A 279,056-nucleotide genomic window follows, 5' to 3' on the forward strand; every position below is an offset into this window, starting at 1 on the left:
GTCACAAGCAGAATGAACTTTCCGCTTTCCGATGTCACGATTCTTTTAGAGGAACCTGCTATCCCAGTTAGTCTCACAGGTTTGTCCAACATTTACTAGGTCACTGTGACATGTAAACAACCCACTCCAAACTTGTATTTCTGTTTTATGTTGCCGTATAAACGGTCATGTGGTTTGGTGTTGAACGGCAGCAGGTCTAACCTGTAAAGTTTTATTTCGAGCTACTTGACAAGGAGAGGAGAGCAAACCTTATTTTTAGCTTTTTGACACATCACTGCTGGTTACTATCTGACAAACATAACAGTATGAATGGAATTGAGATAGTATAACAAGTTAATCACTGGCCACTATGATAAACAGTCATAAAGCTGAATGTTACTTATAAACAGCATCACTTTAGTGAGACTTTAACCAGAGTGTGGCGTGTTGTTGGAGCCGCGTTCAGGTCTACTTACTTTCAAACGCAACTTAATTAAAAAAAGTGACTATCTAACTCTGATTGCAAAGAAAGTGAATCCACCGATACTCTAGGGAGCAAAGAATCAGCAGTGTATAGAATAAGGTTGAAATAAGGTTTCCTCTGTAGACAATTCTGTAAATGTAATATTCTAATCTAATTTTAAATGTAATTTTACATGTACAGAAATCAGAACATTTTGTCTCAACGGTGCAGGTTGAAGATGAGCTGTAACTTGATTTTTACTACGATCATATGATAGTTTAGATTTATAGTTCTGACCTAATTATTTCAGACACCACATCCACTGTGATGCTACCACACTATCGGCGCAAATGCACTCGTCATTATAAAGAAAGTTTGGCCCAGAAATAAAAAGCATGCTTGTATTTGTACCTACTGGTCGACATTAGAACAATAAACTATAGAGAAGCATTGTGTCCAGTTAATCACATCTGCGTTTGTACAGATACCACCAGACGTGAGCAAGATTTCTCCAGCCGCTGGAAACTCACATGCCTTCCACATTTAAAAATCTGCTCATTAAATAAAATAACTTGTTCTCTTTTGTCTCATCCCTCTATAAGTCTGTATTCAATCCATGTCGTCATCCAGCGCTCTAAAAGTAAGTAATCACCTTTCTAAAAATGGACTGGATAGCAGCTTCTCAGACATCCAGCCTGATATCTTGGCTCCACACAAATAATGTCTGCGCAAAACACGGAGCCATTGTTCGGCTGCTTTAGGTCGAACAATAAGTGTGAACATTTTGAAGATGGCCTTCTTGTGGTGTTCGGCTGAATGTTCAAAGAAATGCCAATCGCTGCTTCATTCAGCAGCAGTGAATGACGATGGGACAAAACAATGAGGAAGATTACAAAATCTGAATTTGGTTTTTTTTTCACATCATCACCACAAAGAAGCCTGTGTTACTAATCACAATCAGAAACCTCCATATAAACTTGAGAGTTTAAAGTATGCATAATAATGTATAGTCTTTTTTAGAAATGCTTGTGCCTCATGTAACCAAACAACAAATGACATGAATTTCATGCGGACATGCAATAGTGGTGTGTTTAAATGACGTTGAATTCGCTGTTTAAGTTATTTCTACACTCAAAACCCATAAAAATGAAAAAGCATGAAAATCGAGAAATCACATAAAAACGATAAATGGATAAATTACATTCTGAGGAAAAGGAACTTTTCCATTTAGTTGACATTTTTAGATTACATTTGACACATGAAACATGAATTCAGAAGTATTTCTTTATCCGTACACACAAACAAGCACAGTGAATTCAGAGCAGGCTTTATAAGATACTTACTCCCATTCCCTGCGGGTGGACGGACAGGAACCACCGAAATCAGAAAGGTTGTCCATGTTTACACCCTCTCCCCACCAGGCCCTTTCTGAAGTCTTTTAAGTCCCATCCGTGCTGAGCTCGACTGAAGGCTCTTTTAAAAATAAAAAACTACCACAAACTGGTTTCCCTCCACACCACCGAAGTTGTGCCAAATCCTGGAGGAAAAATAAAAAGAGAGAATACTGATTAAGGCACCCTGAAAATAAACAGTTTTTTAAAGAGAAAACTCATGTTAAAGGAGAAAAATCCAGGTTTTCTACTTGAAAACTTTAGAAAGATCCTCTATTTATCTGTGACAAACATTTTTTTTTTACTATGTGTTGCTGCAGAAGCATTAATAATGCAATGGCAAGTGAATAAGCCATCTTCACCTGGGTGAAGTACTTCATCACTAAAGAAGTGTTTTTGCACAGGAGGAGCTCCCCTGACCTAGAAAAATGTCTGAAGCTGACACCTCCTTTGATAACCCAGCATATAAAAAGAAGAGTGCTGAACAGCCACCTTCTGCACATCCTTTGTGTATGAGAAGCTTAAACAACATAGAGCAGGCACCTCTATTATAAACCAAACTAAGAACTCACAGAGAGAAGCCTTAAACAACCACAAACACACAACACAAGCCCTGTATTCACTCCCAAACATTAAAAGCACAACTGAATATGTTCCACACGTCCATGCATACACTTTATTCCTCCATGTGAGGAACAGAATGTACGATACATCTTCTTGGGCAACCAGTTTCAACCATCTGATGTAAAGACAGTGACAAAAAGGAACAACCATATTTTTCCTTAATTTAAATAGCTTAATTACATTTAATGACTTTTTTTTTTTTTTTTTTTTTTTAATTTTGCCTGCATCATCCTGCCATTAAATAATTATGACAAGGCCTTTTATTATAGGAATTTATTATGCTGATGCGCCAAACTATATGACGAAGAAATGCATCCATAATGATTACATAAATACTTTATTTACAGGGAAGTAATATGGCAGGAACTTCCTCCTCACAGTTTGAGTTTGCATGTTTTGCCTGTGTTTGTGTGTCGTCTTTACTCCAGCTTCCCCCCACAGCCCCAATTACGTGCTTGTTAGGTTTAACTGGTGGCTCGAAATTGATCGTGTGTGTGTGTGTGTGTGTGTGTGTGTGTGTGTGTGTGTGTGTTTGAGAGAGAGAGAGAGAGAGCGAGTGTCCTTTTGTAAACTGGATCAAGAGTGGACCCTGCTTTTTACTCAGTCAGCTGTGATCAGATCCAGCGATGGTACTGTACAAGCTTTTGGCCTGAAAATATGTCGTTTTCAGTCGGGAGACAAATGTATTAACAGATTCTAAAAGAGTGCACCATCTTCAGTAAGACTCATTTATGAAATTCAAGCTTTCAAATCGGCTAATATAATCAAAAACCAAAGTAACCACTGTTCGGAGAAAAAGCGTTTTCCCTGCCATCTCTACCTTTTATGAAACGTAAAGCTCTAAAGAAAAATCAATCAATTCAAATTAGTCGCAGCTCTTTAACGCATTGTTGTGCTCGTGTTGTACTCTTCTCGAACGGCACTTATTCGCCAGCAAAATCTTTGCCGATTACTCTGCAAAGAGTTTATTCTACTGTATTATTTGCAAAAAACAATGACCACTAACAAATTATGTGGGCTTAAAAAAACGGTAATACACATTCCTAGCGTTATGTGCCGACTTTAAGCGTGTTTTTTCCTGCATCAGTCAGGTGCAATGACTTGGAAGAAGACGTGTGAAGCCAACCAGAACACAATGGTATTCCTGTTATTATGAGAACGGTATAGCAGAGGTGTGGTACATAATGTACGTTTACAAATTCCAGGAACTCAATCAGCACCAGTCAAGGTTTAGCAGAACTGTTTAGTCACACATTATCTGATTGTAATCAACTTCTCAGTAGTTTAAGCATGCGAAAACATGGGTGTTGCCAATTAGGTCTTCTCCCTGTTAAAGGTTTAATTTTAGTGGGATGCGAAGTTGCCAGTTCAGCAAACAGAAGTTGTTGGTTTTTCTGATATCGTTCAACATGAATCCGTCAGATCCCAACACTGGGTTTACGCAATCCAGGTCTTCTATAACCTCACACCCCCTCAGTGACGCATACACTCGCACCCCTCCTTCGGTTTAGTCAGCTCAAGGTGGGTTGGAATAACCAGGATATTTAATGCAGACAGAAATTTCCATTTAGGTCTTAATTCATGTAAATAAAGCAGCTCCTCCTCCCTCCCACCCCTTACTCAAACACAAGAGGAAAGGAGTAGCGAAAAAAAAAGAAAAAGCGTGGAGTCATGTGAATGTTTAACAATGCAAGATTGAACATCTAAACTCTATGAGAAAATTCAATTTTTGGGGGGCTGGGCAATTACCATTTTAATGTTTCCCAAATTGATGGTAAATGGTCAGAAAGAAAAACGATTGCTACTGCTGAGGGAAACACTCAGGCTTAATCAGAAACATGAATTCTGCATTTGCTGTAGCTCCGTCCGAGCACATACTGCCAACCTGCCGCTTAGATCATTGACGTGTTTACAGTGAGAGACTGAAACCATAAAATATGTACTTTCATGCTGCTACAGTGAGAAAGTGTCAAATGTTTGTCTACCATGCTGGAAGTGAAATAGAAAAAGACAAATGTTCCCAAAAGAATCTGATTCTAAGCCATAATTGTTGAAATCTAACTTTGAATAGGGTAGGAAACTGCTGTTTGCTGCATCAACTTGCATATCTTGCTTCTGCAAAGCCATGTAAAATAAAACCTCATTCTTCAGATGTATTGAGGTTAAACCACACCTTGCAAGGTTAACAGCTAAAATACATCAGCCTCTGGTTACACTCGTGCCTTCAGGTATTTAAAGCCTTTAAGAAGAAACTTGAACTCTTGACATAAGGCAGTACGCACAACTTGAACTTCATCGGCAACGCAATAAGTAAACAGGCTGTAATGGGGAATGACCATGAAGATTAATTACTTCATGATTGCATGACCAACTTATTATATTGCAAAGTTCTTTGAAAGGCTGTACGCATTTCCGAGAGGTAATTAGAGGCAATAAAAAGCCTAAATGTTTTGAGAAAGCAACATGTGCGCCGTCTGCACTTTTACCTTCAAGCTAAAAGTAATATCTTGAGTAATTCGTATACATTACCCGTATTCTAATACATAAATCAGTGTTGTCAGCCAAAACCGATAACAGTGTTAATTAGAAATAAATGGCTGTAGTCACGCAGCTCGTCTGTCATTGGAGATACACAATAATCCTCCATAGCGTTGAAATACATTTGAAAGGCCCTTGTTTCCTCTTCAACTGTGTATTGGTGTTACTATCTCAAAAAGGCACGTGACCTCTGTCTCACCATCCTTCTGTTGTGAAGCTGTTATTTTGTAAAAATAAAAAAGAAAGTTCAAAAAATATACCAGACGCTACAAGCGTGTTCTGTTATCCTTGATTTGAAGTTCACAATGGAGGAAATCTACATAAAAATACATCTTTGATAGCATGCGCAACTTTATTAATTGCTTGTGTGCATCAAGCAAAATAAAAACACTCGAGGCTTTTATCAGTTTCCCTTCATATTTAGTAAATATGGAATTAAACCTTTTCCATATGCCCATATGTACATACTATTTATTTGCATTTTATTTTCATGTAAATAATCAATATCAACCACTCCCTATTCAGACATTATAATTCATTATCATCAATTGAGATAAAAACTTGTTATGCCTGTAAGTTCATTCATTCGTTACATCTTCAGTCAGGAAAACCAAAGATCAGAAATCTTGTGTCATTAAATTGTGTCAAAATTGATCAAATGTTAAAGTTAAAAGTATAACCTTAATCCTAACTAGAATATTAAAGAGTTACTTTGGGATTTGTTGGACTGGCACTGAAAGCATGAATAATCAACAGTTTCAGATATTTTCCTAATATCTATACCCAGAGGCTGTGAGATCAGACTTTTAAATATTGGAAATTGAAGATCGATACTTAAAAGAAGTGCTTTGACTTATCTGTTTGATTTAATGTTAATTTTCCTAAATAAGCTTAAGGCCTTCCATTTCCTTTCTTAATAAAAGACTTACAGCTGAAACAGTATGTAATACTCACTCAAATCAATGATATTGTATAATTCAAATAACAAATAAGTGTCATATATATTTCAAATACCAGTCGTTCCTCATCCTGAAATAATACTGTTTCAGATGCATTGCGTCTGTTTAAAGAATCTGTTGTGCATTAACACAATATCCTGTTAAGAGGTAGAGGTGATGATTTATTTGAGAAGGCTATACTCCAACTGCTATTGAGCAATAAAACCAAAATAATGATAATGCAATTAAATCTGCAACGAATTTCAGTTAACAAACAATTAAAGATCAAGCAAACAACAACGATTTGTAAACACTATAATCAACATTTGTAAATGTTGTATATGTCACAAAAGACCAAATACCCTAAGTCTTCTGAGAGAGAACATCCTTCGTTAAAAGCACTGTGGTATTTAAAGCCCGAGCCAGAACGTACTGTTTCTGCTGCTCTTGTGGTGAAAGACGAGTTCAAGATAACTGCTAATCCAACTGGGAGGCATGTCACACTGAGGCTCATCTACAAGTTTACACTGTCTGACTACCTCTACCTGCAGCTGTTTCTGAGCCGAAGGCTCAAGCTGTCAGGTAAACACTGGCCGCGGCCTGGACAGGCTTAGTTTCTGTCAATCTGGGAACATTTGTTTCAGCGTGCCTGATTGTATAAGCTTAGAATGAATTTAAATGAAAAATATAACTATTTGCATGAATATTTTAGTATTTCTTTTTGTTTTAAAACCACCTTGCAAATATATCTCGAACATATACAAGATCAGACATGAATTGACTAGTTTATTGGCTATGTCACTGGAATAAATCACAAATGCAGTATTATGAATATGCAAACAGAATTCCATAATGAAAGTACAATCAGGCCAACTTTATTGCTGACAAGATGTTTCCCCAGGTGTAGGGGGGGGGGGGACTCTGTTTACTGTTGCTATTCCTGGTGAACATAGAGCACACTCTAAGTGATAAGGAAACAGGAAACACTTTTATGGGTTACACACCTACAAATAAAAAAACTGTGGGAAGGCCAATGAGTGCACCCAGTGACCCTTCAACTTCCCAGTATGTACAGGGTAAATACTAAGTACCCATGCCATCGTTTTTCCCAGAAGTCCCATAGAAGCCCCCCAAAGGCCTTGTGAACAAGAAAACTGGGGGAGTTAGTGAGAGAAATATGAACTCCTGCAGCCTTAAAGCTGCCAGGTTAGGTAACATCAGACTGACCTAAGCTCACTGAGAAATTATTTAAGCTTTTTTTTTCTTTCTTTTTGCCTGTGACATTTAACATCTTAAAGGGAACCAATGAAGAAATTCCTCTTTATTAATTTGATTCTATTTCCAGGGATGTCATCAAGAATGGCAAAAATTGGGGGGGAGAAAATAGATGATTTCAACCTTGTAACCAGGGCACTTGATGACTCTGAGCTGAAAACAAGTAAGCGGCGTTCAAGAGCGCTTGGGAACAAATAACACTGTCTAATATCGACTCCGGAATAAATCCTTTAACCCACACAGTGTGTTATCGCGGAACACGATTGACTCTGTGTGGTCACGTCGGTCCCATCTTTACTATCATTTGAGGAAAAAGAGGCCACCGGTGAACTTTGACGGTATAAACAGGAGGCGCACGGTATTAACGTGACAGCATTTCTCTCTCTCTCTTTTTTTTGTTGCGCTCATCTGCGAGCTTAAGTTAAATCTCACCTACCTGGAAGACGGCCTGCCAGCAGAAATATAGATCCACTCTCAACTTTGACCGATCCGTGCATTTCCATTGGAAAACTACGGCATAATAAATCCATTTAAAAAAACAAAAAACCGGTGAGCGCAACTAACGCGGCGTGTGACGGAGCGACTTGAATTGCATAACAACGCCTTAAGTTAACAACGTTATTAATCGCCGCGTCGACACTCCTAGTTTTTTCTTTAATTTTTATTTCTAAAAGGGAAGAAGACCTCTTTCTCCCTCTTTCGGGCCGGGGTGTATTTCCAGTTGCGGGGTCGTGTCCGTGTATTTTCCAGGCACTGCGCTCCACATCCTCCGCTGGCAGCGGCTTGTAAACAGGACCGAGCGGCGGAGAGAAAGTAGGTCAGCTGGTAGCTCAATACTCGGCGAACGACGGCAGCGAGCAGGAGCAGGCGAAAGAAACCTGCGGTGACCGGGGAGGAGGGAGTAAGAGAGGGGAGGTGGGGTACATTTGTAATCTTCAACACGTGCTAAAATGCATAATAACCCCCCCCCCCCACACACACACACACACACACACACACACACACATGAAATGTCATCATCATGTATTTTTACAGGTGTGATGTTTGCGTGGAAATGTGTGAATGGCAGTGAAGCAGCAGGTAGAGGAGCTTCTTTAATTCTAAAACGAACTGGGCAAATACAGAAAAGTCCAGAGGGGAAACGTCAGGCTGGAGCTGACAGGGTTGGAAAATGACTCTTTCCAGGTACTGCTGGTGCAGTAAGGCGAAACGCACATGCAGGAGGTAAGGGTGCCTCCTCCTCCCTGCCAACAGGACGGAGCAGATTAGCCAGTCTGACCCTGTTTGTAAACCATTCATTTAAATTTGACAGTGAAGCACCCCCCCCTCCCCCCCCAATAAGTTAAACAACACCCCCCCCCCCCTCCCCTCACTTCCCCATGCACTTCCCATGGTTTGTCTCCCTCTTTCTCTTTTTTTTTTTTTCAACTTCCTGGTAGCTCTCTTTCTCAGATGAAGTCCCAAATGTGGGTCAGCAGTCTGCATGACTAATTTCAAGAGCTTCATAATGGACAGGCTCCAAATATTTCTGCTGCTGTCAGATCGTAACACAAATGGCCACAGATGCAGGCGTGAAGCCACAAGCTGAGACTTTCCAAACCCACTGAAAAGAGAGCGCCGAAGACAATCTGTTTACTTTCCGATAAGAACAACGAGAAAACTTTAGACTCTGCTAACATTCCTATCACTTTATGATTGTCATAATTATCAGTACATTAGTTGGGCCAATGCAGAGTTAATCTAAACTGTGCAGTCTCCACCGAGTGTACTGGTTGTTTCGAGCAGCCACTGCTACTGATTTTATACTTCATTGAGCTGACATGTTAGGTGGTGAACCTTACTGCTACAAACCTGATCAATCTAAATAACACAACAAGAAAATGTTGATTGCGGCTGTATTCATGAGGTCAATTATATGATCAAAACTGCCCCATAAGAGGGTCCAGTCTGGCTCAAATATTATGCGCATAAATGAAAATAGCATCGCTCCTGTTTCTAATTTATTCAGTTATTCACAGTAGCAGACATAACAACACTGATACCTGAGCCTTTAGCGTCAAATATATACTCTATGAGGGTGAACCTCTGAACACATGCATGCTGATATGCAATAATGTAAAATGATGTTGATTTCTTTGTGCTTTGGGGACACATACTTCCAAGTAACGGTGCCCTGTCTCTTCTTGAACCCAATCAACCAGAATCAACTGCACCGTATTATTCATTTATTCATTAATTTATTTATGTTGATCACATATGCGTCCGCAGTTCCCACCAGCAGCAGCATATCAGAAGCATTCAGTTATTTATCCTTGATCCCTTTTGCCTCTGACTTCTGGCCTGATGCCACCAGGTCATGTTAAAATAAGGGAATCAATATGTTGATGTAATGTTCACTGAATGAATGAATGTTGACATAGCATACACGCTTATTGCAAGCAGTTCAGTCCATCTATTGCAATATGTATATTGTGAATGCTGAATAAATTTGTGATATATTGTGCTGCTCTACTGTACGCTGCAAAAAAAAAAAATATGGCGCCTTGAGAAGTTTGCCAACCTTCCTGTTGCTGGAATTGTTGTTATTGACATTTTACTGTGCTACAATTTGAAAGATAAGGCCCACTCAAGATCAAAATGGTCAGTATATACTGCCTCTGAATGAAAATGAGTTTGGCATTCCTGATGTAGAGTTTATTGCTAAATATGTGGCCTATAATTTTATTCATGATTACATTTTTCTATATAAAAGTGTCTAGAAATGATTGTTATATTTGGTGAAATAGAAATGAAATTGAGTTGAATAAAGGATTTAAGGTTTGCTATGCAAAACAAACAAAAAAAAATCACAGTTTCTTCAATAAAGACTATTTTAAATGGTAATGTATGCTTATTGGTCATTAATTATTATACAATAGTAAACCGAAGGTCAAATGTAATAAAGTGTACCTACTTTATAAAGTTTTGCTTTTAGTTATTTCTAAATAAATATCTTATAATGTCATGAATAGAAGAGTCTAACATGCTATTCCATTAAAGCATCTTTCACCGTGTACTACTCACTTTAAAAAATAAATAAATAAAGCTTGGGTATTGATGTTTAATAAGTGTATACTGTCATATACTGTTTTAAAATTTTGTTGCCTCTTTGTTGTAATGTTGAATATCCTGAGACGGCTTTTAGTCTCTGACAGTCAGATAAAACCTTAACACTGTGTATTATAAGACAGTTTTCAAGATAAGACTTTGATGCTTTCCCATCTTTCCACCTCACATCATTTCTTTTTAATTGAATGGCGCAGATGCATTACCCTGATGGAAAGACATCTTGTGATGAATGCCAGTTGTCATGTGTGCAGCATACGGAGCACATGAGAATCAACTGCTTTGACAGGTTCATCTAAGACATCAGAGAGCCTTAAGTGCATGTTCTCAACTCGACGAATGAAGCTCCTCATACTGGAGAGTGCGAGTGTTGGCAGTGTTCACTCACTGCGAGCACTACCAGCGACGACTGAATTATTCCATGTCCGCGTCAAGCTCGTGTAAAAATAAGTCAGGGTAACCACTTTTAAGATGTTTTATAACAAAATAATACCTTAGTCTAAATCTTTTATCATGTGACCGGAATTTGTAAATCCCTGTCAATGTGTTTTGCGGTTTTCTGAACAAAACACACAATTTTTTATCACTTACTAACAAAACAAGACTTGATTCAACGTGGACTAAAATTTTCTGAGGCACATGATTTAAAAAAAAAAAAAAAAAAGTAATTAAAGAGCTGCATCTGGCACTTTCTCATTTCTCTATGTTATGATGGAAATTTCTCCCCGGATGTGCATGAACATCAGGCACAGCGTTGAGTCCATGCTTTATGTGCACACCACTCGTCTCGAAGACCATCTTAATATAATGAGTCACATTTTCCCCACGGCCAATTCAGACTGCAGCTGTTGTAGTGGTGCTGATTTTCACGACTAATCTGGCTCAGGAGGAGGCCTCGAAAGTGCAAGGATTTCACTGGCATGTGTCCCTGAAAACAGATATGTGCGAACAAGAATAATAATTTATGAGCACAGTGCATCAGTTAAGATTAGCACTTTTTGTTACAAATGTCATGTACAAAATACAAAACAGATTGAATCAATAAACATGTGCTGAGTGTGAAATGGTCTCAAACCACCAGTCCACGAACAGACTTGACCGAAACAGCCGGTTGTTTGAAACCTTAAAATCCTATTTTTTAACTATGATATTTAGGATCTCTTAATAATAGTGTAATTATAATCAGTGACACAGTTTCAGAAATTATATTTAATAAGACTAAGACTAAGACTAAGAATAGGAAGCATTTACCTTTTCAGTTTCCCTGAACATCACTGTTTAGTGCTGTATTTTTTAATCAAAGCAGTGTCACTGTAATCCAGGTTGCAATACTTACTTGAACGACATGATGGAACATCCCTGTTTAGTTTTTCCTTGTGACAACTTCAGTTATTGATAAACAACTGAAGTAAAGTCACATTGCAAGCTTCTGCAAATGTATTGCTGAGATTAGTTATACATGTATAATTTATTGTGAGATTGCAGTTTTTAGCACCGACCACCTACAGAGCACACTCATAGAAGCTTTTTTATATTAAACAATGAATATCAGCAATCTTTCAAAATAGTTGTATAGTATAGTATAGTATAGTATAGTATAGTATAGAATAGTACAGTAACTGCTCAAATTACACTACCAGTGTAATGTGACTTTCTTGACCTGTTTTATATCAAGAGCCTTCATTTCATTTTCAAAGCTTTCCATGTTCTGTATGTTATCCAGTTATTATTTTTTACCTACCTTTCATGCTTCCCAGAAAAAACAATATTGTACTTTTGACACAATTTTTACTGAGGTGTTCATGTTGTACTTGTGAAAACAATGGTTCAATTCTCACTTGAAGTAAAAATTCTGTGTATTCCTGAATGTAGCCATTTAGGAGTCTGTAAACTACCTAACTGTATCGGGTGCTATCAGTATAATACCTAGTTTAACTGAGAAAGGGAGACAAAGAAACCCTGCCAGCCTCTGATGTTTTCCACTGGCTTATACCAGCCTCACCAGCTACATTTCTGGCTCCAACCGCTCAATCAGCACTTGAATTTTTTGTAATGACAGGATATGTGTTTGTGTTATGGTGCAGCCATTATAAGATAACTGGAGGACTGAGAGTGTGTATTCACAAAGTTACAAATATCTTTTGTACACAATGAGTCCTTCATTTTTGCATATGTGAAAGTGATGGCTGAGCAGTTATAGTGTCTGCTGAACGTCCAACCAAACGATTAAAATCAAGCAATTAAATGACAAATAACTCAGAACCGAATGAAGGAAAATGTTCCATGGCCTGTTTAAGTTGAAAATGCCTCGCTTGTTTCAGTTCAGCCAGACCAGACGGAGTGAGGCCACGAGGCACCGCAGAGGTCCCCCACTGCACCGCACAGCTTTCAATTCACATTCATTCAGCGTGGGCCCTTTCTGTGAGCAGCTCTCACCGTGTGATCACACTTCTTGTTCTGTTTTTCTCTCTCCTATAAAATATTTACCAGTCAAGAAAAACACAGGCAATGAGGTGGAAGGTAAGGTTGGACAAAGCCGGACTCTAGTTGTTGTCTGATCAGGACACAGGTAATCACGCTGCTTTCACTTTGCAATCCAGCATCAGAGCGGAGTGACCACTAAAACCAAGACAATGAACGACAGAAATGAAACAGTGAAACTACCTGGAGAAGCTATTTGCCCCCAGAAGGTTGTGGTGTTTCAACTCAAACAATGAAACTATTCAAATTCTAATATTATCTCTTTTACAAAGTCAGACATACAGAACCACACTAAACTAAACTAAACTAAAACCACAGAGGAATTCAGACAATCAGATCCAACACAAGCTGACAAATACATGCTTAAATGAACAGCACTTAGAAACATACATTAAAAACTACACGCTTGATAGGATGGACAGGACATTTGAAAAATGACCTTCAGCACCCAGATATCATGCAACATGAAGTCAATAAAGCAAGAACAGTCATATTTGCCAGTCTGTCTAGTCTGAGTTTGACACTGAAGAAAAATACAGATGAGAGGGGCAAAGGTCTAAAGTTTATATCTGAACAGGCAACTCCATTTAGAGATTTTCTACCCTGCAAAGTAACAACATTTATTTCTTTCATGAAGATTTTCTTTTGGTCGAGCAATACATTTTTTTACCAAACCCACGTAGTCCATTGAATTCTTTTTTCTTCTTCTTCTAATTTTTATGCTGCAGTGGTTGTAGAGGTCAGCACTCTTGCCTTGTATAGCTGGAATGGTTGGACCGGGGGTCCTCTCTGCGAGGTGTTTGCATCTTCTGCGTGTGCATGAGTTTTCTCTGTGTATTCTGGTTTCCTCCCATAATAACAGTTCTAAAGTTTAAAGTGTTTTTTTGTGTGAAGCGTGTGTGTGTGTGTGGACTGGCAATGGACTGAAGACCTTGCCTCAGCATAATATTCAGCCCCCGGTCGGTACCCTAAGTTGGATAAACAGGTAAAGAAGATAGATGGATGGATAGTATATTGAAATTCAGCTGGCCCTTTTATGTGATTTAAAAAGTCTAATACAGTGTTCTAGAGAAAATCCATAAATCATTATTTAACAAACGCAGACACTCTGGCTCTGCCACTGCCTTCTGTATGTACCTGCAGGCTCAGACACTGTGTATTTTTCCAACCGGTCTGGCAAAAAAGTAAATGAGTGTTCGCTAATCAGAAGCAGTCAGGTCCAGAGTTACGGTGAGGCAAGCAGTTTTCACACTTGTACTGTGGCACAATAGTCTGATCCCAAAAGATTCAGAATAAAACAACGGCAGTCTGGTTTGTCATGCACTCACACTGGTATGCTGCCATGACGCAAACAAGTTTAACAACTGATGTGATGTATAGTGTATCACATAACTTTCATATCCTCTTTAAGAGTGCTGTCTGTTGAGTTACAAACAATGCAAGCCTAATGTGGTGTTATTTTTACCAATGGAGCACACATCAGGAGGTGAAGAAATGTATCAAGCTGTCAAAACAACAGCAGGAATTTCTCTACTGTGTCGACCAACAACAAAAAAACTGCTGCAAAGAGAGAGAGAGCGAGAGAGATTCTGACGAAGTTCACATCCTGTGTGTGGTCTGTTAACACGATTTTGGCCAGAAGTTAACACCAGAGTTCATATGGAGGCAGATCCGTGGTTCCAACTCCTGTTTGGTGAGCAGCAGGATTTAGATTCATGCCTTCGCCAAAAGGCTGCAGTAGTCGCAGTCGCACCAGGGTTCGTTTTAAGGGGACAAAACCTGACAAGCATGAGCAGCACACCCATAGTGTGTTTTGTGTAAGTAGGGCTGGACACACTGTGCAGTCATGCCAGAAATATCTACACTTCACTGATACTTTTAATGAGATCATCGCGCAGAATCAACCTGCTCCATAGTGACGAGCTCATGAGTCAACTGGTGACAGCTCAAAGAAATGAGGACTTTTACAAATCTTTAAAATCAAGTCACTCCACATATAAATGTATACACTCAGTATAGCACCATAAAAATAATAATAGTGATGATATTATTCCTTAGTTAATTGTTGCTTTGCCAGCAACCAACAAGTGTGAGACATCTAAGATTCATAAAGATCTCCCACATTTTACTGCATTATTCACCATCCGCCTACATAGAGATTAGTTCCGCTCTTTTATGTAGGTCATGCGATTGGATAATGAGTTGACATTTAGTGCTCATAATCAGGCGTCACTACATAATAAATGCCCATTGTTGTCTTCCTTGCGTCTTGCATCCACGTCCAGACTATTACCACTTACATCAGTGAAAGAATTGTATTATTTTTATAATCACTCAGACATTAAGCCGTATTGCCTTGAGCTACATCTGTGGTGCTGGTATTGATGATGTCACCGTGGCCCTCTGCTGAAGCACTGACTGTCATTAATTAGACTGTGGCACTGCTGTTCATTCTGTGTTCCCATGGTAACTGCGTGTGGTGTCTACTTTCCCCCAACCAAGGCAGCTATGTCCATCAAGCTGCTGGTTTCCTTTTTCTTCAGGTCTGGGAGATTTTTTTCATACACAGCTCAGAAATCCATTTGTCCGGCTACTGAATATTAATGAAGTGGCAGGCGACCTTTCTGGAGATACACTTCCTGCTTTTAACTCGGTGCCAGCTGAGATGCCTGATTCAACTTCATTCTCCACGACTAACAATACTTAGCCAAGTGCTTATCTTTGGCATCAACATTTTTACCCAGTGACATTACACATAAAGGAAAAAAGGTAAATAATTCTCCACAGACGTGTGATCATACCAACAAATCACATTTTAGATAGTAAGGGGCTCCGGTCTCACTTGTAATGATCTTTTCTGGTAATAAACAAGCAAGAACTTTAAAGACAAGAGCATTACTTCAAAATCAGACACTCATCCTCCGAGAACTAAAGAGTATAGCCTTTTAAACGTAATGGTTCGTCATTCACACATAACCATTCTTCAGTCTAAGGCTCAGGTCAAGGACATTTTGCACCATGTGATTTAGCAGCGATCGAGCACCATTGGCTGAAGCTCCAGACCTCAATCAGCAGCAGAGCAAGAAAAAAAAAAACTATTTGCTGGATGTTTTTAATAATGGTACCATAAACCACATTTTCTTACAATGCAAAATGCCCTGCTAACTAAAGAAACAAGTCATTAAAGCCCTTCCAGTGTTTTCCCACCAGCACTGTCTGTCTGAAACAAACAGCAGCTTCCCACTAATCCTCCCCTGGGCAACAGCTGAACCCTTCCACTCTGAGCTCTCCACATAGATAGGACAATCGTGTCACAGTGCAGTTTACGTCCTCACCTGCTGTGTGCAAGAAAAAAGAAGACGCACACACATATATGAAGACACTTACCCACCCACCCGCACACAAAACACAAACACCCCTTTATGACTAAGTACTGAGTCATTTCCATTTTACTTTCATAAAGTGGACGCTTCTATTTTGGTAGAATCCCTGGTTTAATGGATAAAGACGACATTGTCTATGCTAGTTTCATTTATAACTATAACTGAGTGATTAGCAACAATTTCAGTATAAAGTGAGATCAGTCTTACTGAAGAGGGTATATTTTAAGTATTTTTCTTCCACTTATTCAATGTTTACGTTGTGACGATGCCATGCCCAAAGATGCCCTGTAATTACACTTTCACCACACAGCACAAACTCACCGTGGGTGGTCGCATCCCTTCAGAGACAAAGCCGACCTATAAAGCAAACATCCTTTTGCCAGGTAGATCTACTCTGAAATTTCTTCATAATTATGTTTTTCCAACAATTCCAAATGAATCACCAAATTATTTCAGGCCTGTTATTGTCTGCTGCTGCTCAGAAAACGATGCAATTACCTAAGGCAGTGTGTGAGCAAATATGTGGGTCACAATTCTAGGGCATGGGTGGAAAGGGCAATACGGCTCTTTCTTTTCACCACTGTCTCAAGCTTAGATCGCAGGTTACATCTTTCATCAAATCCAGGATTGTAAAGTTGCCCTGAGTCTTTTCGCGTGGCTCCAAATTAAGACATTTCACGCTGATAACCATAACAATTAGACCGTTAGAAATTCAACAGTGCACATTCTGTAAAACCACGACCAGACTCTTGATTATGAACCGTCAGTGAAGTGAACTCAAATAGCCTTTCACAAGCAGTCCATGGAAAAAATGACCCTATGTCTCCATTCCTATCTATTGCTGTTTAATTTTCCCTGTTATGAAACACCGTCTTCCCTGTTTCCAAAGCTTTCCTTTGAAAGCACACATCTCTCGTGTTAGACTTAAGTTAGGTTCACCTTAAGAGAAGAAATCAGCATTGAAAGAAAGAAAAGAAAGACAAACATCAGTTCTGATTGTTAATCTATTAGAAATAAATCTAATTGAAATAAATTACAGTGAATTTTACAGTTACAGCTGTCTTAAAGCACTTTTACTTGAGCAGTGCCATTCACCCACTTCAACACGCAATCATTCACACTAAAAATTGCTGTGCTTGAACACGATTACAAGCAACTTGGAGTTCAGTGTCCTGCACGAGGACACTTTGACATGTGGACAGGACGAGATGGGGGATAGAGCTCTGGTTTAAAAGATGACCCATTCTAACAACATAACCACCCAAATTGAGTTGAGATGGACAGACGGACCCTGAGTTTGGCATCACTGACAAATCACCAGAATAGAAATTTACTGAGTCTGTGTTCTGCTGCTGCACTGAAGTGGGAAAGCAATACTTCTCTGAGGCGTGACTTATGTGGTGTAAAGGAATGTTTGTTAGATACCGTATTTGCAACAGGATGCTCTTATCACCAGATGCACCCTCTTGCCCACAGGTGTCGCAGAGGTCGGGGGGGTTAGTGGAACTGAGCACGACGCACACTCACCCTGTATATTACAGTGCTCCCTCGCCTTTCAAGCACTTGTTAGTAACTCTGTGAAGAACTGTACAGAATACAAAGCACAGTAACAAATTTATTTCTCATCTCCCACCTATCAAACAGAAGAATCTCTACCACACCAGCCACTGATATTGACACTTATTTGAAGGTAATTAACATTCAAGTTGATCTATACCACATAAAGTCACCAGTGGAACACATGTTTTATCCATCTGAGGACCCGTTCCCTGACTTCTGACGGAGAAAGCGAGTTAATAGCGTCTACATTTTTAATGTTAACTGGCTGAATCCTTAATGCGATGAAAAAAAATAGTCACAGCGACCACTTTCCTCAATTTTATATTTCGCACCATTCATGTGATCGTAACCACCTGATTCATGCTTAAAGAGGATAACACATCTGAGTGGAAATGTGTGCACAGGCGTTCAGGCATCCAATGGCATGCATTAACACAGAGGCACTTTGGTCGAGTTGGAGCAGAAATCCCGTTATAGGGTCATGATTCAGCTGAAGTGTCCTTGAGCAAAAGCCATAATCATTATCAGCTCCCTGATATAAAAAAGAAAATGGTCCTTTGAACTTTTTTATAAATAATGGAACAAGATTACCCGACAGATTTATAAACATGATCAACAAGTGATTCTTTAGAATCAATACAACTATTCAATACACTGCAGTGCATGTTGAATGAGTCACATAAATAGTTAGGCACTTGAAAAATCTATACATAGCAAAGCATTCATGCCATACCTTAAGTAGGTCTAAACTACATGAAGTATTTCAGGTTATAGAAAATTGTTTTATAGAAAAGAATAACTTAGAAAAAATGGGAGACAACATTAAGTATATTTACTTGTACGCCTACTGTAGTTATGAACAATCCGGAGGTACATTTATTAACTGTTTTCTTACCCAACCACTGCACCACAAAAACAACATTACGAGGATAGACTGATATATTGGGAGGGCACATGAACCAAACTAGTAAATAAAGCAATTCATGCTACCACAACTCAACTGCTTACTTCATGTGATATCATGTTTAATACAGCAGTACTTTAACATCTTCCTTATACTATATTTCAGTACCTCAAGAATGCATTTTACGCAATACTTTCACATTCAATATTTTTCACAACGCAGCCTGGATGCAAAACTTTCAGCACCACATTCGTCTAATTCGACGACCAAGTTTTACTTTTTGAGATTACAGGGCGCATATGACCTGCTGAGAAACAGCAAAACCCACCTGGGAGTGCCGGTTTTAGGTCTGCTGTAGACCCGGCACAGTCTATTTGAGTATTTGACTCAACAAAAACAAAATCGTGATACACATAAAGCCAACACCCAGAAACAAAGAGCTGAATCACATCTAGGTCAAACACATGGGCTGGGCCCACACATGTTGTGAAGCTATTTTTTTTTTTCTGAAATGCAAAATGTAGCCACACCCAATAATTCAAAGTAACCTCTGTTGTCACAGAAAGATAAAAAGCTGTACCTTGTGTCCCGTGAATCAGATACATTCAACAGGCAGCTTTTCATTCACAGATAAAGAGAAGAAAAATCAGTGTATGCAGGCTGAACGATTGTGGTTGAGCTAGTTTTACCTGCTTTATGTGGATTAGATATGTACTATGCTGAATAATGAGCCACTCATCAAACAAATCTAAGATTAGCAGAGTTAATTATGCCTGACGGAAAACCTTATACATTACTGCCATGTCGTTTACAACGCCTCATGCACTCTTCAGATGTTTATCTCCATTGATGATACTCATTTCATGCCACAAATGAAAATATATGAATCAAATTCTCACACTGAGACAGGTCCTACAACTAGAACAAGGCAGCCTTTTCATGAAAATAAATAAATAACTGCTTTTGGAATCACAAAATGTCTTAATCAAGCCCCAGTGGATCTGAAGCCCGAAGCTACCGAGGACAATCACTCTGTGCTTTGGAGCAAAAGATCATCGACAGAAGCAAGGGTGATGACGTCTGTGCAGGCAGTTATATAACTGGAGCTGAACATTTTGTTTGTCATAGTTACAAGGTTAAAGAGGGTGACATGAATACCAGTCATACTCTCAAGAGTCATGTGCAACATAGTTCCATTGACCGAAAGAAGCAGCAGCGTTGGCTGAGGAAAGCAATGGTATAGTACTATATGGAATGGAGAAAAAAAAAGTATTTGTTTGGTATTAAGAAGAAGTGTGTCCGGCTTTTACTCTCCTCATGGCTTAGAATGGTCTGACAAAGATGCATTATCTTTTTAGTAGTTGCTCACAATTGAACAGATGCATAAAAGGAAAGTCATACTGTAGCAAAGATGACACTGATAGATTATAGAGTGAAAGGTTACTTGCTTTGTCAAAAGCACATGACTTACCAAGCTAATAAAGCCTTGGTTATGAATGTAAAGCAGAGCACGATGAACACAAACTGAAAGTTAAACATGAAACACAGAAATACATGTCATGTGGCATCGGAGAGATGTAAATCCTATGTAATCTTTAGAGTCAGTCCTACATGAAATAATAATGTACAGCATTGAGCGCTTTCGGTAAAATAAAAACAAACCAAAAAAACTTAAAAGAATAAGCATCATAAAATTGAAGAAAATCTGAGAAACAGTGACTCACTACTGCCACCAAGTGACCAACAGTGGTATCCCTCGAGTATTACGTACTGTGCCTTTAAAATAGGAGAAATAGTCTATATCATAGGCAACCAAATACCAATTAAGTGGATTCTCAATGCAAACAATACACAGGCACGTACACAAGCAATAACAAAGCAGAACAATAAAGACGATAAACCAACATTTATCACTGCTATTAAAGATGATCGTGATCGTGATCGGTTCTCGTGTCATTCATTCAAGCAGCTTTTTTACTTTCTGGTTCAAATTGTTCAATTCTTCGTCATAATCTCATGATGAAGGAGACTTCTGGTTCGAGCGGAGGATAGTAAACCTTGTAGCAATAAACGAGGTGGCCTGCACGCTCACCCTGGAGTTTGGACCTTAATCCAAATATAGCACGCAAAGGACAGGGAGAGATTGTTCTTGGAAATATCTTTGTGTGAGAATCAAAATCCCTGGACTACAGTGTGAGAAATCTAAGGCAATACAATTGTGTCCATGTGAATATCTTGTGAAGATTATATTCCATTTTTACTCCTCTTGTGATACTGTATCAGATTCTGATGATGAAATGATCATTATCACTAGTTATTTAAAATAATAGTTTAATAGCAAATCGACACGTGAATCAGTCCTGTTTCTACTTTATCACTCTTAAAACAGTATTTTGGTATTACTGTTTATACACATTGAAGTGAAGTCTCACAGAGAACATGCTATTGTAATGCTAGAAGAGAATTTAACACCGGTCTTGATAATCACATCTGGATGGTTCTTTTTTAGTTGTCATGTTTTTCATGTTGAATTACAACTCCAAACTTTTAGAGTGCAACTTCCAGATTAAAAAAATGTTCAACAGCTTTTAAGGTTTTTTTTTATTTTATATTTTTATATAGTGTAAAAAGCCAGAAAATTAACTGGAATTGTTTAAAAGCAATAGCATACTCAAAGATGTTTCATTTGCCACTGTTTGTCTTGATGTCGGTTTTGCACACAACTAAATATACTATAATGCTTCTGAGTGGTTTTCATTCAGGCACATTCAGAACTGGAACTACAGAACATCCTAATGAAGAAACATGAATAGTAGTTTTTTTCATATACAGTTAAAGTATCCTTCACATAGTGCAATAACACAGCCGGCTCCCCCGAGGACACAAATGAGGGGGGGAAAAAACCCCACCAAGAACTGTTTTTGCTGTTAAAGTCTCAGAAATAACCTGCATTACTGTTTCCGAGAGTTCCAGTACCAGACGCATACCAGCATGTACTTTTCAGAGAAGACTTAAGGACTCAATTAAACCTTCGTGGTTGAATTACTGCACTGAAACAAAGATTGAAGAAAACAATGTGTGAACATTAGACTTTTGGTCACAGCTGCAATGTTTACGTGGGATTCTGATGAACGGATGAGCGTTTCGTATAAACACACATGGAGGAGGAGGAGGAGGAGGAGGAGGAGGAGGAGGAGGAGGAGGAGGAATATGAGGGTGCGATGTTGTGGGGAAATGTTTTGTTTTTTTAACTGGACAATGAGCCAGAACACATATCCTGGTCCTCTTCCTACTGAAAGTCAAACATCTGGCAAGTTATATTTGTGTAAAATACAGAATATAGTATTTGATACAATATGGGGTTATCATTTTGGTGTGTTTGATTGACTTTAAAAGGTCATTGAGAAGTGTTAAGACACATCCATGATCATTTTGTACTTTTGAAAAACACGTTTTCTGGTAAACGTTTCATGATGGGAATAAACTTTACACAAAACGATCCACAGACAGCTGAGTCCATTATTAAAAGGTTAGTGACTCCAGTTGAACTACATTATTAACAGGGTTTTTCCATCAATGTTACAAGAGACAGTTAAATCTATGGTCATAAATAGTGCTTTCTATAGAAAAATGTGAGAGACATAAAATAAGTGCATGATGAAATATTATTTTTGCCATAATTGGCCGGTGTTTTCTCTAACATGCCTCACCAAATAAAGACTTGACTCTGAACTCATTGCCTCTCTGCTCACAAGTGCCTGAAAGAGGTTTTTTTCTTTGCTGAAGCCATAATATTCATCTTACTTACCTCAACAGCTGCAGTACGTTAGTGTTTATTGTCAATTTTTCAAAGAGGAAAAAAGTCACTAAAAAAATCGTATCTTCTCTTACAGAATGTAAGTATCTTTCCTTGAGTGCAGCCTTGTCCTGCTGAGACAGCCAGGGTTTAAAAAAGAAAAGAGCACGGAAAGTCTCATTTCCTTTTGTAATTCCTAGAAAAATGAAATACTTATTCAACATATTCAGGTGGCCTATTTTCTATTCGTGTCAGCTTTTTCTGTTTTGGTAACTACTGCTTACCTATTAAAATACTTTCAATTGTCTTTGTCTCAGTAATTACTTTATGCCTCTTTTGACTTGGTTCCGGTCTTTCTTGTATATTTGGATGATTAATGGGACACCACCTCTGCAATGAAAAAAACTCCCGTATTGTCTTTCCCAGAGGCAGCTCTCTGTGAATTGTGGCCTTGGATTTTTACAAATCAATATCAAGTTATGGTTCATGACACAAGGTCCAGTTTTGTGATGCCCATGGGGAAACTATTGTTGCCGTCAACAATCACAGTGGCCATAGTTATTGGGAAATGAGCACACGGGTATTTGTGTACAGGTAACATGAGACGTTCAGTGCAGTGCGTGAAAACTCCTCCTGACACGAATGTGTTGCTTTTAAAGTTTTACATATAGACAAAATTCAACTTCCCACACAGACTGCGCAGCACATGGCAACAAAACACTGTTTATCTGGTCGGCCAGTAAAATGGCTGTTGAATTAAACACCGAAGACGCATGATGTTTAATGAAAGTGGGGCTGAGTAAATTGCAACCTGTGAGGTTGGTCAACCTGTTGTCAGATTTCACTCCATTTCATGTGTGCTTGAGATGTATCAACATGGGTTGAACATTCAACATTCATTCTATGTGGAGCTCCCCTCTGCTTTCTTAAAGAGACAGAAGGTAGAACTGATCCCTTCTGCTGCTGTGCAGGCCTCCACCATTTATGCATGCCCAGTCACACTAAGCAGCTCGAGCAATATTCAGACTAGTGTTCAGTTTAAGCTTGCAGGACATGGCCCAGTAACCTACTTTCCCCACAACATGCTCGGTAACATCAGAGACGAGGCTGTGTGTCATCAGTTAACTAACCTTCACCGCAGCATAGTTTTAGCAAAGAGATGCAAAAATCCAGACGCAGCACTGCTGAAGCAAAGAAAAAGGGGGAATAGCAATAATCACAGCTGTGTGTGAGAAAAAAAAATACATCTGTATGGGGCCATTTAGCTCAGTGTGCTCTTAAAGGTGAAATGTGACACTGTGAAATGATATTCTTTACATTTCAGTGAAGACAGCTATAAATAGAGACATGAAGAGAGTGAATATCAAGAAATGGTTGTGACATATTTAAAGGAACAAACAGCCATACTAGTGGGAAAATACTACATTTGTGGCAGATTGTTTTAAGATTATGTCAGACCTCTAAATCTACACTGAGTTCTACAGAAAAACTGGGTTTTCCGTCTGTCTGCGCGGATCCCACAACAATGCAGTCAACGTATCAAGCAAACAACACTGGAAACGGTTAACCTGATACCCTTTACACTATGCTTCTGAGTTTTCTAGGTTAACACACAATGTCAAAGACATTACAGACAATACAGAGGCTATAATTTCATATAGATGGTCCAGCACAGCCACAGTTGTTTCAAGCTTACTCCTAAACTGTTTGTTTCCAGCTCTGATTCATATCCGTTATGCATGAGGAACTGTGGCATTGGGAATGGCCTTCCTCACTGTCGCTGTCAGTTGTCGGCAACCGCAGTACAGAAAAGGATCATGAATGACCCTTAACCTTTGCTTCCATAGGGGTAGATCTTATATCAAAGTGGAATATTCCATTTGATCTGCTCCACAGTGTAAATATGATTCATCCCATGTAGTGGCACGACTGAAAATTAAGCAAAGGGGTGAATGCAGCCTGAGTCATGAGGCTGGCCCAAATGTTTTAGCAGCATGACGTAAAAAAAGGGAACATATGGCGCAGCAAACACCCCAGTTCAGTCAGTCGTGGAACAGCCCATCCTTTCCCACTCAGCTGTCAGCACACATCCTCATCACTATTCATGTCGACTGGGCCAACCTCAGCACTGATGCAGCAAGCAAGTGATATAGCTCATGCCTCTACATGAGAATACGGAGATAAAGACCCAAAAACATAAAATAATTTCAATATCGGAAATAGTGCAATTACCAAAATCCTTGATTAATAAACTAAAAAATGTTGTTGTTGTATCAGGTCTCTTATTCAAATAAAATGAGATAGAATAAAACATGTATAGACATGGACTATATCAGCTCTGTGTCACTATTGCCTAACAAACTGTGACCTACTAAGCTGATCTCTATGACAGTCACAGCAATTATTGCCACAAGATGGCTATTTATCTATACAGTGTTCCTCTCTATAATTAACTAGCTTTGGATTTAATACATAGTAATGACAAGCTTCAATAAAATATCACCCAGGTATTAAAAAATCAGCCTATTTGACTGGATGCAACGACATAGATAAAAGAAAACAGGAATCATTAAACTTTTGAATTAAACTAGAAGTGAATGTCAATCATTCATACAAGGTTTTGAATTTCAGAAGAAAAAACAAAAGAGTCACCATAAAAACTCACCTGAATTTAGTAAGGCTGTCAGCGTGTGAGAGAGATTTGACAGAGGAAACCCACAGGTGCTCTACATTCCCAAAGGAAAAGAAAAAAAGAAAAAAAAGTTTTCTGGAGACAAAACCGCACGACCCAATAACGCAAAACGATTACTCCTGGTGTTGTTATATCACAGCGGGCAGATCTGGGTCCGGTCCACGGGCTGTAACGCGGCAGTTTGACGAGCCGGAGAGCGCAGATTGAGACGCAGTCGGTCCACAGAAGGATGAAGGTTGAGTGAGTGTCTGCAGTCGGAGCGCGTCCACGCGCACAGTCCCGCCCACTGCACTACATACTGAAAGTTAGGAGTGTGTGTGTGTGTGTGTGTGTGTGTGTGTGTGTGTGTGTGTGTGTGTGTGTGTGTGTGTGTGTAGGGGAAAGACCATCCTGGATAAATCATAATGGAAAAAACTGCATCTTGATAGAGAAATGAGCAGATTGTTTTATTTCACTAAAGTTATGATTTTCTCTCGCTGCTATTCTTTATGTGATTTGTGTGACTTTCGCTCTCTGAGGGAGGCTTTCAAATGTCACTACATAGTTTACAGCTCATTTTCAGAATACGGTGCGAGACCGGCGAGATCGGACCTTTGGGGGACTTAAAAACTCATCCTGATTTACTGTGATATATTCAAACGGCTCAAAGGACACTGTAGCGCCACCCTTAGGTTGATCCGCGCATTACAACGGTATAGGAGCGTGCACGTCAAGAGGGGGGCAATGGGTGCATAGTGTATTTTGAGTAACACAGGTATGCTTTCCTCACTTTTATGGGGCCAAATTGTGAGTCTCCACTTCTACTACAAGCATATTTCGATGATATGCCTGCTATATTCATGTATTATAATTATTATGGATATCTGAGAACATGTTCAAATGGTTACATTGACTTTTGTTTTTAACCTGGAACTAATAATGTATTAAATGGGTAATTAGAATCAAATCGAATCGAATCGAATCGATTACTGGTGCTGTTTCATTTGTGCACCAATATAAAGCATGCAATAATTGCATCATGTCACTGTCAAAAAAATTCACAAAGATCAGATTAAATCAGTCAAATTACAGAATTATCAAAATGGGGATACAATACTTTCGCTTACTAAAGAGTACAAGTGGATTTAGTTTGTGTAGTTAGTTGTCTTTACAAGTAATGAGCTCATTGCATATGCTTTAAAGAAGCTGTGAGAAGAACAAGAGCCACCCCCCCCCCCCCCCCGTCCCCCCCACCGCAAAAAAAACAACCAAACAAACAATTTGAATAAACTGTTTTCACTTGGCTCTTTCTGAAAGAGTAATGTCTCATTTTGTTTCTTTGATTCTTCCACTGCAAAACCACATCTTGCCAGTTCATGGTGGAGATGTGAGCATATAATGGATGATTGTTGGCGTGCCACACATATCTAATGAAAGGTAAAATATACAAACTAACCAGCAACCCTCATGCTGTAATTATATAAAGAGGCTGTAATTCTGAATGTAAACTGCTGGCGCTTTGGGGCTTCTCATTTTGAGTCAGGACTTTCAAATAGGGTGGTTGTTCTTAAAAGATGAGTGCTTGTCTAGTATGCTCACACAGTGCAGTCCAGAAGACTGGGGCCGCACCAAAAAAAAATCTTTTGGGCACATTTGAAAAGACAAAGCCACATGTTTTGTAGTCCTGCTTCTACATCTCCAGAGAAATATACATATAATGCATAATATAATAATAGTAATATACAATATATATGACATGCTTCATAAGCATTTGTGAATGAACACTAAGGCACTTCTAATCTGTTGACAGTCACTCAGTCAGCTCCTCAAGTAAATCAACTGGCAGCTTTTGACAAAAAAAAAAAAATACAAAAACTGCTGTTTTCAGCAGAGCGACACCTAGCAAGCTGCTCCGTGACATTGTTAAACCGGGGCTAACTGAGGGTCAAAGGTCAGCTTGTTATTTTGAGCCAAAAAGGACTCTGTCAGCATCAACTCATGGTGAAACGAAGGGACCAGTGGATGAGACTCTGATGCACTTCAACGCAGAGCACAATCAGGCTGACCAAAGGTGAGAGCAACATCCAAAGATCAATACATCAAGAGTTACTCACTGAACAAAGGGGAACTCTGCTTCATCAAAGATGTAACACTGGATGAATAGAGACAAAATACTGAGAGTAGACGGACACATTCCAGCATTTCACAGTGGAAATTTACTAGGGAATCTAAGCCTGAGAGCTGAGGCAGTAACACACGGGCGTTTATAAGAAGACGAACAGAAAAGAGAGTAATTCTTCAGCATATCGGATTATGATTTTAAATCAAATTGCTTTCAGGCCCTCACGTGTCGAATTTGAAGTTTCATTCCAAAGAATGTCAAAAGACTTTGTAAAAATGTTTCCCTCAAAATGTGCAAGAAGACTATTAGCCAGCTGTTGCACATGATTTTCCTTTACAAAAGAAAAAAAACACTTTCCTCCTTTTCCGAGCTAAGCAAGTTAAAAAAAAAAAAAAAAAAGAAGTGCCATGTGAGGAGAAATTAGTGCGCTCCATGCTGTGGGCTGCTTTATAATATTCAGACACTTCCATGTAGAGATTAACAATGAACCTAAACACACTCAGATGGACTAATTTTTCAAAAAAAATTTTTTTTGAAGGATATACATACATGCCTTAATAATTGCAGATTATAAATATAGGCTACAGCATATATGAGCCACATGCGGTCCTTTAGATTATTGGTTCCTGTGGTCATTTTATTCAGATTTGAACCAGATATTAATTGTAATGTAAGACCACACATACCCAGCCTTTCCATACATTTACTGCCTGATCTCTCAAACACAAACGGTGAGCACACCAGAGTGCACACTAGCCCGGAGAATTTCCTTTTTATGTGCATTGAAGAGAGAGAATGGACCTCACTATGAGAGTGTGACTGTGTGCAGCCTTGACTCACAAAACCAACGACAATCAATCTGCTTCCCGGGCCATGATGGATGTTATGACTGTGCGATAACCCCCTTTGTTGATCAACGGGAAAAGGTTTGAAAAGTTGATTATATGGCTTTTTTTTTTTTATGTCAGTGACAGATAGGTTTAAAAATAAAAAAAAAAGAAGAGTCAAAGAGGATTTATTTTCAGTTTTCCAAATGACTACTGACATCACCATAGCCGACACTCAGACGTGTTCTCAAGCTTTCCACTTCTCTTTCTATTTCAGAACATGAATGTGGCTCATTCATTTCACTTTCCTTTAAATGTGCAATTTTGAGTAAGTTGGGGACTATTATTATGAAGAATGGGATATTCAAATAAATGAGTATAACACATCTCTGTACACAAAACTGTTTATACACATAGAGTTTGTGTATTGTGAGCATGCAGAAATAACATGACAGTGCACCAAGTCTTAACAAAACGAAAACTGAAGAAATACAAACGAGTCCAGACTGTACTGCAGACATTTTTTTTTTATTGGATTCACATGTTAAAGATCCAGTTAATATAAAAGATAGAAACCCTGTTACAGCTCCCATTTTGGCACAATCAGAAATCCTTGTGAATTATTGCTAGGGTGGTTACGGTCCCTCTTCTTAGCATCAAAATGATTTTTTTTTTTTTTTACCATTGTAGAATATAACCAGCACCTTTTCTTTGTTACCATTAAGGACAAGGAGGCCTCTCCCAAAATTAAATCCAGATGTTATCCCCTGAGTGACGGCCTCTGAACACTGCCCTCTAATCAAACAGGAATGTACGTCTTGTAGCCTACAAGAATGACTTTTTGTGCAAAATAGCTTTTTTTTCTGACTTTTTATAATGTTCACAGTGTAGAATATTAATATTGTGAACAAGTTGTAAAACATCAAAGATATTTCATGTACAGTATATGGCCATTTATTTTCATCTATCCATTCATCTTAGATACGTATTTAATCAATGTGTCCGGGTGTCTGCAGCCCAACCCAGCTGACAATGTGTGAAGCAGAATACAGAATTTATATTTTCTTGTAATATTGATTTTTAATATATTTCCCACATTTATGTCTGAAATTGTTCCTTTTTTCACATCTTAACATGCTGAACAGTTGTTTAGTGGTTAGCACTGTTGCCTCACAGTGACAATACCTCCGGTTTGAGTCCAGGCAGGAGTTGGATGGGCTTTTCTGTGTTAAAAAATTTGTGTTTTTGGGGTAAATTTGGAGCTGAAATCTTTGGTTCATCACACAGGACCTTTGCCCGTTGTCGAGTAAGAGAAAGGATGTTTCTACGGTGCGTGACATAAACTATCAAACATGGGGGAAGCAGTGTGATGGTCTGGAGGTACTTTACTGGATCTAGGGTTGGTGACTTGTAGAGAGTGAGAGGTACTCTGAACCACATCGTCCACCACCGCATTCCGTAGCGCCATGCAACATACCCTATGAGTCGAGTTGGTCAGGGGTTCATCCTGACCCAACACGGGAGCCCAATTCAAATGACCAGCACAGTCTCAAGACTCAAACCCCATCATGCTGGTTTGGGATGAACTAGACATGAGAATGAAAACAAGTGAACCTATAAGTGCCACACATTCATGAGAATTTCTGCAACAGAGTTCGGAGGAACTTTCGGAAAAATATTTGATTTCCATTGAAGAGAGAATGCTATGACTATGTTCAGCTGTTATATCTGTCAAAGGTGGATAATAATGATGAATTATACATTTAGAATGCATTTTGGTTTATAAATTGATTCCAGGATATCTTTTTTAACTGAAATAGTGCTTTCGTTCTATGAGACATTAAATTGAATATCTGTAAATTTAAAAAAAAAAAGAAAAATCGGAGTTATAGTTACAGAATGGACTTGGATTTACTTTGCTCTGATGCTTAATATCACATCCTTAGATATATTTAAATGCTCTTTAAACACTGTTTTTGGTTCTATTCCCTATAGTTATAATCTTTTCTATTTCACTCGTGTAAATTGTCACACATGTGATCATGAAATTAAACTTATATACATCGAAATCCAGTGTGAAATCTTTAAACTTGTAGGTTTGAATATGTAAATATCGTGTCTGTTGTAGTTCCGCGTTGTTTCGCTGGAGGGCGCTGATAGCGAGCACCAGGTGGTCTGAGAACAACTCCACGGAGGAGGAGGAGGCCATTCACCACTAGCCTGTGTTAGCTTCACACACTTAGCTACTGTTAGCCAGCCGGCGGCTAATGAGCGAGCTAAGACATCAGCTTCTCCTAAATGTCGCCCGTCCCACCATATGATGGCGAGAGAAACGTGTTCAGAAACCGAAGCCGGTGAGTTCGGAGGCTCCCCCCCCCGCGACCAAACATTTAATACATTTGCAGGGATTTCCAGTCTTGCTGCTAACGTTAGCATCGGTGAGCGCCGTGCTAACTCTCTTGTTTTGTGTCCTCTCAGAGCTGTATTACCTCATCGCCAGATTTCTGCAGTCTGGACCGTGTAAAAAAGCAGCACAGGTAACAAAAAAAAATAAAAAAATCATAAACTTGTCGCAAATCGCCCGATTGAATAGCCGTGCTATAGCATGCGATGCTAACTGAGCCTCTGTTGTTAGATTCTGGTGGAGGAGCTGGAGGAGTATGAGGTACGTTCAGCCCGACCTTTCTGTTTTTATTCTCATGTGTGGTTTCCGTTACTGCCGCCTGTCTGCCCCGTTCCGAGGGAAACTTCTCACTATTTACATCTGGCGGATGGAAATAGGAGCGCGTTTCTCCCGTCGAGTCCAGACTAGCAGGTCTGCGCTCGGTCTCCTAACAGCTTGTTCTTTTATAACTTTAGTTGGTCCCGCAGCGATGGAGCTGGGACGGAGAGAAATACAAACGGACCTTCCAAGACTGGGTGAGTGTGAACTGCCATTATTAAGTTTTTTTTAATGACATAAGTCGTGTTTGTTTGTTTTTTTTCCGCCGATAAGTGAGTTTTTGCGTGGAGCTGTGTTTTAAATGCCGTTGCCCATTCATGACAAGCGCGGTGGAAATGTGTCGAAATTTAATTTAATATAGTTTAAATTGCAATATTAGTGCAGGCCTGTTGATAAATAAGGATATCCAGGCTTGGCTATTGTGTGGGCTAGTGGGCGGAGCGTGCGTACGAGCGGAGCGAACGATAAGGCCTGAGAGCTGTCCTTCATCTTTCGAAGCCAATAAGGTCACAGTATGGTTCCCTACTGAGGCGGAAGAAAGATAATCTCTTTCACTGATTGGCTGTTGGGCTTTTTGACCCGCCTCCTCTTGTGGTTTTTGTTTTTTTCAACTATCTGCATGACAAAACGACATTTCAGGTGGTTATTAGCTGCAGTTAAGTCTGAGACCAAACTAAAGCTGGCTTTTCCTTTATTCTATAGTTAATTCCCTGTTTGACGCCCAGTTTATGTCTTCAATCACACCATATCACAAATGTACTGTTTTATGGTGATTGGAAGAAATTTAGCTTGATGAAATGACCTTTTTTCTGTATCAAAGTTTTGCAGGGAGTCTGATGTATTTCAAATAGCTTGTTTTGTCAACAGAGTGTATGAGTATTTTGTTTTGAGAGTACTTGTTCAATGATGTTGGGGGCTGTGGTGCTAGAGGCCTGGGATTGGGAGTTGCCACCGAACAGGTCAACACTGTGGGTCCCTGAGCAAGATCCTTGACCTCCATCAGCTCCCCAGAGCACCCCAATGTAATAATAAAGAATGATTACTTTAGTTTGGTTTAAACTACTATTATTGCACATCTGAGGTAGGGGTTGTCTCTAATAGTAGTGGGACTTATTTTCTTAGGTCAGCTCATCTCAGTTACATTGCATTATTGTCACAGCCACTGAACGCCTGATCAAATCACTACGTAATGTGTATAGACCAATATTGAGCGGCTCCTTAGCACCGCTATGAATAGCATTTGGTTAACTCCTAATTCATTTTCTTCAAAGTCTGTTGAACATAATTGAAGATGGTTGTGAATACATTATAAATGTTAGAAAATATAATGTGAAAAAGACTGTAACCTGGTTCACATGAAGATAAGAACACTCAATTCCAACCACTGGTACTAAGTGGTGGAATTGAGTGTTCTTATCTTAGTCAAACAGTCATAGCTTAAATTTTTGGGCGTGTCTTGCACCACAGGGGTACAATGTACAGTGTATGGTCTAACGACAAATAAACAATGTCCCTAAATGTCACTTTCTATATCGTCACTACACCTAAAAGTTTGCAGATTAGCAGCCTGTCTTCCATTTACAGATGCTCTGTAGATGCTCGGATATTCAGAACAACTCGTTCTAAATTGAGTTGGTTAAAGTTTTGGAAAAACGGCATTAATAGAAATTTGAGGACGTTTTCAAACTACCTTGCCTCCACAGTGATCGCTTTATACTGCATAGTTTAACAATCAGAGAGGACAGATATTGGTGGGTAGTCCGCTGAATATTATTGAACCAACAATCAGTTGCCGTCTGCGACATCTGGCACTATTTTTGCCCACTAATTGAAACTGTTTACATATAGTTGGTTACTCAGGTCAATAGTCAAGCCAGTAACTACTTTTCCTTTCGGTTTCAACACCTTTAGTGGCAATTTTATTGCTATCATGACTCTGCATGAATATTTGTAATATGTATGTAAAACTGTCATAAAATGGAGAAATAAGGCTTTGCACTCATGTCTTAGCCGTTAAACTCGCCTTCGGGACTACTGCTGTTTGACCATCATGACAGACAAGAATCGTCACCTTTTTTAATATTCATTGTCAGATAGTGAAAATGTAAGTTATCTTGGGAACAGTGACAAAAGCACCCTCTTATGTTCAGTTCAGCAATCTAGTTTGATGTCGGTCGCTTTTAATCACAGTGGAAATGCAAAACTCTGAAATCAAAAAGTTTATGTTTTGTTTGCGCTATCCACTGACTTCTTGTCCATATAATGTTTATATAGAAATTTTGATTAAATTTAATCTGTCACTTGTGCAGGTGCGTCTGAACCAGCACATTCCTGCAGACTACCTGCTCCGTGTTTGTCAACGGATCGGCCCCCTTATCGAGAAGGAGATCCCACCTAGTGTTCCTGGAGTACAAACACTGTTGGGACTTGGGAGGCAGTCCTTGCTTCGCACTACCAGAAGTTAGTTTCTTCCTTCTTCCCACTATTGTTATTTTCTTTTTCTTTTTCTTTTTTGTTGGCATCAATTCGAATAGACTTTGCTTCTAGATCAATGCCACCGTTTTGTTGTTGTTTTAACAAAATGTCTGTTTAACTCAGGTTGTGGCCACAAAGTGTGTCGTGGCTCTGCTGTCATTGCACTCCATCGAGGACGGCCACCAGAACCTCCAGCCAACAATGGACATCCTCCCAATGTTGGTAAGTGAAACAATATTAGTAGTAGTTTAAGTGTATTTTTATACCTCGTATTGTGTCAAAGCGCCTCGACTCATCATTCTTGGTTTGTTTTCATATCAAGTCTCCATCATGGGGGGTCGCCAAGCCACAGGTACGGCTCGTTTTGGCCAGGCCCTGCCGTCTTCCTCGTACCAACACATGAAGATACACAAACGTATCCTCGGCCACCTGTCTTCAGTCTACTGTGTAGCCTTTGACCGCACCGGCCGTCGAATATTTACGGTCAGTGATCAATTCAAAGCCTGGTGATTGTGTGTGCTATGTTGAGAGATATAGTAAATATAGTTCAGCTGAGAGGTGGGCATCTATTTTTAAACCGTAAAGGCGGATATAGCGCCTGCAACAAAGCTGCCTGTTAAGTCCCTGCTTATCGTAACCATTTCTGTCTCCTTCCAGCTGAAAGAAAAAACCATTTAGAAGCACTTTTTTCTAATATATATAGATTTAGAAGTCCTTGTTTATTATAACATACTTCTTAGATCAAAAACAAGACTTTTCATTTTAAGCGCTACCAAACCAAATCACGAGTAAATGTCAAACATCCGAGGCAGTTTTCATGTAATGGACTCATGTCAATCAAACCTTTTAGTGAAACTTATACCTGATAAGGAAACTACTTTATGCCCAAAGTGTCTTCTGAGATGTTGAGTTATATTTTTCTGTGAACTATATTTTATTTAGTTTGTCACAAAAAACAAATATGGTGCAGCTTTTTACCTGTTCATCCTGAACTCGCACACTGGTTTTCAGTTTATTTGTGAGAGTTGGAATTTGCCGGTGTTTACCCTCAGACAGTTCCCAGTTCAACTTTTTTTGCGATTGTCTGATGGTTTTCAGGGTTCTGATGACTGCCTGGTGAAAATCTGGGCCACAGATGATGGCCGGCTCCTGGCAACACTTCGTGGCCACTCAGCAGAGATCTGTGACATGGCCGTCAACCATGAGAATACTCTCATCGCCTCGGCCAGCTGTGACAAAGTCATCAGAGTGTGGTGCCTGCGCACCTGTGCGCCCATCATTGTTCTGCAGGCTCATGCTGCCTCCATCACATCCATACAGGTGATTTTACTGACTTCAAAAACAACAAGCGACCTCTGTTTGTGAGGCGTTTCTCCATTTGGGTTTCCAATTGAAACGCTCGGCCCATTCTAAATGTTTGCTGCAGTCATGTTGTTTTAAATTGTGGCCAGTTTGTTCTCATGACTAACCAGCTCCGACCCTCCCCTCTTAGTTTTGTCCTGCAGTCAAAGGGACCACGCGATACCTGGCCTCGACAGGCGCAGACGGCATGGTGTGTTTCTGGAAGTGGAACTCGCGTAGCATGAAATTTAAGTAAGTTTCAGACGTACCCAGGTGTGTTTTCTTAATATGCAGTTTTCTTTTTCAGTACAAATAAACTCAGTTGTTTTATTGTTGTTTTTTTTGTCCTCCTTCTCAGCGATCAGCCAGTTAAGTTTGTTGAGCGGTCAAGGCCAGGGGTGCAAGTCTCCACCTCGTCCTTCAGTAGTGGTGAGTCTGCTTCCCATGTCCTGCAGTGTGAACTCAGATTTTGAATTTGTTTTATTTCTGTGCTTCTCGTGTTGCCAAAGAGAAAATACATTGTGTCCTCCGTTTCATTCCGTTTGCTTTCAATAGGTGGTATGTTCATGGCTACTGGTGGCACAGATCACATGATCAGGGTTTACTACCTCGGTGCTGAAACTCCCATGAAGGTCTCTGAGATGGCCGCTCACACGGTAAGACACAAGATTCTGTAGCTACGTACATTTTTCATCCTGCCCTTTTTAGTGTTTTATCTTGATTCGAATGAGTCCTCTGCATCTCGTCTTCTTTGCTGCTTGTATTTTCAGGATAAAGTCGTTGTCGTCCAGTTCAGCAATAACAGCGACAGGTGAGTGTGTTTGCCGACATTGTGCAGACTCCAAAACAGTTTTTCTGTGGGTTGAAGCCTCTTGACAGTTGAATGTGTGTTTGTATTCAGCCTGAGGTTTGTCAGTGGCAGTCGAGACGGCACAGCCAGGATCTGGCATTACCAGCAACAAGAGTGGAAGAGCATCACGTTGGACATGGCTGCAAGGTTGCCTGGGTAAGAGGCAGGACTGTTTCACAACACATTGTGTTAAAGTTCCTGTCTTTTAAGTGCTTCATATATGATGGGGTATTTTTTATTTATTTTTTTTTTAGAAGTACTGTTGTCACTGGGGATGATAAAACCAAGCTGGTGGTGACCATGGTAGCCTGGGATCGCGTCGACACCACCGTCATCACAGCTGTGTCCAACTACCTGCTCAAAGTGTGGAGTACGTCTGGACAGCTCCTGCATGTTTTGTCTGTGAGTGACTGACACTTTTCTACTTTTAACACGTTCAGACTGAAACTACAACTGACCATCCTGACTGTCGGCACGCTTTCTATTTCAGGGTCACGACGATGAGGTGTTTGTGTTGGAGGCTCACCCGTTTGACTCGCGCATTATGTTATCTGCTGGTCACGATGGCAACATTTACATCTGGGACCTGAGTAGAGGCGCCAAAATCCGCAATTTCTTCAACATGGTAATTTATTCAGCAATGAGTACCACCCATCTGTACTGACCCCCCCCACCCATTGGGTTTATATTTAAATATTTGTTTCCAGATTGAGGGCCAAGGCCATGGTGCTATTTTTGACTGCAAGTTCTCTGCTGATGGGCAACACTTCGCCTGCACTGACTCACACGGACATTTGCTCATTTTTGGCTTTGGCTGCAGCAGACCGTATGAGAAGGTAACTGCATATCCATTTTTCTTGAAATGTGTTTGTCAGTAATAATCCCTTCACCTCTGTTTTTCAGAAGGACTTTAAGAGTCAATGCATTAGGATATTGTAAGGGAATTGTGATTCTGTAGCATTCTTTTTTACTTTATTTGGTTGGTGTGTGTCAGAAAAAAACTGTCATTTTTTAATCAATAAAAATTAACTTTTTCTGCCACTATATTCAACACCTGCAATCTTATTGCATTTCAGATTCCTGACCAGATGTTCTTCCACACGGACTACCGCCCTCTTATTCGGGACTCCAATAACTACGTCCTGGATGAGCAGACACAGCAGGCCCCACATCTCATGCCCCCGCCCTTCTTGGTGGACGTCGACGGGAACCCTCATCCTTCTCACTACCAGCGCCTGGTGCCTGGAAGAGAGAACTGCAAAGACGAGCAGCTCGTACCTCAGCTGGGATACATGGCTAATAGTAAAGTGGTTTCTCAGTCCTCATACAGTTTATTAAGGCTTCTGGTTTAATCATATGGCATGTGACAGGTGGCGTTTAACACATTATCTGCCTTTTTGCTGGGTAGGTGATGGAGAGTTGGTCGAGCAAGTGCTTGGCCAGCAGACCGCAGAAAATGGAGAGAGCCTACTGGACAATCTCATCAGACAACTGCAGAACGAGCAGGATGAGCAGCAAATTGAGCAACAGCCAGCTGAAGGCGATATAGGTACGAGATACTACGAAAATAGTTTTACAAAGAAGTATTTGCATACTTTTCATACTCTTTCTTTCTTCTACCCTTTACAACCAAACCACTTTGTTACATTTAGCTGACGATGGAGTAGAGATGGTCGATTCCTCCTCTGCCCCTGGCTCTCGCCGAGGCAGGCAGGTGGACGGGGTCTGGCAGATGCAGCATAATTCCCTTCGTAGTCAAGTGGCGACAGAGAGAGACCTGCTGGCGTGGAGCCGCAGAGTGGTGGTTAATGAAGTACCGCACGGGACTTTCAGGTGAGGTGGACAGCAGGAATTGTCTCCATTTCCAGGATATCGAGCGGTTTCAATTTTCAAACAATATATACATGTAACTATTTGTTTGTGCGTTTGTATTTTAATTGCGCAGTTACTGGAACAGTTGCAGCCACAATTCAAACCTGCTGTACATACACTATTGTGCACGGGACAAATTAAGCTCTTTATTGGTAAATTTTTGATGCTTCAGCGATATTTCATCATGTTTTTATAGGGTTTTCGAGGAATACAGACAAGCCAAAGGTGACATGGAGTGTTCTTTATACAACGCAGAGCGGAGGAAGAAACCAGCAGCCTGCACGCCCAAGGTACGCCACCTTCCACGTCTCGGTTGTTTTCACACTTCAGGCATGTTATGTATGCTAATAAGTGCCTTTTCTACGTTTTTAGAGCGATCCAATGGCTTCACGTCTGCGCTCCTTGCGACCCACCAAGAAAAAGCAGCAGCGCCACGCCTATCAGACCCGCTCGGCTCAAGTCCGCCCTCGAGGAAGCAGGAGTCGGAATAGAAGCAACCGGCGTAACTCGGGCAGCCATGCTGACTCGGACAGTGATGGAAATGTATGTCTCAACTTTCTGCTTGAAAGCCAAAGATCATCAGCACAATCCTTTCAACATAAGTAGTCATATCAACTATGCATTCATTAAAAAAAAACGGCAAACTGTACGACCATTTTGGACTCCATGGTTCATTCTTTCTCTGTGTTAATAGGCACGGGAGCAGGCGGCGCAATCTGAAGCCTCTTCTGATGGTGAAACCCAGTGGCAGAGTGAAAGCAGCTCCAGGTAAATGTCTTTGACTGAGCCGTGTTTTTAAAGCGTCGCTATTATAACCCACCTAACAGCATCGCTCTTTTACTCCCAGTGACTCTTCCAGTGAGTATTCTGATTGGACAGCTGATGCAGGAATAAACCTCCAGCCACCGAAGCGATCAACCAGACGACCAGTGCAGCCTTCTGGTTACAGCAGTTCTGAGGAGGAGGAGGAGGAGGAGGAGGAAGAAGAAGGTGGTGAAGAGGCCAAGGAGGCAAAGAAGAAGGAAAATGAGAAGAAAAAGAAGAAGCCCAAGGAGACCAAACAGGTGAGTTAGAATGTCCTGCAACTTCAGCAGTCACAATAGAAGCATAACCTTTTTATTTTTAGACCTTAATATCTTAACAAATTCTATGCAGAAACCCACGTCCTCTCTGGCTGGACTTGATGCAGAGGAATGGGTGCCCCCATCATGGATAGTGGAGACCATCCCTCGCCGTTCTCCTTTTGTCCCACAAATGGGAGATGAAGTACGCACTGCTATTAAAAGAATTTAATGAGAAACGTATTGCATTATACACATTTTAATCCTGACTTTCCTGTCCTCGCCCAGCTCATCTACTTCAAACAGGGCCACCAGGCGTACATCCGGGCTGTTCGCAGGGCCAAAGCGTATAGCGTCAACCCTCAGAAACAGCCTTGGAACAGACTCAACCTCAGGGTGAGGCCCAGGAGTTGCATAGGGTTGCACATGCTCAAATATGCTTCCTTTACACATGTACATTTATTTGTGAATTTCAAACATGTATCACTGCCTTCATAGTCCCTTATGTGGTTGTTACCAATACATCCAGCAGAGGGCAGTGCACGGTGCTGGTTTCGTGCGGGACATTTTTATGCTTGTATCTATGTACAGTTTTATTTTTCCTCGAAGGGATTGTTATTTCTGTTGTCTTCCAATATTTTATTTGTTCCTTTGGCTGGTTGCACTTGTGCTATACCGCACAATAATGCCCCCACAGGTCATCAGTGGTATTACTGTTTGCTACACATCCGTAAGATCTCTGGAAACAAACCAAATTATGCACATAATGAACACAGACGACGGCCAGAAGGCTCCATCTGTGTATTTAGCATTGACCATTATTTGAGCCTTCAGAGCATGACCAGTCGACAGCAACCAGTTTCTGCAGCTGTAGCGAAAGTAAAATTCGATCTACAATATTGGTATTTTCCTGATAAAACAAATGAACTGGATGTTTTTCGAATCAACCATAGTTTCTGGTGATTTCTCATCTATTTTCTGGCTTATCTTGTTCTCTTCTCTCCTCACAGGACCAGGAATCGGTGAAAGTGGTTGGAATGAAGTATGAAGTGGGTCCTCCAACTCTTTGCTGCCTCAAACTGGCTTTCTTGGACCCAGTCTCAGGGAAGATGACCAACGAGTCTTTCTCTTTAAAGTGAGCCTTCATATTCAGTTAATGCAATTTACTAAGTGACTGTACTCTTCTGTAAATGTCATCACTCTTTTCATTCCCATCCCTAAGGTATCACGACATGCCAGATGTCATAGATTTTTTGGTACTGCAGCAGTTTTACAACGAGGCTAAAGAGCACAACTGGCAGCCAGGTAGGTTGGTTCACAGCAGTTTTTTTTTCTTCTTAGCTCTTAACCACATTAATATGGGCTGTACTTCCCTCTCGCTTGATCTTGTCTTCAGGCTTGAGGTTCCGCAGCATCATTGATGACGCCTGGTGGTTTGGGTCTGTGGAGGATCAGGAGCCTCTGCAGCTGGAGTATCCAGACAGCCTGTTTCAGTGCTATGCCGTAAAGTAAGACATATCTCTGTACTCCACTAAATGTCAGATTCTTTTCTTTTTTTTTTACCTCCAAAGTCGCATTTCATTCAACTTAAATCATTGTTGTTTCAGGTGGGATAATGGTGAGCGGGAGAAAATGAGCCCATGGGACATGGAGCCCATTCCAGAAGAAGGTCAGTGGTTTCAACATGACGATTTCACCTCATATTTATATTATCTATAATAAATAGTCAGAAATGGCTTTGTGTGAAAGAAATAAAGGTCTGGCCCATAATTCTCAGATATAGCAAGGTTTAATCAGAGAATAACTCAAATCAAAATCTGGGTTGTTTAAATAGAAATGTACTCTGTTCGTTGAGATTGGACATCATGCCCATCATGATTGTTATTTTGGATAACATTTCACCTTTCCACAATTTCATTAAATCTGTTTTAAATAAGAACTTAGCTATTTCTAAAAGCTTCAGGCATCTTAAAGGATGCTTTGCATAATCTGACTTTTTTTACGGCAATGAAATCAATCAGATGCACTGTCACTAAGATTTATTATATATTCTCAGGATCATAAAACATGGGGAAGAAGCATTTTGTCTTCTGAATGGGAACATATCAGTGTCTTTATTGCTATTTAAAGCTTCAGAGAGACATTTGGGAGACGTATCACCTCCATCTACCTAGGAAACAAATTTATAGCCCACATTTCTTTTTCATCTTTTGTTGTGAATAGTTGAACAACTTGTATTAATATTCTGACATTCTATGACTCTTTCAGCGGCATTGCCCGAGCAGGTTGGTGATGGCGTGGAGGTGGCAGAAGAGGAGCTGAAGGCTCTGCTCTACAAACCTCAGGAAGGAGAATGGGGGGCTCACACGAGAGATGAAGACTGTGAGAGAGTCATACATGGCATTGATCAACTTCTTACGTTGGGTAGGTCACTAACATGGTGATGATGTGTTGTCACAGGAATCGTTTTCATCCTTAACACATCTGATTCTCCTCGTGTTTGCCCACAGATGTAGCTAAGGCATTTGCCTTACCAGTCAACTTGCAGGACTACCCTCTGTACTGCACCGTGGTGGCTTATCCCACAGATCTCCACACCATTCGCAAACGGCTTGAGAATCGCTTCTACAGGTAATGAAGCGTACATAGCCTCACAGAGAGTCACATTTTACAGTTTTCTTTGATTTGAATTCAAAGTCCCGATGTACTCTCAATGTTCTCCCTCTCCTTCTCCAGGCGGATCTCGGCTTTAATGTGGGAGGTGCGTTACATCGAACATAATGCCCGCACTTTCAATGAACCCCAAAGCCCCATTGTAGCATCTGCCAAGGTGGTTACTGATGTTCTCCTGCACTATATTGGGTAAGACTCCATTGACTTCATGATTATTGCCGCCTCATTGAATGCCGAAGTAGCAATGATGGTTTACTTTCTCTGTCAGGGATCAGAGCTGCGCAGACATCTTGGATCTGTATCACAAACAGAAAAATGTTGTCAGCAGTGGAGAAGAAGTTGAAGTAAGTTTTTTTTTGTTTTGTTTTATTTCCATGGCAGCTTATTTTCACTTTCATCCATTTTTAAAATTGATGTGTTGTTTTGCAGGTTGACTTGGATGTGGACTCCGACACCCCGGGGACTTCTACAGGACATCGTGTAAGACGAGCTAAATCCACAGTAGTCATTTAAATTGTTTTAGGACCTTTTTAAAAACGCCAACAGAAGTTACCTTCTCACTGAATGATAATTTTTTTTCTCCCTACCAGGGAAGCAACTCGAATGCTAAGAAGCGCGGTGTGGTTTTAGATCCAAAAGCGTGGCGGAGTCAATGTCGAGAGCTGCTGCGCCGCATGAGGGCTTCCCCGGACTCAGAACCATTCAGACAGCCTGTGGATCGCTTCGAGTATCCGGTAAAAACCAACACTTTTGAATCATAGGGCCACTGTCACCAGAATATCTTCACTGGATTAGAAATGCATATGACAAATGTAGGAGTGAAGAAAGACACGGAGATGTTTGCATCTCAAACACTGAATTCCTCATTAAATGTTTCTTTTCTTTTTTCTTTTTTTTTTTGTGGGCTCAGGACTATCGAGACATCATCGACACGCCCATGGATCTGACCACCGTGTCCGAGACGCTGCTCGCAGGAAACTACGGGAATCCGGTGGAGTTTGCCAAGGACGTCCGCCTCATTTTCAGCAACTCCAAAGCATACACGCCTAACAAGAAGTCGCAGGTAAACAAAGAAAGGAAACAATCTCGTGAACACTGCCAAGGAAAGACCGCCATGGCTGCGGTGCATTTTCATTGTGATTTTTCTCACATGTCCAGATCTATACCATGACGCTCAGCTTGTCAGCCTACTTTGAAAAACGCATCATCTCCATCATCTCAGACTACAAGTCTGCCATTCAGAATGAAAAGCGAACTCGTCAGAGACTCAGTTACAGGAGGAGATTGCACAACGGAGGAAGCTCCCCCCCTAACAGTCGGTCTCCCAGGTACTGAGGCTTGTTTGTCTTGTTTGTCATTTTAACGTGACCTCAAGTCTTTAACACATGGTCAATAACTACTGAGCTGTCTTTGTTCTGAAGTTTTTTCATTTTTTCTTTTCTTTTCTTTTTTTTTTTGGTGCAGTCCTAAAGGGAAGCACAAGTCGGGGAAGGTGTCAAAACCAAGAAAATCCCAGATCTCAACTCAGACTCGCTCTCACAGATCATATCAAGGTACGACTGTTCAGCCAAAAAGTATTGGAAGTTTTCTCATATATATATATATATATATATATATATATATATATATATATATATACATATATTAACTATTCAGTTGGATCTCATAAAAATATATTAGTCGTTATTAGTTGAAATATAGTTGTTTAATTGGAATTGGAATTTTGCCCAAAATGCATAATGGAAACATTTTCATTTCTGAACATGTTGCTGTAATCGGTAGTTTCTTACATACACACATGATTTTTACTTTTTCACATAAAATCTTATTGAAATTGTTTTGGGGTGTTTTGTGGGTTGTTGTTTTTTAAATGCGATTTAAGTTCTAATTCGTCATCCTACTTTTTGTTTTTAGCTCAGCAAAGCAACAGTGTAGCAGATGAAGAGGAGTCCCAGCCTTCTTCCCCGTCGTCTTCAGGGAGATGTACGGAGAGCAGACAGCAGGCGCCTCACCGGGCGACCGGCAGCCGAGCAACTCCTGTCAAGAAGTCGGGTATGCCCGAATGTACCACAGGAGCTGGAGTTGAGTCAGTGTTTTTCTCTCTTCGGGATATTTAAAGATGAACTTTTGTTTCCTTGTGTTGCTTCAGGGCGCCAGCAAAACTTCCATCCAAGCAACGGCTCAAGGCAAGAAGCACAGCAGTCCGACGACGACAACGACGAGGAGGCAAGCAGGTCCAACAGCTCCTCGTCTGACTCGTCCTCCACTTCTTCCTCCTCCTCGAGTTCCTCGTCGTCTTCGTCGTCGTCCGACAGCGACAACAGCTCTGATTCAGAAGTGGAGAAGTATGTAGAAGGAGGGGATCACGACTACAGCAAAGCCCCCTGCCTGTCAGTGCGTCTCTCAGCTAAGGGTAAAGCGACGGCCTCAGGGAAAAGGAAACATAAAGAAGATGATGATGATGATGATGATGAAGAAGAGGAAGAAGCAGCAGCAGCACAGAGACCTAAAAAAGCAAGAGTGCAGCTGCCAGTAAAACCAGAGGATGATGACGAGGAGGAGGAGGAGGAGGAGGAGGAGGAAGAAGAAGTAGAAGAGGAGGAGGAGGAGGAGGAGGAAGAAGAAGAAGAAGAAGAGGAGCAGCAGCAGCAGCAACAGGTGAATGTAAGACAAGAAGAGGGAGAAGATGAGGAAGAGCCCGAGGAAGAGGAGGAGCCTGAGGAAGAAGAAGAAGAGGAGGAGGAGGAGGATGACGATGGCGATGGCTCTGGGGTGCATAAAGCCGCTGCGGCGCCTGCAGCAGCAGTGAACAGCACCAGAGGCTTCAAATCTCGCAGGGTCAACACACGGAACCAGGGCCGCAGGACAGTCCTGTACGGGGACGATTCGGAGGATGATGGCCATGGGTCAAAGGACGACCCCCTCAACCTGGGCATGTCCCGCTCAGGACGGGTACGCCGCATGACCGAGAAGGCTCGTGTCAGCCACCTCATGGGCTGGAGTCACTGACACATCGCCCCCTTCAGACCTCATTTAAAAAAATACAAACTGTTAAACACAAATGATACTTCAGGGATTTTTTTTTTTTGTAAACGTGTATATATAATATATATAGAGAGAGATTTTCTTTTTATCTGAGACTGCTTATGACTCTCGAACTGATAACTGGTGCTCCCCCCAAAAAAAAAAAAAAAAAAAAAAAAAATCATTGCCAGGGTTTTTCTTCCCTGGGTGACAGAGCTACTGTTCAACACAGACCACTGGACTAACTCACCTCGGCCTTACTGCTCGCTGGAAGAGCCTTTACGACGCGGCGCATCTCGTCTCCCCTTTTCACGTCCCGTACTAAAACACTATGTTTACTCATCTTCGTCCCTCCAACGACTTAACTCGCTCCTGGTCACCAAAGAAGGATGTGGACATGCCAAAAAAAAATAAAAAAATGGTGCTTATTTTTCTCTCGTCTAACCAATGAATAATTTATAATAATAAAAAAGGACTGTTGCTCAGTGGTTATGACCACTGGGAAACAAGCGCAGTCTCTCATAACATATCTGATGTCAACTCTGTCGGTACTCGCTCTTTTCTCAGGTTGCGAGCCTTAGCTTTTCTGGGTTTATGTCGTCCTTATTCAGTTCTGTGTCGCCCGTAGACGAGCCACACTGAAGGAAAAGCAAATAGAAACCCAGTACCACACTCATTTTCATCAAGACCCCCTTGGCTTGATGTTTTGTATTCTATCTTTATTTTCCTTATTTTGGTAATGACTTTTTTTTTTTGTGTGTGTGTGTGGGGGGTGCTTCTGTATAATTGGTGCCTTTTTGTTGCTTTGAAGAGTAAAAGTTCACTTTTTCGTCTCTTGGTAGAAGAAGCCACTTCATCCGTCACGTCGTCCTATGTTTGTTCTCAGACCTGCAGCCATGAATTGCAGCAGCCCCCCCCCCCCCCCACACACACACACACACACCTTCCGCCACTACACTCTTCCCAACAGGCATGTGCAAAGTCAAAATGGTCCCTGGCCAACTCTCCTCTCACAGAAGTATTTATTTTTCCATTGTATTATACTTGGGTTTACTTTATCTATTTCGTACATTTATTGTGACGAGGAAAATATTTGCACATTTTTCGACTCTTATGTGGCAGCTGACTAATAAAGAAAGAGAAATGAGATTAAACCTCATATTTTTTTTGTAAAGTTGCATGGACTGTGCCAGCACACTCAACTCAATCTTTTTTTTCTTTTTTTTTTTTATGTTTGAAGAGTTCAGGCAGACATAAGTTGAAATCTCTTTCAAGGTGTGTTTGACTAAAGTGAAGGTTTCATTTCAGTTCTAATCTGAATCAATGGCAGCAACCAGAAATGATCCTTTGTGACTGTTGTGCCATGTATTTCTCCCTCTTCCCCATCATGCTTCTGATTTGGGGTAGAAGAGCTGCTCTATACAATCACTGTGTTGATTTATTTCATACTAATCTGTGGTATCTGAGTGACCCGGTAGTCAAACACAAGGTGTCTCTTGCTCTTTTTATCTTTCTTTTTTTTTTTTTTTTTCTTTGTTTTGCACTGGTGACGGCAAGATTTTCTTTAAATCCTGTGCAATCACACAAAATCGTTTTGAGGCAACGTCCCGTCAGTAGATGGTGTGTGTGTGGTGGTGGGGTGGGGTGGTGGTGGGGTGGGGTGGGTGGGGGGTGACTCACATTCTGGTTTCAGCCCCGTGGTGCTCTAATCCAAACACACGTCCTCGTCCTCCTGGGTGTGGTGGTCACTGACGTGAGGAAACGGGCCTCGGAGGAGATTTTCACTTTTTTTGCTCTGTGTTCTCAGCGATATAAACACAAATCGGGTACGCCGAGCGGCAGCATTAACTGGTGTCTTGAAATAATGGTGTGAGATGACTGGATTCTGGAATTTTATTTTCATACAGTAGACGAGGGTTTAGTCGTGGGAAAAGCATCAGAATAGTTGACAAATACATTAGCATTCTACTGTAGGTGGAAAAACGTAACTGTCTTTTATACGCGATGTTTTGATTGTACGTGGTTTCTTTTTTATAATAAAACAAATGATTTGTCTGATTGGTGCATGATGTTTAATTTTTTTTATTTATTTATTTTTTTGCAGCATTTTCTAAGTCGTACTGTGATATTTATATGAAACCTCCAAAAGTCTCCTCACCGTCACTTGGAGGCGAGTCATCTATTGTCTTTGATAAGACGCATTAAACATCAACATGCGAAGAAATTCAGGAGTTACAGAACCCAGGGACGGTCTTCCTGACACTTGATCGGTGGCCGTAAACCTGTGCGACTGGCGACAACCTAACTGCATTAATGCAACTGAAAGCTCTGGTGAGTCAGACGAGGGAGAAACGAGGTTGAGCTGTGACGCACTGAGCTCTGCCACACCTCGAAACTGCAGAGATGCTGGAACATCATAGGGATTTAAATGGCCGGAGTGAAAGGAGGTAATGTGCTCGTTTAGGTTCATGTGCCGTGTACATGATGAAGTCATCAAGAATAAGAGGTGACAGCTTTTTCATGCAGCAGTACTGTTCATATGAATGTGACTTTTTTTTTTTTTTTTTTTTTTTTTTTTTAGCATTCACATGAATAAGAGGCCGTTTACATAACTTTGACGCTGATGAGACGGCAGATGCTCAGTTTTTTGGGGGGCGAGTGCAAAAAGTGTGATCAGGGAAAAAAAACTGTTTGCCAAATAGGCTTTTTTCAGGATTAAAACTGGATTCAGGATTGGGATTACTTGTTGACGTCCCGCTGTTGGGTTTCACCAGTGAAATTTACCAAAACTTATAAACCATATGAAGACTAAAGCTATTGTAAGCACTGACAGATGGATTAAATCAGTTCAATCTGACTTAGAAGACAATGCAGACGGGAAAATGTGGGGATCAGGAGGTTGCCTTTTCTCCAGCAAGATAATTAGGGTCCAATTATTATTCCAGATATGATTATTATCATTAATATTATTATTAAGCCGTCTATCTTTAATCAGTATCGGAGCTATAGCAACTTATTCAATATGGCATACAGTGAGCTGACCAACCATGTGAATTTTAAAAAGGCTGTTCAAGTGCTAAACTGTGATTATATGAACAATAGACTTGTAATGTGCTTGGCATGCTGGTGATAACGCAGTAGTATCAAGACAGAAACAACAAAGTTCAAACCACAAAGAAAGGACTCTCGACAAACGGTGGCTGTGTTATATTTATTATCACAATAACACAACAATCTCACCAACAAGCTATAACAGGAGTATTTGGAGTTTCTCTACAGGCATAACAGTTCTTTAACAATACACGACAAACCCAGAGTCTAAAGACAGATATGACCACTTTTAAGCTACATGGGCCACTACTGCACACAATATGTTTGATGTTGTCGATATTTATTCGGAGAATCACAAGCATTTAAAACACCTTCATCACTCAATGACGTCTAAGTGCATTTACATTGTGCTTCAGTCTCAGACCTCAAATGAACAGGCCACAAACTCCAATCTGTACTTAAACTGGCTCTTTAAAAAAAAAAAAAAAAGGCTCTATACCTGTATTATGCATCCATAAACACACTGAGACGTAATGCAATAAATCCTGGCTGCGTTCTCGTCACTTTAAATTGTTTCAATGAGCAGGTTACGTTCTGCACACGATGGCAGGCACACCCCGACAACACATACATTCACTTTGCACACGACAACAAACGCCAATGTCACCATGTGTAACGCGGAAGGTCTGATCAGCCTGTGGACAACGGAAGAGAGGCTGTGGTTCCAGCTGTTCTTTCCAGCCGTTCTCTCCAGGTAAATTCAGAACAAGACAGCCGAGGCTTCATTCATGATTTCTTGGTGGGGCGCTGCTCCTCTGAGAAGTAACACTAATAACTCATTTACATGTATACATAAGTTTGATTCTCTCCGCTCAAACAGTGTTAGACGTTCGATGGGATTTCTTTCTTGTAGCTGTTTTTCAATTTGTTGTGAGGTGGGTTTTTTCTACGTTGATGGACTAATTATTTCAATTTAATTTAGAAATATTTTGTGAGTTGTTGGGTTGTTCATTGATATTGAAGATCTTCTGGTAAAAACACAATGAAACAGGTGAAACGAGTTATAAAAATTAAACTTCACAATATTTAGCTTGATGGTAATGATGATATCATACAGCTATCATCAAAAAGTCCAGAAGACAATTTTAAGTGTTACTCATCAATCTTTAGTGTAGATCACTTTTCAAATACTCATATATATATATAATTTATTTTTTTTCTTCTGATTTTTATTGGTTTTGTGGGAATAATGCCTTGAGAAATGTTCAGATAAACTTTCACTGGCCGCATGTGGGAGATTTTCTTGTTACGCCAGCTCAAAACTATACTAAAGACACTTAACCGAGCCTTTCACACTCACGAATAAAGAACTTACAATATCATATCAATACTACAAGAGGTTTCCTCTCTCATGAATTCTTTCAGTAAATGATGTCCTAGTTTTGTACACCGAATACACAGGTATAGTCACACTTTACTCTAAAGACACTGATGATTCACAAAAACATCTATATTGAGTTTGTAACCCCTCAGAAATCATAAGGACTTATGTTAAATCAGACTCTACTCAGACTTACATATTTATTTTTCATAGGATGTTTAATATGTGAGAAAGGCTTATTGTCAAGCCATGAAGAATGATCACATTACGACACTCTCCTCAACAGGGTGACCAGTGCAGAGCCCGGCCAAACTGAGCTGAAGCAGCCTCATGAACAAAGTCCCTCAGCTTCCAGAGAATCCGCTTCACAAGTTCTCTGAAAGGTGGTCCTCCCCAAATCCGTTCCAAACAGGAAAACGTGTTTTGCCTACACGCTCCTTTTGGTTCTGACCTTTCGGTATCTCTCACGTGATAAGCAGGAGGGGATTCAAAACATTAAACAACGTTGCGCCCGTAGTTGCCTGTTGTTGCTAAAACTTCCATGTGTGCCTCCGCTGGGGCACCACGCTTAAATCAGCTCGCATGCCTCTCTGTGGGCACGTCACTGTGGCTACACCAGCCCAGTCTGCATGTGGACATGTATGGGGTAAGGGTGATAGACCAGTGGAGGCTGGGCCTGGGTGATGAAGTAGCTGTTGTAGATGGGCTCCGTCATGTACGGAGCCGGCTGATAGAAGCAGGTGACGTTGGCTGTATTGGGGATGGCGTTCTGCTCACCAAGCACCCTAAGAGCCAGGACCGTGATCATATTGAGCGTCTGTCTCCTCTCATGCCCCATCAAACAAACGGTACTCTCATCTATGACGCGCCGCAGGGTCATCAGATAGTCGTACTTGCTCGTCTCCTCGCTGCCGATGAAATGGCACTGCAAGTAGGCCTCGATCTTCCGCTGCTGCTCGCTTACGTCAGGAAAGTCAATGAAGAAGCGGGAGCACATGTATCGCTCCAAGGACTTGATCTCCGTTTCGCTGGCCGGCCTGAAGTTCCTCACCAGCAGGTCGCTGTATTTGAGCAGGCCTCCGCCTCTGATCTCCTCGGGGTTGTGTGTGGCGATCAGTCGATGGCGTAGATGGTCGATGGCCTGCTCAAAATCCCCGTACATGCACTCGGCTTCAACGACGATGGCGGCTTCCCCTGTGGCCCCAGACCATGAGTTCGCCCTGTTGCCGTGTTGAAGGCTGTCCGCCAACTTAGGTTGTTGCTCATCTGCCGGAGGCTGTGGGGTGACATTCACTCTGCGTGTGTGGGTTTGAGTGTCTGAATCAGGAGGCTTTTTGGATTGTTTTGGTTTCACAGTTTGTTCAACAGTTTCGCTGGAGCCAGCTCTCCCTTGAAGTGCACTGGCTGCACTGATTGTGGGAACCACCAGGGTGTCTCCACCCTCGGTGTTCTCTGACACGGACAATGGTACATTTGAGCCATGAACTGAAGCAGCATCCTGCAAAGAAGGTTTCGGCTGAAGGGGTTTGGGTATTTCTATGGGTGGAAACAGCTGTGTTGTGAGGTCTGACAAATCAGTCAGTAGAGACCATTTTTCAGGTTTAGTAATCAGTTTTCGAGACATTTTCCTTTGTAATTTTGGCGACGGGCAATAATCCGGCACAATATCCTGTGAGGTGCTGCAAGTTTTTTTAGCTGGAGGAGGAAAAGAGCATTCAAGATGGGAATCCTGGAGGCTTTGGGTGTTTTCAGTCCTGCAGATCATTGAGTCTATTTTGAATTGAGGAATATCATCACGGTGAGATTTGTCCTGTGGAACTGTTTTCTCACTATGCACTGTGGATGCAGGTTTGGGCGCTTGTAACTCGCATTGTTCTTCATCAGCCTGTAGCTTTAAACATCCTTGTGTCATGGGAGAATCCGTCACATCTGTGAATGAAGCTTTAGTCGAGGTGACTAACTGATAATCACTTTGTCTCTGTCCTTTGTCCTCTACACTTTCTTTGCATAGCTCAAACACAATGTCCTCTTCTGAATGAGCATCCTCAATGTGATCCGATCGCTCTTCCTCCTGCTGTAACTGAACTTGCTCAGGCTCCTCCGGCAGCGGTGCTTCCAGCTCTCCGTCGACATGCTCAGCCTTTTCTTTCTCAAGAGCGGGTATGGCCGCATCTTGACATGGGCTATCTGTACTGGTGACCATTGTTAGTTCTTTTTCAGCATCCTCTTCACCGTCTTGACGAGGAATGGACTGTTCTTGCTCTTTTTTATTCTCGTTGTCTCTTTGAGACAAATTCCCCATATTCAGACCCATTTGCCCTCCTTGTTTCCTTTCGGTCTCCCAGTAGGACTCCAGCATGCGATCTAATATAATCTGAAAGGAGTCCACGCTGAACTCAAACTGCCTCCGGAGGGAACTGACAAATCTGAGTCCCACGGTTTTCGCCCTGTTGTTTGAAAGCGAGATGAGGCTCCATCTGTCATGCTCATTAAAAACTTTCACCATCTTTTGCACGTAAGCCTCCTTCATGGTCAGGCAGGTGATCTTGCGCCTGTTAACTCCACATGGCAGAAGGTCTCGGAGACTGCCCAGCACCACCTCCTTGATCACCTGGAAGTCCTCCTGCCTCGGCAGCTCCACTCCGAAAATGATGTCCAAGTCTCTATAACCGAGGTCGTTATCTCTCACCAGGACATGGCTGGCAGTCGCTCCGTTAAGACGTATATCTTTCACTTGGATTTCCCTTTCAACCAGTCGATCCTTCACCACGCGAATGATGTCTTTTGCTCGCACCTGCAGCGTTGGAAAATTTCCCCTTCCGTGAATGGGGATTACTTCTGTCAAGACTTTGTCGAGAGCCTGGACTTGCTCAAGGGTCAAGTTGTGGAACCTCTTCTCTGTCTGAAGCTCCATCGTCCTTCCCTGTCAAATAAAGACCTGACATTTGCATCATATTATGGAGGATAATGCGTGAAGCAATGAAGCCTATCTGTAAAGCTGAAACTATACCTGCACATCATAAATGGTATTAAACACTGATACTGCTTCCATGTAGGCATCATGAGGATGTAGAACCTGATCTATATTCTCACCATTGAGAATATATTTTTACAAAGTCTAGGCCTTTGAAGATTTGACGTTTGCTCTTTTATTTTCCCTCTCCTACCAGGATATCCGTAATACATAAATGCATTCAAACAAATGTGAAGCAAATGAGTTAAAGGTTCCTGTCAGAGATGTTTTACGTGTCATTCATCTTTGATTGAAGCGTGAGGTAACTGGTTATTAGAGTAATTCAAAATTCCGGAATTTACCATTTAGGAATAATAGAAGACCCTGAAAACTAGAATGGCTCGCTAATTATTTTGTCTCGTAACCTGCCACTAGATGGCAACAGAATTATAGTACTGTATCAGTAAATGGCACAATTAAAGCTTGAACTAGAACAATTAAAGCAGTTTACTTAGAAATACAAGCAGCCTGCTTGCACATGTATTCCTTTCCGATTGCCAGTATACGACACTTATCATCATAACATCTATGACAGTGGACCTGTAAAATAAGATGAACGTGCCCACATACAACCTCTCATATGAAAAAATGAACGGGTTCTGACGTACATTTTTCTGGCAGTAAAAATATATATTCTAAAAGTGTTATAAACATCACCAGCGGTCTCTGACCTCAATTTTGCACTCGATATACGATCAACTACTGCCAAGTTACATTTCTTCCACAATGGTGCGTCCATCTGCTGGTTACAGGTGACTCACCTGTCTGTTATCCATTATACTTTACATCTAGAGAGGAACACCTGATTTGGAGATCTTTGAAAGACAGGCTGGACTTGTTTGCCTTTTTGTGTGTGTGACTCTGAATAGATCTTATTTGCCTCTGCCTCTGAGGAGGGAGTGCTGAACTGAGGCTTGCCACGTCAAACCATGCATACAATGCTGTTGTTGCCAGTGGGCAGAATAATGTTGGATTAATACACGTGTTTTTGAGTGTTTGTTATTTTCACAAAAATGCATTTGTAGATTCTTTTGAGGGATATTATATTACAAATGAGAATGAAAGATGAAAATAAGCTAAAGAATAAGGTTGCGTCATCATTATTTTGCTGTGACTCATTCAGCTCAAAAGCAAATGCCACATTTTATAACCAAAACATGACAATGGAGCACTATTGTAAGTATATAGGAATATATTCTCACAGTATAAATAGAGGGATGTTGCTCTTTTCCTGCTGTATCACCATACATTTATTTATCTGAATCAGAATCTTGTCACTCAAACTCAGGTCAGATCTTGAAATATATTGGCATGCAAAGGATGCAACAATATTCACTCATCAAACCTAATATGCCTTGAAAGGTGAAAGTAAAATCTCAATCACATACATTATCAGAACGTTTCTTGAATGAATTTTACACTGTAACCTTGAAGGTGACAGTAAATGTGTAGCATTCAAATAAATATAGTGAACTATAGCCATAGTGACTAAAACTGAATAGAAATACTTTCACATTTCATGTTTAAGTTTTATTTGTGTTGTTTCCACCCTGGCCTGGTCGTGTGATGCACTGTAAACAACACTTCTTCATCTGTTGAGTGCACAGAATGAGTGCAGCTTATTGCATCAGCGGTCTGTGTGAGCATTTGGCGGTCATCGGTGGGAAAAAAAGAAAAAAAGAAAAAAAAAAGAAAGAAATGCAGTCACGGTGGCAGAAACTCGGGGAGACACATGGCAGCATGGCCCACAGCAGCCTCTAGTGAATCTGCGGGGTTACATCAGCTCGGTCCTGCAGCAGAACTGCTCCTCTGCCACTTGGCTTCTTTAGAGATAAGACTATATGAGTCATACAGCCACTGAACGAGGCATCACACGTTGGCTCTCCTATATTTTCTCACTGTGCGCTAAAAAAATTAAAAATAAATAAATAAATAGACGAAATATGTCACTTGAGGTGGCATTAGGGCCGTGAAACTCAAAATATTCAATTAGGAAGCCTCCTGAGTGGAATGTGGCATTTTTACAGGCAATATCATTGAGCATACAGATGGTCGTGATCTGGGGACATGCATGCTGGTGGACATTTTTAAGCATTCCTTCGATCCACAACATTTTGCAGAGGCCACTGTGTTTTTAATGTCTCACTGCAGCTGTTTCTAAACTCTAAATGAGGCCATTATATCTTGTTTGAAATGTGAGTAGCACGTTTGTTTGTTTGTTCGTTAATGCACTAATTGCAGCATGCAGCTCACAAGTTGATTTGCTAAGATTTTTTTATTTTATTTAAATTGATGCTGAAGGAGGGAAAAAAAACGACAGGTGACTGCAGTTTTGCCAGCATGACATATAATATTTAAAAACTCACCTGGTGAAATTGCAGTGGAAAGTAAAGCCAGTGGAGAGACAAGAGGGGAAAGAAAAGCACAGAGGTATCCAACAGGTTTATCAGACCTTGTGGAAAAAGGTGGATGCTGAAGTTAAGACGGACAGTTTCCTCTCAGCGCAGGAGCACTGTTTCCATGGCAATCAGGCGTCACGAAATTTTTACGGTAAATCACGACGCTCGGTCTCTGTCCAAAACCAGCGAGTGACAGCCGCTCAAGTTTCAAACAAAGTCCGCAAAACCAGCCGCCTCTTAATAGTTTGGTGAAACTTTGGCTGCAATCGGCGGAGCGCACCGACGTGTCGGGCTGAAGTACCGGCGTGCCACCGCACTGGCGAGCTGTTGCGGGGTGAAACATCACATCAGACGGAGTGAGTCATCCTCTCTCCCCGCCGCGATCCACACCGTAAATCTAATCATCAATCAGCCCCGATCACCGCCCACTGCTCCCCGCGGCCACTTTTACCCGCTTCTTCCCACTAATGGACAGAGCTCGTGCAGTCTGCCGTGTCTTACACGTCAAAAGTGGCTGTGTTTGTTTATTGTTATTTTATTTATTTATTTATTTTCCTCTTTTCATTCATATTGCACAAGATGGGGGCGTGGCTGCTCCGCCGTGACGTGTGAATGGGACGCCGTCGTCGGCACGTGACGCTGACGTCACTCATATTTTGGTCGGACACCAGGAAGTGCGGAAGAAGGCGAAGACCGAAACCCGGAGGGCTGAAGTTTTTCTGGCTGGTTTTGGCTCGTTTAACTGCTCGTTTTTGAAGACCGTTATTAGATATTTGATCGTGTGGCTGTTGACTCCCAGGGGAACGACGCCAAGATGCCGGCCATGGACAGTATCCTTTTTAAACGGCGGGGAGGAAAAGGCGATAACGTCATGCCAGGCTAACGGAGCAACAACACGGTACTTTACGACGATACTGCTGAGATTTATCTGACGAGCGTCTGGAATCCTACCGGATAGCTCAAGTACCGGGCAACGGTGCATATTGCTGCCGACTGAGTGAGCTGAAACGTTCCTGGTGACTTCTGGCGTCGTGAAGCGCGACAGAGTTGAGCTGAAGGCCTCGGGAAGCTATGGGCTGTAAATACACCGGAGTCTGTAACACCCGGTAGTTTATTACTGACATCAACCCTCAGCCTGACTTTGTCGATCAGGTTTAAAGTATAGAACTTATCTGATCGTCTTAATTAGGCCTCAACATTCATACTTTCATGTAACACAGTGCTATGGGAACTTGTCAGGAGCCTTACAAATACAGGGAAATTCCCCAAATACCTGTTATATAACACGTGTCTGTTCAGCGAAGCTTAAGTAAAGATCTTTCTGAGTGGTGGTAGATCCTCTAGTTTTAAATTGAACAACCAATGCCAGCCAAACATCTGGCTCAAAACTACAACTTTTTGATGGGAGCTTTGAAAGAACCGAGCTGAAAGTTTTTTTTATTTTTCTACAAGTAGAATGGAGACACTAATAATGAAAATACTATAAATAGGTATAACAAAAATGGCAAATTCACACAGATTCCTTCGACCTGACTGTAAGGATTGTGTGCAGTCTATAAGGTAAACAAAGTACTTTATTTCTGGATTGCCAACTGATGACTGCTCCCTGGTGGACAAACAATGTCACTGTAGTTTGTTCTTTTAATTCTTTGATCACAGGGTTACATATTTATTTCTGCTGTCACTTACAGCTTTATATGAACTGGCTTTAATTTCAGCTTCTCTTGGTAAAATACTTTATTCCTTTTATATCAAATTTAACTGCGTTTGATCAACTTTTCATGAAGTAACAACTAAATGCTACAGTTTACAGAACATATCGAATAAGTTGTATTATAGGTGTTGTTAGTTATATAGTTTTCTTTTCAACACTTATCACAAGATATAAAAGTTGCAGCAACTATTAACATATCCAATATGAATCCAGACTATGTTTTCTTGCTCTACTGTGCTCACACCATTTTCAAAGTCCACAATGCTATTAAAAATGGTCATATTCCATTTTTGTTTTGGGCTTTAACTTCACATCCCAGAACATCTGTTCAATCTAAAGTTTGCAGCCAAAGATCTGCAAAGAAATGCCAAGAAATGTGAAAAAGAAGAAAAACTCGAGAAGTCTAAAGTCAAGAAGGTAAGCGTCTCCAATGAAGCTGGCCATCAGGCCCTCACTCTCAGGAAGCCTGTGAACTCCTGGCGGCCTTAAACAACCGTCTCCTTGCTTTCTGTCGTCGCTAGGCCATCCAGAAGGGCAATATGGAGGTGGCGAGGATTCACGCAGAGAACGCCATCAGACAGAAGAATCAGTCTGTGAACTTCCTGAGGATGAGCGCACGGGTGGACGCGGTGGCAGCAAGAGTCCAGACGGCGGTCACAATGAACCAGGTGAACAAAACTAGGTGACGGGGCGTTTCAGAAATGCGTCAGTTTTTCTTTAAATCCTTTTAACTATCCAATGTATTTCTTTCTCAGGTCACAAAATCTATGGCTGGAGTGGTGAAAGGAATGGATGCCACCCTGAAGACCATGAACTTGGAAAAGGTATTGTACCTTGATGTCTTTTATTTTATTTTTCAAAGACATTATGCTAAAATAGTTGTATTTCCTTTCAGATCTCATCTCTCATGGACAAGTTTGAGCACCAGTTTGAAACTCTGGATGTGCAGACAGCACAGATGGAGGACACCATGAGCAGCACGACAACGCTCACAACGCCACAGGTAGCATCACGCATACTATCATTGTCCTCTTGTTGCGAAACACTTTTTATGTAGAGCCCCTGTGTGAACATGATGCATGATGTCTGTTTCAGAATCAAGTGGAGTCACTGATGCACGAAATGGCTGATGAAGCAGGGTAACTGATTCTTTTTAAAGCACATTAAATCAAATAGGTTTCCCTTCCAACTGTGTTAACACGGTTCTGCTGATTTGTACATCATAACTCTTCTTTTTTTTGTTTCCACTCAGCTTGGACCTGAACATGGAGCTCCCACAGGGACAGACGGGGTCGGTGGGAACCAGCGTGGCCTCTGCAGAACAGGTACTCATGCTTTGATGACACATTGAGGCTAAAGCTTTTAAGTATGTTCACTGTTTCTCACGTAAATGCGGTAAAAAAAGACAAGCCAGCCAGATGTACCCACTTTGGCATTAACAAAAGAGACATTGTTTCCTTCACTATTCATTAAAGCATGTGACAGAATCCTATGAAATCACAAACTGCACCAGATCAGGAGGTGATATTTTGATACGTTTTATTAAGAAGTGACACGCTTTTATAAAGTACTTTAATAGTTTGTCAGTGATCACACCTGAGGAAAAACTTGCACATCAGCTATATGCAGTTGTTATTACACTTAAAGGGATTTTTCAGGTATTTATTTTCATAAGGACTTGTTACTTTTACTCGTGACATTTGACCCACGCCGTTTAAAGTGAAAGCAATAACACAAATTCCAATTTTAACAACTTAAAGTGAACAATAGTGCATGATAAGATGCTAAAAGACCAAAGCAATATGATTGCCTGCGGTGCTCTCCTCATGTTCATCTTGTCTTTCTCACCTGGAGGATGAGCTGTCTCAGAGGCTCGCCAAACTCCGAGATCAAGTGGAGTGACTGCAGTGGACTGATGTTGGACCGCAGAGCTCTGAAGTCGACCGGACACTACCTGGATATTACTTCCAAACACCTTCCATTCGCATCTTTTCCTCAATTTACATCTCATGTGTCTCTGTCGTGGAGCTACTGTTTCATTCTTTATCCCAACAAATAAAAGGCCCTTTTTCAGTTCTGTGCACTATTAACGTCACAGCGATGACACACTTTCCTGGGACGCCTTTATCTTAACCCATTCTGGATGTTTTGACATTTCTTGATTTTATTTTTCTCCCAAAAAGATTTGATTGAACATTATTGGTAAATGTGTATACTTAAGAAAATCCACAAACTAAAACAGAGCGTGACAAATATGATTATTATACATAACGTCTTCATATTCATAATCTGTTCTATCATCCAGGTTAATGTGTATTTCATCTTCTTGTGATGGAAAAGCTGAAGGTTTAGGATGGTTTTAGTTTCTCCTCTCATATCTGTTGTCCTGCAGACAACATGTATGCCTTTTTCTCTTCACGGGTATCAGAGTGTGAAAGACTTCCCGCTTTATCGGTGAATTGACAGCTTTCTTTGTTTTAATATATTTTATTTGGATCACTATTTTGAGAAGATCCTGGACTTGTGAGTTTGAGATCCTCTCGAGCATGGTTTGCTGATCATTTGGGAACGGGGTTACAGTTTGGAGATTCAACAGCAAGTAAAGAATAAAGTTTTATAATACTTGTATCTCTTTTCCTTTCTGATTAAAGTTATTCACTCATTTACAAATTACTATAAATGTCCTATTTACTCTGATATTACCTTTTCAAAGTGTATTTTGTCAGACTGCAAGCTATCATCTAATATTAGACAACTCTGATGTTGCTGTGTATTTTAATGTAAGGACCATTTACACATATTAGAAGCATTCAAGTGTCTTAGTTTATCCTCATTATGAAGTCAATATAACATCTGTTATTGAGCTGACTCAGAAAAACAACTAAGAATTACACACAATGCTCTGTTTGGGAGTAACTGGGAAATAGGAAAGGTCCCACTGGGAAAGTTTGAGAGTTCCCAGAAGCTAATACAATTATTTTTTATTAATTTATGCATCTACATGAAAAATACTCAGTCCTAATGAAATACTCTCTAATAAACAAACCTTTTTTGTTTAACTAGCAGCTAGAGTATTTTCATTCAAGTAGATGAAACATTTTTTGATCGCACTCACACTTTTTTTTTACACAGGTGAAGACATTATGGCTAATTTTTGGGCAGATTTTCTAATGGTGAACTTGGTAGTTGTTTTTTGTTGTCAGGTGAATGCTCCCAAATGGGGAATTAGACTTTTCACTTCAGGTCAAATAAAAGGACACATAAATACTGTATGTTACTTCAGTGCCTGTATGAAAAACTGTTATCTGTTTTAAAGGCAGTTGAAATTCTCAGTGTAATATTTTCATTTCCATCACAATAATAAAGGTTTAGAGACCAGGTATATAAAACATATGACCAGTGGGCCAAAACCAGGCAACCACACATTGTACACTGTAAAGATTAAAAAGACATAACAGTGAAATAAAGTTCTAAAAAGTATTGTATTAAAAATAATACATTTCGAAGATTATGTGTCTTATTTACGATTCTGCTTATTGCATTAACTCACAGTGACCGCTAGAGGGCTCTAAATGATATTGCGCTGACATGATAAAGCACTTTTCGTCAAGACTTCATTAATGCAACTCTGCAAACAGTTTTCATAAAGTAGAGAAACTACTCCACACTAATAACTTTCAGTCGCCCTTTAATTTCATAAAGTGAGCTGGCCCTTCACCTTTCCTCTTTAGGGTCAAAGTGAGTAAATTACATTTAGCAAGCTTCCCAGATTGTACTTTACAATAACACAATAAAATCATTCGCCTGTCAGGCATCCATCAGCTCTTTTTTCTTATTATTGTATTAGTTGGCCTCGAGCCGATAACCCCGCCTCCGCGTGCCTGTCAGAATAAACTGCGTGCGCGTGAGCTGCGGGGCTCATCATGTGACATCAGGCGTAAAAACAGGAAGCAGCTGATCCTCCTGACTTCGCTGCCTGCTCCTGCCAAGTAACGTATACACGGTTTCATCCGACATAAAGACAATCTCCAGTGTAGCCCCTATAGCCGCTCGACCCTCTCGGGGTGAGTAGGAGCCGCGCTGCGGGGTTTTAACGGAGCTACGAGGCCGTTTTATCTGCGCGTGACTGCGCTGCTCGCCGCGCTAACGAAATTAGCATTAGCTCGAGTGTTTACGCGGAATAGAGAAATGACTTTAAATCCGTTTAGTGGCCACTCTGTCTATCTTGTGTGTGAAAATGTTAACATTGACTCGATGTGGCGCTGTTTGGGTGTTTACACGGTGTGTTTCGGTGCCCAGTTAGCAGCGAGCTGAGGTGACCTGTGTTCTGTTCGGTCCGCAGCTGAAGGAGAGGAAGAGGAGGGCTGCTGCTGCTTCATCACACACTCTCTCAAGTCATCTGACCTGCAGCTCTACATCGCGTTTGCTGAGGGGGGGATGTCAAGCACAGCCATGAAGAAAAAGGTATGGCACATTGCTGAACACCAGCGTTCTAATCTCCACGTTGGAGGTTGTCGCTTCAGTTCTCTCCCTCCTGCTGCTTTCAGGTGCTACTGATGGGAAAAAGTGGGTCTGGGAAGACCAGTATGAGGTCAATCATCTTTGCCAATTACATCGCTCGGGACACACGTCGCCTTGGAGCTACAAGTGAGATTTGTTTGGAGAGATTGATCTATTTCTGTGTATGATGTGCGTCTGTTCTGATTTGTGCTAACCTCTCTCCTGTGGACGCAGTTGACGTGGAGCACTCCCATGTACGCTTTCTTGGCAATCTGGTTCTTAATTTGTGGGACTGCGGAGGGTAAGTTGATCTAGATTTCTGGGCCACCTTTCACATTTTGAAACCGTCTGCTAAAGTGAGTGCTCTGTGAATTTTTTTTTTCAACCGTCACCAGACAGGACACGTTCATGGAGAACTACTTCACCAGCCAGAGGGACAACATTTTCAGAAACGTAGAGGTTCTTATTTATGTGTTTGATGTTGAGAGCCGAGAGTTGGAGAAAGACATGCACTACTACCAGTCGTGTCTGGAAGCCATCCTGCAGAACTCCCCCGATGCCAAAGTGTTCTGCCTCGTGCACAAAATGGACCTGGTGCAGGAGGACCAGAGAGATTTGGTGAGTTTTAACACAGTTGGTGCTGGCGTTCTGCTTCCAGCGACACATTTTTGTTTTGATTTAGCAGCACGGACATTCAGTGGTTCTTTAGAAGTGGAGCTTAATGCGTTGCATTTCCACTTACCTCTGGAGTTTTATGGTGTTCTATGCTCGTCAAATAGAGGGCGAGAGCAGCAATATTCAGTTAGTTAGAATATATTGCACTATTTTGAGATGTTGGTAATGTCTAATGAGTGGCTTTAATGAAAACCTTTTATAACAAAGCAGAACTGTCACCTGCTTTATAAAAAAAACAACCAACAAAAACCACAAACTGATGGTACAACATGATTCACAGATACAAAAACTAGTAGCACATTAACATTGTGGTTTTATATTTAGTCTAATTTTACTGGCTTTCAAGGCTGCAAGTTGTAAACAAACCAAATGATTGTTGTCATTTGGTGGCACCATTAACTCCTGTGACGCTACAGTAGTTTCTGATGAATTTATTTAAATCAGTATTAAATGATAAAGGTTTAAGTTAACTTGAAAAAGTAAAATCAATGCATTTGCCACTGAAAACATAAACTCAATAATTAGAAACAAGTGAAACCTACTTAAACATCCATTCAATACCAGGTGTGTGCGGCATATCACATTCAGTGTAAAGCAAAATATCTCTGGGACAAACTTTTGGACTCCATGTGAACTGTTTTTAGTTACGATTCTAGTCTGTGTGTAAGAACATGAGTAGACGAAGGCTGACGCCTGATGGCGTTCCCACCCTGAGAAGATTAATCCTGGTTTAAGGGACAGCCAGGTCTCTTTTGCAAAGTTGGCTGCAATAAGTTGTCCCACTCTCCCCCCACTCTAGAAGTGTTTTTCAAAATGCTGTTAAAAATTATTTAAAAACACAGTAATAAATTGCTGATACTGACAACTCCGATTGCCTACACTGTATAAAGTTTTGAGGCTCTGCATCACCCGGCAGCCTGTTGAGGCTCTGCACAGCCTCTCTTTTACTCTCTTTCATGAGTCGGCTCATCGCCAAGTATTTCTGCTCACTCATGCTGGGAGGTTTCTGGAGTGACCTACTGGACCCAGTACCTGCTCAGGTGTCCACCTCTTAAATATCCAATGACAACTCGACATTGAGCTTTAAATGTCAGTACACTTCAGTAAAGTCGATTAGTTGACTGTTGGAATGTGTCATGGCAGGTTGCAGACTGTGTGAATTTCACCCTGTGGTCTCTCTGTGTAGATCTTTAAGGAGCGGGAAGAAGATCTGAAGAGACTGTCCAGGCCTTTGGCCTGCACTTGCTTTCGGACATCAATCTGGGATGAGACCCTGTATAAGGTTGTTGATTTGACTGGCTGCATGTTTGAGTGAAGACCAACAAAACTGTTGCTTTAAGAAGCATTTGAAAATGTCTTCACAGGCCTGGTCCAGCATTGTGTATCAGCTCATCCCGAACGTCCAGCAGCTGGAGACAAACCTGAGGAATTTTGCACAGATCATAGAGGCCGATGAAGTGCTTCTGTTTGAGAGAGCCACCTTTCTGGTAAGAGATTCCTCAGTGAAAACCGTGTCAGAATATCGAGATCAGTCATTCCAAGTCCGTATTTCGGTGTGTTTTCGTGATTGCAGGTGATCTCCCACTATCAGTGCAAAGAGCAGCGTGACGCCCACAGGTTTGAAAAGATCAGTAACATCATCAAACAGTTCAAGCTCAGCTGTAGGTAAGTTCACTCTTGAGAAAGGGAACCTTTGTTTCACAGGTCATTAAGGGAACCTATAAATTTTGTTATTCATTTTTTTATCGCAGTAAACTGGCAGCCTCTTTCCAGAGCATGGAAGTGAGGAATTCAAACTTTGCAGCCTTCATTGACGTCTTCACCTCCAACACGTATGTCATGGTCATCATGTCGGACCCCTCCATCCGTAAGTCGTACAGATTATGACTTGCTGTTTGCAGTCGATGCACAAATCGGGATGGTACCATTTAATAATCCATATCTTTTATTTTCCCAGCATCTGCAGCCACTCTCATCAATATCCGCAATGCTAGGAAACACTTTGAGAAGTTGGAGCGGGTGGATGGACCCAAGCACAGCCTGCACATGCGGATGCGCTAGCGCCTGCGTTCGCCATGAGGATCCTCTCAGCCAATCAGTCCACAGACTGCACACAGCATGTTGCAGTATCCCAGCTCTAATATACATGAGCGGCCCCGCACAGTCTCCTCTGTATCTTCACATCAATCACATGTATTAGGGAAGAAATCCTATTTTGTTCCGGTCTGATTTCTACAGTGATTTAGAAGCACCATAAAATGTTGGAAGATTTGTCCAAACCTGACATCGAGGAATACTAAACAGTGGCGTTTACTACGGGGAGGGGCTGCATTTTGCTGTCACACTTTGTCATACACGGATTCATTTACTCCTTGTAGTGAAACTGGCTCATCTGGGAATGTCGTCTCTATATGATGAGCAGAAGATACCGTTTGATTTTTAACTGCAGTTTGTAAGCTGTTTCAAACAATATAGTTATATTCAGAAATAAAAATGGTGTGATTTTTATTTATTTATTTATTTTTGCTGGTAATGAAGTCTTGTAGTCGGTGCGGCGTTCATCCACAAGAAGCCTGTTTGACACATTTCAGCAGTTGTCCCGGTGCAGCTGTCCAACAAGCCGACTGCTGCGCTCGACCAGACGGAGCAGCACGTTGCAGGCGCAGCAGCCGGCTCGTTCCTGTCGGTGTAACGTGACAGCTGCAGGTATCGTCAAGTCAAAATTATTCTATTATTAGACGGAATCGTGGAAGTGTGTGCATCACAATCTTTTTTTTTTTTTTTTTTAGAATGGAACCAAAAGTAATGCGTCTTGATCAGATTAAATGGGTACAAACCAAACAACCCATCTATAGTTGCTCTACTCATCCAAATGTTGCTCAACAGTGCCCTTTTGAGTTCTTATTTCCCTATTTTGAAAATGAGATTAAAATTGCATTTTAACTGGAAGAAATGTAAGTTTTTTTTAATACGGAACCTGACAACCTATCTGTTAAGGGTCTTTTAAATTGCAGGTTTTCAGTTCAATGTGCACTAAGCGCTGTTCACTCAGCCCTTCTCTATCCATTAATTCTCTACCTCGCTTTGCTCAACACAAACTCGGGGCCAGACCCAGCCAACGTTTGTCAACAACCAACATGGAGGGGTCAGCAGTCCACCGCAGTGCAAATATGGAGAGACAAACGCTCCCAAGCTTGGAAACACTGACTTCAGAGCTCCACTGTGCTGCTTAGCTCATTTTATTATAAAACTGCTAAATATATTTACATTTTTGTTTAAAAAAAAATAATAATTTTTTAAATACTTAAGTCCTGATTCTGAACTTGTCCTGTAGCATTTCCAATGTGCTGTTTAAAAAAAAACCAAAAAAAAAATGTAAACTGGATTATTGCTGTTGAATCTAGACAGTGGATTGTCATCTGGTTTAAAACAAAATGTTTGTTGCAATGACTTGTGATGGCACACACTGTGAACGGGAGCATTTGAAAAGACCCACACTTATTTTTAATATAAAATAGGGCATCTTTTATTTTAAGACAGAGTCTTCTGGTCACATTTGGTCCGCGTAACCAACTCGATCTACAAACAACCAAAGACCCTGGAAAAATTAATTACTGTGATTTTTGCCAGTTTATCTTTAAAACAGTGTGAAGTTCTATATGAACCCATTTCAGAGGGTATTCTAGAGATATGTTTCAGTAGTAAAGATATGACTCATGAACACTCAATCTGAAAACCTAATGCCTTCTGTAATCTAGTCATTGACGGACGGAGGCATCCGTTTAGTGCTCACGTCAGCCACCAATATAAAATTGATTGTGTCAGATATCCCTTGCTTTCTCGATTTAAACAGATTTGGCTGTTAAGTAAAGTCTAGATTGCAGAATATTACAGTCTCAGATAATGAAATGGACCTCTAATATTGAGTTGCAGGATAATATCGAGTAGGTTTCTCCTCCACTGACCGTAGTTGGTAATCAGAAATCTGTTCGTGCCACCTGATGCCACCCACTTCTTAAGGGCCTGCAGGGGATATGTGGGCATTACCTCCTGCTTCTTTATTATCGGCGGCTCTGCTGCAGACTCATTGTTCCAGCTGCGCTTATCAACACTGCTCATGTGGTTGAGTTGTATCCTGGAATGCAAAAGCTGAATAACTGGAAAATCCCCGGTCCCTTACCTCGGAGAGCGAGCTTGCAGAAAAAACAAATAAATGGGAGCACCTCAGGAAGGACTGAGGAAGCTTGATCTAACTTCAGTCTGCAAGTAAAAAGGCAGAAAACTATAACAAATCCGAATAAATGAAGAGTTCAAGTGACTCCTCTTGTGAGAAAATAGACTTTGAGGCACTCTTATTTTTGTTCCAGTTTCTTTGGAAAAAATAGCAGGGGGAAATGCAGAAAAGATGTTTCGATCATCTTTATGAGTCAGATTCAGATCCAATTGAACAAACTGCTCTGGAAAATAAGCGTGTTTGTCGATGTGAAGCTCGCAAATCACCTACTGGCATCTCCCCTCAGACCGTTCTCCCCTCTGGAGGAGCAGCAAGAGACGAGGCGTATAGCGCCAGAACATAAACTATAACGTGTCAGGAGAGCAGAATCCCTCTGCTGATGCAAGCAAACACAAAGTGTTTACAGGTGACCCAGAACTGTGACGTCCATCAGCTTTCAGCGAGTTTCAGCCTCATCATTGAGGCACAAACACTGGTTCAACTGGTCTCTTTATAGTTTGCCACTTAGCCACACATCCCACTCACCGGTTTGTGCATTGACTCATCGGAATTAATGCTCATGGCATTGTTGTCCCCTTTTGTTTCTTTTTTATTTACATGCAGTCATTTATTTTTACAAACAATGATGGAGATTTAAGAGAGTGTCATTGGTGTTTTTTAACAGCTCTAACCAGACAAAGTCTTTCTTTTTTTTCTTTGTAGATTTAGTCTTTTAATATCAGACTCTTTTCATCCTGTATATGCACATTATTTTCATGCGGTGACCCTTTTGTATTGGCCACAGGCCCAGACTCACTAGCATTGGCCACCTCAGCTCCTGCGTCATTGTCGTCGCTTGCTTCGGCGCCGCAGTCCGTTCGGTTGAGCTGGCGCTCCAGCAAAGTGATGCGCTGCTTCAGCCGCTGCTGAGTGTGCGTGTACTCGTTGAGCAGGCGAGAGAAACGAGTCTGAAGGGTGTCCAGAGAGGACTCCAGCCTCTCCACCTTCTCGTCCGTGTCCTCTTTCTGCAAAACGCAGCTCTCCGCGGTCTCGTCCAGAAGACCCTCCTTCATCAGGATCTCCCGGCCCCTCTCCTCCAGCACAGTCTTGGCATCGGGATACTCGGCCACTGCCTCCATCAAGTCGTCCTTGGAGAGGCAGAAGAGGTCAGAGTAACCCAAGCTGCGGATATTTGCTGTCCGACGATTCCCCATTTTACTACCTTTTATATTCAAAATGCTGATTTCCCCAAAACAGCTGCCAGCAGTGAGGAGAGCATACTGTGTGACCCCATCATCAGCCACGACTGCCAGTTTCCCCTCTTTGATGATGTACATCTCCTTGCCAATATCCCCTTTTCTACAGATGTAGTCTCCCGGACTGAAGACCTGTGGCCGCAGTTTGAGCACAAGCTCTATCAGCAGTCCCGCCTCACAGTCTTGAAAGATGCGGACTTTCTTCAAGGTCTCCAGGTGTACATTGATAGCAATCTCAGCCCGGAGTTTGTTCGGCAAGTTCTTCAGAACCTCCTGCTCATCGATCGCCTTCTTGTTGGTCCAGAGGTAGTCGAACCACTTGATGACGCGGGTCTCTAATCCCTTGCTGACTTTGCGAAAGTGCATGTAGTGTTTGATGGCGTCGATTCGAGCTTGAAACTCGGCACGGGTGGCGTTCATGTTGGCGATCATGGAGCCGACATTTCCCACGATCGTCGCAAAAATCAGCACCCCAACAAGAAAGTCAAAGACGACAAAGAGATACTCTTCATCCCTCACTGGGGCGGGCATCTCTCCGATGGTGGTGAGGGTGAGGGTTGACCAGTAAAGACAGTAAACGTAACTCCGCGTCAACGAGGCAAACTCAGGCTTGGAGGTGTTCGGGAACACCCAGGTGTCCGAGCCAAATCCCAAAGACTTGGATATAGCGTAGTAGATGCAGGCATTCCAGTGGATGATGACCAGGATGTAAAGCACCAGGTTGCAGATACGGAAGATGTTGGGATAGTTGGTGCGCGTCTCTGTGCGGTCAAAAAACTCAAACATGCGCGGGAAGCGCAGCAGGCGGTTAAACCGGAGTTGAGGTGTGTGGATGCCGGTGGAAATGTACGCCAGGTCAGTGGGCAGGATGGACAACACGTCCAGCTTGAACTGCAGCGTCCGGATGTAGCTGTCTCTCAGCTTGGTGTGGTCCTTCACCAGCAAACCCTGTTCCAGGAATCCTACGAAGATACAAACAGCCGTTCACAAACTCTACTTCTCTACCTTAAGATTGAATGGACACAAAGTATTTTCTCCTCTGGAACAAAATATGATCACTTTCTAATCAAAGACAGAAATTCCAATTGGGTCACTCAGCATACTTCATCAAGAAAAAAAACTTCAAAATATGTGCATTAAAAAATCCTAGAAATATTGATTCATCTGTATATAAAATCAAACTGAAGTCTCTTTTCAAGTCTTACTCGAGACATACAAAAATAAAACATTACGGTCGGTAAATGAGGGTTTTGTTTTTTTGTTGTTGTTTTTTTCTTCAGTTCCTCTGAAAAGCAGTAATTTGGTATTTCGTGGGCTGGTTTGCAGCCGTGTTGCCAGGACTGAGAGACAAAACCAGACATGGCTGTGCTCTGCAAACTACCAGTTAATTTAAATACATGCCTGAGAACCAATGAAAACAAGACGTTTTCATGGATTTATGAAACACCCCCAGAGAGGATGTGAAAAGTGGACATCTCCCGGGGCCAAACAGGTCCTTTGGTCACCCTGGTGTCACCTCAATGGGATGGCCTAAGTTTATCGAGACGAGGCCGAACTGTGAATTCAACACATTTTACATGACTCCTGTCCACGTTTTTATGAATACACATTTTGTGAAATGTATCTTATGTATAAGGAGGATCTTCTGATTCTGATTCTGTAGCTCCTTCAACAGTTATTAAGTGTTTATGTGTCTTTCAGCTTGTGTCATTTGTTTTATTCAACTTTATTGATTGATTGGTTAACTTTGATGACAGCATGATGGTGTCAAGACAATCTTTGATTAATATATTATTTGCTTAGTTCACAGCACCAAACAACAATCGAAACCTTTAAATCACTTGTCAGAATAGGAAAAGGATTAGCTGCAACAGAAATGTGTTTCCCTCAAGAGTTGATGGACTACATAAAATAATAAGCTTTTATCTATAACTTTTATTGCCAAATAGCGACAGCGCAATGGAAATTCATCCGCTGGTTTTCATCAGACCAACAAGTACAATATTGTTGGCTCAGTATGTTATTTTCAATCACATACAGCAAATTTGAAGAGAAATGTTGATTGTAATAGGAGACAATAACGTGGTAATAACAGCCAGTGATACGCACCCAGTTTGCATTTAAGAGTTGTCACCCTGTTTCTGTTTGATTAAGATTGATAAAAACATGACACTTCAGCCTCAATCAGGACGCCATAGCAACTGTCTAAATAACCTTCAACCTCAATTTACCTGCGTCTATTCCCGGCTCCCACCATAACTGCAGTACTGATGTTTCCTGCGACTTTATCGTCAGACTTCATCAGTCTTAGGGAGGCATGGCAGAATTATCCAATACCTTATTCGATTATTTGAGGGATTTGCTGCTTTTAAAGTAGGTTACCTGTGCGAAGTCGGACACAAGTATCCATGATGTACACAGTGTCGGAGATGTAGTCCAACACCAGCCAGCAGATGTAATTGCCCACTTGCAACTTGTCAAAGCACGCTCTGTGAATACAGAAAGAGAAATGATATATTGCTCCCAGAGAGGACCGCACTCCTCTTCACAACATCAATCATCCTCCCTGGAGGTCACAGGGCAGCAGCAGATTTACTGACAGACTGTTGGTGTTATTACCTGGCGACCACGAGGAACCAGTTGTAGAGCACCGCTATGGCGATGACAAATAACCAGCGGTAGTATGCATCATCAGATGGGGACACCACAAACAAATTCCACTTTTTCCTGAAAGAACGAGAGGATTGCAAATATCAAGTCAAGAGACAAGATACTAAACATTATGGCTCAAGTAGGACAAAAAAAAAAAAAATAAATCAGAAAAGCTGCAAAAGTAGTTTACTTCAAAACATCTCATGTTTACGTATATTGTTTAAGAAAAAGCAGAGTTTTAATCTTCGTTTTCTTACATTATAAAGCAAAATAGACAGGCTGCTTCTTTCAGCCACATATAGAAAATATAATCAGTTTCAGCCTGGAAAGTATCAAAGAGTTCACAGATAATGATTTCTGCTCTGAAGCTCATGTCTTCCTGATGTGTTGATGATGTGAGATGTTAACCCTCTCAAATTCACACACATTTAACCAATTATAGATCAAAAATATCTCTGAACGGACTTAAGCCTGTCTTAAACATTGTCTCCAACGTGTTATTCATAGAAAAGTACATCGAAAATAACTTAAATAACTTATTTTCTTGTATAATTAAAAATGGATACCATCTCTTGCTGTAGTTTCATGTAGTGCAGATGTTCAAACACAGTTTTTTTTTGCAATTTTGCATATTTTCTGGAATATATGCATCAAAACAAAATGGGAAAAAAAATATAGTTTTTATGCTTTTTTAAGTAATACAACAAAAAATAATCAGCGCAGCTACTTTTTCCAGTGTTTTTTCAATTTTCTTTTATTAGTTTTAAAAAACAAAAACAAAGAGATGCACAAAAAGGTAACTTAGTTAACATGGTGCTCACTCTTTCAAACCTTAAAGGTTCATTTGTTTATTTAAAAGGTGTCTGTAATTCATTGAAAAATATCAGTGCGGCACTGGTAATGATCATTCTATGGTTGTATTCTTACTGAATTTTTCTATTTATTTATTTTTGCAGCGGTATACAACAAAGTGCATGGCAATGTACGAGGCTGGCAGCCGGCATACCTGAAGACCCCTTTGGCATTGTTGCCGTTGGCGTCTGGTTGCGTGTTGCTGATGCGGCTGGGGGCCGTCCTCAGCTCGGGGCCACGAAAGCGCTCCAGGAAGGAGTCTGGCCGATCCTCCTCCTCCAACAGACTCCTGTGTGCCCATTCCCTCAGTCGCACCACCAGACTCACCAGCCTGACACACCGCAGGACCACAATCACACTTTCCTCAATCACAGATGTGACTTTAGTCTGTATGATGACACGTAATCATCTTTTCAACGGTCTGTATGACCCTATGAACTGATGATGTACGTGGAATCATGAGATAACAACAGTTTGTTTATTATTGTGTCGCCCCTGTATTTACACTGAATCCTATTTTTGATTGATAGTAATCTAATATCCGAAAAGAGACAATAACATTTCCCTAATGTTTGATTAAAATGGGTTTCGTTCCTATGGATGTAATGGCTCCTACTTTGCTCCAACCAGTGACCCTAAACAGATTTAACTCTCACTCAAATAAGTGTAAACTAAACATTATAACTCTGAAGTGTTGTTTAGGATATTTCTATGTTTAAGACTTCACACTTAGTGTAATGATACACCAAGAAAAGGTTCTCTAAATATGGTTAATATACTATATAATGTAATTACTATCAATCAAGCACACTGAGTGGGAATAGGGAATGTTAAAGGGGAAATAGAAGAAATACTACAAAAAACAGTCCCTTTTCATTTATTTGCACATTTTCTTCAGTTTCTCATTACAAGTGTAGAAGTAAACAAATTAAAGTATTAAAGTGGAGTCAGAAACCTCCAAAACTGAATTTAATGAGTTTTTAATTTAGTATTAGAGGAGCTCTTTACATTATTTCTGCATCAGTTTGAGGCCATACAAATTCTCTTTAAAATCTAGATTAATAAAAAAAAAAAAAAAGTTCTATTTTGTACTATTTTATACTGATGAGCCCGCAAAAGTGGATTTGAATAGTGAGAATTTAATTAGGTTTAAGTCTATACTCGACCTTCAAAAGTGCAAAGTAACATCCTGTACTTTTTAAAAATATGATTTTCAAACAATTTTTTAATTTTATTTTTTTAATCACACGGCTGGATCCTCCATGCTCCATTAAAGAAACTCTGAGCTATTTGAGTTTGAAAGGAGCTACATGATAATGTTTCAGCTTCTCCAGCCTGTGATTGTGAGGAAAGCTCTGTGAGACAGCGGCTTTGTTGCGGTTTTACCTTGAGATGGCTCCGTTCCTGTGAAAAGAATTTCTTGAATTGCCTCCGTGAGGGTCAAGAGCTGCGACTCTTTGGAGCTCTGAGGATGTGTCATCGCAGATAGACGGCACCCTGCGTGGAAAAAAAAATCCAAGACGTACACGTGAGTTGCCTTTGCCGCAGAAAACGCCTCACTCGGACACACGACGATGCTGCGATTACCTGCTGAGAATACTCTCCGCTCTCTCGATCTCTTCGTTCAAGGTGGTCTTCACGGACAGGTTGTGGGGTGAGCGGTCTCTCTCCGCCACCTGACCCGTCATCTTCAGGTCTGACACGGTAGGCAGACAACTCAAGTAAAACACGATGCTTGGAGCCCTTTAACCCATTTTGTGCGTGAGTTTTCCTGCTCTTTTCTCTCAGCGACTGTCTGACAGGAGAGGAAACTGTTTATGGTGCGTAAGGCAGATTATAGTCCGGGGACCAGAGGAGGGGGCCCACTGGGATCCCTCGCCTGGCCCTCAGTCCCTCACCTGGCCCATCACCCAGCAGGAGGTTGCTGTGGAGACTGAAGCGGCGACATGAGACAGACTCCAGTGCACGGTAACTCATAGCAGGTTGTAAATTATAACTGTGAATATATTGAAACACCGAATCCAACCAGAAGGAGTAGCGGGGGGAGGGGAGGGGGGGGGGGGGGGGGGGGGGATACACCTCCATCCAGGACAGGTGACAAGGTATTTAGAGGACTGTTTCCACTGTGTGACTAATTGATGGATCATTAACACACACACACACACACACACACACACACACACACACACACACACACACACACACACACACACACACGGGCAGGTGCTCGCTGAGCCAATCAGCCGGCCTCCCCCGAGAGCTGCATCACTTAGGAAACTGGTGTGGTGAGAGTGAAGTGTGATGGAGCAACCAGACAGTTCTTTTGCATTAAAAAAAGTGATTTGAATTGAACTGCATACCCATATTACTTCAGCATGAATGTAATTGTCGAATGTCTATCATTTTATAATATTATGCAACGCCACAAACACAAAACCGTTATTCATTATGAAAAGAAGATTCAAGTGTTCATGACGAGAATTATAATAAACTCTGTGTCACTAAAAGACAAGAAAAATAATGAACAAATAGAACAGCTTATACTCATCTTCAATCTTACCTTAGTTTGACTTAGTCATTCCAGTAAAAACCTCGAGGCGTCTTGACAATGGCGCACCTGGAGCAGGTTCATCCTCAGCACCTGCAGTGGACGGTATGACGGAGAAAAATAATCCTGAAGCAGCCGTTAAAGACGGTCACTATAACCTCGTCCTTTCAGCCTTTTCCATTAGTCTCCTATTGAAGTGTGTGAGATGCGTGAACACATGGTCCTCCTCCTCCTCCTCCTCCTCCTCCTCCTCTGATAGAGTGTACTGTAGGTACAATGGGAGACTTGAGGGCAGGAAGATCTTTAATGCTTCGGAGCCCGGTTGTCAGCTTCCGCAGGGAATTCTTCTGAGCAAACCCTCGGTTGACTCTTTTCCTTGGCGCAGACCAGAGGACATTGAGTACAAAAAGGAGGCAGAGGGTCTACGGGTTGTTTTTATTTTGTGTGTTTTAAGTGAATGTTCTTCTCACACATCTTGATTTTGTTTCACATATTCTTTGATGGTGACTTGACTTCTCAAGGTTGAGCATCACAGTAGATAAAAAATGACTGACTATGAATTTTCATTGTCTTCACATAAATCATAATTGTTTTGATTTGGATAGAATAGAATAGAAACAAGCACAAACAAATAAAATGCTGCACTAGCAGTACTAGTAGTAAAATAATTTTATTAAAAAGCCCAGGTGGTATTTTTCTCCCTCTTCTCTTTTTTTGTGATTTTTAAGCAAAAGGTAAAATAAAATAATGAAAAAAAAAGTTTTTATTTTGCCTTGAGAAAGCTATTTTTTTATTTTTTTTTTATCAAATTGAAGGAGATGTAAAGTTTTTTATCTATTATTATTTTTAAGGAAATTTTCATATGAAGAAAAGTAAATGGCGTAAAAAAAAAAGTGGGACGTATTTTGCTCCTTTCTGTTCACTTTAAGCTCTGTCTCTGCTCTGTCTCTGCTCTGTTTCTGCTCTGTCTCCACTCTGTCTCTGCTCTGTCTCTGCTCTGTTCCCGCGCTGTCTCTGCTCTGTCTCTGCTCTGTCTCTGCTCCGTTTCTGCTCTCTTGGACTTGTGGTCACAGATGTTTACATTTCAAACGGCCTTTGATTGCTGTGTTTCAGGTGAAATCACAGTCTACAAATAAAAATGAGGTCATGTCGAAGGTTCGGATGATTTTACTTCAGAAGTATGACTCCACTGTGGCTTATCATTACACTCTATATTCATTATCACTCACTAACAATATATAGATTTTTTAATTTTTTAATTTTGATGATATATCCTCGCCTCTAAAGTCATTGAGACGGATTAGAATTTGCACTTAAAATGTGGATTGGCTATTGTTGTTAAACGTGTCTTATTAATGAAAACGAGGAGGCCATTTGTACAAATCCAGACTCTCTGATGCAAATGGAGCTTGAAACCTCAGATGATAAGGCCACAGGAGACATCCTGCTCAGCGTCCGGCTCACTGTCACAGCCAGACACACTCCGCTGTATTCATGCTCCCAAAAAACTCCTTGAGGAGAATCCCACAAGACTTTTTGTCTACCTGAGATTCAGGCCAGTGAACAGTAAAAACAAAAAAACAAGCTGTCGCTTCTTTTTCCCCTGTTGTAACACTATCGTTGATGGAGTGCGGAGAAAACCCTGCCGGTTAACAAGAGACTGGTGACACTGTGAAAGGATTAAACATGTTGACAGAGATCGGTTTTAATTAAAGAAACCCAGATTCTCACCAGTATCTCACTCTGTTTACAGTTCTTGTTTTTTTTTCATAGTTTCAACAGCATTTTGTCATTAAAATCCACTTTAAAGTCCATTTAAGAGCAGCTATCCAAACCATTCATCAAAATGAAGTGAAGAAAAACCCAGGAAGCAATAACTGTTGGCTTTATTACAGCCTGGAGGGAGTTTTATGATGAAGAAAAGGGAAGAACATAAATGCACCAGGGTAGTCAACCGTAAATGAGATAAGAGGAAAGAGAAGTAGGAAAAAATCCGAGACAAAACTCTTTTGAGCCTAAAAGTGATCGTACAGAAGATTTTATTTCTTCATCTACACATAATGAAAAAACTCTCATGGCATGATTGATAATTGAAAAAAATAACAAAAAACACTTTAATTCAATACAGACGACTTTTCTAATATAGGACATTTTAAATTACACTGTCTACATTTGAAGGTGCGCCTCAAAGCGATTATACTCAAAAGATTCAACTGAAAATGAATGCTCATTTCTTAAATTGTTCCTGATTACAAGTAAGTATAGTTGTTCAGTAAAATGACATACTTGGAAAAGTGCCAAAAATAGCATGCAGTTACATTAAAGTATTCGTATTTCATTGTTTTCCCTTCTGATGAAGAGTGGATGAGACCTCAACACCTAAATCCTGTTTATTTTGATCTAACTGCATGCATCGCTATTGCTCACTTCATACTGTAAGTTAAGTCCTCATACCACCTGGACTCCAAAAGCTGCCCGAAAAAGACCAAAATACCACCTTTAATTCATTGATAGAGAACATTTTTACATTATTTAAAACGACTGAGGCGAAAGAAGTATTTTTTTAATAAACTTATCTGGAGTAATTTTGTGTATTAGTAAGTTGAATCTTTGATGTAAACCATTTAACTTTTCCTTAAGGAACATGCATTTGTGGGAAGAGCAGCAGAGTTGAGTATTATGTATCTATAAACGCCCTCACTTTATCTGTGTTATTTATCTTAAGACTCTTTTAGTTCTGCTCATGAGTTTTGTGAATTAAAACTATATCTAAAAATATTCTGTTTTATGAGACATTTTTTTTCTGTATTTTACATTTTAACTGAAGCCAATAAGATTGACCAAAATGGAAAAAAAAACATCAAAACATTTTAGTCGGTTATGATTCTAGAAATAACTGACAGCGACGCGCTTATTTTTAGCTGCACCTGTAGATAAAGTGAAATGATCTAAACGCTATTTTTGTCTAGTATTTTAATCACTCATTATTGGTATATAACTGGTCAGTTTTACTCTTAGATATGAAAGTAATTTTGCATTGATTAAGTTCAAGTGCATGTTTTTCGACAGTGGGAGAAAACCCCAGGTTATGTGGACATAACGTCAGTGATATCATCAAAACCAAACATATCTACAGAAATTACACACTATACTACAAAAATGAAACATATGAGCCGTTTACAAACTTATATTTATTGTTACATGTAAAGCAGACATAAACATGAGACCAAATACAATTTGGCCATTGTCATAGAATATCATGAGGCTGGAATTATGTTTTGTTTAGATTATTTGGTACTGTTGGATACAAAAGAAAAACAGCTAAACCTTGAAGTACTCTCAGAGACAGGAAGGCACAGCACAAGCCAGGAGAGTCGAGTCAGCCAGCTCCTCATCCAAAGTAATAGACAAAAAAAAACCCAAAACAAACTAAACAGACATCCACTACAACAAAGACGAGACACCCTCCAAAACAGCATTTAAGTAGCATAATAATCCCAAGAAAAAAAAATAAAAAATGAGGACAGATCGCACATCAGGCTGGTCATTCTTATATTCTGACCTTATGGCTCCTGTATAAAGATATGTCAGCATTTATTGTGGCAGTTATTAAGGCATGCTGTAACTTCATGAAGTGAGAGGAATTGTTTGGGTGTTTTTTTTTTTTTTTTTTTTCAAATGTGCGGCTCCACCGAAACATTGCCGTCTCACTTTCTTCCTCCTTCTCGGACCCTTCAAGCGTTTCTTCATGAGCATGGTATTCGGGAATGTGTGTTGCTTATTCAAGGCTATAATTTACTTTATCAGTTTGAGTAAAAATATGTAAACAACCTTGCTGCTGGAAATACGCATATTTCTTAAAAAAAACAAAACAAAACAAAAAAAACAGCATTCTTATACATTAAGACGTCCGCATACGTTAAGTGACAACCAAACAAATTTTACAACTGTACCCTTATTTGAAGCAAGAGGACAGCACATTATCCTTCAGATTGTTAATCACAAGAAACAGGGAGACATGCAAATGTATGATTTTGAGTCGTTACCAAAAAAAACCCTTCATGTCTTTAACTGTGGGGGAATGTTTCAAATTGCTAATTGCTTCCGGGTAATGTAAGTTTAAAAATGATCGGTGCCGGACGCTTAGCATCGATTCATCCCTCGACCCATCAAGCAGGCGAAGACCGTCATCACCATTTTGGGCTTGACCTCCACCAGGTCCTCCGGCAGAGCGTAGACACGAGCCCCAATCTTTCTCGCCATCGAGATGGCGTATCTAGACACAACAGAGATTGTTTTAATTTGATTTATTTATTTTTTTTACAGTTTTCATGAGTGTCCACAGAATATATAAGAAAATGGTTGCTGTGATTTGTCTTTTTGCAAAAAGAGATTCTTACTGGGCGTTTTCAAGCTTCTCGTCTTCAGACAGGCTGCCTGTTTTTATCAGGTCGTAGTTGATGCTGCCGGGCTGGATGGCGTCGATCAGTTCCAGCACTGCGAGACTGCTGCTGATCTCTTTGTCCTGTTGTCCACAGAGCACACAGGTAACACACACACACACACACACACACACACACAGGTAACACACACCTCACAGAAGCAGCAACAGCTTCAGGGGAAACTCAAAAGGCCAGGTCTGAACTTCCTCTTATGGTCTGGTTTACAAACGGGGAAATCTCGATGAGATGTGCGGCCACAGCCCACATAAGACTGTATTTTTCTCAAATCAGGTTAAAAAGTTCAATTCTGTTGATAGTTAAGCTTTTATGTTTTCGTACTCATTTTAGCCTTCTGAGAGCTTCCAAAGGAAAATCCCTAATGTGACCCCCGACCTCCTCATCATGTCGAACGCTGCAGATTGAAGGAAATCTTTGAAAAGCTGATGTCGGTTCATGCAAACCTGGTCTAAGGTGAGAATTTGCATCTAACTAAAGCCTGAGCTCTCGTCACTCAACTGGGTCATGTGAGTCAACGCTGGCATGCGGATATTTTCACACTTGCAAGGAAAAACAATAAACAAATATAAAGCCTGCTTTACCTTAAAACTCGAAATCTTGGATGATTTTCCAGCATCTGCCAATGATTTGTTTACCCAGTTCACAATGACGGGGTCATTCACTTTTGTCCCATCACCCAAATCCTCCAGTACATTCAATGTGTATCTGAAAAAGCGCAACACAGAGAACACATTTAATAAACTGAAAACCCCCACATCACACATTTCTTTTCCGTTTTACTTGCACATTGTTTGCTACTCCAAAAGAGCACAAACCAGACAATACAGGCACATACTCTGAACCTCACAAAGCAAAGCTAACATAGGACATTCACATTTGTCTGTTATGAAAATACTTTAGTTGTATTTTTTTTTCTCTGATTGAAAGAGAAGGCAGAATTTATATTTTGCTTTAGCTTCATCCTCTCGGGCGATGTCTCACCTCCTCATCAGCTGCCACACCAGCGCCAGGGTCAGGGTGGGGTTGCCATCGTTCAGGTCCTGCCCGCCGATGCCAACAAGGGAGAACTTGGTGTCTTTTCCGAGGTCCACTGCGTAGTTACAGTTCTCCAGCTGGGTGGACAATACGACACAGTGGGTGTAGTGCAAAACATTTACTTGGCCAACAACAAAAAAAACTTTCATCAACCTTCTTCATGTGGGCCCCCAGCTTCGGGTAGGGGGGCTTGTTGACCTTGCATTTCCAGTCAACAGGCACTTTTATCTTTTCATAGAGTTGAAGGATGACCAAGGCATCTTGCATGTCTCTAGAAGAACAAAAAGGACAGAAATTAAAAAAAAAAAAAAAAAAAGGGGGACATGTGATGCAATATATAAAAGCAAAAAGCAAGAGCCTACCAGCTACAAATACTTCTCAACAGTACACAAGGATGTTAGAGATACACACCCGTAGAGATGATTCACGTGTGGGTTCACTCCAAGGGAGTTCATCCAGTTTCGGAACGTCCTCTCTTCTCTCGTCTCCCCTAGATAGCAAAGGATCGTGGGATTCAGCGGTCTTATCGAGAAATGCACATAGAACTGTACGACATGATGATAAAAAAAACCAACTCATTTATATCAGCCTGCAGGAGAGTCGGCCAAATGGTCATTTATATTTAAGTGAAAAGCTCTTTTAACACATTTGGCTTTTAAAATACTCACCTTCCAGGAGTCCCCAGTCAATGTCCTCGTTCTCGGGCTTGGTCAGCGCTGGGTATTTGTTGAACAGATTGGCAACAAATGCAAGGTTGAGTTTGGGGTTTCCGCTGACGACGTCGGCCGGGGTGACAAACTGCCGACAGCCGAGCCTGTCGGCCTGCTGCAGCATGGCCTCGGCCCTCTTCATGTCGTCTCTCTCCTGAGCACAAGACACAGATCACACACATGCTGGGGCGAAAGGCTCCGTGCAGCAGCTGTTCCCGTGTGGTGAAGATGCTCAGCTGTGAGCGCTGCCTGTCAAAGTGCTTACATTGATGCCCGCCATGTTGATGTCTATGCACGGCTCGTCCTCTTCTTTGCCTTTCGGTGCAATCTGATTCAGGAGGTGGAAATACGCCTTCGAGTCCTGGAAAATGAATCAAAAATCAATAAGAGATCCACTTTAGGATAATTAGGACAGCTCTACTCTGGGTGATAGGGACACACACAACACGTTATTCTGCTTTTTATTTACATTGCATGGCCTTCCAATGATTTCCTGCAAACTTACTCTAAACCTGGCCATAACTACAACTTGCAACTGATCTAACCTTCATTATTTCAGCTAAAAACACAAGATTACTCCTATAAATTAAATGTTTGACACACAAAATAACACACTATGGAGCAAAAACATGTTGTAATAAGCATAGTTAAGGTTAAAAATAAATTTAAAGAAAAACACCGGCAGACATTTAATTTCTATAATTGTATAAAAGCTGTCTGGTCAGTATGAAGTGGGTCAAGCAATATAATTAAGGATGAAATACTGTATCATACTTCTGGAAGTGATAACATTAATCTGAACTTCTCTCGTTGAAAAAAGAAAATGGATGTCCCCTTAAATTTTTGAAGATTAATTCATCTGCTTTGCTGAGAAATACCAAACTGTCAGATAACAACTACACATCGAGTAATTGAAATTCATGTAAGTACTTTGATGTCACTGCTGAAGTTGCTGATCTTCGGTTGGCCGGCATTTTCTAGGTGAAAGTTCGCCCAGCGTAACAGAAGCTCTTCTGGGGAGAGCTTCATCAGGTCCTCCAGAGTTTCCCCGTCCCTCAGCAGTGCCGCCAGCGCTGTCGAGGTAATTATCATCAGTCAAACTGTTTGAACACAGACCGGTTGAACTATAGCGACGGGAGTCAAATACACCCGGTACCTTCATTTCTGCTGAGCTCGATGTCGGCAAACAGGCCGATCTTGATGATTTGCCACAGCAGGCCCAGAACCAGGTGGGGCTTTCCGTCTCTCAGGTCCGATGCACCGATGTTAACCACATGGCAACCGATGGCAGAGGCAGAGTTCAGGGCCAGGTTCAGGTTTTCCTGTTGCGTACAAATCAAGGGATGAAACTAGTGCAGAAAACCTTGTAATGACACAAACGCACAACATATCATTGAAAAGAAGTTCCGAAAATACTCAAATAGTTTTGACTGACCTGTTTTGTAAATGGTGTCAGTTTTTTCTTATTTATGGTCCTTTCGTCGATGGTGTCTGGTACCGACAGGTTGATCATTTTGCTTTGCAAACAGAGAACACTCTGATTAGATCACAAAATGATAGAGCGAGACACGGAAACTCAACATGCTGATGGTTTCCATTGATCAGTTTCAAAACCACATTAGGTATTTCTTCACATTCTGAATAACTTTATTCAACTTTTCTAAGTTCTTCTCTGAATATATATATATATATATATATATAATATATCAATGGAATAACTAATTGGATGACTCCATCTCTTTTTATAAGTTTGTGGTAAAAATATGAATTTATTCACTGCCAATTAGCAATTGAAGACTTAGTGATGACTATGTAATACATTTTATCACATCACGGAACGGAATTACCAAATATCAGCTCTTACGACGAGTGCTGCCGTTTAAATAACTTTGTGTAGGTAGTTGTTCAATGTTAACTATATCAATCTGTAAAATCATGCCATGCTTGTGTTTGAAGTGCAGCAGGGAAACAACCAGAAGGAGCAACTCACCAGAGTACAATACCATCAGCAACCGATTTGAAGAGGCAGTCTGTGTTGGGATCCATAGGCAGGACATGTTGACAGTCGGGGTCTTTTTCCAGAGCCTTGTTGATCCAGTTCACGAAGGCAAATCGTTCCTCCTCTGTAAAGGTCGACATACACAGTTTAATAGGACAGCATCACCGAGCGCACAGCGGCTTCCTCCGCTGGTGAGGGAAGCATTTGGAAATAAACTGCGAGAGCCGCAAACAGCTCATCAACTTCATAGTCACAATAAAAAATGAGCAGCAGCTGGAAAGACAAAGTAAACAACATCCATGACGTACCAGAGAACGAGTGCTGCGTGCCTTCACTCGACTGCTCCGACATCCCCCCAACAGCTCGGATTCCGTCCTTTTTGTTGATGGCCTTGCGGAAAGTCTTCGCTATTGCCTTCCCCTTTAGGTCCTGGACAATCTAGGATAATATTAAATGTTGGAGGTTAGAGATGCAACGTTGAAGCGTTTAGCTTCGCACTTTACGAGTCGATCTTAAACTCAAAATATCACAGCAGGTTAAAAAAAAGAAAAAAGAAAAAAGAAAAAGCTAGCTGGAGTTCAATCAATGAAGTGTCGAGACTCTTGAGCTTTAAAGCCCTTTAAACCTTTTGACTGTGCTATTCACAAGAAGCTTGTGCTGATGTGAACCATGCCTTGCCAAAACAAGATCCCCGAATGGGGCAAATTGCACCCTGATGGAAGAATTTAACAAGAAAAACGGCCTCAATCTACACTCATTTATCAGATTATCTGGTGCCAGCAGCCCAAGGACATAATGAGAGGTACCTGCATGGTTTACTGACATTCAAAATGGGTCAACTACGAGGCCACAGTGAAATTCGACTTCAGCCACTGAAATGGAACGAGTACCTGGGTGTGCCTGTAAATTTATTTTGGTCATATTCACAATAATCAAAAGAGGCAAATAGAGCATTGCTGTGGTCAACCATTTACTTTTAAAGCATGCTTGAAGTGGTAGTCACCTCTGTGAGTGACTGTGAGTCAGCTCAAGGGAAGGCAAGTTTGATGACGCAGCATAGCACACACACACACACACACACACACACACACACACACACACACACACACACACACACACACACACACACACACACACACACACACACACACACACACACACACACACACACACACACACACACACACACACACACACACACACACACACACACACACACACACACACACACACACACACACACACGTGTTTGTAGAAGCCTTTGCGTGGTGTGTGCAGCTGCTGAAGGCGGCTATGCATAAGGGGTCTCAGTAAGAAAGGCAGAGTTGCTTTTTGCGACACAAAGACCCGATTCATCGAAAGAAAAGCTCCGAACAGAAAGTGAAAAACTGATGAAACCTGAGACTACGAGCTCAGGTTAACCTACCCCCAAAAACTCGTTAAAGCAGATCTTATTGTCGTTGTTGAGATCGAGTGTCTCGATAATCTCTCGAATCTTGTATCCCGGTACGTGGTGGCCACAGTCATTAAGGAGCTTCTGGAGTTCAAAATGACAGATATGGCCGTCGCCATCCAGGTCTGCAAAACCACAGAAAGAATAACCAGAGACACCATGGATTCAGTACTTTAAATCATCAACTCAAAATGAACACGGTATAATAAGGTAGATTTTACTCACCAATCTTCTCAAACATCTCCGTTAACTCATCGTGCTCTTCCTTTGATATTTTCCCAGACATTTTCCTGTGAGTGACCTGAGGTGGTCAGTCAGAGAAACGTGCGACTGCAGAGAGAGAGAAGAAAAAGATTTAAAATAACATCTCCATCGGCATCTTAAAAACCTCTAAAACCTTCCATCTCATCTGGAAAGACTCGGCACACAGGCTTTCTGAAACTTTGCAAACAGAGAAGAGTATTTTCCCCTCTAAATAAATCAAATGTACCCCAATCCTCTTAAAACAGCCCCTCGTGCAACCGTTACCTCTCAGATCCCCACTCAAAGACTCACTTCCACTCCTCTCTTCAGCTCTTTTCCTTCTCGAGCACATTTCTCTCCCCTAATCAAAGTCATTTCCTGTTATTTCCATTGTACGGTAACAAGGCCACACTGTAACAAACCCGCCAGAGATGTTCAAACTTCACCCTTGTTTTTTAAGGATTCTTCACAATTTAATTTACGACACTGCAGTAATTCTACAACAAACATTTAAATCTTCCTCAGGCTTTTTAACCCTTTACAGAGCAGTCAATTAGGTACATGGACATGTCTGCATTAGGGCTTTTCCAGAAGCCCATATTCCAGAAGTTGTACCCGACCAACACCTATCCCATTGTTTAGCGCAATTATTCAAGCATCCAGTTTGTCAACAGTTTTCCCATATTAATAAGCAACGAACAGGAAGGAATGGGGAAATGACCATATATGGATACAGTGTTAATTGTCTTTATATATTTGTATTTTTTTATTAGCACAAAAAAAGAGATAGAGAGAGTGAGATTTACTTGAAGGTTCAAATGCCCCAGTCATGAAATACGGCATCAAGCAGCCAGTTAGGAAATATTTTTGCTTGACAAAAAACCCACTGTGTTCCCAATCTCTGTGGAGGCAAAAAGCAACCCTCCGAAAAAAAGAGGAATTTCCCCCAGTTCCTCCTCCGGGGTGTGCAGTGGCAGAGGAATGCATGAGGCCTGAGCAGATCGGGCTTCACTTGCCGGGAGGTGAGCGGAGTGGGCTGCCTCGCTTGCTGAGGCGAAACCAGTAATATGACATTCCTCTTAAACACAAGTGTTCAAAAAAAAAAAACAACGGAGGTTTTTCACAGTGGCCAAGTAAGAATCATCGATTTTTCCAGACAGAAAATTGTTCCCTTCTCCTGACTTGGTGTTGATTTTTACAGAATACGAGTGAGAAGTGATGGACATGGTTTCCACAATGAAACAGTCTATATTTGGATTTATCAGTAATAGAGTGTCTGAGTGTTCATGTGGACCTGCTAAAATGAACCCGAAGAGGAAAGAAATGAAGTGGTACTTGACCTGAAGCATTAACTTCCTATTATTAAAAGGTGACCTTGTTCAGTATCCTTGTAAACACTGACTCTGCTCGGCTGGCTGTCCTGCAGACGTTGTGGCTGGATATTAATCACCGGCGAAAAAGGAGCTCATCCAGCTCTGGTACTTCAAGTATTACCTCCACATTGGGGGACTTCATGAATACAGTATCTTAACTACAAACTCTCCCACTCGCACAGCCACCACTACAGCAGTTGGCTTATCTTAAAATAAATGTCTGCAAGCCAGGACTGTACCAAAGGCTCCATCGCCCAACACAATGCCAACTGTGTTTTTCCAAAGCAGCAGTCTCAGCCCGGGCTGCAGTCTGACTCTGCAGTTGTCGGTGAAAAGCCGGTGAACCAGCTCCTCCAGTTTTCTCTGCGACTGCGGCGATAAAAGAGACTTGTGGTTGAGCGAGCAGAGCTGACGGTGCACTGACTCTCACCGAAGTCTCTCGACTTCACTGTAATCTGTCACCTCAGCCTTTCTCTGTAGGTCGGAGGAGATTCAAATGTTATTGTTGAGAAGATTTAAAAAAAAAAAAAAAAAAAAAAGTCTCCGAAAAAAAGTTTGTACTATGAAGTTATTCATTAATCTAAAGACAACTCCCATTAGACAAAAGGCAGGGAAACACCCTGGAAAGGCCAGCAGTCCAGCAAAGGGTGAATACACATATGAATTTTGATTTATATACAAGCAAACCTTTGAACTGTGAGACGACGGCAAAGTACAAACAAAGACACGTGTAGAACATGTAAACTCTACACAAAAATCAGTTGGTGCCATTTTCCTAGTGTCATCTTTAATGTTCAGACATCGTATAAAAAATAAAAATAGGTGGAGAGCAGATATTAATTTAAATGAAATGGACATCAAAGGGTTTAATTTATTTTTAAGTGTAATAGACAAATTAAACTGATGAAATAAACTTGAGAGCAAAGATGCAGACTTCATATAAAAACCTAACAGATATTTCAAATAAATCCAACTACCACGCAAAGAGTTCTGCATTTTGTCTCTAATGTTTCCGAACAGCTGTTAAAAATATATTAAAGAAATTTTATGTACCATTTTCATTAAATTAAAGTTTTATGCATTTAGGCTAAAAACATGTTTATTACAAAATCAAATACTGAAAATATATTTTCAGGCGACACTAGTAATTGATTTTTGAAGTTAATAATAAGGCCACTTTTATGAATTGTCTGTAATAACAGTGTTTACTAAAAATGAGCTGTGGCTCAGTTCCCATTAAGCTATTCTTACAACGGTGAGGGATTTGTCACTTCAAACAGTCAGAGTATACATTGGGATTGTTTTAAATACCTCGCCATGTATCAGAGAGCACAAAATGTTTGCCTTCAGCAAAGTACCGCCAAATCGGGGCAAGCCCCAAGCCCCTGACTAAACGATTAGGAAAATGACGATGCCACTGGGGCTATATTTAACTTTTCTCCCGAAAGGATGTGAAAATGTGGCTGCTGAAGTTGGCCCCGCCACAATAATGGCCCGACAAACATTACCTCATTTGCCAGCGCTTGTCACACCCTCGACAGAGGCAAGAGTGGAAATAGGAGAGGGGTTAAGTACATGGAGCGAGGGCACAGATGGCAGCGGACAAATGCGAGACGTATCAGCGGTGGTTCAGGAGAATGGAGGGTTTGTATTCAACGCCGCAAAGCATGGCAATAAATCCTGTTGTGTTGCTCCAGGAAAATGACTTCGGAGTGTCAGGCTCCAAAGACAGTTGCTCTCTTTGACAGCTGGACGCGTGTGTGTGTGTGTGTGTGTGTGTGTGTGTGTGTGTGTGTGTGTGTGCAGAGAGGAGAAAAATCCTGCACTCTCAAAACAAATCCTGTAGCAGCTTCTGAGATGGAAATTTGACTAAAAGTATTTCGATACCTCTGAAAAGTTCATCCATCAATACTGAGCTGCGGACATCCAGCTCATTTAGAGTGACAACTAAATACGTCAGGAAAACAATAAAATAAGTAAATAATTAAATAAATACAATTGATGAATGACAAACATTTGCAATTTTTTTGGGGGTGGGGGGTGGGGGGGGTGGGGTGGGGGGGTTAATCCCAGTTCTCCAGTAGGCAACAGTAAAAGTGAAGAAGCTCTCAGTTCTCCCCGTTTATTTTAAACCATGACGTTTCTCACACAAATATTTGTTTCTCTCCCAATTTTAATTGTCGAGCCAAAAACATCCGTCCATTTAAAGTGGAGGGCTGCATCCAGATGGCGGAGTTAAACGGCAGAGCTCGCACACCCGGCCCCGCCCCGCCAATGCCTCATCCACGGCTACATGGGAAATGTGAGGCACACAAATAGCCTGGGCACCCTTCCCAAGTGTGGTCAAGTTCATGTGCACACACCCAACACGCTGTGCAGGAACACGGACATTTTCAGTCCCGAAGCGCCTGCAGTGGTGAAGCCAACTGAGTCACAAAACAGCAAACAGTCTGCAGCTCCAGCCCTTCACTTCCTCTTCAGACTGTGTGGGTGAGATAAGCACCTCAGTCGTGACAGGTAAGTGGGACGTGGCGACAGCAAATGTCATGCAAGTGGCATTTACACATCTGTGACGTCAAAACACCCCGGGCTGCTTTTTAGTGGTCTTATAAAGCTTACGGGGCGAAGGCGGGTTGTAAATCATCAAGGAAATGTTTAAGTGAAAGTCCTTGGGCGAGCTTATCTTTAAAGAAAACTGTTCTCCACGGTTATCACCAAAAGAAGGTGTGGAGCCGTTTTAAATGACAGACCAGGTGAAAACGCCTGACGCAGAAATCTACACAAGAGCGACACCAAAGAATGTGATTGGACAGGGTACAGATGTGCTGTTGAATCAGCTGGGCTGTAGCTCTCCCGGTAAGCAACCGTAAATACACAACACTGAACAAAGACACTGCAAACCACTCAACTTATATGACACATAATTAAACATGACATGGTAGAGTAATTGTGAAACACCACACCTACTCCCATGCGAGCACTCACCTGGGGAACTTTAAGAGCCAAAAAAAACAAAAAACCCAAACAAACCCCAAAACAGATGATGACCAATTAGTTTTGCTGTGTCGATCCAATAAAATCTCATTTGTTAATCTTATTAATTGTTCGTAGCTTCACAGGAAAAAAAAAAAAAAAAAATCAACTATGAAGAAAACAGTCAGCGAGAGACAGCTGAAATATTCAGCACATAAAAGCAGCAACCCGGTCACTTTCCCTACCGTGTGGAACGAGTGAAGGCAGCAGTTTAAAATCCTGAAAGTTTATAAAGTAGGGCAACCTGTTCATTCACGCAGGTGTGAGCCAAGGTGGAAATAAAACCGAACTCCACACCACCGTTCTTCCTGACTGTCTGGTTTGTCTTCAGAGATAACACGGTGCACCTGATGTCTGCATTTCAAACACCCACGGGAGGTTTTCATACATTTCCCACAGCGTGGAAAAGAAGGACTTTGCTTTCACTCCAGCTACTGCAACACATACCACTCAACTACCTTTTTGTTTTTATGGGCAATAACCCCACACTAGGTCCCATTATTGACAGGCACTTTAAAGATGACATACAGTGTCTTTTCTTCCCTCACACAGAAATGTAAATGCCTCTTTCGTCCACCCAAACACTGCCATACAAGCAAAACCAGATTGTGAATCATCACTGCTCAACAACTGTATTCACAACACTCTACGTGTTCCCAGTCTCAATATTTATGGATTTTTGAACATGTGGGTATTCCAGTTATCACCAGAGAGACAGTTTCTCTTTTAACAGACATCCACGATTGGGATCCCAGATGTGGATTCAGTGCGACCCCAGATGTTCTCCTGGAAAAAAACAAAAAACCTGCTCGATCACTCAGTGCAGTAAACAAGTTTACACAGAACACAGTTCAAACTGCTGGAGCATTCACTGCATAGCAAAACCAAACCAAAAACAAACAACAACAACAAAAAAAGCAGCCTGGCTTTTGGTGTTAAATAATCTGTAGACTCAACCAGCCTACTTAAAGAAAGACTTCAAAAGAAACGTGACACAGTGAGGGAGTGGCACATCAAATAAATAGAAAGTAACACATTTACCAGCATCGTATAGCATGTCAACAAGAATAAACACACGTTGTCACCAGAACAGCAAACACTGGGATCACGCGCACGGACTTTTTTTAATCACCCCTGTGCGCCAGCTCGTGCGTGAAGTGTGAAGTGAGTCTTTTCATCCGCCCTTTCAGTGGATGATTTTATAAAACAGTCCAGGTGCACCAACACGCTTTCAGCAGGTCAGCAGAGGTGGAGCGGGAGTCTGTCTGACGGACACTGAATAACCTTAAAAAGCACTCGTAAAAGTTAATTCAGCTCAAGTTACATATCTATGAGTGGGTACTGGTTCTCAAAGTTTAAAGCGAGGTGGAGTCCTCTCTCTTGAGTACTTCAGGACTCATCCGGAGCTGGATGCTTTGGCTCCAGTAAAGATGTGGCTAAAGCTAACAGGCTAGCGGCAGACAGGCAAGTTTTAAAGCAGGAAATTCTCCCTGTTTCACTGCTGCGAGCGGAGGATAACGGTCAGCACGGAGAGGAACGACCAACATAAAGGGAATTCTCTTTTTTTTTTTGTCTTTATAAACAAAAACTCCAGCTGTAAGTACATGTTGGTGTAAATAAGTTGCCAGGAAATTGGTACTCACTGTCGGTGCGCCTGAAATTCCAGACAGTGTGTCCAGTCTGGAGTCCTGCTTTCTCCACGTAGAGACAAAAGTAGTCCGAAGCAGGAATGTTAGCCCCGCCCTGCCGCTGACGTCACGGCGGGCGGTGACGGTGTGGTGGATGAAACACGCCAAAATTCAACTCACGATTTAAAAACAGGAATTTGGAACATAAATTAAAAGAATATATATATATGCGTGTGTTCTTTGATATGTGTGGAAGAAATTCAAAGATCTATGAGTGTGAGGTGTTGATGGGAAAATTATGTTTGGAGAAATTTAAAAAACACACTATTCATTGCACATTTTTACTTCGAATACTCTGTTTAAATCAACAGTTCATTTCTGTTATTAGACAGTTATTAGAGCTTTTTCCTGGTTTCTATAAATAAACTGGATTTAGCTGTTTTTTTTTTTTTTTTTTTACTTATTCTGTTAAATGACTTGGGTTTCTATATGGTTATCAATATATTGTTAAATATATCCCCAAAAGTAATAAGTTAGAAGGTTGCCACTTGAGACCGTCTTTAATGCTTACAGCACGAAGTGACCTCAACTTTTACCGTTTGGTTCGTGTATTTATATTCTCATCTTTCCTTAGATAAGGTATACATTTCACTTTGTGAAGAGGGTGAAACTTTTTTTTATTTATTTTGAACGGTCAACATTAATTTTCTGTGAAGAGTTTGCATGTTCTCCCCATGTATGTGTTTTTCCTCTGGTTACTCCAGAGTGTGCTTTATCCCATCCAACTATGAGAGAGGGCAGGATACAACCTGGACAGGCCAACAGTCAATCACAGGACAAACACAGAGGGACAAGTAACCACACACTCACGTTCACACCAAGGGGGAATTTAGGGTCACATGTTTTTGGACTGTGGGAGGAAACACCCAGCGAAAACCTACACGCACACGGAAAGAACATGCAAACTCCATGCAGAAAGGCCTGGCTGGCATTTGAACCCAAATCTTCTTGTTGTGAGGTGACTGCACCAGCAACTTCCCCACCATGCGGCCCTATAAATGCACTTCTTAAATGGTTCAGTTTTCCGAAATTTATTTTACAATTACTATTACATCATTACTATAATGATTAGATTTTTGTTTCTACAATGAGCCATTAGGCATTTTCCCAATCATCATTCTTTCACTGATCATTAAAACACAAAAAGAAAAACTTACAATTTTCATGAAATTAACTCTGAAATGATGATCTTAATGAATCGGAGAAAAACATCTATTTTGATATTAAAAAAGTATGCAAGCTTTCGTTACTCCTAAACCAAATGTATTTTGCGTGGCATCAGACGGAATAAATGTTATTTCTAAATAGTTGTAAAGAAATAGAAAAACCGTGAGTTTGTTTGCGCGTGCGTGTTTGTGTGTGTGCGCGCGCGTGCGCGTGTGTGTGTGTGTGTCCTCCGGGGGAGCAGGGGGCGCTACAGCACCAGGGCTCGTCTCTGTACCAAGCGCGTTGTGTTTTTGACTTTAGCATCTGTAGCATTTGAGCGCCATTTTTCCCGTCGTTTTTACGAAATTTGTGCTAAGATGAGACCGTAGGAAGCAAAAACGACCTCAGTTATTTGGACCTCGCGTATTTCGCGATATGTCTGCAGCGACGTTGAGGTAAAGTCTGCTCGTCTAAACGTTTTCTTTTTTTTTAACAGTTACAAACAAACTAGCCTAGCAGCTATTAAGCTGTATCAGCTAACAGCTAAGCTAACCTGAGAGACACAAAGGTGGCGCTTAAAGCTGGTATTTAAGTTCACTCACGTCATCAGGCAATGACTATATTGTATTTACACAAAGCTATGAGGCGAATAATGCTAAATTGGGTTGATGACGTTGCTGGTGTACATTAGCCAAAGTAGTAGCGTACGTTACTCGTTACATAACTTAATAGTAACTTGTTTTTCCCCCTATAACGTCTTTCATTACACTGCCAGTTACATTGTATTTGTGTTACTTTCTGTTGTGCCACTTCAATTGTCTACTTATAAAAAAATGCTTGCACTATATTTACATATATAATTATTATCATAAAATAACGAATTACTTTGCCATTAACAGTTGTTTTTGTGCGCAACATTTCCTGGAATACAATCTGATACGAGGCATTATATCGTCTACATATAACCTCCAATCCCTGTACTGTAATGTAGTCAGTCTAGTCTCGCTTGGTACCATTTACTATTTCCTGAGACCATCTATCTTTACTAACTCAATTCTGCTTACATCTTGTGTGTTGTTGTTTTTTTCACATGCAGCCCGGCTCCTAGCAAGTTAAATGTTCTCGTCAACAAGCTTTACGAGTACTTGGCTCAATCCGGTGTTGAAGAAAGCAATGGCGCTACAACCTCTGAGGATAATGATGGTAAAGTGGTTGATTAATCATGAATCAATGGAATTTTATTCCCCCAAATCCTAACAAATGTTTCTATGTAAATTTCCATTCACAGGTCTGCCAAACACGAGCTGTTCTCTGGGTAACGTGATGGATCACGCTGCGGCAGAGGTATCTGAACATATGTAAACATATCTGTATTTCAGAGGGATGATCCATCTAAGTGGTACTTACATGTCCTGCTATCACCACAGGCCAAAGCTCAAAACCTGGTCTAGTTTCAGACATTTACACCAGATATGCTATTATTATTGAAGACAAACAAGTTGAAATTAAGAGCTTATCATGCAGTTACAAGTAAGTGGATACGTTTTATGGAGCAATATTAAGCACAATGATAGTGGATGGTACATAATAAACACATTTTCAAACAAATGAGTCAAGAACAGACTTTATGAGCCTGGAATGCTGATGAAAGTATTCAACATTGGTTTTTCAAATGTAAAAACACTGCAATCTTTTTGGTGCTTTTCTTTTCCATCTACAATAATTTAACAACGCTCAGCTCTTCTCCATTCCCATTCATTTTGCTCCCTCGTCCTCTGTCATATATGGATATGAATAATCAACATGAGTATCTGCTTTTAAGCAGTTTGTGAAACAGTCTGAGCCCAAATCAAACAGTGTTTACCACCAGTACAATTGTATAAAGACAACACTTTCTTGTTTTTCAGGGAGGTTTGGGCCCCAGATTTTCAAGAAGGTAAATTCTCATTTTTTTTTCCCAATATTGAGTCAGAATGGTGCAACATTTAGAAAGCATGAAATAGTACAAGTTTGACATCCAAGAAGTTGAAAATTGCTGAACTATGATGCCTGCAGTGTATTTGAAATATAATGCAAAACTTTTGAATATTTGTTGCTCTGTTTTCACTGTCCCAATAGCCTGTTAAAAATGTAGCTAATCACTCACTTATGTCACAGAAAACCATCAGTTGTCATAAAGCACTCTGGACTGGATGAATCTGGTGACTCAAATGCAAGCGAGGACGTGGATTTGCCAATCACTACAAATGGGAATGTTGTAAGACTGCCTAAAGGTAGGCCTGAAATTTCTGCACTGATACTTTGATACAAATGCAATTGTTTGTTGAGCCTGTTGTAAGCCTTTCTGCCACATGGCTCATTATTGAGCTGTTTAAGAATACAAACTGTAGCTGCTGAAAGTTTGTGGTGGTATCACAGGCAAAGTGTCCTTTCTACAATGTCTATAATGGTTTGTCCCCAGCATTTCTTTTAACGTGATGCTGTCTTTAACACAGGTACTGTGCTGGTAAGGCCTGAGCCAGTTGACAATGGAAGAGACGATTTCAGAGGTCCAGAATTTCGAAGTCGGAAATCAAACTCACTGCGGAATGAGTTGTCAAGGAGACGTAGAGGTGAGTTTCTGTATCATTCACACAATGATCCAAAATCACCTACTTCTTCTTCTTTTGGGTTTAGTGGCAGTTTGCATCCATAAAGTTGCGTTGATCTCGGCATCTCCATGGCAACAGACGTTGATCTCCTGTGATCTGATTTGATCTCAGTACCGGAGACGCCATGGAGACGCTGCGATCAACGGAGATCAGCTTTATTCAGCCTTCACCGGTCACACTTGCATTTTCTTCTGGAAATTCAAACCCTAGTTGATTTCAATTTTATAATTTTCGGAGTTACCAAACAACCAATTAAACATTTGCCTCTGTTTCGATCCATTGATTGCTTGACTGAAAAACCACTCTAGTGATCAAAACAAGCCGAAAAGTCACTGTGTTCCATGACTCGATGTTGTATCTAACTGCACCTTGCTGATAGTTTTGTCAGAGCTTGTTGGTACTCAAACTTTAAGTTCCTGTCTTCAGTTTTGCATAGCATACATCAAGCGTTTGTATTTTGAAGTTACTGTACCAGAATCCACGTGGGAATAATGAAATATTTAGGAGCCAGTTTTAGTTGTTGATGTACATTCTCTAATACATGGTCAATACCTTTCTGAAGGAAATTCGTCATTACAATCATACAAACATGTATTTCCAGTATTTAAATTTTGCATAACCTCCCCGGGTTTGTTGACATCTTGCGATCACCGAAACTCCCGAAGATTCCAGAGGCATTGTGTCACAAATCAATTTGTACACTCGATCTTGCTGAGATCTCGATTCGCACTGGAAAAACGATTAACGATCAGTTTCACAACATTTAAATATTATCTGGTGTCTTGAACACTCTTTCTTAGAGAAAGTCTGGCTTTTTTTCGGGCTGAATCGGGCAAATGTGATTTGTTTATTTATTTATTTATTTTTACAAATTTATTTCCTCTCGCATGAAACCATGCGGCAGGTTTCCGAAGATGGTACCAGGTAGCGAAACATAAACACAGTTTGATGGTTACAAATTCCAGTTTGCTTGTAACCATATCGACTTTGTTGTGGTTGATTTAGGCAACTGCGGTTTGGTAAACTTGTGGAAATGAGTGTTAATGGTCTTGTTTTGCTGTATCCGTTTATTCTCTGTGCAGAAGTGATACCTTTTATGGGAAGTATGTTGTAAAGATTTTTTTTCTGGTAGAGTAACTTTAACAAGTGGCTTAGTGAGGCGAGCAATCTATCAAACAATGGCTTCGATAAATGTGTTGCTCATAATGAAGCTGTTGTTTTCCAGGAGTTGAACATGTGGGAATTGTGAGTTGCACTGCTTGTGGTCGACAAGTCAACCACTTCCAAAGAGATTCAATCCATCGACATCCAGTTCTGAAAGTCCTCATTTGCAAGGTGAGTCTACCTATTGATATGTGATCTATGGCATCACATTTAGTATTCAACCATTTTAGCTTTTAAGGAGCTTTATTACGTTGTGGGAAGGAGCTCATTTGTTGACAAGCTAAAGGTTGCTTAGTGTTTTGAGTTGGTGTTTTCCTTCATTTTTAAATCTTAATATGAACTCAAAGGTATAATGCAAATTACTTTACTACTATATAACACTACTATAATAAAAATACTGTGATGTGAGATGTATGAATGCGATCTTTTTCATTTGTGTTTATTCCTCACATTGCCCGTGTGCTGTTTAAGCTGATCATTTTTTTTCTATCCTCTATAAACTCAAGAAATTCTAATAATTTGCAGAGGAATACTACTGCAAATTGGAATTAGTATGTACTTAAGTTACTTTTCAATTATAATACCATATACATGTGAATATGCTTAAAACGTACACTGTATTTGAAAAATGTCAGACAAACAAAACATTTAGAATATTATAAAGATATTACGATTCAAATGTGTTTCTGATGGAGTGTGTACTGTGTACAGCTTTGTTCTGTTAATAAAATATGTCTCAAGTACTTAATTTAATGGGTTTTTTTTTCAGTCTTGCTACAAGTATTACCTCAGTGATGACATCAGTAAGGATTCTGATGGCATGGATGAGCAGTGCAGGTGAGAGTTATTACATTTCACATTGCCGCTCAAACCTGAGTATTGTTTTCGGTCTTTAATAAGATGGTCTCATTTATTTATTTTTTCCCATGCAGGTGGTGTGCTGAAGGAGGCAACTTAATCTGTTGTGACTACTGTAGTAATGCTTTCTGCAAAAAGTGTATTCTAAGAAACTTGGGAAGAAAGGAGCTTTCTGGCATTTTGGAGAGCAAGTGGTACTGCTATGTGTGCAGTCCAGAACCTCTCTGCGACTTGGTGGTGGCCTGCGACAATGTCCTCGAGAACATTGAGCGTCTGTTGCATCATCACCGCAGGAGGAATCGAGTAGATCAAGGAAAATCGGAACTTTACCACATGTTGCCTCACTCCCCACACAACATTTGCTTGGACAAATGGGATCACACTGGCATGGATGGCAATGTGGTGTTCAACTACAATACATTGCAGGTTTCCAAGGACATTACCAAAAAGGCCAAACATCTAGTGGACTCGATGAACGCCTTAAACCAAGAATTTGTAAATTTCGTTCACACTGTGACCACAAAAAAGCAAACACCAGGTGTTCGTAAACTGTATCTGACCTCATTTTTGGGGGTATTTAAAGGCTTGCGGAAATCTATTTCCGCACTCGAGGACAGCCTTAAGGAAGAATTCAATGACTTGGACGCTCTGAGCAATTGGGAGAAGTTGCTTAGTGATGATTGTGTTCTGCTGGAAACAGAAGCTGACATGGAGCTGGATGTGTCGGATGAGAGATGCCTGAGTCACTTGCAGAAATTGGCAGCTGAACATTTAGAAGATAATGATTCTGACTCCAAGGGCTTTATTGCTGGAAGAAGTTCACATAACTGCCCTGGTAAAGCCACGGATTCAGATTTGCATGAAGGCAGTAAGACAGCAAGCAAGATTGACCTGAAGCCTCCTGAAGGTGGCGTTGACATGACAAAAACACTAGTAGTACAGCTTACACCGGTAGCCATGGAGCAGGGGCCATGCTCATTTTCCTCAAAGGCAGAGAATGACAGTCTCAAGAAAGATAAGTTAAAGGAAGAACCTGTATCACAAGATGAAGTAACGGAGGATCTCTGCACTCCAGTTGATGACCAAATGAGTAACGACAACCCAACTATGTCACTTTATCCAGAGGAGGAGCAAGGCAATCGACGATCTCCCCGTGTGAAGACGACTCCTTTGCGTCGGCCAAGTGATGTTAAGACCAAAACATCTCTTTCAGCAGGAGAGAGTGACAGTGACTCGGATCCTGAGGAGAACCCAAACACAGTGGCGCCCCAAACCAGTGAAGAACAAAGTCCAAGCAGGCCGAGGGATGACTCGGACTCTGATGAAGTGCCTGTTGCTCTGCTTGAGCGAGCTGCTATGGCACAAAGCTCAGATGAAGCTCAGAGTGATGATGACGACGACGATGATGATGACGACGACGACGATGATGATGACGATGACGATGATGGTGGCGGCGGCAAAGCATCCACAACTAAGGTGGCCAAGAAATGTCTTTTTTGGCTCACTAAGAACAGCCCACTCTCCCCGGAGAAGATGCTTAGGAAACGAAAGATGTTGGACCATGGGTCAGATTCATCGAGTGACAATCAGCACTCGGAGAAGAAAAGAAAACACTTGAATACACTGAGATCGGCAGGGAAGCCACACCTTGTCCAAGCCGAGGAGAAAGATGGCGTCAGAAGGCAGACAAGGATGCAGGCTGGAAAATCTAAGGCTAAATCGTGTCCCGAAGTTATTCAGTCATCATCTTCGTCAAGTGAAGATGAGCATGATGGTGATGATTCTGGGAGTAATGCAAGTGATCAGAAGATGAAGCCAATTACAGATTTGTCCTTACTCGGAGGAGCAGCATTCCACCAATCGTCCGGTGAGTTTTATATTTATCATCACAAAATTACCTCATTGAGTTCTCTAGTGAATTGTTATTCTTTACTTTGTCCAAGAATCCTCCTCAGCCTAAGTATGAAAACTAAGAACTGTGTTTTTCCATCAACTAAACTATTAAGTACTGTATTAGTTCGAATATAAGACAAGGTTTTTTCTGGGAAATAGTTGTGGAAAAAATGAGGTCATCTTATATTTGGGGTCCAAGGAGAAAGAGCTATCTGCTCTTCTTCGTCCTGTTTTTATAATGTCAATGAACATTATCTTATAGAGTTTGCATCCCACAAACAAGTAAACATGCAATGTGAATCAGTCATCTTGTTCTAAAAAAAAAGATTTTTCCAAAACAATATTTGGTCTGCAAACATTTTTTTTTCCAAATTTGAGCCTTGTAAAAACAAAAAGGGGGGGGTCTTGTAATCGGACCAATACGAAACTGTGAATAAATTTGTGTGTGTTAGATTATTTCTATGTTGTGAAATTCCTTCTTTGCAATAAATGTTATACCCTTAGAAAGTCTGATAATTTCCTAATTAACTTGTGCCACATTTGTAGAAAACATGCAATTTTGCACCCTTGAAGAGTTCGTCGAAACTTTGCTTTGATGTTGACCCTTGTTTAACGAGATTGAATGATTGAAGTCTGAAGAAATGAGACCTATTAGAAACTCAACAAGTTATTCATGTGTCAGACTGAGGCCTCGGTAGTGTATGGAAGAACCACACGCAGCCACAACAGCCTGGCAGGTTCTCATGGCGGTCCTCAGCCTGCTCACACACTGCTGTAGGATGGCACTGCTTTCTTCCACCATCGTTCATTGCAAGTCAGACAATGTGGTTGTGTTGATCTCACTGGCACGGACAATGTGCCCAAGCTGATTCCACAAGCTTTTAACAGGGATGGGTTCAGGATTGCTGGCTGGTTATTTCATTACTCTGTGTGGGCAGCCGTCTTCATGGAGGTTAGAGTTTGCTTCCCAGCTGTAATGTTTGCAATGTCCTGACTGATGTTTGCATTGAGATTCCCTCCAATAATTAGTTTTTTATTATTTTTTTTTTAACAGTGATGGATATGCTGTCAAATTACTCTGTATAATTACGTGTTTCTTATAAATGTGGCACAATTTAAATGATAAAAATGAAGACTTTCAAGTATTAGTAATAGATCTAAGCATATCCTGGAACTATTCATTGGCACCCATGGTACATTTGAATGAAATGACACATGTTGTCCTTGACTATTTTTCATGTGATCTGAATTAACCACAGCTGATTGGTTTCACTATCTACTTTAATCTCAAAAGGTAAAAGAGCTTTTTGAACAGAAATGTTATGATCAGTAAAACATGATACTTCCAAAAGTTACTGTGCAGTCACAGCGTTGAAGTTCTTGTTTTAAAAGGTCTTAAGTGTCACAGTTAGAAAACTGTTGAGATCCTTTCAGGACTTGAAGATCAGAAGAAACTCAAAGGGAAATATCTGCGTTTGTTGGTGGACATTGTGGAAAAGGCACCGAACCAGACATCTAAAGAGATTCAGACTGCGCTGAAGAAATGTGGAGTGGTGACATCAGCCCGCACCATACGCCGCAGACTAAACGAAGTAGGGTTCTTTCAGCGAAAGGGAAGGACGGCAGCACTGCAAGAAAAATGTCCCAAAAGGCAAGATTAACACAACAAATACTTTCTAACATAAGTGTTTGTAATGCTTGGTGCTGAGATGAAACCAGGGTAAAACTCTAATGGAATCCAGTGCACGTTTGTTCATAGATCAACAATTGAAGCCCATGAAGACAAAGCCATCCTGTTGATTTGGGGCCAACGGGCATCTTGTAGCCCACAGAGATTTTTGGAATATGTGTAGGATGCATTTGAAAAAAACAAGTACCAAAGCGGTGAAATTTGTAAGAAATAACCCTTTGTGATGCTCTGTCCCTCGATGTAGCCTCTCTTTGAAAAGCATGGTTGCCAAATATTATTGAAGGGTGCCAATGAATGTGTCCAGGATATATCATATGCTTGTGTTTTTCCTTTTCCTCCCATTTCTATTTTGTCGATGCAGTATGCTGATGAGTATTATAGCTTATTTTAGATGGTAATTGTTTTCAGTTTACTCATCATGCATTCAGTGATATTAATGTGTATTTTTCTATTAAAACATTTTTTATTGTGCGTGCGTGCGTGCGTGTGTGTGTGCAGGAGAGGAAGAGCAAACTGGGCCCTCCTGGGCAGCAGAAGATGATGATGATCCAGAAAATAGGTATGGTTCCAAAAGCCTGGGTGTACAATTTGTGAAACACCCTCAGTGTGGACGAAAGTCTGCAAACACAAATCCTGACCACAGACACACTCGGCCGCGGTTCATTCAGACGAGACCTAAACGCAACTGCAGTCAAGCCACCGCTATTAAGTATAATTTGTAGGGGTTCGCTCTCAGAATCGAGAATGCTGAGGCAAGCTTTATGTATGATGACAAACAAGCTCGGCTTGCCTGTTTTATTCAGAGCACTGGTTTATATGTAAAGATGACTTTTGATAGACTATTATATTTACAACTCATGTTCTATTTGTTGTGTAGAAAATGGAAAACACTGCAGTGCACTCACTGCAACCATAAAGACATGCCAGTACAGTGTCAATTAATATGGACAATGTGTGCCACATACTTTGCCTTAAGAGTCGACCTGTCCTTACAGTACAGGTTTGCTTTCAGTGATAGAAGCATATATACAAAATGTTTTTACTGAATGCACAACCATATGTGGTTCAACACTGAGCAGGACCAACAGAGTGTTATATACAGTTAAAGTGAAAAGCTTGAAACCTGCCAGGTGGATTTATGCACACATTTGCTTATCAAGGGATAAGTAAGAATTTGTACACAATTATTTAAAATGATAATTTATTGCTAAGCTATACTCGCGTGCTTGCAAATTTGTAAGCATGCACATACATTTATGCTTCAGATTATTTGATTTTCTGCTCTTTTGTTATATCAGTTGTGTTGTTACAACTTCCTCCTGATCTATAAAGAAGTCGCAGAAAAATTGGATTCGGACTGAAATATCCGTTATGATAAACACTGCTCTAGAGAGGAACTTTACACTTGGTTTTTTTCTTCTGCTTAAGATGCTTTTCTTTAGCAGGACCCCTCAAGTTCATGTCACAAAATACATTTGATAACTAGTCAGGTGTAGTAAACATGATTTAGATGAAACGTTAGGCTGACAAACAGGCTCATGTGGTGTTGTAAAAATTCAAGACCTGGAACTTTCACAAGGTAAACCTTTAAAAATGCTGAGGCTGAAATTCTGCAAATCGGCAACTGAGTATCAATGTTTAGATCACCAAGGACCTCCAGTATCGAGACTTTATTATAACATAATGCTCATTTAGCCTGATATGTCCTCTTGTTTTATTCATTCAAATCTAGTTCACTTGAAAGCCTCGTGTGGAATAAAGTCTGCAAGCGAACATCATGCATCTCACATATTGACCTCACTAATGGCAAGAGCCGAAGGTAGACATTTCAAATGTGGACCCAGATAGTGTTTGCCAAATATATTATTGCCAAGACTACCATTGCAGATAAATTTATATTTTTCTATAATCTACACTACCAGTCAAAAGTCTGTCTCATTCTGTTTTTTCTTTATTTTCATGACTATTTACATCGTAGATTCTTACTGAAGGCAGCAAAACTACGAATGAACACATGGAATTAAGTAGTAAACAAAAAAAAGAGTTAACAGCAGTGAGAGAGTGCAAAGCAATAAAGTGAAGGCTGGCTATTTAAAAGAATCTAAACTATAAAGCATGTTTTGAGTTATTATAAACTTTTTGTTGACTACATAATTCCATATGTGTTCATTCATAGTTTTGCTGCGTTCGGTGTGAATCTACATTGTAAACACAGATCAAGAAGGTGTGTCAAAACATTTGACTGGTAGTGTATATCAACATAAATCTATTTTGATTTTACTTTTCTTTTTGCTCCCATGCTGCAACAGAACTAGTTTAATGTTTTTTGTGTATTTTAATCTATTTTATTTGTGGTACAACTGCATCATGCATACATATTATATTTCACCAGGCTGATTTTTGTTGTTTTGTGATAACTTTTAGAGTCCATCACATCACTCAAATATATTTACTGTGCTGTATAAAGTATAGCAGCTGCTATGATAACTCTGGTGGATAGTAGACCAGTGGTTCCAGATGCACTCTGGGGTCACCAGTAACGTGGGGTGGATCCTCGCTCTGCCTCCTCTGAGGATGTGAAAAGTACATTTTCACGTCTCTTAAATCCAGTGATGGCCTCGTAGTTTGTGTTGATGAGTTTGCAGCTTGAGTCACGCTGCTGACAAGTTACCACTATAGATCCCAAAGCAGAGCCTAGAAGCCCTCCAACAGTTTCCCGAACGTTTGGTTGAGAATTAACCGTGAATGTTAGGTGAATGCACAAAAATAATTTCTCCGCAGGCATCGTATTAGATATCTGGAATCCAAAGTTGTTCAGTTTTCATGGCAAACCTTTGACATGGGAGGCTCCTGCTTTTGTGCGTTGGTGAGTGGGTGTGTCCCGTCCACCAGCATTTGGATTTACTCTAATGGGCGAATTGGAAATCGAGGAGTGCGACTGCAGCTTTTTCAGTGGCAATTTGGAGATGGGCAGTGGGAGCCACTGCACGAGCTTTGAGTTTTTCTGTCAGTACAAATTGATCAAACACCTTGATACAACAATAAGCAGCAAAAAATCAAACATTTTATACTTTTATGCCTGTTTTAGACATATGATTACACTATAGCTATTATTAAGTCCTTACATTAGCTTTTTTGCAGTTATAGAACAAAGTTATGAAACTGCATTTAGTTGCATTTAATTAATGGACTTTCTAAAACATCTCTGACTATTCTAAGTGTTTCCCCCAGGGATTAATAAGGTCATTCAGATTCTGAATTCACAATGGCTGTCAAAGAGCAACAAATCCTCTCCCATGACCATTTATTGATAACGTTTCAAATGACATTACAATGATGTGATTAATGAAGACGTTGAGAGCTCACTATTATATTGGTGTTTCATTAAAGTAGTATTACTGATCTCACCAGGATGGGGGTCTGATTGATGGTAACAGAAGTCAAGAAAGTCAAACGGGTTTTCTTACCTGGTTGTAAACGGTGAACAACAGAGAAACGACTCTGATTGTTGTACTCACTTAATCAAAGCTCAGAACTTTCCGCGTCCTGATTGGATCAAAGGATTCACAGCTTTTTGACTTAAATGATTTTTACTATCTTCTGTTAAATACAGACATTACAAATTACACATATACATTACTGCTGACCATTATAACTAATAATTTTCTTTTTATATCATACTTAACCTTGCAGACACTTGAACCCATCTAATAGCAAACTGAGCTGCAGCTTATTCTGAAGCCATGCGGACACAGTTCGTCTGGGTCAGTGCTTCCAGATTTTTTTGGGGGGGTCAGGGGGACATTGTGCGATTGAGAATTGAGAGTGGGTTGTGAGACAACTGTTTAAATGCAAAGAAAGGGACCAAATTCACTTTACGGCTTTGATGACATCCATGTTTGTTTCTCGTGTTTCTTTTCAGGTTGGATTTTCTGACAGTACAGCAGTGAATGCAGAGCTGTTAGGCAACAGTCACTTAAATCTGGGATTTTGTAGCCTTCCATGTGCATCAACTCACTTTTTTCTCCCTTTAGCTGTAAAGAAATGGTCAGCAGAAATGTAACACTTACTCTTTAGAGAGTCGGCTGAAATTCAGAACGGACTGTTAAAGATTCTTTGAATTCATGCTGCATGTGGGGACCAGCAAAACAATGTGACAATATCTTCAGTGTTACTGTGTTTTTCTGTTTCATCTTTTTGTCCAAGTTGAAACATATCAAGTCAGATTGAAGCTTCTGCTGCTATAGACTGCCAATTCCATACTGTAATATATATTTTTTATTGAAGAAGTCTCAGTAGACATCAGATTTCATGTTGGTGGAACCACTTCAGGAGAGCTGTGGATAAAGAAAGGCAAATGTGGGGTGTAGTAGACTAAATAAAGTCTGACCCATTTTAAATGTCGATTGTAAGCTCTTGGATATCTTGACTTGTTACAGTGTTGCATGGGTAGATGTAGGCAGGGTTTATCTAACTGTACATATCGATTGCTCAGAACCCAAAATGTTAAAATCATTTTCGAACAAAGGACTGCTTTTATGTTCAATGCCTGCTCTGACGTAGTTTGAGGGAGCAAAACATTTGAGGCAACATTTATTTCCGAGTGAAAATGTACCGTTTTCATGAGTAATTTGCTGCTTTTGTGTCCCATTTGTTTTTTGTTGCCTTTTCAAGACAAAACGTTTAAGGCTTGTTAATCAAGCCGTCACAGTTCAAGGAGAGGAGTTTTTCAGAAGTGTAGTTGGTAAAAACAGATGACGTATGGCTCAAGCAACACAAGAGTCATTGCAGGAGAAACAACAAAAAAAAAAAAAAAAAAAAGAAAGTCGCTCCCTGTTTCCCAAAGGAAAGCTCCCCCAGAGGAGAAAATGTCTTTCTGATTTTTCTGTGAAGAATTGTTTCTTGTAATAAATACTGACTCTTTAAAAGGCCTCTGTCTCATTTTTATCTTTTCTTCTGTTGTAATGTTTTAAATATATGGTGTCCACTTTATTTCAGTGGTTTGAGTCGAACCATTTTAAATCAGTTCAACAATTGCTCGCCCCCAAAAAAACACTTATTAAAGCTTTGCAGTCAGTTTAACGACCACACGAAGTACTGGCACCTTAGCTTTACTTCAGGAACGTGTTGTGTTATTTTCACCTTAAAGCGTAACAATATCGAAGTGAAGATGATGTTACTGATCATTAAATGATCTTCAGGTGCCTTTTCCTTTTTTTCTACTTTTGAAAGAATCGCTAAGAAAATACTGTTGGCCCAAATTAAAGCCAACTCCTCCTCGGATGACGAACTCTCTTCGGACGATGAAACGCAGGACCCTGAAACTGAGTCGGAGGACGCCACAGAGGTGAATCAAGAGAAAGATCATGAAGGTGACAATGGTAAGACAGTTTTTTTTGTTGTTTCTTTTAATTGCTCAGCTTTGAGAACATTGAATAATGAGGGTGACGTGACAAAGCTTTGCTGGCGGGGGGAGCCGTGTTTACCCTCCATATAAAAGGAGCAGAACGATACTAGATGTCTGTGCTCCAGACAACGACCTTGCTTCGTCGTCATCGGACGTCGCTCCCGATGATGCCAGCACCAGGCCTGCCAGGCATCCTCTCCTCAGTCTTAAACTCACCTTGGATGAGGAAGCCTCAAGCGACAAGTCTGTACCAGAGAACGAAGTGGGAAAGCTGAAGAGGAAAAGAAGAGCCAGTGAAGAACAGCTGAGCTGTATGTGCTTCCACAGAATTAAATGTATCTGTTGGAATGGGTAAGATCTACCTCTAATCGCTGATTCTGATTTCTGTGAAGCTGATGGCGAGCTTGGTGAAAAATGTGCTGAGTCGGAGGAAGATTGGATGGAGGAGGAACTGAGCCATTCGGAGGAGGAGGAGGCCGGTGAAGAGGGAGCAGAAAGGTACTGCTGCCATTGCTTATCTAGATTTACTAATGGATTTCATGAAATCTTTGTCGGAACAAATAATGTTTAATTGCTTCAATTCAAAATACTGCTTGCAAATGTTATTCTTAGTATCTGGTGTGCCCAATAATTGCCAGATAAATACTATCTGAAAATATCTCTTCCAACTTTTGACATTTTCTGCTGATATCGATTCAAGAATTGCACATTTACCTTTGAAACAAAAAGTATTCTCTGTAGGTATGGCTTATGTGGACTTGACTTCTTTTAACAGGCTCAAATCAACCTCGAGGAAGAAAAATGCCTCCTCCAGTCAGGAGTCGAAGAAACAAGTGCCCTGCATTTGGTTGTCAGACTCCAGTGAGAAGGTACATCTGTTTATCTGACTTGGACTTTTATTCATTACTTGATGTGTGGAAAGTCGAGACAGCTTTGGCGTTTTTGTCATTCTTAACATTGGATCGTTTTGTGTCTGATCAGAGTGATGATGAAGAATTGAAGGAGAGTTTCAGTGACAATAAAGGCACCCCTAAAGGACGCAAGAAGATTCGTAAAATCATCGACGATGTAAACCTTCGTGCAGAAACCCAGGAAGCCCTGCGAGAGGAGGAGGAGAGACGCAAACGCTTGGCAGATAGGGAACAGCAGATGGAGGACAGGAGACAGGTACTGGAATAAATACACTTTAATGTGGTGAATAGAATGAATATTACCTGGAGTGCAACATGTAGATTCCTGTCGAGGACTGACTCCTGGTTCGTTCTCCAGGTCAGTGTCGAGGCCGATGAGCTGTCCCAAGTGGTTTGTCCCATCACAGTTAAGTTGGTGCTGGATCAAGACGAGGCGACCAAGGCCCCCCTTGTTCAAGTGCATGCGGACCTGGTGAAGAGACTGAAGCCACACCAGGTGGACGGTGGGTTGGTCTTGTTTTTTTATGTGTACCAGTGTAAAGATACATTTTAAGCCTCCAATTGTTTGAATGCATAAATCTGTAAAAGATCTGCAAGAAATGCCTGTGAAAACACATTCTTGACTTTGTTATTCTTCAACAGACGTGTAATTTTATTTATAATGTCCATCTTATTTTTAACCAGGAGTCCAGTTTATCTGGGACAGCTGTTGTGAGTCTGTAAAGAAGGCCAACTCTTCCCCTGGATCAGGCTGTATCGTAGCACACTGCATGGGCCTCGGAAAGACACTGCAGGTAGACATAAACACGTATCCACATGATCCTTAATCGCAACAAATCATCATTTTTCTCTCGTAACTTTGGGAATACGCTGCAGTATACTTAGTGAGCTGTACTTTTTGGCACGCATGCGATGTGTCTTCCTATTTAAAGCTGTCCTGTTTTATAGGTGGTGGCGTTTCTCCACACGGTGCTGCGGTCAACAAACCTCCGTTTCAGAACCGCCCTGGTTGTTTGTCCGCTCAATACTATCCTCAACTGGATCACTGAGTTTGAGAAATGGCAAGGCAACATGGGAGAAGAAAAAGTTCTGGTGTGTATATAACTGAAAATGGGGACACTGTGGAATGGATTTGGTGTTTTATGTAAGTATAGCCACATCACCCAAAATGTGTTCCAGGTTACTGAACTGGCTACAAAGAAGACTCTCCCAAATCGCCTCAGAGCTCTGCAGAGCTGGCAAAGAGCCGGAGGAGTCATGATCATGGGTTACGAGATGTACCGCACCCTGTCACTGGCCAACAATATCAATGGTGATGAGTGGAAGAAAGAAATGAAGAGATTGCTGGTGGACCCAGGTATATGGATGAAACATTGGGAAGTGAAGTTTCATGTGTCGTTCTCTCGCTCTTTCAAACAACTGCCTTTGTGCTTTCAGGTCCAGACCTTGTGGTTTGTGATGAAGGACACATTCTGCGCAATGAAGCGTCCAATATCTCCAAAGCCATGAATGCCATCAAGACCCAAAGGAGAGTGGTGCTGACTGGCACGCCGCTGCAAAATAACCTGGTTGAATGTAAGTTTTCATCAAATACAGCAGTGGAATCAAAGTGTACTTGAAGCGTTGTGTCACATAATCCATGAGCAAAACTGTAAGAGATGCAGTTCTGAACTTTTCACCAGAAATGTTACACCTTTCTTCCCACAGACCACTGCATGGTGAACTTCATCAAGAGGAATCTTCTGGGCTCACTCAAAGAATTCAGGAACCGTTTCATTAACCCGATGCAGAACGGCCAGTGTGCCGACTCCACTCTGAAGGACGTTCGAGTCATGAAGAAGCGAGCGCATGTCCTTCATGCAATGCTGGCCGGATGTGTGCAGGTAAAGAAATACTGCTGGTTGCATGGGATCTGGACTGTAACTATATAACATATAATACTTTTTTTTTTTTCTTCCTCCTTAGAGAAGAGATTATGCAGAGTTGACCCAGTTTCTTCCTCCCAAATACGAATACGTGCTGGCAGTGAGGGTGACAACACTTCAGTTTAAGTTGTACCGCTACTACTTAGACCACATTTCTGGTAAGAATCTGTCTGTTGTACGATGTAGAGATACAAGAATGGATCGTACACAAGCCCAAACTTACAATATGTCCAAAGACGCTTTATTGTTTCATGAAAAACAGCAGCTCGTTTTGAATTTGATGTTGGGGCGTCTCTTCTTTTCCAGGGTTAAACTCTGCAGTCGCAACAAAGATGAGAGCTGGAGCAAACCTGTTCAAAGACTTTCAGGTCCTCAGCCGAGTGTGGACTCATCCGTGGTGCGTCCACCTGAGCCACATCAACAGAGAAAACAAGGTAAAAACCCCAAAGGTGCAAAATGCGTGTTGATTTCTTGATTATCTGGCATAAAATATGTATTAATAGGCATGTTTTTCTGTCTTTGCCACCGTTGAAAAATAAGAAACAAGGTAAAGCAGGAGTTCACTTGAGAAATGTGGACACCACGTTGGCGAAAAGGTAAGTTGTACCACCATTCTGCTCTTCTCACTCTTTATTTGTACTTATAATCGTCTTCCTGTACTTCTATTGGTTCCACATTATACCATAACTTTGTAGAGCAGTTCTTTAGCCAAGGATAAATATGAGCACACACAGTACAAAGCAAAGGCTTTAAGCTCGAGTGACGGAATAATGCACAGTAAGAACACAGCATTAAAACTTCCCTGTAAACCTGAAGACATGTTTTAAAGTATCTCGACTGAGAGATCATCGAAAACATTTTCCAGAACTAGCTCAGAGCTTTAATACTGGTTTGAAAATGATTGTACTGCAGAGTACATCTGGAACCAATCGGATGTTTTCTTGTGAATATTTAATGACGTAAGCATTTTCTCGCAAACCATTTAAACCATTTTACAATACAGGACATGTAATATCACACTCCTGGGAGTTTTATTAATGAGATGAAGTGAGTGGAGTTTCAATACTTTATTTAAACGGTTTGGTTCATAACTTTGGATGTGTACAATTTCTTCTCATCAACTACATTTTTCTTTTGTTTTTCTTTTTAGTGCACTGAAGGAGAATGAAAGCAAAGAAGCCTCGTCAGCCGAAGGTATTGACAGCCACTAACTCTGCAGCCTGCAGCACGACCATGTGCAACTACAGTTTATTCTGTCTTGTGATTCCGTTCAGGTGGGAGAGCAACCACCAGCACGACTCCCAATGAGGAATGGCACAAGAGTTTCCTGTCTGAAAGCGACGGGAAGGTCTTGGAGCACTCGGGGAAGATGGTGCTTCTGTTTGAGATCCTCAGAATGGCCAAAGACGTTGGGGATAAAGTGTATGTTTCTTTTCTGTGTCGCACGCTTTACCAGACAAACTGATGGCGTTTGAGATTGACGTGGAATCCAATGTGTTTTCTCACCGTCAGACTCGTCTTCAGTCAGTCTCTGATCTCACTGAACCTCATCGAAAACTTCCTTGGAGATTTTAACCGAGCCAGTGACCCGTCGCTATTCAACGGTATTGTTCTGTTAACGGGATCCATTCAGTCTTTTGTTTTTTTAATGGTACTTGATATTCATATATTTTTGTGCTCTTCTGTTTGGAACAGCGGGCAGCTGGATAAGGAATATGGATTACTACCGTCTTGACGGTTCCACCAGCGCCGTGTTCAGGAAGAAGTGGACAGAGGAGTTCAATAATGCCACCAATACTCGGTCTGTGAACGTTTGACGATCACCTCTGACTGTCGTCCCGCATCTCTTCTAACAATATTCAAACTGTCTTCACTGCAGCGGCCGATTGTTCCTCATCTCAACGAGAGCGGGCTCGCTCGGTATCAACCTGGTGGCGGCCAACAGAGTCGTCATCTTCGATGCCTCGTGGAATCCCTCGTACGACATACAGAGCATTTACCGGGTGTACCGCTTCGGCCAGCTGAAACATGTGTATGTGTACCGCTTCCTGGCGCAGGTAATCTCAGCGGGCTTCAGTCACCTGGTGTTTCTTGACGATACTGGACGTCACCTGAAATTTGCCAGAGTTCCTCTTCCAGATGAAAATACATGAAAAACTCATTCTTATCTCCAGGGCACCATGGAGGAGAAGATCTATGATCGCCAGGTCACCAAGCAGTCTCTGTCCTCCAGGGTGGTTGATCAGCAGCAGATCGAGAGACACTTCACTCTTTCCGAACTGACCGAACTTTATCGATTCGAGCCAGACCTGCTCGACAACCCGAGCTTCAGCCGAAGCAGAAGGCCCACTTCGGTTTTGCCAAAGGTGGTGTTTCTGCTCCGTTGCCAGGATTCCCTTTCAATGTGTCAAGGATGAATATGAAAAAGGTTAAAGGTCGTAGTGAATACCATTTTGTGTCTGCTTCTTAGGATTTCCTCCTGAGGGATCTCTTACAAACCTGTAAAGACCAGATAGTGTCCTACCACGAGCACGAGTCTTTGCTGGACCACAAACAAGAGGAAGAACTCACCGAGGCAGAACGCAAAGCAGCGTGGGCCGAGTATGAAGCCGAGGTAAAAAAAACTACTTAATTACTTTGTTATATTTTAGCTACGTAAAACTTCAGGCTCTCTGCTTTGTTTTCCGAGTGTACTCTATGTGACTGCCGTGTGTTTCTTTAAAGTCAAACACGCCCAGCGTTCCGAGCGGCTCTGGCAACACCCTGCAAATGAAGACCAACGAAGAGCTTCTGGTATGAATCAGGATGGGAACTGCAAAACCTTTTTATAGACCTGCAGGGGTTCAGGTTCGGGTTTAAAAACATTATATGTGAATGTCTTTGTAGGACATGCTACACAAAACCAGACAGTATGTGTCAGCGACCTTCACAGAACTGCAGAATATCAAGTCTCACACCATACAGGACTACGTGGTGCATGCGGTGAGTGACCTTGAGCTCTCGGGTTTTAAAGAAAGACATTAAAAATACATTTAAGTTCAACCAAAGTGTCACCTGGAGGTCATCTAAGGCTAAAAACAAACTACTATGAAACCGAGATGAGATGTTTACTCTATTTCTGCGACAGCGGCAGCAGTATCCTCACTTATCTGAGGCCGAGGTCAGCACCAGAGCTGTGACCTGGAAGCATTTCGACGAGAAGCGGCTGAAGCATCTCCAGGGCATTTACCGGGACGCTCTCACACAGCAACAAACTGTAAGTCGTTCTCACGTGTCGGCGTGCGTTCGCTGTATCTGCAGGTTTGCCTGAACGGCATCGTCACTTGTTCCATCCTCTCCCTCCGTAGCTCACGCTCAGCATCCAGGCCATCCTGAACAGTCGCAGGCAGGAAGTGATGCAGACGACCACGAGCACTGTGACTCAGCCCGGGCAGCTCTGAGCAAAGTTGTGCTCTTCATCACATTATCGGGGCCTTAGCTCATCGCCACATCGCCAGTGAAGTGAATGTACTTTTTTTTTTTTTTTTTACATTAATGTATAATCAGCTGTTCAAATACACTTTGTCTTTACAAGTTCCAAAATGTTGTTTACAAGTTCTTTGTTTTTAATTTTAGACTTGTGTGATGTAAGAATGTTTTCTAATCCATTTTTTAAATTCTTCACTTTGTGCTATAAGAATAAAATATTCTAACATCTTCTTAACCCTTTGTCCACCTTTGTACAAAGCAGAAACAACACAAGGTTTATATTTTACTTCTCCCGTGAATCCCACAGAACTCTGCAGCTGTTCACATACGGAGTGTTTTTTTCCCAGGAGGAAGGCTCTGTGCCCACAAGTTGAATTATTGAAACCAAGCCAGCCGCAATGCTTGAACATCCTCCGCCGTTCCCTGGGGCTCCACATCAGCTCACAATAGGAAAGCACACGACTCAAAACAAAAAATAAATAGTCTGCACGCGTTACATTTCTTATCAAATATTTTTAAGAGGTAATAAAAGGCATTGCATAGGAAAAGGGAACAGAAACAGAAGATTTGGCAGTTATCACAGAAAGTTCTCGTACACTTGCTCAGTGAGTTCAGTGTGGCTGTAATGTACAGATATCCAAAGTCAAACCATGTTTATTTGTGTTCAGTATCAAAAGGGACCTATTCTCATCATCATCCTCATTTTCATGTGCAGCTTTGCATGATTTACAGTTAAGGCAAATCCTTATTCCTCTGGTATCGAGCAGCTTTGTGGTTCATCCCGTCCGGAGTCGAGCCGTTTTAGCTTCTGTCCTTTAAGCCGATCCTGAATCAGCACGCGGAGACAAGAGTGATAGGATGTCGGCTCCTGCAACCCGGACCCACTGGAGACGTAGTTATTGTTGATGTGTGGGAACAGCACCAAACACTCGCAGAACACGTGTCCCTGTTAACACTTCACATGGAGTTGGGAAGTGTCGGTGCACGATGTGGATCAAGTCGAGGAAAGGAGCTTAAGGAAAAGGTTGAACTCCCGATTTATGGTGACATGTAAACTATAACCGTCTGTCTTTTCATGAATGGGAGCTGGAAAGAGGTGTCGGCATGCGGTGGACAGAAGAAGCAACCGTCTATCACAGAATTCTGTTTTCTTATCAGGCAGTTTTGTAAGATGCCATCGCAGCTTCTAGGGACATTTAGGTGATTTTGATTTTATTACCTATTTAATCTCACATGAATTTACAAATTAATTTGATGCACATTTAATGTCAGACATGAAATAAAATTCTCGGAATTGTGAAAATCTAAAATCAAAAGCCACGGTGTCTGTAAAAAACATCTTTAAAAGTGAAAGTAAAAACAGGATCAAAACAAAAAAGCCTGAAAGTTGAGCTACTTTCAGATTAGATTTAAATGAATGCACGTGTAAAAAAAAAAAAAAAAAAAAGACAGTCACATCTTAAGTTAACAAAAACTTTGAATATTAAAAATAATATTCATTTTAGTCCACAAAAGGTAGTCCCATGACCTTCACAGTGATGGCTGTAGTTTCCTGAAGTCGTTTCCCCAGAGTTAGAGAAAAGATTGAGCTCTGTGGTGATGAGGCTGGAGCACCAGGTCAGTGTCCCGTATCCAAGTCTCTCATGTACTCCTGGAGGGCCTGCAGCCTCGCGTCGATCTCCGACAGCTCCGCTCCTCTTTCTATAGAGCTCTCTGGGGCGGATGATGGGGGAAAAAAATATATTAAAAAAAATCATGATTACCGTAATTTCCAGACCATAAGTCAATACTTTTTTCACACACTGAACGGCGAATCTATAGATTTTTTGGGGATAACGGGCTTCATGCCACCAGATTCTACTTCCGCAAGCTGTTGTGAGCTCCTCTGCTTCTCAAAAAGTGATATTTCTGCTCTTCGTGACCTCGTCTTGTGCTGCTTGATTCTGTGGCTGAGAAATCTTCCTCCTCAGAATCACAATCAGCAAATAACTGATAAAATACTTTATCAACAGAGATAATCAATCAATCTCTGTCTCTCATATTCAGGTGCATTCAATACTCCGGACGATACCATAGATATCTTTATAATGCACCCGTAATTATCTGTGATAATAGTAATAAATAAAAAAATTTAAAAGTCACCTTTGCCTTTAATCCTTTGTGTTGGAGTGCTGCATAAGGGCTTCCTGCTCAAAAGCCCTCCTCGAGACTGAAGACAGACAAATAGAAAATATAATATTAATAATATAATATTTAATAATATATATATTTATTTTTATCTTCCAAAAGTCAACAAATGAGTGAAATCTAAGATTCCTACTATATTATAAGCACAGCCGTCACAGTTTAACTTTAACATGTACTCCTTTCCACGGGTGAAACATGTCCAGTGTGAGTCTGGTTTATACTGTCTTGCTGCTTGAAATACTCTTGTATTTATGTAAAAACTGAGACGCGAATGCTCAGCTGCATACTTTCAGAACTAGAAAAATATATGATATCTAGAAAATACAAACAGAAAGCAGAGAAATGGAGCTTTGTGTCCATATCATTACAGTGATTCCCAGGAGTTCGGCTTAATAAAAACCTATCAAATATTTCAGTTTTCTTTGGGAAAAAAAGAAAAAGAGAAAAGGTACAAACATTTTTTGGGGGGGCAATTTTACAACCACAGTTGTCCTCGTAATAAGGTTCATAAAATTTGACATCATTGTGATTTTCTTTACATCTTCACCAGGAATCAGTGGACTGATGGCTTCACGCACACACACACACACACACACACACACACACACACACACACACACACACACACACACACACACACACACACACACACACACACACACACACACACACACTAATTACTCACCACACTGGGTCCGTTATAAACCTGTTTTCTCCCTCTGTGAATGCAGGAAAAATAGATTTAAAAAAAAAATAAGCTGTCAAACATTTGCTGCTACTTCTTCTAGGTAATCCAATCACCTGGTCAGAGTTTTGGCCATTTCATCCATGTCGACTAAAGAGCTTTCAGAGGAGTTCCTGCTCCCTCGCCGCTCGATAGACAAGCTCCTGCCTCTGCTGCCGGAGCGAACCATCTGAGGATAAGCCTCTCTGGAGCGCGAGCGGCCTCTCTCCGGGAGGATGGGTGACGTCAGCAGGTCCCTCCGCACCTTCCTCTGTCTGACGCAAAGGTACAGGGAGGAGGGGGGATGTTGGTCTGATTACACCGCTTATATCTGCACTGTAGCGAGCAAAAGAAAAATGTGGAACCAACTTCTTCAGTTCAGCTTCTTTCAGTCTGCGCTGCCGGTCCTGGATATACGCAGTTGGGTCAAAGCGTGGCCCCCGGGACCCTGGAAGACAGGATGAACCAACGCTGAAATATCACGGCACACCTGAGACTGATGGGCGACAGACGATGTGAGGCCAAGGGCAGTACCCGTGGGAGAAGGTGACGGCCTGGGGATGCGAGCTCGTGGTCCCGAGTCTGCTCTTCTTCCTCTTTCCATTGACCTTTGCCCTCCATCCTCGGTCCGGTCTCTCGACCCCGAACGAGCTCTGACCATCCCGTATCCAGACCGTCTCTCGCGTGAGAGAGAGCGAAAGATTTCGCCGTCGACTCGCGAGCCGATGCGGCCAGAGACCGGAGTCACTCTTCTACAGGCGGATAAAGGACAGATGTGCTCAGCAGCAAAGCCGGACTCAAATGTTCTGTCCAATATGAGTGTAAGTGAATGGAAGGAGAAAGAAAGTAAAGATATAGTACACGCTTAGATTGTCTAACCCTCTCCGTAGAATCGCCAATTCAGTGGTGAGACTCTTGACGCGAACGCGAAGACCACATTCTGATGCTTTCAGCTCCTCCAACTAAAAAGGAAACGAGGAGGAAACGTTCAAACCTTCAGGAAAACAAAGAATTCCCAGAAACGACCTCCAGAAGACTTTAACCTGCTCGATGAGAAGTCGCTGCTCCAGGCATCTCTTGCTTGTGGAGCGTTGATTTTTGGCCCTCTCCTTGACGAGCTGCTCCTCCAGCGTCCTCACCACGTCTCTGATCCTCCACTCCTCTCGTCCCAGTGTGGAGCCGCTTCCCGCCACCTGCAGCTGCTCCAGAACCTTTGACATGGCCTCCTTCTCCTCCTTCACCAGAACCAGCCTTCAACGCCGGAGGAAACACCAAAGATGTAACACGTCCATCTATCCTGATCAAAACCTGAATCCATAAATGCAACCTACTCTGCCCGAAGCTGCTGTAACTCTCGATCTGCAGACTTGCTCGCTCCGTGGGAGGTGAGACTGCTGAGTTCGGCTCGGAGGGCTCGGATCTCCTTCTGCAGGGCAGCGGGGTCGGGCTTCCCCACGTACGGCAGAGGTAGAGGATAGTGGATCCTAACCAAACCAAACAAGCGCCTTCAACACAAATTGAAGAATGAATGCAAGACCAGGATAACGGGTGAAGCACAAACCTGTCAAACTCCACCGTGTAAATGAGGATCAGGTATCGTTTGGCAGTGAAGGCAGATGATTGTTGATTCCCAAGAGGACGACTGACCACGCCGGCTTTTCTGTTCCGGAGCAGCTCCAGGTCAGCGTACGTTAGGAGGTCGAGTGTGACTGAATCACTCGTCTAGAGAGAAAGGTCCACTGAATTACAAGGCAGAAGTGTAAATAAAATAAACAAATACTTGTATAGCGGTGGTATTTTTTACACACACACATATATATATATATATATATATATATATATATATATGTATGTATGTATATATATTTTTTTTAATATGATCTGTGTTTATCTGTGGCATATTTGTTCTTCTTTTTACATTTTTGTGATCCACATGCTACTTTTAAGTTATTTATTTTGAAGGCATTATTAACAACTACTAACTGCCACTTTCTCTTATAGTGCTTGGCAGACTCTCTCCCTTTGAATACTGTTACTACACAGTCATTAAAAGGAGAAGGATTAAAAAAAAAAAAAAAAAAAAAAAAAGAACCCGCAGCCGAGTATAACTGTACATTTTTCACTAGAGTGGAAACACAGAACTGGAATAAATGAGACTCTTCCTCCGCTCACATGCAGCCTGAGGCAAATCTGTCTGTTCAAATCTTTCAACTGACTCTTGCTGCATTCGTCCAGAGTCGGCGATCGCCTTTAACTCACCTTCCTAACAGCGGATTCCAACATGCTGCAGAATATTGGGAACTGCTTGAAGTTGCCAGTTTTGCGAGTGAGGTCTTCAATGTCTGAGAAAGTGGAGGGGAAACAGAGGGACTACATTTTTGCCTGCAATCACACACACACACACACACACACACACACACACACACACACACACACACACACACACACACACACACACACACACACACACACACACTCTCTGATAAATGTGGACCACCTACATGCAGGATCAAATTCACCCCTCCACTGATCGGCCGACACCGAGTCCGAAATCTCAACGATCAGCAAGCCCTTGTCCACCTCTATCTTCACAGAAAACTCCACTCCTCGAAATACAATGTCCTCCATCACATCAGAGCCCTCGTCCATCACTCTGGGACTGTGTGGGAGGCAAAATAAATAAATAAAGAACTAGAAGTTACAGGAACCAACAACTGAAAATGTTCTGTACAGCTGTTATAACAAACATCACATAGAACGCTGAAAATACAATGTCACTGAAGAGTTACCACCTCAAGCTCTGCGATCGGTCCTGGGTTAACCGACTATAAATTGTTTAACAGCTGATGCAAACTGAGAAGAGTCTGTAGATATAGAGGAGTTTTGACAGAACTGTCATTTCAACCAGAAGTTATTTGAAAAAGTGTGTAAAGGAGGATTTGTTACGGTGGAGAAATGCAGTACCGGCAGTACATTTATGAAGGATCAGAGCTCTGTGTGTGGGGGGGGGGGGGGGGGGGGCTCACCTCTATGAAGCCAGATATATGTGTTAATAGAGCCATGTGAAAAAGTGTCATTACATTGTTATGCAGGTCAGGCCAGAGTCACCTGGCTCCACACAGCCTGTAGTTACACATACATACCTCGGGGGGCGGTACCGAGCAGGGTGCCTTTCTAAAGGTGTCATCAATTTTATTGAAAAAGTTGTGTTGGATCACTTGGATGGCTCATTTAGTGCGACAGTAACTCACCGGTGACCGATAATCACGTTTCGGGAGGTAAGTTTTCCAAACGGAGCGTGTCGCTGTTACATTATGCGCTTGACTTCACTTGAAATCTCGTGCTCAACCCAACGATCTACTGCAGGTGAAGATACTTTTAGTCCAGTGAGTTGTATTTAGGTTTGAGTTGTTTTGCAGCACCGACACGGCTGGTTGGTGGAATTTAACTACCACCTTAACCAGCAGCTCAGCTCGCGACAGTGAACATTATCGTTAGCTCAGGTTAGCTAGCAGCGACACTTTCGCTATTCAACGCAGTTTTTATAAATTGTATTACTATTATTTGAGTCGCAGCTCGTTAACCAGGTTATCCGTTAGCGAGACTCTCATTGTTGTTGTGTGTAAACCGACATGAGACAAGAGGTTAATAACGTTACCTTCAGTTGAATCGTCGGTCCTCGACATGTAGCTGGTCCCCGGTTCGCTCCGTCTTACCGTGCCGAAGCGGACGGACCGTTAACCGATCGTCTCGTGCTGCCCTTCAGGCTCCCGCACACTCTTTCTGGGGCGGCACCTTGGAGACAGGAGCGGTTCAAGAACCGGGAACCGTTAAATTCTTCTTCTTCTCTCGCCTCTGCCTCCGCCGCTTCTTCTTCGTTGTGGCCTGGTGTGGAGGCTCCGGGGGGCTCCGGCGTGTCGCTGCCCTCCATCGGCCCCGAGCGGACACTGTGGAAACACCAGCAACAGCAATAAAAAAAACAAAAAAACAAGAACACGTTCACTATGCTGAAGAAAGACTCTGTGCCAGTGCATATCACACATAAATAAATATATCTAAAACGAAACATTTTTCTCAATATTTATTGTAACTGTAATGAGCAGTGGTGTCAAACACATGCTGCCCAATTTCATCCTGATGGACCCAACTGGTAAAATATTCCCACAATAACCTTTACATTTCTTTGGAGTGATGCAGAGTATTCATTATGTAGATGTCTTTTTTAAATGCCTTTATAACTTTTACTAACAAAAATGACTACAATCTCAACCTAAAGCCAATGTTAACAATATGTTCTGGTGCAAATACAATGAAATGCCCCCAAAACACAATCCAAAGTCCAAAAATCAATGCTTTCTTTGAATTTTTTACAATTTGCTTATTGGTTTGGCAGGCCATCTTGGAACCTCTGGTGGGCCAGTTGCAGACCAAGACTTATCGGCTTAAAGTTGTGCTTTTCCAGCTTTTGATGATAATCTTTCATGCTTCTTCTTCTAAATCAAAGTATGTAACTAGCTAGTAATCCTAGCTTATTGTGGGCAATGTTTTACGAGCATACTTTTGAAAAAAATAAAAAATATGTATATATATAGATCATGGTGTCCTTTAGTTAAGGTGTCTCTCTGCCAGACAAAAGTAAGCATTTGGAGACCCTGAACTTGAAAGATTTCTGTAAAATAAACTTTGGAGTCGCACGTTCAGCGCTTTTCAAACCAGACATCCAAATTCATTTTGTCATATGCATCCATATACATAAGTCTCACACTACTGTGTTTGTTATTGCATGTATGCATTGAGTGTTTATGGCAAACGTAGACATCATAGGACCAGGGGGCTATATATGGTCCTCTGAGTGTCACTGAGAAATCCTGAATCAAATGAAAATTACTGTATATCATTCATGTGATACTGTCCAGCTATTATTGGTTTTATTACATCTCAAATTGTAAAAATGTTCATGTTATTGACCAGTATAACAATATTGTATTTGTTACTTTGCAAAATCTGTGTTTCACAGTGGAAAGAAACATGGGTAATAAAAAAAAAAAAAACATATTGTTTTTATTTACTTTTTTCCTGAACTTTAGTAAGAAATTTCAAAAATAGAACCATGATTACCAAGAAAAAAATATTGTAAATAAAACCCTGCTTTTTATAAAGAGCATCATGTGACCCTTTGGGGAAATTAGTTGCCCATCCCTGGTTTATGTTGTACACCAATTATTATCCTTATTCTATTGGATGTTTACGTGTAGGAATGAATAGATCATTGTTTCAACCTCACTTACTTAATAAAGACAATGCATTTTTTGGGCTTTAGGTTTCTGGCTGTAAGTAAATAGCCGCAGTGTGCATTTGTAATAGTTTTACGACACGAAAGACCCAAGAGACACTTTGACCGTGGGACAATGAATCAAGTGTTTTCAGTCTTCCTCTGTCTGTATAAAAGTCCATTAAGAGTTCTGAGTAGAAAACAAAAGCTTCTTGTAAATGTTTGATCAAGCTGACCTCTGCTTGCCTTCTCTCGGTCTTGGGGACAAGTCGTTTCCATGGAGATGATTTTCACCCCTGCTGACTGACCGAGTCTGAAGTCTGAGCTTCTCGCTGCTGATCGGAAAAGACATTTCATAAACACGAGCAGTGCTGGAGTGTGACCCGTTGTGGGCTTGTTAAAGAAATACTGATTAAGCTTTTTATTTTAATTTTTTTAGCTCTCTCTGAACAGAACTGTTAATGGAATAAACCAGAACCCGAGCGACTTCATATCTTTTCTCTATGACTCCCAAGAAACCTCAACAATGGCTGCAAGTGGTGGGGCATGCAGGTTTGTTTCATCCAGTCTCCCTCAATTACTTTTTTGAAGTGAAATTGTGGTTAAATGTTCAAGATTTTCAAGACATTGCTTACACCGTTTCCTTTCCTGATTGTCTCCACAGGGAGCTTCCATATTGGGGACTATGGCATGCTGCTGAAGAGGTTTTGTGAAGGCGAGCAGCAATGCTACCTGAGGCTGATGGAGGACTCTCTGAGACCTTTTGTTCCAGCCTACTACGGGGTTGTGCAGCATGGCGAGCACGATTACAACATGATGGATAACTTGCTGATCAATTTTAATGCACCTGCCATCATGGACTGCAAGATGGGAAGCCGGTAATTTCTAATGTGGTGGTTTTTTCTTATTCATGCAGATGTAATGCCGCTTTTTGTGCAGGACTGAAAAAGGCACTGTCCTTGTATGTGGCACAGCACATACCTCGAGGAAGAGCTGCTTATGGCCTGTGAACGACCTCAGCCTCGTCACGACATGTATGAAAAGATGGTGGCAGTGGATCCGGAGGCTCCAACAGTCCAAGAGAGAGCCCAGCAGGCCGTGCTGAAAACTAGGTACATGCAGTGGAGGGAGACGCTGAGCTCCACGACAACTCTGGGGTTTCGTATTGAAGGATTTAGGGTAAGCACTCAAACACCTAAAGGATCCAGTTTCATATAGAGAGTGTTATACTGAAGATCATGAGTTATTGAAGGGAACTGTATGCGTTTTGCAGCTATTTGTTATCTAACATTTGTCTCACTGAAATCCTGCCAACGTTACTTTCCTCTGCAGAAATCAAATGGAGAATGTCACACAAACTTCAAAAGGACTAAGAGCAGAGAACAAGTGGTGGAAGCATTTTTTGACTTTGTTGAGTCCAAAACGAACATTTTGGTGAGTGTCATCCTCATTTACTCGCATTTGTTTGTTTTGTCTAAAACATGGTATGTCTCCCTTCAGTGGGGTTATCTGACCAGGCTCAAACAGTTGCGGCAAGTCTTGGAAGAGTCCAAATTCTTCAGGACACATGAGGTCAGCTTGTTTGATTGAATGATTTTGTATTGATCCAAGTTGTGAGTGTGGTTTTTGTTATTTTACTAACAGCACCGTCCCTACAGGTTGTGGGAAGCTCCTTGCTCTTTGTGCACGACGACACAGGAAAAACGGGAGTCTGGATGATTGACTTCGGGAAGACGATGACTTTGCCACTGCACCTTACCTTGGACCACCGGACCCCATGGGCTGAGGGAAATCGGGAAGATGGCTACCTGTGGGGTCTGGACAACCTGATCAATGTACTAGCCAACATGTTGCCACTGACGTGAATCCCTCCTGAAAACACACGCGGAAATTCACTCTCATCCCTTCCTCCACCACTTAGAACGAATGACTGCACAGAAACTGGCTCATGAAATTGTTGTGCCGTGAAGAATTGAGGGAATTAATCAGGATGCAGTAATCATCCAAATCGTCGGTGTTTTGGAGTGGAAAGAATGTGGTTACCTACATATTCTGGAAACGTGAAATAATAACTTGATTTGACATTCTATACTAAATCCAGGGTTGTACTGATTAGGTCAACCTACAGTGTGGTGGAGTCAGGGTGTAGCCTCAGCTGGAGATGTGTGACCCAGCTGTCTATGGAGGACCTGTATACACACGGCTCAACCAATTACAAATGAAAAATGTCACCATCCCCCCTGGCTTGTGATGATCGACTGAAATGTCAAGGTGTGTCATTAAAATGGTGCTAAGACGTCAGTTTTAGCATTTCATTGGTTTATTTGTTTTTCCCTTTGATCATTATCATTTCCTGGGAGGAGAGGAATGTCACGACTATGATTTAACATGCTGGCTTATGAATTGACATATTTGTGAGTGTGGCTGTCTGTCTCTCTGTGTTTTTGATGGATGGCTGGCTGGCTGGATGGCTGGATGGATGGATGGATGGATGGATGGATGGATGGATGGCTGGCTGGATGGATGGATGGATGGATGGATGGATGGATGGCTGGCTGGCTGGATGGATGGATGGATGGATGGATGGATGGATGGATGGATGGATGGATGGATGGGTGGATGGATGGGTGATAATTTAAAAACAATACGGCTGTGCTGTATTTTTGAGTACCTTTTTTTAATACTAAAATGATACCACTATAATTGCTCCAAAACTTTATGACTCTGCTGATTTCACTTCAAAACAAAGTGACCAGTATGGACTGACCAATCAAAAAACGATTTGTCCAATATCATAAAGTAACTTATATCATCAAAAGTGGCGGCACTGGGTATCGGGCAACAATATTTTTGTAATATACATTTCTGTCTAATGATTGTTTTTATTTCAATGAGCTTGTGCACAGGCATTCTTATATTTCGATAAAACTACAGAAATGGTTCATCTAAACCAACAGTTTCCCCTTGTGGATAAGTGAGTGAGCGTTCAGAAGATTTGGAAAGGAGGAGAGCTTTACTAATATTACTAATATCATATAATCATTCTTTTGTTTTACATAATTTAAATCCTCACTATTATCATCAAGAATATTGTAACTATTGTAACTAACTACTTTTTGCCCCTTTTCTGCACGACAAGGCAGAAGTGCTGTCTGTCTGACACACCTGCCTGCTGCTGCCATTCAGCCATCAGGCAGAGGGAACCCCTGCCCTTACCTGCAGCACCAGACAAGATTAAAGGGAGAGCAGACAGAGCTACTGATAGCAGTGCTCAACAAATCCTCCCACACAGTCTGCAGCAACAACAAAAAGCCTTCTCAGTGGGTCTGGAAGCTTTACCTGACTGGTAAAAAACACAGACAGAGACTAATTATCTGCTCACATCTGTTCAATTGACTCATTGCATCACATCACTTCAGTGGTAAAGCGCTCTCCTGCTTAACATGAATTTACTTAATCGTATATTTGGTCTCAATTAATGTAGGCAGGGCTCCGTGGTTGAAAGCAATTAATTATGGGTTTTATTATGTAAAATAAATACGTGGTCGGTTGTATTGTGTTGGCAGCATCAGATCTTTATGGTAAAGTTCATTTAAGGTGTGTTAAAGGCTCCGAAAGGAGGATCTTACTGTTAACTGGCTGCGCCAATCAGGGTGTGCTCAGAGGAGGAGGGAGTGGGGAGGCACATGATGTCAGCGTATGAGAGATGAAATATCTGACAGACTCCCAGTTTGCATGGACGACGAGTGACGAAGAGTGGATGCTGACCAGGTACTATGGTTTCCTTTACTTTAAGTATTCACTTTCTTTTATTTCCTGTATTTAATATTAGGTGAATTACACATCATTTGTTTTTCATTGGTCAAATATTTTAAAATGCACTCGTTTCCACTTGTAAGGTGTTTCAGTGAAGGGTTTTTTCTTAAGAGCAAAATATGTATGCAGTGTAGCAGGCAAGATATTTATATTGATTTTCTTTGTGTTTTCTCTTCAGATGGACGGTTTTTCAACAGTGTCATCAAAGCAGATTTTTTCCTCTCAGAGATGTCCGTCAATCCTGTAATCATTGTAGAGCCAGAATACCACTTTGGTGTACCAAAAGTTCTATGTATGTATTTTGAACAGTGGGTGATGCCTTTTTCACATGAAGAGAGCGTGTGACTGTGCAGTACTGGCAGAAGCGGTGGATGTTGTTGCAGTGGTGTGTCTCTGCTACTGCTGTGCTCATGGCTCACAGGAGGGCTACAGGTGGCTGCTGCTGCCCAAGAGCACCCATGAATGAAGACAACGCTCGGTTCTTCCTGCTGGCCGGCCTCATCCTCCTATACCTATTGTGTGGGGCGGCCATCTTCTCAGCTTTGGAGCATCCCTTTGAGCTCCGTGCCCGTCTTCTCTGGAAACAGCAGTTGGACAATTTCACCAGGCGATACAAGGTGAACCTCGGCGCCCTGCACACTCTGCTGCGGCAGTACGAGGAGGCAAACGGAGCTGGGATCAGAGTGGACGCACTCAGGCCACGATGGGACTTTTCTGGAGCATTTTACTTTGTGGGCACAGTGGTCTCCACTATTGGTAAGTGTTCACTTTTAAATCTGTTTTGGACGTACTTTTAAAAAAAAAAATTTTTAATTTATGATCCTTCTTCTGAATTTACACATTACTTATGAGTTACAATCTGATTAAGAAAACCACAAAGCATGCTACTTAACCTTTAAATTTGTGTTTTGTCCTCTTCAGGATTTGGCATGACTACGCCAGCGACAATAGCAGGAAAAATATTCCTGATCTTTTATGGTCTTATTGGCTGTGCCGCCACCATCCTCTTCTTTAACCTTTTCCTGGAGAGGATCATCACAATGTTGGCGTACATCATGCGCTGGTGTCACGAGCGTCGGCTGAGGTGCGCTGGAGTTCGGGTGGTGTCGAGCAGAGAGGGGTCGCCTGGCGAGGAGGACAGCCTGGAAGGCTGGAAACCTTCAGTCTATTACGTGATGTTAATCCTGGGACTCGCGTCGGTTGTAATTGCATGCAGTGCCTCCACCCTGTACAGCTCCATGGAGAACTGGAGCTATGTGGACTCCCTCTACTTTTGCTTTGTAGCTTTTAGCACCATTGGTTTTGGCGACCTGGTGAGCAGCCAAAGACAGCAGTATGAATCCCAGGAAGCCTACCGACTTGGAAACTGCCTTTTCATTTTGATGGGAGTATGTTGTATCTACTCGCTTTTCAATGTCATTTCCATAATCATCAAGCAAACTCTCAACTGGATCTTGGGCAAACTGGTCTGCTCAGGCCAGTATAAGCTTTGTTCCTGCTCTACATGTAGCTGCTGGTGGCTTTGCTGCCCCTGCCTGCAGAAGAAAAGTCACAGCCAAAGACGTATACCTGCACGCCTCAGGCCAAAACGCATGAAGCGCAACGCGGTGCAGCCCATCTCCTCGCAACGCCCTGCGGGCAGACACCATTACAGAGACGGCTCAGTGGAGACAGTATGTGACAGTGAGACAGATGCCGGGACGGTGGCTGAAGTGTGCGTAGGGCGACGTCTGTCAGGAGAGATGATCTCTGTCAATGAGTTCATGGTCTCTAACAAAGTGTCTCTGGCACTGCTGCAGAAGCAGCTGAGCGAAACGGCACACCAGGGCCCACGGCAAAGTTACAGCCACCAAAATGGATTCTCTGGTGGTGTGGGGGCCTTGGGAATTATGAATAACCGCTTACAGGAAACCAGCGTGGATAGATAACTTCAGAATTTTAGTTGTTCCCATGCTGTGTACATTGCTTTGGATTCTGTATATTGAATCTCTTTTTCTTAAGCTACTCTTTAGGAAGCGATCAGACAAAAGCAATGATAACTGTCACCGTCACTACGAGTATACAAAATCCTTGTGTTGAAAATGTTTGGTCCAAACCATTTCAGACCACGGTGAACTTTTAGCATATTTTGTGTGGTGAGGAGAAAGAGAGTAAAAAGACGATTAAAAGAATTCAGCATCAGCTTAGAGAGGGGTCTGATGTCTTGAAGTGATTGACTCATACCAAAGCAATCAGAGGAAACAAGCAGTGAAGGACCACTTCAAAAGGACTGCTGATTTAAGAGTCTCGCACATGTCTCCCAAGCTGTTCAACATATGGCCGTATGCAAGGTGGTCGTCTGTATTAGAGAATGTACAGACACCGTAGCTACAGTGTCCATCAAGATAAGTACCTGCATATAGGAAACATATAAATCGTGATTTGTATGTGAACAGCTTCTCCAGAACATCACAGGAGCTTACAAGCACCATGGAAGAGATGTTTTAATTTGTTGATTGCTCGCAAGATAGTCGTCTTGCTTCATCATTCCATGTCATTGAAATTCATCATCATCATCATCATCATGAAAGACATCCAGGGTTTTTGAAAGAGAACATCTAATCAAACGTGGCTCGTCGAGGACCCACTTAAGTCAACAAGTGCTTTGCAAATATTCGAAGGATCACATCAACAGAGGATGGAGAAGGATTTAGTCTTCCCATGGCCGACTAGACAAGACTCTTTTCTATGCAAAAAAAACACCCTAATTTGAATCTATTTTGTGTATTTTTGTGTCATTAATGTGAAAAGATGGTATTAGAAAAAGCTTCCTGACTAGAGGTCTTCCGAGAGCTAGTCTCACCCGTTTTCGTCTCATGCAGTGGCTTATTTCCATCAGTGTTAATGATTTCAAAACAGACCATTCATCAATCAAATATTCTTTATTTGTTTGAAACAATCAATATTCTTATACACAGAAAATAGCTTACTTAAATGATGTAACGACGCAGATAAAAGACTCCATTCAGACACCGACCCGTTCTGACGCTTTGTTTTTACAACTATATAAAAGATGAATAAGGCAGCACAGTACATAATACCCAGTTCATGGAAAAAATACATTTCACAGACACAAGATAATGTAGGAATATAGAGCCTATCCATGTAAAATCAGATTCATTGGTTTTCTGGTACGTATCGATTTCCTATTCAATATCAAACAATACTCCACTAAGGAGGTCTTATCTTATGAATGGTTAAAAATATGCAAAGTTAAACACTTCTTCTATTGGATCTTCAATCATTGTATTTAATGGTGAAATGTATTTTTTTCTTGATGTGTTCTGAAATAAATCCTGGATCGTTTGTTTGCCCGTCACTTCCAGCATTGAGGAAAGAATGGGGTGAATTTGTGCATTCCCATAAACTGCAAGAGTATTCACACCGACACAGCTGGATATATGTTGGCTGCATGCGAGCTTTTGGCTGGCATTAATAATGTTTCAACACATATTTCCTTCCTGAAGAAGAAAAGGCAAACATCAACTCCTTAAATAATTACGTCTTTAGATCTATTCTTAAAACATTACTCCTACATGTACTAATGATTTATCCAACAAAGATGTACAATTTCACAGTTGGTTGTTATTCAGGTTGACAGAGTGTTACTTGAATCTGTACTTTCTGTTCACTGAATAAGAGGCAGAGGTTTGTTGCTGGGTCAGAGTCTCTGAGTAGGCTTTTTTACAAAATATCCTTCTTGTACAAATATAAAGTATCAGGTATTATTAGATCTGTTTTTGCATTGCATTTCTTATGACAAGTTGCTGCTTTTTGATATGATGTAAACAAACACTTTGGTCTGTTCATCATCTCCCTTTTTGTTTTAATGAGGAAATATTCACATTGATTTCAGCTCCTTCGTGGTTCTCTGGACACAAAGTTCATTTGGTCCTCTAGGAACCTCCCAAGTCCTGGACACACACAAACACACACACACACGATAAGGAAATATCAGTGAATGTAATTAGCATAGGCGAAAGTTTAATATGTATTTCAATGATTAAAATGGGACAACAGTAGAGTTGATACTCACATCAGGTTCTGTAGGCATGTGAATTTCCCGTTGTTGGTAGTAAGCAGAAATAATACAGTTTCTCCTGTTGTACACAGAAGTAACATGGTGTCATTGAACAACACACTCAGTATATATACACAGACTGTTATACACACACACAGAGTAACACAAGAAGAGTCATTTGTGGTCACCTACTTGCTCTGTATCCCTCCACCCGGAGGCAAACCGGGGATGACAGTGGATGCGAGGACAGTGAGGACAGAGAGCAGGTCAGGCTCCTCTCCTCTGGCACACAGCTCATCATAAATCTCTGTTAGATGGTGGAAGAAAGAGGCACTCATACGAGCACATTCTGAGATTTTTTTCTACATGCACCTCAAAGAGAAAGCTTTGATATTGATAACGGATACATTTTCAAAAATGATCCACAACCACAGATGGTAGTCTGACACCAGTCTGGGCATTGGAGAGTTCAGTAAACAAGGAAAACAAAAGCACATTATTTTCAACTATTTTCAGCCATAGATAAATGTGCATTTACAATCTTTTATTTATAATGAGGAGATTTAGTGTAAATAATCATGTCATCTGTCAAACTTTGGACATTAAGGGTTCTTCACTATATTCAAATTGTATCCACAGGCCACTTAGTGTTCCTTAGTTATATTTAGTGGATAATAATTATTCATTTCAACAGCAATAAACAAGTAGTTGGAAGAAAATGAAGAAAAAGATATTTCATAATGAACTTATGCGAAAGTTCTTACATGCACATCATCTTTGCTCAGCTCACTCACCTGCCACTTTGGACTCCAGCAGGTCCTCCAGTTCGGCCTCTTGGTGTAATGCCTCTGCGGACAGCTGGGGGGCTCCAGGGAAGCACAGCAGGATGATGCTGATGTTGTCCAAGCTGCCCTGTGGAGTGAAGCAGCGTCAGCAAGGGTGAGTAATGATGGCTGACCTTACAAATGTCAACATATGAAACATTATTTAATCCCGTGAGCCTAGTTTTAGAAAGAGATCCTTTTCACCTCAAGGTTTGCCTCTCAATGTCACACTGACACAGCGAAGCATGAACACGTTAAATGGAGTGTGGAAGGAGCCCTGACATTTTGAGGTCATTGTGCACATCCAAGATGAATCTCAGTTACATAACTCAGTGGCACCATACGTGCATGTGTTTGTGTTTATGTGTTTCTAAAAAAAAACACAAGATAGATAATAGACCTGAGTTCCTATGAGTGTAATAATAGGGATTCTCTACATTTTAGTAATGGCTGACAAAACATAAGCATTGTTGACATTTCTTCCATAGTTCCCAATTTATAGTGAAAAAGTATCTGTACTGTTGTGTATAGCCTCAATAGCATTAATGGGGATGTCTCTACGGTAGCAATTATTCCCACAAACTAAGATAAGTTTAATGGTGATGTTACGGTCCAGAATTCTGTTTTCACCCTGTTCTGTGTGACAGTGGCATAAATGAGTCCCCATCGGACCCCAGAATAATCCCACATAACTCGTTCTGACATCTCAGCAGCCTATTTTAAGGTGATCTGTCAGACCCAAACAGCTGCAGCAGCAGCTAACCTCTCAACGCTTATCCATGATATTTGTTGCAGTGACCACCAGAGCTACTGTGGTTTAGAAAAATTCACTTAAAGGTAAGTATCACCAGCTGTATAGTGTAATAACATAGTGTAATATAATGTAATAACATACTCTATTTTTTTAAGTTTGTAAACATGTAAGGATAATTTGATTATCTAGTTAATTTGTGTGTGCCTTTGAAACTAGCCACAGTACAATATTAGTATCAATAATATTGAGCTTGTTCCCTTGAGTTGATTGTTCTGAATCATCATCCTACCTCCTATAGTGTAGTTTTCAGCTGCAGATACCAGCTTATATACACACTAAACATCCACAGGTTGATTCTCAAGCTCTTGTTGATTTGATTATCCACACCACATTTGTTATTCTTAATAAAAGTAAATCCTTAAGATATCGAGGGTAAGGTTAAACATATAAGAATGAATGATGTTGATTACATGTTTGTATTGGAGAAACTGCAATACCTTTAAAAACGTGTGCTTATTTTATTTAAACTCTGAAACTCTGGCTGTTTCAGATCAAGCATGAAAGAGCATTAAAAATGATGTAACTGAGTTTCACCCTGAAAAGGTGTTTTTTGTTCCGTTAAAAGGACTTGTTGTACGGAAACCTAGCGAGTTCTGACCTTGTAGAGACAGAGGTCAATAACTTGGTTGCAGACGTCTCTCAGGTCAGTGCAGACTTGCAGCCGGTTGTGGATGAAGGCGCACAGATCTTCGTTGCTGATGGTGTCCCACACGCCATCGCAGGCGAGCACCAGGAACTCATCTGCTGGTGAGCGCTCCACTACGAACACCTCCGGCTCTGGTGACACCATCTGCTGGCTCGGGGTGCGGTTCTCTGCCCCCTTGTAGCTGAAGTCGCCCAGGGCGCGGGACACTGCCAGGGAGCCGTTGATCCGTTGGAAGGACACGGAGCCGCCTGCACTCTCGATTCGCTCCTTCTCCAGGGGGCTGTAAGGTTTGTGGTCTTCGGTGGAGAAGCAAACCTGCCCAGACCGGCACAGCATGGCCCTGGAGTCCCCACAGTTGGCAAAGTAGATGTAGTAGGGCGAGATGAGTGTGGCCACCACGGTGGTGCCGCCCCTCTCCCAGCCTTCTCGACGAGCCACTGAGTGCAGGTGCCTGTCTGTTTGGAAGAAACCTTCTGTGATGGCTGCTTTTACCTTCCCTGGGTCGTCCTCTGGTCCCATTCCACCTGTCATCACAAAAAACAAAGTCAGAACACAGTCGTTTATCAAAACAGGTGCTGCAAAGACATGACGTTCGGTTGGTGTTATCGATGCCTTGTATTAGGTACAAAGATTTAAACACAACTGAGCAATAAAGGACAGTCAGTGAATTACCAGCTTCTTTGGCTTTTCTAAACATTCAGTTTACTTTGCATTTCTAATCACCTGTAGCCAGGATATGACCCAGGAGGTGCTGAGAGCAGTACTGTGCCACGTTGCTGCCTGCATGTCCGTCAAACACGGCAAACAAGCTCCAGTCAGCTAACTCTCCACCCAGCTGTGGCACGCAGTTGTGGAAGTCCTCCATGTTGGCCCTCCATCCCTGCATACTTCCCAGGGCATAGGTGAGACCCCAGCGGGCACAGCCCTCCTCTGTTAGTTTGTCCAGCACTGGCCGGTCCAGGTAGGGGCTGGGGATGACCTCCTCCTTCTCACACTTCCCTGGTGGCTCTCCTTCTGCCGCTCCCCCACGGCCCCCCTTGAAGAAGGAGCTGACCCTCTTCTCGGTCTCTTTCACCAGCTGCCGCACGAATGCAGGCATCTCCACGTTCCCCTTCCTGGCCGTCCTCATGGCTCTGACGTGCGACTGATGCCTGGAGAATCTTCTTTTGTCCCTGCCCTGGTGTTTGCGGCTGGGACGGAGGGCTGAGGCGTGGGCCTGATGATGGGCCTGTGCAGTGTCTGCGTAGCCCTGCTGCTCCAGGGCTTAGAGCATGGCTGCCTGAGCTGATGGATGTTCTCTGCGCTGGCTGCCTTCCCCCCTCTCCCTTCTCATCTCCTTCCTCTCCTCGGCTCTCCCTCTCTGGAGACTTCACTGATCAGCGTTCCTTCGTCTGCTCATTCTTCCTCTCTCCCTCTGGTCCAGTCTTCGTCTCTGTGCTGCTGTGATTTCACCTTCTCCCTCGCTTTTTCATAGCTCTTCCCTCTTTCCCCAGCTCTCCTTTCGCCTTGTTATTTTCCCTGCATCTGCTGTGATTGGCCGGCTATTTGTGTGCACCAATCCCTGCCCCGCGAGCACTGTCACTGTCATGTCTGAGCTCAGCCTCTCTTACTGTCCGCCTATCTGCGGCTCTGCCCCTCCCACGCCGTCAGTAATCTCAACCTTTGATCGGCTTGGATTATGGGTTTGCGGATTACATGAGCGTCGGCCATTTAGCACAAAGTGTGTAATAGCAGAAGACAGAGAGAAGAAGATTTATGATTATCCCTTTATACTGATTTTTCTTAAATCATTTTATAGTAAACATGATGGTAGTGTTTCTAATGTATCTAATAATAATAATAATAATAATAATAATAATAATAATGATAATAATAATACATTTGTATTTTTCAGTGGTGATAAATAGTCACAAATATATATTCTTTAACAGTGTATCTTGAATGTGCATGGTCTTTTTTCTCCATTTTGAATGATTATGCATCACAACATGTTTTACAGCTGTTGTATTTGGCATCATTCCCCCTGAACCACAGCTTAGCTCTGTGCAGTCAGCCCTGCTGACATGACCACTCTCTGTAATTCTCCTTAGACTTTGATTTAGGTGTGGACGCTCTGCCGGCCGAAGTGCTCCGACCACACAGGAAAGAATGGATGAGCTCTGATTTGTAATAACTCACAATATTGTACCAGCTATTCATCACAAACGCATGCACACACTGAGAAGAAGGTGTCTGAGCTTGTGTGTGCAGCATTAATACACCTGCAAATTTTTTATTTTTTTTTTATTTTGAAATAGCAACATGTGGACTTGCATGTTTACAAATGGTAATTTGGTAGTTTGTGTGATGTACACTATAATCGATTCTGCAGATTGCACAAACTTGACCTGCTGGGGAGATGTGCTATAAACAAATCCATAAAAAAACATTATCACACTATGACAATGTTACTAAAGATAATTTTCACTGTTTTCGAGAGGACCTACAAACGTTTCCTTGGAGTGTGTTGAGTATAATGTGTTTTGATGACGAGGTGCGTTGGCTCCAAAATGTCTTTAGAGATACCAGCAGAGAAATATGAGATGCTAGGTTCTTAAACCTAATGAGGAAATTATCCATCATTGTGATGCTTCCAAAGTGTCCTAAATGAAGCTCTTGTTCTTTTACTGTTGGTCTATGTAATTATAATGAAGCTTCATTAGAAATGTGTTAGTGCGTTATTATTACTACTACAGTACACAGCAGAGAGGCACACTCTGACATGATTGAACTTCTTATGATTCTTAATTGGTGATGAATTGGACAGATAAAGCGAATCCCCGCTAACCTGTTTGCATGTGAAGATCTCTGTGTGCAGGTTCACTGCCAACTGGTGGAGGAAGCTGAAGAGCCTCTGAAAGCTCGGGGACATGAACATGCTGATGTCTCAGGTTCCCAATTTTGAGTGTGCGTGTGTGTGTGTGTGTGTGTGTGTGTGTGTGTGTGTGTGTGTGTGTGTGTGTGTGTGTGTGTGTGTGTGTGTGAATTCAAGCAGGGTGTATCCAATACAGGATAAAATTAGGCCAGCCAGGCCTTATATTGCTGACGGAGCCGGGGTGGCCAAAAAAAGCCCGGGCGTGCGAGCCAACAGTGGGAGCGCAAGGAAGAGAGGGGAGCAAGCAGGATCACCGCAGAAATGGCCAACAAACGTAAGGAAACAAATGGTGGCAGCTTTGAGTAAACAGAAGGGGCCGGGCAGAGCTCAGCTGTCAGGTGGAGGAGAAGCACAGGGGTTTGTTATTCCCCCTGTCAGTGGGCTGGTGTGAATACTGACAGGATGGCAAGTCAACTCCTGAGTCCAGCAGATCTTTCACTGGGTGGACAGATGGACACACTCAGCTAAATCAGGAGCTTTTGCTGATTGACTGTTGTTTTGTTGTTTGTGTGACTCTTGAATTCTCAAATATGGTGATGAGTGTTTTCTTGTCAGATTTATTCTGTTTGCGATAATTCAAAATCCATTTATGTTATTTTGGATTAGATTACGCGCTGGGTTATGAGTAAGACTTTATTGGGAGATTACTTGTGTAAAGGCTTAAATATGAGTATCTCTCTTTGTGCTAGTTAGTGATTGTGTGTGTGTGTGTGTGTGCGTGTTTGGGTGTTTGCATGTGTGTGTGAAATGTTTTGTTGGCTAAGGGAGGCTAATGTGTTTTTCAGGAAAAAAAGCCCTTTATTCTGTTAATTACCTTGAAGTTAAACCTGAAATCAGAAAGTTCATGGAAAGTGGTTGAAGACTTTTAACCTAATGAAAGTTATTATTTTTTAATTAGTTAGTGTATGTGCTCTTTACATTAACAGAAACTCTAATTGAATTGTCCATGCAAATATGAGAGAAATTGATTATTTAAGGTCTTGTCACTTCAAATTATTGCTTGTTATCTTGTTGCCTCGTCGTCCTTCCTCCAGCCTCTTTCAAATACCTGAAACTCTAACAGGATCACAATATATTAACATTCATGCACATTATTGTAACTAATGCATCATGAGGTGCTTCACTGATGTGTTTCCCATTTTCCTTTAGCACCTGCAGGCTGGTTGATACACAGAGAAAACTCTCAGGAGTTATGGAATTATTATTGATAATATTTGCCACATTTTCCAAAAAATTAAATGAAACATATTTGAAGATGACTGAAAATAAATTTCTTCGATCTGCAACTGAACATCTGTCTAAAGTTCTGTACTTGCTTTTTTTTTCTCCAAATTTGGACGACTTATAGTTCAGGCTTATTCAAATAAACTCTGTGGGACAGACGGGTCCCCAGTCACTCATTGCACTGATACATCCATCAGTCTTCCAGTTTTATCCAATTCAGGGTCAGAGGGCTGGAGCTGTTACTGCTCATGTGATCTCTGACAAGCACAGAAAGATCTCATGCATTTTTATTGTGATTCAGAAACAGTGAGGCCACATTCAGTTATTATGTCCGAGTGCATCATGTTGTCCGTATGTTTGGATTGATTTTAAAACAAAATAGCATTTTTCACAAGTTTGTTGCGGCAGCTTTGCCTTTTGGAACCTTTTGATACTCACCTGCGATGATAAAGATCATCATACATGATTTTCCACGAGACTGGTTCTTGTTTTTCATAAACCACACTGAAGGACGCCCAAGAGTGATTAAAAACTGTTTTTTTCCCCCTGTGAGTTAGTTATAGGACTTTTCTCACCTTATGGTGTCAGTTTCATCTTGACATGCTAATCTAATTTACATCGATCCTTCTTCTGCATCTCAACAAAGAATTATTAAGAGGTGACGGTTAAAAACACTGTCACAGGCAAGTAAAGTAGTGTTGAAAATTAAAAAACCCTCAAAGTGCTTGATGAAGGCCTCAGTCAATGCACAGTAACCATGCTCCATTTTCCTTAAAGTCACAGATTGATTTCATCACTCCGCTGACTTGTTTCTCGTCATTGTGTGGCCTGTTTTGCAGTAGTGGAGCTTGTGTACTGGCGGAGCATAAAGAAGACTGCCGTGGTGTTCACAGGCCTGGTGATCGGCCTTGCCAGCCTCTTTCAGCTTAGCGCCATCACTGTGCTCTCCCACATCTGCCTCGGTGCCATGAGTGTCACCTTCGCCCTCCGCCTGTACTACAAACTGCTGGAGCTGCTGCGCTGGAACCCGGGCGTTCACCCCTTTCAGTGAGGCAACACTCACACCATCTGTGGATGTGTGCGTAATTCAGAGTCCATGCAATCAAAGGTCTGTGTTCGTTTGTGACTTCATCCTCAGGTCCTATCTGGATTATGACAACTCCTTGACTGATAAGGAGACGGTGATGCTGGTGGAGGAGGTGGTGCTGCTCATCGCATTCGCTGTCACAGAGTTCAAACGTCTCTTTTTCATTGACAGTGTAATGGACTCCATAAAGGTCCGAGTGTAACTCAAGTAGCAACAGATGTGGTAAAACGTGTATCAGTAAAAGCGATTTATTTCATATGTTTATGTTGGCGGCGTCCCATAGCTTCATCAGCCTTATTTATTTGTGTGCTTCTTCTTTCAGTTCGCTTTACTTCTGTATCTACTGAGCTACGTTGGCGTCCTAACCACCGGGCTGACTCTGGTGATCACTGGTGAGTTACTTTCAGGTGCCTGTTGTTCCCGACACCTCAGCACCGAGCTAATTCTCCCTGCCGGCAGGATGCTGGGCTGTCAGCGCCTACCGTTGAGACTCTTTCCCAAAAAAGAATTCATGAATCTTTCATGACGTGCCACCTCAGTGGTGAAACCCCGATTAGGATCACGCATCTAAAGACAATCGTGCGTCACGGGCATAAAGTAGATCCCTCTTGAAGCTCTTCGGCGTCCCCCACTGAAGGCCCGCTCCACAAACAATCTTTTCTTAAAAGTCCCGTGCTTCAAAACTCCAGCCATCTACTGCTAAGTACGGGTCCCAAAGAGACTCGGCAGTTTGATAAATAGTTGGAGCAGCATGCATTTAAATGAGTTTTACAAACAGTTTGTCCTGAAATACCATCAATCACCTCTATTTCCTCTGCCTCACAGCTGTGATTGCCGTTTTCTCCCTCCCTCTGCTGTACAAGAAGCAGCAGGTGAGCTTCGTTCTAATTTTTGATCGTTCAAGCTTTAACAGTGATTCACTGGCGTGCCGCTGGAGAACGAGACTCAAACTTCTCAGTGGAACAACTCTTTGACTGCTCTTGTTATCACCGACAGGTGCGGATAAGAAGGCTCGTACGAGCGGTCAGAGCTTTCGTGAGAAAAATCAGGAATATGTAAGTAACCCGCTCTTCATTTCACACCTCTCCCTGAGCTGCTGATGTCAAAATATGTGTCGTGATCCTCTTGTTTGGTTACAGGTGCAAGAATCTGTACGAGTCTGTGAGACCCCCCCCTGCCCCTGCTCCGGCCCCGAAGCCTGCAGTGGTAGCCGCACCTGCCCCGAAACCAAAAGCCAAGTCAAAGTAACTGCGCTGGTTGTACAATGGAAGCGGCCAGGAATTAGGAATTTAGGAATTTTGGAAACTGTTGTAACGGGACATCCTCTGTGGGGCCGCTGGAGGGGCAGCTCATTTCCATGTCTCCACCGCGATGCTCGTTTATGGGAGCAAGATTGAATTGATCCTGACAGCTGAAACAAAGCTGCCATTCACTCAAAGAGAGGGAGGGGAGGCACACGAGGAGGGGAATTTTATTTACCGAGTTGCTCTCCGCGGGCAGTGATTAATACAATCAGTTCACACCGTTGGAACGGCATCGAATATTACCGCTTTTTCTTTTCTCCTTTGGTAACAGGTCTATTTTTACTTGTGAGCACTGTGTTCCCTCCAACTGCAGAATTATTCATAACCAAACACTGGAGCATTATTGCTGCTTCCATTATTTAGCATCACTCATTGTTGGCTGTACAGAGTGAAAACAACATGCAAATCACTTAACATTAATCAGCACGAGCTCCGTTGCCATATTAGAAAAAGCTTTCTTAGCAGACACTCTTTTCAACTTTTATGAGACTTCTGCTCTGTTTCCATCGCGTTTAATCAGGCATTAACAAAACAATACTCTGTAAAGTTCTTACAGCTCTTTAATGATTACAGTCTGAGAATCTTCACTCTCATCGGCCACTTTAAATACATTTGGACTAATTGCTAAAGAAAATCACAACACTTTTAATTCATAAATGAGAACCTTCATTATTCACGGCCGTATTTACAGTAAACGCTCCTCCCACGACGTCTAATCACTTAGTTCAGTATCTTATTAAGAACATCACCTGCGTCATCATTTTGAGAGCAAGAAACAAATTACTGTGACAATACATCAGTGGCTGTGACTGTGATCTGTATGTATCTTATGTGGTTTGTAAAATATTTATTGCCGTTGTCAGATGCTTTGTATGGAAGTTACTGTTCGACTTGAAGAACGACTTGAAGAACAAACGTTATGAGCATGAATGAACGGAGAAAGTAGTAACCACTCAGAAACATCCAGATATACATAAAGGACGTGCGTCAGGAAGCCGTCTTCATACCAAAACTCTTCATTCTCTCTCGTCATTTAGAGAGTTCCATAAAGATATACTGCTGTAGTCAAAAAGACAAAATCACGATCATATCATCAAGGACCGTCATTGTTTGACTGACTTTTTTATGATGCAGTGTAATAATCTAATTGCCATGTCGACGTAATCTGAACCAATCAGTCTGTTTACTGATGTCTTCATGCATGTTGTTTTTTTTTTTTTAGAAATTACATTTTATTGTAATACTAGAAGAAGAATATATAGAGCTTCCAATGTCACTGTTTTGAATTGTGCTGCAAAAATTAATCGGACTTAGTTTCTACTTTTACCTGCTGCATATTTCACATGCACCTCACTCTCGTCCAGTCCTGTGACATCAGCAGTAGGACCCGGTGAATCGGGAGCACATGCAGCCATACAGAAGTTATCTTTTCACTGAGTGTTTCTTTCGTTATGCTGCCAAACCTGAGCCACTAAATTGTGAGCAGTTCTTCAGATGCAGTGTTTAACCTGTGTTCAACTTACAATGGAGCTGCACTCATAATGTCTTAATGAGCTTGAAGTATAGTATTTATTTTGTCACGCCTGTTTTGTTGGTTGTTTAGAGCTGCATTGACCCCCCCCCATTTACATAACACACTAAAACACAAAATATGTGGCTTCATGGTAATGTCATAGAGGAAACATATTAAATAACAATCTAAAATCATTATTTTCTGCCTATTTACACCTCTTAATGTTGATCATTTGTCATGGCCAATAAAAAGTTAACGTGCCTAAATTTAGGCATCATTTGCTATAGTTGTCATTTTTTTTGTCTTTTGTTTTAGGTTTCTTTCTATTGGTATTTATATATTTTTTTTAATTGTTATTTCCTGTTGTAATTTAGCGCCCCAATAAAGTTATTTACTACACATGATGAGGAGATTGTTTTGCACTCTGTGACCCCAAACTGCATCTTAATCATGTTTCTATGTTACATGTGTTAACCTTGATATAACAGGAGCTGCTGTTCTTTTTTACAGTGCATATTTCAAGTTGTGTTATTGTTGTGTAATGACAGGAGGACAGTGAGTGACTATATGAAGCTGCTCAAACCTGTTAAAATAACTTTAGTGACAAATTAATTCTCTGTGACAGACAGACAGTTATTTTCACACTCATAACAGATGAATGGGGAAAGTATTTCGATACAAACATATTTGTGGCTATTTATAGGCTGCTTTATTGCTCTTAACGAATAAAACTGACATTATAAAGAATGAAACACCCAAAGACTTGGATTATTTTATGTCTTATAGAGCTCATATGAATGGAAGTTTCACAGCCTGAAATAAATAGTGGGAAAAAGGGACTTTTCCAAAGTTTTTCTCTTGAGATGCAGACACACAATCCACAAGAGACTGCACTGCCACATGTGACCGCAAGGTGCTGCTCTTGGACAGCGCCTCCTCCCCTCATTCAAAGAGCCTGAGAGCCTGAGCAGGGACTGAACTGAACAAATCAATGATTTCTGTTTAACACTGACACCATCATTGCAGAGTGAGCTCAGGCTTTTCAAACAGGAGCACCTTGTCATCTCCTCTTAATGTCTTTTAATAAAAACGTCTTTTCACTTACTTGTGGGGAATCGTGATGAATGCAATATGACTGTGACCTTGAGATGATTTTTTTATCCTTTACCTCAAAAAATAAATAAATAAAATACCCAATGCGTGCATCAATTCAGACTCCCTCTCAAATACTCGAGTCCCTTTTCCTTTTTGTTTCCCAACAAAATGACTCAGAGCTTCCATTTCTTACAGCGTTTACTTTAAAAAGGTCATCGAACACCCGCATGTTCTGTAGAGCTGTCTGACTTTACATAGCACTTCACAGGAGTCTTTCATTAAGGCTCTTCTTTATAGCGTGTGTGTGTTTGTTTCTGACCCAGACCACATTTCACGACAAAATGCACTTTAATTCACATATCCAACGAGAACAGACTGGCCTAGTCACACTGGAGGAAGGTGAACACGAGCTCACCCAAAAAAATGTCAATATGGCACTTAAAAACAGTTAATTTTCATCTTTACAGGAAACCTCACTGTAATACATTTTACAGGCATGTTAACTGTCTATTTCTGGAGTTTTCAATGCGTGGGTGACTGAGCCACCCCTCACACAACTTAAACCACATAACAGCACCCCAAACTCTACCACTGATAGGTAATTTATGGTTGAATGCCGGGTTTGTTTATATTTTTCATATGATAAAACATACCGTGTTAACTTCGGCAAAGATCCATCAGCACGATAATTACAGACATTAAAGTTTATGTTATATTAAGTCATTTCCCTTATACTTATTCCCTTTTCTAACCATGATTTATTCTCAAAAATTAAAAGGAAATACTCCTGATGGAGAAAGGCATTCCCTTGACCCCCCACAGTTCTGCAGCCTCCTTGAAGCTCTCTGTTGCCTGCCACGCGAGAACCCCTGGTGTAATCTATCTGAACTAAGCCGAGAGAGAAAACGTGACCATTTTTGTACAGTATTTATAAAGGGCATGTTAAAGACGCCTCATGGTTTAGTACAAGGTTACGACTCTACATAGTAACAAATGTACACGTTTTGCTGCAGAACTAGGACAGAACTACCTTAAAAAAAAATCCTGCTATGTCTGTCTGCTGCTGGTGCATTTGCAGTAATCTCACTGGACCCAGGAAGTCTGACTGAGAACAGATTCACTGATCTTTACACTGATATGAGAGTGTATGGATTTTAGTGAGTCACTGAGCCTCACGTCAAGAAAAAATAAAAACAGGCGCATTTTTAAGAAAAAAAAAAAGCTTTTTGAAATAACATAAAAATATAAACCCCAGCGCAGAAATGAGATCATTTTTAGCAGACTGTGTGTTTGATTTGACAATGTATCATGGCTGACAAATTATAAACTGGTACAACGTTGGTTTATTTCCTGTTTAAAGTGTGTCCGGCAACCTGCTGCTAACCCCACAAATGCATGTTCACTAGCAGACGTTACATCCATCAATTACCAAGAAACACAAAGAAGTCATCTACCAAACATACATTTTCTAACTTATTTAGATTAGTTTTGGCGTTAAGATCCAAATCAAAGTAAAGATTTTCAGAGTGATGGAGCGTTCATGAGCCTCCGGGAGCTGGACAAGCTCCCACTTCCCAGTAGTGAAAAACAGATCTGCGATGAAGCTTTCCGCTGGGAACGTGGGAGGTTTTGTAGCGCACCAAGACGCTGGTCTGACGCCGCTTCAGTGGTTGTTAGTGGAAGTTATGAAATATGCCGAGTCTGCATATTTATTTGTCATCTCATTGTTGCTATACTCATTATCATAAAAGACAACACTCTACTTCTTGTTGCATAGGACGATTGAGCTCTATAGCAAAGTATCAATCGTTAAGGTGTGCTCAAGGCAGAAAACAAAGCTGTGCACAAATGCAGCCCAGAATTAATTTTTTATGTCCTCTTGGTGGATGTTGATGTTATAACAAGCTACACCGCCTGGCCAAAAATAAAGTCGCCACCAAACCAAAAGGTCACACACTCTAATATTCCCTTGGACTGCCTTTAGCTTTGAATACAGCATCCGCTCTGGCATTGTTTCGATAAGCTTCTGCAATGTCACAAGAGTTCTCTTCACATTGTGTGTGTGTGTGGAAACGATCTCGCTTTCACCATCAAAACATCCTCCAGAGTTCTACTCTGGTTTTTCTTCGATTGGATTTGGCCAAACGTTTAAGTGATCGCCGATCACGATCATCCAGGATTTGTTTCCGACCACATTTCTTCCTGGAAGACGATGGTTCCGACAATCCTTCCAGTTTTGAATAATGCGTTGGACAGTTCTTGACCCAATTTTAGTAGTTTCTGCAATCACTTTCGATGTTTTCTCTGGTTGATGCACGCCCATGATTTGACCCTTCTTAAACAGACTAACATCTTTTCCACAACCACAGGATGTGTCTTTCACCGTGATTGTTTAAGAAATCAGACGTTACTCATTGCATCAGCTGGGGTTAAATAACTTGTTGCCAGCTGAAAGATAATCACCAATGCAGTAATTATCGAATAGGTGGATTGTACCTATTTGGTTAGTTAAATCCAGGTGGCGACTTTTTTGGGGGGGCCAGGCAGTGTATTTAGTCTCTTCTGACAGCAGCAGTACAGCGGCCATGTTGTTTGTTGGTTCACTGGGAAAAAGGACCTTCTCAACTGGTAACTATCCCATGATGAATGCAGCATAAAGTAAAAATTTATATCTTTTACAGCTTGAGAAAAGTCTCAAGGTTTCACCTTTATGTTCAAAATTTACGAAAGAAAGAATTTCTTGTTTACAGTGTCTGTAGTGTCTTTCCACTCACAGGCACCAGGGAACAATCGTTGTGATGTCAAAAACTAATCACAATTTTTTTTAAATAGTTTGACATTTTGGGCAATCTACTCATTTCCTGTGGTTTCCAGTCTACTAGCTGCCAACTACAGTATATATTCATTGTAGGGACGTGAATGTGGTGTCAGAAGCTCACAAAATGCTTCTCAAAATGTTGTTTGTGGTGGTGAAGGTGTGTAAAAACTGCTCACAAATAAATAGTCCCTTCTTCTAAAGCTGCCACCTGTTTCCTCCGCTGGATTGATGGCTCAGTGAAGCAGTGGAGGTCCTGTGTGCTCGGCGCCCGCCGGGGCGGACCGACTGCCAGTGTGATTGGTGGACTGTGTTTAGGGCATGTGTCACACGTAGTGTTCGCGGTGGTTGATGTACACCCTGTCTGTCCCGCTCTGGTGACACACCCACTCCAGGCGGGAGGCCTGCTGGGGGGGGCTGCGTGCTCCTGACCTCTCGGCGGGAGGGTCCGGCCCGTCGGCGAGCTCCGGCCTATCGGCGAGCTCGTACCTGCGCTCCGCTCTGCGGGTCTGCAGATGATGATCAAGAAAGAAAGCCGCCATCATCGCCATGACAGATTCATGCTCTTGTGTTATTCTATTATTAATATCATTCAAGTGTGAGAAGTAATACAGAAGCTTTTTCTTTTTTTTTTCCCCGCCCTGAAGACTCCTCGTGTGTGAAGCTAAAACAATGACATGCTTATGAAAGCTTAAGCTGAGAACAATAATGAAAAATTAAACTATCTTACATGTTAAGCGAGCACCACCATTAGGCCTTCTGCTCCATAAAATGTGATCAAGGTAGTCAGCAGGTTGTTATAACCGCCTGCTGTGACTCATCATTAGCGAACAAAGTGGCCATGTAGCATGGTGTAAAGGCAGGATGGCTCGCATACTTAATGATTTGAAACCAGCTGTTAGGAGACAAAAAGAAAAAAGAAAAAAAAAAGAAAAAAGCATGAGAATAAAGAGAGGGGGTTCACCTGACACAGCCAGGCCACTTGTGATGCGTGGACTCCCAGAGGAACTGCAGGAGCTCTCTCGGAGTAGGGAGGGGGCGGCTTGTGTGTCGGAGGAAGGTCAATGCTTCAGAGAAAGAGGAAAATGCAATGAAGAGAGGTTTTCAAGAGCAGACAGACACCTAACAGAGGAGTCAGAGTGACAGTTTATAGTGGGTGCAAAGTCAAGAGTCTGAGTCAGCGGCTTCGAGACACCAGATGGGAAATCGGGCGGTTTTTGAAACATTTATAAACGTCACGATATTGTCTCGCCTCTGCTCAGAGGAGGCAGCAGGTAAAAAGTGGAATGATGAGTGAAAATATTCAGACAGACGGAACGCGACTCACTTCTCGGATCACGAACAACACGTACCGAGCGTCACAGAAAAAAAGCTCACTTTGGTTGATAAGATTGAACTGATGTGATTGTGGAAATGACAAGGAATCGTTGGAGTAATAATTTGAGACTTTTGAAAGTGGATTTCTGTCAGTTAGGTCACTGAAATCAGCTGCAACATTCAGCTCTAAAATAACTGTCTTCTAGTGAAATAACATAGGAATTTTGTACCCATCTCTTTCTTTATTTCATAAAGAAACACTGCTTTTCTTCACAAATCCCATCCTGTTTAAAGCTTTGAAACTTTATCCTCAAAACGTTTAAACGGTCTTTGGCAGAGCGCTACTGTGGCGCATTGTGGTAATGCAGTGTGTGTCAGCGCTTTCCATTTGTTTTCAAGGGGGTTAAAATGAGAAGCGGAACATTAAAATAGTATTCAGGTGGTTTTCTATGGGGGCTTAAGATAATACATTCACCAGAGATTTGAAGACCGGCTGGAGTTGATAAAGTGAGCGAGCGGCAAAAGATGGACAATGCAGGATCAAATGTTTTGGTAACCTGAACGACTCGACTGAATAAAAATCAGATCTGAGGCTGATTTGTAAAACAGTCATTTTGCAAGTTCATCTTTTGCAAGTTTTATGGAAATACAATCCTCAAGTGTCCATTTTAAGCAGAGAGCAGAGTGATACTAATGGCATAAAGCCTAAATCAATAGAGTTTCAGATATCCAACAACATAGGAATAAAAGTGATGGACTTTCATTCGTGATAGTAAATCTGAAGATTTCCGACAGCTGCCCCTCTAAACCCTGTAATACGCTGAGTCATATCCCCATTTATTGAAGTCCCTGTCCACTACTAAACCGAACCCTGCTGCCGACCTTGGCCATTCATAAAAAAAGATGTCATGAAGGGCATTGATTTTCCAACACAGTGTGTCACTTGATGCTGTTCTCCTCTTTCATATTTGGGATGGGAAGCAGTGAGAGATTATCGTCAGGGCTCTCTGTGACCTGCTGTCCTACACTGGAGCGTGATGAAGGTGTGGGGGCGGTGAGGCCTGCGTCCCCCCCCGCCACACCGTCCCTGCAGTCCACTGGGACTTCCAGCCACGGTCACACTTAAGATGCTAAGTTTGTCGTGGCATTGACCGGACGGGCGCACGGTTAGATCGAGCGTCCTGTAGTGTCAGCGTGGTGATGCAGGGCCGCGCTCGGTTGGAGCGGGCATTCAGTCGTAAATTTAACGCTACACTGGGTCAGACAGCGGGATGTTTGAAACTCAACTCTGAGGCAGGCACGGCAAATACTTCCAATGGAGAATTATTTTTGGTGTAAACATTTCCTTTTTTCACTGGAGTGGTTAATGAGTGGTTTTCAATAATTAGCCTGAAACGCAGGCACAGCGATGGCTGCAGAAGTTGTACAAAGGGCAACAAGCAAAAGTCTTCACAATATTTTTATTTTTTTTTGAAGTTAATGTAAATGGGATTATTTTCAAAATGAACATAATTCAGTAAAAGGCTCCTGCTTCGTGGCACCTGAACTAAAACACATTGACACTATTAAGTAAACGAACAACGCTGTGTGCTCAGCACTGCCCCCTATTGTGAGGGAGAGTAATTACAAATTACCTCACCGCTCCCTTTTCCTTCCAAAGACACGTTTGACGGACACTAGTAACAGTGATTAAGATGAGAGAACAGGAATGTGAAAGCTTTTTAAAGAAATGCATATTAACCTATCTCGATTTTTCTTTAAACCATGAGTTTAGGAATGCAATGTCATTTTGATCAGTTTTAGATCTTCCAACAGATTTTCATTCCATATAAATAGAATTCAGCTTTCAAGACTTATTTTGAAAGGTCACACCTGCAAAAACCAAACCAAAAAAAAAAAGTGTTGGATTTTTCCATTTCCCTGTACTTTATTAAGTGCCCCATGATGTGATAATCTAAAATCAGAAAAGAATACATTAGCTACTTTTTTGGAAAGTGAAGAGATGCAATAAAATTGCTCAGAACAGAGTGTCTTCTTCTTCTCCCCCCCCCCCCCCCCAAAAAAACATCTGTCAAATCTGCAGTTGACATAAAGTGAGTTCATCAGGGAGCTTTTCTGGTTATGTCCTGACTTTTCCATGTGTTCCATCCTTGTCTGTGCAGGATGTCTTTCTTGAGACATGCTTGAGGTGAGTGGGACGAGCTCGCTGACAGGGATGGATGAGGCGCTCACTCTGCAACCTTGCAAATATGGTTCACGCTCACCTCACCGATGATTGTTATGTAAGAGGCAGTGGGCTCATCATTTCCTATTGACACCGAAAGTGCACCTTTGCTTCGTGAGCTTTAAGATAAAAACACAGCAACAAACCGCATTTTACGTCAGTGGAGAGCAACGCAGCTCTTTTCTAAACAATTTAACCTCAGAGTTCTTCTTCTTTGATCCAACATTAACATGAGCACGGGTGCACTATTTGAAGAGACTGAACAAAATAGGGACAAGGGCTCGCTGCCAAGACAGCAATTATCTGCCTCCCCTCAACCTTGTCCTGCAGGCCTCCCGGCTCCGGGGCGAGCGCCGCCGCCGCTCTCTCCACAGGAGGAAGGAGGAGCTCCCTGAACCCACCGGTGAGCCTCGGTCACCTCACCAGCTATCATGTCATTAATTAACCAGCCAAGTGTGTGCCGCAGCATGAATTATTTGCCCGACTTACACTTTGTCAGTGAAGGCAGTTGGTGGGGTTTTGCGAGCGGTGAGGATGACGATGGTGAAGACAGTGATGAGGAAGAGGGCGAGGACTGCGCCCATCACGGCCCCCGCCACGGTGATGGAGTTGGACCTCTCCGCTCGAGACTGGTCTGGAAGGAAGCGGGAGAGAAAGCATCCAGTAGACAAACTGACGTCAGCGAGGGGATTCACTAGAGACAGATGACAGGGTTCAGAATGAGACGGATCAAACGCTCACGTTTAGTTCAGGTTTTGTGTGTCAAGACAAATGAGTTCATATAAAGAGACGCGAGCAACAACAGCAGGTCAGCCTCTGACATGAGGAAACACCTCGGCAGTGATGACAGCTGCACTGCTCCCAGAAACGGCACGTGAGAAATTCAGAGTGTTAATTTATCCAAGCCTTTTCCACTACATCTCCCTTACATGCAACACACGTGTACACGTAAATGTGCATTTCATACTTGTCCTAAGTGTCTTCATCAATATACTGTGAACCACTATAAATGAGACTCAACTGTGTAAAAGCTGATGAATATACCGTAAGTAAAGTTTGGTGATTTCAAGCAGCGTCTCGGCAAACACGAGGTCGGCTGCAGTCATTTCTCACGCTGAAATCATATATTTCAGAGAGTGTGACTATTTTTGAACTTCTTTGCAATGTGTAGTTTTTTTTCTGGTTACCCAGAGCACATTTTGTTCTGAAGAGTACAAGTTCTGCTCTACAAGTCATCACGAACATTGTGTGCTCAAGGACGATCTTTCAGATTACTTGAAAACGAAAGAAAAAAGGAGTTTGAAGAATGTTTGAGAGTTCTGAAATGTGCTCTAAAGTTAAAATGTATCATATCGAATATTGCAAAGGGGGGGGGGGGGGGGGGGTTAAAGATCCAAATTGGATGATAATGAACTAAATCAAGCATTTAGTTGTGAACCAAATAATCTTTCCAGCACTGACTGGCATGTTTGTGTAAATTGTGAAAAAAAAAAATTGGTAGAATGCAAGAAAATTAACACCACGAAAAACTTTGGCACTAATAGTAGATTAAGTTAAAACAGCTGACCTAATATTTTTGTATGGAGTTATTTGTATTCCAACAATTGCCTGAAATAGAAATGAAGGTAAACAGTCAATAGATTTAAAAATGACACTGCAGAGATTTGGACAAAGGTGATGTTAGATGAAATGTCATTCATACACAGTTTATTAAATGACTGACGTGCTCATAGGTGTATGCTCCCTGTTTTCTTTCACCATCATCTGTGGCATCTTCATTAAAACAAAGAATTTGGAGATGGCCTTATACTGTCCTTAGTGCAAATATTGGTTGTTTAATAGGTCTCACCTCACCACGTCTGTCTAACCAGCATTGTTTGCACAATAGTTTGTCTTTTATAAAAGGTCAAAAACATTAGAAAGTCAGATATTCAACCATAAATTGCTCCTGGATATGACATAATGCATCCGTATGGTTGGAGCTCTGGGACGGGGGTCTTGATCGAACACTTTGAACCTCCTCAGCACATAAAGTGACGAAAAAAACCCACAAGTCAAACAATTACAGAAAGAGTGCATGCTGTAATGCTGTTGCCATAGTAAGATTTCTAAATTATTAATAGCCAAGACAAGTAGTGGCGTCATGGTTTAAGAACAGATATGTACTTTTTGCTTTCTTTCCCCTCCAACAACTCAACAGCTTTCATACATTCGCTAATCACACCTATTACTCTTGTATGATAAAAAATAAAATCTCCTCCATCTCAAAATGAATGCTCCTGTTGCTTTGTTTTTTCTGTCATCAATCTCTGACAGTATGCAGACAGTTGCAAGTAAAGAAAAAAAAAAAAAAAGACGAGTGAATATAGTTGCTATGACAGGTGACGTTGTAGTTTAACACAGCTCAGTTAGAAGATCTTCATTATTCACTTCACATTCGAATATCTCTGCGTACCAAGGCTCGACATCCTCGTTCCTTTTGTCTTTGTGCATGTTATTGCAGTGTGTGCTAAATTAGCCTTGTTGGGCCATATGCTTGCAATAGGCTTCATGCTGTCCACTGAGGGGATTAGGATTAATCGTGATTAAGATGTATTAAACCCACAGAGCAGCGAGGCTTTGGCCAATCAGCAGAAATGTGAAAAACTGTGAAATGTGGGGCGCTGAAGGAACTGAAGGACAAAAGGTGACAGCGGAGGCAAAGTGTGCACTGGTCAATTTCATTTGATTTAGCCGTTGAGGTGGGGGGAGTAAAAAAAAAAAAGAAGAAAAAAAAAAAGAAAATCAATAAAGGGCCTAGATGAGAATTGTAAATAACAGTTCAATTATGATGCAGATTGAACAAGCTGGGATTTCCAAGCCCGACCCTGAAAGCAACCACTTTATCCTCTTTTTCTTTCCCCCTCCCCCCCGCTTCTCTCTTCTCTTTTCACGCAGCCCACTCACAGCTAACTACTGTTCGATTACATTTGATGGCTGCTGAGTTATGACAAGGTTCTCTTGTTAATCAAAATACCTTCAGAAAGGCAGTTCATCAAGCAAGCAAGCTGCTTTAATGTCCAACGACTGACATTTTCATAGACTTTTATACTGTCATAAGAGATTCAAAAACTGCTTCCAACCAGTGATTTATGGAGAAACTTCATGAGTTTCAGACTTGGACAGATTTAACAGATAAAAGTTAAAGGAGTGTGGCGAATGTTTTGAGAGTGAATCTAACTAAAAAGATTCTTCAGCATAAGTGTGCATTTTGTGTTTTGACATTTTCCCTCCCACATGGACATCTCATTGTTTTAAATGCCATCTATTCTGGAGGGAGCGCGTAGGATTACTCGTGCTAGTGGTGGATCAAAAGTCTCCACATCGGGCTCCGGGCTTTTTCTGTCCCTTTCAGGTCTTTTCTACTCTGGTGCTTTATCACGCAGACCTCAGCGCTCTGATGATGGGGTAAGTGCATGCCGATGCTCAGTGAGGTCAACCTCGCAGACGCTTATTACGAATTAAACAGAGCACACTTCTTGGCCTGAGCGCGAGTGAAGGAGCAAGTGATGGCAAGACAAGCCCTCCACCCCCTCGTGCTTCATCCTTAAAGCTCAGGGGTCATGTTATTGCCGAGACAACCCGACCCCACAGGGAGTAGAAACTGGTGTAATAGCGGGAGGGGGAAGGAAGCTTTGTAAACTCTTTCACTATTTGCGGTTGTGACAATTTGATCCCCACTTCTGCTGCGGAGATAATAAAAAAATCTTGCCGCTTCTCCCCGTGCGCTGGCTCAGACGTTTGCTCAGTCCTTTGTGTGTTGTGAAAAGTATCCTTGGAAACTGTTGTGTTGCGACTGAAAACATGGCAGAAATCTCATCTCCGTTGCAAGTGTAACAAACCAAAATGCAGGCTCCGCTGACTGACAGCAAATTCCCGGCGCGTTGTCTAACGGAACATTCAAGGTCAGAATGGCAACTGCTTCCGATCACGATAAGATCTGAAGAGGATGGAGGTCGGCCGATCTGAGAATTTTAGAGGGGACCTGGAGAGCGCGCCTTGCGATGTCAAGGTCACATTGGCATGACGTGACCTCGTAGCCAGACGAGCTCTCCACTGGTGCGCCGGGCTACAAACGGGCCGTTTACGGTTCAACCGGCTAATTCTCGCTTTCTGCTGCGTCTTTCACAGCAGCTCGGTTAACCTCCCGGCTCCACGCAGGCCCCCCTTCCACCCAGTCCCTCTGCCTCCGCTCTGTGGCCAGGTAGAGCCTGTATAGGAAGACAGCCTCCATCAGCAGCTCCAGATGAGCTTGTTGCCATGGGGACAGTCAATGGGCTGGAGAGTGGGGACTTTGGGCCAGTCAGAAACACTCAGCGTTTAATTTTACCAGCTGGTAGACAGTGGGAGAAAGACACGGGGGTGGGGAAGGTGGCGGATTCACAAAGACGAGGGGCTGTAGGGGGAGAGCGAGGGCCATTCTGTCCTCAAACAAAGCAGAGCAGTGAGGAGTGCACAGAGGGCTCAGGAGGTACCGGGTCTCCCCCCTGCCCATGGAAATACCAGCGGAGACAAACAGTTCAGTGTTACAGTAAATCAAACAAGCGGCAAAAGCTATACAGTAATGAGGGAGATAACATTTTGTTACTGGAGTAGGAATGGTAGAAAAAAAATAGAAAGTGAGGAAAAATGATTTTGGATTACATCATGCCTGGCGTCCCACATACGCATACTGGTTTGTGGGTGTGTGTGTGTGTGTGGAGGGAGTTATGCAGCATTACGCGTTGGGGAGCTAAAGATGATGTCATTTATGGATGAACAAAGAGGCAGAGACTGAGCAGTCAGTAACGGCAAGCTGGGAAATAATAAAAAAAAAAAAAAAAAAACCCTCCAGAGAAAATAACTCACAGGTGCTAAGGTGCTTTATTGAGCTAAAGTATCTCAAAAAGATTGACAATACTCCACTGCGGTCATCATCATATATATATTTCCCCATTTCCTGCAGAAACTTACATTTTGTTCTGTATATACAAAGACAAACATGACCACAAGGTGCTTTTCATTGACAATGTGAGACTGAAGGTAATTCCTCAGTCTTTGATACAACATTGATTCTACAGAAAAACAAACCAAAAAAAACCCTGACATACCCGTGAAGTAGAGAAGATGCAACACACTTATTACATCCAGAAATTCGTTCAAGCTTTGCCTTGTGTGTTTAATGCCACTAGGTTTGGAAATTACTGGGTCATTAACCATCATGGCATGTGGGGAAGAGAAGTGGATATGGCACCAAGAATTCCTCCTGACACAGTGGAAATAAAAAGAAAGACCGTCACAGAGCAACAAACCAGGTTGTTGCATGCCATCTATTAGTAAACAATAAGGAAATGCATACATTTCTTCTAGGTATCTAAGGCACTAGTTGTACGCACATCTCAACCAAAATTGAAGAACTTTTGTTTTGTTTTTTAAAAAAAGGTGAGGATATTAATGACTCTTCTCGATACACAATATCGCAGTACAAAGAATTTCATTAATCCAGGTGCGGGGCTGCAAACTGATGAGCCAAGCAAAATATAATGTATTGATTAGAGCAATTTCCGTCTTAGTGCATAGAGGCAACCACAGGGAGGGTCTAGGCTGCCGTGCTTCCTGTTCTGTACTGCGTCTATGTGGAGGAGACCAGAGAGGCCGAACGAGAGACGTCAACGGCACTCTGAACCCTAAATCAATACTTTCAATCAATAAGTCAAAATCAGGCTCTGCCGCTAAACAAATCGCTACATGCACATTTCATTTGAATGGAATATCGACGCAGAAATTGAAAAGCAATAACTGTGCCCAACCTGTTTAATAGAAGAGCTTTCTACCAAGTAACCGCAGCAGAGAACGTCCCGGTGGGTCGTGTGGGTTTCAGGTGGGAGATGAGTTGTAATGTTTAAATGCTTTTTGCTCCACAGACTAAACAATTACCTCGACCGTGACTGACGGGGCGGTTCTCCGATGCGACAACTTGGATGCATTTATTCCATTTGCATTTTATGTGAAGATGTAAATTTTCTCGCCGTCGCTCGAAGTCGTTGAAATGAGCATCTTCGGTCTGTGGCGATAAGTTACTGCTACTGTACGGCAAGTGTGACGACATAAACTTCAGTTCAGGCTTCAAGCTGCTGTGGCTCATTCTCAAATTTCACGAGGTACAGCGCAGCCTATTCAATGCACACGATTCACACCCCGACATGTAATTGGTGGAGGACCCATGAAAATAGAAATTAATTCCCCATTCAACCGTTAATGGAATATTAAAGCACCTTTTCACTTCTATTTCAGGCTACAAGACCCTGTATACAACAGTGATACGTTAGTCATTTATATAAGCTAAATGATTGGCTGTTACCTAGTCAGGAATACAGATGTGAAACACCGTGTTTTTTTCTTTTCTTTTTTTTTTTTAATACATACAAGTTAAACAAATATTTGGCATCTGGCAGCAAATAGATAGGTGATCATACGACTAAACTGGGCATGTATTCACAACTAATGTACATGAAAGAAGCTGTTGGTTATCCTCCATGCAGTCTGGAACACTGTGGCTTCACAGCCCACCGACACGAACATCAATGTCAGGTTCTCCACAGTTCACAGTACTTGGTATGGTATACCATGTTGAAAATAACCGATAACCTATGAATGAAAACAAAATTCAACTACAAGTCCAGCGTCAAATTTCTTTCCGAAAAAAAAAAAAAAAAAGCACCGAGATTTTAAAGCCCACTATATGAGTGAAAAAAAGTTTGATCAAATACCGCCTGTCCCTCTGCTGCCGATGCAAAATCGAGTCAAAGTGCTGAAACATCACAGGTGAGATTGAGAAAATACTACAGAAAACTGTTGAGTCTACCTAATACATACCCCACTGTTATTACCAATTAAAAAGGGGTGAACATTAGAGGACGCAGCAACACGATGTTGATGGATCAGTAGACCGCACTGGCTCCTGAAAGATTTCTTTGTGCAACTAAAGACTTTGTAACCAAGAGGCCAGTGCAAGATGGCCACCACACACCGGCCTGCTACAAACAATGCCCCTGCTCATACCACTCGAGAACTTTGGAGGAGATCTGGTGGCGTGCCAGAGTGCAAATTTTCAAAAATATCCATTGTCAGACACGTTGAAATGTGACAAGCTGATGGGGATATTAAAACCTGTAAATCCCACAAATGATGGAGAGCCAAACTGAAAAATCTTAAACCTTCTCGTTTTAGCTTGGACATTTTTGTAGGGTTTTTCTCCATCAACCCGTGTGACAAACGCCGTTAACTTGCCCCCGGTCACCTCCTGCTCTCTCTCTCTCTCTCTCTCTCTCTCTGGAATAAGAGACAAACATAACGACATGCAAGAGAGAAGCCCCTAAGGTTATCGCCAAGATATTTAGTTGTCAGAGTCCCCAAACTCACAATTCTTCCCCTTCATTTAAATAATAGTAGTCATTTCAGTACAAGAAAAACAGCAAAAAAAAAAACAAAACCAGCTTGAGAGTCGACCATCACTTACAAAGTCCTGGAAGTGGCAGTGCAATACATTTTAGGATCAAGAGTGTGTGGAGGTCATTAGTCACAAAGGAATCCTAATTTGCCAGCAAGACAAATCCCCTTTTAAATAAATTAAGTATATTATGGCTCGGCTGTGTCTTACTGAGTTTAAGGAAGTAGACTATCTGAATTTCATGGTTTTATCTTCAGCGCTCCATTGCTGTCTTGAATGTCAGCGAATGCTGAAGATGCCATTAAACTAAGTGGGATAAGCCATTGGACTCGACATGCATGAGTCCAAATTGGACCCAAACGATGCAGAGCTTTGTCCAAAACAACCCAAAAAACTCTTCTAGTAATCATGTGTGATCTCAAAGCCCTCAGGGCCTCCACTCAAAAACAAAACAAACACAAGTAACGCTAAACTATTAGTGGCAGTTCATGTCGTAAGGCAGAGACAATACATACATCACATCCTTCATTAGTCTTGACAGACGCTTGTGACGGGTCCCCCACTGCGGACGCAGAGATGGTAACTATCCGAATGTACAGTTCAAAGTCTGTCCACGTCAGAAAGTTCGTAACTCAAGTGTCTACCAGGACGCTTGAACAATACAAGAGATCTACAGCATAGATAAGAAGTAGCGTGTGTGTGTGTGTGTGTGTGTGTGTGTGTGTGTGTGTGTGTGTGTGTGTGTGTGTGCGTTTACAGACAAAATAAGTGTTTCTTCCTAATTTAATGAACACAACCTTCCAATTCCTTCTGCTGTCCTGCTCCTGCAGACACTGGGAAGCTTGTCAAACATACCACTCCCTACGTGAGATGACTGAGCCATCGGTGTGGGACACGTAATCGCCCTCGGGCCCGCTATCGTAGCGCTCGTCTGCCATGTAGGGAGTGCTGTTTCCCCGAGGTTTAGGCGAGTGAGGATACCGGGCACTTCTGGGCTGCTGCGGACTAGAATACTGAGTGTGTTCGTGATGGTGATTCTGCTGATGGCGGCCGCTCTCCCTCATTGCTCTTGTGTACCCATTAACAGGATACTCCTCTCCATTATAGTCACTATGGTTACGGCGATCTCGCTCCTGTTTGAGCTGACGGTCGCCCCACTCCTCTCGGTCGTGGTCCCGATGGTGGGAGCTGGAGCCGGCTTTGGTGGGGTGGAGCTCGTGCTGCGTGGGGGCCTTCTGCAGATCATTGGGGCCCAGGTACTGCTTGGTGTAGTAGTTCCCGTGAAACGTCTGCTGCTTCCGCAGGTACAACACGCCAACCAGAGACAACAGTAGTAGCAGGAACAAGGCCCCTCCCACGGCCCCACCCACAATGGAACCGAGATTACTTTCAGGTAGGGCTTCGAGTGTGGGGGAGCTCAGAAGGACAAGGCCCTTCTCATCAACAAAGGTGGAGGAGGAAGAGCCAGTAAGGACAGGAGCGGTAATGGTGGAAGGCATGGTGGGAGGATCTAATGGAGGGAAGGAGGGTGGGAGGGGAAGAGGGTGAAAGGGAGAGATGGACAGACAGAGAAGCAGAGATGTCAATGCCAACTACATCAGCATTTCACTAAGAAGGGACAGGCTGACAAAAACATCTACTATGATATTTGCAGTCAAAGGGTCCGTTTCTGAAGAACTTCTGCTAAACAAGGACTAGCACGTAAAACGAAATGTAGACTTTGATACAGGGAACATAAACAACATATATATTGGATAAGGGGCAAACACAGTTTGACAAGTATTCAAGAGAAAGAGCACTATATATTTAAAAAGGAGGCACCGATCCCTGATGGATCAAATGATCGCGACTAGTAAACATAGTAGTAGCAAACTTGTCATATACTCGCTTGCAATGACCGCAACAGGTCCATGTAATTACATATGACATTTTCACCCTCTGTCTTTTCTAGTAACAATACGTATTTTATGCTTTCTTTAACCTTGATCAAAATCAATCTGTTGTCATTAAATTACCAGCTCCAAAACAACAGTAATCACCTAGTTGATTGATAAATGATCAACTCTCAACTGCTCTGATCATCAATTAATTGGGTTGAGTGATTTATTTCTCAGTTAAAACTGTCTGAGTAGACGCTGGTATGTTAAAATTTAAGGCGTTAGATTCAGTTGCTTCCTTTTACAAGTCAGTGAAACTGTCTGCAACCAGGATTCAGACCTGGGTAGAAGAAAAAAAAGCTACTCATTAAAAACTACTGAAAAAAAGTATCTTGTCCTCTGGTCTAAACACATTGAACGTGATTTTTGTGCAAAGTATGTAAATTCGAATTTTAGAAAAATGACTTTTTTTTTTTAAATAGGCCTGAACGCAGTTCTCTTCATCTTGCCATTGCGTTCTGATTTTTTTATTTTAGTCTGAAAATAATTAAAAAACTTATGACAACATTTTTAGAGTTATTATAGAAAGTCTTATAGGAGTGGAAATCTAACTATAAATCATAATAAATAGAAACACTAACTGCGCTTCAGATTTAAAAGGGTATAACCACGTTGATACACTCTGCCTGTGTAAGAATATCCATTTAAGACATTATTTTAGAAGCACATTCGTCATATCCTGAAATGAACTAAAATAATCCTTATGGCCACAAACAGAAGAGCCAACGGCAGCAATCATCAGCTATAGTAATGGAAATAATCTCAGAACTTTACTGCTGCTGCAAAAATGAGCTGTGCCACTTTTAGCCTGCTACTAAGCTAGACGTGATGCAAAGATTCACATCTGAGAGATCAGAGACTGGAACTCCAGAGGTTTGCGGTTCCCAAGTATTTAAAGTGTACAACTCCACACACACGCAGTCAACTGACATGAACACACACACACAAAAAGCACAACAAAAAGAGTACACTGACATGCGTAGGCTAGTGCACACCCATACAGGTCCTCTCAAAGGAAAATGAAATATGGATGATAAATAATAAATAGCAGTTGAAAAGAACTAGTTAATGTTTTATGAATCTGGGACATCATCTCACAGTCAGGCTGCAGGCTTTTGCTCCTTACTGCATGACACATGCAGAAATAAAGGGAACATAGAAAGACGAGGAGAGCGAGATGAAAAAGAAATTCACATCATAATCAGGACTTCATTCAGGGAGAGAGCTTCCACAGACAAGACGGATTTTGTGAAAACCAGAGGAACATGCTCATCATACACGGAGGGACACGGCGTACTTGGAGGCCAAGCCAGCAGGACAGAGCAGAGGCGGTGCACTTCGGTCTGAAGAGGCTCTAACTATTTGCAGCTGTTTGGCACAGGAACCCCCCCTCTAAAACATGCGGAGATCAAGTGTTGATCTGGGCTAATCAGCATGCAATTAGGACTAAATCTAACACTCTGCACCGTGGGGTGATTGTCTGACAGACTGTCAGTATGTGCAGAATTGGTGAGAGTGATCCAGTGTCACATTTCAGCTTGAAGGACATTGTCCCAGGCTGCGATACCCTCTATGACGCGCATGCACGCCCAACGCTTCCTAAGGGAAGGCAATAGGAGTCAGCGGTGTTTCCGCGTGCGCATGCTTCGCTCACCTTGTATGAGAATGCGCACATCTCGGCTACGGAGGTTGATGTCATTGGCAACCTCACACCTGTAAACTCCAGAGTCATTCCGCTGGAGGGGACGCAGGAAGAGCAGAGTGCTGTTTATTATCTCCACCCCCTCCGGCATTTCACCGTCCAGTCTGGGAAAACACAAACGGCACAAACATTTAGACATAAATATCCTGTTTTAGTCAAACTTATGCAAGTTTTCATTGGGAATGTGAGATAAACAATGACTAAATGTGAGAAAAAGTTAATGCTCTGTTGCACTTTTTTTCTGGGGATGCCCAATTGTGCATTTTACTGAAATCACAGGTACAATTTTCCATTGCCGTTTCAGTCACAGACCTGATCCATCTGAAGTGGTGAGCCGGTGGGTTTGCGTTAGCTTTGCATGCCATTTGTACGTTTTCCCGGCCCACGTACCAGTCACCGTCATACCCAACGACTGTGATATCAGGAGGAACTATGGAAAGAAAAACAAAAAAAAAAAGGTTGAAATATGACAACAAACTAGCCAGAAACTCTAAATAACTGAGAAATTCTGCAGTAATTTGTTCATTGAGCCACTGGAAAACACTTTGTCAAGCCACAGTATAATGTATGTTTTTTTTTTTTTTTTTTTTTTTAATACAACAAATTTATAAATTGTACTGTTCTCACAGCATTAAGAGTTTGGTTAATCTATATAATCAAACTATCAATCTCTACAAGAGTTTTCATAATTCAAAAACAAATCACCAGCTGATGGGGTCACCTGTAAAAATGTCATTCCTCCATTGGTTGGCATTAGTTTCATTTCGAACTACATAAACTGCACAGTCGAGTGCTTTGTCCTATGAAAAAAGTTTTCTGTACATTTATTCCCCTGATGGGCTATTTATTGGAAAACTAGAACATCTTTTGTTACTGCACATCTCTCACAAAACAGCAAGTCAGCCAAAAACAAACACTTCTGTCAAACAAACAAAAAAAAAAAAAAAACACACTTTCAAAGTGTTTAATTTCTCTCCTTCGTGAGTCTGTTTGCAGCTGGTACACAGCGACATGTTCGTGGAGCTCGGTGGAGAGAAAACACTTTTACTTTTGACAGTTTAGGAGAAAAGGGAGATGCAATCACAAATAAAGCTGAATTATGAGCTGTAAGGCCTTTCCTCTGCATTTCTTTACCACATGTTTAGAAGAAATCTATTCTAAGTGTAATTAAGACCCGTTTTAAATAAGTTAACGTGAAACTGTAGAGTGTATAAATTGAAAAATGTCAAACTGCTGCAGCAACTAAAATACTTCTAAAAACTATCAACTTGCACTTTCTACTGAATTTAGCGTTTAAATATTTTAGGAACTGTCGAGTAAGGAAGAAAGTGCAGAAATGGCCTGATCTTGGACATGGAGGAAAAATTTTTTTTTCCAAACTTCTCTTCTCAATTTAGGTCACCGAGCTTATTCTGACCCAACATGTATTCAGTTCTATCCAGCTCCATTTTTCATAAAAATTGTTTTTTGCATGTTTCCCCGATATGAAAGAGAGAAAACCTCCATGTTGTAAATGAGGGACCCACATTGTACGTTGAGCCTGTATGGGATCCTGAAGTCGTTCTGCAGGGCCGGGTGGCGGACCACACAGGTCAGCGCGTGGCCCTGGACGTGGCGAGTGGGCTGCCAGATGTAGCGGACTTGCGTGCTGGTCGTGCCGTTGACTTCGTCGAATAGCTGCACCTCTGACTGGCCAAAGAGGTTGGACTCCCAGGACACCTCTGCGGGAGGCCGGGCCCGCTCGGCGATGCAGGTGGCCACCACCGTTTCATTGCCGCCATCGATCAAGGCCGTGGAACCAGCAGACACGTACACCTTGGGCTCCACTGTGATTTAAGAGAGACGGAGAGAAACGGGAAGAGGGAAATAATGGCGTGCCACGTTAGAAACCGAGGTGGTTCTGATGTTATTCTACTGGGTTAACTGCAGTGTGAGAATTGTTGACACTGTATTTGTTTTTCATGCATCGTTAACCGCAATCTCTTCACTTCTGTCATTCCACTACAACTCAGTCCAACCCGTCATTAGCTGCTCTAGCCAGCCTTGTGATGTGCGCTGTGAAAACAGACTGAGCGAGTATATACAAGCTGCGTTTGTAAGCCAGCAGTGACAACCTGTGATCCAAAAGAAAACTAAAAGACTAATCCCTTCTACACTAGTTGAAAGGACAGCAATGCAAACCCTCCATTTCTCACAAATTAAACAAGCGGCTTTATGGGAAGACTTGTGAAAAACACTGACTGGATTTGTGCTTTGTGAAGCATTCCTTTCACCCTTCACTTGATTTGTACATTTCTACTTCATCCAACTGATGCACTGTAGAAAGTGTACAGCGCTAAAATGTTACCGTACCTATTCATACAACTGCAACACTAGAGAAGTTGAAAACTACCTCAGTTTGACCACAATTGTTTTTTTTGGTCAAATTTAGGCAAATTATAAATATTGTTTCATCAACAATGTTGTTTTATATATATATATATATATATATATATATAAAACAACATTATATCAAGTGATATATATATATATATCTCACTTGATATCATAAACATTTTTATAGTCGAACAAAACCATAAATTCCATACTCACATTTCATCTACATCATGAATATTCAAGTTTTATTTGTCTGACCATTTCATTCATACATGAAGTTACAGGTGCAGAATTAAAGTGAATGGAATAGGACTTACCGAGCACATTGACCGTGGTCGAGGCTTGAGTGTTTCCCAAAGGAAACGTAGCGACCTTACAGGTATAGAGGCCAACGTCGGCAAAGCCCACGTTTTCCAGAATGATGGTGGCGTCGTGAGAGGAGGGGGCGCGGAAATGCAGGCGCTGGATGTATTCTGGAGGGATGGAGGTGCCCAGCTCTGGGTTGTAGACGGCCACCGTGACGGAGCCCGTGGGCAGCCGGCGCTCCCAGGAGCTCTGAGTGAGAGTGAGGTTTGTGCCAACCTCCACCCTGCACTCTAATGTCACATTCTTGCCCAGGACGGCACTCACCCTCTGGGGCACCACCACCTGACTGCCCCACACACCTGCCAAACACACACACAGCACAGCATCGTTCATCACACCAGGTTCATCCGCCAACAGGCTAAAAAACAGTACTAATAATTTTGACACCTTAATGACAAAAAAAACAGTCATTTTCAAAGTGTGGGGTGGGCAGAATTTCCTGAAGGTGCAAAAATTATTCAAATGAGGACAAAGTTGTAGATTATAAAGATTTGCCAGCTGCTTAAACTCAAAAGCGAAGCTTTATATCGCATTTGGATCTACAGTCCTTAAACAATAGCATCCGATAATGTGAAAAACATCGACCAGCCTGGCGTTCAACCAGAAATTACTACTCAGCGTGAGACAAAGCAAGTGAAGCGTGAGAGTTGGGGGCGACGTGCTGTTGCAGGGAGCAATGTGGTTCAAGTTCTGCAACGGGGGTCCTTCATCCTCGCACGCTTTGAAATCCACTTATTTGGAGGATCATTTACTTAATGCTGAGAAATGAAGGAACCACTCTTAGCAAATGAAAAGGGCATTATTACAGAAGCTTTGCAAGGAGGCGAGTGCATGAATTTTAATGTGAGGGGACATTTGAGCTCAAACAATTAAGATAGAGGAATCCAATCATCAAAAAAAATAATATATGACTTAATTCGTTTGATTGAGCGAAACAGGCAGACACTGTGTTTCAAGTTAGGACTGCAATTAACAAGTGTTTTCATTGTAGGAAAATACGGCAAATTATAATTCAGGTGGTGTGAAACAGCAACTAGACTTTGATCAATATTCAAAGATAGAACTAGTATACCATATATCTACATATGTGGACTGCAATTTAAAAATAGTTGTTTTTGTTTTTCATTCAAACCATCGAATTTGTTTTGGCTTTTGTTGCAGGTCCACTGTTAAGATTATCATGTTTATTTTGTAATTAAAGAACAAAAACACATTCTCTTTTACAGCAAGTTTTAAAAAAGCATCTAAAGTCAGAGGAATTTGTGATCTCGTGATAGTTCTTCTCAGAAACGTAATTCTCAAGCAGAACTATCCAGGAAGAAGACGCTGCTGCAGCCCTTAATGATGACACGAGATGAACCGCTGGGGTTGAAAGAGAATACATTTCTTTAGTCGACTCGGTGGGATGGAGGCTGTGCTGCACATTACATGTCTGACAAAGCCTGACAGGACTATCAAAGTCATCTATCTGATACCGGGTGAGAAATGGAGAATACTCCACCAGCATCAGTGAAAGAAGGGTATTTCTGGAGATACCGATGACGTCAGTGCTTAAAATCTATTTCATATCCGTCCAAGTCTGGTACCATCTGACATCTGTGGGTATTAAACTGTAATCAAAACTTGATACCAGCACAGCAGGCACTGGGCTCTTCAACAAATAGTATAAAGCTAGTGATATGACTCAGTGTTCCCATTGATGAATTTGCTTCATCTCTACAGCCTTCCTTCTCCTGACCTGAATTCAGGAATTAAAAGCAGCCTGTCGGTGTGTCTTTTGTCCAAATATATCCAACCCATGCACTCTTGTCACCTGCACTTGTCAGGCATGTGGCATGTCTTGAAAGCAAAAGCTCAATGTCATGCTGAGGAAGGTCAAAGAGATGCGAACAGAACAGACTGCGACCGGCAGAGGAGGAGAAAGAGAAACGAAGGGAAGAGATATGCTAACATGAAGATGACATCATCGCTAAGAGAAGAAAAGGAGGCTGAGAGTGAGAAGCGGCGAGAGCAAAGTCACGTCTGAAGCACGGCGGAGAGGGGAACGTTTCTCCAGGATCCTGGCACGCAGAGAACCCAGGAATATCGTCACTGATTTGAAAACAAAATCCAACACCGCTCAGGCTGCAAAAGCCTTCGACTAGATCACTAATTGCAACAAGCCGGCAGCAGGAAGGCATCATAAATCAAAACCTGCTGCGCTGCTTGGCAACTGACTCCAAATATTCTATTGTTGTTTGGCCAAAAACAGCTCTGTCTCTGACCAATCTCCCGCTAAAAATGCCATGTCCTCAAATATTGGCACTGCAGAAGGAAATTTCCCAGTCCGCAAAAGTATGAAGTACAAATTATATTATTTTTCTCATAACCGTCACTGGAAGAAAATTTGAACGGACTTCCATTGCATTCTCATAAGTTTTCCTGAATATCAATGTGAGTTAGTATGGCATCGACAAGACAAAATAAGTAGTAGTGTTGTCACAGGTATGTCAATTTAATAGTGTGCCTTTGAACTGTAATATAAAAACACGGGACTACACATAAAATACAGACCCAAGACAAATTAACACACAAGGGGCAGTTTACTGAATAGCAGCATGGCTGTGATTCAGTCAAAAGCAACCTGCCCAACATAATTACACAGAAACCAAAAACACCCAGGTCATTTATTAGGATTATGGTAGTGATCTAGAGATAACTATTATTAGCACCAAGGACATGGAAAAGAGCTGTAGGGTAGCGGAGATGCATCTGTGAATTGTACCCTATCTGTCCGACCAATCTTTTGTCTGAATAGTCTGTATAACACTGACGCTTGTGCGGCTCACGCATGGGAAGGCAACTCGGTATAGTTTGGTGAATGTAGATGAACCAAAACTGTTAAAATCCACAACGCAGTAAAAAGTCAATACTGAGAGCTCCGGTTTAATTGAGTATGAACTTCACATAAACTTTGAGACAGATTTTCACACAGCGTCTGAGGATTTCCTCAATTGGAAACACATCAGGACAGGATCTCTTGAAGGCCAGCCAGGCAGGAGAAATAATCACAGCAACCAACAACTGTTTCAGATTTAGCTCTGAAAACACAATCTGAGCAGGAGGGATTTATGCAAACAGACATTTGCACTCAGATTTATCCCATGTTTAACGCTACCCACAGTTCACAGGAGTAGTCATGTGTTGTGAGCAGAAAAGGGAACCCCCAAGCTTTGGTAGAGTTGCTCAAGTTGATTAGTAAGTCTCCGCGGACGCTCAAAGCAGAAGATTGAGTCAGGTGAAACGAGGAGGCAGAAAAAGAAAAAAAGAACACGCTCAAATAAAAAAAAAGGGCCTGATTGCAAATGCGCTGTGTGTCACCACTAATGCCCCAGGGCAAGGTTATAGAGGGCAATGCGGAGCAAATACTTTTGATTAAATGGAACAAAAGAAAAACTATAAACAAATTACAACTGGTTTGGATTTCCACATAAATGGAAACACAGATGTAGCAGATGATTTATATTATCCGAGTGTAAACATAAAAGAAACTATTCAACCATTTACAGCTATGTTTTTGGATGAAATCTGTGAAATACCATATCTACATCAACAACTACTGTACACTAACCTTTTCCTGGAGTACAGAGCCGAGTCTTTGACTTTCTGAATGATAGGATTAGATTGGTAGGAGTAGCCGCATAGTGAGAGGAAAAAGCAGCATTTTCCTTGTACTGAATATGTAATGGAAGAGGTATAGCGACTGTATTAAATTTTTATTGGCGACGTGACGACAACCTTACATAAGCGTGCCCTCGTTTTTCTCCAACTCGGAATAAAAAAAAAAAAAGTGAGGAGAATAAGGGCAAAGTCTTTCTGATCTTATGTACAGCCCATCTTGACATAGCAATAGCAATTCCTTCATTCTTCTGCTCATACTCTTAGAAACAAAAGAAATAGAAATACCCTTTTAAGTTCTTTGCGATCCTTATATCCTCAAAAGAAAAAAAAAGAGCAGCTTCTGTAGACACTCTCAGTTTGCTCTGCAAACTCAACACAATGTGTCTCACTGACAGAGTAGAAAACAGATGAGATATCCTGGCATCAAGGACACGTTGCTCCCCGGGGACACTCTGCTGCTCCTTCTCACTTTAGTCAATATTACCTTCACATGCACCACTTATGTGGCAGTAAGTGTATTAATATGTGTATCTTGCTAGAGGGCAGCGTGTCTTGTTAAAAGTGGTTATCAGAAGAAAAGTGGTGATGACTTTACAGTGAAAGTGGCAGAGCCGGCGGTGCAGACCTGCAGGCCAGAAAAAGCCTGGGAAACACTTTGAGAGCCGATCTTGTTGTCTCTCACTTTTTAATAAATTACAGAGTTGCTGAGCTAACTCGTCATTGAGGAATGTCCACATGAAGTTTGAGCTGCATAAGCACTGTGGAGCGGTTGTTTGCCGAACTGATTAATTTGCCTCTTACGTGAGCACGTAAGGTGGGTGAGAAAATTTACATTTAAGGGGCAACTGCATGAAGTTCCACTGTTACCTTTGAGAGAAAAATAAATAAATAAAGCTAAAGTCAAAACGTTATAAATCCTAGATCAGTCACATTGGACTGAATATACAGCAGTTTTATTTGAGAAAGTCCAACAAACGTTTATCTGCAGGGATAACAGGGGGCATGTTTTCAAAACATGGCACTATGGATGTTAGCAATTTAAGAATCAGCCCCGGGATTAATAGTTTGTTTCTATTCAGTTCAGTATCAGCCCCTTAATACCTACTGGATGAGACAGTATGTGAGCAGTTCGCCAACATTAAATATCAATCACAATAGTACTTGCAATTCTGAAATATGGAAAATCTGTCATGTCACATTTTGTCCCAATAAATAAAAAGTTGAATAAAACTTTAAAGAGTATTGAAAATAACCAAATTTTATTGACCATCTGGAATAGTCACACCATATCTAAAATCACACCTACGTTTGCTTCCTCGACACAGGCTGCTGTTTGATAACAAAAGCTTTCCATCAGGGAAAGAACAGGAAGTCTTTACTGTGAAGAAGCTCCAACAAGGTGATTAGATAGTAAAAAGATTACTTTGAAAAAAAGATATCTGTAACTAATTTTGCTATTGGTGGTCAGACTGTCCGAAATAAGGTTCCCATTGAGCTCATCATCGTTCCCACTGGTGTGTGTTTAGTTTTGGAGTCTTATCTATAACAGATGGGTTGTAATTTCTTCCCACACATTGTGATTTTGGACAAAATCTTTAATAATGTTTTCTGTGGAAAGGTGGGTGATGTCTTTTTGTTTGTTTCTCCGTGCAGACCTGTCGTCCACCGTATATTTCCTTTTCTCCAAGCCTAACCTCTCGGTTGCCAACCAGTATGACGCTATCCAATGTTCACTGGGGTTTCAACGGCGCACAAATGATTCCCGACTGTGAATGAATGGCGCATGAAAATAAAATATTTTTTATTCATTGTGATAAAACAGACAGTCTTTCAATGTTTCATCCCTGTTGATTAGTAAAAAGAAAAGAATGTTCACAATTTAACACCAAACATATGGTTCATCTAAATGACTACATTGTCTGACACTAAATACATACAAAACTCTCTAGTTGCAGTGGCTACTTTACTTTGAAATTGTCTTAATATTCCAACAATCTCCCCAGGGGTATTTTCCACACCACAGAAAGACTATTGATGGCAAACAACTGTGCTTTATACAAGTCATAGCCCTCCCACAAATATAGTTATTGCAGCTTTAACAATATGATATATTTGGCTAGAAACACTACAGCTGTTATGAATATTTCCCCTCTTTAAAAAGGCCTACACATCATTATCCTTAGGCATGTGGGAAACTATTTTGCATTCAGAAACTGCACAAGGTCGAACCCCTCATTGGGATGTAAAGCAGAATTAAATTGGAACATTAACGGGCACCTGCCCTTTCCCTTTAATTTAGCCCACACTGTTAAAGAAGAAACTTGGTAATGACGGCAAACAACAATTTTGGGTCACCTCGCTGAAATGTCAAATAAAGTTTAAGCCATATTTATAATTTTATTTTGAGTATTTCGATTCTGATAAATTTGACTTTCTGGATGTGTTGGGCTAATGTTTGAACATTTATATATTGTAGCTTACATCAGTTTTATGTGTCCAGTGCCAAAAGTGAAAAACGCAATGAACCTCATGTCATTGCGTGACGTAGAAGTGTCATTTAACCATTTAAAAAGAAAATCCAGCACTAACTAAGGGTTAATCAGAAGAGTTGAGGGAAAGCCACAAGCCTGGGGATCTTTTTCTCCCATTCTCCACCGATCCATGTGGTTAATTACAGGAGCGGACCCTCACAATAATGATGGCGGCTGGTGTGGAGTTCATTAGACAATAACTTAAGCTACTAATGTGACACTTTTGGCTTGACTGTGTTACACAGAATGCTGCCCAGTTCAGGCATGAAAAGGAGAAACTGCATTGGATGGACAGACATCCAGAGTACAGAACTACCCTGAAAGGGTTATAGTCAGTCCATCACAGAGAAACAGACAGTCACATGCACTCACATAATTTGAAGTGTCCAATGTCTAAACTGCAATACCTGTAGCACACACACACACACACACACACACACACACACACACACACACACACACACACACACACACACACACACACACACACACACACACACACACACACACACACACACACACACACACACACACACACACACACACACACACACACACACACACACACACACACACACACACACACACACACACACACACACACACACACACACACACACACACACACACACACACACACACACATTCTACAACTGTGCAGCCCCTCGAAGCAATTTATCTGGCCCCATTCACTCCAGCACTAAAAGGGTTAAGCTTGGCTGTGAATGCATTCCTGTCCATTAGGTTTAAAGACAATAAAATGTTTTATTCCACGACTTAAAGTGGCACAAGCAGGTAGTCATATATGCAAACTACATTCAATATTTTTTTTCAATGTTTTATCTGGTTGAAAATAAGGTTTCTCTCTTTTTTTTTTTTTTTTTTTTTTTTAAAAACGTCCTTCCCTGAAGAGGAGCTCTCTGTTAACATCATATCCTCAGAATGAATGAATTAATTCATTTATTTGTGCTTTTGGAGAGCAGATAAGGAGGAAGATAGCTTGAGATATATTACTGGGCACAAAGTTGGTTTGTTTCAGGGTGGAGTTGGTTGATTAAACCATAATGAGGTCCGGCTGCACTGCAGGCGCGTGGTGGATGGTGGATGACCCTCATCCTGACCTGGGAACCACATTAACATGGTCTTCCAAGGAGCTGCATCGGGATTGTTTTTTTCTGGAGATAATACAGGGTTGCCAATGAATCTGCAATGACCCCAATACAGGTAGTTTAGCGGTCTATATAAGCCTGAGCTTTGTAAAGAGCGTTTCTATGGCAGCCTCGGGTCGCCGACTGAGACTTACTCCGAGGCGGGCAAGTCAACTTGCAGGCAAGTTATTTTTTGGCATTTTAAAAGGTCATCCAATAAACTCGTAACTTCAAATCATCCCACGCGCAAAGCGCCCGGAGGCGGCTGAATCGTCCGAAACGGCTCAAGCAGATTCCTGCAGGATGCGCGAGGACAGTCGGCTCGCTCTCAAAAACTTCTGTGTGCGGCACGAAGAACCGTCGGAACTACCGTGCAAAGATTGAAGACTCACCTGGGATGATGCTCAAAACGTAGAATAAGGCGACCGAGCCCCGCAGCCCGAGGTAAGTCCGGTGGGAAAGCGGTAACATTTTGAAAAGCTGTGCAGCCTCCTGCTCCAGGACCAGCGCGTAGGACGCATGCCAATTTAACGGTATGTGGCGAGCAGTGGAAGCTCCTCAGCAACAACTCTCGACTGCATGTGGACTGTACCATCTGCACCACGCCGAGCGGGGGGGCCCGGAGCTCACCTGGCAGTACCACTGAACGGCCATTAATCGTGGCTCTAATGGAACCTCCCTCTGGAGGAAGAGCCTATTCCTATACACATTACGTCATCTCTGTTGATAACCCGACAAGTATTGATTCCTCAAATCACTTTGGTGTTTTTTTCTTGTTTTTTTTAAATCCCGGCATTCCCGATTAATTAATCTGTCTCTTGTCAAAAAACAGTATGAATTCAGTCTGTTCTGTCTGTTTTTTCCTCTAATCGAGGATTTTAAATCACTAAAGGCTTCCCAATACAAAAAAAAAAGTTGGTAATCATGCAGAATAAATTAAGACATCATGTAAACACGTAACCTGTATTTTCTTCTAATTTATTGACAAACTGAAATGTTTTTCGAATGCTCAAATAAAAAAAACAACTTGACATCATTTTCATGCAAACTGACATAATTGAACTGCAATAATTCATATAAAATGGCTTCAACTATTAAAGTAGCTTCTCTAAGCCCAGTCTGGGAAAGTCAGGTACAGTAGATAATAGATGTTTGCATGGATGGGCGCAATGAATAGATGAATGAAGTCCCATTAAATTGTGGTATGTGGCCTGTAGGTGGCATGCCATAGTAGAGTAAACTCCAGAATGAATAGTAGCATTAGTTTTGTCTTCATCCAGTTCAGTTTTACTATTTCCACAATCCTCTTTAAAAGCCTTGCATATTCATTGTATAGCCTGTTGCTGTGAGTGCATGTCTGTGTGTGCTTTGTCTCTTTATCCAAGGAGTCATATATTTTACCAGAGGCCAGCAGAGAGAATAGGTGATGTCAAGAGTGGATGTCTCCATGTGGTCTGTTTATGATGTGCTGTGCCACCCTCACCTCCAGCTGCAGGTCCTTCCTGTTCTCAGCTGGGGAACCGCACAGTGCACAAATGGGCCTGGAGGTTCTCCATGGCTGACCATTAGAAATTGATCAGGGTAACATACATGTTCTCATGAATGATCCTTGAAAATAAATACATGAATAAAATCATGGTCTTGAATTCAAAACAATGGCTGAACACCAACGATTTGAAAAACCAACATAAATGTCAGACGTGGCTGCTGTCACTTAAATTTAAGATAATAGTGGCAATCTTTGCAAAATGAATGTGGGTGGGATGAAGTGAAAGTTGGAGGCGAAGCACAAAACTCACCCCCCTCCATTCTTCCTGCTGACAGATAGCTAACCAGGTCAGTGCTTTAATTTGAGTCACAGGGGATACAATTACTCTCTCACCATCCCATTCATCTGTTATATTACAGTGCAATTGTTGGTGCACATCCATGTACGTGTGAGCATAACAGTATCTCTTTGAAACTACTTTGAAATGTCTGCACTGTGAGTTGGACAAACACATGAAAGCTTTGTTTGAGGCAATGAAAATGCTGAAAAAGGGTGTAGTTCCATTAGTTTTTTATTTATTTATTTATTTTGACATCATGAATTTCCCTGATGAAACATCTCACAGGGCTTCATAATTTAGAAACAGACTTTCCCATCAATTATTCTGCTGTTGGTCTGATATCCCTATGCCAATGCTTTGATATTTTGCTTTCTTTCTTGATAATTTCTTACAAATAATTCCAGAAGATTTACAACTTGCAAACATTTATGTAAGGGAAAGTAAAACAGTTTTCTTTCCATCCTATCGTGCTTATTAACAAACAAGAAGTTTTCTGTCTGTTCATCTCTTTTCTGGAGGTGCAGAAATACCAGAGCGGTCTCAAAAGGTTGACCTGCTCCCTTTGTGGAGTGAAAACAAGTCCTGAAGAACATATCTGCATTTAATAAAGCAAAGCAACGGAATCAATTTCCTGGTGGAGGATGTGAAGTGATTCTGTGATGTGTTTTGTGATGATGATAACAGCCCTTCCCTCTCAGCCAAAGCCTCTCTCCGTCACCAGGTACTCTCACGCTCCGGAATGTTTTTCAGCCCTTTAAGTGTCTTTCATGAAGGCCAGAGAGGGACTGAGGGGGCTTCAAGCTTGTGCTGGAGTAAAGATCGGTTAAATTAGTCCACCTCCCGCTCACATGCTCCTTTTATTCTGGGAGTCACCACCTCCCTTCTTGTTTACCCACATAAATTGTTCCCTCTCCCTACAGAATGTTTTATTCCTGCCATCTACACAAGTGGTCATCTGCTCGGTGGGAAAAAAAAAAAAAAAAAAAAAAAAAGTGCTGTTGGGGAATCTGTTGATAATAGCATCTGTTGCTGTTTAGGACATTATCTTAAACCAATTTAAATATCGCAAACATGCAGACTGTTCCCAATATCTACATTTATGAGCTTGAAATACAAACACAGACTTTAAATTAATGGGCTTCAGTTTGAGTCGCTCTTTGTAAAATCATTTCCAAACCAAAGGTGACATCTGCTGGCCACAGGGACACACTCTTAAATCTGGAGCTCAAATCACTCAATTCGTACTGTAACCCAATTACTTTTTGCACATTTATCATGACGTGTGTCACAAGAGATTTTACAAACAATGGACAAACACAATGACCAGTTATAACTTTTTCAATCTCATGAGAACATTTCTGAGCCAACGTCAAAACTTAGTTTGTTTTACCTGTTTTCTTTTTTGTTACAGAGAGAATATTTTTTGTGAAATGATCAGAATATTCAGTAATTCATTGTTTGAGCACCGCTAAACACCTGCACCATTCAGGGACCATATAGTCCAGCTTTATTTCAACAAAGTGTCTGAAACATACAAGTCAGCTTTGACAACTCCATATATGTAGCTATAGGGGAAGATGCGGTGTGGCATCAACTTTCAATTAAAAAATACATATAAACCTTTTCAATTTGTGTTGGAAGCACAAACAAATAAGCATAATTTCCTTCTTATATCTTAAGAATATTAAATACCAAATCCACCTTGTGCAAAATGTAAAAGCCACTCGATCGTGGGGATGGTTGTCCCGGTGTTATTTCAGAGAAAAGTAAAGAAAAAAAAAAAAAAAGGGAACCTTCTTTAAAAACGTTACTTTGACATAATTTCATCGTCATGACAGAGCAAGTAAAGACCAACCAACTGAAAAAAGATGCATTTGCCTCACTGCTGAACCATTGGTGCAGGTTACTTCTGACGGAACATTTCACTGTTTGGTTTCTAACAGCGCCCTCTAGTGGGTAAGATATAATGAACGTGAAAACTAACTCCATTCTCCCCTACACTTAGTTTTAGCACAAAGATGAAAAACAAATATTTAGGAATCTTGATATAGAAAAACACAATGACTTTTAAATTATTTAGTCATCAATTAAGTACAAGCCTTTTTCTCCTTAACATATATTTTCTGAGTAATATTTAATCAAATTATAAGTGTCAAAAACAAACTAGACGGCAACTTGTCATAATAACTTCATGTATTATGACAGAAAATAGTTACTGTTTAGTCACGTAAAAAATTGTCTTTGTCATTCCATACTTCTGATATCATGTTCTGAAAAACACCTTTATATTTAGAAACATGAATAAGTTAGTATTTTGCAGAATCATATGCTCGATTTAAAATCATGTAATTACAGAAATCTAAGACAATTCATCTTCATTTGGGAGAGTTTATCATGAGATATCTGTTAATATAAAACATATACACCAACTTCAGGAGCAACATGTGATGTTTGTTTAATAACCAACTACTCTGCTCTGCTGCAACATCAAATATACACATTTGTCTTTGGCTCCAGACAGACCCAAGATAACAATAAAACCTGAGTTTAGAAAACCATCATGAGAAGAACTTTCAGTTTTTTTTAAAGGTAATTTTTCCACTCAGATTTCACTTTAACATGAATAAGTTGCAGCCTTTTGAAAATTAGACACTGTCTGCAATCATCTGGCACTACAAAATGAAACCAGCATCAGGTTCAGATTTCATTTTTATCATTAAATCAGAATCTTGTATTATTTAACCCGTCAATGGATATCATACACTAACATAATTCACAGGGAGCAATTTCATTCACCTTATTGTTAAAGTCAATAAAGACCCACAGAGTCATTCCACAATAATCACTGTGTTTGAGATATCAGGTTTAGAAAAGGGATGAACGGTGGATTTAAAGCCAAAAGTGAAATAGTACTTGAACACACGGCTGAAGGTTGGATCTCTGAGGCCGTATACGAGAGGACTCAAAAACTTTGGAAAAACGAGTAGACCTATAAAGAGGACGTATTGAACGTGTGGAGCCTGCTCAGACTTGCGCTGGTTGCTGGAGCTGATCAAGCCAAACAGAGTGGAGGTCAGGCACAGGCACAACTGAAACAGATGCAGCAGCACCGTCTTATGCGCTTTAGTGTTGCAGACGGTGGAAGAGGCCGACTTCACAGTAACTAAAATTGCAATGTAGGTATAGATGATAATTACACTCACAAACACAAAAAGCACGATGGTGAAAACCCTCTCCAAGCTCAGGTATATTTGTAGACGGAAAACACTGTGTTTGCTGCAGACCGTGTTGAAAACAGAAGCTTTGTTCTCCAAACTGATGAAGAGGAAAAGCCGTGTGACCGATTCCAGGGAGGCCAGCACCCACATAACTGTGATGGCGATGCCCGTCGCCCTGGGCGTGGCCACGCTGGGATGTCTCAGCGGAAAACAAATGGCGACATATCTCTCCAAAGACATCAGAGCAAGGATGAGGGGCGACATCTGAAGAGAGACGGTCGCCGTCAGTAAGACTGTGACACACACGTAGCTGATCATCCTGACCATGGTCAAAGCCAAGATGTACAGCATCATGGTCGCCGCCAGCTGGAGAGAGTCAGTCAAGAGCAAGTGGCCAAACAGGACGTATCGGGATGACTCCAGCAGGACAGGCTTTCTCAACAGGGCGAACATCATGACAGCGTTTACATAGAGAAAGAAGAAGCAGGGCAGCAAAGACAGCACAGCCTTGACCGGGTCATTAGGTATTACCTGTATTTCTGTTGTCACATTCATGACCGACGTCTCCGTAAGAGACATAACGCACACAGACGCATGAGACTGAGCCCACAACAAAATAATGATACAGTCCTGCTGTGAGGTTTGTACAGGATTTAGTCAAACATCTGGGAAAGAAATGAGAGGAACAAGATGCTCAAACAAAGCTCCACAAGGTAACATGAAGAATCATCTAATCAAGCAGAACACATCTACTACTTACAAATCACTGGCTCAACCTGGCTTCATTTGCCAAATGACGTTTCAAGAGAGCGGTCTGTGGAGAGAACTAACCTTCAGCACATCACGCCCTTTTATCAGGGATCTTAGTCTTGACATCATCGTTCACTTTAGTGCCCCGACCAGTCAAAACTCAGTTGCATCACTTAATTTGTGTTTCCATGTACTTTTTTTTTTTTTTTTTTTTTTTTTTTAAAGGAGGCACAATTGTTGAGCCAAGCTGCAAAAGTTAGAGCAGTTTAATATCACTTTGAGAACTTTTATCATTCATCTTTACAGCTTCATCCAACTTAGGGTCACCGGGGCCTCGAGCTGATCCCGGCTGGTTATGAGAGAAGGCGGAGTGGAAGCTGGACAGGTCACCACTCCGTCACAGTTCAAACACAGACACTCACATTCTCACCTGCAGGCAATTTAAAGTCCACAATGATCCTCAAACACACGTCTTTTGACTGATTACCTTGAAAATGCATTAATGGGGGAAAAACACAAACTCACCACAGACCGGCACTGTGCAGCACCTTCTGCTTAGTTGATGTTGTTTATTGGCTTTGAGGTGTGTGATAGCTATTTTATGTAAAATATTAAAAGATCATTAGGACTGAGGTTATCCGGGCTGGGTTAAGTCACAAGCAGGCCTGAATCCAACAACAGATAAAGTGTATTTTGTGTGACGCTTTAAGAGAAAATATTTTTATATCTTTAAAATATTTCCTCAAAACAAAACGAAAAAACACAGACACATAAAAATAAGTTTTCTTTCATGTAGTGTACCTCCATTAGCATTAGCTTTACTCCGGTTTGCTCACACACCCCAAAAACATATATTTAAGGTTAATTGCTGATTCTAAATTGCCTGTAGGTGTGAATGTGACTGTGTCTCAGTGTGACCTGTCCAGGGTCGTCCATAGTTAGCTGGGATCGGCTGTTGCCCCTGGCAACCCTAAGGAGGGTAAAGTTACAGAAGGTGGGAACTCTAAAGGACAACTAATACGAGCATGACCCTTGACCCCTAGTTGCTCGCCGGTCACATCACTGAGTCAGCCCACCACTGCGAGTAGGTGTAGCCAAGGTTAACTATGAATTAGATGGAGTAAATAGAGAAATATGTAGCTCCCCAATGGAACTGATAAAGTATATCGTCTTTTTTCTTAGTTTTCACTGCTTCAGCTGTCCCATGGTGCTTTGAACTGTTGGCAGGAGCCGCCATACAAAACGCTTTACCTCCATTAGGAGCAATTTGGGGTTCAGTTTCTTGCCCAAAAACATAAGAAAATTAAGCAATATGTGGAATCAAAACCATCAACTTTGGGATGGGAAGGAAATCCTTGATTGACTTAGTCCCGTTACATTGTTCAGTGTTCATCGTTAGTCAACAAGCCTGACGGTGACAGGAGAGAGGTGGTCGCTGCGCCTGAACCCACCAACACTGCACAGCTGTGGATGACAGTTATTCGGGCTGAAGTTCTGTGAATTGCAGCCATTGACTGAGAAACGGTGCAAAGAAAGAAAGCATTTGCTTGTGTTGTTATACTCAAGTTTCGTAACTAATGTAGAGTTAAATTTAATCTATCTGAATTTGTCACGTTCAGTCTTTGTGTAAAAGATGCTATTAAAGCTCCTTCTCATTACACGACAGCATTGTTTACAGAAAAACAGAATGATCTCAGAGGTTTCGGTCCTTCAGGACATCAATTACACTTCATTAATAATTGACCTGTTTACATGACACGTCTCGTCGAAAGTGTTAATCCATGGAGGGACAATTAAAACTCACTTTTGTTTTGTTTTTTTTAATTCCTTTGAGTAAATCAGGCACATGCAGGTGAGATGAAGTTTTAGTAACTGCTCACGTGTAGCTGAAATAGTCACATCTAGGGCGAGAAATGTTTAACACAAACTGTGATATTTTGAGATTGTAGTTGTTTTTAAAGAAAACAACAAACAAAATGGCATATCATGCTGAATTATAGTTACAAGATAAAAATAAATGCTGGAGCCTTTTTCTGTGACGCACCTCTCCCAAAAAGGTTTGAATTTATTGTCAGAAAATTATTCAGAATGGAAATGTTTACATACTAAAATAAAAAAAACATCAATTAACACATTTATTGCCCACACCATAAACCGTTTTTTTTTTAATATGAGCCAACAAGTTGTCATTTTTAAAGTACTTCTGTAATCTTTGAAGGAGACGAAGCAGCTTTAAATGCTTGGAGATCGTTATTGGCGGCATCCATCTTTAATTGTCACCGGAATTCAAACATTGAAAACACTCAATAACATTGACGCAATCACTCCGAAATATTTAAATAAGAAAAGAATCATTTTTTCAGACAAAAAGAAAGAAAGAAAAAAAAGAAAAGATGAATTTCAAGAAAAATAAGGCAAAACTAAAAGGCAAATATCTACATAACAAAAGCAACATGAGAAGGTAACAATAACAATGAGTTGTTAAATTTAACAATAATGTTGATGAATCTTGAAAGATTTCTTCTACAGCTGCTGGCTTGATTCTGAGAGGGAATTAGCTGTGGGAAGATTAAAAAAATAAATAAAATAAAGAAGAGTAGTAGGATTATTAGTCCATCCCTTTGCAAATGAATATCAAATGTTATGAGATGCTATTTTACAAGTTTCCCTTTAAACCTCCAGAATTCCACACAAGTACTGTTATTCATACTGGAGATCAATAAAAGTCCACTCACCACAGGTATCCCTCTTTAAACTCAGTGAATTTGTGCCGGACCATAAATGTTGCTAGAGCGTCTGCTACCTGCAGATCACACACGATCCGATTAAAAACACACGCGTTGATGGCACTCTCCCGTGCAAACAAACAAAACCACGTGTAGGGTTGAATTCTTTTGCTTGTGTGTGTGTAACATCTACCACCGCTCACAAGGTTTAGGAGTGCAGGAAGACTCGCATAGTGACACTGAAGAACAATACATCAAGTCGGATGAGAAGTGCTTACTTTATCAGGAGCGTCCTCATGAACAGCGTGGCCGCACTGAGGGAGAACCTGCATCTGAAACTTCCCTGGGCACGGAAACACAAAACATTTTCTTTGAGTTACAATTCCAAAAAAAAGATGGGAAACGGAGTAAAAATGTGTTGAAAAGAAGAAGAAACAATAAGCAAAGACAGTTTGTTAGTTATGCACGGAAGAAAACATACGTCACAAATTAATTCTTTCGTGTTACAATTCCCTTAAAAACCTTTTTATGAAGATAATAACCAGGAGAAATCCATGTGTGACTGGTAAAAAAAAGTTTTCACTTTTCAACATGTGATATGTTGTTTATGTTAAACTTTTTTTGCGGGGGGGGACTTGGAATGAAAATTTGGCTTGACTGACCTTGCATCTGTCCAATAGTAAGGTCTTTGTCGAGCCTGTCCACTCCTGCAGATGGAACAAGTCACTGGTGAAATTGTGCAGTCAATCGCTGAGAAAATGTTTATCATTTGCGTTGATCAATACAAGTAGGACTGCCACGGACTTGCGATTACTGCAACTACCTAAAAGCAATGCAAACTCTTTGTGGGGAAGTTTGAGGTCGAACCTGCGAGCAGGAGCAGTTTTGGCACCGGGCTGGTGAGGAAGAGGGCAGACAGTCCTCTGAACCAGCCCTCCCAGTATTTTTCCGTCTTTGACAGCTCAACTCGCCAGGTGAAGATGCTCTCTTTTTTAATCTGTAGATGGAAGACGTGAGAAGATTAGAGCAACAGCGCAATCTCTTGCCAGCTCAAAGACATCAGCAGGGTAGATGAGGAGGCGGAACCTCTTGTTCGTCTTCCTTCATCCTTTTCTTGTTGGATTCTTCCTCGGCCTCTTCATCCTCCTCCTCTTCAATAATACCTTCTCCAATGCTGTTGGAGACCCCTGAACCGCTGGTGGACTCCTCGCATCTGTGCACGTCAGGGCGGAACAAGGAAAAACTCTCGTTGAAAGAGTCAAACACACAGAGGACTTTACTTAAGGACAGGAAACCGTGCAGACATACTTTTTCACCTGACCTCCCATTGACACTCGCGCAGACTCGATGTTTCGGATCTGCCCACTTTTTACACTGGAAATAAAGATGAGAAACAAGTTGGAGGAGATTGTGTACAAAAAGAGATTGATGGTAATAAAGTGTGTGAGGATAGAAATCCCAGATCTCAGAAGGGAGACAGTCAAGTGAAAAGAACTCCGGCAGCAGGTTAACTCAACAAAGCTCGGTCATATTCGAGTAAAGACACGTATCAAATTCCCATGTGATGCTCACCTCCACTCAATGGCATTCTCCAGAGATTTAAATGTCTTTGGCCGACTTCTTAGGAAATTCTGCATACTGTTCAAAGCATCCATTGCTGTACCTGAACGACATTATCAATGATTGTGAAACACAGTGATGGAATTTAACCACGACCTTAAATATTCCAAGCTTACAAAGGGAAACAAATGCAAATATAAAAACAAACGTCATGCACTTTACTTCAGAACTTACCCTCAACCACGTCGATGACACAGAGACCGAGCAGGGACGGTACATGATTAGCTGTGGCTGTGTGAACAGCAATGGCTCCGCCCATGCTGTGTCCAATAATCATGATGGGAGGAGGGTTCTCGCCATAGAGAGCCTCCACCACTTTTCCAATATCCCTTATAAAAAAAAATTGACACAATTTTATCATGTGGAAGTATCATTGCGTTCAGGTTGATAATCCAGTAAGAAATGACCTTTTGTTTTTCCAGTGTCCAGTGAGCAATCCACATGTTAATACCCACTAGAGACTTTAAAGACCTTTATTCTTTTATAAAAAATAAGATGCTGAGATATGCTGTATCTAAATAAGCGTCACAACTTCTAATATCTGCTGTCCTTAAAGGCCAGTATGATCATCACCATTATATGACGCAAAACTACGAGCAGTTGTTCAATCATTTTTTATTTCTACAATGTACATACAACTTACTTGGCCATCGTGTCTGCAGAGAGATCTTCAGGATTTTTCACTTTGGTGTCGCCTGCAGGTGAAAAGAGAGACACCAATTTGCCGTAATTCTGTTTCAAATACATGATTGTGTGAAGAATGAACTGCCAAATACGTCAGAGAGATATCCCGTCATTTCTTATGTAGCGATTTAATCAAAACACTTGCAAGCATGCAGCTTCCTATATTTACCATGAGCTCGAAGGTCCATAGCCACGACCCTGCAGTTGATCCTGTTGTAAATAACCGCCTCCAAAAACAAATATGAAAAAACATGTTAATTGGTCTGCAGGAAATCCTTTGCAATAAAGTAACAGTACTTCACACTACACAAGTGAGAAAATTAGCTCTAATTATAATACTTACAGTAAACACTGCCCAGGAAAGTGCAGAATGACCTCCTCCATGGAGCAGGAGCAGCACTGGACCATGGGAGCCACTGCAGTAAATTCTGAAAATGTTCAAGGCAGTCAAGGAAAACCACAACTAAAATAGGTGCAGCCAAGCAAATACACTGTTTAAACCGGTTCATTAACGTTAAATATAAAAGTTGAAATTATTGGTCAATCGTTGATAAAACTATGTATGTAAAGTAAAAAGGGCCATCTTTATTATTTCTGGTTGTACATGTTGAAACTCGTAAAGACAGACAACAATTCAAGGATATATCTTTGCCATTTTCATTTTCCACTTCGACATCCTCCATCGTTTCGAAATACTGACTCCAGGGCAGGGGGGAGAAATCTCTCTTTCGTCCAGGTCTGTGTAGAAACAAAAGGCAAAACGTAAACTTTCCAGGTCCGGTGTCATTCTGTTAGAAGACGTGAGAAACATTATCCTGCAATTCACACACAAAAAAAACTCTCTTCCCTGTGTATCTATTAGAAAGGGCAAAGTTTGTGGTCACACGCTGCAGTAGTTAGGAGGAATTTTTAAATGAATGAACTTTGGAAAATGGGCTGGAAGATAAGAGCTGTAATCCCAAAACAGAAGCAGGATATTTTTGTTTATCTGTGTTGTTCACTTAGGCATTTATTTCTCTTTGTATCTGAAACTAAACTCTGGTGTGATGTTCCCCTGCTGTGTTGACTTTACTTCTGTCTTACTTCACAATTACACAAACCTGTGAGTAATGTTGTTGTTGTTTGTGATTAAAACGACTTTAACAAGGAGAAAACAGATTTTGGATGAGCCAAAGTCTCCAATGTAAATACTGTGCAGAAGGACACTGGAGATGACACAAACCCTGCAAACCACAACAGTTATGCAGAGATGCAATACCTTAGAATACTGCGGATTAAGATGATTTTAAACTGGTGTGACCAGGTGAACCAGTGTTGTGAAGCACAGCACTGACTGATGGGCCAAACTGTGTGCAGCTAACGTAGCCTGGCTATCGCACCCACTTCTACTGTGAAGTCACGATTTCACTTTCAGGAGCATTAAATCAACTTTCGTTGAACTAGATGTCAATAAACATGTTTAAGAAGCCTCCCGTTGCAGACGTTACATTGCCAGTGAGACGCTAACTTACCCCATTTTCATTTTGGAGCTGGATTGAAATCCACCTGCCATGGGGGGTCTGGAGGCTAACAGGTTCAAATGCAGCTGCTTCTCCATGTCGTCAGAACTCGGCTCGGTTTAACGCCCCGGTCTCTCCACTCCGCTGCATATGATTCGTTTCCACTCCTGCGACGAATGTTAGACAGACATTTGGGGAAATTGCGTTTGGCTAACAAGCTAATGGCTAGCAGTCTTCTTCTGCTGCTGTGTTTGCGGCTGCAATTAGAGGCGCTCCATTTCTTCCTCGACGTTTGTCTGAGATCGTGTGTTGGTGAATGCACGTGGAAGCATTACTGCCACCTACCGGCAACTAGTATTTACGACAGGAGGGCAAATGCAAGGCTCACCCTGAATGAGAATAAACGTTCACATGTTGGAGGAGACTCATACGTTATTGACAATAGTTTAACATGGCAGGACATACATTCGGAAATTTTGTTTATTTATGTTCATCTCGATTTGTTTCATCATTTGTGAACATATCAATCATGTTTCATGTTCGATTCCCCATCTGTCCGTATATTGAATTGTTCCTGAGCAAGACAAACCCAGTCACCGTACAATTTACAGCGAAAACATTTTTCATCAACAACTGGAGAGACATGACACATTAGAAATGAGATTTGACTTGGAGAAGTAAAGAATTCAATGCTATCACAAACAAGTGAGAAAAAGAAACTGTTCCTACCTCAAGATGAGGTTCTTAGATATTTGATTTCTGCTTTGGTTTACATGTTTCAGCTTACTTCAGACCAGTGGTATATCTTGTTCACTATACATTTGTAAAACACAAGATGGCAGCAGCTTGTTCTTTACACATGCAGCTGAGGCAGGGTCACATACCTTACAGGAAGTTGACTCCATCCATCCACTCTCTATATTGAATCTTCTGGGTCACACTGACCTGGGTCAATCTCAGTCGACCACAGTGGGGATCAGGCTGCACCTCGGACAAGTTCCATCACAGAAACACACTCCAAAGTCTAACAGCACAAACATGTTGTTTGGGTTTTTTTTACTCTGCATTTTTCCACTGTGATATGATTGTACTGACGACTGTATTACTGTGCAGCTCAGAAGTTAATGCTTCATGGCAATGGTTATGTACAAACTTCAAATTTAGAATCTGTATAGTATACATGGCCAAGATAAGTGAAAGCAGGAAGTCCTTTGTCATTTGTCATGCAAAGAAAGCATATCACCGTTTACATTTTTTTAGGCAATTATCGACAATATGAAGAGGAAAATTCTAGGGATAAGAGTTTATCTTTGGGTTGTTTTGTTGTTGTTTTCGGGAAACTGCAGTCCTAAATATTCTTTGATCTGGCTGATCCACTGCTGTTCGGTGGAGAGATTTCAGAGACTTATGAAATCCACGCAAAAGGACAGAACAGATGAAAAGCGAATGACTAAAATCGGAAAAACAACAATGGCCTGATCACTGAGCAGTGGGGCTGCCTGGGAAGTTTTAGTCAGCCAGAATTAATTCCCAAACTTTTGTACAACATCCTGAGAAGACTTACTTTTCAGTTCCAGTGCCCATTTTTCACTTTTTCCCCACACATTATAAATATCTTGTTGGATCAGTGTGGCCTTCCTGCCCCATGTCCATAAAAAAAAAACCCTAACATGTAGGGCCTTGCACTGTGCTCCAATAACCTTTTGGTGACGCAGAGGCTGACTCTATTTATAGTGCAAGTTTTCCTTTTTTTCTTTATGAATAGTGTAATGGAGATGATCTGCTTCACAGCACTGTTTAAAGGTTCGTGGTATTCAGCAGGGCACTGCGGTGTGACGTCACACACTTTGCCAGCTCAGTGTCATTTTCAGGAGGTGTCTGGGGGAGGTCAGTGCCAGCTGGTTGAGGCTGGTCCACTGAGTTGTTTACACGTCTGAGTGAGTGCTTAAAGGTTACTGACACAGTGTTCTCAGGGAACAGTTTTTTTTAAAGAGGAAAGCAGGTGGTAAGAGGGGCTCCTGCTTACTTCTGCACAGCCCCTTCAGCGGTAGACACATCCATCGATCCATGTTAGATGTCAGTAAATCATCATTTATATTTTACTTTTGGAAAAGCAATTGTTTTGTAGAAAAATAAATGCATTCACACACATACATAAACGTATTAGGTGGAAAATGAAATAATTCAAGCGCATACGCGACATGAACATGTGATTTATTTTAAAAGTAGTTTTTAGCTGCACTCTGACAGATAATTGCAGGTGAAATATGAAGGTGTTTTTGCACAGTCAACAGTGTGACTCAACACGAGGCTTCTTGGGACCCTGACAGAGAACGGCGGTGGAAAATCACATGCTTCAAGAGGCGTGTTCACACAGGAGCCCAACACTTCATGCACAAAGCGTCTCCCCTCTCAAACTTTTTCCACTCGGCCTCCAGCCTGACTGATCGTGTTCCGAGTCTGTGTGCCCCCTCCCACCATGCTCAATGTATGGATTGGCTGAGAAAGCGTGGCGGTTCCAGAGCCGGGAACATGTTGTTACTTTTACGACAGGCAGGGAGGCGGGGCGAGGGAATTCCAAAAGCCCTTTGATGTAGATGGGGAGGGACGAGAGGGATGTTACCCAACAGAGGAACTCCTTTCAGGAAAGTTGAATGCCCCACATGAACATGCAGAGAATCCAGACAGGCCTCTTCACGTGATTGGCTGCATTTATCAGCCAATGAGAAAACACAATGTCACTGCAGAGAGCTGAGACGGAACCCGAGCACGTTGAAACAGAAATATTTTACATAAACAAGTTATGGTTAGAAAAAAAAGTTCATGATGATGTTGAAATACATTCAGAACAAAAGAACAACCTCACAATGCTTGGTTTGGAGAAATATTAAGAATGGTCTGTGCTTTTGTAGAGCCTACAAACACGCTATCATAATAACACCAGAAGGAACAGATCAACAAGTGCTCATGTATCCGACTGTACATCATAGCTGGTAAACATTCACATAACAGCTGTGCCAAAGTTGTTCGACTGCCCTGCAGTCATGTGCAGGAGAGAGTATATATTCAGAGGCTTCTTCCCAAGTCAGACAGTGAGCCAACAGCATGAGACGAGGACGCAAAAGGGACTAATCACTCAATGGATTTTTATTAAACCTTTCACTGGATTATAACATTCTTGGAAAATAAAGAAGGTAAATTTATGAATCAACATGATGGAAACCTTTCTGAAATTAGAAACCTTTTTTTATTGGTGTTTTTTAATATCCTGATTCACTCAATAGAAACAGTTTACAATGTGAAAAATACAAATACATTTTTTACAATGAATAGATGTTCTGCTGTACACGATCAGAACAATGTGCTACTTGCTCCTGATAATAAATCCACCCTGTCATCTCCTCACAAATAAAATGAAACATGCTTGTTTTCCCACAGAGCATTTGCACACTTGCTGGTCGGTTTATGGCCCAAAGTATTTCCACGACAGCACTTCCTCTGGAGAACGGTTTTACTTTTTGAGGAAACCTTCGTCACTGCACTGACAGGTATGCACAGCACTTTAACACACTTGAAATATCTCCTGTGTGCATTGTGTGACCTCCACACCAAGGCTTGACTGGGGTCAAGCATTAGTAAGTGTGAGAAAAAAAAAAAAAACGTAGAGTGCGTTCCATGTGTGTCTGTCTGAGGCTGAGAAATCTCTTCTAACGTGTTTGCTGTGGAGAGTTATATTCTGAGCAAATTGCATTAAGAGCATATCTTTCCGTTTATGTAATCAGTCCGATCATAGAAATGGTTGGCATGAAACCCAAAGACGTCGTGCCCTCTGCTGCTGTTAAATTCTTCGGAGCCGGCACCGCGGGCTGCATTGCTGATCTCATCACCTTTCCACTGGACACAGCAAAAGTCAGACTGCAGGTAAGATGCAATGTTCTAAACTTTATCTATATATATATTTTTTGTTTGCACTTTAAATCCAGATTTGATCAAATTAATATTATTCAGCTGCTAGAAATTCTTGACGTGCTCTTTGCCAGATTCAAGGAGAGTCCCAGAAAGCTGAAGGAGGAAATGCAGTCAAGTACCGGGGAGTGTTTGGTACCATCACGACCATGGTGCGCACAGAGGGGCCCAGGAGTCTCTACAACGGGCTGGTGGCAGGACTTCAGAGGCAGATGAGCTTCGCTTCAGTCCGTATCGGTCTCTACGACTCCATGAAGCAGTTCTACTCTCGAGGCACCGAGAGTGAGTTCCATGTCCCTCACAGTGAATGAACAAGGTCATTTTCTGTCGGACGACTTCACTGTGACTAACAACCCTATGTGCTGCGCAGGTGCTGGGATTGTCAGCCGACTCATGGCGGGCTGCACGACAGGAGCAATGGCCGTTGCTTTGGCACAACCGACCGACGTGGTGAAGGTGCGTTTCCAGGCCCAGGTCCGGCTCGCTGACGGTGGACGCAGGTACAACAGCACTTTGGACGCCTACAAGACGATTGCTCGAGACGAGGGCGTACGAGGCCTCTGGAAAGGTACGCGCTCTGCCTTTTGTTTGTGGCAAATTCGGAGGGAATCCAATTGCTCTTTTCTCATTTTTAAATCTGTTGCTTTTTTCCCAGGCTGCATACCAAATATCACTCGTAACGCAATAGTGAACTGTGCAGAGCTGGTGACCTATGACATGATTAAAGAACTCATCCTAAAGTACGACTTAATGTCAGGTGAGATAAAGATGCAGACGTCAAAATGATGAAAATGGCGAAATGTAATTTACTCTTGCAGGATTTGACTCGACTCCTGTCCCCCCCCCCCCCCCCCCCCCCCCCCACACACACACACACACACACACAGATAACCTGCCATGCCACTTCACAGCCGCTTTCGGTGCTGGATTCTGCACCACAGTTGTGGCTTCTCCTGTGGATGTGGTTAAAACACGGTTCATGAATTCAGGGACTGGTCAGTACAACAGCGCTCTCAACTGCACTCTCACGATGCTGAGAAATGAAGGACCCACAGCTTTCTATAAAGGGTAACTAGACACTGTGTCACATCTACACGATGATGAAATCCACACCTTCGAACACTTGTTCAACTTCGTTTCTCTCTTATACTCTTTTTAGGTTCATGCCTTCTTTTCTACGACTGGGATCCTGGAACATTGTCATGTTTGTATCATATGAACAAATTAAAAGAGGGATGACAAGAGCTCAACAGTATTGGGAGTCACCATTCTGACAGCAAGACGTCAGGATCGCACAGATTCAACAGCCTAACCAGCAGCACAGTGGTGGCGACTGGAAATCCATTGTGCAAGTTTAGACGCTCCAGAGAGACCTGAAGTCAACATGGCGCCTCTCGTCACAAAGCTAGTATGGCACAGAGGAGGACTCTGTGAGCTCTAAGAGCTTAAACATTTGCTGTAAAGACTTGTCGCAACTTCAATCTTGAGGTATCATCACATTATCAGGATGGAGCATCAAGAAATGCAATGAGCTCCTTCAGATGGAAAAGACAGACACTGAATGTTTAGGTAGAAGAGTTAAAGTTTTCCTCTTATTCACAAACAGACTCTAATCTTGATCGGCAAGCATAGTGGATAGCAAACTTTACAACAATGAAGTAATAAGGTAATGGGTGTTAGTAAGTGTAACTTTCTACATAAGCAAAAGTCAATCATGTACTTTACTGTATCTTTTGTATTATCAGCGTGCAAAGCTTCCCCTGGTTCCCTGGTGATGATAACATTGAAGTCCTGAGCTGGATAAGGCAGTATAGGAGACTGATGGATGGATGGATGGATGGATGGATGGATGGATGGATGGATGGATGGATGGAGGGATGATGTCCTTTGATGTGAATGTGAATTTTTGTCCAACCTTTCCATTCCGTCCATTGTTTACACGATCTGAGTTTTGTATAGTCGTGGGAGATGTAACGTTTAAGGTGACTGGCTGATTTATTGCTGGCCAATGAATCATTATTTTGCTTTTGTTTTATTTTATTAATAAATAAATGTTCATTATTATTTTCAGCTGTCATTTCCATTGTTTCTTATGTTGGTTGCTTAGCTCTCAAAGTACTCTTTTGTATGTCACATAATTGAAATAAACAGATGCATCTTATCACTGGAGTTGTAGGGAAGGTGTTGATATAAACTTGATTGTCGTGGGTTCAGGGGGAGTGGTGTTACGTATTCTAGCTTTAAATTCAACTTCACATCTTGTATTTGGTTATTAGGGTTGAACACAGTCACGTTTTGAAAGCCTCACAGTATTTGAAGTAAAACCTGCTCCGGTTGCTGTAGTTTAACAACAGGGCTCAGAAAGATACACAGGCACACCACCACATACAATTAACCATGCAGGACAACATGTACTCATGCGCGTCATCACATCCTTTCCAGTAACATTATCTTATAGATTACAACAATTTTTTTTCTCCATATTTGACCAAAGATGTGTTTTTCAGTATGATGTTGGTTGTTTCAGTGGGGCCCACCTCACTGATAAATGCAGGAAAAACCTGGAGCGTGTCTTTACAAAATGCTGCGGTGAGGTGATTACCGGTCCCAACATATGGCTCTAATTTGGCGCGCTGTGTACGACATGTTCTTGTGTTTTCATCATGACTCAGCAATCATTCTGAAAGCTCAACAACACCCAACGGAACTGCAAACAAGCGACTTTGAGCTATTTAGGAAAGGCAATTCTATAAATACAGCTTTCAAAATATATAAAAAAAAAACAAAAAAAAACAAAGAAATGAATGTTTTGTGTTTGTACATCTGAAGATACCATGTAAAGAAGAAAGTTCAATATGAAGTGAAGAGAATGAATCTGAACTTCAAATAGATTTGCCGTGACACAACAGACAAATACAAGACTAAGACGTTTGTGGCACAGGCAGATTTATAGTCGACCCATTTGACCAACCGGCAGCGGCGGAGATATGGTTTGGGTGCGGCCCCTTCAGGAACACATGTGCTGTGATGTAACAGCATCATGGTCGTATTTAAAAAGGCGCCTCTCCTCTCCACAGCACTGCATCGTCTTCATTCATCTCCTGAGAGCGAACGATTCATTTGGGATTTTGTTGCTTGGAGAGAAATTTTACCCAGAACTTTATCAATAACAAATCAAACTTTGGTACAAGTACACCTTTTTGAATTATATAGTTTTTTGGGGGGGATTGTATATAATAATAATTAATCAAAATCTGATTTTCAGGATTTGGAGTATGATCTTAAGGCTCAACACTTTAAAAAAATCTTCTATGGAAAAACAAGGGATGCTATTTATAGCTGGGACAAAATTCAGCCAAAGAGACGCCTTTAGAGAATCCTGATCACTGACTGCTTCAACAAAGGTAAGCGTTTCACTTGTTTGGAATTGTTAATATGTGTAATTAGATGTGACACATGTTCTAATAGTCAAAATAAATGAACAAAGTCTGACAGTACAGAATGTACTGAACATCTAGGATAATCAAACTTCTGACTCAATGGGATGTTTTCGCTTAATAACAAGTTATATAAACATAAGATATCCACCAGCTGGAGGCTCCATTTAATTTAGATAGAGTGGTTAAGTTTTTATTTATTAATTTTTTTTCTATTTCAGATTCCAAGGATCTTTTTGCCCTGTCCAAATAAAACAAGCCTGTTCACTTCTTGCATCGATCTTAAAAGGATTTTTGGAAAATGGTTGGATTTGGACCAGCAGACGTGCCTCCATCTGCAGCTGTAAAGTTTGTGGGTGCAGGAACGGCAGCCTGCATCGCCGATCTGCTCACGTTCCCCCTGGACACAGCCAAAGTGCGGCTGCAGGTGAAGACAAACAAAATAAAAAGAAGCTTATGTGCAGTTAGTTTAATGTGCTTGTTAGTGACAATTGAGATATAGTGAATGCACCAACAGTTTTATTGTGAGTGTCCCTCACAGAGCTTTAAATTCATTGTCAGCTTCCTTTCTCTCAAACCAAGTCTTAATCTTTGTTTTCACTTCCAGACTTGTAAGAGGATATTGTTGCTAAAAGCTGTTGGGATCCATAAATTGTGTAGGATTTAATGGATTTATTCTCTGAATTGTTTCACATAACTCATTTTCAAAAAGGTGAATGAAAAAAAATCCCCCTGGGAAAAGCAATGAACTGTGTTCCCCCCCCCCCCCCCCCCCCCCCCCCCCCCACCCCCCCCTCTCCTGCACCCCGACACACCGCAGCGGGGCTCGGCATAAACTTTGAAAAGCGCTGGCCTGCAGCAAAAGTTTATGAGATTTATTATAGTTTTATTATTCCCCTTCACTGAGTTTTCATTTCCATTCTACACAGATCCAGGGAGAGGCCAGAGGCTCGGCAGCTCCAGGAAAAAGCCCTGCAGTCAAGTACCGCGGCGTGTTTGGCACCATCACTACCATGGTACGCACAGAAGGAGCTCGCAGTCTTTACAGTGGACTGGCGGCAGGACTCCAGAGGCAGATGAGCTTCGCTTCTGTCCGCATTGGTCTCTACGACTCTGTAAAACAGTTCTACACTAAAGGCTCTGACCGTGAGTATCTACCAATGTTTTCTAATCTTGTTGAGAAAACCCTCCACCACTCCCCTTCACTTCTGCAGACGCCGGCATCGGCAGTCGGCTGCTGGCTGGAGGAACCACTGGAGCCATGGCCGTTGCCCTTGCTCAGCCCACAGACGTGGTGAAAGTCCGCTTCCAGGCACAGACGAGGTCCCCTGGCCTCTCCAGACGCTACCGTAGCACCATTGATGCTTACAAGACCATTGCTAAGGAAGAAGGTGTTCGTGGTCTCTGGAAAGGTATCTTGGGCTTAACAGTTGTCATCTGGGTGATTCTCTCATTATGTTCAGGAAGTCTGATATAAACCTGTCATGCAGGTACAGCTCCAAACATCACACGTAACGCCATAGTGAACTGCACCGAGCTGGTGACGTATGACTTTATTAAGGATATGCTCCTGGTGTCCACTCCACTCACGGGTAAGTGGCTTTAGCTCCATTTGACTTGAGATTGTGAAACACGGCGGTTGTGATCGCGGCGTTTGAACTTCCATCCTCTCCTCCACAGATAACCTGCCATGCCACTTTGTGTCGGCCTTTGGTGCAGGGCTATGCACAACCGTCATCGCCTCTCCTGTGGATGTCGTCAAGACGAGATACATGAACTCTGCCGGTGGACGGTACTGCAGCGTCCTGAACTGTGCTGCTGCCATGATGACCAAAGAGGGACCACGTGCCTTTTATAAAGGGTAAACCATGACTGCATGGTCAATGCAGAAAAACAAAATGTCAGACTAACATTCCATAAACATCTAGAAATGATTGAAGCTTGTTGTTCCTCTGTTTTCTCTCCCTTCAGATTCATGCCCTCTTTTTTACGCCTGGGCTCCTGGAACGTCGTGATGTTCGTGACATATGAGCAGCTCAAACGAGCCATGATGGCAGCCAATCACAGCCACACAACAGTGATGTAACTGTTACCGTCTGTCACAAGGCTTTGCAACTTCATTGCTCTTGACTTCCAGTGCATATTTAAGTCCAAAGTAATACAGTTTGTACCGGTGCCTCTCTCTCTCTCCCTCTCATGGATGAAATGTGGGCATAAGAAATCAGCTTTAGAGGAGCAACACGTGTATCGTTACTTTAATGACAAAGCTTTCTTGATCAGGCGTTTACTCTCAGCAGAGAGCTTTTCTGGAAACTGGATGTCGAAAGAAATGATGAGGTTTCCTCTCTGGGAAGAATCTTGAAAGAATGGCATTCCCTCTCCAGTCAGCACTTTTTCGAATGCCGGGCTGATATGTTGTGACAAACAGATAAGAAAGAGAAAACAGATGCAGAAAATGAAAATGAAAAAAATAAAACAAACACTCCCCCAGTTTCTGTGTAGCATTGATCAAAAAAAGTGTTTGAATTTCTGATCATCCCATTTTCTTCTCCTAATCTTTGTTGATTTGAGATTAATGACACATTAAAAGCTTTTATAAAACTACACACCTACGTCTGCTTTTTGAGCATAACATTAGTTTCAACATAAGAACACTTACTGCACAATTTCATTGATGGGCACACAGAGAAGCCTGCCATCTAGTGTCTGCACATCCACGGAGAAGTCAGTCAAAGCCTGTTAGAGAGGAAATCAGTGTTTAATAAACCAAACACACTAATATAAATGTGACCAGTGTATGAATACACCCGTGACTCACCATCTCCAGAGAAATCTTCAATGTGCAGATCAGGTCATTGTGTTTTCGTCTGAACAGGTGATGATCTTTCTCTCGGACTATAAACACAATATCTGCGGGGATGCTGTTCGGTCCCTGCAGGCAAAATCCAGTAGAATTAAAAAAAAAAAGCTTTGTTCCCACCTTTCCTCTTAGGTAAGTTACACTGGATCAAATAAATACTTTGCCAGTGATCACAAGTTCCCATTTACATAAGCACAAACTCAAATAATTTTTTGTCTTTACTTGTGATTCCAAAAACAGAATGAATCAAGATAATCCATTAACTAAGTTTGCATCACTCAATTCATAAAGAAACATTGAGAGCTGATTGTGACTTTTATGCATTTTCAGAAATCAGAGACCACAGTGAGCTAATTCAGCACCACGGACAGCTCTACAGGACTAAAGTGGTCATAACACACGTTGTTGCACCAAATAAAAATAAAAAGCAAACAATTAGACAGATAGATTGAATTATTCAAACATTGCTTAAATGGTTCCCTCACCTGATCTCCGTCCTTGGAGAAAATCACTCGAGTGCCTTCCCTCCATCCAGGCTTTACCTCTATGGACAGGATCTTGTCTTTGATACCGGAAGTGTGTCCATCTTCATTCATAACCTGACAAATACATAGAGCAGTGAACATATCTGAATAAAGACTATATTTACATCATATTGGATGTTATAACATATTGAATGCCAGCCTATGAGCAAACAGTCGAACGTGAACGTCCCACATGGGAGCTCGAACCCTGCGAGATATCTTGATTTTCTTGGTGCAGCCATGGAATAGATCATCCAGGGACAGGTGAAGGTCTCTCTCTATGGGGGCATCCTGTGTTTTCACCACTCCTGGCTGCAGCCCACCAAGCTGCATCGGCACATCATTAGTGTAGAAGTCTAGGAAAGAAAACAATTGAATCCATGCAGCTGGTTTGATCTGAAGAGTCACAGTCAGCCTGTCGTCAATGATTGTGTTTTCTTACCAGCAAATGGGTTGTTGCCACCGAAAAACTGCCTGAATGTTTTCTCTGGATTGGCGTGGTAAGCATATTTTGAGGACCAAGCTCCACCGCTGGCATACTCCAGCGGGATGCCGCCCTTCAGGCCCTCCTCACCAAACCTGTCGTAGGTCGCTTTTTTCCGAGCTGTCATGAATAAAGACGATTATATTCTAGAGACACAGCACCAGGAAATACTGACAAAATACTCTTGAGAATGGCCTGCCTTTTTAATAAAGAATAAAGAATTTTGCACAATCTGTTTAATTGGCTGAATGTTTTTTCTCAACAAGGATATATATATATATATATATATATATATATATATATATATATATATATATATATATATATATATATATATATATATTTATATATATATATATATATATATATATATGGAAGAGCAGTAAGTGTCTTAAGTGTCTGTCGTAATGAAGAAGATCTTACATATTTAGAAAAAGATTCCCTTCACTTGAGATGGTTTTCTAATTTGAACCTAATTGATTGAGCCCGAGTGAAACGTCTTTAAACGCAATTTATTGTCACCAATTATTAAGTTTGAGGTTTTGACTTACGATCACTGAGAACCTCATATGCTTCCCCCAGCTGACTGAACGTCTCCGAGCTTCCGGGCTCGTTGTTGCTGCTCGGGTGAAACTTCAAGGCGAGACGTCGATATCTTCCAAGAGAAACGAGCAAACGGTGACAATGTACACAACATTACACAAACATCTGCTTCAGCACTGACCGACTTACGCCTTTTTTATATCGGCATCCGTCGCGTGTCTGTTTATTTCCAGCGTCTTGTAGTAATCGCTGCCCATTTTTGAACATTGAAGACAGAAACGTCAGCGCTGCAGCGGGCGTTGTTTGAGGTGGTTTCCATGGTGACCGCCGGTTGGGAAACTCCCGCGAGATTTAGTTACATTTCTCGCGAGATTCTTATGAACGCTCTGCATTGAAGTAGTAAATTTAACACGTGACCTGTAGTGACAGTATACTAGAACGTCAAGCAATTAAATCGCATTCTTCGGTGTATGGGAACTCAGATTTAGATTTTTTTTATTCTATTTTTTGCATAACATTTTGTTTTACTATTCCGACTGCATCATGAGTTATGTCTACATTTCGACAACTAAATATCATGTTGTGATTTTCATAGAGGCTACGCTATTGTTTTTGAAACATGCTTTGACTGTATTTATTCAATGGAGCTTTAGTGGACTGAATGTATGCAGCTGTTTAACTGTACTTTGCTTGTGATTTCAGTTCAATAAGTACGGCATCAGTAATATTTCAGAACATTTTCCAACAACTCCTGTACACGATAATTGCAGTTTGAGGTAGTGGAGTTGGTTCTCTCCATACATTTCTTTCTTTGACATTTGCAATATGACATTTGTGTCAGCATATTGTACTTCCTATTCAGTTTAACTTCTCAGTTTTCAAAAACATCTTGGTCATTTCAGGCAGCGGTGACAAATGTACTTTTATTCTTTCATTTTTAAAACCATTCCAGACAGAAACGTTAAGGACTACTACACTATACAAATCAAACTCTCCTCAATAAGTTCACACAGAAATTGCACAATATTATCAATATGATCAAACTCCCACTGAGTGGAAACAGCAGACACTCTCTACTGATTCTGTTAAAGGTGGTCCAGATGGATGCATATTTTCATTAGCGATTCAAAACTCCATACCAAGTGTGATGATATTAACAGCCATATAAAAGAAACATGGATCCAATAGAAATAAATATTACAAGTCATTGTGGATTAAATACACATGTAGAATGATCACTAACAAAAGATCAATGCCAAAAATAAAAACAAGCAAAATAAAAAGTCTTTAAAGTGTTTATCAAGATGATCGCAAACTTAACTAGATAAACCCAAAACCAAGGAAGCCCTCTACATACAATTTACCCTCGAAAAGGTTTGTATCTCCATATCTAATGTTTCTGGTTGGTTTCATGTAAAAATCCTCCTCAAATACTACCGTCAAATAGCTGTAATCTATGATATCTGCAGCCTTTAAGGGAAAAAAATAATTAAAGATCTATCAAATAATTAAAAAAAAGAAAAAAAGAAAATGGAAGCTAAGTTAAAAATAAAACCATCTTTAAACAGACATGGAGGAGATGGAAGGACGGTGACGTGGACAGTGCAGTCGTGTGTCTGTGCTGGTTTGGTATCGTGTGGTTGTAATATCCTGACTTGTCTTTTTAACGGTGCACAGTGAGACAATAGTGACTGCTGGTTCAGGGCAACTCAACCTTTAAAATTAGTTTAAGATGAACACTTCCAGGGTGTTAACGTGTCAACAAGAGCGTTGCTGATTCATTTTAACACAACGATGCAACTTTTCCCGGATATTTAAAAAAATAATAATTTTAAAACGGACCACTTTTAACATAGCTCATGTAATCAATCCTTCCTACTCACTTGGAACTGCATCACAAATTAAGTTGACTGATAAATGCATACAATAGCAACATTGTGCTTATTAAGCTTAAAGCAATACAGGAGTTTTCAAAAGATATTGTCACTTTCAAACATCATTCAGTTTGGTTGATAAATATGGTATCGTCGGATACCAACTCCTCCCAAAGTGACTCATCACTCTTGTACCACCGTCTTGATGCCTGAAACAAACGACTAGAGAGCCCTACAGAAGGCTGCGCTGTAAATACTCGCTGTGTACGTGTGTTACAGTGCAAATATTCAATTAAAGTGATTTATGACTATCAGAGCAGTTGTTCCACAATGACGAGAATAAAATAGATGTAGTGTTCTCTGGCAGGCCCTGGGCAGAAGCGGGGGTAGTGAGGGGGAAATATACAGGAAAACCAAACGGATTTCAGGAGAAGCCAAGTGACAAGGCCGGAACATTAGCAGGAACAGGCTCCTTCGCTGACGGGCTGCTCTGGTGGCTTCTCCAGCTTAATGTCGATCACTGAAGGTTGGAAGAGTTAAGGAACCTCGCAGAAAGACAAAGGACTGGTCAGGATACCTATAAACATGCATACAAGAACACCACAAAACTATCCATCATCTTTAAGGCCGAGGTCATACTGAACTGGAAAGCTCCTTTTAAGATTATTCAGGGAACAGGATCCGTTGACTGGAGCCACAATGCAGCAATACAGGTGAAATAAATCTGAAGCGACAGCAATAGTGAGATATCCCACTGTGGCAGATGAATTTTCCACATGGCCGGGACGTGATGTAAGAGAAGCAGGAGCTCCTGGTTGATTTCTGACACATCTGACAAGCCCACAAAGGATACTGTCCTCTCTGCTCTTGTCCTGTGTGGTGTCCATGCCAGGGAGGGCGGCTGCCACGCGGCGGAAAAGCTGCAGGGAAAGAGAGGCAGATGTATTCTGTCAGAAGTGGACTAAGACTCGGAGCGTGATGAAAACACAAAGTGAAACCAAGCCAGCGTGCTTTCTATCCTCCTATTGTGTGATTCAGCAGAAGGTCCACTTGAAGCTCACGCAGAGAAATAGGCCTATCGCAGCTTTTCTAATAAAATGAATAGAGCAGCCTGTGCTGGAGCTGCAGCAGGGCCGTATTTCTGTGCCGAGCAAGTGGCTTGAGAAGAGGATGTAGTTGTGATTCACTGATATCGTACAATGATAGATCTCAGAGAACTTTTAAGCGATTGATGGATCTTCATGGGATTTCAGAAAAATGATGATGCTGAATATGTTCACTTCCCATTAAAAAGCATCTGACTGAGCGAGACATGATAACGTGCAAATTACGGCTGTAATAAGGCTATTTCTGTAGTAATTAGTGGAATGTAGGTTGTTTGCAAACTCTGACCCCCTCACTTAAGCTTTATAACCAACAAATAGGCCAATAACAATCTGTTAAGAGGTGGGAGAGAGCTTGTAAAGCAAATCAATTCATGACCAGAGGAAGCTGATGTTTAAAGCACACCATTATGCACGCATGCGTGTGTGGCATAGAAAACAATCAGAAGATCGCATGAGCACTATGAACACACACACACACACCAAGGTGCACACTCTCTACCTGTTTGACATTGTAGCCTGTCTTTGCACTTGTTTCAATAAACAGAACATTCATCTCTTTCGCTCTTTGCTCTCCCTCCTCTGTGGTTATCTGCCTGTGATGAGCCAAAAGTCACCGCCAACAACACAAACACACAAACACAAACACAAACACATACACACACACAAACACACACACACACACACACACACACACACACACACACACACACACACACACACACACACACACACACACACACACACACACACACACACAGACACACACCGCCACAGACATCGACATGAAGACAAGGGGGGGGGGAGAAAACAAACAAAAAGAAGAGACTGATTATGTTGAAGTGTTTTCACAAGTCGTGCCCCTTCCTTCCTGTAGCTACTGCCACCAGCGCTCACCACCAAAAGCCTCCACCTGACTGAGACTGACCGGCCTCAGCTGGTCTTTATTCAAGTCAATCAGCGAACTGAAAGGGCCACGATTCTGGGAAACATACATTATCACTTTCTTGCTGCAAAAGCAACTCTTAAGATTTTTCCCTGAGAACAGAACGAGGCAGAGCAGCTGCATGAGACGGCCTCTTCCAGCCCAGTAAGCTAATTATTCTCCTCAAGTTTACTGAGTATTAGATGAGGGAAATGCTGTTACAGCTGCGTCTGATGTCCGCTGTCCATTTTAATTTGCATTAAGTTCAATGGATTTTTAAAATGACGTCATGTTTCAAGGTATTACTAAAGCTGAGGTGCCCAACGTTTAACATGGATGTTGCATTAACCTGCAGCCCTTTAACAAAACTGATACAATATTCTGAATTATGCCATTAATGCAAATTCATTTTCACAATACAGCTCGGGTCTTTACAGTGTTTTTGTAAAGCAAGAAAGTGAAACCGTATTTCCAATTAGATTTCTTTGAAATTTGGACAAAGAAATTGAAGTAGCCAATATGTAAATAGTAAAAGGTTGTATTCTATCTTAATTCGGGGGTTTTCACAGCGTGGGACACGGAGCTCTTCGATCTCCCTCCCAACTTCCAGACACAATGATACGTTATCATTACTGGCTGTTTAATTACATCGACAATAAGAAAAACTCTTTCATTTTAATTGCCTGTTAGACCCTATAATCAGTGGCTGTTACCTTCATGATTACCAAGTTGCAATAATACTTGCTTGAAAAATGTATTCACTTCTAATATCTGTGTCTTTCGATCATGGTTTCTCCCCTTAACGGGCCTTGATCCCTAAACTTTTATGCCGCCCCACACATTGAAAACCAGCGATAATAACTTATCGGCCTCCGATTTCAGACGGGGACCTTTGGCACTGGAGCTCAGGTAGCAGCATCTGCGGCAGGACGACGGAGCACGACTCACACACACTCTTACCTGCTTCACGTTGTAGCCCGCTTTCGCACTAGTCTCAATAAACATTACATTTAGTTCTTTGGCTTTCCGCTCACCCTCTTCAATAGATACTTGCCTGTGGTAGATAAGGGGGAGTTAAAAAAAAAAAAATGGGAAGATGCACAGCGAGAAATGAAATAAGTCCATGTAAGAGGAAGAAAATGCATGAAACAGCAGAATTTCCAAATAAAACAAGTCAGTCAGGTATTGACTGATCTGTGCTGCGGAGGAACTTTGCACCGACTGACCAGCAGTAACAATCAATGACTTCATTGGTATGCTCTTAATTCAGAGGCCCCTTCAGGAGGGGGGGGGGGTTACCTTTTGTCAGCAAGGTCTGTCTTGTTTCCCACCAACATGATGATGACATCACTTCCTCGTTCCGTTCTCACGTCGTCGATCCATTTTGTGGTTTGCTGGAAAGAGTTGACATCTGAAAGACGGACAAAGAGACAAGCAGGAGGAAAACATCAGTATTCAGGAGATGAGACGCTTCAGCTGTGAAAACATGTCAGGCACATCTTCAGCCGGCCAGATATAAACAACTTCCTTTATGAAAACAATTAAAGTGTTTATTTGCTCGGCTTTTAAAACAAGTCGTTATGAACCATCCCCATCACTTCGATGTTAGTAACTTTTCACTCTTTTGTTTCTATACATCCTGAGGTACGGATCACACGATGGTGAAGGGAAACATCCCAGCGGCGCCGTTATCCACTTACTTGTGATGTCGTACACTACGACCGCAGCAGCAGAGTCTCTGATGTAACTTGGGATGAGGCTACGAAATCGCTCCTGCCCCGCTGTGTCCCACAGCTGCAACCTGATCTGCAGGGCGGGAAGGGGGACGGGGATGATACAAAGAATAAAAGGAAAAAATAGGAGAAAAACATAAAAAATAATAAACAGAAGGGATGAATATAAAACGAGAAAAACAAAAACAAAAAAAAGACAAATGAGGTAAGTCAAAGTGACAAAAAAAGTGAACGGAAAAGGAAACTAAATAAAGTCAGACTAATGAGAGAGAGGAGAGAGAGTCGTGCATGCATGTAGTGAATGATCTCCAGAGAGAACAAGCTGTCTGGGCCTGGGGGGGGGAAGAAATAATCACCCTTCACTTGTCATCAGCCATCCTCTTGATCAAGTAAGGTGTTTCATTTCAAAAGAGTGATGAGAGTAGATGGAGGGGCAGGAAAGAGAGGAAGAAAACTTGTGTTGTGAGGAAACAGAGAAAGGGAGGACGGCCCGCGTGGACACAAGTATCCCGATTACAGTTCGAGGCAGCATAAAAGCTGCGTGTTCACAAACAACGTAACTCAAGTGTTGAAAGGAACAAAGGCGCGATCCTGTCAGAAGTTAGTCGTCCTCTTTTGTACCACAACATTACGGTCGGAAAGAGACAGGAGCAACAAACAGGGCTGATTTACTGGTGGTGATAAACACAAACTTACTGTTCTGTCTTCAAGGTACATGGTCTTTGACAGGAAATCTATTCCTATTGTGGCCTGCAAATGGAAAACAATCAGTCAAACATCAACATCTTCAGAAAACAGGAATGAAAATACGAGAATAATGACGAATTAAAAGGAAACTCACTTGGTAAGTGTTGTCGAAGCTGTCATACATGAACCTGGTGATGAGCGAAGTCTTTCCCACTGAAACACACATAAATATAGTTATTTATTTAGTTACTTTATCAATTCATTTCAGGCATGCAACAATTCAAGTGCACAATCATGGACATATTTTGTACAAAATAAGATGATCCACATTTGACTACACACGCATACAAACATGCACACATACACACATCCAGTTGACGTGCCTGAAAAGGGGAAGGGGGTTTGTTCATCTTGTTCAGAGTGCAACATTCACACTTTCGCCACAGTTTTGTCAGAGTAATTTGACTTTGAGGAGGACGGAAACTAAGAAGGCATTCATTTATTGATGAACCTCCAAATTCTACTCTGCATTATTCACTGTTTTCCCATCTGCAAAATTGAATTTTATTGCAACATATAAATTGAGGACCTGTGTTTTGGATAAGCGAGAACAATGAAGTCAGACAGGATTGTCATATTCCTGAACATGTAGCCAGGAGCTGTTTGACAGTTCTTCTTGGGAAACAACTTCACAGATGATGCAAATGAATATATTTGAGTTTATTTGGCTAATGTGGTTAATAAACTAACAAAGTTACCACTAATTGCAGCACTGGGAATAATCAGCATTTGCCGATCTGTTATTATCGTATTTATCCCAGAGAGCCGAGTCTCAGCTTGCTGTGATGAAATGTGTGTCGTGTTGGAGGACCTTTGAACCTTACAAGCTGTCACACTTACAGATGAATCACCGATGAGGTAAACATGCTTACATCTAAGCCGGCCTGAGTAATACTTGGTTATGGGGAAATGATGTGTTCGTACAGCGTAAGAGGATACATTACTGTCTCAAGAGTTTGAGAGACCAACATGAAGTGAAATCTGAACTGTTCAACAGCCACAGGTTGAGAGGGAGAAGTTTAGGGTGTTATGGTCAATGAATGTCACTCAGGAGTCCGACTGTTCAGGAAAAATGAGAGACAAGTAGTGCTGGAAACCGACTTCCTCATTCTATTTCTAGAGATTGTTGCTTTGATTTATTTTGTCAGGAACTGACCTGCTCTGGGGATTTTTAGCACACATTGATTTTGAAAATAAATAATGTATAAACTATACTAGAATCTTGAAACAAAGTCGTTCTGAAATAGTTATAAATAATCTTTCAGTCATGTTGATGTGCAATCGTAAAACATGCGTTTGTCACGAGTGCACAGGAGGACTCTCCTACTCGCGCTCAGCACCCGCAAAGTTCTCGCTTGCCTCAGACTGTTTTTTTCAGCTCAAGTTACATGATCAGTTACAACGTGCATCCAGGAGTGGTGACGCGGCCGAAGCCAACACTGCCGGTTACAGGGAGCCACAGCTGATCTTACAATCACAAAGTCTGTCTTGTCGATCATAGGATACAACGCCTATAGAAATAAATCAGTAGTTTTTATACATTTTTCTTTCACTGTTCTTTTACTCAGAGACCACAAACACAATCAACAAACTGTTTTTGAAAGTTATTTCAGACTTTAAGATATGGCTCCACACTAAAAAATGTATTGTTAACTACAAAGATTGATCTTATTGTGCCATGCAACAACAACATCCTTTGTTCTATGAGGTTAAGCTCAGAGATTTGACAATTGTGATAAATCTATACAAAAGACAAATGTATACCTTTGAGATATTTGTGTTGATGCATCTTTATTTATAAAGTGCTTTCACACAACTATTGTTGAAACAAAGTGCTGTATTACAAGGAGTACAATTTAAAAGAAAAGATTAGCGTTGCTTCATCATTCTTTAGTTGTTTATTACTTTAGCTTTATTCTTTCACAACACATCAGCTCTGGAGATGCTGTAAAAAGTTTCACATTAGTTTTGTATAGATTTAATATGGATGACTGAAAGCCGTCTTCATAAAATCATCAGTTGGGACAATAGGTGTTATTTGCACACCATGACAGCGCAAATACTGTGTGGGATTGGCAAATACATCAATGACCAATATCATACTGAAACTCTGTCTCTCCATTCCAATCAACAGTATTTAAGGAGTAAAAAAAATGCAACTAATCAGGAGTATGTATGATATTACAGATCCAACTCACATTCTTGCCTTTGTGTGAGAGCTCAGAACGCCTGGCTGATATTGTTATTCACTCCACACCTTCACTTTGAAGCCACACACATTGTCAGGTACAGGCCTACACTTGACAAACCGCCTGAACCTCCTCTCATCAGAGAGAAGTGAAGCTGGAAACCTAAAACAAGCGTGAAGATTGCAGGAATGCTGCTGGGTAACTTTAGGTAGCTCCAAACTGCCGGAGTAGAAATCCTCAAACGGAGATGGTGGCAATCTTCTGCGCACTGCATCAAATTCAATACGTTTATATAAGATCTGAAAGAATTGCCTTTTGGTAGCTGCAGCCTGTATCCACAAATTACTACAGGAATTCATACAGAGGGTCAATTATTCTGGTTCTTCAATGGTAAACACTCGGTTCACTTCGAACTTCATATTTGCTCTGTTGTTTGTATGCCACACACACGTAAGCAGAGATCGGAAGTTTGACGTGCACAGCCCATAAAAAAATCTAATCATACGTGTGTGTCCAGTCTGGACAAGAAGCTGGTGACCAAGTTACGTGTCGCAATGCTAACTACTCCCCAGCCAAGTTGAACGATATGCGGCTAGCATCGGCGAGCTAAGTGCTTGACGACGGCAGGCACTCCTCAAGTGGTCAAACTCCAATCTCAGCTTCAATTCAGACCCAGCATCTTTTGGATTTTTAGTGTGAGACTTACCACTCTGCTCCCCGAGAAAGACCAGTTTGAATTTCCTCAGAGGGTTCCCGAAGTCTCCGGCCGCAGACATGACGATACTTTACGGGAGCTCTCCAGCTAATGCCAGCTAACCAGCCGGGATCCGTAACGTTTCACCGGTTCGTAGGACCCTCGTTAACGGGCAGCCCCGTGATATGTTGTGCTCGACAGCTGCTACCCTAAGCTTCGAGATACTTTGGGATAACTCTCTCGAACTGCTGGTTACAAGTTAGCATCGCCCTCAATTAGTTCTGTGACATGTACACCAGAGAGCCACCCGGGCTGCTTCTTCATGAGAGTAAACAGTGCTGTGCACGGCGGGTTTATTTCTAATGCCGCCTCCTACCGGCGGAGAACATAAACAGGCCAAAAACGACAGCGGCTGAGCGGCAGAAACATGCACTGACACCTTTATTACGATCGTTTTGAATTGTGATCGACTTTTATCTAAATATTATCTACAAACACAAACCTGAAGACGAAAACACACGGAGCCGGTTGTTTAAAAGGATTGATGTTTTAAAAACCCTCAAGGGGGCGCACAAACATCACAACCAAGATTCTACAGTTTTTTTTTAATAGAAATACAAAATCCCACAGGGAAATTCTTCTCCAGCGTTGCACCACACAGAACAGAACACAATAAATATATGTATAAAAAAGTTAACTTATCAAATAAGACAATAAATAAGTAATAATATTGATTAATATGTACAAGGCTTAACTGTGTCTAATATGGTGGACCTGCAAAGGGACTAATATAGGCATGGAAAGAATGAAATTGATTAAAACCCACACACAAACACTATTTGCAAGGATGACTTGTAGAGTCTTCTGGCCACAGGAAGGAAGGATTTCCTGTGGAGCTCTGTATTGACTTTGGTGGTATTGGTCTGTTGCTGAAGGTGTTCCTGTTGCTGACCAAGTCATCATGGAGGGGGGGTGGGAGACATTGTTTAGAACACATCCTCCTCTTTCATGAAATTCCAGCTGTCATAAGTCTTTACCGATACAGAAAGTTTATGCCAAATGGTGTAAGTATAGGGTTTTTTCCCATTGCATTTGCACTCATCAAAACCTCAAACCTAATTATTTTTTAACGTTTGTGAGTTACACATGTCCTGCCCAGATCTACCACTTGTTGTTTGCTTCATTTCAGTGCTTTATAATTTCTGTCTGTTGGAGACCACCTTCGGCTCCTAGTTTCTGGGTAACACCTGGACCATTTTTCAGATGACCTCCTCAAAAAAAAAAAAGTCCAGCACTTTTGGAGTGCAGAGGTCAGGTTTTGCCACAGGCCTCTGGGTAATTTTGTTGTTTTTGGAAGAACGACATACTTTTTTGTTCAGGGAAGACAAGTTGGAGACTTCACCCCAGTGTTCACACATGCAAGCTCTTCATATTTACTATTTATATACTGCTTTTTGCAGACAATGGTTCAACACAGAGCCAACTGGCAGTAGTTGTTTTTGTGAACAAATAGAAATCACAGTTGTGGGTAGCAGCGTGTAGGTGTGAAAGTGGAAGTCTAACTTGTTGGCTTTAATATGACACACTCTGAAAATGGGATTATGCCATGATGTTTACAAGATGCACTGCTGCTCATGTTGATGGCTCGTGACCTCCAGATCCTCCAACAGCTGCTGTCCTGAGCGCCTCAGCCCTGAGGCACCACACAAGGTGACTTATTTACTTACCCACCCAGAGACTGATGTACAACAGTTCTTTAATTAATGTTTTGCACTTAACTTGATGATTTGGATAAATTCTGTAAAAAATTATAATTCACAATTTTCAAGTCATTTTTTATAATATCTTGCATAAAACAAAAACTAACTGCACAGTATTGTTACCGATTCAAAACATGCAAGCAGTCACTGACATACCAAAGAGCTGCAGTTATTTTAATGATCAGAACGAAACAACAGCTGACTAAAAATACTTCATAGAATACTGTTTTACAAAGGTATGAGATCATCAATCTATCTCCGAGACCAGTTTTTCAGCTGTTGTGGTGCGCAAGAGTCAAACCCACAACGGGTGAAGGTTACACCCTGAACACACCAGTCCATCACAGGGAAAACATACATGCACACGCACATGCACACATATACACACGCACACACGAACCTGCCTGACATGCGCATTTTCACCTATTGGAGCAAACCAGTGTATTTAAAAAAAAAAAAAAAAAAAAAAAAAAAAAAAGAAACATGCAAAGTTTACACAGAAAAGGCCACCAGCCTGGAATCAAACCGGGAATTGTTTTCCTGTGTGGAAAGAGTGCTGACTGTGGCTTCGCCGGTGCAGCCACAAATTTGTGAAATGTAATTAGAAGCATTTGGTTCGTGTTAGTTTTAAATAATAAAATCATATAAGATGGTAATAGGATACAAAAATAAGGTATGAAGGGCTTTACTTCCTCATTTCCTTCCAGAAAAGGAAAGGAAATGAGGAAATGGGCCACGTGACCACATGAGGAGTGAAGCTTTGATAAGCCACGGAGCAGACCTGGGAAATGGTCTCCTGCTTTTGTGCTTACAAAAATGTTGGCATTTTATAATCTCATATGTGTTTCAGTAGTCAGCCCTCAAAAATTGCATATATATTAAAAAGACACAGAATGTAGAGATTGCAATAAAAAGTACACATAGAAGTAATTCTGTGGCCAACTCAAAGGTAAAGCCCTGCTTAGTCTGTGGAATGCACATATTGTGATTAAAAGCTGCAAAATCAACAAAGACTTTTTCTGCAGCCTTTATTAAAGGCAAACAGTGGCTTCATGGAAAAAATCTTGAGAACACTGGGCCATATTTAAGCAGAAGAAACCTCCTACTGAGCAAACCCTGGAGCTTCTTTTTCTACGTGCACTCATTTCAATACCAAAGTCATCCTAATCATATGCTCATTTATTAATAATTACATCCGATTTGCATATTTTATCAAGTGTCTATATTGTTGGGATAGTTTTATTTTTGCACAACTCATTTAAAAACTACATTGGCTTAAATATTGACTATCTCCAAGAGAGATGTGTGTAGTGTGAAAATACTGTCATTTACAGTTTTGTTGAAATAATCTTAATTTGTTGGATTAAACACAATTCAATTTACACAACATGAGCACGCTAGGTTTTACCCATTTATTTTCTTTGTACTGCAGAAGAAACACATGTGTTTCAGTTTCTCTTGGAAAAACCAGATGTGGCAGGACAAGAGCCACAATACTTTCCCTAATATGAATCTCATTTGTATTATCAGTGATGTAAGTAAACAGTGGTGCGTTATGCATGTGCGAGTACAGTATGTGTATTTATGCTTGTTTAAGCTCGCTGTTCTAGGTCACTAAAGAAAAAAGCACACCTGCGCCCCCTTTTTCTCATTCATGTGCCATTCATGCTCCGAAGTCTGTTTCTCGGAGAGCTGGCCGGCTGATGCCAGTGCTTCAGCTGCTCCGTTTGCGATCCAAGCCTTGTTAAAGTGAAGCCATCTCACTCAACCCCCGCATACCCCCTCCCTACTCTACAGCGCTCGTACGCCATATGTCCTTGGTGAGGGAAAGACCCCAAGTCCCCCCCGCTGAAGATGCTGAACAAACAAAAAAACCCCGCTCTCTGTCTCTCCTGCTCTCTCCTCCTCTTTTCCTCCCACCTGCACATATAGAAACATTTCACATCTGTGTATGCCTGCATAATAGATATATTGATGCGTCGTGTACTGTAGAGGTTGTTGTGTTGGGTGTGGAGAATGTGAAATTCTCTAAAGCAGACCGACAGGCACGCACCCTATTCTGCCACAAATGAGCCGTCAAATGGAAAAAGATGTCACCCAAAATCAGAGGAGCGTAACTAACAGGAAGCACGGCACAAATGAATTGAACTTGTCACCTCAAGCTATGACTTCACTCTGGTGTGCTGGTTTCATGTCATGCCACTGCATCATTTACGTCTTCACAACTTGACTCATTCTTCTAGATGGGGAAACCTCACTATGACTCACATCTCAAAATAAAAAATAAAAAAAACCTGCAGTTTTGCATTTTCACTGGTTTTAAATCTATATTTTATGGTTTGGGGGCGAAGTTGTACAGTGTATTTGTCTACTACATAGGTGTGGTGGTGTGTTCCATTCATGGCATACTGTACACCTGCCTGTGTAGGCTGGTATAATGCAGGGAGATCGTCACATTTTCACATCACCTTATAATAAATCTAATGAATGCAGCTTTCAATGTCACTGCAAAGTACAATACGGTGCTCATCTCTCCTGAGAGGGAGAGAGAGCGAGAGATAGAGCATGGGGCTGTAACAGAAAAGGGGGGGATGGATAGAATGAGGAACAGAAAGAAAAGATGAGGAGAGGAAATACAGTAAGGCCATAAGGGGTTGGCTCAGGGTAAAATAGGTGTGTTGTCATCCACAATACAGTAGGATGGAGAAAGGGAGGAGATAGATGGGGGATGGGGTGGAGCCCCGCGACAGTTCTCCTGTAATCCTCCTCCTGGAAACTCAAGCTAGATGATGTGTGTCAGAGTGAGAAAAAAAAAAAGAGGAAGAAAGCATTTGAAGTGTATGGGGAAACACAGCTGGGGCTTCCAGACTGGAACAAAGGATCGCAGGGAAGACAGAGGCAGGAGGCACGGCTAGATCTGGAATCCGTCTTTTCTTTACAACATCAGGCAGGAACAGACACAGCAGTACGGTGGGAGGCATTCTTGCAAGCATAAGTGAAGCAGCGATCAGGGTAGCAATCCAAGCACATTTACCAGAGGAGGCAGCAAAGAAGGGAAGGAGGGTGGGAGAGAGATGAGAGAGAGCAGATCTATGAGAGGAGGAGGAGGAGGAGGAGGAGGAGGAGGAGAAGGAGGAGGAGGAGGAGGGGTGTTGCAGGCTCACACAGTGTGACAGAGAGAGCGATGAACGAGCGAGAGACACAGAGACAGAGAGGAGAGCAAAGAGCAGAGATGGGGACTGAGCACTGAGACAGAGGTGCTTGGCAGGACTGAGATCTGAACACAAACAAGAAAGAAAAAAGAGGGGAAGGAGGAAGAGGGTGGAGGTTGGAGGAGAGCAGGAGGAGGCGAGGAGGGTGAGAGAGGGAGATGCAAGATGATGGAACCCAGAAATAGGCTTCCCAGGACAGCTTTTCGTCCCAGCTTTCTGCGGCAGACATGACTCTGGGCATCGGGCTGTGCTGAAATTAGCCAGGGGGACAACACAGGACAGCAGGTCTGCAGCACACTGCCTTGGTTCAGCCTCACTAGATGCAGCAAGGCAGCTGATTTATTACTGAGGGGCTGGGTGGCAGCGTGTTTGCGTGTGCGGCTCTGAGTGAGGGTGTATGTGTGTGTGTATGCAGGCTTTTATGGGTCCTTGTAGCGCTCGGAGCTGAGGGAGCGACCATTCCTCCAGTCATGAAATGACATTCAGCAGGCAGAAGCCTTGTGTGCTGGTGTGGATCTGTAGTCCTCAGTAGGAAGTGGGAGTGTGGGATTCAGAGCTGTCATCGAGTGCAAGTGTGTGTGTTTACAGTGCTGTTTGCTGAGGTGAACCAAGGAGGATAAGCTATATGTGGTGTGTGTGTGTTTAGGTTAGAGCAGCAAGGGTGCAGCAAAGGCAAAGATCCTACACAATGCAAGGACGAGCACAGAGCGGCACCGATGGCAGGGAGTGCAGCTGAAGTACAAGGAGTGCCCTGGGGATAGGGTGGAGGACGAAGACGGGGACAGAGGGGGAAGAGGAGAAGAAAGCAAGGTGGGACGAAAGAGGCAAGTGGAAAAGAAAGGGTGATCATGGCTGTCACACAGTGAGCTATAGCATATGCTGTAGCGCAGAGTGGAGTTGTGCGGCAGGAGGGGAGGACAAGCATCACCGCACAGGAGAGGAGGGGGGGAGGAGGGGGGGACTGAGGGGCTGAGGGGGAGAGAGGAGGGGGGGAAGCAATCAGCTCAGCACCTCTCCTCCAGCAGGAGGGGAAGAAGCACAGCAGGACGGGCCCAACAAAACACACTCACATACACTTGGACACACTTAAGAAGAGACCGGGTCAACGTGTAGAGGTCAAAAGGGAGACGGAGGGTGGGTCGGGGGTATCCCTGCTGGTCCAGGGACGAGGAAGAAGAAAGAGCCCGCTGCAGAAAGAGGAGTTCACTCCTCGAATCCCGTTTCTTCTGACCGCTCTGCCACCTTTCCATCACCATGGGAGAATGGACCATTTTAGAGAGGCTGCTGGAAGCGGCTGTCCAGCAGCACTCTACCATGATTGGGAGGTAAGACACTTTTGTTTTGTGACCAAAGGTTCTTTTTTTTTTTTTTTTTTAGTTTTGTACTCAAGGTTTTTGTTTATCCCAATTTCTGTGTGTGTCTTTATGCACATTCCATGTTGTTTTTGTGTGTGGAGTAGTTGATGGCATCCCTTCAGAGAGACACCCTCCTCCTCCTCCTCCTCCTCCTCAAGGCTTGTCCCAGTGCTCTCCTCTGTTCTCCAGTCCCCCATAGCCTCTTCACTGCCCTCCTCTGTCCTTTTCCTTTCCCCTGCTCTCCTCACTCTTATCAGCCACACTCAACATTAGTTAAGGGATAAATTAATTGCACATAATCATTAGCAGGCTTCACTAAGTATTAAGGTTAATTCAGAGAGGTTCTTGTGTTGATAGCACATAAAAGCTATGCTATTGATAGATTATACTTGATGCTGCTGGTGACAGACCAATAGGACAGAAGGAGGAGAGGGGAGTAGGAGTGAGAGGAGAGCAGAGGTGCAGAAGATGAAAGGATGGCAAACAAGCAGGTGTAGAAGGTAGAATCAAAGGGGAGTAAATGACTGATCTGGGAAAGAGTGATATGAAGACGTCAGTTCAATTTGCTGTCATTGACAGACAAATAGGGGTGAAAGTCTTCTGAGATACATTCTCATATTTTGCGTGAGAATGAGGCAGAGAGTTGAACAGATGAGCTTTTAGTTTGATCAGCAGTGGAGACATGCCATGGAGACATGCTGTAAAATCTGTGTGAAATATGAGCTCCACATCATCTCTGTGTGATTAATTCAATGCAAAAGTGGGATTTTCCAGTCATTGAACACAATCCGAACGTCATGCCAGGGTGCTCGTGTTGAAAAAGAAGAGTCAACATGCTTTGGAGCTTGAAACGTGGATGTACGGCCCTATAATATCAAAATTGCTTTTCAGAAAGAAGAAACACGAAGACAGTGAATGTGATTGCGCTGCTATGCTCATTAACCCAAATGACAGGTAGCCTGAAACAAGGGCACAACCTATGACCTTGTGTGTGCTCCAGTGGTTTTTTATGAATGTGTGAGCGTGTGTGTATTTTCTGCCCCGTGCTTTAGTTGAAGGAGTGAAAATTGGCTCACACATTTACTGCCTGCTGCAAGGCAGTACTCACCAAATCAGCAGTGCTGCAGAGATACAGAGATGATGTGAGCCGCATTATACCAAAACCTCTATTGATCAAGGATCTGAAACCATGTGTGATGGAGATTTTCCTTCCAACCAAATACTACACCATGTCATTTCAGACCGCTCTTCCCCCGGTGGTTGAAAGCACATTTAACAGTGAAATCACCTGGTCTAGTTCTCAGGTGGAATGAAAACCTGCATGTTGACTTGATTTAAAGATGCATTAAGCAATATTTTTGTACGGCTGACTCCCTTCCTTCTATGGGATTGGTAGTATTGTTACTACCATTGAGAATCAACATCCCACCTTGAAGCTCTACGCAGCTTTCGGCCAGTGTTAGCTTGTTGTTTTGGTTTCCTGAGGGACTAAACCAGAACACTGTTGGCCCTTAAATGAACGCGGGCAGCTGCTCCCAGCCACAGAGGCCCAAAACAGCCTACCTGTACGCTACCTGTCCGGCTCATAATTTCAACAAGCCGAAGGGACCAGTGAAGATGGTCGGACCTTTAAGTGGCTATACAGTGCCAGGTACTTTTTCACGAGCTGGAAGACCAAACGAGGGCTAAAACGCCAGTGAATATTGGAATTACATTCAACAGGTGGCCAGAAAAAGGAGACCAAAGGGATGTCCGTGTTGCTCTGTTTCTGCTGGATATGTGAGTAGGCAACTGTTTGCTAACGTGTTAGCCATAACGACTTGATAAGCTAGATGCTAACTGTTGTGAACGTGGTTTGGAGTCTTTCCGCCCCCTAGTGGTCAAAAAAATCACTTAATGCAGCTTTAAAATCCAGTCCTGGCAGCTGAATCAGTGACACCCTGTGGGTACAGGGCGCAAAGCAATGCTGAAAATTAATCTCTGTGTGATTGAAGACACCTACTGATTCTCAAGAGGCACATAAGCAACTCTCAATTTGTCTGCTACCTCTTTCAGAAGTCGTAATGCATACCCTGATGATTTGACGCTTTCTTCTGATCTGCTTAATTTGAACCATTTGTTGATCATGCAATTCACTGGCTGAACATTAAAAAGTGTTCCTGGGATATCTATGATGTGCTAAGAAAAACAAACAAAAAGAAAAAACAATGATCAATGTAGAATAGCTCATTATGCATCAGCTTTTGTCTAAAGTCTGGTAGATAAATACCGCTGTGTCAAAACCTTTAAAATGACATGACACCAGATTGTTTTATGAGAACGTGAATTAATAAAAGCAATAATCTTTGATACAGAAATTAGTTCCCACAAAATCCCCAGCTAGGTGAAAGTGTGTTGAGATCAGCGGAATGCTTTGTAAATGATCCCTTTGTGTTTGGCTTTCCCCAGACTGTGTTTGTCCTACAAGGCACTGTAGCTGACCCTAGAGTATTAGCTGTAACATTAGCCGCTTTCCAATGGGGTTCCCTCCTTCCACTCTGCTTGTCTATGCTATGTAAGCCAAGAAACACTGTGTTTGGAATCACTTTGTACAGTATTTGTGAGTATTTTGCTGGTAGGTCCTTGAATCTTTTTTTTAACCCTCTGCAGTCTGATTCGACCCCTCTTAGGGTAGCTTGTTCGCAGGGAGTCTAATGCAGAATCATAAAGCAGTATTGGACAATGATACTATATCATTTAGTGGTGGTCTGGATCATGGCTATTTACCTTCAGACAGGCATTTTCAGTCATTAGACCTTTCAAAGTAATAGCTACTAAAGATAACTTGATTCCTAATCCTAAGCATGTGTCTGCATGGTCAGGAAATCAGTGACACTTAACATCTAAATGATTAGAGTGATGTTTCTGGATGTACCAGCAAGTTGGAGAATTGTTCACCACTGGCACAGTTTTGTGCTGGAAAGGTGCCTCGTAGATTGTTAATGAGCAACTCCGCACTAAATTATGTCTGGAGTCAAAATTGTTGCACTGACCTCTATGGGTTGAAAGGTTCGAGTCTGTCGCCCCACTGACCACACCCAACAGTACCGTTGGGTGTGGTCAGGTGTGGTCCGCTGCCCTTGTGAACACAACCAACTGTGATGTAGTGTTGCACTATTGTGCATTGTGAAGTCCTGCACTTCACAAGGTGAAGCCCAGAGCATGCAGCGCCTGCTAGATGGCATCACAATAGGATGTTCAGCCTGTGTGTCGTTCACTTTCCGAGAGTTTGCATGTGTGCGCTTGCAGTCTAAAGGATGCAGTTCCAAAGTACAGAACAGTGATGTCTCCCTATGGCTGAAGTCTCCCCTGCATCAAAACTTTGGAACATGGTTGCATGTCAGTCATCTTTTTGAGTGCCGTCATAAGGACTTAGTTTCGCCACGAGACACCGTCAGTGTTATCGGATGTCTAGACTGTCTTATCCAGCTACAATTAAGCTGTTCCTTAATTGTAGGCTTTAAGCTAACCTATGTCCTGGCATAGGATAGATAATAAACCCAGGAATACAGAGCAGCTGGTAAAAATAGAGACGGATCGGCTCTACACAGTGGCATAGGTTAGCTTAATTATGGTATTTGAGAAAGACAGACAAATTGAGAGTTGCTTCTGTGCCTCCGACTAACCACAGGTGCCTTGCATATTCTGACTCATTCACAGATTAATTTTTGTGTATTGTGATTTCATAAGCCTGACTTCTAACTGTTCAATGTGCGTTGTGTGCATGGATAACCAATGACTTGTAATTTTGATCACACAGTAAAAAAAAAAAAAAAGAAAAGAAAAAGAAAATCATTGTCAAGGCTGCATTAGCCCCTTTTTTTCACGCAAGCTGAACTGACAGTATATTGACGACCCGGGGGCTTTCAGCATTAGATAACTGGCCTATATGGCCTATAAAGTATCTCAACCTGTCTCACTGAGTCTGTTAAATAAACATTTTGGTTTTTGATGGACAGAGGGAGCCTCATGACAAATCCACCACTATTTTTATGTAAGAGTATTACACAGGATTTCAGCAGAAGATTTAAAACGGTGTACGCAGGTCGTTCATTCTTCGCATATTAATATGTTTGATGGTTGTCGTCAAAATGAAATGTTTTCCTGCTCGATTTGTAAAGAAGAAAACACCATTAGCAGCCTTGACAATGTTTGTAGCTGTGTATTTTAATTTTGCTCACATGAAATCAACTTGTACTTTTGACTACAAATCGGTGAATACAGTTTTGTCATTAATAAAAATGTCCACACGTCTGCAGCTTATATGAAACTGCCACACAGAAACGAGCGCTTAGCCATATAATCATGCACAAATAGTTTTCACAATGAAGAAGTGAAAACTAATGTTTTTCATTGACTTTAGTTTTTTTCCCCCTTTTTAGAATTTGTGATTATGGATGCAGCATTTGAACACCTTCACAATGCACCACCTAATGCAAAGGCACTTTTTATTCTAGTGAGACACAGCACCGCCGGTATATTGCTGATCTGCCAAAGCTCAGATTTGTTCATGTAACACTGCAAACAAGTCAAGGACACTTCTCTGCAGCCAGCGTCATCTATAGTTATCGTTCATGTGTAAAATCCAATGTTTAGGTAGTGAAACACTTTAAATGTTATGCTAATGAAAATATTAAACGTACTCACATCTATCCACACATGACAGATTCAAACGTGGTTTTTCTGGATCACTTGTGGTGCTCAGAGGTTTCTCGAGGACCACAGGTGTGCTTTTGTGAGAAAGAAACGTGCATTCTACCATGAGAAGATTTTGCCTTTGGGTTTGTGCTACCTTGCAGGTAGGAAAGAAGAGAGAAAGGAAGCGCGGTGATGCATCTTACTTCTAGACTGCAATGCTGTAGCGAGGACAGTGCCAAAGACAAGTAGAGCAAAAAAAAAGAAAAAAAGAAAGGCAGCGATAATGGAGGCCCGGAGTGATCTCAGGACAGTAAAATAATAAAGGTTGTCGGATGGGAAGAGATGAGATGATGTGAACTGCAGAGGCAGAACAGAGAGGGTACAAAGGAGGGGAGGAGGAGGAGGAGGAGGAGGAGGAGGAGGAGGAGGAGGGTGAGGGCAGAGGAAGGAGGAAAAGTTTTCCCACTGCAGAGGTGTAGTACTGAGAATCTGTGTCAGAGCTCCTTCCTCTGGAGCTGCTGAGTGACCTGCTGCTGAGGAAACAGCCTGCATACGGCTCGATATGCAGCCTCCGTATTGATGAGACGTGCTAAAAATACACCAGAGACCTTAGATCCTTTTTTTTTTTTTTTTTTTTAATTTCATTTTCATTCGAAAGTAATAATGCAGCTCCTGTACAGGAGGACGGTGAAGCCATTCTGAGCTAAATTACATGCAAAATTTACCATCTCTGCAAACACGGCAACGCAGCTTTGGCTGAATAAACAGAACATTTAATAAGAGGCTGCAGCTCTCAGTTGTGGCAGCAGCGAACACACTCAGTGTATTTTTATCTTTCATATTTTATGTAAAACACCTTCAAGAGAGTTTACAAAACTGAGCATCGCTGTTATTTTATTGATGTGTGTCCATTGACCGATCACTTGTTTTTCCCAGAGGTAAATTATTCATCATCTATCACTCACGACATGAGTATAAAATCTTAATAAATGTTATGTGGCTGTTGTTCCAAGTTTTAGCTGATGTCAAGACATTCATTAAAAATGTATGTAGACTTGACCAGCTTTCTATGAACGGATGTATAGACTACCCTGTGGCTCCTTGCTGTGATTTGTAAGGTAAAGAGGAAAAAAAAAAAAGCTTCAGTTCAACAGACTGCAATGAGAGGTTTGACGAAGCTCATTCTTGTTTGTCTAAAGAAGGCATGTCTGCGTCTCTGCCCCGAAGTTGTTCACTTGTTTTCATGGACTCACTCTCCCCACTTTCCTCTAAATGGGTCAGGATATCCACAGGAAGACAGTACCCTACTTTGAGAAGGGCATCCTAGTTCCTCTCAAATAATTCAAGATGTAAGAATGCTCCGCTGAAATTGAGGGCGTCATTTTGACTAATAGCAGATTTAAATATACTCCATGTACCGTTAATAGTCATCTTCCCAGATAAAATCTATACTGCCACAGAAGATTGTGTTGCAAAGCCAAACAATGGCGTCGATATCTCACCCTTTTGAGAGGATTAGTAATCCATCATCCTGCAGCAAGGAGCGAGATTGTCTCCCAAATTAAACCGTTTTTCTGCACATCTAGACTTGTCATTAGTTTATTTGTGCAGCAGTCCCTGATGTTGAATGCTATTGATTATAGTATTTGACAGGAGGATTTTGCCAGTAAAGCTGAGCTCAGCGTTCACCCACCACAGGACATTAATCATTCCAACAACACATCAGTGGTGTGTGGAGGAGCCTCGGCGGGCAAGTAACATTTTCCTGCAATAAGCTTAAATTTCCACGACTTCACACGTGGGGTGAAATTAAATCAACGTACAGAAACAATTACTGAATGGTGACAGTATTTGAAAATGTAAACAAAAAGAAAATACTGCGACTTTGTGTGGGAGAGCCTGAAAGTTGAAGGGTGCAATGTGATTCAGCCTCTTTCATCGCCTGACACTTTGAAAACCACTGATTTAGAAGATTTGTTAAAAAATAATAAAGGAGAATGTTAACACCGAAATAAAAATCTGATTTTAAATCAACTGACTGTAATACATAAAGAAAAAAAAATGCTTTACTAGCTCTTCGGAGTCTGAAAGAACAAAAAAATGCAATCAAGCACAGAAAATCAAAAAACAGACATAAGCAGAATGCCGGTGTTTGCAGTAACCCTGCATCATGGTGCATTATCTCATTATATAAGCCTCTGCAGAAACAGGTATCTACTCCACCAATCAGCTGCTCGTCTCTGCATTTACAAACACATATCCACATCTGATCCACACAGCTTGGCGCTGCAACAAAATCAATCGGCATATATCATGTAATATATATTTACTTCAACAAGTGTTCCGATCCAACGATCCAGTAATTTAAAGCAGAATCTGCTTTTAAATAACTGGGCGCTATCGTTGACTTTATCCAGGAAACTGTGAGCTGTGAGGAAGTGTTTGTATTGTGTTCGCCTGAGCAGACTGTGAATTAGGATTAGAAATATGATAGAAACAAGTTTTGCATCAAAAATAAACCATGATGGAAGAAATCCTCGTGTGGCCGCTCTGCAGAAATATTCACCTGTACACTTTGTTAGTTTCTTGGTGAACCAACATATTTTTTTCATGTTGTAATTTATGCAGCAAAAGCACACCTTATCAATAAAGAGATTGATACGGAAAAAGATCCAATGATCCCAGAGGAGATTTAAATTTCCAGTCACTTTTGTGAAAAGAAGTTGCCCATTTATGAATTATAGGAACTGAATTTGCAATAGAATTATATGACTATTATAAATGAAACACACTAACAATAACATGAGCATACAACAACGTACATAAAGGTTACAAATATTCATTGAATGTAGAAACTTTTTTTTTTTTATATAGTATATAATTAAATACACTATTAGGGAAAAAAACATTGATAGGCTACAGACATATGGGTCACAAAGACGTTAAACAAAAACCTTTGTAAAGATCAGTTGATCCATTAAAAAAGGACCGATTGACTCCTAATGAACTCACATGCGTGTTGTACTTCAAAATGTTTTACCATAATATTAGACCGTTTTAGCAACTCTCAGCCCGTAGTTTGGGTTAAACAGCTTGAAAGGTGTCGGTTTTAATTCACCCTCGCTGTTCTCATTGATCATAATTCCCAGACACAAGCATCAAACGCTTCCTGCTCAGAGATACACTCAGCGGCTCGCCGGCGAACACGATCAGCAATTAGCTTTGAAAAAGTCAAACCGAGCTAAGGGGTGATGAAATACCGCAATTATGTTTGCATGCAGAAAAGGTTTTGTTTACTAACCTCGATTATAGGCTCGACTGTAGCAGCAATGGAGCTGCTGAGTTCGGTGGCCTTTACAGACAGAAGTAATTTAATGCGTCTTACACACTCACGTCGTATAACAAACATGTCGTGTGTATCACAGGAAATCAGTCGTTAGTGCTGTCCCTTGATCGTAGTTCAGATTGATAATGTACTATAAAGAGATAAAACTCAGTGGCTTTCTGTTTTCTGATGACTTCAATGAGGGGAGGGAGCGTTGGGTCTTGATCAAGGTGACAAAGGAATGAGTGAAATTTAAAATGTGTTATTTTCTATGAAACATGCACCTGTAGGACTGGATATAATGTAAGTATAACAGAGGTGAATACAATAATAAAATGAGTGTAACATGTTGCAAACCTTTATATCAGGGGCAACCTCGCTGGCCTACAAGCATTCCTCTGTTTATGTTTTCATTTTTTTTAATCGCCCTGATTCAAACAGCTATTAAAAACAAAATCTTTTTTTTTTTTTGTAAAAGTCTTTGGGCACTCTGATACAAACCAAAATTTCCTTCTCGAAAAGAGCAATCTAATAGTTTAGAACGAGAGCATCATTCCTGAGAGCTGCCCGCTCTACTTTACATGGATATGAAAAGACAATTATCTGATGTTACCACATGGAGGAGAAAGACTTTAACCCAGTCTGCAACAACAAGCTGGGATGGAAGCGACATCACCTTTGGTCAAGCTTTACAACTTTAACAAACATTTTACCAAAACCTGCTGATTTGTCTGAGACTTGTTATCTCTACTGTACATTAAATGATGATGTACGTTTATTTTGGTCTAATCATGAGCGTCTTGTCCCTCATATGAGGAGGTGTACTCCGACATCCTTGAAAACCCTGGTCTTTGATTGTGTTGTTGAAGAGCCGGCCGAGTGGGGTGATGATGCCCGGTCAGCCCAGTGACTGACGAGGTGAAGCCATGTCACTCCTTCCAGTTCCTCTGAATATATTAAAATGTGAAAAATGACTACAGTCATTTACATAATCCATCTATTGATTTATTTAGATATATATGCTCAAGGACCGGACATAATTTTCTGCAAATTCAGTACATGTCCTCAGTAGAGCAGAATGCGATGCAGCCACAAGCCGCAGATCAATTACTCTGCAGCTACACCTAAACAAAAGGCCCCTGCGGTTTGCAATGTATTACAGAGATGGGAACTTTCTAAACAAAGTGGGAGTATAAACTAAACAACGCCGAGCAAAATAATTAAAATCTGTTCAACTCCCTTTGCAGGGTGACTTGTTTATGCACGGCGAGGCTCACCCGTGTCCTCCGCCACAAACATTTGATCTGCTGAGCAAATAAAATTACAAAAAACCTAAACACATCAAGAAAACATAAAACTAATGAACTGATGGTAGTTGAGAATAATATCAACTCTCTTTATGATCTGCTTGTAAGTGCAAGGTGAAATAATTTCATCTGTGTGGAAGCTGACTCTTGATTAAAAGCTCAGTAGATTTCAAACACAATGTTTGCTGATAACAAAGAACATTTCTGCATTCTTTTATGTTTTTTTTTTTTTTTTTATATGCTCCTGAATAAAACCCACCTCTGAATTTATTTCTATGTAGCTAATATATTGAGCTTAACATTCATCCAAACAGTGGAAAGCCTCAATGTGATTCATTCCATATTTTGATGCAATCAGCAAAATGTCCAGCGTGGTATTCAAACTGAACTGCTGATATCATTCATATCAAGTTTTTTAGCTTTCAAGTGAGCTTAGATAGAAAGACATCTGCATAATGAGTACCTTCCTCATCCTGAACTGAGATGAAAGGGTAATTTTAGATGACGTAAAGACAAATGGGACCAAGGAAATCCGCATCTGTGATGCTGGGCATCATCATCCTGCATGGTTAGGCTGTTTTAAAATAAATGTCTTCCAAGCAACACTATTCATTTTCATTGAACATTCCCATGCAAAGATATTATTGATGTCTGTCGGCTTAGGATGTAATCGGCACTAATACCTGGAGAGTCACCTCCAATTAACGTCCTCTGTTTCCTCCTCTTATCCTGAAAAAAACAGCTGGAGGCCATTTCGCTCAGAGATGTTGAATGATCATGGGACATAATTATATTTTAACATGTGGCGACACTGCGCTGTGGCACTAACAGTGAAGAAAAGCACTCGTGGTAAAACCACACACACGGTTTTCAAATCATTTACATTTGACATGCTCTTTAAAATCCATCATGGAAACTGTCATGAGTGCAGAGGTGGGATACAAATTGAAAATGTATACCCGGGTATAACTGTTGTTACAATGCCTGCAGTTTAGTCACTTAAAAGCTCAAAAGATGTCGTAAAATAAAGATATTGCCAACACAAAAAAACAGGTCAAAAGGATTCCATATTAATTAAAATTGTGGCTGCACTTGGCAGTGACTTACAAATAATGTGATTAGTGTGTGAATTACTTACTTAAAAAAAAACAACTATAAAGTACCCAAAAATATAACTTAATCGTACTATTGTGAGTATTTATCTGTCACTTCCACTCCCGAGTGCGCGATCCACTTCGTCACAACAGGGACACAACTTGCTCTCATCTTAATGCATTTGTCACACTAATTCTTGGTGGCACCTCAGGCAGTCATGCAAGTCTGCGTCGTATGTGGGCAAGAAGTTAAGCCATTGAAACAGTCTGAGAGGAGAGAAGCGATGGGGGGGCGCGAGAAAAAGAAATGTCTGCACTCTTGATGATTAAGCCGCCTAATTTCTTAGCCTGCTAAGGTCTTTATTCATTATGTACTGCCATCAGTAATCAGTGGAGCTTATTATTGCGAGCGTATGGGCGGGGAGAATATTTTTATCCAGAGTCTCTCCACAGATAATTCTGCACTCATCCGGTCCTTCAGAAACCTGTGTACACACCTACATCTGCAGAAAGACAACCTCATGTGCTGGCTACACTTGACTCGTATAAAGTAACGCAAGATTTTTCATATTCATGAGCTGTGTGTGCGAGCACGTGTGTGTGTGTGTCTGTGTGTGCGCGTGTACGAGTGTGTGTGTTTGTTTCCTGATGCATCTGCTCTTGTGCTCCGAGCCACTGCTCTCCCCGGAGGCTGGCGGCAGCAGCTGCTGTATGAATGAACGTATGCATGTGTATTTGTGTGTGTGGAGGCCTTTGGGAGAGACGGAGCTTGCATGTCCAGCCGACACACCAGTTGAAGAGCAGCTCTGTGACACACAATCTTACAGGTCAATCTGCTCCCTACAGATCATATTGAAGGGTTTACGCTGCAGCGAAGTACCACCTCCTTATCTTTACTCGCTCAGCTCATTGTTCCTCCCTTGACTCAAATGTCAGCATGTCCTTGAGGTGCAAGTGGTCTTTGCTCTTTCTGTAAAAGCCAGATGTCCTTAATCCAGCACAGGAATATGAAAACTGACAAAGAAGTGTCATGTTTGAATCAAATCAAGGGACACAGATGGATTATTTCTCGTCCACATCTTATTAAATCACTTCAGAAATCTCAGGAATTTGCAAGGTCGCCCAAAATATAATGATTATTTTCAGCCGGAAGCATCTCCCCTGGAAGCCACACGGCTAAATGAGGTGATGAGCGGCGGACTGAGAGGAGAAATAATTTAGCAGCAATCTAAGGAGCTTGTTTGAATGTATCATAAAGCCTGAGTCTTCATTATGCTTTCATTTTGAAGCAACCACACAAGTGAGCTTATTTACGTATTCTTCCCCCTTAGGGTTGATGTACAAAGAATTAAGCATATCTTATTTATCATTTATGACTGTTATTGAATATTCTGCAGGTTTGGTCTTCTGGGCTGAATCTGCTCTGACTTACAGTATTGGCCAGTTACTCTGCAGGACTTAAAACACTGATGTTTGCAGATAACCTCCGTGTGCTGCTTTCTGCTAATGCAGCAATCTGCCCCGTGCTGATTATCCTGTTACCCAGCAGTCGTGTACACACATACACAAGCGTGCACAAATACGCACTCCACAGTCTTCAACACAGGCAATGTCTTGGGATGTTTGTTTTATTTTAATAACAAAAAAGTAGTAACTGAACAAGCAAATACCAAAGCACTCTTTGTTGAAAGTCCATAAGTGCGTCTGGAAGTCCTCACTGTTGAGGTCAACAAAGCTGCACTGAGATAACCGCAATCACTAAAGCTGTATCCTTTGCAGCGCTGTGCAGCACCAAGAAGCCTTCATCAGCTGTTTTTGTTGGATTCAATCTGTTCAGAGCGGCTCAGACCGTCATAAAATCAGCTCACAGGCTTTATTTTCAGGTTGCCTCTGGTCACTGGATAATTGAAAAATGAATCTATGCAATGTGTGTTCAAGCTGTGGAGTCAGCCGGTCACATTATGCTTCACATATCGATTTTCAAACACAAATACAAATTGTATGAGACACATTGAAGGCATGTGGAAATGGGATTGACACCCTTAATATCTGTTCAAAGCTCGAGACTGGGAGTTACAAATCCAGAAAGAGATGATGCTCAAATGCATAAAGATAAACATGAAATCCATATTCACTTTGTAATATTAAGGTTATAACTTTTAACTTTTAAAAACTGAAGATAGTGAAGAAGATGTGCAGTGTAGGATGGTGTGTATGAGCTGGAGGCTCACAGAAATTGTCTATTAGGGATAAACAACATTATTTGAACTGATCCTTCAGTATTTCAGCTGCTTATCACTCAAGATTTGTACACTCTAAAATAATTTAGTTTAATATAAGGACAATTTACAAAGAGATAAACTCAATAAACTATATTCAGAATCTCCTGGGGAAAGAAAACAAGATAAAAGAGCGACTTTATTGATCAGTAAGGTTTGTTGATTTGATCAAGGAATAGAGTTTGTTCCCAGTTGCATAGAGACAACGTAGTTACTGAAGGAAACATGAAAACATTAAATTAGTGAATACAGTGGGGGCAAAAACTGGCTGATCTTTGTACTTGTGCCTCCTTGAAGAGCTGTGGACTGGTGAGACTTTAGAATTGAGTTAATAGCATTCCAATGTTTGGGATGACAAGTGGTTCTTGATTAGGAGCACAGAGTGAATGCAGTCATGATGTATGCAGCCGATTCTCATAGAGACGCTACACATGAGTCAGTCATCCACTTCCTGTATTATTTAAACAAATATTTGCATATAAATGAGCAATGTCAAGCACAGATTTCCATCTGAGTGAGCAGTTTACATCAAATGACTCCTTGTAGAGCAGAGAACCATCAATATGGACTCTTCGGTCAAATCCACTGCTGTCAAATCAGCAATAGCGGCAGATGCACATCGAGCTCACTGCAGTGCATCACATCTTGATTAAATATCTTTATGTAAATTACACACTTAATTTGGACGTCTAAAGGTACGGAGGTTCACTCCGTTGTAATTTCTAACACGCTGGAAGTCAATGTGGCGTATACACTCGCAGCTGCTCCAAGCACAGGCGGCTGGACATGTTTGCCATTTTGCACAAGTCACACACATGGCTGACTCTCCCCTTTTGTCTCCGAGTCCTCATGTCTTTCTTTCTCACACAAAAAGCACACACAGCCATGCATTCGCAGGTGGGGCAGAAACAGTCCCGCAGCAGCGCGCTGCTCTACTTAAAGTCGGCTTCACGCAAACACATGTTCCTCTGCTCCGGCTTTTACCTTCACCCACCGTCCACTCTGTTCAAACAAGCTGTCTTTTCATTTCCCCAGGGATACATAAGTTAAACTAACCAGGCTATTCTCAAAATTTAAGGCAAACTTACTCGCAATACCTGTGTGTCTTTGTGTATCTTCCACATCCCTGCACTTGTTTGCAGATCCTCACTTTCCACTAATTTGCAGGTTGCTGTGGTAACAGGCCAGACCAGGTTGGTGTGGTTATTTTGAGTTCTCATTAAAAGATAAACTACCAGTTGATTTAAGGGTGAAAACAAGAGAAATTCTGTGCGCTCGTTAAAAATGCAAGAGAGCCACTTTACCTCAAATAACCTCTTGTCCTACGTGGCTGTCTTTCACCTCACTTATTGTAACCTTCCGGGGAACGGGTCCCATCTATTTCCTGCACCTTTGGGCTGCCTCACCTCGGTCTCTTGTGCATAGAAACAAGAGTATCCCAGGTAATTGGCTCCTCCACAGTGGGATCATGCACATCCACTGCATTGAGGTATAAATACCAGGGAGCCCCATGATATGCAGGCTTTCCTCGTTCATTAGAAAGAGCTGACAATGCAGCCCGAAAGCCCCAGTCCTCCTCCGCAGTGCCCATGCTGGATCGACACCAGGAGATAACAGTACAGCACGCCAGTCTCATCGACGCTTTGAAAAGCAGCAGCGCTGCTCTCCAGATCCGTTGGTCCTTCGCAGCGCTCTGTAACTGCAGCGAAGCACTAATGATGCTCAGTGGGAGGTTCTCCCAGCTTTAAGACTAAAGTTTTGGATAATTACCTCTTCTTGAGAGACTGTAAAGATATTTGGTTCACAGGCGCCTCACTTTTCTAGTATGTCAACTCATCAAATAAATACACCGATTACTGCTCTGCAACTATGGCCCCCAGTACAGTTTCTGGTTTTTGTACAGTGATATCATAAAAGTCTGATTTGAAAATAAAAGTTGTTTTTTAATGGAAAAATAAGATTGATACATTTGCAATCATTATGCAAATACTGTATATATCAAGACTCAAGTCAGCAGTATTTGTCAAGAGTATTCTTCGATGCCAGCCAGTGAAGACGAGTTTAAAACCACCTTCCTCTTGTGACAACCCTCTCTCCCTGTTGGTTTTTCATGATCAGTGACCTGATGTGTGCATGCTATCTCCTGCACAACTACACCTTCCCACAGTATTGTTTGTCACAGCAGCTTTGTGATAGCACGTACAAACATCCGTAAACACACACATCTGATGCAGTCTCCAGGATGAATCCATTTGAAAATATTGTTTTTTTTACTGTTTGTCATATTTCTCATAAAAGCTAATAAAAGGCACACATAAAACAAATCACTATTAAATTACGAGTTAGATTATACAAAACAAAATAAAAGGCTGCATCCTCACAGTCCCTGAATCACTGTGCATTTGCGCCTCATTAACTCATGTTTTCCTTTCTCCTTTTCGCCCTCCTCCCTTCCAACCCTTCTCTTGTCCTTCTTTCTCTCTGCAGGATCCTGCTGACAGTGGTGGTGATTTTTCGTATCCTGATAGTTGGCATAGTGGGCGAGAAGGTGTATGAAGATGAACAAATCATGTTCATCTGTAACACCATGCAGCCCGGCTGCAACCAGGCCTGTTACGACAAGGCCTTTCCGATCTCACACATCCGTTACTGGGTGTTTCAGATCATCTTGGTGTGCACGCCGAGCCTGTGCTTCATCACATATTCTGTTCACCAGTCTGCTAAGGCTCGTGATCGAAGCTACTCACTCCTGCATCCCTACATGGATCACCACGGTCACGGCCACCACGGTCGCCATCACGACCATCACGCTCGCAAGCTTCACTCTCGCAACATCAACGGCATCCTGGTGCATCCCGACAGCAGTAAGGAAGACCATGACTGCCTGGAGGTCAAGGAGATCCCAAATGGACCCCGAGGACTCCCTCCAACACATAAGAGTTCTAAAGTCCGGCGGCAAGAAGGCATCTCCCGTTTTTATGTCATCCAGGTGGTGTTCCGCAACGCCCTGGAGATTGGCTTCTTGGCCGGCCAGTACTTCCTGTATGGCTTCAATGTGCCGGGGATGTTCGAGTGTGACCGCTACCCGTGTGTGAAGGAGGTGGAGTGTTATGTGTCGCGTCCCACAGAAAAGACTGTGTTTCTGGTCTTTATGTTTGCAGTGAGTGGCATTTGTGTGCTGCTCAACCTGGCTGAGCTCAACCACCTTGGCTGGAGGAAAATAAAGACGGCCATGCGAGGTGTGCAGGCCAGAAGGAAGTCCATCTGTGAGGTGCGCAAGAAGGATGTTTCACACCTGTCCCAGGCCCCCAACCTGGGCAGGACCCAGTCCAGTGAGTCAGCCTACGTCTGACAGAGGCTTCTCTGCCTGGGGGCTCGAGGACCTTTCACATTTTGGAGGAGAGTTTTTCCCTGGCCAAGGACCCCCGATCAGTAGGGCACAAACTCACCACTGCATTATTATTCAGGAGCACAGACGGACTCTGTGCAGTCACGACAAAACATTAATTCACCAAGTAGAGTTTTTGACACTTGAAGAGAGGAGATTCACCTTTCTAATAATGCAACGCTGTTGCTGTAAACTGAGACTGAAACGTACGTTACGGGAGTTCTGCTCTGCCTAGTGAACTCTAGGTGCCTTTATAGAACCCCCCCAGAAAAAAGTGTGCAATTACAAACAATATGAAAATACTGTAAAGATATCTGAGGTTGAATTATCTGACAGTCTTAATTATTTGCCTTTGCTGTAGGTCAGAGATAATCCCTTGTTTTCCAATTTTGTGTGCATATGCAAGTGCTTATGCGTGTGCATGCATACGCATGTGTGTGTGGGGGGAAAAAAGCCAGTCTGACTAGAGTCAGAAAATTGAATGCTTAACTAATCTGAGCTACTGAGAAAACGATAAAAATGTTTTTTGTCACTGTCCACAGTGTTTTAGCAAAGTCACTTAGTGGACAAACGAGCACCTTTTTTTAAGCATATACAAAGACAAACACAAAAACGATCAGCACTACAATGATCAGCATAAAATGAAAAGCAGTTATTTCTTGTCTGACTTTCTTTTTCTTTTTTCCAAAAAATTCTCACTAGTCTTTACAGTCTTTATTGCATTAGATGTTTATTAAAAATAATGACTGACATCGCCCAGGAAGCTTTTCTCAAACTGAGACGCAAGGTGCTTTAAAGATGAGACATATTTTCCAACACTGTGCTAATGCACCACGATGCTCCCCATGCCTGCAGATTAAAGCTGCTTACTTTCAGAGCAGTGAAGAATAAGCGTGCCAGTCTTTCCACTTTGGCTTGCAAAAAAAAAAAAAAAAGAAAAGAAAAGAAAAGAAAAAAAAAGTGATTGCAGTTGAGAGCTTATGAATGAAAATACTGACTTTATCAGTTGAACTGGAAAAGTATTGTAGTCACTAATATTTTACGTGTAACCTCAAGCTTTTTTTCACAAGCAGATTTGGTGCCATATTTCAAAGTTACTGTACATAGATGAAATGTAATAATTACAACTTAGCCTTTTCCTTATGCGGTATAGGTAGGCTTTTACATGGGTGGGAGAACAAGAGGGTTTGGGTGGTTATGACGATTAATCATAGATTGCCAGCTTTAAAAATATGTATTAATAATGTGCTCTTTGTTATGCCTACACCCTAATGGAGACTATATGTTCCGAGAAGTGTTTTCCCCTTCATGGACTTTGAAAAAGGCATGTTACTGAAGCATAAATAGAATGGATAGACTATGACATGTAACTTTAAGAAGAGACCGTTTTATTTATTTGCATCCTGCTCCTGTGAAATGTAATACTCAGCATGCATGAAGATGAAAAATATAAAGAGATATGAACATAGAATATCATTATGGGAATACTGGAAGTGAATACCTGAAAGGCGCCACAATTGCAGCAATAATTATATAAATATATAGTATGTGAAAACAAATATGTGAATAAATTATTATGCAGTGATTTTGGTTGTGTTGTGTTTAACAAAGATGTGATAATAACAACGAATTGTTGCCATTTTACCTTTGATGCAGATGTTACAAGGTAAGTTAAATTACACAGAAACTCCACAACACTGCATCGCATACATCAGCATAGGAATATACCATCACGACAAATGCACCATGGTGTAATTTCTCAGTGTGGGATATAACGCCACACACCCCCTCTTTTACTCAGTTATTTTTCATTGCGAAGGGGATAAAATTCATCTCCCTTTCCAGCAGACCGGATAACACACATCAAATTCATGTATTTTCAAATTCAAGTGAAGCAGGGGCTGCTCACTCGCACACGTCTCACGAGGGAGTGGGGAGTGAAATGCACTTAACTAAGATTACACACTGCACATACTTTTATCTCATGCAACGAAACACATTTTGGTTGACGCTGCACTTCCTAGGGAATTTCATATAAAGATAATCCGTTGTTAATGGCTGTCAGGCACCGTAGGGAATAACAAGCATTATCAAACCTGGGCTGGAAAGAGTCTTTTTTTTTAAGTAAATGAGCTTGAAGTCAGGAGGATAAGTTCTTATATATAGTGCTCCAACTGTCATATCACCTACACTTATAATTGTTCACTACAGTGTATCATATGATGTACTTTGAGTTAACTACTTTTAAATTTGTATTCAATTTATTTAATTTGCCTTTTAATAAAATAAGCATTAGATTTAATCTCTAGTTAGTGTATTTTAACAATCCTGTTAGGCAGTGCTTTAAAAATGCTCCATAGCCATGGAACCATCACTCACCCAATACATAGACATTTACTATCCGCCACACATCCGAGTGGTGTTATAGTAAAATGTAAGCTGTAGGATACATCCAAACTGCATATCCGTCATCGAGCACATGCTGAATACAATGCAGAACCTCCAGTTGCACAGATTCAAAACCTGCTTTAACATTTATTATTCAGCACTGAGAAATGATACATCTCTGAGAGATAACATCTGCAGACTCTGTGGTTCCTCAGGATGAATTATAGATTTTTAATCTGTTCACTTCCATGATATAAGACTCCTGAGAGGAGAGCATGGGCCACAAAACAAGACAGAAGTTCCCATTGTGAGCGCCTCAATGTTTCCATGGGAAAAATATTCACTCTATTGTTTCTCGTGCTCCTTGTGACTCAGCTAAGTTATTAGATTGAACCTGATAATTTCAGTAATGAGGAAGGTTACTGAGGGAGAGGAGAGAGAGGTGTGGGGGTGGTGAACCTTTTAGTGTTATTAAACCTTCCGTCAGTGCAGGCGGCATGAAGCCACGTCCTGGGAAATACTAAAAGCCTGGTAGGACCAGAGGAAGAGGGACAAGGGTAATGGAGAGGAGTGTTAATAAAGTTGATTGTCTGATAGGATGTAGAATATTGAATGTGGTGGTTATTCATTCACTTAAGGGCCACGCTGTGTTCTTACTGACATGCGGTTTGCTGTGATTGACTCCCGGTTGTGTGATATACATTTAGATAAACAAGAGCTAAACATTAACGCACACACACACACACACACACACACACACACACACACACACACACACACACACACCTGCGCACGCATGCAGAGCCGACAAATGCCTAAATAAAAGCTTTCCTGAGGATGTAACCAGGACGGTTGCTGTGGCGACAGGAGGGCAGTAATGATGTTAAGCCCCACAGAGACTCCAGCAGTAAAGGGCAGAAACAGCACTGCACCATATCTACTGTGGCTCCTCAGAATCAGAACCTGCAGAAAAAACACTCAAGTTCACACTTAAACGTGGGAAAAGTTAGAAACATGCTGTGCCATGCTTATTTCTCCAGCGCTCCAGCTGCAGCTGCATAACCTCCAGATCAGGTAAGGAGCTCAGGTAATTGCTCACTGTTTAGCTATGAGAACCTCAAATCATGACGTAGAAAGAAGAAATAACATATTTTGCAAATTACTGAAAGTGAAAAAGAGAGCATGAAAATAAATTCTTTCCTAGTTCCAAAATATTGTAACGCTGTAGTGAGTGGCGCTATGACAGGAGCTCTCAGCCAACATACATACGAGCCAGTGCTCACTGCAGCTCTTAAGGAATGATGCACATTTGCATTAACTTCAGTTCATCTTACCTGCTAGCTCATGCATTAAAGCGCGCAAATAGATGACTGACAGCACCGAGCAATCATGAACACTGCAAGTTTACTGCAAGAGGACAGCAAGCAACCTAGAAAAAAAGCTCAAAATCAGCAAATATGTGACAAAACGTCCTCAAACATAAGCAAAAAAGTTCAGAAAAAATTCAGGAATGCGTTTTGTGAAGGTATGCTCTAAAATTCTGGACTATACTATACACTTCATACACTTGTTATCAAATCTGAAGGTGATAGAAGGTGAGCTTTTTATTCTGAAGTATCAGAATATTGTAATGTCCCTAAAATCCAATTCAAACCTGGCAAGAAATAAAAGAAAATGCACAAATCACTAAGACATACAGTAAACGTCATTCTATGCTGCCTTCACGTTGCTGTGGTGATCGCAGAGCATTTTACAAGGTAAAGCACCGACTCGCTCACCCTGATTCATCATAAAGAGGCTTAACGGCTCTCATTTACTCTCCAAACTGCTGCCCTGCAGTATTGTGAGTCAGAATCAGTAGATCCTTTTCTTACACTTTCCACAAACATGCCTCAGAGTGCTGCCTGGCTGACTTCACTATTTCCTCTTCTGATTGAATCGCTTTGATTGTACTTTTTTGATGCACACTCTTTTTTTCTGTGCTGTATATTTATCACCTCGTAAATTATCCATCTACTACTTTTGTCTTTTGTTTAATTATTAATGACTGGAGAGCAAGGAAAGAATGGGGGGGGTTTGTGTTATCTTTTATTCTATTTTTGCAGACCTGCGATCTGTGTGGGCCTCCCAGTCTAAGTCTTTGTAAATCCCAACAGGTATAGCAATACAAGGTGGCCATGGCACAGAAAGTCTGAGGCTTTATGTGACCTTCAATCTTCTGAGCAGACATGTCATTTAGAAAAATACATAGATTCCCCTCCCCGTCTGTTATCAATGTGAACACAGTCATAATTACATGATCTGCAGCCTACTCTCTCCAGCTGAATCATCATCATCCAAGTGATAAAACAGCATTAGGGGTGGCATCGTTCCATTATTCCTCCCCTGTTCCTTCTATTTCTCCCTCTCTGCCTTGTCACTCATTCATGAAGATGGAATTAGAGTTGGCTCTTTGGGAGTCTGCTCCACTTCTTGTCTTTTAATGTCTCAGGCCATCAATTTGTGTCAGTCTCTATTCTGATCTCTGGAAGCCACTCGGTCTCCTTCAGCGATTTCCCCGCTTGGCACAGACTCTCTGGTCTCTCTCTCTCTCTCTCTCTGTCTCCATCTGGTCCTCTCCTCCTCCACCTGACTCCTTCCTCTTTCTTTCCAATGCTTCATCCACCTCCACATTTCTCTCTGCCCTCCTGCCTTCGTCTGACCTTCTCTGTCCTCACTCATGTAGACCAGCACAACCTCATCCATCTGAATCTTACCAGAAATCAACATTTATTCCAGTTATTCTCTTTTCCTTCAGTATTTGTTTTTATCCTTGTTTACATATGTCAAAGATACTGAGAGGAATTTCGTACCTTCTTTGCTGCAAGAAATCCCTTTCCTTATCCTTTCTACTTGCAGACTTTGACTCAGACCTTTCCCCTTTTCGCCCATCAAGAAGGATTTTCTGTCTTTCTTTCTCAGAAAGACTGCTGACAAAAATCTATTCTCCCTAGAGTTCTCCGGCTTCTGTTTCCTCTTTTCATAACCCTGTCATCACTAGCTTGACATCTCAACTCGCCTCTCTCCCCCAGCTGATAATCCTCGAAACATCCTATCCATGGAGCACACAGGATTCATTCTTTGTCTGATTATAATATTTGAAGCAGAAAAGCTATTCGCCTTCACCCATCTCGGCCCAATCATGACAGTTCTGGCATCTAACCAGATTAACAAACTGTGTGAGGGACAGATTTGGGGTATGTTTCAAAAATAACTCCTCAGCCATTTCTGCAGTATGTCTGAATTGGACTTCAAGGCTTTTGTTTTGGAAAAGTAAAAAGTTTTTTGGGGGAGAGCTACGAGTTCTATGACATCGAAAATGTATTGATTAATGACATATTGGTTAATTCTGGGAGCTGCACTGTTAACAGAACATCAAACTAACAATCATGCTTCCATCCACCAAGACCATCCCAGAGATATAATTCCTCCAGCATGTCCTGCTCTCTCCTGCAAGCAGGATTTACCTGAGTAAAGCTGTTTGTGTCTGTGGGTCTGTGTGAAAGCTTGAGAATGCTGGTAGGAAAGTGGATCGTTCCCAATGAGATTCCCAAATATGTACAGTATTCCCAGCCACTAAAACAGACACAGATCACCATCTTTAAGGTGACCGTACCGTGGGATATAAGTATGTCTGTGATCGTTGCTTAAAATTTGTAGTCTTGTGTATATTTAAAGCAGTTTATGTAAGTGAGCAGAGACAGCCTGAGATAATCCCCTGACAGTGTCAGAATATTCACGACTGACACCTCACCGCACTGAGCTGCTATAATCTACAGCTACTAACATCAAAACAAGAGCCAGCAGATTCCCAAAGAGGCCAAATGCAGAAACAAGTCATCGTTCTTCATTTATTTCCATAATTCATAACAAGCTTTTCTCCTACACATAAATGCCACCAGGGCAATTGCTTGGCTCTTTGATAGCATCATTTATTTGTAATGACATTGTTATTATTGTGTATGCCATGTGGTTGTCACCTTCAATTCATTGGAGAGGGACTGTCAAATTTATGGTTGTCGAAATCCACTTTGCACAGTGTAGCAGGTGATAAACTTATAGGACTCCAAAAATAGTCCATGAAGACTTTACTCATGTCCCCAGTGACCCCCTATATCCCTCCTGATTATATCTGTCCAGTGGGTCCAGGGTGGCCTAGTCCGAGATGGATGTACCCTGATCTCTAAGGGAGGCAACCACAGTGCATCTTACTCGGATGTTTAATCCTTCTCAATTGGCTGCTCTCAATGTGAGCATACATAATAACACAGTAATACTGAAACGTACTGCTCCTCGACCACTTCCCACCAAATCAAGTGACATGTTCTCTCTGGAGACACAAAGTAAAATCAGACCAGCTGAAGATTAACATACGACATCACATCCCTCACATTATCTTTACAAAGCCTACTTAGGCTCTCTGAATCCTTTCAATGGGACTTCAGGAAGCCACTGTAGCCATAAATTCAGGCTATATGCAAACATTAAGCAGCATTTGTCAACTCTGTCGTCCTCATGGCATCAACATAAAATCTGTTATTAGTGTTTGTAAAAAGTTCTATATTGGGACACATGGGGAGAACACGCAAACTCCACGCAGAAAGGCTCCAGGTCATACTTGAATCCACGACCTCCTGGCTGTGAGGCGAGCGCGCTAAACACTGCGCCACCTTGTGGCAAGCCTTAATGAAAGAGGTGTAATTGAAAGAGACTCTCTTTGCCATTGGCATCTAGTCTGAGGCCTTTAGTTTGCTTCCTTCATAATGTTTTTGGACTTTCTCTAAATTTGCTCTTTAAAACATGACTGCATGTTAAAAGATACTTTCTCTAACCCCTCAACCAATCTTTGAATGTCCTCAAATTTCTATTTTTAACTGACTTGTTGGGGACATTTATTGACCGGATCATTTTGGGAAGCATCACATGTTTAATTGTCCAGATATGTCAGGGAATAGGCTGTACTTACTTTTTCACATGCCTATATATAGAGAGACTAGATTATATTTGTTGTCATTATAAGAAATTCTTCTTCTCTCTCTCTCTCTCTCTCTCTCTCTCTCTCTCTCTCTCTCTCTCTCTCTCTCTCTCTCTCTCTCTCTCTCTCTCTCTCTCTATATGATTCACTTCAAAAAGAAAATGGAAAAGTCCTTTTGTTTTTCACACTGGTGCAAAGCTTGGCGCACTCCTCGTATTGTTTAGCTCACATTTTTGCCTGATGATACAACAGTCAGCAAGACCGCTGAGGTCTGTGTTTGCCTCATGGCGGCACTGAAGACCATTTGTACGCGCAGGGCTGCTCATGAACCTTTTGCTGGCAATTTCTCCCTCAGCACCCATCCCCCACTTAAGCACCTCTGCCTCTGCCTTCTGGATCAATAAACAGAGGTCACATAAATTAAGTCTAAGTCTAATCTTATTTTGCAATTGCGCCATGATAGCATGCAGTTGGCATCCATCAGCGCTGTGCAACGCAGTCAGAAAGTCAGAATACAGACGATCAAAGTGCAGGTAAGACGTTTTGTTGACGCATGAGAATTTCCCAGAACCTACAGGAATGCAGGCGAATGTTCCTGAAGAGAGGCTGCAATCATCTGATTTTAATGTAAACAAGAGATTTCAGCTGTGAGAAACTACCACACCACATCTCCACCTTCAACATATCCATTGTAAGGCAATTATTTTCTGCACAACTGGTTCCCGTCTCACAGCATTATTACAGGGAGGAGGTGGAGAGCAAAAGATTTATATGGACATTTAGGGGTCACAGTTCGGAGAGAGTGTCAGCAGAGTGAATATGTGCAGCGGGTAAGATCACACAGCACCTCCAAGAGGACCAAATTATATACTGCAGCTCTTGTGTATGATAAACATGTAAAATCCCTGGTGTCATTAGGGAATAATAAAGTCATCAAGCATGTTAACAGTGTTTCTGCCATATGTAGGGGGTCAAACCGGTTAAACATTATTCATCTCATCGCTGAAATGGCACAGTATTTAAAACCACTCTTGCAGTGTGGTCACCTGGCTCTGCAGCGCAGACTGCATTTGTATTGACTGTAATTTAAACAAATGCTCCCCGCTGCCTAACTGGTGTTTTGTCCTCGAGGATCAGGCACCGCCGGACCACCTGCAGTCCTAATCTGCTCTTCCTTATTCAGCCTCATAATTTGACATCACACCTCCTGCGGCTCTGTGGATAAAATGTCTCAATGAAAAGATCTTGCACACTCGCTTCGAGCATTTTCTGTTCATTAATATGACAGTGCATGTAATTGTGAGCTTCACATGGTGAGCAAGGTCATTCAATCTGATGGATACTCATGATAAAAACACACTAGTCCATTTGGTGCATTAAATATCGTCACGATAAGTTTGTCTTTTGTAAGAAAAATAAATATTTCCATCTGTCCTTGACCTCAGTTTGCAGAGACTTACTTGTGAGCAGATGAAGTGTATATAATCATGTCTGCATTAGTTTCAAGCTGGCGTTTAGCCACAGAAGCCATTACAGAAATATGCAAACATAATGAAGGTCCAATACAATGAGTGGTGCTAAAACATCACCAAAGGTTAAAAGAACAGGCAGCATCTTTGGATGGCATCCAAAAGTGAAATTTTTGTGTTATTATTAAAAAGTAAAACACTTTTTCACCCTGAAAATGTGATTTCTGACAATATTTTGTCTCAGTCTTCTTCTGCTGTTGCAAAACGGAGTCAACCAGAGGACACACACTCTTCAGGGCACATTACTACAGTCACATAGTTTTATACATGCAATTTGTTCCGTTATAGCATGAAACTTATGAGCCTGCAGCCGTGTGAGCAACTGTCTGGCTTCCAGTAAAATGTGATCAGCTATGCTCACAACAGCCATCTCTTCAGTATGTTTGAACGTGTAAGCTCATGATGGTGAGGATGTCAGGAAATCGAAAAAACCCCCCCAAAAAAACAAACAAAACTGTGACACTTATTCTTCATCTATTCACATCAGACCAGTGATTACGCCACATTGTTTCTTTAAAATCGACAGCCAAGAAAGATGTTTAGGAACATCCTGTTTCTTCATCCGTTTGTTTTTCACTGAATGTAGGTGTTTGCCTAAATTATCTCGATCTCAGGCTGGAGAGAACAAAAACTTGTGTGTGTGTGAGTGTGTGTGTGTGTGTGTGTGTGTGTGTGTGTGTGTGTGGGGGGGGGGGGGGGGGGGGGGGGGGGGGGGGGTGTAAGTGCTTGCAGATTTTATACCTGGACGACATCACAGTGTTGGGTCCACCGGGCAGCTTTTTTCAATTAGCAGCTCTCAGCACGATTTTCAACACCCAGCAGTGTGTTCATCTACTTGCAATTAAATACAATTACGCTTGTCCTCAGTACAAGGTTAACCATGGAGAGCACGGTTTATCAAATCTCTCTCATTTGAAGAAAATCTTAGGATGTTTCTGGTTGGAATATAATGCTGTTTTTAAGCTTTTGGTGCCTTTGCAGAGGAAGAAACAATAAGGCGATACTATTTACCCTTTGCCACCAGATGTTGCTGTTGTGCAGAAACAGCCTGTACAGACACCACCGGGGCAGCAAACGCAGCAAACACATCCAGTATGCATTAAGTAATTTCAGTAAAAAATGTCATGACTGACTTGACATCATCATGACAGTTTCAGGACTGATGCTGGATTCAATCTGCAGTGTGAAAACGCAGTGCATAAAAACAGCACAATACAAGTTGTTACCATGGTGGTGAGAAAGAGTCACTGAGTGTGTTTGCTCAGAGCTCACCCGTGTGTGGAATTTTTCACGTTTGTGCATTTTCCCCATTTACAGATTTGTTGGAAAACCTGTCATTCAACCTTTCAAGTACCTTTAAAGTTGGCATAAGTCCACACATTCATGAAGTGCCAATGCTGGAGGCTCCAACTTAGTTAAAATAGTTTTTCAATCAGTTTTTGTTTTTTTTAGCCTTTAGCTTTAAAAAAGTATCCCACGTAATGCTCTGGGTGGCTCTATGATAGTATCTTCTCCCATGTCGATGAGGAAGCACAATAAAGTTACAGTATGTGAAACCTTCAACACAGGAAAAACAGGGACGACACTCTCAGTTCCCACTTTTGTTTACCTATAAGCAAAGCTCAGCAGATTAAACCTTCATTACAAGGGACTGTTTTCCCTCACTTGGTGATCTGAACATGGTCTGACATCTACTTGTTACGAAAGTTAAGCCAAACTCAAACAAAGAGTGAAAGTCATGAGAGCTGGAAGTACAGTTGGCAGGAGTTGAACTTTTTTTCTTTTTTGCACAGGCGAGAGGAAACGTCACTGTGCCTAATAAAACCTCTGAGCTTCCTAAGCATCGGTGAACTGTTTGGGTGTGACTGAAAATCAATCATAAGAAATGACAGGCATCTCTGACTACACAAACATGTTCCAGCATTTCCCAACACCGACATACGTATACATAACTGATGGGTTCAGTCACATACTGCCAGTGTGTCAGTGTTATCACATGTGATGTCATTCTTGCAGGTTAAAGGCCCGTCAGGCTCAGACTTGTTGCTCTCGAAGCGCCAGACCAGGGTGGAATGTCTCGGAGGGAATGTCTCTTCTTGTCGTATGAACTGCTTGCAGCCAGTCTATTGAAACCACGCACAGGGACAAGAGCTGGCTTCAGTTATTAGGATTTGCATTGTGGGCAGTCGGGGGAGAAAAATGTAGTGATACATAACCTCTTGCCTCTATTTCCTCTTCGTGGAGTCCTGAACTCAACAGAGAGGAGGGGATTCACATTCCACAGCTGCCTGCTGTCTCTTTCGGTTTCAGGCTGATCTGAACACCGCTCAAACACCACCCGTTTGAATAAAGCCATAAAATATTCTCCTGCATGTGCTTCACTGCTCACTAATTACTGTAACTGCCTTCCTGTGCTCTATTAAACCCGGCTATTCTCCAGGATTTTATCATCCATACCTCCCCCTCTTTCCCTCCTAATCCCGTCTTGTTCTGCAGCGGTGGAGGGAGAAATTTGGAGAATTCTTTTCAGTGACCACACCAAACTCTCGAGTCACATGTCCTGTTTTTCCTTCCCGGCCTTCTCCTAAATAAGGAATTACAATTTGAGTGGGGAAAAAGAGAACGGGCGTATGGGCGGGACATGCAGTGAAATAAGAGGACCTGAAGGCGTATCTCTCTCTCTCTTGCTCCCTCTTTCTGTTGAATGTGGTGAAGTCACATATTCGAGACGAGGGTGTTTGCTGTATTTCTACTGGCAGCCCTGTACTGTTCACTCTGCACTGAGTTGTGGAGGAAGAAGAAGAAGAGCGGACTACTGCGACACAAGCCAACGCGTGCCGGACTTACCTGGAAGCTACCACACAAAGTAAGCAAATGCTCCGGTTCTCTTCGTTTCTTTCCTCTGGTACTCTTTGTTTTGTCATCAATCTCAGTCTGGCTGGCAGACAGGATTTCTTTGTGGAACTTGTGGTCACATCTGCACAGGAAACAGGGAAACGTATAAGATATACTACAAGCCACCCTTTGCTCCGTTCCTCTGTCCCTCCTGCATTCTTCTTCGTACTCATTCCAAACTCTGAGTTAATGATTAAACTTTTAGTTAGATTTGTCCAGAACAAGCTTGTAAACTCTTGCATTATAAAATCCTTCCCAACAGTCCTCTGACCACTATCTGCCTGTGCTCACGGCATGTGAGGCCCAACAGATTCACAGATTGTTAACAGGTTGAGCCTTCTTATCGTTATTTTGTGACAATTTATGTCACGTCCTTGTTCAATACAAGCAATGAACAACAGGCTGTCGGTTCAAGACACAGCAGTGATTCTCATTGTCTCATTGTCACATGTGTCGTCTGATTTCAGGGTCATTCCAAAGTTTATTAAGGTGACTGTCACTCTTTGTATTGTTCACTATCGGTGGAGATAAGATACACGAATGCAGAGCACTAAATCAGAAACGACTGCGGAGGGCAAAGACAACACAGGTTTCAGAAGTGAGTTGGTGATGCTGTGCTATACAGCTCTGTCGCAAGAAGGTTACAAAATAGCTTGAAACGGATGACTGCAAGTCATCGTGATATGAAAGTTCAAGAAATTGGCCGGGCAAGGCGACGAAAGACGAATGGAAACTTAAACTGGAGTTTCGTTGGGGTCAAATGTCGAACAATCTAGTAGCACATGGGAGAAGCTCAGAAACCCGCCAATGTGCAAAGATTTTGAATGAATGAGAGCAGGACAAACAAAACCAACAATTTTATACTATTTCAGGTCTGAGATGGAAGAATCATGGTGAGTTTTGTTGTGGCATTTGACCTCAAATATGTTAACAAGGTATGCTAATGCGAATAAAGTTCTGGTAGATTTCATCAGTCACAGCAATGATGAGATACACATGGCCAGACAGTCACATTACTGAAGATAATTTGATCATTTAGAAGCATTAGAGAGACTGACTATATATAAAGGAGAATCATATGTAGCTTCAAAACCGGGCAATAAAAGTAACTGTATTAGTAAATATACCACATAACTTTATGATCCTTATTTCCCGTATTGACTGATCTCCTGAGTAACCTCATCAATACACAGCAGGGTGGAGGTGGGAATGGGAGACTTGTAGTTATGTCTATGATTACAAGCTGTTCTTTCTAACCACCAGGCCGCTCCCAACTGGGTTTTTTTCTTGTTTTTTTGTCAAGTGTACAGTGCTCCATAATTTCCCAGGACACCCAATCACACACCTGCACATACACACACACACACACACACACACACACACACACACACACACACACACACACACACACACACACCCTACTTGAAAAGCCTGTACTTGCTGGAGTTCACTGTCAGACTTTTGTCTGAAAACTTTATAAATAAATGTGAACTGGTGCAGAATAAAAGTGGCCTGATGTGATGCCAGTGCATTTAATTAGTGGTTTACATGTGTGTCTTATGACTCAAAGTGCTGGGCAGACAAAGAAAGTTATCTGCACGACAGGGCCGCTCCTCATCGCTCGGAAAGATAAGTCCTGATGTCTGTCGCAGCTGGATGTTCCCTGGGCATGCCAGGACACCGCAGATGGAGCTGCTCTGATTGGGAAACGCATCATACTCGTTTGGCTAGACGCATGGCACAAATCACTAAATAATAAACATGTTGAAAGATAAGGAAGACATTTATCCTCCACATGCTCCGAAAACATTTGTGCAGTATATAAATATACTTGAATTTTGTCATCAACAATCATTCAGCCTAAAAGTGAAAAAGTAAAGTCTAACATCAGTTATCTCCATGTTATCTGAGTCATATCAGAAATGGCAGTCTTGTCCGTTTGGATCTATAAAAGCATTCCGTTAATGTGTACACCGACGCTTCATGATTTAATTGACTTAATGCAGGGAGTGTGTTTCTGAAAGGCCGTTGCCATAGCGAAAAAACATTGCATTGTTCTGCTTAGACTCCTTCGTACACATAGATACTTTTGTCAGAAAGGGGGGAAGGAAGTGACAGTTCAATGAGCAAACAGGATGCAGGGAGAGGGGCGGTCCTGCCGAAGCACACAGGAAGCTCGAACTGCATTAAGAAGCAAAACGGGGCGGCCATAATTGCTTGCAGGGAACAGCAGGTTTTTAATTCCTCAATGGATTTAGCAGTTCATAAACTGTCTTTGGTAAATAATTGCACTTGTGTGGTCCGGATAAAGGAAATATGAGTATCGCTCTGCATTCATTTTGAACATTATATGACAATGAATGCAATAAATGATTGATAATCGAATGTTTAGGTTTTGAAGATTACTGAAATGTCAGTTAAAACTTGATATGATTAGACAGTGTTTCTGTTCCCTTTGCATGCTTACCTTTTGATAAAGTCTGATGAGTTGAGCACAGTAACTATTTCTCTAATCAGATTTTTTGGTTATATCAAGCTGGGTAAAAAAAAATCAAAGATCCATAAAACCTGATTTCTTTTTCTTTTAAAAGTGTATGACTGATATCCTTGTCTCTCTTTTTATTGTCCACCATTTACTGAATACTGAAAACCCTGCTTGTTCTGACAGCAGGTCGAGTGTGGGTGTGAGCAGGGCAGGGATTAGCATGTGAACACTGTTGTTTCTCGTCAACATTCGTAAATAAAAGGGGAGAATACACTCTGTGGGAGTGACAGCCTAAAACTGACTTTTCTTTTGGACAGAATCAACATGGCAAACAAAGGTCCCTCATACGGTCTGAGCCGTGAGGTTCAGAGCAAAATCGATAAGAAATACGACCCGGAGCTGGAGCAGAGGCTAGTGGAGTGGATCATGGCACAGTGTGGCCCCGGAGTGGGTCAGCCTGCACCGGACAGGACGGGCTTCCAGAACTGGCTCAAGGACGGATGTGTGAGTATTGGTTCGAGTACATTTTCGCATCATAATTCACACATGCACAGTGCGCTAAAGAGGATCTGCTCATTCTGTTCATTGTCTAGGTGCTGTGTGAGCTCATCAACAGTCTGCATGGAGCCAGCAAGCCGATCAGGTCAATCAAGACCTCCGGCATGGCGTTCAAGCAGATGGAGCAAATCGCCATCTTTCTCAAAGCTGCCGAAACCTACGGAATTACCAAGACTGACATGTTCCAGACAGTGGACCTGTTTGAAGGTAAGATAGACAGCGGACCTCCTGTGGGTTGGTCCAAGAATATAACTTTAGAATGTAGCAGGTTGATCTTTCCTGTGCATTCATGTGTCATCTGTTCACGGTGAACCTCGGCATGTCTACAGGCAAAGACCTGGCTGCTGTGCAAAGGACCCTGATGGCTCTTGGCAGTTTGGCTGTCACAAAGGATGATGGGAATTACAAGGGCGACCCGAGCTGGTTCCACAAGTGAGTCTGAGCAGGGTAACGATGAAGGGTGAACACGGGTTTAGAAGTGGGAGTGGATATTGAGAGATGTTTTTGTTTTGTCCGCTTGCAGAAAAGCACAGGAGAACAGGAGGGAATTCACAGACGAGCAACTGAGCGAAGGCAGAAGCATCATCGGTCTGCAAATGGGCACAAATAAAGGAGCATCTCAGGCCGGCATGACAAGCTACGGACTTGGCAGGCAGATCATCAACAACAACCCCTGAAACCCACAGTGTGCAGAAACCCTCCTCCCTCTGTCGATTGTAAACGCCGAGCAGCCAGGAGGGAGAAAATCTGACTCTGACCCTGGCGATGAGGAAAAATGTGACCTACGTGTTTTTAGGACTAAACTGGATCAAAATAGGGACCAAAGAGAAGATGTGCACTAACCCCACACACACGTTATGTTGAGCACACACACAAATTGAGAAAAGGAAGAAAAAAAAAGCGATCTTTACAAGTAAAACATTTAAAAATGTATTTGCCCCAAATGCTTTGTGTAAAATAATTATTTCGCTGAAAGGATCATTTCAGTTATTCTGCATGTTTAAACCAACATTGAACTTACAATACTGCAAAGAATGATCCAGAAAATGGAGATCCTGGGCAGATTATCAGATTGTTAAATCTGCTTAAAATGATCTTGCAGAGATCTGAAGCTTGCATGAAAAGAAGTAATCTATCACTTAACAAGTTGTTTAATTCTATAACTTCATGGCATTACTGCGGTCTGCAGTCAATTCAAATGTTGACCGTTTGGTACATTCAAGGACACGTCACGGTCTGAGAAGACGGAGCCATCATGGTATTTATTCTACAGTGTCCTTGTTGGCTATTTGTTCAACTCCTAATGTTTCCCGTCTAACGGTGTAGTAACCGGTTCTTTTTAGTATTACTGAACGCGTCATCGCAGATAGTTGTGGAGCCGTTTAATTCCTCTGCAAAGGTTACTTATCTCATGCAAGTATGCAGTCTCTAATGCTAAGCTACATCCATCGTCTGTGAGTGAGTTTATCAAAACGTTTTACAAATCATGAAATACAGATTTGTGTGTTTTACCTGCACAATAACATAATCTGCAGTTAGAGGAGTACTTTCTAATCAAAATGTTGGACCATCTTCTTTTGCGGTTATTCGATTACGGAGAAGCATAATGAATTGCAAATAAAGTTCGACTTCCCTTTAAAAATGGCCTCTTGTGTGATGAAAAGAGTACCTCAGAAAGAAGGATGTATTCCCGGTGTCCACTGCTGACCTCACTGTGCCTTGACATTCTTCATAAACAAGAAAATAGATGAAACACTTTGTCTTACAACCTGCAAAGAAGTTAACATATTGAAGTTTGTCATGAAAGGGTTGAAAAGAAAAATAAGGACTTAATTGAAGATGTGTTGATGAACCTATGTTGGCTGGTTGGATGCAGACAACGATCACATCCTGCTGTTCGTCATGAACCAACTCAGGTGAAGCGGAAAGACAGAGTGAAAAAGAAATTTGGGTTCGCACACGACACTGTAATGTAACGACACTGCTACTTTAAAAAGAAACTTACAAAAGATACAAGATTAATGACTTAAGAGTTTGAAGAGTTACAAAAATGACTCCTTTCACTTTCTTTCATCAGAGCAGGGAATTTAAAGATATTGTTTTCTCTTGTAAGGCAACAGAAAAATACATTTACATTAAGTAATTCATTAAGATGTTTAGTGCTACTAATTTTCCTCTGACGCAGTTTAGTTAGTGCTGATGAGTCCAGGGTGCGTCAGTCTCCACAGGTCAACGGCGACAGCAGCTAAAGCCGAGACAGTTATTTCTAATCATTCAAAAACTGAACATTATTTAACACTTAAAAAAAATATTATAATAATTTTGGACCTAAAGACACAGCAACATCTCTTCAAGTGAATCTCAAAGATTCATGAACACAGGTTTTTGTAATCCTGCAACACATTTTTGGTGTTTTTTATTTTATTGTTTGACATCACGATATACATAACTGAAGTACTATTCACAGTTTTAGCGATTTTCAACTCGGATTTCATTGAAAGTGATTAAAACACCACCTGCCTTTGCAAAAGGTTGTTTTCTCCCAACTGAAGCAGAGCGCGCTTCATAGCAGATGGCTCAGTATGTCATCAGGAACAAGGTTCACCAGGACGTTACTCTGTAACGGCCACTTTTAGAAAGGCGCAGGCTTTGAACAAACTTCAGGAAAACATTGTGTCCATGTAACTTTAAGCAAAACTAAAAAAGCAAAAAGACGTACTGTATCAGCTCATCCAAAACTTAATAGACACTATTATTAACATTTATAATTCAAAATGTCTCTTTTGGATATTTCCACACCCTCTTTGGACTATGGTGATACACAGGATACCAGGATTTATTTTCATTTATCCAGAAACGCAAGAACTGAAAGCTTTTGGCCGTTTTTCCAAGAAGACTTGACTTTAAATATCTGTCAGTTCTCCCTTAATAATAATGTGTTTTTTGATGGTACTATGACACACTGGTGACTCTTGTCGGTGATTTGATATATGGACGGGAAGCTTCAACGATCAGCTTTTCGTTTTCTGGTTTTCACTTAATTGTCTCAATTCCATCTGAAAGTAACAGTCATGAGAAGCAGACATGTTTAGAATAAAGGGCTAATTAAAGAGCATTCATGGTTAAGAAAGCACTGTTGAGGAATTGTGACAGACAAAGTATTATTGTGTGTTTCCGCTTTCAATTCGCAGCATGTACACCTGCGTTTCTACATTTCGGCTGAATATTTCCAGAACTAAGGCCTCATAAACACGAAGAACAATATTTGAGTATCTTCCTAAACAAAGGATAAATTCTGTTTCAGAGTGCATAGCTTAAACAATCATTAATCTCAGATGACATACAAATAGTTTCATTATTAATAAATGTTTGAGGAAGTGGCTCAGTAATTATTTATCAGCTTATTACACTAACAACCTTTAAATAATTTATGTCATGACTTTGCAGTCTTATCAATCATTCCTTGTAAAGTAATGGATCGTTGAAATGGGTCATCTTTAATAATCAATTTACTGCTAATTGGATGTTTCAAATATCCTGCCTATAATCGTTCTTTAGAATAATCGACTGAGTTAAGTGCTACGGCCACTGTGAGCTGAATCATGGTCGGGCAATAGCAGCTCAGACTGAGGATGATTTGTAACTTGATCTGCGCAAATAGATTCAACAGTTCCTGTTTGTTTTATCCTTGTGCAGCGAGCACGACTGTAACGGAGCGAGACATGTTGGGTAATTCTTTTATACCTGCAGGTAGAAGCTTGTGGAGGTATTTTAACGCAGAGACTTTGACATGTGATTTGCTTTTCAGGGAGAAGTGGTCATGATCACTTCTCCTTGTTTTGGTTTTTTTTCATATAGTCTCAGTGTCTTCAAGGTTCTTTCATGTACTTTTTAGAAAAGTCTTTTTGACACAGGAGTTAGTTCCTCTTATTTTCATGAAGGTTTGATGAGACTGTAGGAACACCAGCACATCGCTGGCCTCAGCGTAGAAGAATGTGCTTTGTTGCCATACTGGGACGTAACAAGGCCCACGATAGCTTCGAGGTTGAAGAAGTGACCTTTTGACTGGATAAATGCCAGTTTGACTCCTTAGGCTGCCTGGGAAAATGTGCATAGGGAAGCCGATTTCCTCCCCCTTCATCTGCCGCCGCGGCGCTGTCGAGCAAGGCACATAAACCTTCCAGCGAGGAAACCGCCGTTGCCACAAAAGCCAGACACGGCTTCAGTTCGGAAACGCATTACATGCAGAAGTCACGGAGCAGAGTAAAGAAACAACGACGTAGAGCCTAAAGACGGACTTCCAAACCGTTAAGACTGAAGTCATGTCATCTTTTCTAAACCTGAAGGACGAAGCAAATGAAAAGGCTCTTCAGTCTGACTGTCAGGGTGGAACTAATGCCTCAGTGTCAGTAAGGTGCGACACCGAGTGACTCAGTGGAAAAAGTTGTTGCAGAATACTTCAAAACCCCTAACAGCAGGACATCTGGCCTGGCTAAGATGGGTACTAAATATAATACTAAATATGAATAAGCTATTTCAGTGCTGACTACATGTGGCTGATCTCATGCTGATTTACAAACTTTCCCACCTCATCATCATGTGCATCAGCTGCTGTTTACCTACTTTTGTATATTTTGTACCAGTGTAAGATTGATAATAAAAAAAAATCTCTTGCTTTTAAGACTAGTGGGGGACAATGAGTTTGGTTCACAACAAGACTTTGAGCGATTGTTAATTTAATTAATGAGAAAATGAGAAAGAGTGTGGATGGTAATGAGTAGCCTTCTAGGTTTGTGTTTCTTTTTAAATTGTACTTTGGTTCAAACTTTAAAACTAAGTTGAATAGAGCCATTATGAAGTAGAAGGTATTTAAAGAATACTGTAAAAGGTATGTTTTATATAGATTCGAAACAAAAGGATCAAATTTGAGTCAACAGGCTCCTTTATGTCTTTTACCGTTATAGGCTGTTGCACTTCATTGTATCTTTATTTGTTACTACAGTGTACCAGATGAAACATAAAAAATACAATAGAAGAAAAAAGAGAAGAAAATTAAACAATTATCTTCTACTTCTTCAAATGTATTTTGTTTCTTTAGTACCGATTAGTATCTATATACAGAAATAATTTGTCAATGTTCTTACGAGGAGAAATATACGCAACAAGAATAAATGTGTTTATTTAAATTTAAACTATTTTGTGGAAACAATCATATTGTTTTCATATTGTCAATAGCTTAGTCATAAAATAGATGGGCGAGCATAAATTAAAGAAGAAATAGATTGTAGTGTTCTCTGGGAGTGTTTGTTTTGCCAACAATGGCAGGAAAGGCTGAAAGAGGTTATTCGTGTGACCCCCCCACCCCCACTTTTCAAAACGTGACAATGGTTGTACAAAGATTGTGAAACAACAGAGAGCAACTATTGAACGAAGAAAAAAAACAAGCCTGTAGCTATTTGCATGTGGCAGTAAAGGACATGCTGGGTGTGTGTGCAGGACTGGAACTAAGTCTCATTCATACTGCTGGGAATTTGACCAAAATCAATATTTAAATGCAGCTTTTTATCTTAAGAAAGACAGAAGGTTACAGGCGAGCTTATCAGCAGAGGCACTGGGCTGATGTCAGGCCGAGGTTACCAAGTGAAGCCACAAAAAGCTGCAGTCAAGGAATGATGGTGCCGGGTGAAAGGCTGAGGAGGTAAATAGGACGGCCTGACCCTGACCAAAGACCCGCTGAACTGGCTTCTCCGTCTGGGACAATTATCGATGGGGTGCACAAATCAATGAGAAGAAATGAATTTCGATGGCCAGCCGACAGAGTGAAGCAAAACCCTGTGGAGGTTTTCTGTTGGTGGCGTTGCATCAGTGTTAAAGCAGGTAAAATAGCTCTTTTATGCACCTCTAAAGGTGAACGATGAGCCGGAAGGGCTACTTCTTCTTTTTTCTTTTTTTTTGCAGCGCGAGCAGCGAGTCCAAGCGGTTCATCACAAATGTCCCACCTGACGTGATGAATGTCGCCGTACGGCTGAGAGTAACCTGGACGGTGAAAATGTGTGAGAGAGAGAGAGAGAGAGAGAGAGAGAGAGAGAGAGAGAGAGAGAGAGAGAGAGAGAGAGAGAGAGAGAGAGAGAGAGAGAGAGAGAGAGAGAGAGAGAGAGAGAGAGCAGGCAGGAACACAACCGATCAGTGAGACGTCAGGTGCTGGTGGCACCGATTGATAAGAGAGTGAAAAAAGGTAGGTCACAGGAGTATCAGGTGGAAACGGTGAGTAATGTGAGTCGGGAAGCAGGTGTTTTCCCTCCTGCTGCTTTAAGGGCAAATATTGAAGTCTGAATGGAGTATCGACATTTCAGGCCCTGCGGGGGAACAAAGACAAGCGGGTCAAAAGCAGAGGGACGAATCAAAACACACAGAGTGGCGCGGTGAAACGTGGATTTTAATCTTTAAGAAAGTCACTTTTTTCAGTAAACTAGAGTCTAACCTTCAACATTTTGAGAGAGATGCAGTTTAATCAGCACATCGGGGAAGTGAAGTGTGTAAAATCGGCTCCCTGAAGAATAAAGAGTCTCTGTGTTGAAAATGTGTGTCGCCTTTTGTCTGCGTGCTCTTTGAAATCACTGTTCATTGTTCTGGAAATTGAGGTCATGAGGGCCCTCACCTGGCTGGAGTAGGTTATTACCTCCATGTGAAGTAGCTTCAAAATACAGTAAAAAATGTGTTACAGAAAATACAGATTTCTCACATGGAATAACAACAAAATGTATCTTGTCACTACTTCCTCTACACTTCTGCATCTATCATATCAGGAACTTCTGCATTTTATTTCTTCTCTAATTAGGCAATCCCATTTGTTTACGTTGCTTGAGGGGTTGTTTTTTACTTTCGAAAGAGAAATGCACCTTCTCAGTCAACGTGTGACTCTCGAGAAACGACGACATGTGAGAGCCATCGCACCACGATGACTCACATTGCAACATGAAAGAAAAAGCACCCATGTGGATAATTTAGTCCTGAAACAAAGCCCCTTATCTGCTCATTTTACCGATGCTATTATTTTTAGGCCCACAATCGTGCTTCAATTGTCTGCATTTGATTTTAGAGGCGCATGCGGTAAAAGTGGAGCACATCGCAATTGAAGGACTGCATGTAGTGTCACAGCTGAAGTTCAATAGAAACTGGGTCTCTAATGAGTTTAAAGGTTGAAATTGAAGTGTTTCTGTCTACTGTGAGTCCTTGGGAGGTTGAAGTAGCAGGTCAGGGCGCAGAAACAACACACAAGGCCAGAGGGAGATTTTATCAGGGTGTCGCTGACTTTCTGCCTGTTATTGTTTGTTGGAATTAGAAAGTTATCATTTCCCATTTCTTTTAAACAGCATGCTGATTTAGGGAACGGTTAAATATTTATGTACAGTCTACAGGGCCGTTTGTAACGCTTAGAACAACATCGGGGGGATATTTACATTTTAGGGTGTGAGGGGATGTGTTTATTTTCATTCCCCTTTGTTGAACTCTTCTAAGTTCTCCACAAAAACATGTCAAACTTATAACTCGGACTACCACACCATGCAAGGTGATCAACTTATGTGTCAGGGCCCAAGGACACTTTGAAACAGATATGGCTCGATACATCAGCGCAGCACAGACTAAATATATGAGCTGCAGTGCTGTCGTGGTGACACACAGCCGGAATATATCTGGTTGGAGTTCTGGGCCTGAGGGCCTTTCTGTGTGGATTTTGCATGTTTAATGTTCTTTTTTTAACTAGTCAGCTGAGACCATCTCCAGCCACTGAGACCTTGAGCAGAATAAAGCCGGAGAGAATAAAGATGGAAGATGGAGGGGAAAGTGTAGGATCACACATGAAATGAATTAGAAACGGTTTAGTTATTGAGAATTTTTCAACTTGACAGATGTCATGCCGAGTAGTTTAACACGAGTCCACAGTAAGTACTGTAGGATTAATATAACAAACAATAAACTTGCTGGAGTTGAAATAATTGAGCAATAAAATAGAAGAAGCAGCAGCGCCGCTTTTTCTCTCCTCTGATAAAATGCTCCCCTCTGTTGGTGAACATGAAGTATTTGCATTATGTGATGGAACAAACTGAACTGGCCATTCCGGTTCTGGAACACTTTGATTAAATGTTGTTATCAGCAAGTGTGAAACCATTCAGACTAACGACTTTAGTGGATAAATTAAAACTGAGCTTAAAAAAAAAGAAAAAAAAGACAATTTCATTAAGTCACAATTACTGTCAAACCTCTCATGCTAGACATTTGGAAATACTTTTATCGATGACCCTCTTGATGTATTTAAGTAATGAGTCTGTTATTTCAGAACTGAAGGACACTTCTAAGAAGATTTAGTCACAACTGAACAAGACCAGATTGCTGAAAAAAGATTAATGAATGTCATTAATGCAGATACTCCTCACGTTTTTATTGTTGTTGATGTAAAAGATAGAACAATCACTCTTCTTGTGTAATGACTCAAGATCATCGCTTGTTACTATTAATGTCAATATTACTACTTTTTACAGGAAATGACGTAATTCAAGACACAACTAGCTGATATTTCTAGTGGCCGACTTTCTATTTTGATATACTCAAGGGATTTGGTAAGAAAGTCTCATATTCAAATTCGATATAAACTGAAATGATGTTTCAATATGATGTATCATGATATATAATATATAATAATATATTCCTCGTGTAGTTGCACAAATGCATAATGTTGAGAGAGCTCACATTGGATTTCTGAAGCAAGTGACATTTCATAACTGATGTGACACGTTTTGTTTATGTTACACCAAAAGTAACCATATGAAGTCATTAAACCAAAACATTCAGATACGAGTTTGACAATTTTTCTGTCACGTTGAAGCTTTAAACTTTGTGCTTTGCACTTCAAGTATGTATTTACATTAACACTTGACCTTCTTAAGAATATATTAGACTACGTGCAAAGAAATTACTACACCTCTACAGCCATGCATCTCTCCAATTTATCATAAAGTCACAATGCTTTTTTTAAATAACATATTATGGAATCCATGTAAAGAATAGTTATTTCTCCGTTTACTGAAATCTAGTAGGAAATGTTCCCACTTATAGAGACGTTTAGCCTGGAATTATGCAGCAGGACAGACTTTATGAGGTAAAGAATATGGATAAACGCACCTCCAGTGAAGATCGGGTGATTTGAAGTTTCTCTTTAGCTACGCTCTTGATCCTCACCTGGACTAACCTGCTGATTCCCTCCTGGCGCTGATTGGTCCACGTGGCCTGTCACTCATCATTACTGCGAGGGAGAGGCGGGGCCTAAGGACTGAGAATATTACAGTGAAACAAGGTGTGAATGTGTTCTGTTGACAGACACGTTTGATTTGGTTTCACAGTGAGCTTCACGGTTTGTCCACTGCAATAAAGTCAGGAACCAATGTGGCTCTCAATTAAATGAACAAATGAACATGGCGGCAAAAAGATTTGTGCCTGTTTATAATATTTTTCCACATATTGTGTGTGTATAATGACAATTGTACATCTGCTATGAGGTTTGCTGGCGCTGATGCTTTGATACAGGTTTTATGGTTCAAGTATCAGTTTTTAATTTAGTGCATCCAAACTTGCTACTTATGATTTTTTGAATTAGATGATATCTTTGTTTCACACCACAAACATAAAAGATGTTTTGTTTGTCACTTTCACAAGTAAAGTCTCTGCACCAGAGTGTAGGTGGGGCACTGGGGTTGATAACAGCTAACTGTGGGCAAAGGAAAGACATCACAGAACTGGCAAAAAAAGATAAATGTCATTTATATAAATATAAATCATATTTAAGAAGATTCTCCATATTCTGCCTGACATGGGCAGACCCATCAGAGAACCAGACTGTGATTCTTCTCCTAAAATCAAACCATTCACTCTCCACATTAAATAGAAACATGGAGTTTGATCAGTTTCTTTTAATTGTATTTTTTTTTTTTTTATTGGAATGCTTTACCTCAATAACATGACAATGAGCCAAAACAGTGCAAATACTGTATCACAGCAAACACAGACTCCCACAATCTGAACATCCTTCAAAACAGCGTTTTCTCACATTTTTTCAGACCTTATGTACAACTGGGATCATTTCTCGTCACTCGCATGTCCAACTTGCACAATCCAGTACCAGACACACTGTACACAACCGTCCTCTTCAACACGTAAGGCACACGCACATACACTATTTATATATATATATACTTATATATATATAAAACACATCACGCAAATGTGCAGTGCTTAAGACAGCAGTAACTTGATAAGTCATTACTTGATAAGAGACTCTGGGCCAGGATTGGACCGGAGTGGAGCCATGAACAGACAGCTAGTATAAGCCCACAGACGAATGGTTTTCTTTACATAACCTGTGATTGCTCTCTAACAGTTAGCGTGAATAAGTCCAGTGTAGCTGTGTTCAGTATAGCTTAATAGTGTGGCTATCTCTAAAAGAATATTTAGTAACCATACTATGGAGAGAAGTCAAGAGAGCGCAGAGTGGCGAGGCCGGGTGAGCGTCGACAACAAATACAAGGTCAGAGATCCAGGAGCAGAGCAGCCGAACAAAGACAGGAATTACAGTTTATGCACGTATAAAAGGAGAACGAGGGAGAGAGCGCCTGGAGCTGTCCAGGTTTAAGAGTCTGACAGTGATTATTCAAACATATCAGAGATCAATAGCAGTGTTGGAAAGGGAATGCACGAGTGCTATTTAGCTCTATGCTCCCCAGGAATCTGTAGCAGATCTAGTTCTGTACATTTTTTTTTTTTAAAACAAGTGTCATTGAATAATTTGGTTCCAGCTTCCTCAAACATAATTTCTGGGCATTGGAAGTATGTGTGGAAGGCCTACATACGATCTAACCAGCAGATTCAGCAGCGTGCCGTCATTTATGAATATGTACAAATACATGATATGGACTGACAGAGTGCCGTTTCATACTGAAGCGTTTCTGCAGCGAAGCTGAGGCTCGCCTCAATAACACACATGCAGCAAACAGCCACCCCGGGTCGGAACACTTTCAACAGGTGGCTACACAAAGTGAACATTAAATATAGCGAGTGCTCTTTGCTGGGCTGAGTTCATGAAACAGTGCACAACGACAAAATTATAATTAGAAACATTCTGTCGATTATTTTTTTTACATATCGTTCTGCATTGCAACGTTAAGCTCGAAGCACAAATCGTTAGGAAGTTTCTTTTATACACCCTCGATATATTTCTCAGCAGTGTAACAGCGGCAACAGGGTTTTCACTTGCAGACTGAAGTGGCAGTGTGCAGTTGTGCAATGTCTTTAAGTAATGTGTGAAACCAGAAAACTAATTGGTGAACCAGGCCTTGGTTCTGCATACAGGGAGGAGAGAAAGCGGCGTACAGCTTTCTGTGGACGACACCAGGATTAGCAAACTGGACGAGGTTTTTGTCTGTGGCACAGGTGATAGAAGGAAACACTTTTTTTCATCTACAAGGTAAGAATGGTGTTGGGGTGTGTGTGTGTGTGTGTGTGTGTGTGTGTGTGTGTGTGTAATCCCACATAAACTTTATGTATCCGTGTTTCAGAATTGTCTGAGCAGGTCCGTTTTAGTTCTGCAGTCTCAGCGTCCACGTCCATTGTGAGGTCTCTCTCTCCCTCTCCAGCACCTGATCTCTCCGCTCAGAAATGTAATCATGTGGACCCACTCATGTGAGCGGACCACCTCACCCTGACTGCGAGCCTTTCCTCCTTCCAGTACCGGGGGCATGTCCCCCCCCCCCCCCTCCACAGGTGAGACATGCCTCCGGATCAATGTGCTTTGTGGCCACGGCCGCTCAGACCAGCGACGCCCGTCTCTCCTCTGGCGTCTCCTCCAGTATCTGAAGCAGCAGGTCACTGAGGGGCTTGGCCATGGTGCGGTAACCCGACGACGTCAGGTGGAGGAAGTCAAACATGTCCCTTGGGTTGACGGTCCCGTCAGAGTGGACGAACTCCTTGCTCACGTCCAGAATCTGAGTCTGGCCCAATCGCGGCAGCCAGGAGCGCAGGAAACCGTTAACGGCGGCGTTCTTCTCCCGGAGTGCGTTGGGACGTTCCCCTCGAGGCAACAAACCCTAAAATCCACAAAAAGATCTCAGCTGCTTTGTTTGACATCAAAACCTCCTGACGTGCCACAATGATTCAGAATTCAAACGGAAATCCAAGAATACCACAAACAATTTTCATTTATAAAAAGAAAAGGAAGAGGTGTCAAAAGAGGACATCTGCTGGCTTCCAGTTACTGAGGATTCTTGACGCTACACAAAGTTTAAATTTATTCGGTGTTTGCCTCGTCTACATGGATGTAAAATTCATATGCGACTCAATATTATCTCCATAATGAGACATAATTTATCTCTCGGCTGAAGTAAAGATAGAAATACTACATTGTCTCTTAAAAGCAGAACTGTTGTGAGAAGATCAGAGGTAGCAAAGCTAAAGGTAGTTAAGTGTAACCATGTCAAACTCTACTTATTTCCAACAGTAAAGTAGTTACAACACTTGTGGTCCCTCACTCGATGAAATGGAATATGTTTAAGTTCTTACATAGTGTCAGTGTTGTTCACAAGAATTCAAAATTGTCAAGAAAAACCTGTACTGAGGAAAAATGTAGTTTAGAAAAAAAGAAATTAGAAAATGATAGCTCACTAATTGAGTAGGTTTTAATCAGATTGCTCTTACTGAAGTACATTTCTGTAAACCTGCTTTTTACTGTGGCTTGAGATATATAATTATGTGAAAGAAACAATACTTGAGTGCAACTTGAGTGCAACTTGAGTACCGGTAATTGTTTTCAGTACTCTACCCACCTCTGCCTATCTGTCAGTATTTCATTTAACTGTGGAGTTGTGCAGGAATTAGCTTTAAAATTTCAAAAGTTGTGTCATTACATCACATTAAACCAATGAAATCATGAGATCAATAGGATAAAAAACAGGAGCCGCATGAATAGGCTTACCAGTACTACTATCTTTGCTTTCGGGAGACGTGAAATGAGCTCTTGTCCAATTGCCACGATGCCTCCTGCCACCTGCTCCGCTGTGTGTTCATAGTTGTTGGTTCCTACCCACAGCACCACCACCTGGACAAGAGCACACAAGCACAGTTAAATCAGCTCCACTGAACACGGTCCAGCCTGCAGGACTGAAATCAAACCAAACCGGGTGGAGGACAAACACCTTATTAGCTGTTCTGAGCAAATAAGAATTCATGGATCAGTTTCAAGGTATAAATAAACCCATCAGGCTCGGAGTGATAAAACAGGCTGTTAACACGACAACATTTCCCTCAAACACTAAAAAGAAATTATACGGCTACCGAGGGTCACGAAATACCATCTGCTGCAGAAATTCAGATAAAGACAGTGAGCAACAGCAACGTCTGTGTGTGTGTGTGTGTGTGTGTGTGTGTGTGTGTGTGTGTGTGTATGTGTGTGTGTGTGTGTGTGTGTGTGTGTGTGTGTGTGTGTGTGCATGTGTGCGTGCGTGTGTGCGTGTGTGTTTGCGTTTGCAAAGACAAACAGTGCATGTGTGAAGTCTCTCTGGGTCAAAGGGTGCGACGTGGTGTGTGCACATGGCGTATTGTACTAAGACTTGATTCTGTTTTAACTGTATATGATGATTATGCCCTCGACTGTCTGCTTGTTGCAGATGTCCGCATGTCACCTTGGGACGGATGTTGTCCAGCTCTCCGTTCTGCAGCCTCCACAGCACATTACTTGTAGTGTCTCCGCCGATGCCAAAGTTGAGAGCATGAAGAGGAGAGAAAAACTCTCTCCAGATCTGTTGACAAAGACACCAATCTGAACTTTCCTTCCTCTTTCTCTCGTGCTCAATGAACACATAAATTGATTTTGTTATGATGCTGATACAATTGTTGTTGAGCAAATCGCATCAAAGGTCACAAGTAGTAAACATCACATGCACTTTTTATGTCACTGCGATAGCCAATGTTTGGATGAAATTCCACATAAGTTGTATATGTTAGGGTTGTCAAAATTATTGTGGATTAATCCATCATCATGATTAATCTGATTAAACATTTAAATACTATAAACCCATCTGCAGCGCAGAATGACTCAGAAACCATGAAAAGCAGTTTGCCCAAGTCGACCTGCTGCAGGTGATCTAGTAGACAGAACCAACTCGATGTGGAAGACGCTAAACAGCACGTTGGACCTTCTGATGGGAAATTTGAGAACAAAAAACCCCCTAAGACTGACCAGTAAAATGACAAATTATTACACACTCTGCAGGAAGAAGTTTTCCTTTTCACCGAAGCACTTCAAGTTTAAAATATCACATTAACACGAAGCAAACATTATTTGCTAAACTAAAGTGTTTCCACAAGCAAAGCAGTTGTTGAGTTTGTCATTTTTTTCATAATCTTTGTCCTCCTGCCTGTTGCTACCGAGATGTCATGTAATGTTGAAATAATGTAATGTAATATGAAACCCTGTCAACACAATAAAGTGGCATATGGCTCAACCAGATCGACCCAATATGTTGAAATGCAGAGCATAAATGCAAAGTGCATGAATAAAAGTCTTAAGGTACTGGTACTTCAGTCAGTCTGCAATGTTGATATTGTAATGATGATGACTTTGCAATACATTGTGCAGCCACATTGAATATAAAGACAATCTCTTCCTGAACAAGCATAGTTTCAGGAAGTTGTTGATTTGATCACGCAGAAGACTTAGTCAAGGTTAAATACTGATGCATTATTGCTGTCCAATAAATCACAACAATGAGACAAATCGTCTCTAGAAGCATCGGCCTCTGCAAAAGACGTAAACAGACTGAACATGTAAATAAAAGCAGAAGAGCTGTGCAGGTGTAATATCTGTGTGTTGGCAAATAACAATGTGAATAAAGAAACCAATATCAATATATCAGAGGATGCACCAAATCGATTCTGATTGGAAAGATTTGAAGATTTTCCAGGGAAAATAGTTGATTTTAGAGAAATTTGCTGCTGCGGTGTGAGTATGAGTATATAAACAAGGAAACCCTCTAATCTCACCTCATACTGCTGCATTAGTTGTACCATAGAATCCCCCACAAAAAGCACGTCTGGTTCAGCATCTTTGCATTCTTGTACAAATCGTATGTGCTGCACAAAGAAAGAAAGAAATAAAACAGAGAGACGTCATTAATAAATGTAACATAGAAGATCGATTAGGGAGCAGTTACAAGTGATTCAAACAATTCTGTCTTTCAGACTGAGGTAATGCCTTTGAGTTGTGGGCTTCCTAAGCAGTGAGATAATAGTTGTAAGACAAAATCCTGTGAGCTCATCACAGTCAAGACACGTCTGGTGACCCCTACTAATACAGAGCTCGGTGTAAAGCCGTCTGTCTCAGTTCTATTAGCTTTGGAGGATTAACCTCACAGAGACCTACCAAGAGGCGCAAATACACAAAGCCAAAGGAAACAACGCACAACAAAATCACACATTTTTCACACTGTTACAATTTATTTATATAAAGACTGAGTATTCAGTCAAGGTTTAGTTTGATATTACAATAAACTACTGTATCAAAACAAGAAAAACTATGACACTTGTGTTATGCATTCTTCTTTGTGGACCCCCTGTCCTTCCTGCATGTTTTAGGGTTTTCGTTCTGTTGAATTTTAATCATCCGCTCATTTGATCAGACATGTTATTGTTGGAGGATGTCTATTTAGTCCTATAAAATCACAACACAATACTGAAACCCAGATGGTGAACACATAAAGAGTTCAATATAACATTATTGACCATTGACATGTGCATGACTGCTTAGTAACATACATGTAATCCTGAAATGTGAATGAATCTCAAGACTAAAGGCAGGAAGTGTTTTAACGATCTGCAGCAAAAAAACAAACATACTTGTGACATCCACCGTCCATCCCCCTGAACATCCTCGACTGGCTTAGCCACTGCAGCAGGGTTCAGCTCGTCCCCGTTCATCCTGGAGGAGAAACCCAAAGCATTTCCAAACATAAATACAACCACACACAGCACTCTTGATGTGGTAAACAGCATCGCACCGCAACAAGCAGCGGGGAAGGGTTCACGATGGTGAAACAGCAGCCGGAGGAAAGCATCAGCACCAGCTAGCAGAAGCTATAGCTGTGGTGCAGCGGCTTATGGCTTCAGGAGCAGACGGACCGGCGGCCTAATACGGATGTAGGCCACTTTCGCTGGCCTGGCGGGTGTTTATAGATCAGAGCAGATCGCATTAACTCGGCTGGTTATCTGACGTTAGCTTGTTAGCCGCTAGCTAGCTAGCTAATAACTGTACATCATCGCTGGCAGCATCACCGACTCTCCCGACACAAGCCCGTTATCGTAAAGCGTCGCGGGGGAAAATGCGTCTTCGTCGCCAAAAGAGACCTCACCTGGCGAGCGTGTCGGGTCTTCCCTCCCTCGGCTGGCTCTCTGACGCCGGTTTGACTTCACCGGGTGGCGGTTAGTCGACGCGGGTGATGCTCGCGAGCAACCGTTAGCTGCCTCCAGCTAGACGAGACAACAAAAGGTGTGTCAAGAAGGCAACGCGCAGAGACGGTGTGAGGGCGGAGCGCGGCGCTGCTCGCTGACACCACCAGTCGTAACCCCGCAAGGCAGACGAGACACTGACTGGCCAGAGTGATGCTCGTCAGGGAGCCATTCGGGCAAACCATGTCACTTTTTAATCTCACCTTGTCGGAAAGTCTGGAGCATGAATCCTACTTGCTTTTGTAGTTTACAGCGTGTTGCGGCCACCAGAGAGCTGCTGGGTTGGTAAGATGTGACTGCGGGGCAACAGCACTTTTTTAACACAGCTGGTTCGCAATGAATCATGGGTAGCGTGATCGTTGTGGCGATGTCTCAACAAGCTGAAGCTGTCCCCACATTGACATAATACTTTACGTGTTTCAGATAATCGCGAAGCTGATCTGACAAACTAAATCCTCATCTCACCTGCGTATTCCTTCTCTCTCACTTGTGACCCATCACTGATCTACAACCTACTAGCTGGCTGCAATGCATCATGGTCAATAGGATCAAACTGCATTCTAGTACTCTCATCTTTAATTCTGATCACACCTGGAGGGGGAAATGGTATGTTTCTCTATATAGCCAAGAGAAACTGTTGTTTAAAGATTATTAAATGGCTGGCCGTGTTAAATTGAACACATTTTATTTTATTTGAAAAAAAAAAAATACATTGGTTCATTTACAAACAATTCAAAATAAAATCGATACAGGCTGCCACTCTTGTAGGCCTTTCTTTGTGTGGGTTGCATGTTCTCTCTGTGTATGCTCTAGCTTTCCAGTCCAAAAACACGTATGAGGTAAACAGGCGGCTCTAAATTGCTCTAAATGTAGAAATGTGAATGAGTCTGTCTCCATGCCCTATGATGGAAGAGTGACCCCTGGATGCCTATAGTCAGTATTCATATTACTCTAAGCTGTTGTTATGAGTTACCACTTATAATTGCCCTAAAATTCTATCATACTGATTAATCATTTTATTGAGATCATTGTGCTGCTTGTTGCTTTCTCAATTGGCTGAAGCCTCTTTTGTACCTGAAAAGCAAAATGAGATAATGAGTAATAATCCCCCTTCCAAAGTGAAAGTGCTTACTTGGCATCGTAGCGAAATGCATTCTTTGTTTTTCTCTTATTTTTTCTTTTTTTTGGGGGGGTCTTCTCACACAGCAGACTAAAGATCAAGGACACAAGGGCATGTGTGAATTCTCTTAAACAGCCTCCAACAGTATTTAACTGCAGGTACAGACAGGCCCTGAATAACAAGTTATGAAGCAACGTCATTGAAGCTTAAACATCGCTCCACCCATCAAGAACTGCAAAACATTTTCAGCACCAGCATACTGCACAGCCACCACAGTGGGCAATTACAAGCTACTGAGTTTCTTTGTTAAACTGATTCACATTCATTTATAACTCCTGTGCAAAAGGACAATTACAATGTTTCTGAGAATTATACTTTTCACACTTCTGGGCGGATTGTTGGAGCTTGGTAAGTTTCAAATAGCATCACTTTTCTTCTTTTAGTGGAGAACCATGATGAATATAATGGTATGTTTAAGCACAGAGCATGTGGATATACATACTGTACATACATACATATCGGAAAAATACAGTTTTGGATTGCTTGAAAGAGAATGAATGAACTTTTTGTATTATTGTTTTTCTTCACTCACCTTTAGGATCGGTATGCAACAAAAAGTCATATTTAACTATAATGCTTGGAAATGAAATGTTGAATGGCACAAAAAGTCATTTTCCATTTCTTTATAAGAGCTCATATAAGGACTTTTTAATGCTGTAAAATATTCCAGAGTGGCTGAAAGTTTCCCACAAGCACAGATGGGTGTTTATTTGAAGGGGTGAGCCATAATTTTTCAACAACAAAGAAAGAGAACGAAAAACATCCCAGCATGTGAACAGAACAGACAGTAACCATACTGACATTCCTAGACATGATATGAATCTAATCAAACATAAGAGTTGAAACCAAGAAAGACATAAACCAAGACGTAACAGACGTAACAGAAGCAACAGAGAGGGGAAAAAAGAAATAACACAAGGCAAGCTTTATTGATGTAAAAAAAAAAAAAAGAAAACTACATATCTTCCAATGGTTTTTGACAAACTTGGATCTGCATCTATTCCCGACATGTTCATCGGAGAGTGCTGACACTCTTTGTTGTCTCCAGGGCTGCAACAAGTCGGTGGGATTTTCATTTACACTGCAGCCGAGGTGGAGGCGGTCAATGGGACGGACGTGAAGCTGAAGTGCAAATTCAGCTCCATGAAACCCCGTGTCACCGGAGTCTGTATCTGTAAACTGGCTCTTCAGACGCAGTAAGAAACGTGAGAAGACGGTATGTGGTGCACGAGGTTTTAAGACGAGGCTCAAGAAACGGTTCAAACTCATTTATATTCATCGAGGCGTGTTCTTTTATATCTTCATTTATTCAGAATGTGACTTGAAAGTGTTCATGTGTGTGTATTTCAGTTGATGTTCTACCATAGGAAACCCTACCCCGTACCCGATGGACGTTTTAGGAAACCTGTGGAATGGTCAGGGGACGTCCTGGAAAAAGATGCCTCCATCACCTTGAAGCGAGTCACGCCCAAATTCAGAGGTACCTACGTCTGCCAGGTGCGCAATTTGCCAGACACAAGAGGCAGGGATGGAGAGGTCGTCCTCAGAGTCGTCAACGAGACTTCCAGTAAGCTTTTTTTTTTTTTAAATCCTTTTGACCTTTTTATGTGAACAAATGGTGTGCCATTAAAATGACTTGAGTTTCATGTTAGGCACTTAAACAGAATGAACCTACTTTTTTTTTTTAGAAGAAGAAGATAAGGATACCTCAGAAAATGACTTCTTCTGTCTTTTGCCTTGCAGATGTTGACCCATTCAACTTGTTCACAGCTTTGCTCGACCTGGTTTGATTGGGCTTTGACTCGTGTTTTATCAGTGGATTTATCAAAGCCACAAACTTCCATCTAAAGCTCAAGTTTTACTGCTAGATTGAGCGGCAGACAATCTACAGGAAGTAGTATAGCAGATGATGTAGCCTAGAGTACTGTTTAAAAACTATGGGAACAAGATGTCGATATAATCAGAACTCAGTGTCACCCGAGAGAGTAACGCTCGGCCATCTTCAGTGATAAGGAGAACAAGGAGTCCGGCAGATGATGGGAAGGAGATGCCGCACAGGCCTGATCTCACCATCAAGGAGTCAGTCTGGGATTGAGGGGGAAAACAAAACACAAGAAAATTAAAGAAGATGAATTTGCAGACCGATCGCGTCAACTTTTCCAAAATGTTTGGAACAACTATGTGATGGATTTTAATAAATATATATTGTCTTGCAAACGTTTGATGTCCGTGTTTGAATCCACTCAGCCTTGATGTCTTTTTCTTATATCTCAGAAATGCAGCAAAGCCACAATTATTACTTAAAGTAGGTACGGAGGGATGGATGATGGATGGATGGATGGATGGATGAAGGCTGACATATAGACATTAGACAAAGGTTAATGGACGAAGGTAATCTGCAACTACAAGGGTTTATACAAGGGTTTTCATTTATAAAGGTTGCTTAAGCACAAAACGGGTCCTGAAAGATGTGTACGCCACTTCCCACGTAAAGTTTGTGATCTAAAAAAACCCAAACTGTACAGTATGCCAACTTTGCACCTTGCGCATGCACATTTTTAGTAGGAATCCTGTGCAATGTTTTATAGATGAAGCTCCAGAGCAGGAGGACGTGTGGTGTAGTGGTCAGTACTCTTGTCTCACGTGAGACTGTGATGGGTTTGAGTTTGCATGTTCTCCCAATGTGTGCCTGGGTCTACTTCCAAAAGTCCATCATGAGAAGATGAGTACTCTTTTTCCAATTAATAATAAAAAACTTTTTTTTTTCTTTTCTTTTCTTTTCTTTTCTTTTCTTTTCCTTTTCTTTTCTTTTCTTCCTTTCTTTTCTTTTTTTTTGAGGTTTGCTGACAGACACCTGTTTCTGTGACATCTTTCATGGCCACAAGATGGTACCAGTCAGCAGACAACGGGCTACAACTCTTTCTTTCTTTCTTTCTTTTCTTTCTGTGCTCTGTGAGTCGTCAGCTATAAAACACCCATACATCGACTCGTGAAGGCTGCTTCAGGTGAGACGGCTCGAGCGCCTCTCTCCTGTTAGTGAACAGGTTATGCAAGTAACACGCGATCAAGCCCCGCCCACCAGGTGTGTGTGTGTGCGGAGGAGTAAACCACTATTCCTCCTCGGGAGCTTCCCTTCGACTGTCCGCGGTGGTCCTGCTTTCATGTCCTCCCGTTAAAAGAAAACTTACATGAAGGCTCTTCTTCAGAGGAACTGACCCGCCGGAGTACAGTCTTCTTCAATGTGTGCTCCCATGTCTCGGATATGGCCTCTGCTTCTCCTGGGGGGACTGCTGGTGCCAGGTGAGCGCGAGCCACTTCCTGGAGGAGCGCGAGCTCACCTTGCCTTCACTTGTTCTTCAACGACAAAACAGGCCGAGCGTGTGAAGTACTAAACAGCTGTAAGACGTCTCGAACTCTTACAAAGTCTGTCTTTGGATATTATAAATGCCCCCAGGGGTGATTAAATGAGCTGCAGGACTCATTTTAATCCCACGGGTTATATTTTGGTTATTTTGTGATAGTTGTCAATTTAAGTGAAGTATTCGTCCTAACATTCAGAAAGAACCAGTGTTTAAAAGTTACTGAACTTTTAAACTACTCTTACATTGTTTAAATTGTACTTTATTACACTTAGACTTATATCTATGTCACAAATGACTATTAATGGAGACTAATCACATTGTCAGTAATAGACATTGATAACAATATAGTTGTAGGTAATATCAAAGCATTTCTCAAAGGGAAAACGCCAACACAAGTTACTCTATGGTAAATAAATGTGGCTATAAAGCAGTAATTTTACGTTAAAAGAACATAAAAAATACCGTTTGAATATCAATTCGTTGTTAGTGTACTCAGTTGTGACATGATGGACTACATATGAGATAAATTACACACTGATAAAAAATTACAAACGAAATTGTAAGTCATCCAAAAAAGTACTTTGATGATAGTTTTTTTTTTTTTACTCCCACTTATGCAAATACCTCTGTATAACACTCATGATCATACCCGTGTTCATGGTTTTGTTATGTGTTTTGTTACAAACCAACATCAAATTGTGATGCTTATGTTTTAAATATCCTAGTTCAAAGACATTTCCTGATCTTGTTGGAAAAGCCACTTGGATTTGTCTGATTTTGCTCAAATCAGTTGAAAAATAAGATTAATGCTTTTTTTAATCACATATACATACCAATAATATAACAAGTCTGATGTTTCACTAATAATAATACACTTTTCTCAATCAATCAAACATTTAGAGATCACTTCCATGCATGTAACTTTTAAAAAGTTCAATTTAAACTGCTCAATAGATGGTTGACAAATAATAGAAAAGCAGACTATTAAAATGCCTGAAATGCATCTATTTTCTGTTTTAAAAAATGTGGTTGGGGCTGTGTTAAAGGGCAAGTGACTGAAGGCAACAGGGCATTGGCCATGAGAGTGATTTGTGAGTGAGGGTGACTTTTAAGGCTGTTTGTCTGATAAGCAGGTTCATGTTTTCACAGTCAAAAGATAATGTGGAGCATGCTTTGTAATACAAGTGATCGCTTGTAATGTTCCCAGGCTTTTTCCAGTGGAGGAGGAAACCACTGAGGAACTGAAACTAAACGTGTTTGTGTTAGTAGTATATAAACAGTACGCACCTGCAAAACCATGGAAAGAATTTGGATGGAGTTTTTTTTTTTTTTTTTTTAAATTAAATTCAGCTTCAACTTGAGACAAAAAAAGGTTGATGTGTCAGTTTCATTTCACATGATACAATTTTATTGACGACAGAATGTAATACTTTCACTTCCACCTTTAAAGCTGCTTGTTTGACATTTTTTTTTAGTCCCTCATGTTCAAGTACAATATCTTGTGTTGTCGCTTTGACTCACATTGAAATGGTTTAGATCGACGACAACATTCAAAGAGGAGGCGCTTTAACTCCTTAACAAAGATTTATATGAGTCCCAATCCCTGCACTTTCTTCACACAGACAGACATGATGCACTACTTTAGAGTGTTACTGCACAGTTTTGGCTTCTCCAGCTCTCACGAGAAGGAATGTTTTAATCCACGACAGCAGGATGAGTCTGCAGGTCTGATCTCCACCGTCCTACAGATTAAATTGAACTATTTGGGACGAGCAGCAGTTGGCATGTAAAATAGTTTACCACAATTTCAAATAAGTAGTGTCAATACTAATGTGTGGAAATGTAAACGGAATTATAAAAGTTGTGATTATCTTTAGTTTATGTTTTTAAAGCACTTGTAGGAGCCGTCTCTATCCAGCTGACCTCCTGGACCTCAACAATCATTAATCCACAGAAGGTGCAGCCGCTGGGGAAGTATTTGAATTATTTTGAGTTTCCTGTGCTGGCCCGAGTTGCAAGAGAAGAGTTGAAAATCAGGTCTGAAGAAATGGCTGCAGTTTGGACTGTGGCAGTTCTCGTCACAAGAAACAGTCGGTGGACAGCCAAAACCCATAAACACTCAATCTGTGACATGACAAGACCTTTTCTGTCTTTTCAATGCCGTTTCATACTCATAGTTTCGCTTTGTTGGATTGGTTCCATCAATATTGAATGAAGAAATGCTATTTAATGGGACGCTTGAAGCACAGACTTGTCCTTCTGTAAACAAAGCAGTGGATATTTGTCAGGGAGGTGAAATTCTGGAGGAGTTATCGTTCTCACTTCTCAATTCATTTCGTCTCAGCGGCGCGACACGTCAGCGCGATAGAGATACATACCGCGAGCGAGCTGGAAGTGGTCAATGGGACGAACGTGAAACTGAAGTGCACCTTCAGCTCCACTCACAAAATGTCGTCTCAGTCCGTCACGGTGTCGTGGAACTTCAGACCCATTAATTCAGGATCCGATGAGTCGGTGAGTAAAGAAAATTGCATTTTTTTTTTTTCATAATAATAATACCTCAAAGTATTGGAACCAGTTTATTTTGATGCTTCAGTCTAAATTGAATTGTGATGCACTTTCATACATTTCTTGCACCAATAAGCTCACCAGCTTTCAAGTGGTTCCTGCTGTTTCAAGATAGAAAATCTATTACATTGTATTTCAGTGTCCTATTATGATTCGTGTGTCCATGTTCAGTGGGGTCGTTGTAACGTTGTACTGGCTGCTGCCTTGGTCTCTCTTAAAATAGAACAGGTTGAGGTTTATAGATTCATGGAAAAAAAACAACAACATCCCAATAATAATGACAACTAAGGCAAGTCATCATTGACTAAACTGAATGGAAAGGATGTTTGCATACTTGTCATGTTGTTTGGTCCCACAAGTCTCACCACCTGCATAGACAAATCCCCGGCCTCCATTCCACAAACATTAAACAATCGGTCAGGAACCTTGGAGTCCACGCGTTTCCTTCCATCAGTCGTGTGTCCTTCAGCTCCAGTCCAACTCCAAACTATCAATTTATGACCTACAAAAAGTCACATCCATGCATTCCTCTTCTCCCACTGCAATCTCCTCCCTGCTGGTTTAAATTTAAAAGAAAAATCCCTTTCCTGTCTCCAGCAGGTTCAGAACACAGCAGCCAGGCACCTTACATGGTTTTAACAGACGCCACCACCCCTGTACATTTTAGATGTGGTTTTAAAATTTCACTTATAACTCTTAAAGCATGCCTGGGCCTCGCCCCAGCTACATTACTGAAATGCTGATCCCTATATGAACCAGTGCCCCTGAGGATCTACATGCGGAAGTAGAATCTGGCGGCATGAAGCCTGTTAACTCGAATTGTCATTGTATAAGCCGCAGGGTTCAAAGCGTATGGGGAAAAAAAAGTAGCGGCTCTTAGTCCAGAAATTACGGTATTCTTGATTTGAGGTGGTGGCGTCTTTTAAAATGCTTCCTTTTTAAATTTCCTTTACCCGTTAGATTAATCCCATTATAAATGCAATTTTTCTTATGATTTGATTGATGTCAATGCACTCTGTAAAAGACTCAACATATAAACAGCAGCATGCGAGTTGAAAGTCCTGCCCTTGTACTTCCTCCTAGGTAGTTTCTGTCTCTTTGAATGACTGTAACCTTCTCATTCATTCTATTCCGTACACCCTAAGATCTTTGATGTTGACGCTCAAAGTTTACTGTGTGTGTTTATTGTCTTTTTTGGTGCAAGTATCATTCTAGCCACTGCATCATACAGTAAAAGGTTAATGCCGCTTAGGAGTGACTGAAGGTATGATTTTCTGTGTTTCTGAAGTTGAGAAACCACGCGATTGCTAATATGTGTCTATTTAGGTGTTTTACTACCAGGAGGTGGCGTACCCTCCCCAGCACGGACGTTTTAAAGGCCATGCAGTGTGGTCGGGAGACGTTTCAAGTGGGGACGCGTCCATCACCCTGCACGAAGTGCCTCCGACCTTCAACGGCACCTTCGTGTGCCAGGTGCGCAACCGTCCGGACGTACACGGCCAAAATGGAGAGATCGTCCTCAGAGTCGTGGACAAAGGTTAGAGAGCATCACATGTCTGAGTCTGTTTGTCATTCATCAAGCAGATCAAAACAACAGAATTGTCATTTGTCCTTTATTTACTTTTCTGTTGTGATTGTGATACGATCCCAATGGAATAGTAGAATAAGCTGCATCATATCTGAAGCATGCATAAGGTTTAGTTTGTTGGCGTGTGTTTCAAAGCACCTGTACGATGCACTCCTCGACCCTTTTCTTGCCTCCTTTGCTTCTAGCATCGATCTCTGAGATCGGCGTCCTGGCTGCTGCAGTTGGAGGCTCGTGTGCAGTAATCCTGATCATCTTTGGTATTTTCGTGGCGGTAAGGTTCTACAAGAGAAGGCGCATGGAGAATGACATTGAAATGGGCCCACGAGAGCAGGAGTGGAAGGATCCAACAGTGTGGTGAGGGCCAGAGAACCGGAGCTCCTCTTCTTCTTGGGACTGGTGTGGAGTCTGATTGACTGCTTGGGTCTATTCTCCTGGAAGAGAGATTCGAAAAGCAATATTTTTCCTTCCATGTTTGCTTCTCCAATGTGAACTTTTTATTTATATATCTGTCATTGTAGTTCTTTATCACTACTTCAGTATTAGAGATTGTGTCATGCTTCCAATTTGTTGTAATACCAAACATGCAGATCTTTATATGCTTTACAAAAAAGGTTGCCAGTGATTGCAACAAAACAAGACTTTAAATTGTAGACGAGGGGATGTAAATATGGATTTTTCTATGTCTATATTCTTTTAAAATTTGCTCATTAACATAACTTCACTGCAGCAGTGCTGACTGCAACAGAGATGCTATTTTGCATTTTTATTTTTGTACTGATTGACTCTGAAACCATGGAGTGACTGTTAAGAATGTTTTAAATTGAATCATTGCAATAAGGTTGGCACAAAATAGTGTCCCTACAAAAAAAACACCAGCACTTCATATATGACACTGCTGCAGTGAAAAGAGTCTTTGTCGCTTGCTATTAAGGGGTCCAGTTTACAAGCTGTGGCAGTTAAAAGCTGATTTTATTTTTTTTTTTTTTCCGGTACAAATCCTTCACTTTTCTCTGTGAGCAGCTTTAACAAGTGATGCTTCACTCTGATTTGTCAAAACAGGTGAAGAATGAATCAAAGCTCACATCTGAACTGGTCTTATCGGAAAAAACAAACAAAGCTGAACTCACATTATGGTCATTATTCGCTGGGCTGGGTTTATTTCAAGCTGAGGATTCTGGGTATTTTGGCAGTGGATGGTTGCTGAGGTTAACCAGTGCCTTTTTATTCATCGGCTACAATCTTCACGCGCTCAGTTGTCCACAAGCGGACTGTCTCACTGTTTCCATCTCTCTGTGAATTTGTTGGACGCTGGTTTGCATCAGTGCACCTGAAGAGGCAGTTCACCTGAAGCTTGTGGAGAAGAAAAAAGAATCTGAAAGTTCAGACGATGAAGAGTCTGAGCCCAGCAGCGGAGATGATGAGGAGGAGGAGGAAGGCGAAGAGGATGACGACGACGACGATGATGATGACGACGATGATGACGATGACGATGGAGGAGGTGACGATTAAATAGCCATGCTGAGTTGTCTAAAATCATTCATTTATTATTAATGAACAAAACAGTCACTTTCAAATGATAATTTATTGTGAATTTTTCCATCTTTTTGTACATCCTGGTCACTGAATTGCAGTAATTGTGTTTAGCCTTGCACATCGAACCTGATTGGAACAACAATCACGACAAAAAGAAGAGGGGTTTTTTTGTTTGTTTTTTAGCTAATACAAAAGAATTAGTGAGTCATTAACCAGAGAGATCGTCTTTTTCACTCTTTACAGTGTGCCTGTTGAAATCTGTTGCGTACTTCAACTTCAGTGTAGTTCAGTCAAAGTTCAGCTGAGAGAAACAAGTGTGTCAAGCAGCTATTTTAACATCAAATAGAAAAGAAATGCTCTATGGAGTTCTGCCCAGCTTATTTTTTTATGATGCGGCATCATCAGATTTTCATCACCAACCAACAGTTCTATTGCAATAGCAGTGTTTTTATACAGATATGTGTTTTTCCACATATAAGGTAGTACTCCTTGTCTGGTGTATTCTGATGTGTAAAACTGATGATGTCCCACTTTTATTTGATCTTTGGTTTTTTTTAACTCGTGTCTGTTTTGTGTAATGTACTTTAACCAAATACCGCCGTAAAACACTCTTGTGCCAGTTTCAGTGGGTTTCCACTGAACGGCTGGAGAAGTATTGCCCACCACCAGTGTTCTGAAAACTCATGCATTTTCATGCTTAACAAATGGACTATAGATTTTTTTTTTTTTTTAAAGGTTTAGAGAAATTGGGTTCATCAGCACCACCCAGTGCAGACTGTTTCTGTCTGTGCAGCGTTCCTCCTGCGGTCACTTTCTAAAGGCATCAGATGTTCTGCTGAGAAACGTCTTTTATTTGTGCTTTGATGCACTTTAACTTCTATTGAGGACTTTTGATGCTGCCGGAAATAAAAACAGGAGAATTGGTGCTGTCATTTTATATCTAACGTCCACATAGTTTACCAGGGGTTAAAAGTGAATAAAAAAAGAAAAGAAGTCATGTTTACTCAAGCGGCGACAAATGATTTTATATTGTGATTTTGTATATAGTGTAAAATAAGCAGAACATTTAACTTTTTTAGATCAACTCCTGAAAATTTGTGTCTGTTGAACAACTTTGAAATAAACTTATGAACAAATCATCGGCGTCATGTTATGGTTGCTACGCTTCAACAGTGAATGTTGAAGTGAACAGTAGTGGGAGTGTTCAACATACCAGCGCCAGCCACTCCCGCATGTGTCACACATGACAATGAGGTCCCGTACAGTCACACTTTCCTGCAACAGCAGGGCAAAGATTACAGTTCTTTAACCTTCTATCTCATTGAGTCACTTTGTCTTGGTTTTTGGTAGAAAAGGGGTGAAATGTAAACTGCCGATCTGAGCCCACACTGGGAGTGTGTTTCCCTTACGACACTGTGTGTCACACTGGAGCTGAGCTGTACTTTGTTGTTGGGGTAAATTACAACAGATGCTTTTATTTCTGGATGAAAAGATACAATTTATGTGCTTTGTTGGGAGAGCTCAAACTAAAGAGAAGTGGAGGGGGATTTTACCTTCGACATGTAGGAACTTATCTGGAACTATGCGAACCTCCCATTAACCACTACCTGATTTTCTTGGTTTGATTTTCACATTATACTTTTTTTAAAAGGAGGCTCAAATGCAGGGCCTGGCAGACTGTGGGCCCTTTTTCTGATTTCCAGTTTTTCTGGTTTACGTCCCAAAATGGGTATGTCATGCTTAGTTCAGTGACCAAATACAGCCCCAGACTGACTAAAGTGTATGTATAAAATGACTCGGGATTTCTCAATTTCAGCTTAGCTTTGACAGATTTTGAACAAAGTTCAAACCTTTTTGTGAGCAACGAGAGATTTACTGACTTAAAAACAATCTTGACTTTCACAAATTCACTATCACAGTATAGGAACAATGTCTTTCACAGCAATGTCTTTCTACAATCTGCTGTTTATTTCTGGACCTCAATGTCTGCCTCTATTGGACAATTTGAAAATAGCAGCCTCTTTTATTTGAAAAATGCACTTTTATCTGTTCTGTGGTGTTTATCCTGGAATCTCAACCTTTGGGCAGTATCTTTTGTTACACACCTGGTGGAAAAAAGTCCTATTTTGGTGGTCTTTGCATGTGCAAATCTAATTTTGACAACATCAGAACAGGTGAATCCTCCACCTGGACCCCAAATTGAGAACCACTGGCTCAGGGCATCTTTGGAAAGAGAAGAAAAAGGTATAAATCAGGAAATAAGTAGCTTCACAGTGACTTTTAATTTTAAAGCTTGTTCAATGATGTTCTCTATTTTACACGAGCTTTCCTTGATTGTATTTTACATTGTAATGCAATAGTCTGATAGTCATCATCAAATAAGATCATTTTTATAAATGTATTTCAATGAGGTTTAACATTTAGACATTTTTTTTCAAATAACTTGAGTGTTTTGTTCCAGTGTTGTATTCATGTAAATGGGGTAGTATAGCTTTAAGTCAGCAATGCATAGTGGGTGCAGAAATGTGTCCCTGTCTGCTGTTGGGGGCTGCATGCTGCTGCTGCTGCTGCTGCAGTGAAGCTCGATGACACCTATTAAAAGCCAAGGGTGTACCTGCATGGTGAATAATCACATGGGACACACAATGAACAAAGAATGTGTACATAAAGTAAGTTTGCTCAATTGTGTAACTCAACTGTAGTTAGAGTCTCCCTGCACAGGTCTGCAGCAGTTCTCTGTCTTTCTGCAGAAAGACAGAGAACCCCCCCACCCCCCCACCCCCCCACCCCCCACCCCCCCACCCCCGCCTTTGCAGTTCTGGAAGAGTTCCCACTACTGCTGCATTGATACTCCAGTGGAGGGGCCTGGAGAGGAGAGTGGCGAGCTCACAGCCTGGGTGCATTATCTCTCCCTTCACAGGAGCTCCACACCCATAAACCCAGCCTCCACTCTGTCCACTGTCACCTTGTAAAGCATCTGACCCCCCCCCCCCCCCCCCCCCCCCCCCCACATGTGTTTATCCTGGAGTCCTGAACAGGATAGGCGTCATTGTTGGCACATGTGACATCCCTTTTTTTTTTTTTAATGCCCTCTAGGATCTCCACTGGTTTTACTCAGGATATTAAACACAGTAGCAGGAACTGTGGTCATTCAATATCCTGTAAGTCAGATTAGATTTCCATACAGACAGACTTTCCGGTGTTGTTTTACTGCTTTTGCTGAGTCAGAATCATACCAACTCTACTGGATCAGGTTTGTACTACAAGGGAAAAGAAAATACTAATGACAATTTAAAAATCAGGAATTTCACATGATTAACCCTTCATATGCTACTCATTGCAATACATGCAAATGTCAACCCTTGAGAGTTGTCTTGAGATTTAAATCTTTGCATACAGTTTCTATGTACATAAATATGCTGGGATGTGTAAAACTGAACGAAATCAAACACACTTTGGAATTCCTAACTTAAAATGTGAAGGATTTATTGTTGGAGTTCTGTAAACAATTGTCTGTACACTACAAAAGCCCAATATGAATTGCTCGATGCGTTGGACATATGTTTGAAAGTTGTACTAAACAATCTATCCAAATACGATAATATTTTTATGTCCTAAAACAAATCAGTCAAGTTGAGCATCCTGCAGCTTGTGAGGCTAACAGAAAAATAATCAATAATACTCAGCCTAATAACCTACTAAGTGAATACTTACTGTAGGAAGTGTCAGCAAAGTCGATAAAATACAGTATAGATTTCATGCCGTGCGTCATTGTGACTGAAGTTACAAATTTTGGTCTGTAGATTTTTCATCTGAGATGTAGAATTCATCCGTCTGTGCCGAAACGACTGATTGCATTATCCGAGGAGCATAAAGAGGATGCTATTTCCAACAGGATGTGTCGCTGTCCTTGACTCCTCTGTCTGTGTGACTCTACCTTGATCCATTTGACAAGCTCTGTCGCATGTTGTCAGCTGCAACCTAATTAGAACACGAAGTAAACCTTTGACCACCTTTTTGTTTTGGTTTGTTGTTGAAATAAATACCCTTTGGCATTGTGCCGTCAACTCATATTGGAGCTTGGCAGGTGTGCAGACTTAGGTGCATGAATTCAGTGTTCTTCAGGTCTAAAATGGAATAATTAAATCTGGAAACTCTAAGCTAAGCAGTTCCTCATACCACTCCCTGAAGAATACACACACAGTGTGATGCTGTCGGTGACTGATGGTTTATATATTTATGGAAAGAAGCTGTCCTGCTGCAAAAAACAAAACAAAAAACAAAATCATAATGCTCATGCATATAAAATATAGTTTGACCTTCTCTGCATGGTATGATTATCCTCATACATATACTGTACATACAGTAGCTGTGAATGCTGATTATTCTGAGCTGAATATGATTGAGAAGAGGGGAGGAGAAGAAGAGAGGAGCTCGGGGAAGTACAATTAAATCTAAGAAAAAAAAACGCCCCAAAAAAAGAAACACTTTTCAAACTTGCTAATAGAAAAGAGAGTAACTACTACTGGTGCTGCAGTCCTCTAATGTTAAGAAAGATGACGTTCACATCGAGAGAACCCATGAATGAATTATGTTTGTATAGGATTGTGCGTCCGGCCAGCAGCTCTGGGGCTGCATTACACAAACTCCTCCCCAACCTGCACTGCAGAACTTTTCTCTGATCTTAACAGTCTCTCTGACAAAAGTGCCTGAGTCTGCATACACGCCCCGAGTCAGGAGATGGGAGGAGGGTGCAGAGCAGAAAGGAGGAGTGACTGAGGGTGTTGGAGGGGGGAGGGAGAGAGAGGGAGAGAGAGGAGGGGGTGGTGGATGCTGGGGCAGGTGAGTGAGGTGAAATAGAGAAAAGGAAGAGAGGAAAGGGGAGCCGTGGCACGTGGCCAAAACAGAGGACAGAGAAAAAGTTGTGAGATAGCTGGAGGGACGGACAGGGAGGGGGCTCTCTTTTACTGGGACTCTGCTGAGGAGGACCAGGAGAACTGGCATCTGTTGGTCTGCTAGTCTCTGTCTGTTTCTGTCTTCGTCTTCTTTGTGTGTCTCATCCCGTCCGGCACTGCAATGTGGCTGTCTCTGCATTGAAAGTGCTGCCTGGCAGATTCTCCTTGAGTGAACCCTGACTATGCGCAGCGACTGTGTGCCGTTCAGCTTCTGTCCCATCCACACTGACTCAGCTGTGCAGGCAGCCGGCCGGCCCCTGAGTGTGCAGCAGTTGCAGCAGGAGGTAGGCATGACGACACTTTACCTGTACCTTACCATCAGATCTTGTGTCCTTTCATGGAGCCGTCAAGTTCTGGCGTACAGCCAGGGGATGTACACAAATACTACTTATCACTATGTGTGATTCTTTATAGCGGTAAGTGTTTGTCTTCTTTCCTTGAGTCTCACATCCTCTCACCTTCTTCTTTTTCACCCCTCTTCTCCTCCTCCTCCTCCTCCTCCTCCTCCTCCTCCTCCTCCTCCTCCCCCTCCACTTCCTCCTCTGCCCTCTGTCTCACCTACAGTCCCGTCTATAGGATTGCTCACGGGCAGACTCGCTTCCCTCAGAGAAACAGAAGGTCCAGCACTGGCGTGCCTCAACTGGGATTCAGACATCCAGAGGGATTTAACCCATCGCACAAGAGAGTCTGCGCCAAACTAAAGGACTTTCTACTGGCTACCTGAGCTGGGGCTGGATCCAGCAGAACCATTTGTTTTGGAGCAGATCTGGCTGCCATGGAGGTCCGATGGATTGAGTTTGAACCCACGAAGCTGGGCCCACCTCTCACCGTCCTCAGTCTGATCTCCACCGTGCTGCTTGGTAATGTTGATCTCTGATCTGTTTGTTTTTATTTTGTCATTCCACTTGTTTGCTCTGCAGTCCACCACTGAAAGGTTTCACACTTTCCTCTTTTTAAAGAACATCACGGGATCTTTCATATTAAATTAGTGTTGTTTAGTAATATATCGATGCTGTTTTACTTTTCTTCATCTCCGTCATGCACAGAGTAAGGTTGAGGTCTGAAGGTTGGTATAACATAACTACTTTTGTTGCCATGTTGTTACATTTTATCTTATAAGCCTAAGGTTTTGCTGGGTTATCTTGAAATCATATAAAAGATATGACTATTATATTATCAGCGTTTTGTCAAAGGCTTACAGGTTATAAAACTGCAATCAAAGTATCACAGGTTTTCACTGATTCGTGTTGCTCTGCAAAGTAAATGCATGTCAATAAGAGAAACTGTCAGCAGAATGAAGTGACACTGAGGAGGAGCGCCGCATCAAGTTCACAGCATATTGTGCAGGTCCAGATGTAGATCTGCAGTTACAGGGCTCTTTAGTTTATATGTGATTATTTCAGTCTTTAGGGTGTTTTGCTTTGTAGTGTAACAGAATAGTAGAGATAAGATGTTGTTTGCAGGTGGATTCACATGCAGATTTAAGAATGACATCAACGGTGCCCATGACTAGGCAAATATGTGGCGTGCCGGTATCGTTCCATGTAGGAAATCTTGAATGAATACTTTTTACATTCATCATTACAAACCTCACAGAATCTTCCCAACCTGTGTATGGGTTGGGAGCATCACTGCAGCAACAATGCAGCAAACGTGCATTAAAAGTTCTGCGGTTTGCACTAAAAGCTGACAGCTCCAAAGTCAAGTCAAGAGTACCTTGTGAATAATTCACATACAATCTTCAATATTTTGATTCCCTATTAGGAAACTTCCCACACATTTTCACACAAAGAAATGGTTGTTAGTACAATGTGTGTGAGACATGCTGACTTGCTTTTTTTTTTTCGCATTTTCTTTAACTAGAACAAACGTGAAACATCTTGGCTGTTCATAACAAACGCTCCACACTGATGCAGGTGGGCCAAGCAGCAGAGCAAAAGGTGCACTCTCGCAAAGCAGCTCGGCATCAGCATATGCTGAGGTGACATAAGGGCGTTTGTTTTCCCCTGGGAAATGAAGAGAAAGTATTTCATTGTACGACGCAGTCACAGAGCAGTGAACGCATCTTTCAGTTTTGGCGAACATGGCAAATCAGCATCAAACCGAAACAAGTTATTTTTAATGTGTTAACTGAATTTTTTGCCATTGAAACACATTTTTAGTAAACAGTGTTGCGTATTTGTATTGTTAGATTCACTGAAGAAGAAGAAGAAGAAAAAAACCCAAAAAAAACTAGTGTTTTGAAGTTGACATTTGTAGGCCAGAAAGTGGAACACCGCTGTTCTACTTTCATCTGACGCATCAAGACGCACGACGCAAGTTTTTAATGAACCTTTGGATAAGACATGAAAACAAGAGAAAACGTGTGTATCCTTTGAATGTGTTGGAGTCAAAACAGAGGGAAGATTAAGGTGTTTCAAAAGAGAAAAGAAGCGAGATGATTGCATTCCTTTATGTTGTCAGCAGCTTCATTATCTGCACTGACAGAAACTTCCATCCACCTTCTATACTGCTTTGTCCTGTGCGGGGTCGTGGGACTGACAGAAACTAGTATTGTCTTAAAGAAAAGAAAGAAAAAAAAACGTTCACAAAAAACATTGTGAAAGAGGCCCGGGACAAATGTACCTACATATATAAAACCTGCATGAATGAGACAAGTGATTCTGTCTCTCACACGTCACTGTTCATCTCGCTGGTTTTTTTGCAAGCTCACTGTGCTGCATTGAAGCAAACGAAGAAAAGATTAGAGAGAGAGGGGAGTTTTTGAGATGGCAAGACTGAGAGAAGAATGAATCAATATCGTTCCCACTTACAGTTCACTTATCTTCACTCCTTATTTGCTGCAGCGGTGCTTGTCGGATGTTAGAAGAAAGGGTAATAGAGGGTACAATCGCAGGAATGTCAGAAACAGCGCAGGACATGTCAGAGTTGCTCCTGCAACCGCTGATTATATTCTTTTCTTATATAGAACCTCTTCTTTCTGCCAAGTAAGCAGCTTGAGCCTCACATCCCTAATGAAAGCTTTACGATGTAAAAAAAAAAAAAAGAGAGAAGGAACAGACTTGGTGTCTGTCCTTGACCTGCTGAAATGTTATACTGCAGCTACTGTATTTGCGATGACCTTGACATACGAGAACTAAACTGAGACGTTAACAGGATATTGCAATACCTGCTTCGTTCAGAATCAAAAAGAATAAGATGGAAGGGCCCAGATGAAGCAGATTTGAATTTTATATCCAGTATTTGGTGAAAGTTATAATGTCCTAGCGGAAACTTCCTGATGCCGTCTGACCTGGTTGGTTCCTGGTGTACAGTTACAGCTTTCACATCGTCCACAGCAGATTTCATCCTCTCGTATTTACAGTAATGTCACAGCAAGGTCGTTGCAGTGGTTTTTTTTTTCCTGGGGACACAAACCTTCAAATACCAAAAATAGATATACAATGTGTGTGTGATAATCTTGTCATGGTATTACAAATTAGATTGCCAGTAACTTTCATAACTATACAGTTTATATTAAATAGAGTCACTGTGTGAATGTGAGTGTCTTTGAGTGTAGCTAAAACACGTCTATGTAGTTTAATCGACATGGTATTAGTGATTTGGAGTTTAAAAACTACAACAAGCAAATGCACAGGTATCAGACGCCACTCAATCACTTTGGCTTTAAACAAAATATCACTTTGATATTGGATTTTAGCTATAAAACTACCACCAGGAGAAATGTAATCTGATTTAAATTGAAGATGGAAGGACATGGAAACAATATCAACCACTAACCTGGACGTCATCACAGGCCGGTTTGAGAAGAGGCGAGTTTAAATAAACCTTCACACTGACAACTCACAGAGAATTACTGCTCTCAAACCTGACATATTTTCACAATAATAGTTTAGGCATTTTTTTTAAGTGCAAATCGAACAAACAGGTTTAACTTAATTTGTGTACTGAGCTACGCCAGCCAGTTTTTGGTTCTTAATTTACCATACAGACACCAGAGTGGTTTAATTCAATTGAGTTTTATTTATATAGTTTCTTCTATAACATCATTTCACAGTACTTAGTATGCAGCCATTTCATACAGCTCTAGTCTAAGTGCGCATTTCTTTAAACAATAGTGTAGCTCACTGACGTTTGGTGTATTATTAGTTGGTTGAGGACCACTAAGAACCATCAATGGCCGACTAATAACATGGGAAGAGACTCAATATAGGGAGTCACCATGGAACTATGCCATGAAAAGCCTAAATAGGTTTAATTTTAGTTAAAAGAGGCTCAAGGACTCAGAAACTCATATACATCTTGGGAAAGCCATTTTATATTGACATTCTGTTAGTTGAGAACAAAAGCTATTGTGGCTCAAATATTGTAAACATGATTGAGCACATTTGTTCAAAGCTTTCATTATTCGGGATCACAGAGCACACAGACCGTCTTCTTTCTAATGAGTTGCACACTGAAGTTGCAACTTCTCGTGCATGATAACTTGAATTTTCTGATCTCCTGCATCCTCAGGTGCCTGGTCTACTCTGGCTCTTGAAATGTCCGTAGGGAAGGTTCCCTTCCTGGAAGCAGTGAATGGAAGTACAGTCATGCTGCCCTGCACATACGCCAGCTGCATTGGTATTGACAGGCTCTATTTCAACTGGCAGTTCAACAAAGATGGCGTCATGCAGAAAGTAAAAGCACCAACAATTAAAGATTTGGCTTCAGGTTTTGGTAATGCTGTCGATGGTTATTTTGGGGTGATTGACAGCTTGGTGACATTTTCAGGTGTGTGAGTCAACAATCCCATCAGAGGAGGTGGAGCCACATGTGGAAATCTTTCGAGACCGGGTGGAGTTCGTGGGCAAGAACCATCACAACAACGTCTCCATCCTGCTGTGGAACATCACCTTTGAGGACGGGGGCCTGTACACTTGCTATGGGAGCAATCCCAAAGAGAAGAATAGGAACCACAGCGCCATCTTCAACCTCATTGTGGTGGAGGAGTGTAAGTGCACGAGGTCTCTCAAGGTCACAGTCACAGTTATGTTCACCTTGATTTTCAGTACTTGAGTTAGAAATCAGTTATTGTCAAACTCAGCTCAACCTAATCGTCCTCTCGAAAGATTTGTTCTGTTCAGCTTGATTATTTAGCAGATGTCTGATCAAACATTGTCCATACTGTGTGTCCTGGATGTTCATGATTTAACATTTTCATATAACCAGAATAACGTGGACTTTCCAGGCCACGTGGATTAAAGGGAAAATGATCTTGATCAAATTTTTCTTTATGTGCCGGACCGGTGAAATAGTGCAATAATAACCTTTAAATTTTAACTTTGAAGTTATTCTTTGTTGTGATGCAGAGTACACGTGATGAAAATGCCTATATTGTCGCAAAACCAAACAAAATGTCAACAATCTCAATATGAAGCCACTTGTAATGAAACCTTCTGGTGAAAAATACAGTGAAACTACAAATTTACTCATCATAAAACTGTTGCATTATGCATGTTTTACATATTCACCCAGACAGTAATGTAATATACTGATATATACTAATATAATGAAATAGTTTTTAGAAGAACATCCATTGTTTTTCAAGTGTAGACTCGAAAAACAGTGTTACGGTAAGCAATGTGTGTGTGTGTGTGTGTGTGTGTGTGTGTGTGTGTGTGTGTGTGTGTGTGTGTGTGTGTGTGTGTGTGTGTGTGTGTGTGTGTGTGTGTGTGTGTGTCCACAGTGAAGGTGGTGGACAACACACTGACCATCATGATAGCGTCGGCTGTGGGAGGAGCCATTGCACTGCTGATGGGCTTCATGCTGCTCAAGAACTTCACTCTCTTTGTTCTTTCCAAGCTTGAGGAGAAAAAGTGAGTTCCCACAACTTCCTGTGTGTGTGTTTCATGGTGTTTCATCACATCACACAGACGGCGCCTGACATCGTGTTCGTTCAGCCGGTGTACATGCTAAAGTAGATTTCAGAGCTGGAAGTTTGCAACGTGTCCGCGAGCTCCACTTCTGATTCTCTCTCTCTCTCTCTCTCTTTTTGTTTTAACCCCTCTGCAGTAAGGAGTGCCTTGTTACTTCATCAGGGATTGACAACACAGAAAATGGCCTCTCGGGATCCAAAGCGGATTCAAAACCAACACCAAAAAAGAAATGAGTCGATGCATGTCACACAGCATGAGTGCTCATATTTGTATACCTTTTTTGCATATTTTTGTATATGCATATGTGTTTGCACACACTCATTATGTTCAGGTGGGCATCTGAAGAGCTCTGGCTGTGGCTTTCAAATACCAGATATATTCATGGCCAAGTAATTACACCCAATAAATTAGTACCTTCAAATGATTTCATTCCCTCAATTTCAATGTAACCGTCTCCTGGCACTTTACATTTAAATGAAATACAGAAGAAAAATGCAATAATTCCACATAAACAAAGCCGAGAATGGCAAAACAAATTATCCTTAAACAGGAAGAAACTTCCAGCAGAACCAGAATCTGAGGTGGAAGTTTTAATCATACTGAGCCAGAGAACAGTTATTAAACATATCTTAATGTAATTTATGTCTTTTTACTAATGAACATGTGGCCTTATTTGGCACTCAGAGCAGAATTAATGATTGTGGTGGTACAACTGCAAAGAACTTGTTCAGTTCAAATATTCATTTTCCTCATGATTTTTAGAGGCTCCGGATGACAAGCGATTAATGTTTTGATTTAGTCCTGAGGATTTGGGTATTCAAGGCATCACAACTTGCGAAGTCTCTGCTTTTTCTATCGACCACAGAGACCGAATCTAAACTGTTGTGCAGTTCTGGGTTAGGGGTTGTGTTGCTGTTATTGATCTTGTCCCAATTCATTTAGTAAATTCATGTTTTTCTTTTGATAATCTATAAAATAAAAGATAATTTTTTTTATATAATAAAATAAAACGATTTATTCTTTTTTTTTTCACTGGTAACTTTCAATACAGTTTGAAGATTCTGTATCTAATTTGAATAATTGGCACTTTAAAATACTTATATACGCTGACTGTTGGTTGAGAACATTGATTCAACATAACAGTTCTTATGACACAATCTTCTGCAGTTCGCCAAGAAGTGATATTTGTCAACGTGAACAGATTTTAAACGGGTTTTGTTGGTAGAAATTAGGCCATTCAAACTCTATTTTAATTTTAACACACTATTCGTCTTTTTTGCTCACGCTCATGTTTATACTTGTGTGGAGGGCCCTGTATTATCAAAAAGGAGGGACATGCGTACGCTAAAATGCAAATAAACGTACATTTAAACTCCGGTATGCGACTACGGTCAGTATTGATAACTGTACCTACATTCTCATACAACATATAGATATCTTGTGTACTTAACCTTTAACGTTTTTATGATGAGAGGCTTCAGAGACTTTTTTTTATTCATCAAACACAAACAGTTCAATAAAGACGGAAGACGCTTAACAACAATGAATGGTTGATATTAAATGAACTGATTAATAGGTTTCTGTGATTTGTTGCCATGATATATCACTTTACATTTGTCGCCACAGCCAGAGTATAATAATGATCTTTGACTGTTCCTCATTTAGAGTCAAAACAAAACACTTGAAACAACAACAACAAAAAAGAAAAGCAATGTATAACTACAGCTGGGCTGAATCCTTCTTTAACTAACCCCAAGCTCACTTACAAGAATAATGTCCTTCAATCTACTGCTCTGTGTGCATTTACTTTTTACATAAGGCCTCCTAGAATATCTGATTCAACTCTGGTAGATGGTCATATTGACAGCATAGCGCAGGATTCAGCCCAGTTCTTCATCCTGTACTACGTCTTTGCTTGAAAACACCGGTGCCTGTTAGTGCTTCTATGCTCCTCTTGTCAGTTCAGACGTCCTGCAAAGCAATTTATAAAACTCTGCAATCAGTGATGATACAACAAGCTTTTGAACTGAAATGATAGACAATCCCTTGAACCCTGCCCTTGACCCCCTAGAAAAATGAATGACCCTCTGATAATGCTGCTTCAAAGATAAATAACCAATGCATTTTAAGCATGTGCTTAAAATTTTAGACATAATGCTTGAGAGCAGGCATCTTTTTTGGAAATACGTGTTTTAGTATACTAACAATGGTAGAGTCATTAAATCGAATTTAATGTCATGCTAGTTCCATTGTGCTAACCCACGCTAAGGCTAAGCACTTGGTCACCCTGGACACTGTATAACCGGATCAGACTTGACTTATTCTCTTTGCATACTACGGGCATCGTCATGGAAATGGCTCCCCCCCCCACAGTACTGATTCATTTGTATTGTATTCTTTGCAATAGATAATTATTAGCTGCTGCGTTGCAGAGGGAAAAGATGAGCCTGGTTACACTGCACATGACTACCATGAACCATAAATTCGAGCTTGAACGACCATGAGATCAGATCTTAGATCTGAGTTAGAGGGCCCGTAGTTTAGGTAGGTGTTCTGCTCAATTAAAGCGTCGTTCCCTTTGCAGCAGGTTGACTGTGCCAAACAGGGATGATTTCTACTGAGCATCACATAAGGAGATGAATGTAACTGCGTCAAACTCAGTGAAACTGTAAAAAAGAAAAAACAAATACAGTTTAATCTGCACTTACAGTATGTGTGTTGCACATCTGAGACGTTGAATGTCTGGCTTAAAAAAAAAAAAGAAATACCTCTGGAGAGTGGGTCATATATGTGTGTGTTCGTACATCTCAGTGGGTGTGGAATGAATTTCGGATGGTTTTATGGGATTCACTGCTTTGTTAATAATGTGCCTCCTGTCTCTAATTGCTGACTTGAAGCAATATGTTATGAAAAAGGGTGTGTTAGGTGCTTTACAAAGATGTATATTTTTGTGTCTGTGTTGTCTAAAGCAGTGTTTGTTTGTCACTTTGCCACGAGCAAAAACAAGATCCAATGAAAAGCTTTGATAACTGTGGTTTCACCTTGTGAAAGTACAGGAAATCATGTTCTTGTGAGATAGGTGAGGAGACTGAGACTTCTCTCAATGTTGTGTCTTAGATGTAAAACTTGACTTATTTATGTGCAGAAGTAACAAAATCCTAATGGCATTACCTCTAATGTTCAATGTAAACTGATAAAAAAACCATTTTAATGTCATCTGCATAAATACTAAAGCATAAAAACGATTGAAAAGAACTAATTCTATCTGTGGTATTATGCAGGAATGTTGCTTTTGATGCTGAGCAGAGGTGCTGCGTGTTTACAACAAATCTGATTATAATGAAAAGTTACTTATCAGGCTTTCAGAAGAACCTTCACGTTTAATTCACACTCCGTAGCAGGGGGACGTTGAAAACATGCACGACCTCTGTTCTGCTGTTTCCACTGACTGACACAGTGACGACCACAATCCAAAAATGCTATTTACAGTCACTGAGACTTACTGATCAAACCTTTGCAGAGAGCAACAACTTCTCTCCCTTCCTGTTACCAAACCATTTAATGACTGCAGCTCTACAGAGGCAGGATCAGTCTCCTATTCTAACTTCTCACAAGAGAGCAAACAAGCAGATATCTTATTTTATGGGATGTTTGAGGACGCTATTGAAGGTACATAAAGTGCAGGTAATGTCTTGGGTCTAGTATTACTCTTTAGCTTTGAAGAGGAAATCCACCCTTGTACTACTAGACAGTCGATTGTATTGTCAGTGACATAGAACTTGAGGACTGTTTGTAACTTTGTTATGTAATCACAATGATTGGGTTCGAATGTCGAAGAGTGGGTTTTGTCGAGTTGCTTTCCATCAGTTTGTTTTTGGTTTAACGATGCGACGTGTTTAAGTTATTGTCTCACTGAGTCCTGTAACTGAGAAAACAAAGCTTTATTGTGAATGCTGAGATTGTGTCTCTTCATGAAGACAAACAACTCTATGCAAATCACGGCAGAGATGAATCTTTGGACAGTCTGTCACACTGCACCTTCCAGTAACGAGACAGTCCTGTAAGCAATACAGCAGCCGGAGACGTCCTGAGCTGGGGAGTTGTAATGACGGGGTGTGAACGTGGAACATTTGGCGAGGAGCATGGAGTTTATTGCAGCCCCCCGGTACTCGACCGAAACCCCACTGAGCCTGAAGATTCACCCAGTCATCCTCCACAGCTGCCCACTGTTACACAGCTACATGCTCTGGCTCGTCTCCGATGATGTTCCTGACTTCAGCCTATCCATGCATATCAGATCTAGATCTCTTTATTAAAGAAACATAAAATAAATATAAATAAAATTTTGAATAGAATTTGTTGTGTCTCGTTTTTTTTTTTTTTATCATTTACGTAGGTACAAGCATTAAACCAGAGCTGTAACAGGCCGGCCTCCTTCCTGGGCAGAAATCGGAATAACAAAGAAACTGATGCAATATTTGTTTTAGACAAAGTTTAAGTTTTACAGCTTCGGAGAGAAACAGGGTAAACTTGGCCTGGGTGTAAAAGTCTGTGTTATAAATCTTTTCATTTCCTGAATTATAGTATAAAGATATTTTCAAACTTAACATCTGGAGGGGTTTCTGTTAGAACAACTTGGAAATAAAAGAACCACCTTGTCAAGAGGAGAGTGATGTGGAGCTGGAGCCAATAACACAAACCACAACTACCATACCTTATTTAGATTTATTTCTATTTCTTCACCCACTGATTGGTTCTGTTTGACCTTCCTGATAATAGTGTAATTGGAGGTCTGTGATCAGCTGACTGGTTGATTTGTTCACAGCCAGTCACCAACATATGATTTGGATATTTGGAAGTGGAAGGTGGGTCATTTACAGTATTATAATTTTGTTGTTGTTGATAACACTGGGCCAGTCCTTTTGCAGTAGTGCTGATGGAGTCTTAAATACAGCACATTTATTCATTAAAAGATTATAACAATAAAACCGGATTTTCCAAACAAAATTATTAATTTATGTTGAATCTTAGGTCAGTAGTTAAACGATGCTACTCCTGCTAGATAATAATGATCATCTTAAATGCTAATGAATTTGACAAATATATATTGAAGAGTATTCTTTATAAGATGCACCCCGGCTGACTTCTGCTGCTTCACCTTTCCAGCGGTTATGTCAACATATAGAAATCTGACTGACTGGTCATTTATTCTACTTGAACTTAGGTTTTATTTCAAAATGTACATGACTGCAATTCTGGTACTGCCCATCAGATGGCGCCCCAGACTGGGTGAAAGCAGGATACACGTTGGACAGATCAGCAGTCCATCACAGGACAGTCATCAAGGGACAGAACTGAGTTCAATTCAGAGTGAAACAATTTTCATTTAATGCTATTTCTACTGTGACTATCACACATTTTTAAGTGGACTGCTTTTGTCTAAACAAAAACAAAAAAATGTGTCCCAACTTTATACTTCACCAGCCACCTATCTTTCTCTGTTCAATTTGAGGTTTGTTCTAAAAAAAATGTTTTATGTTAGTGAGAAAGTCCCAGTTCAAATGTCAGTAAACGTGTGTAGATTGTGACTTTAATAATCAATCTGGTGCCATCATTAATATGCTGATGATTACATTTTTTATTCATCAAAAACACTCCATTTGAGTTTTGATTCAAGATAAGAGATACTTCCCATGAATGAGTCTTTGTTCTCAGACAATGGAAGAAGATGACAAGTGAATAAGCTGATTAACAGTTTTCTGTTATTTGCTGTTAAATGTTGTCATCTCACCAAGAGTAAATAAAATACTACATTTTCTTTCTTGGACGAGTCAAAACAGAAACACTGAAAGTCACCTGATTAACTCTGGAGGTGAGCTGTGGTCGTCCAGAGGTCAAAAGAGCTTAAAGATGCTCGCAGGTTTGAATCCCACTGCCTGCAGGTTACCACTAAGCCTCTCAACTCCAGTAAACCCAGTTGACACCAGTACCACATGGTCCATCCATCTTCTATATCACTTCATCCTGTGCAGGTATTGCGGTGTGATGGAGCCAATCCCAGCTAACTATGGAGGAGGGCAGGATCCACGACGGACAGGTCACCAGTCCATCACAAGACAAACACAGACAAACCACACACACTCACATTCACCAATTAACCTCACATGCATGTTTTTGGACTGGGGAAGAAAACCGGAGTACCCAGAACACATGGAAAGAACATGCAAACTCTGGCCCTCGACCTTCTCACTGTGAAGTGACAGTACTAACAACTCT

At 41.4% G+C, this 279,056-nt stretch overlaps 24 protein-coding genes across 43 annotated transcripts; 13 read left to right on the plus strand and 11 right to left on the minus strand.

Annotated features, from left to right (window-relative positions):
- Positions 1-30,229: 30,229 nt before the first annotated feature.
- On the plus strand, positions 30,230-44,598 carry brwd3 (bromodomain and WD repeat domain containing 3). The gene is made up of 40 exons (XM_080482864.1): positions 30,230-30,411; positions 30,536-30,594; positions 30,693-30,722; positions 30,917-30,976; positions 33,089-33,239; positions 33,378-33,476; positions 33,577-33,737; positions 34,353-34,574; positions 34,747-34,847; positions 34,954-35,024; positions 35,151-35,251; positions 35,366-35,406; positions 35,497-35,601; positions 35,700-35,847; positions 35,936-36,070; positions 36,153-36,281; positions 36,522-36,747; positions 36,854-36,994; positions 37,098-37,278; positions 37,514-37,607; positions 37,690-37,860; positions 38,012-38,085; positions 38,165-38,381; positions 38,473-38,583; positions 38,667-38,774; positions 39,389-39,513; positions 39,601-39,683; positions 39,775-39,886; positions 39,986-40,047; positions 40,647-40,802; positions 40,889-41,009; positions 41,115-41,240; positions 41,320-41,395; positions 41,481-41,531; positions 41,642-41,785; positions 41,962-42,114; positions 42,210-42,379; positions 42,516-42,604; positions 42,966-43,103; positions 43,201-44,598. The coding sequence occupies exons 1-40, from the start codon at positions 30,375-30,377 to the stop codon at positions 44,058-44,060; spliced, it is 5,439 nt and encodes a 1,812-aa protein (XP_080338990.1). The 5' UTR covers positions 30,230-30,374; the 3' UTR covers positions 44,061-44,598.
- Positions 44,599-49,117: 4,519 nt separating this feature from the next.
- On the minus strand, positions 49,118-51,421 carry LOC308121841 (terminal nucleotidyltransferase 5C-like; the record flags this gene model as incomplete). Its single annotated transcript, XM_080483367.1, has 2 exons — positions 49,118-50,043; positions 50,338-51,421. The coding sequence occupies 2 exons, from the start codon at positions 51,419-51,421 to the stop codon at positions 49,118-49,120; spliced, it is 2,010 nt and encodes a 669-aa protein (XP_080339493.1).
- Positions 51,422-54,550: 3,129 nt separating this feature from the next.
- On the plus strand, positions 54,551-58,261 carry LOC308121590 (charged multivesicular body protein 1b). The gene is made up of 8 exons (XM_080482903.1): positions 54,551-54,749; positions 55,953-56,050; positions 56,155-56,301; positions 56,389-56,457; positions 56,529-56,636; positions 56,729-56,772; positions 56,886-56,958; positions 57,488-58,261. The coding sequence occupies exons 1-8, from the start codon at positions 54,734-54,736 to the stop codon at positions 57,533-57,535; spliced, it is 603 nt and encodes a 200-aa protein (XP_080339029.1). The 5' UTR covers positions 54,551-54,733; the 3' UTR covers positions 57,536-58,261.
- A 1,258-nt stretch (positions 58,262-59,519) lies between these two features.
- rraga (Ras-related GTP binding A) lies at positions 59,520-63,755 on the plus strand. Of its 2 annotated transcripts, none has more exons than XM_080482893.1 (10): positions 59,520-59,622; positions 59,976-60,097; positions 60,181-60,280; positions 60,368-60,434; positions 60,529-60,751; positions 61,995-62,090; positions 62,173-62,295; positions 62,382-62,473; positions 62,560-62,675; positions 62,766-63,755. In XM_080482893.1, exons 2-10 carry the CDS (start codon positions 60,071-60,073, stop codon positions 62,867-62,869), a joined length of 948 nt encoding a protein of 315 aa, XP_080339019.1. In that variant the 5' UTR covers positions 59,520-59,622; positions 59,976-60,070; the 3' UTR covers positions 62,870-63,755. The 2 variants fall into 2 exon arrangements, with proteins under 2 accessions (XP_080339019.1, XP_080339020.1); XM_080482894.1 differs by having other exon boundaries at positions 59,534-59,697.
- Positions 63,756-65,063: 1,308 nt separating this feature from the next.
- On the minus strand, positions 65,064-71,469 carry LOC308121842 (cyclic nucleotide-gated cation channel-like; the record flags this gene model as incomplete). Its single annotated transcript, XM_080483368.1, has 7 exons — positions 65,064-65,068; positions 65,839-67,239; positions 68,660-68,766; positions 68,897-69,004; positions 69,936-70,112; positions 71,168-71,278; positions 71,369-71,469. 7 exons carry the CDS (start codon positions 71,467-71,469, stop codon positions 65,064-65,066), a joined length of 2,010 nt encoding a protein of 669 aa, XP_080339494.1.
- A 4,032-nt stretch (positions 71,470-75,501) lies between these two features.
- LOC308121572 (plastin-3-like) lies at positions 75,502-88,380 on the minus strand. Of its 16 annotated transcripts, XM_080482878.1 has the most exons (18): positions 88,279-88,344; positions 87,768-87,919; positions 87,343-87,421; positions 82,212-82,316; positions 81,960-82,111; positions 80,842-80,971; positions 80,525-80,657; positions 79,970-80,051; positions 79,691-79,856; positions 79,465-79,607; positions 78,800-78,895; positions 78,493-78,688; positions 78,236-78,314; positions 77,978-78,095; positions 77,771-77,901; positions 77,371-77,494; positions 76,730-76,854; positions 75,502-76,605 (listed from the first exon to the last, which is right to left on the minus strand). In XM_080482878.1, exons 4-18 carry the CDS (start codon positions 82,270-82,272, stop codon positions 76,473-76,475), a joined length of 1,869 nt encoding a protein of 622 aa, XP_080339004.1. In that variant the 5' UTR covers positions 82,273-82,316; positions 87,343-87,421; positions 87,768-87,919; positions 88,279-88,344; the 3' UTR covers positions 75,502-76,472. The 16 variants fall into 16 exon arrangements, with proteins under 16 accessions (XP_080339004.1, XP_080339001.1, XP_080338992.1 ...); XM_080482875.1 differs by lacking the exon at positions 87,768-87,919 and having other exon boundaries at positions 88,279-88,358; XM_080482866.1 differs by lacking the exon at positions 87,768-87,919 and having other exon boundaries at positions 87,371-87,421; positions 88,279-88,355.
- A 1,389-nt stretch (positions 88,381-89,769) lies between these two features.
- Positions 89,770-109,670, plus strand: LOC308121570 (transcriptional regulator ATRX-like). Its single transcript, XM_080482863.1, has 35 exons — positions 89,770-89,924; positions 90,566-90,672; positions 90,758-90,813; positions 91,377-91,405; positions 91,627-91,742; positions 91,965-92,081; positions 93,346-93,455; positions 94,054-94,121; positions 94,217-96,009; positions 98,224-98,284; positions 102,958-103,106; positions 103,258-103,443; positions 103,525-103,630; positions 103,908-104,001; positions 104,114-104,299; positions 104,402-104,546; positions 104,728-104,837; positions 104,992-105,135; positions 105,223-105,400; positions 105,481-105,618; positions 105,751-105,926; positions 106,009-106,126; positions 106,275-106,402; positions 106,509-106,564; positions 107,119-107,162; positions 107,243-107,390; positions 107,481-107,572; positions 107,664-107,769; positions 107,848-108,025; positions 108,143-108,334; positions 108,439-108,582; positions 108,693-108,761; positions 108,855-108,950; positions 109,096-109,224; positions 109,316-109,670. Exons 1-35 carry the CDS (start codon positions 89,905-89,907, stop codon positions 109,406-109,408), a joined length of 5,682 nt encoding a protein of 1,893 aa, XP_080338989.1. The 5' UTR covers positions 89,770-89,904; the 3' UTR covers positions 109,409-109,670.
- A 270-nt stretch (positions 109,671-109,940) lies between these two features.
- On the minus strand, positions 109,941-116,239 carry ccdc61 (coiled-coil domain containing 61). 2 transcript variants are annotated; one of them, XM_080482883.1, is made up of 13 exons: positions 116,006-116,239; positions 114,849-115,006; positions 114,607-114,689; positions 113,909-114,069; positions 113,679-113,831; positions 113,391-113,598; positions 113,227-113,309; positions 112,882-113,099; positions 112,717-112,795; positions 112,425-112,622; positions 112,309-112,342; positions 111,579-111,645; positions 109,941-111,149 (listed from the first exon to the last, which is right to left on the minus strand). In XM_080482883.1, exons 2-13 carry the CDS (start codon positions 114,994-114,996, stop codon positions 111,055-111,057), a joined length of 1,527 nt encoding a protein of 508 aa, XP_080339009.1. In that variant the 5' UTR covers positions 114,997-115,006; positions 116,006-116,239; the 3' UTR covers positions 109,941-111,054. The 2 variants fall into 2 exon arrangements, with proteins under 2 accessions (XP_080339009.1, XP_080339008.1); XM_080482882.1 differs by having other exon boundaries at positions 113,209-113,309; positions 116,006-116,234.
- On the plus strand, positions 115,526-119,940 carry itpkca (inositol-trisphosphate 3-kinase Ca). Its single transcript, XM_080482896.1, has 7 exons — positions 115,526-115,625; positions 118,059-118,171; positions 118,284-118,497; positions 118,594-118,798; positions 118,952-119,053; positions 119,120-119,191; positions 119,278-119,940. The coding sequence occupies exons 2-7, from the start codon at positions 118,123-118,125 to the stop codon at positions 119,482-119,484; spliced, it is 849 nt and encodes a 282-aa protein (XP_080339022.1). The 5' UTR covers positions 115,526-115,625; positions 118,059-118,122; the 3' UTR covers positions 119,485-119,940.
- Positions 119,941-121,806: 1,866 nt separating this feature from the next.
- On the plus strand, positions 121,807-123,363 carry kcnk12l (potassium channel, subfamily K, member 12 like; the record flags this gene model as incomplete). The annotated part of the gene is made up of 2 exons (XM_080482885.1): positions 121,807-122,191; positions 122,357-123,363. 2 exons carry the CDS (start codon positions 121,807-121,809, stop codon positions 123,361-123,363), a joined length of 1,392 nt encoding a protein of 463 aa, XP_080339011.1.
- A 976-nt stretch (positions 123,364-124,339) lies between these two features.
- Positions 124,340-129,299, minus strand: ppm1nb (protein phosphatase, Mg2+/Mn2+ dependent, 1Nb (putative)). The gene is made up of 6 exons (XM_080482886.1): positions 128,503-129,299; positions 127,732-128,303; positions 126,290-126,407; positions 125,688-125,802; positions 125,511-125,574; positions 124,340-125,388 (listed from the first exon to the last, which is right to left on the minus strand). Exons 1-6 carry the CDS (start codon positions 128,906-128,908, stop codon positions 125,371-125,373), a joined length of 1,293 nt encoding a protein of 430 aa, XP_080339012.1. The 5' UTR covers positions 128,909-129,299; the 3' UTR covers positions 124,340-125,370.
- A 1,606-nt stretch (positions 129,300-130,905) lies between these two features.
- rtn2b (reticulon 2b) lies at positions 130,906-136,562 on the plus strand. Its single transcript, XM_080482900.1, has 7 exons — positions 130,906-130,967; positions 132,757-132,964; positions 133,056-133,194; positions 133,327-133,396; positions 133,830-133,876; positions 134,001-134,059; positions 134,144-136,562. The coding sequence occupies exons 1-7, from the start codon at positions 130,955-130,957 to the stop codon at positions 134,250-134,252; spliced, it is 645 nt and encodes a 214-aa protein (XP_080339026.1). The 5' UTR covers positions 130,906-130,954; the 3' UTR covers positions 134,253-136,562.
- A 692-nt stretch (positions 136,563-137,254) lies between these two features.
- On the minus strand, positions 137,255-165,000 carry nectin3b (nectin cell adhesion molecule 3b). Its single transcript, XM_080482884.1, has 8 exons — positions 164,853-165,000; positions 157,073-157,420; positions 155,906-156,205; positions 154,692-154,809; positions 154,332-154,483; positions 143,762-143,906; positions 140,696-140,798; positions 137,255-140,240 (listed from the first exon to the last, which is right to left on the minus strand). The coding sequence occupies exons 1-8, from the start codon at positions 164,929-164,931 to the stop codon at positions 140,058-140,060; spliced, it is 1,428 nt and encodes a 475-aa protein (XP_080339010.1). The 5' UTR covers positions 164,932-165,000; the 3' UTR covers positions 137,255-140,057.
- A 4,117-nt stretch (positions 165,001-169,117) lies between these two features.
- Positions 169,118-170,086, minus strand: LOC308121843 (odorant receptor 131-2-like; the record flags this gene model as incomplete). The annotated part of the gene is made up of 1 exon (XM_080483369.1): positions 169,118-170,086. One exon carries the CDS (start codon positions 170,084-170,086, stop codon positions 169,118-169,120), a length of 969 nt encoding a protein of 322 aa, XP_080339495.1.
- A 1,993-nt stretch (positions 170,087-172,079) lies between these two features.
- Positions 172,080-177,100, minus strand: ppme1 (protein phosphatase methylesterase 1). The gene is made up of 14 exons (XM_080482888.1): positions 176,799-177,100; positions 175,932-176,025; positions 175,631-175,723; positions 175,457-175,514; positions 175,247-175,298; positions 174,778-174,932; positions 174,556-174,646; positions 174,292-174,357; positions 174,070-174,196; positions 173,851-173,980; positions 173,646-173,690; positions 173,262-173,326; positions 172,993-173,060; positions 172,080-172,815 (listed from the first exon to the last, which is right to left on the minus strand). The coding sequence occupies exons 1-14, from the start codon at positions 176,882-176,884 to the stop codon at positions 172,812-172,814; spliced, it is 1,134 nt and encodes a 377-aa protein (XP_080339014.1). The 5' UTR covers positions 176,885-177,100; the 3' UTR covers positions 172,080-172,811.
- Positions 177,101-179,854: 2,754 nt separating this feature from the next.
- On the plus strand, positions 179,855-182,912 carry LOC308121584 (dicarboxylate carrier UCP2-like). The gene is made up of 8 exons (XM_080482895.1): positions 179,855-179,980; positions 180,225-180,334; positions 180,569-180,707; positions 180,827-181,034; positions 181,123-181,320; positions 181,408-181,509; positions 181,640-181,820; positions 181,912-182,912. Exons 3-8 carry the CDS (start codon positions 180,582-180,584, stop codon positions 182,024-182,026), a joined length of 930 nt encoding a protein of 309 aa, XP_080339021.1. The 5' UTR covers positions 179,855-179,980; positions 180,225-180,334; positions 180,569-180,581; the 3' UTR covers positions 182,027-182,912.
- Positions 182,913-183,767: 855 nt separating this feature from the next.
- LOC308121581 (dicarboxylate carrier UCP2-like) lies at positions 183,768-186,971 on the plus strand. Of its 2 annotated transcripts, XM_080482891.1 has the most exons (8): positions 183,768-183,936; positions 184,018-184,156; positions 184,411-184,616; positions 185,119-185,335; positions 185,404-185,601; positions 185,680-185,781; positions 185,870-186,050; positions 186,161-186,971. In XM_080482891.1, exons 3-8 carry the CDS (start codon positions 184,491-184,493, stop codon positions 186,273-186,275), a joined length of 939 nt encoding a protein of 312 aa, XP_080339017.1. In that variant the 5' UTR covers positions 183,768-183,936; positions 184,018-184,156; positions 184,411-184,490; the 3' UTR covers positions 186,276-186,971. The 2 variants fall into 2 exon arrangements, with proteins under 2 accessions (XP_080339017.1, XP_080339016.1); XM_080482890.1 differs by having other exon boundaries at positions 183,768-184,156; positions 186,161-186,794.
- dnajb13 (DnaJ heat shock protein family (Hsp40) member B13) lies at positions 186,428-188,910 on the minus strand. The gene is made up of 8 exons (XM_080482889.1): positions 188,790-188,910; positions 188,609-188,712; positions 188,016-188,177; positions 187,781-187,929; positions 187,535-187,648; positions 187,008-187,121; positions 186,849-186,925; positions 186,428-186,596 (listed from the first exon to the last, which is right to left on the minus strand). The coding sequence occupies exons 1-8, from the start codon at positions 188,855-188,857 to the stop codon at positions 186,440-186,442; spliced, it is 945 nt and encodes a 314-aa protein (XP_080339015.1). The 5' UTR covers positions 188,858-188,910; the 3' UTR covers positions 186,428-186,439.
- A 596-nt stretch (positions 188,911-189,506) lies between these two features.
- On the minus strand, positions 189,507-198,207 carry rab6a (RAB6A, member RAS oncogene family). Of its 2 annotated transcripts, none has more exons than XM_080482901.1 (8): positions 197,878-198,207; positions 195,077-195,135; positions 194,932-194,985; positions 194,203-194,308; positions 193,802-193,913; positions 193,463-193,556; positions 191,328-191,394; positions 189,507-190,994 (listed from the first exon to the last, which is right to left on the minus strand). In XM_080482901.1, the coding sequence occupies exons 1-8, from the start codon at positions 197,945-197,947 to the stop codon at positions 190,930-190,932; spliced, it is 627 nt and encodes a 208-aa protein (XP_080339027.1). In that variant the 5' UTR covers positions 197,948-198,207; the 3' UTR covers positions 189,507-190,929. The 2 variants fall into 2 exon arrangements, with proteins under 2 accessions (XP_080339027.1, XP_080339028.1); XM_080482902.1 differs by lacking the exon at positions 193,463-193,556 and adding an exon at positions 192,080-192,173 and having other exon boundaries at positions 197,878-198,195.
- A 5,407-nt stretch (positions 198,208-203,614) lies between these two features.
- Positions 203,615-221,181, plus strand: LOC308121582 (gap junction delta-2 protein-like). The gene is made up of 2 exons (XM_080482892.1): positions 203,615-204,162; positions 219,362-221,181. The coding sequence occupies exons 1-2, from the start codon at positions 204,092-204,094 to the stop codon at positions 220,224-220,226; spliced, it is 936 nt and encodes a 311-aa protein (XP_080339018.1). The 5' UTR covers positions 203,615-204,091; the 3' UTR covers positions 220,227-221,181.
- Positions 221,182-231,892: 10,711 nt separating this feature from the next.
- On the plus strand, positions 231,893-236,075 carry LOC308121591 (transgelin-like). The gene is made up of 5 exons (XM_080482904.1): positions 231,893-232,059; positions 234,891-235,077; positions 235,167-235,338; positions 235,461-235,563; positions 235,655-236,075. The coding sequence occupies exons 2-5, from the start codon at positions 234,898-234,900 to the stop codon at positions 235,806-235,808; spliced, it is 609 nt and encodes a 202-aa protein (XP_080339030.1). The 5' UTR covers positions 231,893-232,059; positions 234,891-234,897; the 3' UTR covers positions 235,809-236,075.
- Positions 236,076-245,946: 9,871 nt separating this feature from the next.
- pafah1b2 (platelet-activating factor acetylhydrolase 1b, catalytic subunit 2) lies at positions 245,947-251,723 on the minus strand. The gene is made up of 6 exons (XM_080482897.1): positions 251,580-251,723; positions 251,068-251,149; positions 250,216-250,305; positions 248,856-248,972; positions 248,150-248,272; positions 245,947-247,265 (listed from the first exon to the last, which is right to left on the minus strand). Exons 2-6 carry the CDS (start codon positions 251,146-251,148, stop codon positions 246,987-246,989), a joined length of 690 nt encoding a protein of 229 aa, XP_080339023.1. The 5' UTR covers position 251,149; positions 251,580-251,723; the 3' UTR covers positions 245,947-246,986.
- Positions 251,724-255,854: 4,131 nt separating this feature from the next.
- On the plus strand, positions 255,855-263,045 carry LOC308121592 (myelin protein zero-like protein 2). Its single transcript, XM_080482905.1, has 5 exons — positions 255,855-256,156; positions 258,563-258,732; positions 260,113-260,323; positions 260,560-260,728; positions 261,697-263,045. Exons 1-5 carry the CDS (start codon positions 256,096-256,098, stop codon positions 261,881-261,883), a joined length of 798 nt encoding a protein of 265 aa, XP_080339031.1. The 5' UTR covers positions 255,855-256,095; the 3' UTR covers positions 261,884-263,045.
- Positions 263,046-267,637: 4,592 nt separating this feature from the next.
- On the plus strand, positions 267,638-273,013 carry scn4bb (sodium channel, voltage-gated, type IV, beta b; the record flags this gene model as incomplete). The annotated part of the gene is made up of 5 exons (XM_080483370.1): positions 267,638-267,722; positions 271,378-271,541; positions 271,636-271,855; positions 272,591-272,720; positions 272,917-273,013. The coding sequence occupies 5 exons, from the start codon at positions 267,638-267,640 to the stop codon at positions 273,011-273,013; spliced, it is 696 nt and encodes a 231-aa protein (XP_080339496.1).
- Positions 273,014-279,056: the final 6,043 nt, after the last annotated feature.

Source organism: Lipophrys pholis, assembly GCF_963383615.2.
Source record: "Lipophrys pholis genome assembly, chromosome: 16".
NCBI lineage: Eukaryota > Metazoa > Chordata > Actinopteri > Blenniiformes > Blenniidae > Lipophrys > Lipophrys pholis.

Bases quoted from the DNA above. Each gene is read 5' to 3' on its own strand.
- rab6a (XM_080482901.1), bottom strand. From the start codon at position 197,947: ATGTCTGCGGCCGGAGACTTCGGGAACCCTCTGAGGAAATTCAAACTG. The intron at 194,986-195,076 runs GTGAGTTTCCTT...TTCCATTTGCAG, and splicing joins GCTTCGACAACACTTACCAA to GCCACAATAGGAATAGATTT. The intron at 193,557-193,801 runs GTAACCCCCCCC...TATCTACCACAG, and splicing joins ACAGACCTTGCTGACAAAAG to GCAAGTATCTATTGAAGAGG.
- LOC308121584 (XM_080482895.1), top strand. From the start codon at position 180,582: ATGGTTGGCATGAAACCCAAAGACGTCGTGCCCTCTGCTGCTGTTAAA. The intron at 180,708-180,826 runs GTAAGATGCAAT...GCTCTTTGCCAG, and splicing joins CAGCAAAAGTCAGACTGCAG to ATTCAAGGAGAGTCCCAGAA. The intron at 181,510-181,639 runs GTGAGATAAAGA...ACACACACACAG, and splicing joins AAAGTACGACTTAATGTCAG to ATAACCTGCCATGCCACTTC.
- rraga (XM_080482893.1), top strand. From the start codon at position 60,071: ATGTCAAGCACAGCCATGAAGAAAAAG. The intron at 60,098-60,180 runs GTATGGCACATT...TGCTGCTTTCAG, and splicing joins GCACAGCCATGAAGAAAAAG to GTGCTACTGATGGGAAAAAG. The intron at 60,435-60,528 runs GTAAGTTGATCT...AACCGTCACCAG, and splicing joins AATTTGTGGGACTGCGGAGG to ACAGGACACGTTCATGGAGA.
- LOC308121591 (XM_080482904.1), top strand. From the start codon at position 234,898: ATGGCAAACAAAGGTCCCTCATACGGTCTGAGCCGTGAGGTTCAGAGC. The intron at 235,078-235,166 runs GTGAGTATTGGT...TTCATTGTCTAG, and splicing joins ACTGGCTCAAGGACGGATGT to GTGCTGTGTGAGCTCATCAA. The intron at 235,339-235,460 runs GTAAGATAGACA...GCATGTCTACAG, and splicing joins GACAGTGGACCTGTTTGAAG to GCAAAGACCTGGCTGCTGTG.
- LOC308121572 (XM_080482865.1), bottom strand. From the start codon at position 82,272: ATGTCTGGGAAAATATCAAAGGAAGAGCACGATGAGTTAACGGAGATG. The intron at 79,857-79,969 runs GTCAGTCAAAAC...TGTACGCAACAG, and splicing joins TGACACCATTTACAAAACAG to GAAAACCTGAACCTGGCCCT. The intron at 78,689-78,799 runs GTAAGCACTTTG...TCTTGTGCTCAG, and splicing joins TCAACATGGCGGGCATCAAT to GAGAGAGACGACATGAAGAG.
- LOC308121582 (XM_080482892.1), top strand. From the start codon at position 204,092: ATGGGAGAATGGACCATTTTAGAGAGGCTGCTGGAAGCGGCTGTCCAG. The intron at 204,163-219,361 runs GTAAGACACTTT...TTCTCTCTGCAG, and splicing joins CACTCTACCATGATTGGGAG to GATCCTGCTGACAGTGGTGG.
- LOC308121592 (XM_080482905.1), top strand. From the start codon at position 256,096: ATGTGTGCTCCCATGTCTCGGATATGGCCTCTGCTTCTCCTGGGGGGA. The intron at 260,324-260,559 runs GTTAGAGAGCAT...CTTTGCTTCTAG, and splicing joins CCTCAGAGTCGTGGACAAAG to CATCGATCTCTGAGATCGGC. The intron at 260,729-261,696 runs GTGAGGGCCAGA...GGTTTGCATCAG, and splicing joins TGGAAGGATCCAACAGTGTG to TGCACCTGAAGAGGCAGTTC.
- dnajb13 (XM_080482889.1), bottom strand. From the start codon at position 188,857: ATGGGCAGCGATTACTACAAGACGCTGGAAATAAACAGACACGCGACG. The intron at 186,926-187,007 runs GTGAGTCACGGG...CCTCTCTAACAG, and splicing joins TGAAGATTTCTCTGGAGATG to GCTTTGACTGACTTCTCCGT. The intron at 186,597-186,848 runs GTAAGTGTTCTT...ACAACATATCAG, and splicing joins CCCATCAATGAAATTGTGCA to CCCGGCATTCGAAAAAGTGC.
- ccdc61 (XM_080482882.1), bottom strand. From the start codon at position 114,996: ATGGACGAGGGCTCTGATGTGATGGAGGACATTGTATTTCGAGGAGTG. The intron at 114,690-114,848 runs GTAGGTGGTCCA...CCACTTTCTCAG, and splicing joins GGGTGAATTTGATCCTGCAT to ACATTGAAGACCTCACTCGC. The intron at 114,070-114,606 runs GTGAGTTAAAGG...CTTTCTCTCTAG, and splicing joins TGGAATCCGCTGTTAGGAAG to ACGAGTGATTCAGTCACACT.
- brwd3 (XM_080482864.1), top strand. From the start codon at position 30,375: ATGATGGCGAGAGAAACGTGTTCAGAAACCGAAGCCG. The intron at 36,995-37,097 runs GTACGAGATACT...TGTTACATTTAG, and splicing joins GCCAGCTGAAGGCGATATAG to CTGACGATGGAGTAGAGATG. The intron at 41,396-41,480 runs GTAAGTTTTTTT...GTTGTTTTGCAG, and splicing joins GCAGTGGAGAAGAAGTTGAA to GTTGACTTGGATGTGGACTC.
- itpkca (XM_080482896.1), top strand. From the start codon at position 118,123: ATGACTCCCAAGAAACCTCAACAATGGCTGCAAGTGGTGGGGCATGCA. The intron at 118,498-118,593 runs GTAATTTCTAAT...TATGTGGCACAG, and splicing joins GACTGCAAGATGGGAAGCCG to CACATACCTCGAGGAAGAGC. The intron at 118,799-118,951 runs GTAAGCACTCAA...TTTCCTCTGCAG, and splicing joins TTCGTATTGAAGGATTTAGG to AAATCAAATGGAGAATGTCA.
- ppm1nb (XM_080482886.1), bottom strand. From the start codon at position 128,908: ATGAGGACGGCCAGGAAGGGGAACGTGGAGATGCCTGCATTCGTGCGG. The intron at 126,408-127,731 runs GTCAGAACTCGC...TTCACTCCACAG, and splicing joins TTGACCTCTGTCTCTACAAG to GGCAGCTTGGACAACATCAG. The intron at 125,803-126,289 runs GTGAGTGAGCTG...ACCATCTAACAG, and splicing joins GCTGGAGTCCAAAGTGGCAG to AGATTTATGATGAGCTGTGT.
- nectin3b (XM_080482884.1), bottom strand. From the start codon at position 164,931: ATGTTACCGCTTTCCCACCGGACTTACCTCGGGCTGCGGGGCTCGGTC. The intron at 157,421-164,852 runs GTGAGTCTTCAA...TGTGTTTGGCAG, and splicing joins CGTTTTGAGCATCATCCCAG to GTGTGTGGGGCAGTCAGGTG. The intron at 154,810-155,905 runs GTGGGTCCCTCA...TTCTTTCCATAG, and splicing joins ATACAGGCTCAACGTACAAT to TTCCTCCTGATATCACAGTC.
- rtn2b (XM_080482900.1), top strand. The intron at 133,195-133,326 runs GTCCGAGTGTAA...TTCTTCTTTCAG, and splicing joins GTGTAATGGACTCCATAAAG to TTCGCTTTACTTCTGTATCT. The intron at 134,060-134,143 runs GTAAGTAACCCG...GTTTGGTTACAG, and splicing joins GTGAGAAAAATCAGGAATAT to GTGCAAGAATCTGTACGAGT.
- LOC308121581 (XM_080482891.1), top strand. From the start codon at position 184,491: ATGGTTGGATTTGGACCAGCAGACGTGCCTCCATCTGCAGCTGTAAAG. The intron at 185,602-185,679 runs GTATCTTGGGCT...CCTGTCATGCAG, and splicing joins TGTTCGTGGTCTCTGGAAAG to GTACAGCTCCAAACATCACA. The intron at 186,051-186,160 runs GTAAACCATGAC...CTCTCCCTTCAG, and splicing joins CCACGTGCCTTTTATAAAGG to ATTCATGCCCTCTTTTTTAC.
- LOC308121570 (XM_080482863.1), top strand. From the start codon at position 89,905: ATGTCTGCAGCGACGTTGAG. The intron at 98,285-102,957 runs GTATGGTTCCAA...TACTTTTGAAAG, and splicing joins GATGATGATCCAGAAAATAG to AATCGCTAAGAAAATACTGT. The intron at 106,403-106,508 runs GTAAAAACCCCA...TTGAAAAATAAG, and splicing joins ACATCAACAGAGAAAACAAG to AAACAAGGTAAAGCAGGAGT.
- ppme1 (XM_080482888.1), bottom strand. From the start codon at position 176,884: ATGGAGAAGCAGCTGCATTTGAACCTGTTAGCCTCCAGACCCCCCATG. The intron at 174,197-174,291 runs GTATGTCTGCAC...TGACGTGCACAG, and splicing joins ATGGGAGGTCAGGTGAAAAA to ATGCGAGGAGTCCACCAGCG. The intron at 173,981-174,069 runs GTTCCGCCTCCT...TTCCATCTACAG, and splicing joins TGAAGGAAGACGAACAAGAG to ATTAAAAAAGAGAGCATCTT.
- LOC308121590 (XM_080482903.1), top strand. The intron at 56,302-56,388 runs GTGAACAAAACT...TTTCTTTCTCAG, and splicing joins CGGCGGTCACAATGAACCAG to GTCACAAAATCTATGGCTGG. The intron at 56,458-56,528 runs GTATTGTACCTT...ATTTCCTTTCAG, and splicing joins AGACCATGAACTTGGAAAAG to ATCTCATCTCTCATGGACAA.
- pafah1b2 (XM_080482897.1), bottom strand. From the start codon at position 251,148: ATGAACGGGGACGAGCTGAACCCTGCTGCAGTGGCTAAGCCAGTCGAG. The intron at 250,306-251,067 runs GTATGTTTGTTT...TTCTTTGTGCAG, and splicing joins ATGGACGGTGGATGTCACAA to CACATACGATTTGTACAAGA. The intron at 248,273-248,855 runs GTGACATGCGGA...GCTCTTGTCCAG, and splicing joins TGGACAACATCCGTCCCAAG to GTGGTGGTGCTGTGGGTAGG.